Genomic DNA, 229,399 nt, shown 5'->3' with positions numbered 1-229,399 from the left:
ACCCTTTAATCTTTGTGGGAATTTTGAAGATAAGCTGAGAATATGTTACAAAGCAAAGAATGGTGAATAAGGAGGAGAAGAAAAATACCCCATCAGCTCAGAGGAAGGAGCTTCTAAAAAGTCGGGATAGCTAGTACATTGTTTTGAGTACATTTGTCCTGTACTCACGGGTGTAGCAGCTCCCTGTTCATGACCAAGGGCCTAAAAAACTGTTCCTAGGAATTATGTTACTTTTCCAGTCACATTTCTGAAGGGCAAAAATAAGCAGTGACTGATACTTACATAATATTTATCATCTGATGATCCTAATTTGTTTGAATGGCCAATTTTAAAGGTACGTAAAGGTAACACTTTGATCCATTCATGGCTGGCAGATCTTTAAACATTGCAGAATGCGAGATCAATGCAAAAAATCAAAAGGAGCATGACCAGCAGGTCAAAGGAGGTGATCTGCCCCTCTACTCTGCTCTTGTGAGACCTCACCTGGAGCATTGTGTGCAGTTCTGGTGTCCTCAACATAAAAAGGACATGGAACTGTTGGAACAAGTCCAGAGGAGGCCACGAGGATGATCAGGGGAGTGGAGCACCTCCCGTATGAAGACAGGCTGAGGAAGTTGGGGCTGTTCAGCCTGGAGAAGAGAAGGCTGCGTGGAGACCTCATAGCAGCCTACCAGTGTCTGAAGGGGGCCTATAGGGATGCTGGAGAGGGACTCTTCATTAGAGACTGTAGTGATAGGACAAGGGGTAACGGGTTAAAACTTAAACAGGGGAAGTTTAGATTGGATATAAGGAGGAAGTTCTTTACCGTAAGGGCGGTGAGGCACTGGAATGGGTTGCCCAGGGAGGTTGTGAATGCTCCATCCCTGGCAGTGTTCAAGACCAGGTTGGACAGAGTCTTGGGTGACATGGTTTAGTGTGAGGTGTCCCTGCCCACGGCAGGGGGGCTGGAACTGGATGATCTTCAGGTCCTTTCCAACCCCAACTATTCTATGAAATCAGCTGACAATACAGGAGGGAAATCAGGAGACCAAGTAAGTTCCTTTCCATATCTGCAAACCCAGGATACCAAAAGAAAAAGCATTTCTGGAGCATTTGTAGAAACAAACAGAAGGGCTTGGGTTTCTCTGGGAACTGCTGAAGTTCTTTTCTGCCTGGACTGCAAATTAAAAGGAAGAACAGCAGGTCTATTTTGTATCCAGCTCCTGAAGAAGGTCACATAACTGAACTTTTCTCTTCAGGCTTCTATTCTTAGTGTGAACTTTCACTGACTCCTCTATTGGTGCCTTGTTTATTTGTAATTTAGTAAATTGTACTACATGTAGGAAATGGACTTCATGGCAATAAACCGAAGCCCCTTAAAAGAATACTCACGAACAGTGGAGATCTGAAAAAACAGTACATTTCCTGTGCACCATATCAACCATCCTGCAAGAACACAGTGAGGTCCCGACTGCGTGAATAGGAAATGGCAAGCCTAATAACGATCAAAGGAGATCAGGCTATTCCATAGGGACTGCGCCTATATAAAAGTATAACTCTAGCCAACACAATAAACCTTCAAAGCATGAAATGTTAATGTTCAGCAGGAAAGTAACCTAATAAAGGCAGATGCCTTCCACATCCCAGACAAAGCATATTAGAGAGCTTAGATTTAAGTCTGAATGTTCCACCTCAGTCATTGCAATTACCTTAAGTTTGATGCTGGGATTCGGCTCCTAGTGCTGTTTCTGACTTATTCACATATCTGTATTTAAGCTTCTTCCCAGTTCTGCATTACCCGCACCAAGAAAATATTTTGGGAAATAGCTGAACCTTTTAGGATGAACGCAGGCTGTAATAATGTGTTCAGAGGGAAGTAAGTCTTTTACTTACAAAGAACAGAAGTTCTTTGAAGCAAGGGAAAATTCCTGCAAAACATTTCTGAAGTTTTCATCTCTATTGCCCTCAGTCAGGGTGGTCCAGGAAGTCAGATGTAGAAGTCAGGACCACACAGTGTAATCTGTACAAAAAGCAGTTCTTTGGCACTTCTGTGTTGAAAGCCTGTGTTACAGAGATACCATCTCGGAGCTAAAACTTGGTTTTGGTAACTCTGGTCCACACTGTGCTACAAGACTGTTCCCAAGGGTTCCTGTAAAACCCCACAATAGCACCCTGGCATTAGTCAGAAGCACCCTGGAGAATGAAGTTAAGAGCCAAACATCTAGAGTTCAGGCTAAAACTGGGAAAGACTCAAGAAAAGATTTAAGCAAACAAACAAAGTCTTTCCACTGTAACCCAAGATAGGAGCAAAGGCTGAACAGCATCACATACAGAGCTAGTAGGCAGGATTGTAGGCAGCATTTCTGTCTTTCCTTCCTAAGTTAGTAGTATGTACATACACTCCTCTGAAACACCCAGCATCTTTCAAACCCTGCTACTATCATGCGAATCATGTTTCCAGACACTTTCTTCTCCTGTCATTACTTAAAATGGGTCACACAGAGTTCCCCAGAGCAGCTAAATAAATTAATAACTCATGTCCCTAATGCTGTAACTGTTCCAGATCACCCACAAGGTCGTGCTGCTTGTTGTTGACACCTATCAAGGGATTTAAGTGGATGTGGACGCAGATGTGTCCTGCAAGGCCACATGATATTGATGTTCTGTCTGAGCTTGCTTTCTAGATGCTGCAACACCCTTCAAATGACCTTCTACACTGGCCTTTTCCAGTGGCCACAAAATAAAGTACTGAGTTGTTCTGCAAAATAGATTACTGAAACTGATCCTTACATTGCTTCACCTCAAATGCACATTCACTTGCTTCATATGGAGATATAAACCAATTCTCTTGGAACCCACCTGATTTAAACATGCTCAGCTAAAAGAAGGAAGAAAGTTGCTAAACTTCCTTTCTGTCCTGCTTTGGTTTATATGTTGAGCCAAATGAGCTCTAAGGAAAACCAACATACTCTGTTGTAAAGTCATTCCTTTGTACCACAACCTTTTGTTAATAACACTTAACTTTGGCTGCGTTTTCTGGGTTTGGGTTTTTTGTTACTGGCTTTGTTGTGGCTCAGTTTGGTTTCTTTTTCATTTACACTGGTTCCAGACACAGAGCTCTTTCTCTGACTCTACTTAAATCTTTACAAGTATTCTTACCAGCTTTAGAATGGGTCTGTATGTAAACTTAAGCCAAAGCAAAGTTGAGAATTTTGATATGGATGGAAAATTCTGGTCTACAATGTGATTTGCTGCCTTTCCCCTGGACTCTGCAAAAAAACACAGGTACAATCACCTATCGGGTGGGAGAGCCAGATTATAAACCTCATATAGTTGGCTTTGTGTCATCTGCTTTGGGCTTCCTGCTATTCTGAAGGCTGGGTGAGGGGAAGTGGCTGAAAACTAAGGAAGTTAATTGTTGACAATACATTTTGCCTGCTCTCAGGCATGCCTGGGACCAGAGCAGTCCCTAACCAGCCCCAAGTCTGGGGGTGAAATACAAGTTTTCAGTCACCTTCTTCTCCCTCCCACAGGAAGAGTTCAGCTCACAGTTTTAAAGTACCTTTGGTAGAGTCCTTCTGTTGTTAGTGCTGTTGTTGTTCTAGCTAGAAATAATCTCCTTGCTTGCTTTGACTAAATCACACCTGGAAATGTAATCTTTAAACCAGAACAGACTCACAAATTGACCACTTTTCCCTATTAAAAACTTCATTCTTCCCTGGAATATGGCTATCTCCCTGGTGCACAGGAAGGGCATTAAAGAAATAGTACACTCATAAAACACATTTAATGATCTAGCATTTAAGAGCAGCATTCTTGTTCATTACTGTAACTTTCTGCTAAATTACCACCAACAAGATTGCTCATGGGCTCAAAAGGTCAGTGTTATTTTTGCTGTTGAAATCGTGGAGTCTGGGAAACAACTGTGTGTAAATTGCTGATAAACTGGAACAAAGACAGAAGAGAAAAACACTGAACATATGTAAGTAAACCAGCAGGAAAGGAGGGGAGGGGAAGAATCTCATGGACAGTTTATTAAAAGAACAAAAGAATAAAATCTGGCACATTTGTTTTCCAAGGGTTCAGGAAGCCCGGTCTTTAAGCACCTACTATAAATAGAGTGTTTAATCCTTCATCAAAGCAGGAGTAGTCTATACCAAAGTGAATGAATTTTAGGTATAATCTGGGAAGAGGAAGATGTCCCTCCCCTCATATTAGGAGAAAGAGCTTTTGTTTTAATCCTTGCAGAAATAAGGTAGTTCAAAGTGCAAGAGCTGGAGAGATGAGGCAGAGTCTGGAACATGATGTGTGTGTACTGCCAGATTCCTGGTAAGAATATTGTTAGAGCATGGAACCAGCAAACAATTTGGGACTGAACAACCTGATTTTGAGGAAGATGGTCTTCAAGTGTGCCTGGCTTCAAAATCCTCAAGGAGCTCCTCTCTGAGGGGAAGCTCTATTTGAATTCTAGAAACTTCTGAAATTTAACTTCAGAAATTTCTAAAATTAAAATTCTAAAAAGCATTTGATAGCATTTGATAAAAAGTGTTGATAGGGATGACATATAAAAAATAATGGGGACTTATTTGAAATTCTGAAAAGGACGATTTTCAGTCATTTAGCCCTCTGTAAAGCATCCGAGTGTAAAGTAATGCCAAAAAGCTACCTCAGAGCCATCCAAGTTAAAACATAATGTTGAATGGGTTTGGGTTTGATGTTAATTCAAAGCAACTCAACAAGGAGGTTGAAGAGGTTTGTTTCTACCTCTTGCCCGCTGAACTGAAAGCCTAACACATAACTTTTAGGATAGGCACTGAATATTCTTCAGGCAGGTCAAAGCCTGCACACTGCAGTCAATAAAGGGCTACATTAATCTTTAGTTTCACACTTGGCAGCACAAAAGGAACAATAAAACCTACTAACAGTCAACGTCTTGCATCCTGGGAAGGCATTCAAGCTGTCAGCCATGAAATTAGAATAAGGCCTGCCTCTCACAAAGCATGAGACCCTTCCTACTTCATTATGATTATCAAGGAAAACCTGTTAGGCATATATACAGGCACTAAAAAAAGGACCTCCAGTGCAGATTGCATGGACTGGCCCAAAGACAGAACATTCTCCATACTCAGATGCTTCCCTGTTCGTCTCTCCCCGTAGCTATCCAACTCAGTTCCCACAGAGCAGAGGTAACTAGGGCTGCAGTGTGATTTGGGTGGCAGGGAACAGAAGAAAAAAGGGAGCATCTGAGGGCTCACACTGCTGCAACACGATGTAGGAGCACAGGTTTGTGCTAAGAAGTGGGGAAGGTGGCTTCAGCCCTTCAGTTGAATTTGTCCAATGAGTTGATGATAGCCCCTGGCACTGAGGAGCACCGTCTGTCAAGATTTCAGGCATTGAGGGGGTTTGTACACAGGGACTTAAACTGACACCCAGCCTGGAAACTTCTGCTTCAAAATAATTTGATCTGCTTTATAATTTATTTCTGAGCAACATACTCTTATTCCAAGGTGAAAATATCAAAGGTGCTAACCAGAAGTAATATTTCACTTGAACTGCAGACTCCACCACAATCCAAATCAGTTGTCCAGGGGAAACAAGTGGGAAGACAACAGATCTTTTAAGGACAGCTCATGGAAGGGACACTGTGAGTCCTCAACAGCACATTTGTGCAGTGAAGCCCAGTATCTCTGGCTCACAGCAACATGTGAAATTGGGCAGATGGTTGCAGCTGCACATGGCGAACAAACAGTAGTAACCTAAGCGTGACGCTATAAATGATGGTTATTGAACTAGTGTCTTCATGAAAAGGCTAGATGTTGGCAAAAGGGCATGAGGAAGACAAAACAGAAGTTTAATTAACTTAACAGGAAAGCAAAAATCTCCTAGATAAAAGGAAAAGAGCAGTTTCTGAGCCAAGTATTTAAAGGGTTCTCAGACCTTCCCAGGCCAAAGAGTGTCTGTGTGTAATGCTGACTTCCTTCCAGCTCCGTCTGTGCCAGAAATAACTCGTCAATGGAGTGTATGTCAATAGTGTACCTTTTACCAAGCACATTCTTGCAAAAAAGTGATAGTTGCTGCCAAGATGCTGCTGGCAAACAAGGAAGCAGGCAGCTGCATTTATGAAGAGTGTAACACATTCTACTCTCCTTCTGCTTGAGCACATACACATGCTTGCTGACTCATAATGGCATGAGCTGAAGACACAGAGCAGAGTGTGTGCACCAGGGCAAGAGTGGATCTACAGTGACCAAGAGGAGAAGAGGAGGACTGACTGGCCTCCTCAAGATCTTGGGTGTCTTCAGCGTCTTTCAAAGGCTTGTTAGCAGCTTACATCACTGATACTGTCTTTCGTATCATGTTGCTCCTAGCCACAGCAGACTGAACCCCTGGAGTCAGCTGGTATGGTGGTCACACAACATACTGCCGACCAGCCAGCTGGGTTGTAAGCACAGAACAGACTTGCACGTTGCCTGTAGACAATACATAGCTCTTGATTTGAGAGAGGCACTGAAAGAATCTACTACCTATATGGTTATGCATTCATCCACCAACTGGCTGAGGTTTGCCTGACATGCTACAGTTCAGGATCTGAGCTTTAATTTAGACAGAAAAGTATATTTCTATCTTTCACAGTTTAAAGGAAAAAAAAAATCACGCGTGAATAGAGCAGCTGAAATAGCATCTGCTGAAGTCCGCAGACAGCCTGAAATCAAAGCTCCAAGAAGAGTAATTGCCTTCTACCCAGGTATCTCACTGGGATCCAAAATACAAAGACTGGCTTTATGCAAACACAGAAATAAAAAGTCTGTGTTAACCATTTCATTGCTGGACAGCAGTGTAGGACACTAGAATTTAAACTAGCTGGACAAAGATGAAAAGACTAGGCTCCACGTGGAGCTTTGGTCCAACCTCACAGTGCAGAGTTCAGCGGGTCCATAAGAGAAGACAGTACTAAATTTATAGCCATCATCTACTATTCAGGATGGAATGTAGTCCTCTCCAGTACTGAGCGAGACACTCCTCCCACAGCCAAAGAGAGGGGCTTTTATCATTCTTCTTTTACACACAGGGCACCCTCCTGCCCCCCCCCTCCCCCGGCACTGCATGCATATAGCCATTTCCTGAAACATTTCAATTTGTTTTCCTTAGGTTATTTGTGTCTACAGCCACCAGCTGCTCTCTGTCAAAGCCGATATGTTCAACATATTATTCCATTATCCTAATAGGTTGAACATGTCCTTCCTCCCATGAGAGCTGTTAAGATATCAGTCTTGGAGAAAAGAGACAGCTTTAGTCCCACTGTCACCTCCTCTTTCCTTCTGAGTAGCACACTGTCCTCAGTGATCATATGGAATATAGCTAACTTCTTAGAATATCTTGATATTTTGTGTTCACACATGCAAGAAATGATCCTTGGCCATTTAATATCCAGCTCTGCCCTGAGCAAAGCCACACACATGTATCAGGTGGGGGGAAAGAAAAAGCTTTGGAGGCTTGAAAGAGACAGTGCCTAGTGCTTTCCTTTTTTCATATGACAATTTTCTCTACCATATTATAGGGCTCTATAATTGCAAATTATCACTTCTCCTCCTCCATCAAGATATTAGTCATATTTCCAAAACTGCTCTCTTGATCTTAAAAAGTCTTGGAAAACATTTCCAACTCAGGTCAACGACATTTAAACTGAGGAAATGGTCACCTTTGGTTCTTCTCTGCAGGATCCTCGTGCCCCTGGGAATGGGAGAGCAGAAATTCCTGGCTGGTTTCCATGACCCCAAGGACTGAACATTCCTTGCTTGAGGAGCCTTCCCAACCCCTCCAGCAACTACAACTAAGACCGCTTGTGTCAACACAGATTATTCAAAAGATGCTGTTTAAAGTTGCTGTGGATAGAAGGCAATGGGAGGGGAGAGGGACGGAGGAAGGGAGGGAGGAAAGAAGAGGAGAGAGATGGAGACAGCCAACACACAAACAAATGAGCCTACATCAAAGATTATGTAGGATCTCCTGGGGGAATACTTAACAACAGGAGCACTAGCTCTTGCTTTGCTCCAAGAAGCAACTGGTTGAGAAAGTCCCTGAGCAGGGGACCTTTCTTTTTACCCACCAGAAGTAAATGGTTTTGAAACAATACATAGCCCTGACTGTTATTCGCATGCCTGAAGATTTCCACTTCCCTCACACCCTGCACTTGCACAGAATCTCAGAAATAACTGGTGAGGGAACAAACATCCCCAGAGCCACAGGAACAGGAGGCAAATGTAACACATGCTCCCTGGATAGATCGTCTGCAAGACATGGTCCACCCACAGATGTAAGGGAGTGCAGGAAATGAGTGAGTGTGGCAGGGCTGTGGGATGGATAACTGGGGCATGCAGGGAAAAAAGAAATGGGATAGCGCCTTGTCCCATAAACAGCTAGCCCAGCACCTCCTTACCAAATCAACTCTCTTACTGATCTGACAGGATATTCACAGCACTCAGTGACAATAAAGGAGCATTGTTTTCCTTTATCAGTGACAGCAGAAAAAGGCAATGCTACAGCACATCTTCCCCCAACACACTCTCTACTTGATTCAGTCTCCAGAGAAAAAGGGAGCTTGCAAAGTCTTCATATCTATGTTTTAGTACCTGCATTCTATGCTTTTACATCTTTTGTTCCACAGTGGGAAGCAGTCACAACCACATCACTCACAAACCTGTTGATGCTCAGTTCAGTTCCTCCTGGTTCCAGCATAACGACAACCACCAGCATCAGCTCATTTCCAGGAACTGAATAAAAGAAAATCATGTTTAAAAGCCTCCATCAAGCCAGGCTGTGCCCAGGGGTGCCCCTTTAACACAGCCTCCTCCTCCTGTGTTAACCAGAAAAATTAGTACAGAGCCCATGTGTGCTTACAGACCGATTCATCTTCCCCTCCTCACCCTGACTCAGCAGAGCATTATCAGGTATTTCAAGCAGAGGTGATGATGTGTGAGTAGGGTCCATATGGCCCCTTCAAAAGGCACCAAAATTTGTAACTGACCCAGGAAGCCAGCGTTCATCTCTATTACTGCTGCATCCCCTCCAGCTGTAGATTTTTACCATCCTGTGACACTAGGGTTGTATGTTCTCCCCAGAGAGCTGGGCAGTAGGTGAAAATTAACAGGCATGCAGCCAAACCATAGCAAGCTAACGAACAAACTGATACTAGGGCAGAATGGAGAGGTTAATACCAGTAGTTCCCATTGAGAGTGGCTGCGGGATCACCATTTACAGATGATGGCAGAGAGGCTTTTAAAGATGTTTATGCTTGGAAACAGTCACTGGGAGCAGCAGTTCCCAAACAGAGGAGAGCAGCAGTGGTACTGTTATTGTGGGATGGGACAGTTGGGGGATGCCAGAGTGTCTCCTACATGTGCTGTGACTCAGATCATACCCAGCCTCTTTTCTAATACACAGGGGTACCATTTTTCATTTCCTTCCTTGATGGATTGCTTTTGTCACCATAAATCCAACTGTTCAGGCTTTTGGAGGGAAGAAGCAATTACACCAAAGGGCTGTAAACCAACACAAAGTTAGGCTGTGGTCCTGAGGAATTGCAACACTTCTGAGGTTCGCTTGGACCTTGCATTCAATACAAAATTCATCACAAAAATACAATACACTGACTATCACATCTGCTGGTCCACGCTTCTCTGTTCATGTTATGTGCTTAATTTCATGTTAAATGTACAGGTCCTCAAAGCATCCTTCTAACATATTGTAATTCTGCAACATAAGCAAGCCCTCTTTAGAAACCATTACCAGACTACCTGGGAAGCTTTGAGTACACAAAGCTGTCGTTTTCAGTGCAGGAGTTCTCCCCAAGGCTAGAAGCAAAATGTTAGTGGAAGGATTCCTCACTTCTTAGAGGTACAAAGAACCACTCTCTAGTCACGGTGAGTCAGAAGATCTTGAATTACCAGGCCTAGAGGAATTTTACTTACAGTGATTTAGCAGAATGATGAAATAAAAAGGTGAGAGAAGCAGCAGCATAAAAACACCATCCAAATGATCACAGTTTCAGAATGTTAGTGCCCAGACCCTGGAGCCACAGATTACCAGACAGAAGCTGGGAGCAGCCGGCAAATGATGTTCATAATGATTGTGCAGTTTAACCCAGCTCTCATGAAGATGGATGGATGTAGCATGCAGATGTATTGCTGCCTGCACCAAACAATTGCTAAAATCAGAAAGATGACATAGTGCAATTTGCAAATAGTTACTATGCCCGTGGCCTTTCTTCACCTTTCCATCTCCTTATGCATTAGACAAAATACCCATGTCCCAGGCAATAATCCCTCCCAGTTCAGATCTCCGCATCCCACTCTTTCCTCCTGCTTCTGATTTGCCAGTCATTCACCCATGTGTCCTTGACCTGTAAGTATGTTCTCACTTACTTTCATACACTCAAAGCAAGCTTCTAAACTGAGTACCATTTGTCTCTTAGCTGCCTGCTTAAGATTCACAGCTCCTGTACAGTGTGGATGAGATCAGACACATGATCAAATTGGTTTCTGTTACTCTGTCTTATTTCTATGTCTAATTTTTCTACACTGTGTCCTTTTTTAGCTTGTTCAGTGTGTACAGCTGCTAGCAAAGCAAGGGCCAAGCTTAACAGCAAAAGAAATATTTAAGAAGATCGTTTCCCCTCTTAAACGTAGAGACTTCAATTTAACCCACAGAAAGTGTCTCTGATGGTTTACCAGCAACCAGACGCAGGAAGCACCGAGGTGGCTATTCTTGGGCCTTTACAGAGAACTTGAACACAGTGTTTTCCATTCATGCTATGCACAGTTCTGCCACATCACCTCTCTGTCTGATCCTCGACAAACAACAGAGGGAAGCATTGAAAACCATCTAAAGCCCAGCCTCTTAGCATGACCTACCTTGTTTAACAATGAGCCCTTTGGGCTTATTGTGTCTTGTGCATGCCGGGACATGTTAGCAGTTTAACCGAGGTGAGGGAAAATAGCACTTTCATGAGTTGTCAGTCCAGTGAACACTCAGAGTGAGAAAGTCTTGTTGCTCCTGACCAGAGCTGCTCAGCCTTCAGGGGCACCCAACCGAAATACCTTAACAAAGGGTCAGTTACGTTACAGCTGAGAAACACAGGAACATCTTCCTGAGCACAATTCCAGAACGTGGTCTGCACAGAGAGAGAGTTGGGGCAACAAACAGAAAGCAAGCAAACAAAGGGGAAAACCCTCCAAAAGCAAAAGAAGGCCTCATAAACATGAAGTGAGAGGCCATACTGGCTTGTCCAAGGAACAAAAGGGTTTTCTTCTGTTCCTCCCACGATCTCTGCCAGCAGTTCTGCCCTGTTCCCCCACCCACCCATACAAATTCACCTTCAATTACCTTACCTCAGGAATATTCATTACAGGAAGATGCCCTGAGTGGATCAAATTAGTGCCTTATGAAAGCCCATTCAGGAAACATCTATGTGATTCTTATTCAGTTAGCAGGAGGGGATGGAGTGGGGATGCCAACTGACAAGGTGGTTTTATGCAAACACATGGCTTAGGACTGATGGGATAGCAGTGCTCTGCAGGCATAATGCAGAGGGACCACATCCTGCCTGCTCTGTTCCGAGCACTGATGCAGCCTTGCAGTTGCTTTTGTTTTGCTAAAACCATTGTATTTTAGAGTTGCAAAATTTCTAATCCTAGATAGAAAGCACTGGGATGAACAACTGGGCCAAGAGGTATCCACAGGAGTCACCCCATTTTCCGTTACAAGAGACACAAAGGGCAGTCAGCCTCAGATGTCTCTGGATGGTGTTGTAACCTCAGAGCTTTGATACGAACTTAAGGCACTGCAACAAGCAGCCAAGTCACTTGGAGCAACAACAGAGATCACAGCACTCCAATGTAGCTGGGATTGGGAAAAGGTGAGATTTCCATGTGCAGTAAATAGAGAGACCTTGACTGCAGCAAAATCTACCAACCAGCTGGTTGAAATTGCCTGTGACACACTGGTGCATGTCTTCAGCACATTTCCTTAGGTGCTCTACACAGATCTCATCCAGGGGGACAAAGCCACAGATTAGTACCTCTGCTTTTTGAGTATAGAAGGGTACAGGAACATAGTGTCTCACAGAAGTGTCCCATTCTCCTGCTTGTGCTGCCCCAGGGAAATGGGATGTAACATGCTGCCAACAGCTGTGAGCAAACAAGATTGTCCACAGGCAGCTGTAAGGCAAACAGGGCTGGAGAGAGATAAATTCTTGTCTCTGACAATAGCTAATGGGCTCCAGGCAGACTGGCAGCTGCAAAGCACCCACTTCTCTGCTCTGGTGCTGCTGACCAGGCACCGCTGGGACTGTACTTTGAGCTGGTGAAGAAAAGAGGCGGAACAAGTCTGCTTCAGTCTATTTATATATTGCAGCTCCATCTGCTCCTCTCCGCAGCTGGCAAGGCCTGGAGCTCAGCTTAGATCCTCCCAACAAAAAGCCTCTTCATGAAGTATGGGAATTCCCTCCACTATCAACACCATTTGGATTGGATTGACCAGGCTGAGGCTATTTTGGGCACCACAGGTGGCTTCTCCATCTTGCTGAGCACAAGGATGGAGCCAGCAGAGGCCTCTCTGCAGTATTACCCAGCCACACCACCAGGGATGAACTCTGAGTAATGTGGGGCCTCGGATAAGCCCACAGGATCTGGGAGGAAGGGACACAAAGCAGAGGCCAAGAGGAGGAGTTCAGCGGGTGGGATTCACAGGTGAGATAGAGTAGAGCTTCCAGCAACACACAGACCCTCAGAACTGCTTTGGAGACACAAAACCAACCAGTTAATTAGCTCATTAGCTTGAGAGTCTTTGCTCTGGGCAAAGTACTAACTCACCCCACATCTAAACTAAAGATCTTTCAAGGCCAGGGTGGACGAAGCCTTGGGTGGCATGGTTTAGTGTGAAGTGTCCCTGCCCATGCCAGGGGGGTTGAAACTGGATGATCTTAAGGTCCTTTCCAACCTTAACTATTCTATGATTCCATGATCTTCACTCCACAGACCCTTTACCTTAGAGAGCAACTCCTCTGGACAAAGCAGAAACCTCCTTTTCTCTACTTTCCTCTCTGCTGAGGCAGTAACGCCTTCCTTTGTGCTAAGGTTCAACATCTGCTTGCTCCTGTTAGAGAGAGCTCCAAGCTCTGTCCTTCCCCCTGGCATGCAGCAGAAAGCTGTCCCAGCCTCTCCTTTCTGTTATCTTACCACATGGATGTTATTTCCTGTGTTTATTTTTCCTGCCTGTCGAGCTGGCCTGGAGGGTCTCACCTGCTGGAAAACTGCCATTACTTCTCCATCTGCAACACTGACCAAGGACTAACAAAAAAAAAGGCTTGGGTCACTTCTAATTTCCTTAGGATGCCTGACTACCAGCAGGGGCCAAAGGCCACAGATGCTGAGAGAGAGCAGGTTCCTGTGTGTCTTACCTGGAAGCTGACATCAGCAGATGCATCTCTTTAGGAAGCAGAACAGGGACATGTATTTTATAGCACTCGGATTTCCAGCCACTTGGAAAACACCAAATCCATGGCTACATCCACAAGGACCTCTCTTCAGAGACAGTGAACGTGTCTGTGCAGCAGAGAGAATGCAGCCTCTTCCAAGACCTGATTGACACACAGGCTTCAGCATTCAGTGTCATCCACATGTCACTGACCCCAGGATGCAACCTTGTGCTTTTGATGGGAAAAAAACATTGTGCTCTCCCTGGGAGGATCATATGTCCCACACAGTGCTTCCAAATGGGAAGGTCCTCCTGTAAGGGAATCAGGCTACAGTTAACATAGAGAGCACGTCCCTCCCTCCAACCACACAGTGGAAGTCTACAGGAAGGTTGTTGCTACAGTTCTTTTGGAAGTCCAGGTAGTGCTGCCCCAGGGAAGGGGACAGCCAGCCCCTTCATCTCAGATAAACCTCTTGTGCTTCCTGGGCCTGGCATACTGCAGGAAAGGAGGATCATCTGCAAAGGCAGAAATTAGGATGGGAAGGAACTTGCATGGGAAGCAAGTGCTCAGAGAAAGCAAGCTATAAAGGTTTCTGATTAAAACCTTGATTCCCAAGCACTGGCTCAATCCACAAGGAATTTGGTTTAATTTAGTTGCAGATGAACATTACATGGCTTAGTGCTGCAGACTGGAAGGCCTCGGTGCAAGTGAGGGATGTTACTGTGTATTTCTTCTGGAAGGAAATCAAAATGCTATTTCTCATGAATTCAGAAAGAACGCAGCTGTAGGACAAGCAGCTGACTCTCAGCTTTAGCTGTGGCATTGAGTTACCAATGGTGGGAGAAAAGACTATTTCTGTTTTCCCAATGCAACCTTTAGCATTTTGATCCTTCTGGAATTAGAGGAGGATCTTGAGGAGGGTCTGTGATTTTTTGTCTCCACCCTATTCTTTTAGTGCTTTTGGCATGAATATAAAGAAAGGCAGGAAGCACTTGGAATACCGGACTGCTCCCAGATGGCAGGCAACTCAGAAATTAGGGAGCCAATTGCCTTTTACTTTCAGATGCTGAGTGTTCATGTAGCCCAGCACCCTGGTGCTGGTGGTGGGTGCTCTCGAGACTCTGCCTTTGAATCAGGCAAAATCTTTGTGAATGAACTGCAGCTCTCCCCCTGTAGGCTCTCTGGGACTGGGAATGCAAACATTGGCCCTCTTCTTGTCTTCTGGTCTTGTTCAACATCTTCGTCTCTGACATGGGCAGTGGGATTGAGTGCGCCCTCAGCAAGTTTGCCGATGACACCAAGCTGTGTGGTTCGGTTGATCTGCTGGAGGGAAGGAATGCCATCCAGAGGGACCTCGACACGCTTGTGAGGTGGGCTGATGCCAACCTCATGAAGTTTAACCATGCCAAGTGCAAGGTCCTACACCTGGGTCGGAGCAATCCCAGGCACAGCTACAGGTTGGGCAGAGAAGAGATTCAGAGCAGCCCTGTGGAGAAGGACTTGGGGATGTTGGCTGATGAGAAAATGAACATGAGCCAGCTTCAGTGTGCGCGCAGCCCAGAAAGCCAACCGTATCCTGGGCTGCATCAAAAGGAGCGTGACCAGCAGATCGAAGGAGGTGATCCTGCCCCTCTACTCTGCTCTTGTGAGACCTCACCTGGAGCATTGTGTGCAGTTCTGGTGTCCTCAACATAAAAAGGACATGGAACTGTTGGAACAAGTCCAGAGGAGGCCACGAGGACGATCAGGGGAGTGGAGCACCTCCCGTATGAAGACAGGCTGAGGAAGTTGGGGCTGTTCAGCCTGGAGAAGAGAAGGCTGCGTGGAGACCTCATAGCAGCCTTCCAGTATCTGAAGGGGGCCTATAGGGATGCTGGGGAGGGACTCTTCATTAGGGACTGTAGCGATAGGACAAGGGGTAATGGGTTAAAACTTAAACAGGGGAAGTTTAGTTTGGATATAAGGAGGAAATTCTTTCCTGTTAGGGTGGTGAGGCACTGGAATGGGTTGCCCAGGGAGGTTGTGAATGCTCCATCCCTGGTAGTGTCCAAGGCCAGGTTGAACAGTCTTGGGTGCCATGGTTTAGTGTGAGGTGTCCCTGCCCATGGCAGGGGGGTTGGAACTGGATGATCTTAAGGTCCTTTCCAACCCTAACTATTCTATGATTCTCCCCAATGTCTTTTGGCTCTGCAGAATAACTTTGCAATCTGATGTGTTACCATCACTGAACAGCTTCAATTTAACAGCACACGAGCCCTGTGTCTCACAGCCCCTGCTACCAGGGCTAGCTCAGAAAACCTGTGATTGCTCACAATCGTGGTTAACAGAGGAGATGACAGGGCAGGAATTTGCTCGGCAGCAGGCAAGTCTCAGAGCTACCATTCCTGTCACACGCAAAACCGGCCACATCCTCTGGATGCTGGAATTGTTTAATATCAAGTGTGCAGGGCAAAGCTGCTCCGAAGACATTAATACTGGAAGAAGTACTGCTCAATACAGACTTACATGCTTGACAGTTCATAGTAAATGAAAGGATGCGAGTCCTCTTTGCCCCAGGATTCATACCACTGCAAACAGCATTCTTCCTTTGCAAGACACTACTTTCCTTTCTATGGCCAAGCGCTAAAAAGTTATATCAGCGTGGATTCAAAATGACCTTCATCCAGCCTGGATCAGCATTGTCAGAGATGCTGGGTCCAGCACACCTGCCCTGCAGAAGGCTTCAGCATCTGCCACTATTCAGCCCTTCAGCACACCTCCAAAATAGGAGCTTGGCAAACAAAGCTAACAGAGTGCATTACTAAGCAGAACATTCTGCCGAGTCCCGGCACCAGGACTGCATGTTATAGGGCACTTGCCAATTCCTGAGTCAACTTTATTTATTATACACGAAAGGTCATGACGAATCTCAGAAGATAAAATCTGTGTCTGTCAAGCCACCTTCCTTATTTTCATTGGCCTGGACCCTCACGTTCCACACCAACAATAACAGGACATGGGTTCAAGAGGTACCATGACTGCAGCTTACCCTGAGATGGCCCAGGCTTGTTTTGCATTCTTTGTAGATCTGATCCAGGCTGCTCAATTCTCTTTATTAGGACTTTGTTGGTGGTTGTTTTTGTTGTTTTGGTTTGTTTTTTTTTTCCCTGGATGCAATCACCACAATGCACAACAGCCTCCTTGCATCCCTGGAACCCCAAAGCACAGGCACAAACTTTCAAGGCACAGATGATGCCAAATGCCCAAATGATGCAGCTGTAAGTTCTCCAGCAACATGAGGTATTCAACTGAGATATGCCGAACTCCCATTTAGATGTAACATCCTACACCTATACGAGCCCAAAAAGACATCCCCATGACCTCATCAACAGCTGAGGCAGCAAGATACCCCCACACATGGATTTTCTCCACTGTCATTATGAGCTGTTATCTAATCTCCTTGCCTTAGGTAAGGCAAAAATGAGAGCTGCCCAGGGCTTTGGGTAAATCCTTGGCAAACAAAGCCTGAGTGTTTGCAGCTCCAGTGCTGTCAGTGTCCAAGCTTGCAGGTTTAAGGACTGCACTGGGCTCTGTAGAAGTTGCAGTCACCTCTCTGGATTGCAGCTGGACACTCCCAAAACCCACAGTCCCAGCTCTGGAGTTCAGTGCAACAGGCTCAGACCACACAATATGGCTCTGCACTCCAAATAACCTCATTTGTACACAGTTCATTCTGAACCGTCGGACTGGAAGCTCTTTACCCAGTCCTTGCCTTTCACTTGCTGAAAACTCACCGTTCTACTGTGGTGCCTAAGCCTGGCTTAGAGCTTTTTCTCTGAAGTGCTGCAAGGACTCCAGTCCTTGAAATTAATTTCTGATTTTCTGAGATATGGGTAGCGCTTTCCTGTCACTCTGCAGGATCTCAGCAGTGACTACTGCAGTCACACAGCAGAGAAGGGACTGTGCTTCTAAGAGTGGCACATTTTACAGCCAAAACCCCTCCACCAGTGCCATCCACTTGGTCAGTTCTGATGAAACAACACCAATACTCAAAAGTGCCCCCCTTTGTTCTCAGAACAGCACTGAAGAGGAGATTGAGACATCAGGGAGGAATACAGCTCCACTTACCATTGAGTGAGACCCCAACCCGCAGTGAGTCACATCATCTAACCTGAGGTGCATGTTATCTGTGGGATCAGAGGTGGATTCCTCACAGGATCACTCCAAGCTGGCAGAAGTCTGTCTCCCTCCCCTGAATGAATACACAGGGACTCTCACTCTTCACTTGGTCACTTTAGTCAAACGCAAGTGCATCCTTCCTGTGAAAGTAAATTGTGAGGTGCACAGGGCCTCAAAGAAGGTGCTCAGAGCTTTTAATTCCTTGAATTCTCCTTGAAACACATGATGGCCAAGACCACAGCAGGTATCTATGTACTATTCTTAGCAGCAAAGGCTTCCTGTTTGGGGGCAGAAGTGACAAGGAAGATCCTGCTGCTTCAAATACTGTGAAAGTTTTTTAGCCAAAACCATTATCCACCCATTAGTAGGGAAAATGCCATCCCTCACAGCCCTATCCTAGCTCACCACTCAGAAATGTCATCGGTTCCCCAGTGCTGCAGTAAATATTACACTTGTTGAGCTGTATCATCCTCAAACAGCCTTAGCCTACAGCAAATGCTCTGCAAAGCCCAGCTTCTCTGGCTGACTAAGGCAAAAACTGCTGAGCAGAGGTTTCCAGATCAGACCAATTGTGCTGTTAAACTGGGAGCTCTCTCTGTTCTTTCAAGTACTTGCTTTCTTCCCGGGTCCAGGTAGGGCCATTGTTTCCCTGGGCTCCTGCAGACGCCCATTGTTCCTCCGAGCTCCTGGCCTTTGATGCTGCAGAACAAAATGCACAGTGTTTGTGAAAGGAGGGAAAAACCAAAAACCTTTTCAATTACACAGTTGGTTGAACAACTTGGGCACAGCTGGCCACAGAGCACAAGGGAGCCAGCACTGCTCCACAAACTGGGGCCTCCAGCAAGGCCTCTAACCCAGCTGCAAAGTGAACCAAGAGAGGGAATGACCAGTCATTGATGGTTATTTGGTGAACTTTCATTTCATTACTTCCCAATTCCAAATGTTCCTGGATTGTAGACTTCCACGAACCTCCTCACACACATATTTAGTAGCTGCCAGCTGGAAAAAGGTGGAAATTATTCCTGCCTCATCCTTCGGCATTGCTAGGAAATGGCCCTAAGATTCACTCCCTCCATTTCCACACTAATGTGGCTGATGGGGCTATCTCAGCCTCAGTGGCACAGCACAACAGAGAGAGGTCTGAAATTGTGAGGGTCTTACAAGGAGGTCTGAAGTGCACTGGCAGGGCCATGTGGAAGGAGAGCCAGCAGGCTGGGATGCCCCTCTCACAGCTGCAAAGTTGTTTCAGGGTCCAACTGGGGGCAGAAGTGACAAGGAAGATCCTGCTGCTTCAAATATTGTGAAAGCTTTTTAGCCAAAACCATTAGTAGGGAAAAGGCCATCCTCCACAGCCCTGTCCTAGTTCACCACTCAGAAATGTCACTGGTACAGAAATGTCAAGGGTACAGAAATGTACCCTTCAGGTCCTGCTATGCAACACATTGTTCCTGATACTGCAGGGGTTTGGGCAAATGCCGTGCTCTACCTTGTGTTCAGTATGCAGCTGTAAACATTTGCTCTTACTGCAGAGATGACAGATCCCAGGATGTCACAGATGTGAGGTGTCTCCTAATCCATCTGGGTCTGTCACTTCAGTCCATGCTAGTACGTTCTGCAACAGAGTAGGCAGCAGCAAGAAGGGAGCTCTCTGGAAAGGTCAATCTATGGGAAAAGCTAATAAAACAGTAAGAAAACACTTGCACAAAACAGGGTGGCCCAGCCGGGTCTTCCTGAGACAAAGGCACTCACACTCTCTTTTACAAATATATTTTATTATTTGAATGCTTATTAAGAAATGTAACCAAGACAGACTCAGCAGCACTGGTGGCTCCTCACTGCCCAGCAGTCTGACGACTTCACAGATATGAAAACTTCACAGATTGACAAAAAAAAACCCTTTTGGTCAATGCACTTTAAATACATTTGCATGCACAGGTTCTCCCACCCCCTTCCCTCCCCTCCCACTGGTAACTGACAAACAGAGGGAAAACAACAACTATATTCATAAACCATTTAAATTAAAAGAGTAATTGTTTTATAGTGACAGTGTGTGCAGCAGGGTGTTCATAGTGTCTTGGTTTGCAGACCACAGAGACAACCGCTCCACAGGATGAGGGCAGGAACACCAGCTCCTGAGACAGAGTGGGAGAAGCAAAGGATGGACTCAGATCAACAGGTTCCAGTCTTGATTTTAACAGTCCCAGCAGACAAATAAGACATGGAGTTACACACAACACTGCCCCAGTCTGGGGATTCTCAGTCTGTCAGGGTTAGGCACCTCTCATGCAGATAAGGAACTGGTGTGATTTTCCTTTTTCTGATGTGTTTTACTGTAAAGAAGGCCAAAAGCTGAGGGCTAGAAAGACAAAACTCTGGGATGACTCACTGCAGTGTGAGTCCCAAAACAAACTGGGAGAGAACTGACTATGAGGCAGCTAAACATAGCAAAGACCACTAAAGAGTATTCTACGGTTCTAATGCATCACAGCCCTGTTACAGCAGGCTTGTCCTCCCCACAGAACACGGCTGGATTGATTTGGTTTTAGGTAGGGCTCATGTTCATGAAGCAGAAGGGGTTTTGTTGCACCCAGACACAGTCATGAAATGTGACAGTGTCTCTGAAAGGGAGATAATCCACAAGAACTGTCTCTGCCTTGGTCACTAACAGACCTTATGAATTGAACCCTCCGCATGCACCCGGTAAGGCTGACTCTCTGTAGTGACCCCCGGAGAGCTCTAAGACTGTACATCCTTTCCAGAGTCCTTCCTCAGCAAGTCCCACCTTGGTCTTATGCCAGTGCCATCTGGGCCATCTGCAGCACCTCCCAGCACATTCCTGCTCCCCTGAAATCCTCCCAAACATCTCCCCTACAAATCTTCCTTCACCACCAAGATTTCCCATCCACTCTAACCCTCCATTCTGCTCCCACACCTCAGAGACTTTTCTGTATCCACCAGCATCTGCTGGAGCCTCTTCTCAAAGAACAACCAAAGATTCAGACTCTGCCCCATGTAACTCCCAAGTCCATCTGCACAATAAGCTTCTCAGCACCAAATGAGACCAGTGGCAAACCTTTTCTGTCTACGCTAACCCCAGCTGTCTCACCATGCCGAATTGTTTCTCCGTTCAAGAGCTGCAGTTCAAGCTTACACAGAGCTTTGAAATACCACTGATCCAAATGAAGCCCTGCAGGACAAAGCTGTAAGTGCACTTATTTGCATACACAAAACCCAGCGTCTTACTGAGGAGGGGGCCCCAGGAAGAACTCTTGATAAAATTACTCCTGGCAATTGATCAAACTTTACTTTCTCTGAAACCCTGTAAAACAAATAAACCCTGGAGCCAGAAGTCTTCAGGGAATGGTGAAATTCATGGACTCCCTCACATCAAATGAGGCATCACATCTCTCTGTGGATCTTCAGCCACTTTTAGTAAGAAGCTCCACTTGAATGGAATCAGTTTCTTCATACCCCAGCTCTTACTCTCTGGACCCACTGAACCTTGGATTCCCAAGGAAGCCTCCAGCCTCTCCTGATAAGTCACCTCACTCTTCCCTTTGTCTTGGTACCATCTTTGTTTATCCAGAAGAGCTATAGTTCATCAGCTAAACATTCTCCAGCTGGAAGAAGAATGGGGATGAGTGGGAAAAAAAAATTCCATTTTTCTACTGATCCCTGTGCAGTTTGGAAGACAGGTACTTTCCAAGAGTGGAGAACGCTGCCAGAAGAGCACATTTCATTGATGGGACCATACAGCTCTTTTTCCTTTTTTCCCTTAAAAAAAAACCCAACTAAACAACAAAACCCCCAAAAGCAAGCCTTGCAATGGTGATCCCTGGGAAACGAGAAATACAAAGTCCAAAATTCTGTTCAAAAGGCACGAGCCTGCTGAGCTCCCCACAACGACTGAAACATCCTCTGAGCGTCCATCTCAGACATACATTTGCCAGAAGGCCCACACAGCCTGTAGTGCAATTGCCATCCCTTCCTTCCTGTGACAGCAGACTCCCAATGCTATATATAACATGCTGCCTCCTTAGCCCCACTGCACTTCCTCCTGCACGCATCCCCTGGCCCCTTCACACACCCTATTCCTGTCAAATCTGCATCACTAATATTGAAAGGGATTGGACGCACTCGGGGGCATCTCACACAACAACAGAAAAGCTAATTTCAAGACATCTGGAAATTCAGTAAGCTTACATGGCAATCTGGTTGGGCAGGCAAGATTTCCAGAGTGGCAATCCTAAATCTGTCACATCAACATAGATCAACTTGATTCTCGTGGTAACAAAGCAAGAAGCTGCCATAATTGAGTGTGAAGAAGCTCAGGAAACAATAGAAAGCAAGCAACCCACATCAGCTGTTGAAAGTCTGATGCAATGTGGCATGAAACATCTCATTACAATGGCATCTAAAGCTCAACAGGGGACACTTCTGCACTCGTGTGTGTTCCAGCACATAAGTGATGCTGGTATTTTCCCACACTTCCTTTCCTGCTCTGCTTCTTTGTGGACCTAATTGTTATTGACATGAATACCGGATATAATCTTGTGTTATTCTTAGAATCATTTCAGCTCCCAGCTGAGGCCTGGAGAGATCAGACCCCCATTTTCCTGACTGAGTTCCTCTGCCACTGTTACACAGGAGGTCAGAGGAGCCATCCCACAAATAACCTACAGAAATACCCCATGCAGAAGCACCAAGAGGAACAAGATCCCAGGTCACCCTACAGAGGAACCACCTACAATGTCAGCCCTAGGGAAACGGCTTCATGTGTGTTAATGGTGCTGGAGTGATAATCCACTCCCCTGACGTCAGACTACGTAGAAGAGCCGTGGCAAGAAAGCAGCAATTCAATTAAACTGTAAAGTCAATTGTTCTACAAATTTACCTGTCTTTCTGCTAAGGGTTGTGGTGGCAATCCCATCTTTTTGTCCATCTCTTGTGCTACCCTGGAGCAGTTACGTACTTGAGCACATTTAGCACTATAAACTATTCTCCATCTTCATGTAGGGACACTGGCAAAAAGAAAATTATCCTCAAATAAAACTGACTTTTCATTTTAATAGTTCACAATATATAAAACAAACATCGAATAAGAACACACAAACCTAACCTGCTCTTCCTCAAATATCAAAATCCAGTTCCCCTACCCTTTCTGCAAAAGAGATTATTTGGCTTCTGAAATGTTAGCTGACGCACGTGAGGAGGAGCCAGGTTTGGGGGGGTGATATTTCTGATGTTTTCAGCCAGAGAATAAGCTTCAGATCCCTGGAATTAGTGGACTTTTCATTTTCCAGTAGGACCATTATCACCAGTCTCTCCAGAAGGCTGGTGGTATTAGATGTGAATTATTTGTCTGGAGAACAAAACCAAGACAACCTTTAGGTAGAATTCAAGCTGAACGTAGAATTCTGCTGTCCTTAGGGTACAAAGCTTCATAAATGATCCAGAAAATTATCAACCTGCTGTGAAATACCCCTACACCAAACCACACCAGTGCATACATTTGCTGCACCATGAATTTGCCTGTTCTCTTACACAGGAGACTGCAGTTCCTAAGCTGGTTTCCTCTACTACCGATGCCTTTCAGCTTCTCAGAGTAAAAGCATCTTCTAACCAAACAGACCCACTTCTGTTGGCCTCTGCACCACAGGGACACATCAGGCTTCACAGTAAAGCACTTGAGGAAAAAACTGAAATCACAGGAGAAAAGGTGTTTAAATAGAGCTCATTGGAATTCAAAAAGTAAGCGTTAGGTAGGTGTGTGTGTTCCTCCCCACCCCAATAAAGAAGATTACACAGCCTTTTGAGTAAGGATGAAAATGAACAAAGTATGGGAAATCAGCTCCCCTCACACACATCTGGAGCCATGGAAAGAAAGTGCATTCTAGGAGCTCAAACACAGAGACGGGGTGGGAAGAAGCAGACAGTGCCCACCAGCCTACAGACAGCTCACACACCTCGAGGCATGACCACCCTGCTGACGCAGACCACAACCTGGCCTGTTTGCCTGCTGTCTGCAGCACCAAGTCCTGCTAACAGCCCTTTTGCTAAGGGAAATCCATATTACAGACTCCGTTTTCCTTATTTGCTAAACAAAGTAGAGAGCTGTGAGTTTATTTGCCTTGTGCATCTGGAACGTCGAGCGCTCAGGGAACGGATATGAGTTCTGGCCCATCTTTTATAACTTAACATAGAAGTAATCTTATCAAGACAAGAAAAAAATACTCAAGCAACCTGTTGCAGTATAAGCTTTAAAAATGAACTGAAGGACAAAATGCCATGGTTGAAGGTATCCAAAGTTCCCATCAGGTAAATTCCTTCTCTCTCCAAGCAGCTGCTGGCATCCTTCCTGACCGACAGATGTTGCTATCCCCCTTGTGTTTGTTGCAGGGCCAAAGTACTGAACGGCCCCTTCCCTGCTGCTCTTCATAGTTCAGTGAATACTTTCAGGCACACTTTTATTCCTGCTGGTAAAGCCAGCAAAACTGACATACAACCACAGGTACACAGTACAGCATAATGTCATAATATGCCCTGCATCAGCAGGGTCTCCCAGTGCTGAACTTGGAATGCCATCTTCGACCTCGGCACTGCTCGTGGTGACAGGTCATTGATGGGTAACGCGTCCCTCCTTCCTTAGTCCATTTCAGTGGTATCTTGGCTTTTCTCCAGTCTAGTACTTAGGATCATCCCAACAGTCCTGGGGAGGGACCCCTTTCTCCACAGCAATAGAGATGCACACCTCTCCCCCCACCCCCTCAACCTCCCTTTCTGCCATGGCAGAGGTCACCAATGGGAAAAAAAAAAATCATTCTACCAGGAAGACTTTGCAAGTCTCATCAGGAAACATCAGCTGCTGCCAAGGCTGCTCTTTCCAGATCTGAGTAAGACACCTGGGCATCAAGTAGCTCTTCACTGTGCAGCTCCCTGCTCATGCACACATCTGAAAGAATCCCATTTTTGCAGGAATGTAGCAGATGACCATTTGTCTCCATGTCCAGAGCATTTCCATTCTGGTGCCAATCCAAGCCAGCTTTGCATTTGTTTAGGTCCTGCTTTTCAGGATCCCTGTGGATCTCTCCATTGGTGTATACCTCTAACGCATACTCACTGATTCGTATGCTGGCGTTCTCTGCGTCCCCACCGTGAGTGGAAGTCCTGGAGCTGGCTGTTCCTGCCTTGAATGGCTCCTTCCTGCCCAGGATGTGCTGGCTGATGATTTTACGGAAGGTGTATCGGAACTCCCTGATTCGGTAGGCATAAATTAGAGGATTTACAACCGAGTTGGCATGAGACAGGATAATAGCCAGATACATCAGCCAGAGGGGAGCATGAGCACAATTTGGGCAAAATAGGGTAAAGCAGTTAATAATATGCAGTGGAAGCCAGCAGACTGCAAACAACCCAACAATGATGGCTAAAGACTTGGCTGCATGGACTTCCTTCTGCAAAGTAGAGCGAGAACGTTCCCCATGTACCATCTTGTTCTCCATCTGCTTGAGCTGTCGCCGGGCTGCCATGAAGATTTTCAAGTAGATACCAAACATGATGAGTAGGGGCAAGAGCACACAGGCAAAGAAGTTGTAGTAGACCATGTACTCCATGGTGACCACAGCCTCAAAGAGACATGCCACCATACTGTTGCTGCAGTTGATGGGAGAGGACTTGTTGGAACCCAGCTCATCGATCTGGGCGCGATTGTGCCACCCTAGCATTGGTGTCAAGCCAATGATGAAAGATAATACCCAGCAGATGGCAATGATACCTTTAGCTCGAGAGCCAGTCACCAAGCCATTGTACCTATAAAGCAGAGGAAATAGGAATTACATCAGTATAATTCAACAAGCCCCTGACATTCATACAATTTCCCAATGGCCCAGAAGACACAAGACAGCAAGAAAGGCACCTGCTTCTTCAGATGGGCCCTCGAACTGCCATGCAGAACCCACGCAGCAGAGCACAGCAAAGACTCCATGGTGATGTATGCCACCTACTTCCCTCCCCTTTCCTTTAGGCAGTGAATATGTGACAGAAAACCAGGGAACTTAATACAGTTTTCATCTGTGTTTCTTCATCAGCCCACTTGGTCATGCACATACATCTTGCAGCCTGAGCAATCAACAGCACTGTCCTGACCCTTAGTGATGAAGGCCACCATGGCCCTCTTGCCAAAGTCTGAGATAGTTCCTCCTTTCTGGCAAAGGAGCAGGCTTTTAGCATAGAACCGCTATGCCTGTCTTGCAGTAGATCTGCAAGCCAAACAGCACAAAAGAACCTGGAGGCACAGCGCCACTGGCCCCATGTCCATGGGCAGGTGTGCTCCAGGGAAATTCTGCTGACTCAGCAGCAGAAGCCAGGCTGGCATTGCCTCTCATAACACCTCACTCTGCTCCACTATGGCACTTTCAGGAAGGCCAGCACCGCCAACCTTCCTGACACAACTGAGACAAGTCAGCAGCGTCCTCATCAGCCCAGCTAAGAGGACCCCAGGCATTTCTCAGAAAGGACTTAAGCTGAGTGCTCTGACTACAGGTGTTCTGTGGGCTGCACTGCACACACCAAAGGAGACTTCAGTGGTGGAGGTATTAGTCTGTTGAAAGAGGCAATAAGCAACATGGCAAGAATCTGACAGTACAGGGAGGGACCTCGGTTTGTTTGCAATACCAGCCAGTTCCCAAGGCCTCACAGGTTACTGCGAGTCCTGAGCTGACTCTACCAGTTCTTCTCTCTGAAAATGTAAATCAGGGCAACAGTTTATTTCAATGCACTTTCCTTCCCTTGGTAATGCTTAACATGGAAAGTAGATGGCTGGATTCCCACATTGTCCAGTGTGGGTCCCACACTGTACTTGACCTCATGTGTCTGCGATCGGACAACAGTAGCGCAGGGCTCTCGGTGTTTACCCAGTGCTCCTTCTCCCTCTGTCCCCAGAATTCTCTCAGCAAACAAACATCAAAAATAAAATAATCCAACAAGCCACAGAAAACTTTCCATCTCTCAATGAAACAGTCACTCCCACAGGTTCATGCTCCTACCCCAATGCAAGTTCAAGACAGGGGAGGAGAGAGGCTGCTTTTGCTGGACACAGTACAGAATGGAGATCCTGCATGTGCTTTAAAACCCTGCTGATGGGCCTTGGGGGAGATACAGACTCCACACAAAGCCTGGCAGGCTTGAGTCTCCCTTCCTTGGTTGCATTTCAAAATCAGAAAAAGGAGTGGGTGATGGAGCCAACCACAATTCACAGTATCCAAAAATACTGAAATCCCTCTTCCATAAATAAGGGAGGAATTTCAGCTGATTCTGAGAGATAAAAAGCTTTCTCCAGCAAGCAGTGGATTCTGCTCAATGTCTAGGGGATGCTAAGGGCACAGCATGGACAGTAGCAGGGGGCTGATCGCATTCAGACCTCAGCAACGGAGCAGAACAGCATCTGCGCTTTGAAAAGTACACTCAGGGAGCAAGAGCTTGGCTGAAGGCACTTGAAGCTTGGAAAAAAAACAAACCAAAAACCCTCAAAACGCTGAAGCCCTGGAATTGGCTGCATCTTGTCAGAGGAATTTTGAAATCGTGCAGCTGTTATCCCACGACTAGAGATGTCCCTTCCCTTCCACTAAAAATACATTCATTACTGCTCCAGGCAAGCACCCCCCAACTTGTCCCTCCCTCTTCCCCTCTGGGGAATCCCATGCAACAAACTTTACAAGGCTTAGGAACAGCACTTAACCCAAGCAGCCTCCTGCTTTCCAGCTGCAGTGTATTGTGTTGGCAGTGGCAATTGCCAGCCTACCAGAGAGTGCATTTCCACAACGCCCTGCTCAGTATCTCCAAGGGTTAAGAGAGAAAGCTCACAGCACGTCATGATGTAGCACTACATTGGACAGGAACACACTGAGAAATGTTAATGTGTTTGGGAAAGCATAATTTCTAGGACGTGCAGGGACACCTCTGGCTGACTGAGGGAGGGTTATTGTCCAGGCAGACTTCCCTGGACTCATTCCTTTTGTCCAGTTAGAGATGTCTGAGAGACACTGGAGAGTTCATGTACCTGTCTCGGCATCTTTCTAGGCTCACAGCAGCCAGGCCAAAGCTTGTCTCTGTAAGCTCAGTGCTGTACAGCTCTACATGGCAAGTTCAGGGCTTGCAGGAAGCATCACACACACTGTGAATTGCTGGCACCTATGCAGGAGACAGCCTGCTGCAAGGAGCTGGTCACACCTACAGCCCATGTTCTGCATAGCTGGCAGGTGACTTTGTAGTGTGTCTGATGTGTCCAGACAGCACTGGATTGTCCGTGCACAAGCGGTTCTCGTGCTTCCTGGAAATACTGGACTCGCTATGCAAACAATGACTTATCCTCGTGAAATTCCAGACACAAAGAACATCAGTGCAGAGCACAGGGATGCTCACAGTGGGGCTGGGTCACCTGACTCCTCTAGAAAACAAACCCCACTTCTGCAAACACATTAAATTGTGGATGTTTTCCCCAAAATAATTTCACCTGCCCTGCTGCTCTTCCGGCCATCAGCCTGGCAAACTGCCTCCAGGAGCACAACTGCCCTTGGTGCATGAACAGCTCAGCAGTGCTGCCTAGAGTAACTCAGCTGAGGATGTGATGCTGCTGGGTCCTTGTCAGCAGGATTCCTTCACAAAGTGTAGCACCCCTCCAGTCCGATTCACAAACTATGAAGCTGGGTGGAAGGCAGAGCTGGTATAAGAACCACAGTTAACTCAGGTAGGAGTTAAAATCTTTCCATACATTGCACGATATGTAACTGGCCTAACTCTTTGTCATGGCATCCAACCAGCCAGCTGCTTGTCTTCAAACCCAGCTCTGGCTGACAGCACTGCACATCCTGACCAGACGGCTCTGCCATGCATGGAGCATGTTTCAGCCACCTTCAGCACACCACACCAGAAAGCCTGTGCTGAGCACTGAGGGAGCTGGGCTTTGATCTGAATCCCAGCAGTGCTCAATGGGTTTCAACAAATCACTACAAAACACCATTCACTGGGTGCATCCACTCAACAGCCCCCACCTTGGGAGCTGCAGCCATAGGGGCAAGACAACAGGAGGATATTCTATCCCTATTACATGCATCTGGAAATGACAGACACCGACAACCCCAGCATTGCCCAGGAAATCTTGTGGCAGAGCAAGAAGCCAAACCCAGACCTTCCCATGCATCACCTAAACAATCCTTTCCCAAAAGTCTCACTCAAGAAACTTCCTGCCCTATTACCAGGTGCTGTGTAGGCTATGAAGACAGTGTAGAGTTGGATCCCAAAGGTGGACATAGGGCTGTAAACTCCAGAAGCAGTAACTGTGGGCAGGCTCCACTCTTTTGCCCAAGGCACAATCAGTTTCCAGACTAAAAGCTTGGAAACAGTAAGTTCCACTGTGGCCCATGAAGCCGCAGACAACTGGCAGTGCTTTCAAAGCCATGCCCATGCTTGTTCAAAGGAGGAAGTAAATTACTCTTCTTTCATATTAGGCTGAATCTGCCCATGATCTATTTGACATGAACGAAAAAAGGAAACACTTGTCATAAAGTCAACAGGTTTATGGTGAGCAGGGAAAGAAATAAGTCCAGATATGGCTCAAAGAGATAATAAAACTTGAAATCCTTGATTCACTGATTCAGATGTTCGTATATGAGCATTTGAGAAGGCAACCCTAGAGAATTAAAGCAACGGCTGAAACAGACTGTTGTCAGCACGAAGGTCCTTTCCATGTCCTATATTTCCATGTCCTATTCAGGGTTTGCATTCATCTCCCCTATTCTACCTACCCCAGACTCTGAGAAGCCAGTTCTTCATGTCCATCATCCCTAGCCTCTGGCAGAAAACATTCCAATGCCCCCTCAGAGCTGCAGTTTCAATCACCACTACGTGGGAGAAATCTGTCCCAGTGTTCCATATGACAGGGAGCTGCACCTTAGTAACGCTTTCCTAGAGAGGCATCCCGGCAGCTTAGGCAGTCATCTCCAAAGCAGCTTTCATCAGAGGAAAGGGTCTGCACTTCAGCAAGTTACTGTAGTTGGCACTGTATGACCTGCATCAGTATGCAGGCCACAACACCTGAATCCAGCACACTGAGCAGGCAGTAACCTGAGAAAACTTTTCCGTCTGGCTGCAGGAGGAAAAACGCCTCCCCTCTCCCCAGTGCATCGGAGCTACCTGTCCTTCACCATGGGAGTATCCTTACCATAGATGCCTACACCAGAACACGTGGCTGGGCACTGTGCCCATGAAGCCTTTGCTGGTACTAAAGAGCCTGGAAAGTGGCAATTGTTTGTGGCCTATGACTTCATCCTGCAGCTCAAACTTGCAGCCGGTTTTGTTCAGAGCACCCAGGGGGTCTGTATCAGTGAGCACAGATTTCAGGTTAGAGACATTTCAGATCTTATCCCAGACCCAGCAATGGCTCACACTCACTTCCTTGGCAGTGCTTTTTGTGCCACGTGGAGAGTGTTACCTTCATATAAAACATGGCAGAATTCAGCAAAGGGTTTGAGAACTTGTGGAAGGATTATGGAATTCCATGTCTGAATCATCTGAAAGGCAGAACACATGAGACTTGCACAAATTAGATTTAACGTATTGTTAAAGTTTACATATTGATGTCTTTTCTCACTGCAAGTTTTGGGGAGAAGGTCTTTTATCCACAGAAAAATCATTCCAAAGGCAACTAATTATGAACCGAGGTGTCCAAAAATCCAAGCAGAATCATAAATCCCACACTTCTGCCTCCTTAATGCCGACAGATTATTTGTGTGGGAATACACATCCACAGAGGTATCCAGAGACACGTGATTACCTTCCTTAGGACAAACCAAACATGAAGGAGTTAAAAAGAACTAGAAAATATAGGTTTGACTTTTTTGGTTTCACGAGAGTGAAGGAAGTCTGTTTTATTATTTTCTTAGGAGCATCCATCTAATGAATATTAGGAATGCCTGGTGTTACCTTTCTTGTCCTCTGAAGGGGAGAGAAGAGGCTTTCCCAGGCATTAAATGACGGAGAGAAAACGTTCCATCTTTAGCGGCAGGACTTTCCTTCCACTGGTTTGACTCATTTTTGAGACAACCGGATAAAGGACGTGAGCAATCTAAGTCATCCCACATCTCCCTCTTCAGCTAACCAGCTTTCACTTGCTCAGCATGTCTGAGGCTATACATTTAACGCTTATTCATCCATAAAGCCTTCAGGGGAAACACAATTGACAAGTTCTCCACTCCTACTGTAAAAGGAGAAACCTGTGGAGGACAAGGAGGAGAGGAACCCATGGATGTACCTGTGGGTTTCTGCATCCAATCAGCTCCACTGTTCCCGGGGCAGAGGAAGGTGTGTTCTGTTATGTCAAAAACAAACCAGCAAACCCAGTAGGGTGCCCGGCACTGATCGAGTCTGGTTTTTCTAAAGGACTCTTCACCTTGGCTATTCCAGGAAATTAAATTTCAAGACAAGATCATTACAGTGATACAGCCAAAAATGGGCAGAAATCCAGATTTTAAAATCCTTTTCCTGGTAAGTCATCCTCTAGCAACAAGAGCGCTTAAACTGTCCACAAAAGCCCTCGGGGTTAGCTCATGGGGGAGGAATTAAAGACATCAGCCCTTCTCAAAACCGTTTCAGAGGCAAGCTCCCAAGTACTCTACATATGGTTATATGGTTATTTGTGCCATTTATCAATAGATTTGTTTATAAACTGAAACTACAGAAAAGTGGAGACAGTTTGATTTATAGGTAACTAATATCAATAGAGTTTTCTCTGCAATGGAATGGTCATTCCTGACAACTACATCAAAAATAGAGGCTGTGACAGGTACAGCTCCAGGTTTGGAACCTGACAATTAATGGTAATATTCCAGCAGCCCAAGCTTGCTGAGGCTAGGCTTCAGGAAAGGCTACACTGCACTGGTCCACATGGAAAGGTAATTTCTGCAGCTTTAGGGAAAAGAATACTTTCTCTTTTGGAATGGAGGGTTTGTGTTAATTGACATAAGTGCTGGATGACCAAAGTATTCACAAGAGACAAAACTAAATTGCAGAGGTCAGCACAAGTGAATTAAGCTCAACAGGAGTGAGCATGTCCAAAGCCTCAAACTTGAGAGCACAATAATCAGAAATTTGTTCCATTTTTGCAGCCACATTTGTTGTTAAGGATAGGAAGCAAGTCTATCCATTCCTGACAGTGGGCTGCATCCTCCTAAGGGCAAAACAGGAAGGAAGGAGACTCCTACACTGTGCCTACACCAGCCTCTCCCGGGGCTTCCTCTACATCTTTCAAGCTTACTGAATGACTTGGAAGCACTGTCACACAGCATTCAAACCCAGCCCACAAAATTAAATGCTGCTTCACACCCACGGTCAGATATATCCCATCACAGCACCGTGCTTCTGGAACACTGAACTGAGTAGCAGCCCCTGTGTGTGTGGCAAAACTTCCCCTTGTCCTTAGCTGCACACAAAGTAGCAGCTAGTCATATTCAGCTTTCAAGCTCTAATACTGCAATGTGCTTTTCTTCCTTTAAATGCCAGAGTAGACACCACAGAATAACCATCTGCAGGTCTGGTTAGGGACAAGCCTCTGCCTTGACCTAATAACGCTTGTTTCCAGAGACAGTGCCTAAGCTATTTCAGATCCTCCTAAGACCCATTTCTTCATCGCCTGCTGCTTCTCCTCCCTTCACATTTAACAAAACCCCATCCACACTCTCCACAACCTCCTATGGCTGCAGGCAGAGTCCCACTCTCCCCATGGGGAAGGAGACAAGTTGTCCTCACCCCCTTTCTGCCCCCACCATGCACTGCTTTAGCTCCACTTTTCCCCCAGGGATCCTTCTGGAGCTGCTGGCTGCAGCTCAGAGCGGAGGTTGAGGTTACTGCATGACCCTGTTTAAGTTGGGAATGGCAGCTCCTAGGCAGTGCAATGCAATGCCATGAGCATACACCATATGAGAGCAGAGAACTGGAATAAGAAGCAACCAGAAAATCCAACAACCAAGGCAGCCTTCAAGACCTAGAAAAGTGGGGGCTTTCTTTCAAATTACAAGAGAAAAAGTGCTGATCCTCAGTTAACTTTTCCTTCCCCAGTTCATCTCCAGATGTGTTGTTATTACTGTGTTCATCCCTCACCACCCCAGCCCCACCAGCCCAACCCGTGCTTACCTGAGGGGAATGCGGATCGCAATGATTCTGTCAATGGCAATAGCAAGGAGGCTGAAGATTGAACTCTGTGTCAAGACCAGGACGAAGCAGGCAATGAAAAGACAGCCATAGAAGAAGGCACAGAAGCCAGTGCTGATGGTGATGGCAAAGGGGATTGCCAGCACACCCACGGCAATGTCAGCAGCAGCCAGGGACACCACAAAATAGTTGGTGACGTTCTGCAAGTTGCTATTCAAATAGACTGCCCAGCAGACCAGGATGTTCCCCAGGATGGCCAGCACTGCAATGATCAGTTCCAAGATGATATAAGCTATGTCTGAGAGGAAGTCTTCTTTCCCATGTACTAGCATGGTGAGAACGACCAGGCCAATGTGAGAACGTGCCAGAAAAGCTCAGCGTTCATATCTGCAGAGCACTGAACAGTCGAGATACCTCAAAGGTGCCTTCGGGTCTGAAGGGCGCTCAGCTGCCAGCTGGTGAAGGTTGCTCACACATCCCTTTTCTCCCCATAGCTTTTGAAGTTCTTTACAGTAGCAGGTGTCAAGAAAAATTCCCAGGGTTTGCCAGCTCCAGCAAGGTGGGTTAACCAGATGCAGAACAATTCAAACTCCAGCAGATGAATGGACAGCAGAATATCTCACGTAGACATACACTGGTTCCCAGGCCACACAGTCCAGCAGGCAACAAGACGCAGAAAGTGTATTGTACGGCACCATCACATCAGCTATGGCTTTTTGTTTCCTGTTGACAATCACACTGCTAGTCATGGCTTCCTGTCATGTACATACCTACTAGCAACATCCTCTGGTTCCCTTCTTCACCTTTTCCCACTAGGACCTGGGAAATATTCTCTTCAGCTGAAGGAAACATTCAACTTCTTCACTTGTCGTTTCCTTTAGAAAAGAAAAAAAAACACAAAGAGCAACCACACACGCTAAGTAATCAGCTCCATGGAGGAGATGGAAAAAGCAAAATCTCATTAAAGTGGCACATTAAATTGATAATGGATATAAAACAGACCTAGAAGAATACATCATTGGCAAAAATCTCACATTCTTGTCTGTCCTGAAAGCTGCAGAGCCAAACCCAAGGCTCAGGAAGGCAGTAAGTCATTCACAGTGCTGATGAGAAACAAGGGACGTTTTGTTTTCGAGGCTACCAAGTGAGCTGGCTCTTGAGCAGCTGCTCAATAGTCTGCCCTGAAACATGAGAGCCCCACTAATGATGCCTTGGCAAGTGCTGTGGCTGTATGAAGGAAAGGTGGAGGAGCCTTCTCACGCACACCTGCCTCCCATGACCCAACACAAAGACCTGAGCCATCACGTGCTGCCCACCCTCACGTGCTTTGCCCTAAAAGCACACTGCTCTGCAGTGACACAAACCTTTATTCATAAGGGGGCTATGTTGCTGGCATGTGTGGTCACCACTCTGCTGCCATACCCAATCTCTCCTCCAAATGCAGGAAGGACACTGGAACGTGATCAGCGCCACGGAGAATAGTTTGAGGTATGTCAGATGGTGACACCTCTGAGGACTTTCCTGCTGAGCACACGCACTCTCTGCAAGGGTCTCTGCAGGTTCCCCTCCTGCAATACCATCATTTTTGTTCAAGTAAGTTTTCATTCTATGAGGAAGCCATTTATTCGTTATACCTGCATTGTCCATAGTGTTTGTTGCATCCACAGATTCAAGTCAGCACCTACAACCAGCCAGAAACACACCCACCAAGATACACTTCTCCCAGAAACACACACAGGCACAATGCCAACATCATCTCTCAAGTATGCATTCATGTTCCTGCAGCATCATGCGCACAAATCTGGGATTAAAGCTGTTGCTGCTTCAAGGAAACACAGTCTCTAGAGCTGCCATTTCATAGGAACCGACAGACATCACCTACATGCTTGCATGTCTTACACACTTATCTTGCAGGTCACCTCATCCCTCTGCTTTCAGATACAGATGAATTTCATCAGTTTCAGCTAAAGTATAGCAATGGAGAATACAGTTCCCTCAGCTTTGTGCCACAATCAAGAGATAATTATATGCTGTCCTACCCTGTCACTTCCTGAGTGGGTTCTAAACCTTATTTAGAAAGCTTTAGCAGTAATATTTTCTCATTAATTTAAAAACCCACAGCTACTTGAAACGTCAGAGAGCTGGGGGAGAGAGGGATACAGGACTAACCCATAAATCACTCAAACTCAGGTTCAGATGCAACATGAACCTCCAAACCAAAAGGTTTTCAGGACCCCAACCACAGGTGATCTGGTGTGGTCTAACCCAGCAGGCTTTCATGCCTTCACAGGTCACTCTGTTTTTGAGTCAGGAACCTAATTTGTCAGGAGAAAATAAAAGGGTAAAGACAGTGATAATAAAAGAAAATATGATTAACTTGTGATTCACATCTGATCTCAGGAATATAACCTAATTTTAGACCTTTCATTGATTTAGAGCTCTATTGCTAATGCTGCATCTGAAAGGAAAATGAATGATTCTTGGTGGTTTGGGTGTGCTTCAAAACCTTAGCCTTTCCTCCACCTTCAGCAATCTTGTTTATGTCCTTTGTGCGGTTTGTGTGGAAGAAATCAACAGAAGAGTTGTGATCTGGCTAGTAAGAGGAGGATAAAGATTGTCTATTTAATCTTTCCCAAAGAAAAAAAAAACCAACAAAAACCCCCAAACCAGCCAACCCTCCATATTGTCTATCTTCCTTTAGCAAAACCTCCAGTTTTCCACTGATCTCCTAAAGATTACTTATACTTCCCCGAATTTCAGGGGTGTCAGTGATATGCTGCTACTCTGCAAGCATCAAAATGTCCATTATAAATCCCAATAGATTTGTTTCAAGGCAGAGATAGTGAAAACCTCCCTATGAGCGTGATTTCCAGGGAAGTGGATTAGAATTAATGTAAGAGAGAAATAAAGAAAAGCTGGAGGGAGAGAAAAAGGAAAGGGCAAGATGAAAAATAAACAATGTTCTGTGCACGTGTGTGCACAAAAAAAGGGGAAAAAGAAGACAGGAAAAAGCTGTTAGGAGAACAAAACAAGGGAAGGAGTCCCATGTCCCTTGGCATCATGGCAGCAGAGACAGCAACAGGGTAATGTCCAGCAATGGAGCAGGGAGTGGACACTTCTCCACTTCCCAACATGCTCATGTTTCCACGCAGGTCAAGCTCATGACCAAACTCCAGTGTCAGAACAAGCTTAATTAAAATTAACAAATTACTGTGACATACTGGGGCCAAACCCACTGCTGTGTAAAGTAAACCCACCACAAACACCTCCACAAGCTACTGAGATGAAGTTAAAAGAACTGGACAAACCATTTCTTGAAAGGACCTAAGAGCTGGTCACCTTAATCCTGATGCTAAGAGGATTTACTTGCAGTCCTGCTGTGTTGCTCTTGCACCTCATATTCATACCACATACATCTCAGTGAAATTACAGGGACACTCTTACCCATTTCAGGGCTTCCTTTGGTAGGATTATGAATCCATATTGATCCCAGATGCATTTTGTTTAACCTGACTCTTTCAGTGGCTCAACTCAAACCCATTTTCCAACAGGACGTGGAGGGAAGTAACAAACCTATGCTGTGGAGGTCCACCACACACTAATTGTTCAGCAGAAAGCTGGAATTGCCTAAAGCTCTGCGTGCATTCTGATAAAGCACAACGCTGGAATCTGAAGTTCAATGACCACATCACATACTGTTTTTTAACACAGCAATGCTTTTAACCTTACACTTCAACTGTTTGTTTCATGGTCTGATGTTAAATTTAAATTTACCTCTGAATTTGCTTAGGCCCTTCCCTTTGTTTCCCCCCTTGCCTTCACAAACAATGGCCTGATTCTTCAAACCAAGCCCTAGCCATTTATTCTGAAGCAATCTGTGAGATGGGATGTCCAGAAGAGGACAACGTGTCCTTCCATGCTCTGCTCTCAGAAGGGCTGGAAAACAGTTCTGCAGAGCCAGCACATCTCAGAAGAGAAATGACTGGAGCTGAGCAGGTGTCCCAGCCACGACACAACAACATCTTGTGCCTGCTTCAGCGCCAGTGCTGCTGCAGTAACCACTGGCATTAGAACAAGCAGTTATTAGCCACAGAACCCCAGCACATCAGAGACCTCACCTGCTACCTACAGAAGGTGCCACAACCCAGGAGGTTCCCATAATCAACCTGAACTCACCCATCTCATCTCATTCATCTCTTGCAATGTTAGCCTGTTAACAGCTTTCACAAAACATGGTAACAACTCTAACTGTAGAATTATTTGCAACTTGCTATAGAACAGGCACAGGCTCAGACGTTCTGCTTATATGGCTAAAAATCTGATTCACAGGGACAGAAATGAAATACAGACCACCTAGAGAAGAAGACATATATCCAGAGGCAATACAACATGTATTATTAGATTCATCTACTTCATGCAAGACCCAACGGCTCTGCAACCAGGTCTGACAAGACAAAAGTAATTAACAATCTGCTTTACTCACTGGCGGAGTGTATATTTAACATCCCAGGCCCTCGAGGGCTCAATATTGCAAGCTTCTTGAAACTTAAGAAAAATAACCTGTATCACACAACCTGCTGGACAGTTACAATTAGTATTTCTTCTTAAGCCCATGTTTTATATTGTTAATTGGATTAATTCCTTCTTGATACCCTGGGCTATGTTCGACCTTTCTCCCATTATTAAATAAACCTTTTTAGCCACTCACAAACCTGTAAAGCTGTTGCTACGTTCGTTTTTAGTGACTTGGAACATTCTGTTCTCTCTCATATTTCAGCCCCGATGAAAAACTCTCCTTGAAAATTCAGTAAAGCACCTGAACAGCACGTTCACATGAAGCACTTCACCGCTGGAGTCTAAGTAAGCTTTTGTTCGGCCATCTCCAGTTGGCTTTGGACTGAGGTGTTGCCTTTTCTCTCTGCTGAGCACCAAAAGCATTGAAGCAAGCCCTTGGCCACTGCTTGGTGGAAATTACCCACCTCAAATAAGTTCATTTCCTGTTCTCGGCCTCTTCGGGCTGAGATCAGGCACCCTGGTTTGGACGCCCACACTCTTGCATACTCTGCTCCATGTGCCAGGCTGTTGTAATGACAATGCCTGTGACACTTTAGTTTGACAGCTACTCTCAGACATTAGCAAAATCTCCAGGGTACCGGCAGCCTTCTGGGCACCCAGTGCAGTCAAGGAGCACATAGGTGATAGGCTGCAGCTTCCCTGTGATCCAGAGAGGATTGTTTTCTCCTTGGCTGCTTCAGGACAGGGGCAGCAGGCAGCTCACGAGTCCACTGGGGAATCTTCATCAAGGCTCATTCCACAGATCACAATCTAGTATCTCCTTTTGACAACATGGCCCTTTCCAGGTACCAGCCACAAAGAGATTACCTAACTCCCTCAGGGAAAACCCCTGAATTTACATATGGCCATAAGCAGAAAAACTGGTGCTGCTAAATCATTTGTTTCCTACTTTCCAAAGCCTGGAGGGGGAGATGCTTGTCAATTTTCATCCTCTCTTTGAAATCCCTTCAGCTCAAAGAGAATTTCCTATCTTTAAAATCAAAGACTCTAAGAAATCTTGTCTCTCCCCATTACTTTGGGGGATCAAGTCACAATAAATAAGCCAATGTGCTCACAGGCAGCACAGACCTGCAAAACAACTCGGGCTGTAAAACACAAGGAAAACAGCTGGAAGGCTGCAGTAGTCGTTTTCTGCATTGCTCAATGGTTTCCTTTCTAAAGTTTGGTATTTTATGAATACTCTACATAGTTTGGCTTCCCCGTGTCCCTGACTGCTCACACAAAGCCAGTGTGCTTGGAAGTGTCAGAAAGCATCCTCACTCCTGCCTCCTACCCAGGGGTGAAGAGAAGTGGCTGGGTGGGGCAGGAAAGAGAGGAGGGAGGAGGCATCACCCTTCTAACTAAGATGTACTTCTGGTCCCCCTATTTGCTTTACTATTGGCTGCTGGCTAAATGATCTTTTAGGTCATCTGCTTACAGTAATAGGAGAAAATTAAATATTAATAATAGACTATTTCCCTCTAGACTGCTCTTTGTTAACAAAAGGATACAAGTGAAACAAAGCATGCAAAATTATCAGCATACCATGCTCTTGGTTTTCATGGACCTAGAGCACTTGCAGTTTCCTTCAGCATTCCTTGGAGTTAGAGATACTGCAATGTCCTGCACAACTACCTGTGGGCTCCACATGGCAGTCTGACCCTTCCAAAGGATTGTTTCAGACTTTATCCAAAACATATCTGATCTGAAGTCCTTAATGACTAGGGGATTATCCGAGACGCCCATACTGCTGCAGCAGAGACAGCAACAACAGCATAATAAAACCATACCCTTCAAGCCTGTCCCATGTCTCTCTCCTCTTTATACCCCATATAAAAGTTGCAAAACAAAAATACCTTGAAAGTGAAACCTCACTGGACAAGCAGCAAAGGTCATAACACAGATGGGCTGGCTAATAGGAAAATCCAATTCAAAACCAGTATCTCAATGTTGCCTTCCTGCCCTCCAAATGCTAGAAGTGGATTAATTTTTATTGCAGTAGTGGAAGAGAAGACTAGAGCAGAGCGCGTTTCATCATTTCTTTTTCTAAGTGAACATTATAAATGTTTCAAAGCAAGAAAAAACCCCTCACAGTAATTATTCCCGTTCTAATGGTCCCAGAAAGCCAGGGAGGGCAAAACTAAGTAAGGCTGAATGACCAGCAGTTAAATAAGCCAGATCAAACAAACAAAAGGGAGAAGGTTCCCCTGTGCTCACTGAAGTCTCACTGGGCAGCAGGCTTCTTGATATACTTCCAAAAGGCACAGAAACATGTTGGATTTTTGATGAAGCCATTTGTATCTAGGATTGATGATGATGATTTACCTACAGTGGCATTTCCAAAAATAGAAAACAGAGCATTTGAATAAGCTTTCATAAGACAGATGTGTAAAATGCATAATTAAAACCATGTACCATGGCCAGAAACAAGTTACTACTGCCAATATCATCCACAATGTCTCTGAGGAGCCAGTTTTCCCTTCCTGTGTGAGTGAAGAACTTAAAAGCCAACTCTGCCTCCCCATAGCCCTGCTAAAGCCAGCTGTGTTCTACATAAAGAACATTTCCTTCAAGAGCAAAATAAGAGAAATGAGGAAACAGGATACCAAGAAGAGGTGATCCACTGAGGAATACAGGCAAGGGAAGAATTCACTCTAAAAATATTTATCCTATTGCTAATGCATCCATTCTGGTGCATTTTAAAATAATGGAGCAGACTTCTCTCCAGATGTGACTTCACTTCTCCTTTCTGCATGAAGTTTCCAGACAGGCAGTTGAGAATTGGGTACATCTGTTTGTTTTCCTGCATTTTTATCCAGTTCCCAAATTCTGTTTCCCTTCTCCAACTACAGGCTTGCTCTCTATGAGGCTTTGTGATCGTTGCTTCCACTCCTCTGAGCACCTTCCTTTTACAGGTTGCAAGTAGTATTTGTGGAAGCTCTGCCTGTGAAATAAAACCTACTCCAACCTACTCCAGAGCAGGGAGTGCTGTTGTACCAGCTCAACCAACATCCTATCTTCTACAACAGAAGGAACTTAACTCCTTCCAACTCTCTACATGTAACTTACAATTATTCCCCTTGGAAGCTGTCCTTCCCTATCCTGATGAAGGCACTGTGCAACTTGAACAGAGATTAGTAAATTCTACCTGCTTCCAAGCCAAAGCAAGGCTGTCTCACTCCATTAGCTCATCCATGGCTCATATGCTGACCCCTCTGAGGAAGGGTTATTACTGAGGACTCACCATGAAGCTCCCATTACCACCAAAGTGGTTTGACTCATATCCACCCACAGTACGAAAAGCACTCAAGCCTCCATTGGGTTGCTAACCCAGCTCATCACATCCTTCCTCCTCAACTTCTCCCTGCTCCCTTCTCTTAGTTTAAGCAGTGACACAGCAGCAGCAGCACAGAGCCTGCCTCACAGCCAAACATCCCCAAAAGCTCACCAATCCTCTGCCACTGCACACTGCTCACTGCTTGCTTTTTGCTCTATATGGGCTCTTCACTGCTGGCTCAATCACAGAGATTGACCACGTGCTCCCTGGGCCTTGCAATACCTGCTGAGTTTTGGCTACACAAGAAACCCTATTTGCTCCCATGCCCCAGGGTGTGTGCTGTCCCCCTGCACCCCAGCCTGTCCACCAGTTTATTACCCAACTCATTTCACCTCAGCTTGTCAATCAGCTGCTAGTGAAAAGGCATTTAGACAGAGTGACAATGCTGGTGGTGTTCATCCCAGCAGGCAAAAGCCACAGTAACTAATTTCCTGCCCTCTTGGCTTGTTTCCAGCAACTTTTCTTCTTCCATTTTTTCAGGCACTTACCCTAAGTCGCTGATGCCTATTTGCTCTGTGTCATGCCTCATCATCCCTCGTTACCGTTTCTCTCTCAGTCTCAAAGTTATTCAAGACATTTTTAGGACTCTGCCACCCTCTGTGGATAAGGAGAAGACACTCTGATGAGGCCACATGCCCTTACTTTGTCCCTCCCCCTTGTCTTTGCTGTCTCTGACTTGCACCATACTTCTGTTGCTCTTGCAAAGTGACTTGCATTTTCACTGTTAACAGTCAGGCACGCCAGAGCAAGCCTTTCTTAGAGGTACTCAAAACAACGGACTTTTTTCCCCCAAGTATTTGGTTATAATCTGATTTATTTAGAACTCTCCGGTGTCACTGCTTACTGATACCGAGGTCTCAGTGTTTAGCTGGTGCTCTGAGGACTCTACCAAAATCCTTTCTTCGTTTCCTTAGCCCTTGTCCTGTGATAAAAGCACATTCAATTACAAGAAACAATCTGCTACCTCTGCCTACTTCCTCCTCTTGCTGCTCAGGCCAGAGACACTGATGTTGTGGGGTGGAGAGAACATGCAACTGCTGGCGAAATGACATTTCTAGTCATCCATTTCTTTCCTCCTGCATCAAACCACTGCACTGGAGTAGACATTAATAAATCATTTTAGAAATGGTTTTACTGGACTTGCTAGCTGTTTATGAGTTAGTGTGCTTGTCTGGAAAGGCAAGGAGAGCAGCCACAAGTACCCTGCTACAATTGACACATCTCTACCACACCTGGGAAGCAGCCCTTTTCTCCTATGAAAACTCAAAATATTTCACAGTTTCTCCACAGTAAGAGAGCGTAAAAAGCTCCAGCTGCAAAGAAACCCTGCAATCACTCCTCAAATCCATGACAGTGAAGACCCTCACACCTAGCTGAACAAGGATAACCCAAAGACTCCCAAGGCAAATTCTTTAGGGACTGTGGCATTTGAGTTCAAACATGAGAGTTGTACTCAAAGGTGGATGGCAGAGGTGCCCACAACAGACATCCCCAAGGCTTGAGGATGGTTTCTCCCAGGTGAACTGTGTTCATCTCCTGCCTGCTGTAATCTTATAACTAGGCTGTACTGTGTCTCCATGGAGGAAAAGGAAGATTTCCTTTCAGGAACAGGTAGGAAAGACAATAAAAACCATCAGTGAATCCTCATTCAGCACTTCAGCCCACGAATACAGCTTCTTAGCTTTCTATATCCTGCAAGAGCTTACACCGTACACTTGTACCGGAGAAAAAGAATCCCGTAACTACAAATCCACTGCAATCCTCTGTCTACCCATGTTATAGCCCTAAATGAATCATAATGGTCAAGCAGAGTCTGGCTCAGCATTTAGCAATACACAGGATGACATAAACCAAAAGACTGATGTTTTCTAGGTGTTTGACAAAACAGTTCTAACAGGTGCAGCTAAAGAAGGCTGATTTCTGGGAGGAAAGCACTGTTTGGAATCAGCGTAGTTTAAGGAATCCCTGACTGGCAGCCATTAGCACAGGTCACTTTCTTTTTTGGCCAAAAATCCAGGTCTGCAGAACATTTAAGAAACTTTTTAAAAGCCAATGTGCTTCCCCACACATGCTCCAGGAACTGTAATGGTGCTGGTGCCAGCCCAAGTCAGTCTGATGTTATTTTCCATTGTCCCATTGAACCTGGGCACTGATCTGTGGATCAGACGTATGTGGAAACTGTAATTATTCAAATCAATTTCAATCATGTGCCTCTCTTCTGAAGATTGTATTAAACCCCCACATAGCTCTTGAGTGTCTTTTATCCTGGGAAATATTTCCTATGGAAAATCCCAGTCTGAGCCCAGGTATATGAATATTATACTGGTATCAAAGTTGTTATCACCACAGAATATGATGTATAATAGTCTACTTCCCTTAATTCCTCAACCTCAACAACTGATTCATACCAGAATCTAATAATCCTATTATGGGGAAACCTCAATAACCAAAATGATAGGTCAGTTTGTAGAGGACTTTCCCAGTACAAGATGGGGGATGTACATAACAGGCCAACATTACAGCACATGCAAAGGGAGCAGAAACACTTATGCTCCCCAGTAAGAAAAAAAATGGGGGGGGGGGGGGGGAAGACAAGAAGTTAAGAGGAGAACACAACAGTCTAAAACCAAAATAGTTCCAAAGAAGCAAAACCAGGAGAAAAATGGAAGAGACTCTGAGGTCTGAATACTAAATGAGGAAAGAAACTTCTAATAGGGAAATGAGTGCAGACCTCACCACTCCCAGAGGGATGCATTAAAAGAGCAGAATGAGACTAAATTGCACTTCCCTCTGTTCGACAGTATTACTCACTCAAACGCACCAGGGACTCTGCCCAGGGAGATACGCAGACGTGACCCCCAGCTGATGCTGGCTCAGCTTCAGCTCAGCTTCCAATGGCTCCACCAGCGAACCATCCCTCTCATGCCCTCCTTGAAGAGCTGCTGAACAAGGAAGCACAACTGCGCCTGTGAGCGTCACCTGGGATAGAGGCAGGGGACAGGGAGACAGAATGCTGTATCTCTGCTAGCCGGAAGATAAAACAGTCCCAATCTGCAAGTACTAGAGGCCTCCTGAGAATGCCTGAGTGCCTTCCAGCCTGGATTTGAGTGCAATCACAAATGCTAATCAACACAGAGACAGGAGCCCAGCATGTCATTCGTCACGTCTCCAAAGCTTCAGGAAAACCCCCCTTTCCTCTTGTAGCGAAGAAGGACAGGAAGATTCTCTCATCCCCTGTCTGCCCTTCCCTCCCCCTGTCCCTGGCTCAAATCATCCCTTGGAAGAAGTTTCACTCCCTGCTAACTTCTCCATTGTCCCAGATGCATTGTTTGCAAATGTTCCCTAAAAACGTTGTGTAAAGTATTCTTTATTCCTGTTTCAGGTTTTTCCACATCCCTATGTAACACCTGGACTTTATCTTTCGCGTTTACCTGTCAGATAGTGATAAACCTACAGCACACAACCCCTGACTTATCATCTAAGATAAATACAATTTATCTTGGAGCTGTCATTTCTTTTCAAACCATGCCTTCCACCGCTGTATTTGCAATTGTAACAAATAACTTATTTTATTTGGGTTTGAATTATGTAACTTTCAAAAAGAATTCAATTAAAAAACCCAACCAACCAACCAACCAAACCCATCATCAAGAGCCCCAAAACATACAAAAAATTTCAAGCGTGGCCCTCCTGGCATTAGACTTATTGCTAATTCATGGGCAAAGAGGCTCTTGTATTGCTCTAGTGTATCTTCTACAATGGCATTTGCATACATTGTACACTGTATTTTATGCTACCTGGTTATTTTTGGTTTCAATAATCAACCAACACGCCCAGGGATGAAAAGCTTTCATCCAGATGATGAAATGCTTTCTCCAGAGCAGGTCATAAAATACACTGATAAGGTTTGTGTTAGCTGCTTACATGTTGTAAGTGAATAGTGAGGTCTAAAGTGCTCCAAGCTATCACCTGAGCCTCTGGTGTCACTTTAGAAAGGCATGCATCTCCCTCAGGTCCTATCCTATTCTCTGCCAGCCCCACTGGGATGTCTCACATAGCACTAGAGGTCTGTTTATAGCACCCATATCAAGCCCCAGGCGTCCTGAACAGGAAGGGACAACGCTTGCACTCAAAACACAAGCTGCAGCACTGTTAACACTTTCACCTGACAGCAGTGATTGCCCTCAAATGCAAGTTTTACAGAAGCCATTTGTTGCATTTGGCTTCTCTCTGAATTCTCCTAAGCACTTAGTGGCTCTTCAGCTCTTTTCCTGACCTCATCGCTGTGTGTTTATCCAAATGACTTGATTCTAACTTTACTGTTGAAGCATCATAAGGAGCTGTAGCCCAGCCTATCTACCCCATCCCTCCCATGCTACTGCTGATCTCCAGCCACACCAGGCACAGGGTAGCCATGTTTTGTGTGATTTACCCCTTACAGAACACAGATTGAAGACAGAGATCATACCTTCAGAAACCCAGTTACCAAATAATTCCATTTGCTGAAGCACTTCTAAATACTCTTTGCTGAGTCTCTCTCTGTGGGCTGCCCACTGTGTTTAGGATGAGGTGTGACTTACAGCAAAGGAAGTTTAAATTGGACATCAGGATGTTCGCTGCGCACCAGGAAAGGAGTCTCCACTGTAGGTCTTTCGGAGCAGGGTTGAGAAATAGATGTCAGGAATGGCAAAAGCATAGCCGATCTTGCCTTTGGGCAGAGTCATGGGTTGGGTGACCTCGAAGTACCTCCTGAGGATATTTTCTGTAACTGAGAGTGGTATGTGCCATCTGTCCATTCTGATCAACAGAGATTTACTTCAGGAGGAGCAAAAAGTGCAATACAACCAATAATTATTCCTGACACAGATACAGCCATTGGGAGGGGGGAGGCACCTCCCAACTGTGTAGAGGCCACTGAAACCTTCAGAGGTTGAATCACCTTCTGTGTAATCTGCTGAGATCCTTTTGCCCTCCCAAAGCAGGATGCTGTCAGTTCTTTCCCCATAAAAGACCAACCCTCAACATTCAGCTAGATGAGCATCTCACTAAGTAGGCAACTTTCTCTGCCTTTTTAAAATGAGCAGAGAGGTGAGGAACTGGTGCTGTTGTGGTCAAGTAGCTTCATCAAGGCTGCTGAGGTGCACTGATACAAACCTGCACATGCCCCATGAGGCAACCAAGACTTCTGGTCCTAAATACCAGACCCTAGTGAAAGGGAGTAACTCTCCACTGACTCGTGAGAGTCCTCCCTGATTCACTGACACATAGCTCAAGATCTCTTGGTTTTTAATTTCAAATTCAACAAATAAGAAAGTTTTAATATCCCCCCTCCATTTTCAGATGGAAAGCACACAATAAAGAATGACCTGGACAGTTATTCACCATCCAGATCAGATGGAGAGAATGAACAAGAAGAGCTGAAATCTGTTCAAGCTGAAGACAAGGAGACAAGCTTTGCAGGACACCAACAGAGATGCTGATAATGCTGATATCAGCCTTTGGATGGAAAACACCTCGCTCACAGATGCACAGAACTCTTAGAGAAAGCTTCACCACATTATGCCTCGTCCCATCTCACGTGTAAAATGTGGGTGGAAATGTCAAACCCAAGCAAAGAGCTGAAGCATAGTGAAAATAAGTGCCTTGGTGGAAAATCTGTGAAGCCTTAAGCATCCTGTACAGATGAGAAATTGTACAGCCATCAGGCACCCAGGCAGAAGTGGTAAAGGAGGAGGTTTCCCCCCACACCAGAGGGAAAAGCTGCCAGGCTCAAGACCGAAGGGGTTGGACCCAGCCAGCCTTCCAGGACCCTTCAGAGAAACACAACTAAAAGGAAGGGTGAAAATTCAGAACAGTCCCTCCAAACCTCCTGCTGTACTGAGCTTTTCCCAGTAGTTCTTAAGAGGGCTTAACCACACAGCTGTACATAAAATCTATCATTGAAGATTAAACAGAAAAGATGAATAGCTTTCAAAAGTTGATTACATCCAAACTCAATAGTGCCAGCAGCCCTTATGGAAACATCCTATTAAAATATCAGCAAAAACAGAAATGCAAACAGAGGAGACCTGGCAGGAGGCTTCTCAGCTCAGATCTTTAGTGCCTTTTGCACCCACTCACAGAAGGACAAACATCATCATCACTGGGCTGACATCTCCTGACCCGGCACAGGCAGATGCTGAGTCTGGTTTTTATGTATAAAAATACATATGAAAGTGAGACAGATGACCTGTGTGTGTGAATTCCAGCCTTACCCATGAGCAGCATTAAAATGGACCTGCTTGCCTTTTTTAGTTTTTCACACCCAGGAACAGGTCGTTTTTATTTTATGTACACACACACGTTTGCAGCTTGTACCCATGTGTTTTCTCTACAAATTCGATGGCTCATAGCTTTCCTGGTTAATTTGGGATTAAATCCATTTGCCACATTAGATGGGATATCATTTCCACAGTATTTTGGTGATACGTGATTGCATTTGTATTGACTTTTTAATTGCAATTCGAAATAAGGTATTTCTTCCACAGATCTAATTAAATTGAAATATTTCTCACATCCCCATTGCTCACTCTATCTAACCCTTTTGTATTTCACTTGGGCAGTATGTTCTGAGGTGTCTCTAAGCACAGGACCTGCCCATGCTTTCTTTCTCCCCTGCGGAAGAATGAATTCATCAGTTGCTACAGCTCTTGAGTTACACAGGTCTGAGACTCATGAGCCTCATAAGAAACCTTAAATACATCCAACAATTTATCTAATAGCTGACCATCTGCTTAGGAAAATAATTTTAAGTAGTTAGGGCAATTCTATTAACTGCTATTTACTATGTGAGTCATGTTGCTCTTTAAGTTAACCCTAAGCTAACAGAGCCTCTTCAGTGGGCCCTGGGCCCTCTGCCCAAGGCAGTTTTGAAGAGGGTGCTTGATCACCTTTATGACTTTCAAGATCTAGCAAAGTCTGCAATACCTCTGCGCTCAAAACCCACCCCAAGCTCATACTGCACTGGGGCATAAAAGAGCATTAAAGCAACTTCTGAGTGACATTTAGACCACACAAACAAACATGCAGAAAATTCTACCCCCAGGAGCATTCCCTGCGAAGGTACCACATACCAGCCCAGAACACACCAGCTGAACACAGAACGTACCAAACACAGCAGAACATACCTGCTGCCTAATGCACTGCTCCAGGATGGGCTCCTGCACCTTGGTGAGGGCAGGACACCCTGAGTTCTGTCTGTCAGAGCAGAAAGCCACCTCACACATCCTCCCAACAGCTCTGGAAACAACCAGCACCCTGCAGCCTGTTCCCCTTCATCTGCCTTCTCACCCCCAGTACAGAGGTATGAGGCCCCTCTGTGTGTGGCAGCTCCACTAACATACCTGCTGGGTCCCAAGGCTCAGAGGGCGGCAGAAAGATATCGCTAAAAACTGTTTCAGTCGCTTGACACAGATGAGGTGGGATGAGGACAAGGAAGGGATAAGTGTGCGTGCAGGTTTAACGCCATTTATTCAGTCCCTGCCCTTTTCCCCTTAGCGTGATTGCAAAGTGCATGATCTCCTTCGTTAAACACGATGGAGAAGTTTACAGGATGCAAGGTGCTCCTGTAGAATCACTATTTTATGATTAAGCACAAGCACAAATATCAGCTGAAGGGGCAGAAGGAGGGCTGGGCGCAGGGGGGCAAAGTCCAGCATTGATACCTGAAGGAAGATCCGAGGAGGAAACATCCCGGAGCGCGGGGGTGTGTCGAGGGACTGACAGTTGGTTGCACCGGCTCCACGGTGCAAAAACCATCCGAGCCGGGCAGGGTGAAGCGGTGGCAAGGAAACCTCGCCGCCGTCCCGGGCGGGGGATTCGGCAGCACCGAGAGGGCAACGGCGGCCACTTTGAAAAGTCGCGGGGGAGGCAGGAGCGGGGCCGGGGACACGGCGGGGGACGCGAGGGAAGTTGAAGCCGCCCGCGGCGACTGCCGGGACCGCTGCCCGCCGTGCTCGGGATGCTCGTGCTGGGGCCTCCCGCACCGCGCGGACCGGGGGAAGGCAGCGGGGCGAGTCCCGCAGCCCGCCCCAGCCGCGTGGTCCCGCTGCGCCCTGGGAGCTCGCACAGCGGGCACCCGCCCCCCTCACCGCGGCGATGCCGGCATCACCCACCTGCCCTCGGGGCGCCGCTCCCCTCCGCGCCGCTCCGGCCGCGCCCGAGACGCGTGTGGCGGTGCCGGCCCGCCGGGCGCTGCCCCGGCCCCGCTCCCGCCCTGCGGCGCCCTCCGCCGCAGGACGCGGCAGCCCCGGCGGCGCGGAGCCGGCAGCACCGACTCCCCCTGGAGGGCGGCGCGGGCGGCGCCGAGCGGGAGAGGCGGCGGGGACGGGCCCGGCCCCTGCCCCTGCCCCAGCCCCTCTGTCTCTGCCCCGGTCCCGGTCCCAGCCCCCGCCCCAGCCCCGGCAGGTCCCGCGGCCGCAGAGCGGCTCCCCACAGCGGAGCGAGCGGCGCCCGGCAGCCCCGCAGCTTTACCTGGCGGTAACCGGGCACCGGGAGGCTCCGCACCGACGGGGACAGCCCGGAGCAGCATCTCGAGAAGGGGCTGAAGGAGATTGCCACTTATTTCAAGAAGTCCAGCTCTTGTCTTCAGGGACCTGCAAGGGTCAGAAACGGGCTTGATCTGCATACAATGAAAGGAGGCAAGGAGAGGAGAACAAGGAGAGGAGGGCTTTCCCCGTACATTCTACCGAACATCTACTTCTTTCCAGGCTTGAAAACCCACCCAGTGAGTTTAAGCCCACAGCTATACCAAGTGGCACAGGGCAGTGCAACGCAGAGGTATCTGGAAAGACTGCACAAGCAGAGAAACTTGCACTTCCTTCCCTTCTCTGCTTAACTGTCCTTTACTACTAATGGAAAGGAAACCCTGTGCATTACTATTTACTACTCTGGAAGTGTTTAAGAGTTCTCAGTAAAGATATGAAATCTTTTACACAAGTTTCCCATCTCCCATCGAGTAGGTCCCACCAGCGTGCACACAGTGTTTCCTGCCCCTGCCCCTCGGGGCTGTGCCTGTCCCCAGCCATTGCCTGCTACTCTGCATGAGCAGACTTGGGGAACAGCCATGACTCATCACACAGCAATTCTGAAGCGGGGAGAGAACCTCTCAAGAATCTGAACCCGCTGCTCTTTGTGGATCTCTTCTAAGGTTTTTATTATTTCTATTTTTCAACTTTACATCTTAGCAAGTCATTTATCTACAAATTCCTATTGGTTGGATGTTACAAACAGGAAAAAACATCAGCACAACTCCACACTTCCCACCAACCCCATGGCAAATCCCAGCCTATGAAAAACCCGATTCATTGCAATGTCAGGCAGCCCAGGCCCTTCTCTGCAGGGGACTGCTACAGCTTGGAGGCTTGTGCCATGCAACTGAAGTTATTTTGGGATTCCCAACTCCAGAGATGGCTCATGCCACATCTGCCACACTTTGACCCACAGCAGCAGAACTGGAACCAACCACTTCACAACACCCTCAAAAACTATGAACCCCTAAGATTAACAACCTAGCACCCAACCCCTGTGCTGTGCTGGGCTCCCCTCTTACCCCAGATGGGTGGCACACAGGCTGCCTTTCCACGCGGCTCCGAGTTAGAGTGGAAGCCAGAGCACTGCTCCACACACAATGGGAATCCTCCAGGGAGGAAAAAAGTGATTTTTCCCAGAAGTTACAGAAAAAGCTGGAGTGATCTCCCACACAGTAATACATAAAGATTTTAAGAACAACATATATTGACTAGCCAAGTCAAGAAAAAAAGAGAAGTGGGTGACTACGAGACATTCAGGAGCCTCATCAAAACATGCTCCAATAATGGTGAATTTAGAAATGCTGCCTGCCCACATGAAGTTGCTAGGGCTTTTTGAGAAACTCTGACCCTAGAACTGGGCACTGCTCATGTACATGGCAAAACTGAGACCATTACAAGAGGCAGTATTTTCCCACTCCTCAATTACGCTCCATGAAATTTTATGCTGTGCAATTGTATTTGAACTAGATGGGGAAGTGCCATGCTGTAGCGATTACCTGTTTGCCAGAATTTGCTGCTCCTATTCAGCACTGCTCCTTCCCAGGGTAGTGTTTCCTATATGGTAGAGGTTGCCTCACATCTCTGGCCCAGATCCTCAAAGTCATCCAAATGACTCTCTCCCACTGAAATCATTGAAAGCTGGGAATCAAAATACTTTCAAGGAGCAGGGATGCAGTTTCTAAATCTGATTTTCCTCCTGAATACATTAAAATCAAAGTTGCTGCAGTCAGCTCCCTTTATTAAGCTGTCAGGCTGTTTTCTTCCAACCATCCCATCCTCAGCACATCATCTCACAGGTTTCCTGAGCCACAGATGTTGATCAACTTATCTTTGAAGGACTCCATAAATGCTTCATTATGTTTCTTCTCCCACTTATAACTCTTTTTTGATTTTTGCAGCTGATCAGTTTTAAGATTTGATGTAGATCATGTAGATTTTCTTTTAGATCATCAAGTCATACAAGATCCAAAGCAAATATGCGAGTGCTTTCACAGGGCTGGCTGATAATGGCACCCTGACAAGCCTCTAATGTTTCTTAGAAGTTATTTTTCTTTTATTCCATTAAAGCATTCTGACACAACTACCAAAGCCTATTACCTTCCTTTTGGAAGGAACCAAAGCCACTGGTTCCTTCCCTCAGTGGCCATTCCAGCTTGGATGGCGTATCAGGTCGCCCCTGTCACCTACTGATTTTCTCTGTGCAGCTGGGAAGCCTGCAGTGTTTCAATATGTTAAATATCAGTATCAACACCTCAGAGCAACTGAGATCCTCTGTTACTTTTCCATGCTCATTTCTCACTTCTGCACAAGTAAATGTGTTTATAATGAGCAGCTGCAGCTTTATGTCCTATTTAGCAGGATAGGATAGCCTTGATTACTACACTGTGATCTGAACACATCTGTTGCCTTTCATTTGAATTAAGAAATTAATTGGGTTTTATTATTTTTATGTTATTATCCCTGCTAAGTATCAGAACTGCACTGTTTTTCAGATATTTCTTCTGGTACGCATTCAACGTGTATTGTTCTTACTTGTAGAGGTTTCTACTTATGCTCTCCCTTACCAGTGGCCAATACCTACAGTAATTTGGCCCTAAGGAGTACAATAATCTTACATTTTTACTTTGTTTTTATAATATATGAAGGGATAGCAGTACAAGAGAGTGCTAACTTCCTTTCCCTCCTTAGTCACTCATGAAGGAAAAAACAGCATTACTGTGATTGCTGTGGCCATATACGCTTGGACAAGGGACTACATGAACAAGTAGGCTGAAACTACCTGGAAACTAAAGAGCCTCCAGCAGCCACGGGGAAGGTACTGCCACATGCTCCGAGGTGACTTGGGTTGCGAGCTGAAAGAAGTTCAGGACTGCAAGGAAAGAAATTAAGTTTCTGATTCTCCTGTGTACAGCCAAGAAGGGCTTTTTCACTCCTGAAAAGTGGAGTTGCAGTAGCATACTGTACACTGCATCCTAATTGAACAAGCCAAACTCCTGAGTACTGGGCAGCTGAAAAGCAGTGATACAAGATTATTTGCACTTCTCAGACTTAGCAACTGAGCTCAAGTAGTAAACTCTAGAAGACTCCCTAGAATAAACTGTGAAATGCTTCCTTCAAAAAGATGAGAGCAAAGTAAATAGAAACTTCACACTTGAGACCTGTCATGAAACTCACCCCTCTCTTTGCCGATACTCTGTGAGTGACAGTCTGCTTGGGCGCATCAGTGATGCCACTGTAAACACAAAGCAGACTCCTGCAATGACTACAGCCAAAATCAGCCTGCCACTCTGGTAAGCACCAGGAAAGTCATACCTGTGTATTGGGGCTTACTGTGAAGCCTGAAGATGATCATCAGTTTGTCTAAAACAGAATACGGAACAATTATTGCTTTTTTAAATAGAGAAATTATTTCTGTCTAAGAAAGAGATTACTTTCTGTCAGTTTTGGAGCTCTTCTCTCTGGTGAAGCTTTTCTTTCTAACCAAACCGAATCATCTGGTATATGCAAAATTACATTTAAGGGATGCGTAGTTTGCAAAGCATCATCAAACTGACTACTGCATTAGCACACATACGCAGTGTTGTTCAACAGGACACTTAAAATGATGTATTCCAATTTGTACGTAATCCCATTCCCACAAACACTGTCTTGCATCTCCTTAAAAGCAGTGAAGGGCACTTGTGTTAGTCTAAGAGAAGGGATGGAGGCAGGGTTACTTGAGGTCTTTTGGAAACACTAGCAAATTCTTCAACATGACAGATATACCTAAATAAAAAAATCCTTATGTGTGTATACATAAGCAATTATTTTTGCTCACATTGGTCAACAATAAATGTTAGTAATTTTAAAATCAACATTGGAAAACAAAAAGAAAAGGCAGCAGCTAGATTTTGTGAAGAGAATGTCCTTTAACCAAATCACACATGCAAAATTCTGCTGGAAATGCCCGTTGCTAACAACTTAATGAAGGACACTACCTGGTGTCAGAGAGCAAAGCCTCCTCACAAACCACTCAATTCCAGCATAGGAGGAGTTCAGCTTTTACCTAGGCTTAAGGAAAACAAGCTAAAATCAAAGCAAGATTTGTGCTCAAAGGGAAACGTGAACCCCATCTCCAACGCTGTTTAAATTCTGCCATTTGCACTTAGGTCAGGAACAAAAAGAGGATCTTCAGTAATTTAATGTTAAGGGTTGGACTGTTCTCTAAAAGGCACTGTCCAAACAGACTGTGGATTCATTCCTCTAAACACTATTCAGCATGACAGAATAGGAGATGGAGTTCAATCTAAATTTAAGCATTCTCTGTAGACTATTAATAGCAGAAAAACTGGTAGCATGAATCATCATGTGGGAGCTGCAGAGCAACAGCTATTATATATATAAGTTACCTTTATACAATAAATGAACTGTTGGAGTTGCAAGGCCCAGCAGAGGAAGTCAGATGATTCTTCTTCACTTAACACTATTCTCATTTTATTCTAAGGAGCAATGAAAGGGCAACCCTTATGTAACTTGTCAAAATACACATTGTGTATAACCAAGCTCTGCCACAACAGAAATTGGAGATGAAAAAGTAGCGACTGGCCCTGTTCCTGCTAGGCAATAGTGATTCTTGGAAATGGTGCAAAATGGTGGAACTTCGTAGGTTTATGAAGTTAAATTAGTGTTTCAGTATCTTGTTCCAATGCCTGTGTAAGTTAATGACATCCCTTCACGTTTCTTCTCTACTGGGACAATAGCCCAACTATATTATTTTGTTAGATTAGCCATTTTGAAGAAAGATTTTTTGCAAAGACCAAACATTCTCCAAAGCTGTGATTTTTTTCACAAGATAGTTCTGGTTATGAGCACCACAGACTTCACCATGAGCTTTACTCCACTGCAACTGATGGACTCTGAATGCAGCCACCCAGAGACACACAGTGTTAATTAACTCAACACACTGGCATTTTGGTGCTCTGGGGGACATTTATTTATGAAACCCATGATAGAGTCCGCAGCCCTGTGAAGCTCTCTCCAGACTGTTATGTCTCCTTCTCAAGTTTCTTTCATTTTTAAGAGCTAACTTTTAGGCTTCCGGTGTGAGGAAAGAGCCTAAAATTGCCTAAGAAAAGGAAGCATAAACAAGAGAGTGAGCTATGAACAGCACTGGAGAGAAGCACAAATATTCCTTCACACGACAGAATCAATGCAAATGTCTAGCAGTAAAAATACTGTGATAAGACACCGTTGTGTTGAACCCCGTTTTCATAATGCTATTAAAGAGGTTCCAAAGAGCTGAAAATCCTGAAGGGCAAAGAACATGTAAGAAAAGTTGACATCATATTTTTCCAACATGGCATTTCATATATAGAAATTCAGTTCCACAGAGTTCAGTGAAACCATGGTGATACAGAAGGCAATGGCAGGCATAAAGGCTAATAAAAACCTTAACTTGGATTAGGATTGATGGCATCACTCCTTATCTACTTTTCTTAAAATTCAGAGACAAATTTGTTTCTAAACATATTCCTGCATGGGAGAAGTTTCAAAGCAATTTTTCTAACAGAAATCAACCTAATACAAAAAACCAACAAACATTTAATTAGACGCAAATACTTTTCTAATCATGAGCTGCCAATGACAGACATTAACAAGAAACTTCTCCATTCCAGGTAATGGTTGCAGCATCAAGCAGTAATTCATATGGAAGGTACTGGAGCTTTCCACAATATAATCCCTACTTTTTGAGCAAATTCAACAGTAGGTGCTGGCTGTTAATAACTTCCCATCTGGAGAAGAGAGTTCATTTTTAATGATAAGTTAATGTCTCTGTTATAAAAGAATTTTGTGTGGAAAGAACTTACATCTTCCTCAGCCCCTCCTGTCTATGCAAATTGTGGAACTACAAAGAGCCTTTGGCAACACAGATGATACAATCCAAGTCTCTCCCATTGATCAAACCAACTGTGAAACCCTTTGTTTAGCTGAAAGTTCTGTAATGCTAACCTAGTTCTTATACCTCATTTAACTGCAAAACAACAAATATAAGCTTCTGTTTAACACAATGAATGTTATATTGCTGTTGCTTCAGAGGTTTTTATTTTCCTATTCCCTATAGCTGCAGATTTTCATTTTAGTAAGACATTCAAAAGTTATTTAACCAATTTCATTATGATCAATACACTTATGGAGCTTGGAAGACAATGCACGAAAAAAAACCAACCCAACTTTGGTTAGGGAGCATTATCTCAGTGGATATGGGAAAGAAGAGTTGTGATTCTACAGTCTGTGCAGACACTACTAGTTTAGCATACCTCAGGCCTGGCCTGCGTCCGGCTCACTGCTGTTGTCTTGACCTTCAGACTGCCAGCTGCAAGTGTACAGGTAACTTCTACAATGCTGTCATGCACTTGCTACAGAAAAGAAAAACATCTATTTTCTGACATGAGTTTACTACACTACCCTTTTAAAACATTTAACACCCCCCCCCCCCCAGCAATTATGAAAACTGATGATCCATACTTAAAACCAGGATATAAATCCATTTTGATAACTAAAGGAAGAGTTTTCCTAACCCTCTCAAATTCAGGGAGAATATTTCACCTCAGGAAAGGAGATGCTTTCTTGCAGAATAACATTGTTTGGACAAAGATTGCTGAACAGTCATAAATCACCACTCAAGCTAAACAAAAAGTCAGTCCATTTCAGAACATTTGCAATAAATAGCTCATTCCAAAGCTCTGGACCCAATTTATTCCGGAGCACTTGAAATTGAAGCTCTAAATCAGGATTTGAAAACAGTTACCATCGAGGATGCTGGAGACCAAACAAGGTTTGAGGTGTTCGAGTCTTTATTTTCACCTGGAAGTTTTATTTTTAGGCATCAGACTTTGAACTGTTCTAGGGATTAAGTCCCCAATTCCTCCCCAGCCCGATTGCTTTAGAGAGGGAGGGCGCGAGCACACACACATGCACTGCTTTATGTGGGCTGGGTTAAGTAACATTAATTCTAATCTTGTAATGCATTACACAAGTTGCCTAAATAGAACATATTCTCTGCATTTCCTTTCTCTGCTACTCATGTTCAAGACTAGGTCAACACTGGCTATGTAGATGCCTTAAGTATTTACCTCTTATGTAGGGTATTCACCAGCTTATCATTTAAAACCCTTTGGGAGCAGATACTGTAGAGTATGCTGGTATACCAAGAGAGACATGACTTCCAAACCCCATGATGTTATAGGCATACGAATCATTCACATGCACTTCTCATCCATAGTGTATAAACCTCCACAAACTACTTCCTGTAACATTTACTCTTGAAAAAATACAGTGTTAGAAACAGTCTTAAAATATTCCCTTTTGTAGCAGCTCCACTCAAGAAAACATGAACACACATTTTGCTATTTGCAATCTTTATTTCATGAATAATTAAGAAGAGAACATGGCAACATTGGCAAATTGAAGGCATACATACTAAATACTTATACAGAATACATTATGGAGAAAGTAAATGCCCAGATCTTTAGTGGTCCTTGCAAACTAAAAGCATATTAGGTCCTCCAAAAGGTTTAGCTTAAAATATGCTTGTTGACCTTTTAAGTTCCAATGATGAACATCTTGTGCCTTTCAAACCAGAAGCAGGGTGAAATACAGTTTGAACATACTACCAAATTTTCCTCAGACCTGTATTTCTCAGCTCTAACTAGAAGCAAACAAAATGTTGGTTTTTTTCTCCTTTTTATATATACACACTAATACACCACCCTAAGTATTCAAGACGCAAGCACTTCTTGAAACATGTTCAATTTTATTAAGAACCTGTAGATGTACCTACATGTATAACATGTATACATGTATGTAGATAGATATATCTATCTATGCAAAACCTCTCTATAGATGTAAAATGTCCATATATGCCAATGTGTGTGTGTAAAACATTTGAAAGGGCTCTGGAAAAAAGCGCTTGTTGTCTAGAACAAGAATTACTAAACCCATACATGTACTGTTAGGTAAGTCTAGAGTTGTGTTTCAAGGGACTATAAAGCCAATACAAATCAGGAAAGCTGGATGGATGAGAAGAGCTTTTAAGATTCACTGTGTTCTACATCACCTTTAAAAGCCACTGAAAATGAGCTTTAAATTAGCTATTTGAGATATTATTGCTGGCTGCAGTGTCATCTCAAAGAAGGTTAGTCCTTAGTCCTTATCCAACATACTGATGTGAAGTTAGAGTGAGATATCAATAAAATTCTGTTCTTTCATGAAGTCCAAATTAATCACACTGTTCTGCTAATTCTGCCTCACACCTGAACTGAAAGGACCCTCACCCAAGGGTTGGAGGGTACCTATTAATGCCCTTCTGTCTTTGATCTGGAGAGCTGTCCAACATTAAATGGGATCACCGATTTATTTCATATACATAGAACAACTCTTGATCATTACTGACCTAAAGTGAACTTACAGTCTGGAGGCTAATTAGTCTATGCTTTGTTTAGTAGTGTTATACTTGCTTGCCATTAGATAAAATGCAGGAAAAACATTTCTGTTCAAAATAACCCTTCAGATATGTTTAAAAGTGCTGCTTAAAAATAGTAAAATTGACCTTACAATACACAGAAAAAGAAAAGTTTCTGACAAACTGAAATGGTGTAAGTTACAAGGATTAATTACTTCAGTATGTTACATGTACTTGTGCCCTCTTTACTGAGCTGATTCCCAAGTAATCATCCTAATGGAACATATGCAATAATTGGAAACCAGTAAAAGCCTCCAGAGAACTTTCAACAATGGGACAAAAAAAGAGCAGCTTCTTTCTCCCCAGCTGTTGAAACACAGTCCAGAAACAAAAATGACTATTCCATTATTGCAAATGCAGTCTACTGTCAAACCAGGTCAGTTCATGAACTGTGGAACCGGGACTGCCAATGGCTCCTCTGCAGCAGGAAATGTCCACTGGGCTTCCTAACTACCATATAAATACACTAGTTACATGCAATTAAAATAATACACATATCACTAGAATCAAAATGCCTGTAATACATAGCTATACTGGGGCAAAGTAGGTTTTAAGCTTTAACTTCTCCAAACACCTTGTTCATATTCTGGAAATCTATGCAAAATACAAAAGCCTTAGAAAAGTGCAACAAAACTAGCTTCATGACATTTTTCTTTCCACTTCCATAAATACAATCTCATAAAAATATTATTAAACAGAAGCATACTTCCCAGTGGAGAACAAATGTGCCACATTTCAGCTTTGAGTAAGGGATTTTGGCTAAACTGAAACCCCCTGAAAATAGGGGATTAAAATGAAACCAGCTTAACTGCATCAGGCTGCCATAACACTCTACCAAAAGTTTACCCTACAGTTTTGCATCCACAAGTCCTGCTGGAACTGGCTGGAACTTTATGGGCAACTCTGTGGCAGACAGTGGCATAACAGTAAAGAATATTCCAAGTAAAAGCTAAGCTAATGTCAGTTGGAAGAAGTCATCCTGTAGTCATTGGTTTTACTGAAGTTTCAGTGTAGAGGAAAAAACTCTATTATTTCAGAATGAATGAACTGAAGGAGACGAGGACAGAGGCCTCGTCAAACTGAGTTCAAGGGTGCTGCATCCCAACAACTGGCAAGCACAAATACATAAGGAAAAAAGGACACTTGTATCAACACGTTAACAGAAATTAGAACTGTACAAACCTTGATCTTTTAAGTTACTTTAAATAATTACCAAAAGCATAGTTGCTACATATTCCAGATGCTTAACATCTTGGCTTTGACAATTAAGAGTACTACAACACTGATACCGAAATCAGGGAATACAACAGAAAAACCATACATGAATGAAGGACTGGGAATGCTCAGCAGGCCAGACAGCAATTTAAACCCCATCCAGCCACTCTCCTTTGAAGGCAGAAACACTGTGAGAGCAACCTTTCTAAACAAGGACAATTAAACATACATTAGAGATGTCTGTAAACTCTTAACTCATCTAAGGAGTTGATAACCTGGGGGCAAGAACACCTGATGGACATCCTGGGATGATGTAGGCTGTATGAGAGATAAAGAAGTCATGAGAGAGTTGAGCAGCTCTAACATGTTTCGCCAAGCAACACAACAGGAAAGCACTTTACGCTTGGGAAGGCACAATGGCATGTCCAGAACTTGTGGATGACAACTACACTTCAATACCAGTTCTCTCCACATCATTTTTCAAAGTGATTAATATTACTGAGCATTCAGACACTAATGCTAGCTTAATGGAAGGAATTCCAGAAATAGAGCTTGGCAGAACATAAAAATAAACCAGGAATAAGTATTTACAAAGTCAAGGGAAGGATCACAACCAAAGTATATAGGCAAATCAGCCTGTACATGGACACTAGTACTTTAAATCCTCTCTCTTAGGCCACCTCAGCAAGAGCAGTACTCACAGTAGGCAAAACCATAGTGTAAAGGTGTACAACTGGATTCCTTCCCAGAAGAATTCAGCCCCTTATCAGCTCTTGCTTGATGCAGCCTGCAGTTAAGCTGTGATTGTATTAGTTGCAAGAGGCAAATAAGAAGTCCTCACATGAACACAGTTTTAAAGGCTTAACTTTAGCCTGTGCATAGCTTCACACCAGCTGTCCAGAGGGGGCAACTTTGGAAGATACAGTCATGCACCACCTGAAACCAGACAGCATTTCCAAACCAGTCCCAAGCAGAGCACAGAAAGAAAAACACCTATAAGTTCCCAAATAACTTTGTTTAAAACAAAGCTATAATGAAATTTGTACATTGGACCAAAACTGTACAGCAACACAGAGAACTGAGTACAAGTAACTTTTTGATGATGGAAAAGATGCAATAGAATCCAAATGTCTCAAGTGTTGAATCAGGGAACTGAAAAAAGAATAGGTAAAAACTTAACATTGATATCATTAACAGAAATGAGATGCCAATGAGAACTTTGTGTCACAGCTACAAAATTCTTAAGGCAGGCCCTCAGCACTTCAAACTACTGTACTGCAAGCAACAGCCAAAGTGATTTCTCCTTAGGCATGTAAATCCAGAATGTGACCGCTGCCAGTGATATTAATGCGAGTTTACACCTACACATTAAAGCTGAGTTCATTTAGCTCTGATATGATGATGGGCTTTACAGAAAAACACAAACAGTGGAAGCATTTTACAAAATTGGAGACAAAAAAATATCAGAAATGCTACATGTAAATTCAGGAATATATTTTATGCAAAAGAGAAAAGAATTACTTTTAAATCAGAATATGCTGTAATTGAATACAATATTCTGGATAACAATCCAGAAACACAATTCTCAAAGGGAAAATTTCACTCACCATTTTTCAGAGGCATGAGAATGAGAGGTCTTTATGAGGGCCAGAGAGTCACACCAGAGATACTAAACTAGTGTTTCTATTTAAGTAGACAACCAAATCAAACTGGATCAAACAAAACCAACTGAAAACCAAATCAAATGTAATCCACTCTGAAGTCATACCAGTTGGTTACTGTTAGATATTCCATATCAAAACTTCTCCAACAGCATTTTCCTGAATAACCCAAGTTAAGTTTTTCCTCCCACCCATTCTTCATTGGTAAAGAAAATCCCACCAACGTTCATTCAGTTCGTTCCTACTAATCTTGCATGAGGATGACAACTAGCCAAACCAAATCCACATTTGGCTGTGAACTGACCTCTCTGGTCTATGGAAGTGTTTCAGTAAACAGGATCAAAAGATGATACAGCTGTATCTGCAGCAATATGCTCCATTTTATTGCCCACCCCACCCCTACAGCTGGCAATGAGTAACCCTGATATGCTACAGCACAGGCATTTGCAAGGCACATATTAAAATGCAGTAACATAAATTGATGATAAAATATTTGTCCTTTTTCTAGTACATTCAGAAATATTTTCTGGATTAGAAAGAAAGGAAAGTAAATCAGCATAAACTTACACTTCAGATGTACAAAAAAACCCATGCTGTTTCACGATTAACTATGAATAGGAACCAAACAGAACAGTACCATCGTGTCCAGAAGGACTACAGCTATTCTTCCTCTTGAAAAACTGAATGCAGTTTGGGCCTTCAGAAAAAGAATGTTGTAGAGTGCAGCAGAATGCTTGTTTTGGATCTCCCATTGCCTCATTACTTCCACTTGGACAGCAGCTGTGCAGCACCTTCTATGTAAAGGCTCAGATAATATCATTATAGAAAACACTCTTCATGAAGCCCAATATTCCTTTACAGAGGCTTATCAGACAAATTAAGAAGAAGTTTACAGAGCTCTGAAGTTGAAAACAAGGTAATGTTTTTAATTCTTTTTCCTCTCTCCCTATGAAGACTAGCAATTCATCTTTTTAACAGAAAGTATCTGGGAAATGTGATTTCCCCTTTTACAAATGATGACACTGTTAGTGTTTCAGTTAAGGACTAATAGAGCATACCAAGAAATGAAGTTGACTATTGGACAGGAAAAAAATCAGCTTAAAGCTCCAATTACCTTAAGAAAACAGGTCATGGGTGAATTTAGACCAAGAAATGCTTTTCTTTTTCATTAGAAGAATATTTTCTTCAAATCAAAAGCAACGAGTAAGACAATCATAGGTAAGGAAGTCTGTCCAGAGGATGAATAGAAAGATTTTTGAACACAAATAGGCAAAACCTAGAATTTATTAGTAGGAGATGGACTGTGAGACAGCAATAATATGCATTTCCAATAAGACTATTCTTATTGAAACTTACTGGAAGAAATCAAGTAACAATTTTTGAAGACATATATGGGAGAGGAATTTGTATTTCAGACTTTTATTAGAATCTGTTAATGAAGATTTTTCTCTTGAAGCCTCTCTTTCAACAACTGACTTTATATTACATTTGCTCTTGAAATGCACTAATGAATCATCTCTGGGTATTTAGCTACTTTTAGGGTACCAAAGAACTGTAAGTGTGTATGAGACACTGCTGCTCTGAAAACTTCTCCCAAGTCCTTCAGCATGGATTAAGTAGTTATGTTGCAACTTTTCATAATTTTCACAGGCACATATCAGTGTAAGCACGTATTTTTACACAACGCTAGCTGCTAGAGACATGCTGAATTGTTACTCTTCACATGGGCTGTTCTTCAGATGATAGATTTTTGGATTTGGCAATAATACTGAGTTAAATCTGTGCTTTTATACCATGATGAAGTTTCACAGATGCCAAGCACAGTTGCATTCACTGCGCTAACATCCTTAACAGTCATAAGAGCACCACAGGAATGGCAGATTCATTTTCTTTGTAACAGGGTTACTGTGTTGAAAGAGCATGTGCTTATAAATAGCAGTTGTTACAGAACTCGCTTCTAAAGTAGGCTTCTGCTCAATATTAATGAGAGATGTTCAAGTGTGGATTAATTGCTGATAAGTATTCAGAAAAATAACAGGCAGAAGCAATGATAGAGTGAAGTCTTCCCTCGATTTGACAAACAAGATTACAACAAACAGCTTATTACAAATGGCTATATGAAATCATTCTGAGCTATTAACATTCCACACAAGGCCCTGAAGTGCCAGGATTTATCAATTCAATGATCACTAAGGCACTTACTTGAACTCTTTTGCCCAAGAACTGTTACATGAATTCAGGTACATTTTAGGAAAATAGAAGTTGAGCAGACGAAAGTTTCTCAGTTCCTTCCTTGTGACAGTGAGTCATTTCCACGCAATATTCAAGACTACTGGGTGTATACACATTACATCAGTTCCTCCATAGTTCCTGTCAGAGAATGTCTCACCTTCTGTCAGACAGATGAGGATGTGCAAGATCAACAAAAACCACACAGAAAACATGGCAAAGATGGATTTTGAGACAAACTACTTCATTGTTACATCTTATTGAAAATATCTTCTCTTCAGAGAAATGCTATCCCAGTTCCAAAATTCTGTCACAGAAATCCATGATGTATGTTCATATTGCTGTAAAGCCTGGGGTAGCTGTGTGTGCTACACAAAGGAGAACCAGCGGAAAGAACAAGCCATGCAAGGGTTAATTATTGTTTCATTTCTGTTACAATGGAAGCACAGGGAGTTTGGAAAGATTCCTTGAAATACAGCATGCCCGGAAAACCAGGAGCTGTGTGTGCTAGTCCTTATAATCCATAAAGTTGGAAGCCACATAGCTGTGACAGAGGTAGGCTTATAATGAAGCTTTAGAATGAAGAGTTCTGTGCCAAATTTTTCGAGGTATTGAGAGCACTTTTCCACTCAATTTGTCATTAGGAATAAAAGCTTGTTTTCCTAGAGCATTGTGCACATTTAAAAGGAGGGAAAATAGCTGTAAAGGCAATAATTAAATTACCATCAAGAACTCTACTGTATTGGGGTGCCATATGCTGTTGATAGAATATTCTAAGATGCTACAGAAAGTTCAGTAATATGATGCCATGTTATCCTTTTCCTTCTCAAAGCTTTATCTTTGCTATATGCTATAGGATCCATTCATCTCACTCTCCTAGGAAAGAAAGCTCCAGGAAGTCTGGCTGGAAAGGCAGCACATAAGTAGTCCAGGCTCTTTAGGCTACATAATTAATGTGAATAGCTTAACAACTTGGGTTATTCCAAGCACTGTGGCAACAAGTTCTTGCTTTTAAACACCTATTTCCAGGCTTAGTAGCTGAAGCATTCTGAGGCAATCCAGCATAGCGTCACTGAAGTTTGAGGGGACTCAAATGTTGCCAGTTTTCAGTGAAACAGGGATTAGCATTCAGTAAGGTTTCCATCTGGTACTCATGTTGGTTCTATCCCATGGATCTGTTGCATTATTATGGTTTCAGGTTTCAAAGTATTTGTAAATTGCTGTAACATACAGCATGACATTCTGCCAGTCCGGACGCTCAGTTCGCACCATTTCATTGATGTCCTGTCACAGAAAAGAGATTGGTCAAAACCAGGAATGACAGCCTTGTGAGTTACGTGGTAGTGTTTTTAGAAATTCCTGCGAATGGTAAATCTGTCAAGTCTCCACAATTTAAAGCACTGATGAAAGCTCTGTTTTCTTCCATAGATCTTTGTATTGCTAAGAAAAGGTAAACAGCTATGAATACTGTATTTGTAAATAGGTATTTTCTTGACTTAAGATTGAAATGTCTAATGCTGTGCATGCAGGAGTTGTCCCCCACTTTGTACAACAATACAGTAGTCAAGACTTTAGTGTTCACATACCCCCTACACCAGCCTCCAAGTCAATGCAACCTACCTAGAAACTGTGAGCATAGAATCAAGGCTCAGAAATTAACTGAAACTAAAGTTACTATCAGGGTAAGAGTCTTCAATAAAGAACTGAATCCCTTTTTACAGCAGACTACTGAACTTTTGATTTGAGTAAAGATGCAAGGAAGAAGAAAGTTTCCTACCAATTTGGGTATATCCGAGAGACTAAGCCATGGGTTCGTGTCTAACTGGTCGGCCAGTTCACACATGTTTCATGGTAACAGTCCAGCAGACTGTCAGTGAATGAGCAGCATAAACAAAGCCTGATCTATCCTTTTCAGCACATGTACAAGGGAAAACAGAGTGATGTAGTTTCTAACAATTTTTGTTTACTGTAAGGTTCTGGTTTGTTACCTTTGGGTCCAAGAACCTCCAGAGCTCAGAAAGAGAAAGTAGTTATTTTATTTACCACAAGGAAGTAACTAAACACTTTCTTACTCAGGAAGCAAATAACTTCCCCTTACATTACCACTACTGTTTAGATACAGGAGTCTTCACACCCTTTTTCACCCTTCACCCATCGACAAAGAAAAATAAAAAATCCACAAATATACATGGTACACACTGCATACGTAGGTATGAAAAAGAAACTAAATCCTTACGATGGATATAATTTGCACTTAGAAGATGTAATTCTATTCACTTTGCCTTTTTAGAGCATCTGTAATTATGTACATGACAAAATGAAAGGACAGACAGTAAACATTTAGACTGAAGATGAATTATGCAAGAACTGCGGCAGTTATTTTCCACAATCTAGTTCTTACATCAGCACTTTGTGAGAAACTTCCATGTTTCAAATCACTGACAATGCCCAAGTACGAAAGCCCAACAGTTGCACTGCCATTGTCAGCAAATACAATCCTGGGGGACAAAAGCGCTGATAAGGATCAAGGCAAGTGTTATCTTGAAAGATGCGTGACTTTGTTGTATTATTAGTTGCCAACTATGGCAGCTCTGTTAGAATTCAGGTTACAGAAGTATCAGTTCAGTATCATTTCTGATACTGGCAATTTTAGCTGGGAGGCTCCTAATTCCGTACCTTCAGATAGCTTCCTTTTCTAGTACTGTTGAAGTCTAGTACCGCCTAGTACTACACTGTTGAAAACTAATTCTTTTAAGCTTCTATTTGTATAAGAAAGCTTATTATAAACAGTAATTCTTGCAAAAGCTTACAATTATTTACAATGATGACAAATTAAAAGTCTAAACTTGAGAAGTAAATTCTGACTTTCATATTACACTGACTAAAAGAACAAATTACGTAGCTTGATTTCTACCCCCAGAATCCCAAAAAAGCCAAATCATTTGAAAGTAGGTCAGAGACAGGAGAGAATTAATGAATTCTTGAAGACTGTATCATATAACTATTTCTCAAATACATTGCCTTTAGTATTATTTCTTATGGTACTGAGAGATGAGTTTTGGTGAATCTTCCTTTTATACCTCAAGAGTTTATATGTTATAGGCCATCAGCTTTTTTTTGCTATCAGCTGCTTTTGCTGCAGCTGTTGCTGGACTACAGGTCTGTATCTCAGCCACTATTTAATGCAAAAACCATGTAAAGCTTAAGTTATTGATGACAGTGGGTTTATTAAACAAAGCCACTGGGATAGGGAGTATCTTTTATGTTTTTCACTCAAGCATGACACAGGGGCAACAGCCACTAGCTGAGCTCATCTGCTGCTATTTTTAAGTATAAAGCAATAAAATGTTTCAAAAGTACAAAATAGAATAATTTGATTTCTATAAATGGGTCATCATTTATTCAGTATGCATTTAAAACTTACCAGAGTAGATTTGATGCCAACACTTTCAGCTGCCTGAAAAGCCAAAGTGAAATTTCTTCTCTGTTAGAACACAACATAAAAACATGTTAGAAGACAAGGAAGTATTCCTTAAAGCATAATAAAGTGGTGTTACGAATTTTCATAGTAATGCTGCTACTTTTGCTTCAAATGGAGTTTGTTATTTGGACATGGAAAATTTGTATTAATTCCTTATTCAGAAGACTGTGCTGAAAAATTACCTCCAGGGAAGAATGAGCTAAAAATCCTAAAGAATTTTTTTAAGGCTGCATTATCATTAATAATACATCTCCAGGTAACACACCATTAGGTACTAACTATAACACACCAGAACACAGACAACTGCAGTCTTGACATCTTCTAGTTTACCTTTATTTGATACTACCACTTGAGAAGAGTATGAGAAAGTAGGATGAAACAACATCCTTGTGATATTGAAAGAAATGAACAAAACATGTCAAAAATCAAATTTGATGGATTTAAAATCTTTAAGCTTAGGCACTCCTTGCTTCAAAAACCTGACCTGAAAACACTTTCCAAGTGTTTGGGTTAAATAAAATGCCTCAGACTTAAATTTATGAACTTTTAATGTTTGTTTGTTTGTTATATCTGTTCCAAAGTTTTGTTTAACCCAATGTTCCCATAATATTAAAAGCTTATAACAAGAGTAGCATCGAGGTAGTTTGAAGTGTTTAAATTATGAACCCTAGTAACATTGGTTATTTTTAAAACTCAAATGTGGTCATTCTTCTTTATTAATTCTCATTAATGATACAGTCTCACAGTCCCAGGAAATGGATTTTTAATATCTTACCTTGTCCTGGCTATTTAGTTCTTGATAGGGAATATGGGCTGGGAGGTAAGTATGGAGGACTGCACAGAAAGCCAAACCATCATTCCAGCTACTGCTGAAGTTTGTTATGTCGATATTCTTGAAGGGGAAAAAAAAATATAAACAACATTAAAATCATAACCTAGCAAGTGTTAGTTATACCAATCCACCAATAGTTGTGGGGATTGGTTGGTTGCTTGTTTTTTTAAAATACCTTTGAAGAAATCAACAGAGAAAGTGAACAATCTAATACTGAAATTCAGGGGTAAGAAAACAAAATGCACTGCTACAGAGATCAACAAAAAAATTGGAGTTATAAGAAAGTCAATTACTGCAATCCTGCATTCTTCATTATTCAGTTCCAGTAGAAAACTCAGTGGCACTGGTAAAACACACCTCCAGAGACTGTGCTCATGACTGTAAAAAGTCATCCCAGTCCAGCAGAGTTCTGAAGATGCCTCTGTGACCTGCTAAGTTACTGTATGCTTGGCTGTTGGCAGTCAAACAGTGGTAAAGAGGCTAAGTGGACGGCAGTCTGTTTAAATTTTAACTGAGAAACAACCAGTAATAACAACTCACAGTTTACCTTTCAGACTTTTATGGAGAAATATAACTACTCTTTTAACATCTAACTCGGCTGGGCTTAAGCAGACACTAACCAGTTCCCCTGTTCAGTTTTTTATGTAGCAGGAACTACAACCTTCAGCCACAGAACTGCAGAAACACAATGACACAAGTCAGCGATTCATCTGAGAGCCATTTAATCATCATCACCTGTCTTTGACAAGACACAAGAACTCCTCACTCCTAATGCAGAAAACTCCACACAGAGTTGGTATTACTGTGCCACGCTGGCTGAGAACCAAGGCAGTTGTATTTCTTGTCAAAGCAATGATTTGGATTACAAATGGAAAACAACAGAGGGAAAAAACAAAACTCAAGAATGTCTCCATTTCCTGCTCAGCTTTAGCACTTTTTATACAAAGTCCACCAAACACAGGTTGGAGCGTACGTGCTGAGGCTCACAATGCCCAGGGCAGTGGTCTGAGCCTCGCCGGCCGTGCCGCTGCCTGCCTGCAGACGGAAATGTCATTGTTGGAGACCCCCAGTCTGTGGGAACGTGTTCCTCACACAGCTTCCTCAAGCCACAGGGATGGGAAAATGTAACAGCAAAAGGAAAAAAAAAAAGCAGCTCTCCCTCCTTTCTCCTCAAGAGAGACAGGAAATTGGGTTTAAACTAATGCTTGGTTAAAAGTTTTTCAGTGTGACTTAAATAGGCAAACAAATGCAACACGGTACAAGGCTTTAAGGAAAAAAAGGGGAAAAACACGAGATTTTTTAGAGCCAGTAAATTCCTACTTGTGCCTGCTTACAAAAAAACTTTTCAGAAAACTCTCTCTCCCTAGCCTGTAGATCACATCTGGACCACTAGGATGGATAAAGGTAGGGAGAGTGCTTTTTCTTGTCACAGTCATCTGTGGCAAGCTAGTTAGAAAGAAATCAAATGTGAATGGCCATGTTTCCTTTGCTACACAACCTACTGAGGGAGAAAAAACTTTGATCCTGGGTTTCACCCCTTGGGTGAAAGTCTCCCTCCTTCCCCAGGATGGGAGAGTGATGTGGAAAAGGGAGGAGAAAGAGGTCCGTTGGCATTGTCACAGCTAAATTAAACACAGATCTGCTCAGACATAAATGCATGCATTGAGCCAACTATAAAGAAATACTAAAATCATACTAGTTAAAGCTACTGGAGAGCATTAGCAAATATTTAAGTCTCAAGACTACAAGGATAGATCTGACATTCCTTATTACAGTAAGGAGGAATGCTGAAGCATTGCTGAATCTTGTTAACAGTTTTTAACCCATCAATTTCCAATCTGGTGAACTGATGTTGGATATTGCTTCAGCAAGTACCTGTTGAATTGGTATTATTGCAGCATATATTCTATTTACCATAGACCACGAGTCCATTAAAGCCAGTCAGCAGTCACTACAAATAAAATGAAGTTTGATAGTACCTTGTCTCACAAAGCTTACAATGGCTTTTCTCTCCCAGGTTATTTATCGGAAACTTTAGTAACAGCTTGAGCCTAAACACCAGCATCACTGAAGCACAGACAAGATCTCGGTATAAAAACAGGGATGGAAGGGCACACAGCTGCAATGTGAGAACAATAGCTTCTATTGGAAATGAGCACAGAAAAAGGAGAAGCAACCAATGCAATGCTGTTGAAGCTATGAGCTGGTATAGCGATCTCTACAACAGTTATTAGGATGGACATCAACAGGTAAGAATGCAATCATCAAAATTAGAAAACAGGATGCTGCAATGATGTGTGTGAGATCATAAGAACTACACCTGAGGTTTGACGCTGTGGATGAAGAAGGAAGACTTGTGCTCAGAGTATATGAAGAAAAACATCGCAAGGTATCAAAACAGTCTGGATGCACTAAAAAATAGACCTACAGAACTACTCGGGCTGAAGAGAACTCTTCACTTGATGTAAAAACCAGGATTGCTTACCTCTAAAATCTAGAGACCTTTTTTATATTTCTGTTAAGTATATTCCCTCATCCCCACACATGAGCAAGAAAAACAGGATAAAGTTGTGATAAAAATGACAGATTAAACTAAACCAAGAGAAAGTCATCTTCCCTCACACGTTATGGTTGTATAAACTAAAAAAATGAAAAACCCAAGAAAAACCCCAAACCCACTTTAAATATTAGCAGTATCCATACAATGTTGAACTTTGAATGGGGAAAAAGGGCACTTTATAAAGTTAACCTACAAATTTGGTTGTTTCTCAAAAAGAGCTCGGAATACCCTGTTTTTCTAAATCTTCTTGGAGGGTCCAGCTTTTATTATTAAGACAACAAGCAGAAAACAAACCCATCATCCAAGAAGCTTAATGTATCCAGAGAAGCCCAATTAAATACAACGGAAGGAAACAATTAAAAGGGACTGGTTTCTGTTTCCAATTGCTCTGAGCATTATGAATTATTATTACCTCTCAGACTAAAAAAAGTATAATATTGGTCAGACATTAAAAAACAAATCTAGAAACTGGACAGATTGTAATTTAAACTGAAAATTTAATTTTTTAAGGAGGGCTTTGAGCACAAAACTGGCACATTTAAATACAGCACAATTTCATTTCCCAAATGCTTTTAACTACTTGTGGTTTTCTGAAAAAGCCTGGGCAGTATAATGAAATCAATCTTGCATTAAGCTCTTATTTCTCAAGGAATTGACGGTAAACAGAACATCAGCCTAAAATCTCTGACATAATTTCTTCTTTACTGCTTTTATTAAGTAATTGGCTCTATTAAGAGAATTCTGCTGGAATCTAATCTGGAATTTTTCTTCAAGCCATTTCAGACCGCAAAGTATTAAAGCAATGGAAGGACATACTTTCAGATAAATTGTCAAATGAGGAATAAGCCTTTCTAGAGATAGGTGAACTGGAAGGAGAGTTATCAATCCTTGTCAATGTTTAATACTTCAGAGGGCAGTGAAGTCACTTCTTGTACATTGGAGAGATTGTTTTTAAAAAGGCAATTCTAACAAAAGGAGTTGAGCAAGTGGCTGTTGTCACAAGATCATCTGTGGAAGACATTTTCCAATCAGGAATAAAAACAGTCAAACATTTGTAAGATTTTAGTTCTAGAGGCAAGAGCACAAGAAGATAACAATTTACATAACCAAACAGACCAAATGCTACAGTCCATTCTACAGCCTTGATAAAGAGGAGAGAAAAAGATGGTAGGCAATACCCTGGTGGATCCACAACCAACAGACATTTCAAGCACGACTCAAGCTCCTATTAAATTGCAAAGTGCAGAGTAGGAGCAGGCACCACGAAATGAGCAGCCCCTTAAGCCACATATTAAGAAAGAGTAAGAAGATTCTTTCTGAAACAAGGCTGAAATGTAATGGGAACAACAACTGAAAAAAAAAAAAATCCATCAGGGTAGGCTGGAATATAATAGTGGTTAAACAGTAAATGAACTGCATTTGAACATGAATCAGAAATGCATCCTTGCAGCAAAGAAGGCAATCTGTATCCTGAGGGCATCACTAAAAGTACAGCCAGCAGAAGGAGGGCTGGGATTCTTACATTTTACTGTACCCTGGTCAGTCTACACCTCAAATACCATATAAAGCTTTGGTCCCCTCAGTTTAAAATAGTCAGTGAAGAATAAAACATGGGTCCAGCAGAGTTATCAAGATGATTAGATGGTTAGAGAACACAACAAATGAAGAAAGGGTGATGGAATTTGGTTTATTCAGCCTAAAGAAGATTTAGGAGAGTTGTAATCAGAGTATTCCAATGCCTAAAAGGCAGTTATAGAGGAGGTGGAGGTAGTCTCTTCACAAGGACACATGGTGACATGACAAGATGCAACAGGAATAATTTTTTTCCTGGAAAATTCTGGAATTTCTGTCCATATATAATAAAGTCCTCACTGTGAAACAACAAAGTGTTGTAATAGTTTGCCCAGACAGTGGAAGACTCTCCTGCAGTAGAAACATTCTAGACTGCTTAACAGGGCTGTGTATAACAGGGCTCTTGCAACCTATGACTTTTCTAGAATTCGTAATTTTAAAGTGTTTTTAACCAGTGTAATGCTAACTTTGAAATTGTTTCCTCTCGCTTTTTGCAATGATCCTGAATTAACTGAGGGCCTTCTACAGTCAGTGAAAATAACCTTTTTTTTTTAAAAAAAAGGCAAGAAACAACTATTAACTGTTCTAACCCAGTGAGTCAACCCTTGCTCCAACCCGAAAACTCCACAGCTAAAACCCTGCAAACATCAAAAACCCCAACTACAGAAGATGTAGTTTCTAACTTGCAGTTCCAAGTGAAGAACAAAGCTATGTGAACTATCACTTCAGCAGACACATCCACAGCTGTCTTCAATTTCCCTGAACTATGTATATTACAATCAGAGCAGAGGCACATACTGCATAGCAGCTATTTGTCCATGCCTTGCTCTGCACAAGAAGAAGAGGTTCCCACATCTTAACTCAGTTTGGCTGCGAAATGAGTTAGGACATGGAGAAAATAAAAACATGTGTCTATGTCTCTGTTGTATTGGTTAACAAAATAAGCAGGCTGAGAAAGCAAAAGCATTGATATGATTTGGTACTATAATATATATTAAAACCATTAAAACAAGATTTGAGGTGTAATTGTACAGACCTTGGCAGGCTTCTTCACATGGCAGAAAATTACTACTAAAAAGCTTGTAAAGACATATACACACACACAAAAGTATCCACTAAAAAAATTACAAAAATAAAACTACAAAATAACTGCTATCCACGCTCCACTGAATCAGGATTCAATGATTCTCAAGTCACGGATTTAAGTCGAGGCTATCAGTACTTCTGGCAGTAGGCAAGAATGTAGAAGTATTTCTGCAACAGATTAAAGAGCAGTCCCAACTACTGCCTCTTCAATCCTAGCTTTTGAAAAGGCAGTAATAGGCAAACTATCAAAACCCTTAAATATTGACTGTTAAAACTTCTTTCCATCCCGAAGACATGTTACTTTTCAGTTTTGGCACAAAAAAAAAACAACAATAAAAGGAGCGGTCATACTCGAAAGACCCCAATAATAGCTTCAGACATTAACATGCGAAGCACTTACAGAGATACAGACAGCCTCATAATTTATTCTAAATATTGTCATAATTAAGTCTAACTAGTTGACATTTCTCTTGTATTAGAATTCAATCCAAACAGAAAAAGGAAGCATGTCCTTCCTTAACTCAACAATTTTTGGCTAAAGCATCAGAGCTTAAACCAAGGAGAGAAGTGTTTTGGCAGCCTAACTACTTAGATGAATCAATCAGACAGCACCAGGGACATCATGCACACCATGGAGTCATTATTTGAACACAGGCTGACATAAGCACACACTCTTGGCCTCTTTTAGTGCTTTTAAAGAAAAACAATATAATACTCGGAGTAGAATACAGTCTTGCTCAGTGTTGTTAGAAACGTGTATATAAGAACAGGCTTCAAAAAAGGCAACCCAAACCATCTTTTAACTTTAGCTTTGTTATTCTACACTTATTACCTGAGTACAAATGAACCGTTGCTTGATTTCAAGGTGCATTCAGCATAGCATTAGGTATACATACATTCCTATCCGATCACATTGCTCAGTCACTAACAATTTTATTGTTTATTGTTGCCATGTAGATCGTAAGTTTTAAAGTTTTAGTAAGACATGTAGCGTTGGAGGTACAGGAGGTAAAAATTAGGTGGTCTTTCCATAAAAAAAGCAGCATTGCATGAATTAGAGGACAGGTACCACAAGGTCTTCCAGAGTATCTGTAATTAGGAAGCGTGGAAAGTGTAAAGAAAGGTTAAAACTGCCTAATTTAGTCTATTCTTGCTGCTATCTTGAACAATTGAATTTTGGTTTCAGAATGTTGGAAGTGAATTATATCTCTGAATGCTGACAAAAAATGGAAACTAAATTGAAATACTGCTATAGATAAGAATGGGTGAGGATGCGCATATCCTGTTTATTAGTCCCCTTCGTAACGTGCAACACGCATGCTCACACCCTTTTTCGTATTTTTATTAGTTGCATAGTCAAAATGAAAGTAGCTGAATTCCAGCTAGGGTATATGCTCTGTAACAGCTAGATGGAATTACTTTATGCTTTGAAGACATCTGGAATTTATGATAGTTTTATGACACTGCACATACTTTAGGGAGCCAGGAGGATTCTATTCTCTCTGGAAAACACAGCACTTGGCACTGTGCTCTGAATCAGTATGTCAGACCCTGAGCAAAGCTAACACGTTATCAGATTGCAAGTGTTTTGTCCCTGTTCATCTGAACCCTAAAGGTGACTCCTCCTTTATCTAAATTCTTAAAAACCCCACCCTTATCTTAAGAGAGCAGCTCTCCTCTTTCATGGCTGAGGAATCTGTTCAGCCCTGAATATAATTACACTCAGTAACTTAGTGACTGCAAGACTGTCTAGACTGAACAGGCTCTAAATGAAAGTTAATACAGAACCTGCCTGCTATTAGTTCTTTAATGACCTTCTGCAGATCACCATTCTCCACCCTAAGCTTCAAGGAGAAATTCTGCTTGCAAAAAACATTCAGACAGCAGGTCTACTAAAAGCAACAATGTAGTAAGCCATCCAGTTTTTTGTATCAGGAAGAATTTCTCTTGTTTTCATGGCTATTTTAACCTTATTCTTTTATTGAGGTACTCTTCAAAAAATACCAGATTTGGAACACAGTTAAATATTGTTTAACAACTACATTTCAAAAAATCTGTCCATTTATTCCCTTCCAAATTTGCCTGAATAAATCAAGTAAACGGCACAATGAAGTCATTCATTATATTTTTTTCAACAGGATTATATATTAGCTTCTTTATCATAATGCCTCATAAGAGAAATTCTCTCATAAGAGAAAGTCTTAAGACACCTTTAAAAATTGTGCTGTGTGTAACTACGTATTTGTCAGAGGTGGAAATATGAATAGGACACAATTAACAAAAGCACTATTCTCAAACAAAACCCTTCTAAGACTTCCTTTTTATTGTTTCCAAGCTATGGTTAAGCTTTTCTAGGTCATTTTAGAACTTGTTACAGACTCAATTTGCAAGTATTTTTCCTTTAACCTGTTACTTTTATAAGTAAGTAAGTAAGTAATAGCTAACTGATTTAAATTGGTAATAGGACAGAAATTGGTGACTAGATAGAAACTGGACCTACTGCTATTCCTACAGAGAAAAAGGCTGGAATATTTAGGACTTGTCTGTTCTGTGTGGCTCATGCAGCAGCTCAAAAGACAGTCAGCTGGTCAGTCAGCATGCAGGTAGGTCTAAAAAGCATGTGCTAGCTCTGGCTCAGATGCTAAGGCAAACACAAATGAACACTGGTATAAAGAAAAGTAGAAGTTACAATGATGGGAAATGCTGGGAATAAAAGGAAACTGTGGCAGAGTCTAAGACATGAGGAGGAGCTGGAGGTAAGAAAAGGTACCCTGTCAATATCTGGGTGACAGGGAAGGAGGAAGAGAGCTTGAGTACCTTAAATAGAATTGAATGAGGGAGATATTCATTATTCTGATGCTTGCTCACTGCTTGCTGGGTTTGAATCCATGTAGTTTTAAAATAAAATTCAAACTAAGTGAAGCTTCAATTAAAAAAAAGTTAATCCTTGTCTGGTATTGATGGTATTTCTGAGATGCCAGAAAGCTGGATAAACACTATTCACAGTGAATGTAATGCTGGAAATGTTTGAAACATTCGGACACTTATAACACGGTCCTCAGCCAGAACTGAATTTTGGGGGATGCTGAAAATAATCAAATTCAGTACAACACAGAAATGAAAAAAAGCGACTGTGCCTAAAGCAAAAAGCATTCTTCTCCAAAAAATAACTTCATGTAACCTGCTGATGTTAATCATAGTCATTCAAAAGAAGGCCTGCGTTGGCTTCTACAGATGCTGTATGCTATGGTTTCTCAGTAGCAATACAAGCAGAGAACCATAGTGCAGTTGTTGAAGCAAGTAAAGTAAGCCTCAAAACCTATTCGTCTATTAAATGTTTGTAAAACTCAAGTAGTTAGAAGCAGCAATCTACAGAAACAAAAGCATGCTCTTGCATGTACAAACAACTACAGAATGAAAAGTCTGGAATACTTTATTTTAGAGATAAGAAAGCTGTCAAAGTCATCTTTCGTTTCAAGACAATATGGGAAAATATTTTTGCATTTAGTTTTAGAGGATTTATAGAGAAATATAACATCCTGCCTTTTTTAAAATGTGGGGAAGGAGAAAGGCTCTTTCCACAAAGAAGCTTATCCTCAGAAATAGCACAGTTTAGAGCTAGACGTGCCACAGGAAAAGGGGGGGAGGGCTTATACCACAAGCCTGTCCATTGTACTGAAAGATGACTTTTCCTATGGATGGGCGATCATCCTGTTATGTGGCTTTCCACTTCCTCCTGCATTGTGAGTCTCAAGTCATGGAAAGAGTAAAGTTCTTAAACTGAGGATTGTGTTGGGAACTCCAAATACTTTCAATACAAGTTAACCAAACAAATACATCATGGTCAGACTATTAACATCCTGGTTTAGTGCGCTGAAGCCACTATTCTTTCAAAAAAATAATGTAATCAGGAGAGCTCTGGATAGTTATCTTGGTAGTTCTTTTGGCTTCTGATAACTACAGTAGAAAGCCAAGTTCAAAATGCAAGACAATGAAACCATCAGGAAACAAACTGTCCCCAAAGAGAGCTAAATGGGAGCACACTGAAAGATTAAAAAAACCCCAAGCTATAAAAAAATGTCTCTGAAATCCATGCAGTGGTACTCTAACTGCATGTGGAAAACATTAATTTAAACCTTGAGTTGCTAAAGGTTCAGTTACAGTTTGAAAAGTGCAATCTGTGAAAGGCTGATTTAAAGTTCCTCAGTAAGAGGTCAGCTGCCCCCTTAAGAAAAAAAGCTATTATCAACTTGGAGCAAAGCGACTAAAGAGCTATTAATGTTAGTTAGGTTAGGACTCGTAGCATGTGTTCCAAGAGGAGAGTACAGTACATACCAGTGCCATTGCAATCTATGCAGTCAACTGTGGAGCAGCCAGGTTTATGCCACTGGCAGATTCTAATGTGTTGCAGCTACAAGTATGCTACATTAAACAGCTCTACAGTTACCTGATACCCTTCTGTTTTTTTCTGGCACCACTTCAGCAAGGCGTTTCTCTTGGATCCTCCATATTCCCTTGCTAGGGCAGACAAGGGATCTTTCCTCTCTTCCCTAGGAACAAGGTAGAAGTGCAACTTAGAGCTTGTACTGTATCTTTTGCAACAGAAATACATATTCTAAAAGCTTAAAAAAAAAAAAAAGGACAAATACAGTGAAAGTAGCAGAGTACATAACTGACTGAAAAACAGAATACACAGGAATACCTGCAGACTTGAGAGTTATTTTGGAGTAATCCTCTAGCAAATAATGTTTCTTATTCCTTTAAACATTTTTTCCTAGGTGTTTCAACCCCAATGATACTTTTTCTATGAGTCCAGAAAATAAATCTCACAACATAGTAAGTTCCAGCTTGAACCATTAAGCTAACTCAAGTGACTTTATTTTGTATTTAGAAAGAGAATAAACTGATGCTATCTCTTTTGCATATTATGGCTGACTACAAATGTCACCTTGAAACAAGTTTGCATATTAGCAGCATGGTGTTATTAACAGAACATTTGCCTGGGATTTGGAGTTCTCCAAGAAGAGGAGAGAGATCTGATTAGGCTGATCTGTCATTTGCTATCCCAGCACAATAAAAGCTATCAGTTCATTTCACTTCCAGTCTGTCAAGCTATCTTAAGTAATTTTTTCTCTAAGGAAAAACTGGGGAAGAAAAGAACAATCCTATCTGATTTGGCAATTTTTAACATGAATCTTACAATATAAGCATCTCTTTACCAGGCTTCAGAAATAAGTGCTTAGATTAAAAATACGTATTATAAAGGTTAATACTTTCGTAGTGGCCTAGTCACATGATTCAGTATTTCTATACTCTGCTGGACAGTCTTTAACAAAAAGACTAGGTATTATACCACTATGAAGCTCAGTTACAGGGCATAAAGTGTGCCAGCATTTGTTCTTATTTTAAATAAGTTCCATTTGGAAAATTCAAATGAGACAGCCGTCAGTGAATCCATACGGCAAAGACTCTCTGCCATCTTCTAAAGAGCTCCACGCAGATGTAAGCAAGAATCTCACAACATCCACAAAGATGATACCCTATGCTACTCCTTTTGACTATTTCCAAAAGGATACACATTCAATCTTAAATCCTCAACTCTTTGTTCTTTACAACCCACTTGGTGACTGGAAAGACGGCTGGAATGTGGAAATACATAGTCTATTCAGTGGATTCTCTGTTGTAGATTGAGGTAGCGATTCTCTGGGTCCTGCTAGGGAAAAAGAAAGCATCCACGGAATGTGGATTTCTTCATGCATGTGTGCTGCTAGCAGAACACCAGAGACTGTTCCACTTGTCAGCATCTGTTACTATGCATAAAAGAAGAGAACATGTACCAACATACAACAAAACATTATCAGGCACTAATCTTAAGTATATGTACTGCAATTTGTTTAGCTTTCTGCCCTGAAATACGGATGGCAACATCTCAAAGTTGCTTAGAGATAACATTTGAAACACCCATGAAAATATATGCACAGCAGAACAATAAACAGGAAACAGTAAGTGCCTTCCAGCATGTAAGATAGTAGTACGAGCCTTCAAACCTGCTAATCTCAGGGAAAGTTAACATGACAAGGAAGTTGCTAATTGTGTATTTTAAATGCGAAATAACTTATCTGCATAGGTTCCTATATCTACCACACAGCTAAAATAATGCTTTGAGAAATTCTGTACTTCAGTTCTTAAATCAGTATATTTTTCAACAACCCAAATGTGTATTTTTTTCATTGGTGATTGAGAAAAAATAACAATGAGATCCCATATTCAATCTACAATGAAGATTATCCAACACTATGAGAACTTTAGAACAGAGACTGGGGACAACATAGGAGAACCTAAATTAAAAGCTCCCTCTCTTTATGCTAAACATACTGATTAGACATGATGGAGCTGTACAGCCTGTTCTCAAATTCCAGTAAGAGCACATGGTTTATATCAGGTTCTCACAGTTATGAAAACACTGCTGAGAAAAATAAATTAATGTAAGTTGTATGGAGATAATGAGAAATGGTTCGACATAAATCTTACAAGTTAGTGTATTAGGTCAACTGTATTCCAAATCAAAGAGCCAATGAGATTTCAAGTAGAACAGGGAACAGTAAACTGCAAGCATTTGTTTTAGTGAACTATTGCAATAACTGTTTAATTTACAGCATCTTTCAGAAAAAGGCAGGGGGGGAAAAGAGAAGATCACATAACACATCAAAGTCCAGCAGAGACGTTCTAAGGATGGTTACATAGAGTGTGTGGGCATCACTGCACACCCACTGCTGCAGATTCCTCTGCTAAGGCTTCTAGCAGTGCTTAGGATGGCAGCCAATGTTGAGCAGCTTAGTAACAATATCATAATTATAACTGTACAATTTTGCCATGAAATGCCACACTATTTGCTACAGTCTGCAGACTGCCATCAACGCAATTTTATACATTATAAGTTCAGCGTCATATACAGGTAGTTTAGTCTTTTTTTTTTTTCCATTTATAGATGTACTCAGCCTAAATTTAGGTGCTACCACACAAGATTAACTGTTGCTGGTGAAGTAGCCACAGATCTAAACTCAATTCAATTTGTGCCCAGTGAAAAGAAAACAGCACTGAGACATGTCTCAGCTCATCTCAGGGAAATCATTTTAAACAGCACACACAGCTGTAAATAACTTTACAATTGTATAATCTAATTATTGCATATTGCAAATGTCTCAGAACATTAAGGGTTTAATATTTCTGCTGTACACAAGCTTTGTCAGGAAGCTCTGTGTGAAATGGTCTTGAGAAAGTAATTTAACTTTTGTCTGCCAGTTTCTCTACCTACGAAGCAGGGCTAACTACAGACGTCACTTGCATAACAGGGAGGCTTAAATACTTTGAAGTCCTTTGATTGATAAGACTACAGATAGGAAAAGGTTTAAATTTATCACAGACGTATCTTTTTATCTTATTAATGAAAGGGGGTTGCCTGGCCATTTGTTACTTAGACTTGCATTATGATTTCATCTGTGAGACAAATAAACCAGAGAATCATAAACTCATGGCTATTTAGAAGATTAGTGTTTCGAATGTCTGGAATTGAGACCTAATCATGCTACTTTCTGTCTTCAGCTGTGATTACAAGAGGTAAGGTTTATCATATGGTCTCCCTAGGTTCACGCCACTCTGAAACATTTGTTCAACATGCTGGAAGCTTATTTCTTGAATCTGGCCTCATGGTATTTTTGAACTGGTAAGTGACACACCTTACCTTGGTTTTCTAGTGCAGCATAAAGTTTTGGTATTATACTCAGAAGCTCTCTAACATCTAACTTCTGGTCTAAATTTTAAAACACACTGAGCTGCAGAAAACACCTTCTGAAACTCAAAGATTACTGAAGATCATTATTGTAGGGATGGCAGTAAAGTCTGCAGTCCTAGTGCCAATATTATATACTGCATCTATGCAGAGAGACAGCTGTGAAATTAACACACTTCAGTGCACCACAAAAAGCGGTTCTTACCTTATTCGACTTCTGGTTGTAGGGGTGACTGATGCTGTAGGAGAAGATGAGAGTGACAGTTGTGGTGAGGTGGTACCCATTGCCATGAGAGATGCTGGAGATGCTCCATCAGGTGCACTGATATCCCGCTTGATTTCTTCACTACTTCTTCGAGAGACTAAGTGGGAAAATGCCCATAGATTTATCATTTGCAAATGTTAAAACTTTCAAACATATTCTCACTCTCTGACAAGCGTTAGCTCAGAAATGATGCATAGAAACCTATATCCAATACTACGCTTCAACATTTTTCTGGGTACTTTCCACTTCAGAAATACCAAGGGTTTAGATGGCGCTACCAACATTTATGAGCAGGCCTGTATCTTGAAGCAAAGACAATCTGATGAATGTATCTTAATGCAATATTGCTAATTCCATTTGAAGGCTTTTATGAATAAGAAGGGATTTTAACACCAAACTATTTGATTTTCTCTAATCCGTGTGTTTATGTTACTAAGCTTCAACTAGTTAAAAAAAAGAAACCCCAAAGCAAAACAGTTGAGAGAGGACAGCTGAGCTATTTCCACTTCATTTTAATCAGGAACTGTCATGTACGTGATGCTCTGGACATTAATTAAACATCATCCACGAGCATATTAAAGACTGACCTGAGGCTACTCAGCCACATTCTACAGAGCTTGCTGCATTTCAAAGAACAAACAAGATTTCTTTTGTATGAAAGCACGAGCATTACACTCTACAAAATGGATTTTTGAATGGTTGTATTTTTTCTACATGGAAGAGTTTCCAGTTAAAAGTATGAGGTTTGCTTTTTATACCTAAAAAGTCACCACTGTTTATACTTGGGCAAATCAAAAATACAATTCTCCATATATATATGTATGTGTGTGTGCATACATCTGAGAGATTTATTTTCTAATGACTTAGGGCAAGTAATTAACTTATTAATACCAGGCACAAAAAGATGGAGAAAAAACACTTCTGGATGTTTTTTGTTGGGTGTTTTTTTTGACACATTTTTAGGACAAATCAAAATTATTTTAAATGCATTTTCTTCTTGAAATTATCTGCACAAATACAGGTGTTTTTAAAAAGTATTTCACTCCAATTACTTCTGCCTAGTTCTTAAAAAGTGTCATTTTCACAGCATCACACTATTTGTGCTATTAATCTTACAGATCTGTTTTTAGAAGTCCCTGCTGATACCAAGATGCCAGTTTGATAGTAAACTAACACTGTACCTAAACTTCTAATTAGCAAGTCTGTATTTTAAAAACCCAAAGTTAACATCAAATGTGCAGCAACCACTCTGAGTAATACTGAAGGATATTGGTGGATGATGCCAATCACAAGATGGACTATTTTAAAATGATTCACTGCAATGGGTACAATTTTTGCTAAGTAATATGCAAAACATTTATATACATTAGATAATGTAGAATGACATATCTGTTACCTAGAAAGAACAATCATGCTCTTTTAAGCCATTTACAGTAATTCTTTCCACAAATAAAAACAGAATGGCCTAATTGGAGATGGGTAACATGCTTCTTTGCCTCACTCAATTAAAAAATAATGCTACATCCAAGCAAAGAAAAGCAACAGCCAGGAACAGTTTCTTTCCTCATATATACCTTGTACACCTAAACTGTCTGTAATACAGAGAAAGATGACATAGAAGTCAACTGTTACGTGCATGATTCATACATGCACGTATACATCTCGTATGTTGGTGGACATCTGTATATGCAACAGTGAGTACACTAGATGATCAATTACAATTCTCTTCAGTTCCACCTGATTCAATAAAACAACATATTATTTTACTAGTGGACTTCAGTTTCTTTCCTCAAATACCTGAATAAAAAACTTGAACACTGAAAAATAAGCTATTCCATACACTCAAATAGAGTTTTCCTGACAAGAGCTTGATAGTCTGAAGACCAAAGCTCTCTCTTGACAAAGTAAAGTAGATCTGGAAGTATATTTTGAAATAAGAGTTCCTAATTTTACTACTCATCTAAAAAACGTGATATTACCAGAAATAGATTTGGCACTTTCCATAGCAGGTACTCTTGGCAAAGATGCTGGCCTGCTGGTAGAGGATGTTCTCAGCAAATGTTCTGGACAAAGAAGAAGAAAACAGCATTAACAAAGGCTCCAGTTAAATTTAAGACATTTAGGTATGAGTCATTAATACTGTCTACCAGTGCCCCAGCTTGGCTCTTTTACTGAAAGCAACTGATTATATCTGTATGAAAGAGAAGGCCTAAATTTGCTCATTACCAATGAAGCTCACTATGAATACATCCCTTCTTAATCCTTTTTCCCTAAGGCCTCTTAATAATCCACTTGCCCTGGTCTATGAAAAATTAATTGCTAAACCAAAAGGCTGAGCAAGGAATCTCCATTTAGTACACAGCCAAAAATATTCAATATGCCAATGAGGATTGTACCCCATGTGGTTCTTTTCCCTTTGGGTTGTTGAAAGTTGGTTTGGGGGTATTGGAGTTTTTTATTTTTTAAATAAAATCATGTCCTTTTTTTTCTTCTTTTCCTGCAAGCATTGGAGTCCAAAAGATACCTTTAAATACTGAGGGGAAAGATGAGTTCTGCCTATTGCCAAAGTAAAATCAAACTATAACAAAATTCATTTCTGTAGCATTAAATCAAAGCTATTTCCTATTCTTGAAGAAATATTCCTTCAAATAAAACCTTTAGACTGTAAACAAAAAGTCTCCATACTCCTATGCAGAAACACTTGGAAGGCAGTAATCTAAATACAAAAAAAAAAAATCATAAAAATGAAGAATGAGGATTAAAAAATAGTGAAACCCTGTTCAATAGTTGAAAATGTGACATAAAAAGCTACAAAATACCTTGATATAAAGATGCTTTAAAAATATATACTGTTGTAAACAGAAATTCTGTCTGGCAAAGTGTACTGGAATGCAGTCCTTCTCCTGCATTAACTGACTATAATGGAAACACAACTACTATGTAAAGCATACCACTCATTTTGTCTAAGCTGATATCTACCCATGAACTCTGTAACAGTTAAAGAACACTAAACTATCTTCTTGGAAAGGCATTTCAATATTCCTAAAAATATCCAAGTTTCTAAAATTAAAACTCCAGCTGCATTGTACAAATAACCTCAATATGCATTTAACAAAAGCAAGAAGGAAATCTGGCACATACAGACTATTATGAAGTGCTACAAAAAAAAAAACAACCCACCAAAAACAAAACACCCAACCCTTTAGAAAGCATCAGACCCCAGGAATACCAAACTGAGAGGAAATATTCAGCCTGGAGTCATATGGGGATTATCTTGAGAAACATCTACACGAAAAAAACCCACCCCTAAAGCAGGCATAAATCAGAGGGCTGCACCCAACAGATGATAGCCATTCATTCTCACAGGAAGAGCACATTGTGAACAGTGTTATGAGAGACAAAACAAAGTTTGCAGAACAGGGAAATATTGGGAAAGAGATAAATCAACACTCAATTCCATTCAATTTTTCATCTGGCTCGTGAAGATTCAATACTTAATAAGTTTATACTTCGTTATTCACATGCAATGCCAACCATCATCCTTGTTTCATTCCTGGGGGAAAGAAAATCCAAACACAAAACCCACAACCACACAATACATAATGTAACCCCAAAGTGTGTATTTTTAATAACTGGAAGACAGCTGCAAGACATGTCCCTGAAATCACCTTATCTTGATTTTGCAAGTGATTTCAGTTTATGCACACATTAAAAACTGTCAGAATGATGCCGAGTTATCAGCATGCGATCATGCCTTTGTTGAAAATTCATCAAAGCATCTTTATGATATGCCACCATGTGTGATGAAACACAAGTAATAACTTGAATGTGAGATATTATATGAAAATATTTAAATATTTTGATACTAAAAAGCATATAACATGATAATGCTTTAGATAACAAACAATATAAAATAAATATTAATAGCATTTTTAAGAGCAAAGTTGGAATGAATTTGGATAAATACCTTGAACAGGTATTTCAGCATAGCTTGGTCTTTTGTCTGTCAGCGTAGCAAGGGGTTTTGAAGCTGAGATTGGTCCACTTATAGAATGCCTCTGAAATGGAAAAATACTTGTGTCAAACATAATTTGAAGCTAAAAAAGCAAATACGGAACTGCAGAATCACTTTCAGAAATCAGATATGACACTATTAGTGAATTAAAAGACCTAGAATAATACAGGAACCTTTAAAAATAACTTGGTAAATAAGGATGTGTCCTCTTTACCAGCTGCTTTTGCCATACACACACTGTGCATTGACACTGTTAACATTTGCTTTTTTAAACTGAAACCTGTTCCTCAAACCAATGTTGCAAATTAAAGCTGCAAATTCTCTTGTAGTTTTTGTGTTAATTTTCACCTTCATTTATGTTTCGTTTGTGCAAACCTGTTCTAGTTAAACCTGGTATGTTCAAACTAATACAACCCCCTATAACGCAGCCAAGATTTTAGTGTCTGATTTGTGTTACTAACTTAGACCTCTACTTTGAGCCTTTTCCTGGAAAATTAGGATAATGGTGTGCTGGGTATACACCAAAGTCCCCTTTGCTAAGAAAAACCCTAGTGAAAAAACAGCTTTTAAAGTATTTTTACTATTTACTATTATTTTACTGATTAGAACATAAACAGCTTTTGTTACCACCTATTTGAGATGCTCTGTGAACAACTGGAGAGAGACATTTTGTGAAGTATTTGTCGAATATGTAAGAAAACACAAATATAATTATTTTTTCTTTCCCAGGTCACTTTAATTTCTGTTCTGCTCTACACAGGCTACAAACTGAATTTTGTCTTCTCAAGTTTTATGTAAAATACTTAGCAATGCAAAGCTTCTGGCAGGTTAAAGTACAAGGACCTGATCACAGATGTGTTAAATCTTGCACACAGGAATTTAATAACCACTGGATAGCACTGAAATAAGCATTTGTGTCACACAAATTAACTGGAGAATGCAGTAATTACCCTTACAGTTACTGAAACACATAGGCACTTGCTGAAGACTCTGGGAAGACCATCTGGAAAGAGCCTATTGCAAATTACAGTAGATTCATACCCTGTCCTTTCTATTGGGTTCCAATATTTAACCAAAATCAGCTCAGTAATTTGTTTATCCTGAAAACTCTTTCTGCTTTCCATCTGCTCAAGGATTAAATGAGATGTTTAAATGAGCCTTATCTTCATTAGATAATAAAGGTCAGATGTTTCTCACACCGAATCATGTAGGCAAGACAGACAAATTCAAAACTGTGATTAAAAAACATTAGCAGTATATACTCTGCGGCATCATGTAGCGCAAGCAGGATTACAGGACTACTTATTCATTCTATACAGTCGAACTAGAGTTATGCTTTTGTGCTAGAAATCAGATCAAGAAAACAACTGCCAACACATAGCATGAAGAATTTCCTCGCTCTATATATCTGTAAATGTGCAGGTTAAATTGGCTGGATTGTGAGCCATGCACAGAAGTGTCTACAACAGCTTCCCATAGGAGCTGGTATTTCAAGCTTGCATTATACCTTTAAAGTTCACTTTACCCACTTGGGATTTTGAATAAAGGACAAGGACGGTACCTAAGTGAGAGCCATTTTGTTCCAGTTCCTCAAGGAAACAGCAGATAGATAATGAGATTAAAAGAAGAAGACTTCCTTTTGGTTAGCTTTTGGATTGTCATTACAAAGACAAGGCAGTACAGAACTTTAGCCAGGACCCAAAGGTGTGTACAACAGAGCAGGCACATTGCTGGCCAGCCATATATCTTTATCACTCAGATCAGTTTCCAGATATCACTTGAAAACAAACATCCTTTAAGGATATTGCCAGAAAGTGGCCATACTGCTCAACTGATAACTTGCTGTGTACAGGCCTTGTCCCTGTTAAGCCTTTTTGCTCCTGTTGACATAGCAGACAGAGCTTACTTTCACTACTGCTAGTTCCTTATTACGTATCTTATAACTACCAGTGGTAACATCATGACTAATACACCACAAATTAGAGGAAAATGAACCAACTAATGCTTATCTAGTTCTACTGGGCATCATCTATCTGGTAGTAAAGCACAAGTCTCTTGGAGAATAATCTTCCCTGAAACGTTAATACAAATGTTAAAAACTCTTCTGCTTGACTGAGCTTTTGGTGAATTTGCAGATTAGCCATTCCTCATTTCACCTACAAAACAAACCACACCTGAGGTGCAATTGAGCAAGTATGGATCCTACCAATCCCTTTATAAACACCTCTTCTCCTTCAACTAGAAATATGTCCTAAAACTCAATTAGCTGCTAAATACCATTTGTCCTCTATAATAGCATTCAAACTCCTCAGCACTAAATAAAAGGATCAAAAGTTTGGAGGAATCACTTGCTTTTGAGGCTACCCATCGCACAGAAATTACTAAAGATGCCCTGCAATCTGTGATCCTCTTGTTCATCCTACATTGAAGTCTAGCAGAAGAAAATGCTAGAAAATTTACGAACCAGTTTTGATGTGAACAATTTTCTTCACACATCACAGTTAAATAAAATGTTTCCACGCAGCAGTCTTTGTATAACGCAATTACAGTAAGAGATAAAGATGCTAAGATAACCAATAATTACTTTCTCACAGCCATTCCTAGTTTGAAGATAAACTTTCCGCTAACTACTTATGACCTTCCAGATTACATTTTTTTGTGCGTATGATGAGTAACAACTCTAGAAAAGGAACCAGCACACAGGTAAAGACAATGCAGAACAAACATCTGCCATTGCACTCACACGCGGCAATTTCAGAACAAACACGGTTATTCACATATTAAATAGTGAAGATGTGGAAACCTTTGACACCAAACTGCTTTGGGTCTGAAAGTTTATATGCTCAAAGCAAAGCAGAACATTCAGTGATGATGAGTAAACCTGAACCCGCACCTACTTCAGAGGGTCCTCCAGCAATGAAACAGGAAAAAAAAGTACTTAGGGAAAACAACAGACATTCTTCCTTTCCTTACATTCCTCCCTAGGCATCTGCTTTGGTCACTCTCAGTGGCATACCAGACCAGCTAAGCTTTGGGCTAACCTAGCAGGGTTGTTTTTATAGTCTGAAGAGCATTCTCTTCATACCTGTCTTCCTAAACTGTTCTGCAGCATTGCTAAGCGCTGTGGTAAATAACAGCTATGTTCCACTGTGGGCTTGGACCTGAATCCAGAAAGAGTTTTGTTTGTTTGCTGGTTTTCAGTTGCAAAAATGTCTATTAGAATGTACCTCCTTAAACATAACTCACACAGTGATGACTTAGCAAAGTCTTGCTTTTCAATTGCAAAAGAGCAAAAAACAACAGATGAAAAATTACATAGAACACAACCCCCCCAAGGTAGTAATATGAAAACAAAGAAAAAGAAAAGATAATGAAAATTGGTTTTGAACCAAAACCCCTTCTCTGTTGAACAGGAAATAGTCTTTAAATCAATTTACATAATTGAGGTCACTAAACCTATTTGCCTTCTGGATAATTACAAATACTTTCAAGAAAATCGCCTATCTTCAAAAAGACAATAGAAGCTGTTTCCATTTACAGGCCCTCCCCTTTGTTTTTCAGGCAATGTTTGCCACTAATGAGTATCCAGCTGTTAATGACTTGGTTGTATACCAGAAGTTCAATTCAATATTCAAGTAATTCTGGCAGACCAAGAACATCAAAGAGCTGTAAATTTGAGCAGGTTTGCAGTATTCTAAAGGATTATTTTGGATCATGGTTAATTTACAGGTAAATAAAATGAAATAAGCCTTAGGCTTCATCAAAAAAGTCTTCTGTCTGCCAAAGCTCTGGCCTAGCCTTTCAGAACATGAGATTAAGTCTGCCTCTTCCTACAAGAGCACAGAAATAAATAGAAATATAAAGACAGATCAGTAGGAACAAAGCATCTGTCAGAGAACTTGTCACATTTAACTACTTTAGAAAACTGCTGTCGAGTGACTGAGCCACAGAAGTAGCAGAAGCTCTCACAAAAACATTTATTTTTTTCTCTGTTTTGAGGCTATCTATTTGTTTCATGGAATTCACTCTCAAATTAATAAAAGCTGCACTAGTCTAAGCACAGGAGAACAGTCAGTCTGTTCCAGGTATACTAAAAACTTATATGCATGTAAATTACTCAGTTCACACAGAGAGGATTTATTCCCAGAACTTTACGCTGACCTACAGTAAAAATTAAGTTCTGGTACTTCTGGTACACAGTATCTTGAAAGCAACAGCAGAATTACTGATATCAAAATACATAGTAGCTTCTTTGATTTTTAATTTGTGAATCTGGTCCTATCTGCTTTGTCCTGAAACTTGCTGGCTTTTGCCAAATCTCGCTTCATGCAGGTAGTGAGATAATAAAACCAGCAATGATCTATAAAGCTGAGCATGATAGTGTCGATGATGCAGTCTTAGTGTACGTAAGCTCCTTTAGCACCTGAACAAATGGACAAAGCTATAGAGGGGACAGGACAAAATACACAGTACAGTCACCAACTTGACAAACTTCACTCAGTACAAAATGAACAAAGACAATTAATTCACAGTTATTTCATTCCTCTCTGGTCAGGTCTGATATTGAAAACACACACCACACGGGATACATTTATACTGATGGTCGGTGACAGATTCTATGCAGATCTCAGTTCATTGCCTGAAGGGGGATTACTGCTGTTTCCATGCCAGGCGCAGGACTAAGAACTGGCAAATAGCAACTCTAAAACTAAGGAATGCAGATAAAGTTTTTCTCCCATGCTTCTTAGTAGCACAGGATAGTGATGGTTGGGAATATTTAACGAGAACTTCCAAATTATGCCAAATCTTCTATTTACAACACAGTTCTCAGTGAAACACTCCTGTGAGACAGAACATTTTAGTAACTACTTCCTTGAGGCAACATTTCCCCAGTATCTGTATACTACCACTCACAGTTTCACATGCTTTTCTTTACAAAGAAGGATTAAGTGCAGTCATAAAACACATACCTGCATAGGGGATACAGCAGCAGCTGGGGGAGTTTTCATGGGACTTGGGCTCAGGGGAGTGCGAGGAATTGTGGCAGTAGCAGGGCTTGGAACTAGTATGAACACAGAAAGGAAGCCACCATGAGCATTGCGCTGTTTTGCAGTGAAACAGGAGATTGGCTGTTGTAGTGAACTCTCGCTTTGTACTTTACATTACTAGTTATACCAGATGACATTTTTCAGAATTTCAATTAGTAACTGACTGCAAAATCATTTAAATGTATGCCTACACATTTACTCCTCTGTAATTACATTCATTTTCTGTCTTGAATATATCACCCACAGTTAAAGCATAAGTTTACTGGGGGTGGACAAGGCTAAGGTGAAGGATATTATTACCCTGGCAGATGTAAAAGATGGCATCATTAGTTCTCTGATCTTCAGATAATTAAAGAAATGGTATCAGGTTCCTGGGTCTGCCAGTAAGACAAGAAAGATAACCTGCATCACCTGCTTCTCCTTTCTGGTTTCCAATCAAAGGTCACAGGTACTAGATATTATATCCCTGAAATTTTGGGATTAAACAAATAACAAATTTAGAAATGTATGAAAACAGATAGATACTGAATTGGTGAATCAGTCATCTGATTATTTAACAGCATGTTTAGACATGAATGCTGAGGAATAAGGCAGACACTAGCTTGAAATAAAAGATTCAAAAGAAGGGATTTATCATTTTACCATCTAACTCTGTCAGGAAAGCACCTTTATTCAACAGCAGATTGGAAAAAACCCTTCTAAATTAACATTAGCAAAGTAAAAAACTGTAAATGCCTATGAAGAAAGAGAACAACTGTAGAAATAGAAACATGCACAGAATCACCAAATAATATCGAGATGCTTCTATACCTTAACCAATTTTCAGGTTATACGCAATTAAAAGTAGATTTGCCATGCACAGTACAGTGCTGTCTCTCTGGTAAAACAGTCTACTTCAGGCCAAGCCTTTTTGCATAAGAGACTCACAGCAACATTACTGTAAGTGAAATTCAAATCCCAAAGACCTGACAGGGGAAATATTTTAATCCATAGAGGGCCTTCCATGCAAACAAAGCTAAACCCCAAACACTTCTCCTTTCAAGGTAAGTAATTGGATTCTTTACTCTGTTCATCTACAGAGAAGGACAACAGCACCTGTTTCCACAATCAGAATTACAGTGAATACTGTCTCAACAGTGAGATCCCTTTCATTTTAGAAAATATTCCCTCTATCTTTTAACAGGTGATACTAGCTGGACCTTATTTTTAATTTTCAACAGCACTTTGGTTACAAGAATGTAAGTCATTAAAAGAAACAAACTCAGCTCTAGCTATTACATGGCTTTCAGAATGCTTAATTTGGCACATTAAGTTCACATTTTAATAGTCATCCTGAAATCAGCTGTGCTTCTAGCTATAATTATGTGCATAATATGTGTTTATGTATTTCTAATATACAGGAGCACTGAATCAAAGCATCTAGCATATGAGTCATTGGCAATGCAACAATGAAAATAAAGACAAGAAAAGGATGCTTGCACATAACCGCAGCAAGCAATCTGTTGTGCAGTCTAGTTTAGGTTGGTTTGTTTCAGCCATCACTTACAGGTCATGACAGTACAGTTAAATAATTTATCTTTGCATTACCTAAGCCATTAGAAGTGTCCCTGCCAACATATGCAAAAATCATACCTTGGTACAGCTACGACACTGGTTGAAAATAATTACCTTGGGAGGCACTGTCAAATGACTTGATGAGTGTTTTTACTGTAGGAGTTGGCTCTGAGGAGGTGGATGATCTGCGACTCAGGCCCATTCCTTGTCTCAGAGCTGCCAAGTCTCTCTCGACAGCATTCATGTAATTGTACACTCGACCACGTTCCTCTTCCTGCCTGAAATCAACATGCATCCCATTTAAGGCGTTTAAATAACATTTTAACATGCAAAGTCTTAAAAATTCAATGGAAATTTGAAGCCAAATTAAAATCTGTGGTCCAAATTGGCCATTACATTAACCTAGTTTTCTTTCCACTATAATTTAGAAATAGATTACCAACCTAAATTATCACTGTAAGTTCCTACTATTTGTTAGCAAGAGAACTTCAGCACCAGGTGAAAAGTCTATCAAATCAATACTTGATTTAAGGCTTAATTCCTGCTTCTATCTTTCCCACACACACATGTAAACATGGATGGAAAAAAACTGAGCCTTAAGAATTTCACTGTTTCTCATGAAAGTAACAATCTCAGAGAGCAGATTTTTTTTTCTTCCACCTGCATAAATAGAAAACATTTTACTAAGGAGGTAAGAACACATTTCTGGCATACGTCTTTAGACGGCATTTGAATCAGTTTAAAAAAACAACTACTTTGATTTTTAGTACAGAGCATTGACTGATTTTTTTTTGCTTCAGACTTTTCTAGCACCTTTCCTCTAATGCAATACCAGTATCCAAAGAATCTGATTCAGTTGCCTCTTTTCTGCAGTGCATCAATAAGTCAAAGAATGCTTGCGGATAATATGGAAACAGCAAGCCAGTCCTACCTTCAGAAGTGCACCTGTAACCTCAGAGGTTCACTTGCAGTAACTGAACAATTACAATTGTGGCTGAGATGTATTAGTAAGAACTGTTCATATGTCTTAGTTTGGTGATCTTACTTCAGATAGATGCCTTCTGCCCACCAGTCATCCAGCCAGATAATTTTCCGTTTTCAGTGTAACCAGTCTACTTTTCCTACCATTTTTATGCAAGTTCCACAGCCTGCATTACTTCATATCCTACTGGATGCTGGGTTAAGTGTAATGTACACTATAAAATGCCCATCCACATGGAAAAAATTGTTTAATATACAGACATTGTTTAATATACACAATATATAATACAAACATCATTACTGCAATTGTAAACTATACATAGATGTATCCAATCTCTAGAGACAATGTAGTCAGATTCAAATGATGCTGTCCAAGATGTTCCTATTCTATGGATATGAGGACTTCAATATTTCTGAAGGATGTATAACTCAGTTTCTAAATAACTGTAGCACCTAATTCAAGTAATAATACATTATAGTTTGAATTATTCTACTAAAAATGTCTTTATACCAAAGCATCTCCATTCCCAGAAACAATTATCAGTGGAAAGAAAACAGTACAGGATATATGCAGAATTAGATGAGGGTTTCTTCTCAGGTAAAAATCCAGCTGTATTTTAACCATACCAAAAGCCTTGGCTGCTAATAAGAAATACTAATGATGGCACAGAAAGGCCAACACTCCTTGTTTTTCCACACTGAGGAAAATGCCCAGCTGTTAAATGGGAAAAATCCCCCACTTAACCTGGTTTTGCAAACTGAATATTTTTGGATGGATGAAATAGTATAAAGAAACAAATACTGTTCTTAAAGTTATTTTGACCCCTGAAAGCCTGCATTGTGGAAATACAGACAGGCACAGATCTACGAACTTCCAGAGTCTCAGTAATAGACAAGATACTGGATTTCCAAAGTTGTACCCCCCTACAAAAGCAGCATTATCCCTACTGTCTTTGCATACTTGCGTGACTTGATTTCTTCCAGCTCTTTAGTGAGCTTCTCATTTTTCTCCTGAGCTTCATGTAATCTACGTTTCAGGTCTCCTATCTCTTCCTGGGCCTCAGACTTGATATCATTTGCTATAACCACTGCAGTCTGTAGATCAGCCTGGAACTGACGCCATTCTGCTGATTCCTCCTATAAATAAATAAAACACAAAACTGAAAGCAGCAGCAAGAATTTTGAATCTAAAAATAAAAGTTACCTTTATTATTCATAGTTTCCCTATGCTGTTACAGGAGTGGCAAAGGCACTCATCTCTGGCATTAGATACAACCTAACTTACAGGTTAAATTGAAGGAGTTTTGCTGGAAATAATCAGACTTCCAAGGTCATGAATTTCTTTTCTAGAAACAAAGAAAATGCTCAAAGTGGAGGGGGGGGAATTACAAAATTAAACCATGCATCAGAAGGCACAGGAACATTTTCTCCTACGCCCAACACTGTATCTTTGTGACACTGGGAACGTTCCAGAATTCTTTAGTGTCTGTAGGTTAGTAAATATTTTTCTATATGATGCCCATCTCTCAGAAATAATTATTTTAATGGTATTACATCTAATAATATTATCTTTTCACAATTGCACATGCAGGTCTTATGACTTTCCAAGTTCACAGTTTATTGAGTTTTTAGATTTTAACCTACCCGGAGTCTCCTGTGGAGATTCTTTATCTCTCTTTCCATGTCATGCTTTTGGTCCTGAAGTTTTTTAACTGTATCTGGAAAGAAAGTCAAATTCTCTGTAAGATCTTAATCAGGGATCTATTTACTTTAAAAAGAGTAACTGAAAAAAACACATAAAACCTTGCAAATGCTTTTGAAAACTTACTCAGAAAATGTATTTTTTTTTAACCAAAGCCATCTGGAGAAAAACATTATGAGGAGAAGTAAGTTTACAGAAAGTGTCAACAGGTACAACTTCTCTATGACTGGTGAGGGGAACAGCATAAGCAAATTCAATTCTTATACAAATCCCAGTTTCTCTTCTATCCTTCACAGTATTAAAATGACAAAGCAATAACAAAGAACAAATAAAACAGATAGGTAATCTAACATGGAAGGATCCTTAAAACATGGAAGCCTGGGGGTTTTATCTCTTCAAACATAAGCTACAGCTACATGAAGCCTTTTGATTCACAATTTACTCCCTGCCACAAAGCAGCTGACATAACACTCAGAGAGCCATGCCCTCAACGGGGATAAAATTCCACTCCTGTCCTCAAGAATCCTACATTCTTGTCTCTCAAACTATATTTTGAAGTCAAAGCAAGCTATATTTACAGCAATGGGACAAACTGTCGATAAGATTAAGTTATGAAAGAGATGGTCCTCTAAATCTGTCAGCAGCCACGCAAAAAGATATGCAGCTTGATGGCCACCAGCTCCTCACGTGGCGTCTGACAGACTGGCTACTGCAATTATTCATTTGCTCCTTTATTCAATACACAACGACAATGTGATTGATTACTCCTTTCTTATAACTAAGCAACTAATGAAGAAAAGCACAGCATAGATTTCTAATTAGCATGGCCCTTCACTGATCCTTGGATCATAGGACGGTTTATACAGCATCATGTAGCAATTTTCAAATTGTAAAAATGATGGATCAGTTGATTTAAAGCCTTTTTATTTTGTTCAGGTTCATTGTTCCAAGACCTGCTTGACACATTTTTCCTGTATTGTAGCAATGCTCTTTTCACAAAAAGATAAAAGGTGCCCAATACACTCAAACTGTTCAAAATACAAAACCTTGTCAAATCTAACCGCATAAGAAATGCTTGAATAGTCAGAAGATGGGTATGTATGTTCATACAGACTGATACAGTAAAGTTTTGTGACTCACATTTTCAACATGAAAACACTTTCCAGTGCTTTGATTTGGGTATCAGGACTCAAGAAAACCATTAAACCAGTTTATTCTGTTCTTCTATCAAAACCTAGCAACGCCCTCCCAAGTAAGTCTGTATCTTCAGTACTCCTGGTCTTTTGTCAAAGGGCTTTTCTTAACAATAAAAATGAGCCTATGGCCAGCCAAACAGAAAACAGTAAGCATTTTAAAAATGTTTAAATCAAATGTTATGTTGAAACTGGATGATCTTTAAGGTCCCTTCCAATCCTAACCATTCTACGATTCTAGGATCTAAGCTAATTTATGCTGCTGTGTACATTCAGGAGCCTTAACTATGCTCATTTCAATTTTTCAGCTATAGAAACCCTTCTGGTTTCTTCACCAGGAGAAATTCTTGAGTCTTGCCTCTATTGTCCCAAGTGGCTGCTAATGCCACCACCATTTTTTTTTTTTTTTTTTTTTTTTACAAGAATTATATAAACCACAGTTTTCCTGAAAACATGAAAACCGTTCAGGCTTGGAAAAGTTGAAACACTGAAATTAGACAGCTACTTCCGTATTTACCAACTCATTATAAGACTGCACATTTTAAGATGCATCCAACTGATCTTTAAGCTTTGAAGATAAGCCTAACAGGCCACTCCAATGTCATGCTACCCTGGTACTTAAGCAAAGCCCTCCAGTTTTTAGCTTGTCTCTATACACAATTTGTTTGAGTTAAAATCAGCACTGAGATGCCAGCTTTAGGTCCAAGTTATAAAAGTCACTCCCTCTCCTCATCCTATTTTCCTTTAAGCACATGCTAAAAACCCAGTTGAAAATTAGATAACTTTCAACAGTGACAGCAAGTCAACATGCCCTAAAGAGCTTCCAGTAGCATTCTGAAACAAAATGACCATATTCTCTTTTAAAGTTCAAAGAAAATGTGTTTTTCAAAAACAAAATCTGTTCTACTACTAAAATCAAGCTACAGTTCATCTAAAAATAACCACAAACCAGAAACTATAAATGCATCCAGAATTAAAGCTTGTGTAATGCCATTGTTTTGAGCTCTTGTGAGATATGAAACGCACCATTAAGTTTTAGTATATTTATGCTTTGAAGTAAAACACAATGGTCTGAATATTTTGCAGTTACTATAAACAATACAGAGCACTTCACAACAGTTGTTGGAAACAGTCTTATCCCTCAATTTATCCAAGAGATTTAAAACCAAAACAAACAAACAAACAAACAAACCCCCCCCCCCAAAAAACCTACCAAATTGCAACTACATTTGAAACACAGTGAGAAATTAAGACTAAGATAAGTGATTTCATCTCTGTCAGTCTGAACTCTATTCTTCACATTGTGTCACCAATTACAGCCTGAAAATTCAAGTAGTCAAACTGGGCACACGGGCAGCAACTCCCCGTAGATCTGCCTTGCAGTATCCTTCCTTTCTGCATCCTCACAACCTCCACGATTCTTCTCTAGCACACACTAAACCTTTCCACTTTTATGCGCTACTAAACCTTTCCACTTTTATGCGCTGTAATTTGTAGGACAGGTACTTTTCTTCTCCTATTATCTGGTCTCCATTTAAGGAGCACAGATAAGAAAGAGGATTGAGATAAAAGTAAAAGTAACTATTGTTTAGGGTATGTGAAGAGCAAGGAGACCGTTCTGATGAATGAACAGGCTAATCAAAACTGGCAGCTCAGCAGCTGCTTGTATTTTACTGCAGGATCCAATTATGTCCACATTTTACCAAATGATACTGATTTAAATCACGGTTTAACAAGGCCTTGCTTTTTAAAACGCAGAAAAATAAATTATGGGAAAAACATACTGCAAATGATAAAGAAAAACATTGCAACTAGGGCTGGAGGTGGGAGGAAAAACCTAAGATGTCATCTGAATGTTGTAAGGCTGCCAGAGAAAAAGTATCACTGTATTCTGTACCTGGAACTCTTACTAATTATAATCAGCCATTAGAATTTATCACTACAAAATAAAAATTAAGTATCAAAGATCAGCTGATTAATTTCAAAAGTCTTGGGGGGGGGGGGGGGGGAAGAAGAAGGGGAAAAAACAGAAAAAACATGATAATCCTGTCATTCCTGATATGCAACACCAATGCAAGTAAACATGACCCGGGCAAACCTACAATGGGCATTCTCACAGTTTTTGCACTAGTTCCATTGGTTTGCCTTATACTAGGATAGCATTTCAATTTTTGTTAGCACAGAAGTGGCTATATCAGTATAATCTCATCTACAGAGAAGCACCAGCATCACAGTTCACTTAAGAATCACAGCTTCTTTATACAAAGAAGAGGTACTAGTTAGAAATATGCCAAAGCTCATGCTATTTGCACATAAGTCTTGCTCTTGAGCTCATCACTGTCAGATAATACGTCTAATATAGGAAGAAAGCTGAATTTTTAAAGGGTCCAACATTAGCTCCCCCCCCCCCCCCCCCCAACAATTAGAAAATGAGCATCCAATTGTCCTATTCCAACACTAGGGTAGAAAAGGCCTAAATATGGTAATGTAGAAATTAGGTTTTGCAACTGCTGTCAAGATCCTCTTCAAAATGAGATATAGCAGAATTAAAAACACTGTCAATTCCATGTAAGAACCATTTATTCACTCAACAATAGATAAATCAACTTTCTTGCTCACCTACCCTTGTCCAAAAAATGTACTTACTTAAATAGTTACAGACTAAGAGAACTGATGTTTTTAGCACATGTACCTTGTGCTCAGTGAACATGCAATTAATATTTTCAGGCTTCAGAAGAACCATCTGACAACTGATAATCTAACCTACAAATAGGAACTTTCCACAAATCAGGAGACAAAGTTCTCTGAAAAAAAAAAAAAAATCCCCCACAAACTCTTATTAACTGTTTGGAAGAACAATAGGTTTCTTTTTTCACCCAACGTGACTAATGTGACAGCTTGGCTACCTGACTGCAGTTTTCTGCAGTGAGACACGAAACCCAGAGGCATCACGCCACCTAGTGCAACGCTCGCCTCTCCTGCACTTCCAGCCAGCCCCTCACCTCCACTCCAGCACCTACAGTTTAATCGGTGCAACTTACATCCTACTGTCCACATCAAAGAGATCCCAGTTTTTACAGGCAAACATATTAACACCTAAAATGTGATAGTTCAATATTAAGATGACTGTGAAAAAGGCTTGTATGTGTGTTTGTTGTACTTCTTTCTGGTTTAGAAAGCCCACAATGAAGCATGCCCCTATTACCAGTGCTAGAGCATTCCATATTCCCACATTACTATTTAGGGCTGATTAATCAATAACATTGAATGAACACTCATCACCTCATCTATGAAGCATCTTTCTTCTAACTGTAAAGTATGCCTTTTACTAATTCTTTAAGTGATAATTTTCCATCACTTGTCATTTATTCAGGTGTCTTGCTGTCCCTTTCTTTCACTCAATAACTTTGCCAGTCAGCAGACTCTCCTTAAGGCCTGGGTTAGATTTCCTCATATATTAAAATCTAAAATAAAAGTTCACTAAAGAAAACCTTTATGGTTCTTTACAATACCTGGGTTATTTGGGCTGAAAAAACACCATTCTTCTAACTAGTGCTTTATAATCCCTAAACCTACACTAAATTCTCCACATTTAAAAGCACAGACATTATACATTTGGCTGTCAGAATACCAGAACTGACCAAAAGTCTCATCAGCATTAAGAGAACTTCTACTACCAGCATGTGCTTTTCTGTCACTTTAATACAGATTTTTAGAATTCTCCCTTTTAGATGTTGTATGTACTAGCACAAGTCACAGAGTTTGTGGTCACAAAGAACAGAGATGCTGTTCTTTGCTGTCACTACTTAGACGCTACCACCAAGGAACTCCTGTACGAGGTTTAAATACGAACCCATAATGAACAGTGTTTCAAAGTGGCCACAAAAAGTTCAGACTATTTTACGGGTGCCATTCCTCCTTACCGCCACTAGATGCCACTCTCCTTCCTGCCTAGAGCTAAAATCCAGCTTGCTTCCCTAAAGGATCAGACCAGGCCAACAGCTAGTACAGTTAAATTTTCCAGACTATGTCAAGAGTGATGAGCAGCAAAGATTGTCATAACTTCTGCTGAAAATTCCTGCCCAGGCAGAGGTTTATCTGTTTGGAATTTTACCAGTTTCAGTGAAACACCTGCTACCTGGTTTGCACACCCAACGAAGCATCTAAAAGCTAGAGCTGTCTTGTAACCAGGTATCACAAGGCAGATACCTAAATGTTTACTTGCCTACAGTGCTGTTTCCTATAAGAATGTATTTCATCTAATGGACAAAACAATGCAAGTATAAAAGCGTTCAACCTTTTCAAGTCTTGCTACAAAGACGACTTCAACAAAGTCAGAGCCACTGACCATGTGCCTGAGCTCCTGCTTCCAAGCAAATGTGTGTCTTTGGCTTTGGTACAGAAACAAAAAGAAAAAAAAAAGGCAAACTAAAAAGCTTACACACAATTTTGTAAAAAGAAACAGTGACTGCCTTTCCAGACAAAGAAATGTTGTTTAGGGAAAGCAAGCTGACAGCCACGTCTGAAAACACTTCAGTTGAATAAGCAATGTAGCTTGCTTAAAACACTACCTGTTCTTGAGAGCAGACCAATTTAAATCCTTTCTATGAATATTTCCCTTGCTGTTAAAAAGGGATCATGCTTTGGTTTTGTTCCCATGTTGTTTAATCTTTGTATGCCATGGAAAAGCAGCAGATACACTGTATGTAGCACTGTGTAAAGACAGCTTGCCAGGGTACAGTTGCCGAAGTTCTTATTTAGATGGAGACTAATTGCAGAATTCCAGCCTGTAGTAGGAATGTCTCAGCACATCTTGGAGAACAGAGAAAGATCTAAGGCACAGACAGCTAGACGATCACACAGTAATGACACTACAATGAATGTCATTATAAGCCCTAAGCATTTCTTGTATGGTGGCAAAAGTCAAGAGATAAAATTTTATTATAGCTTGCTTAAAGTTTGTCACATTCATTGCTAGGTTCACAGAGCAGCTTCAGGACTTGAGCTACACAGAAAGAGGTATAGAACACATCCATATTGCCAACTCAGCTCTGACTAAAACCACCTTTCTTCAGGTGGGAATAATGATTAATTATACACATGCTCAAGATACCTGGGAACTCCTGATATTTGGGCCCTCAAAAGAGTTCTTCAAAAACCACCACCAAAACACTAGACCAATCATCCAATCTCAAAAATGCACGAGGAGCACACTAAGTCTGTAATTACAATGCTCTTTTACTTTGAAAAAAGACTTGAAAACATCATTATCAGATTTCATATTTATTCTCAGTTCACAGGTTTTAATTCCCACACCAGCTACTCCTTGGACTGGAAAAACAAAGCCAGCTTGATTTTTTTCCCCTTACTGTATAAGGGTTCTGCAAAGGCCCATCTGATTTGAATTCAGACATACAGAAGACAAGTGAAAATATTTCCACAATCACAGTGTTCTTAAATTATCATTTCTCTCACAAGGGAAACTCATAACACTTACTCTCCAAATCAGATATGATGAGGTTGTCGTGAAGCTTCACAGCACGATGCTGCTCTACTTCATCCTCCAACTCAAAGATAGTTTCTTTCATATCACTTCTTTCAGTCTCTTTTTCATCTAGTTCTGTCCGAAGTTTTTCTAGAGTCACATTGAGATCCTCAATTTGTTTCTTGGCTTCTTCTTGGAACACTCTGTATTCATCTTCAACCTGAAAAAACATGTCTTGTAGTAACTAAATTGGTTGCATTTTAAAACACACTTCTAGTTTCTACCATACTTAAAATACACTTTTTTTGCAGCCATAAGAAAGTATGGGACAAGTAGTCAAGCGTAAGCCTTAAAAAACATATTGTTCTAGTGCAACTATTTTCCTGAGCCAGAGCTAAACTCCTTTATTCCCAAGATGAATATATGAGCATTCCCCAGCTACTTTAACATCAGCGTCTGTATTCAAAAGAAGCAACAATACAATAGTACCAAGGCTGTAGTTTCATGAGCAGCTGATCCAATTTAACATCTAACTGCTGTGGAAAAGGGAAGGGGTGGTGGGGGAAACTCTTTACTCTTTCTTTCTCTTGCCAAAAAAAGGCCTGTTCTCTTCTGTGCATCAGTTTCATTGCTTGCTGGACCTCTTAGATGATTCATTTCCTTAACCAAGTAGCAGGATTCACTTTTGTGTGTGAGATGTGTTAGTGAGCTGAAGTAGTTCCCAGAGGACTCATACTAGCTACTGAACTGAAATACAAAACCAGAAAAAAACAAAGCCCAGGGAAAGGAAGGAGCAGACTTCTTGCTTTGAGGAGCAGCCAGGCTATTTTATCTGCCTCATGAAACTGCAACAGAAGTAACAAGCTGAGATTAGAGGCACTGTAACTTTAACCCAACAACAAAAATAGGGCATCAGAAAAACAAGAGAAATCAGGTGATGGCTTAGGGTGGGTCAGCACAGGCATCAATTTTAACAGACAAAATGCCCTGCTTTAAATCATCTGTTTCAGTATTTTTTATTTCAATAGCACTACCCAACTATAATTATTAAAATTACACTTTTTTTTCTCCTCCCAAATTAAGGTTGATTCTAAACTGGCTGGTGACCTTGACTAACATGCTGATTCGAAACTAAAATATAGTTTAGACTACATTTGGCATAAACTGTCTCATCAGACAGACCCTTAAATCCACCCTGAAAGTTACTGAATATTTTATGATTATTTTTATATTATCTAGTAAATATGTCTTGTAAAAGCATTTACCATAAATTCATTATATCTGGATCAAAATAGATGTTCTAGAACTAGAAATATACATTTCAAATCAAAACCCAGACAATACACAAGCAGCTGCAGGATGGATCATTAGTGAAAATCCCTATGCATATTTGCTGTATTTAATAATCACTGTTAAAAAGCTTATCAGAATATTTTAGTTTGTGGGGTTTGTTTGGTTTTTCATTTTAAACTAAAATATGTATTCAGTATATTTAAGTTGGGTAAAATTTCTGTCTACCTCAGAATTAGTCATACCTTAACTGGAGAAAGAAGACATTTTTCTGCTTGCTTTATCATTAGATAACGACCAACTTGAATAGGCTGAAACTTCAAAATATTCTCTCCACACCTGTGACAGGTCCCACAAGTCATCACCAGCTTGGTGAACACTTCAAGCTTTGTCTCCCAGTACTTCCTCAGCAATACCCTGGCACTAACTCCTTGAAACTCTTGAAGAAGTCATGCAATTTAAGCACAAAATTCATACAGTATCTTAACTGCTGCTTGAGTTTGGTCCTTGAAATAAGTTGCAGAGTTTAAATGCCAGTATTTTAAAAACAGCAGCATGACAGTTACCATGTGGCTGAATGTGTCCATATAATTTCTAAAAAGGCCTCCGACATTTTCATAACAAAGATCAAGAGAAAGGAACCAACCCTAACACTGACACAGTCCTATTAACCTCATCATTAATTCGTTACTTCAAAAAGATCTACAGTGACCAACAGTAAGTCATATTATATACTGGATGTTAAAATACAACTCTTTTAAACAGTACCTTAGCAATGGCATCCTGCAGTCGGTTGGCATCGTTGCGGGTGTGTGCCAGTTCTTCTTGCAGACTACTGGCCAAAGTCTCTGCTTTTTCTTTATCCAGCCTGACACTCTCCAGCAAATCTTGTATATCTGATTTGTCTCCAGAGTTGTGTATGGAATACAACTCAGCCACTTTCTGCTTTTCATGCTCTAACTGAGCTTTCAGCCTGTTCATCTCAATCTGGTCACTGGCTACTGTGGCTTTGTACTCCTCTAAGGTAGATGCTATCGCTGCTTTGCTTTTCTGCTCTGACTCAATAATCCGTTCCATGTGGTGATTTCGTTCTTTTAATGCCCCTATCATTTCTTGAGCCTCCTTGTTGTCTTGTTCCGCCATCTTCAAAGTGTTGCTCAAGTGCTGCTGAACACCTAACAGCTGCTCTCGCTCAAACCGAGCGTTCTCTGCAAGGTCCATATAACGCTGCTCTAACTCCATGTAGCGACCACTTTTCATATCTTCATCAATTACATATGAAATATGGTGTTCATCTAAAAGGGACCGAAAATACTCGATCTGGCGGCTGAAGTGTTCCAACTTGTCACTTTGCTGGCATAAGGATTCCATGAGGATTACTTTTTCCTCTCCAAGTCTTTCATTCTCACTGTTTAGCTCTTGTGTTATTTGTTGCAAATCTGCAAGTTCTTGAAGTGTGGCTTGGAGCTCTTCAGCTGTACTGTGCTGATTCTCTTCCATCTGATGTATTCGTTCTGTCAGACAAGCTACAGACACTTCACTTGCATTGCCACTACTTCCCTTCCTAGATCTTTCTATACTTGGTACACCTTCAGACTCCGAAGATGATGGAGCATCTAAGGCATCATCACTTGATGTCAGTGGCTGATAAACTTCACTGCACTCACTGTCTAAATTATCCATGGAATTACTATGTTGGTTGTCCATTAAAGTGTTTTCATCCTGACTTAACAAGTCTTCCATTGATCCAGGAGCAGAACCTTCCACTGAAGATGTCAGAGTACCACCACCATCACTGTGGTTGCCAGCTGTAATCTCTGGACTCAAGGACTGATAGCCAAAGAGTTTTTCAGAGTTATCCAGCCTTTGTTCCAAAGAAAAGCCTAATGCATTTAGTCTGTCTTTTAACATTCGATTCTCATTCTTCAGCTGGTTCAGCTCTTCTCGGATGGCAGTGTTTTGTTCCTGTAACTGTAGCAATGTAGACTCTACATCAGTTGGCTGATGGACAACTATGGCCTCTTTTTCCTCAGATTTTTCATCACCTTCAAGCTGATCTTCATTAAGTCCCAGCTGAGCACGCATATCCCTTAGCTCATTCCTCAGATGCAAGATTTCCACATCTTTAGTTTTTGCCAATGTCAAAAGATCGTTCACCTTTGCTTCCAATGCAGCTTTGTCACTGATCTGATTGTCTGATTTTGACTTACTCATTCGAATATCTGATTCTGGGTTGGTGCGACTGCGGGAGCGTTTTGCCAGTACCGTATCATTGGTCCCCTGGCCAGTCAAAGGCAGCTTTTTGCTCTGGCTTAAACGAGAACGGTCACGTATTCTTTCTCTAGAAGAGCTTGACTCTTTATTTCCAGATGAAGTGCTACGCTTAGTTGTGGAACTGGTACCTGTATGTTTTTTGAAAGTTAGGAACATTAATTTAAAATACAGTTATCTGTAACAGAAGACTGTGTATTTTGTATCTGCAATACAGCAGTTGATCTTCTGAATCACACGGGTCAACACATTTCATACAATACATTTAGAGTAAACACTTCAACAACCTGAATCATGAATCAGTGTAGTTACATTTTAATTTATACACACTTTACTAATTGCTATGCTTTACCTGTATATTGCAAATGAGAAAGACCTTAAAGTTTAACATTTGCAAGTTTCTTTATTTTCCCCCTTCAACAGCTTCTGATAAATTACGCACAGACTGCAGCAGTGCTATTCCTACAAGTTCACATTTGTCTCTCTTTTGAGTAGATTTGAATGCAAGTCTTTAAGTGATGGTTTACACATTATGATTCCCCAAAATAAAAGTTAAGGGGTTTTGTATTTTCATCTCATTTCATAAAGACAAGGATAGATTATTACTACTTTACTTCCAGAAGCTTCACAGCTTTGCAAGCATTATTGTATCAAAAACAGCAACAGAAGGCAAGACATATTTCCAACCACATTGATACTACACTAAATTTCACTTTTCCAAACAGTTTCTCAAAGCTCTCTTACTTTATAAAGCAATACAGGATGTCCAAAATGTTGACTGCAACAAGTGATCTCATCTTAAAAGATCAGAGCTTGAGGCATGGATTTTTTAAGACAAATTATTTTAGGCAAACCTATGATTCTATAGATTAATTATAATATCTAGTTTTACATAGTAGTTGCATAATCAGTACTGGAAATAATAAAAGGAACACCGTTCAAAAAGGCAATTACATTATTGAAAACTGTACAAAGAGAACAGAAGACATTTGACTTGAGCATGGCCTTTCATTAGGCAGCCTAGAACCTCAATACATAATAAGAAAATAAAAAGCCACCCAATTACCATCTTTAAGGATCAATATATCCATTTACCTGCAATAGTTTTGGGTTTATTTTCCAGACTGTTCATGGTTGTCCCTGAAGCTGAAGATGCTGTTGCTACACAAGTACTCTTCTTTGCCTTGACACCATTGGTCATTGTCACTCCACCACCACCTGCCATCCCCGCTAAGAGGTCATCATTGCTCTTAGTCTGAAAGAAAGGGAAGAAGCAGCTTTAAGGCAGCTGGCTGAGATGTCTGCATAGCCAACATTTCTTCTGTTAAAGATTTCATCAGTTTAAGAAGTACGTATTTGACTAGTCATGTCTATGAAAGAATGTTGAAAAGTATAAATGCACTGCACTGGGCAGGGTTACTAAGTTGGATGTTGAACTTCAACTCCTTAAATATGATTGATCATAGAAAACGACTCTTCTCTCTCCCAGACAAAATGGTTAATGCTTCAATACCAAAGCAAAAAAAGAAAGAACATAATTAAAGTACAGCAACACACCACAGTGTAACACTTGTCAAGTTTGACCGAAAGCTTGCTTAAGCATAAGAATGAAGACAAACCTCCAAATACTAAGAAGTTAGATAATGCCCTTCAATAGAATCTGATCAAGCATTTTCTGGTGGAAAAGCGCACAACAAGAAGAACAAACCAAACCAAACAAAAAAAAAAATCAAAACCACAACAACAAAAATCCAACATCAACAAAATACCTGAACTCAGAGGATCAGAGGGGGAAAGAGCCACCCTCACCATATATCCTTGCTTTGTTGTTATGCTCTTTACTAAGCACTCTCAGAGACAGAATATGTTTGATGTATTTTTGTCTGACCTTGTATGATCATTCCTGAAACTACTGTTAGCCACAAAAGCTGCCTGGAATGTGACAAGGCAGTAAGCACAGGAGTCTCAAGAACCAAATTCCCAAATAAGAATTCATCTTTCAAATTAAAGCAAAGGCTACAAATACTAAGTTCTCAAGTATTAATTGCCAGACTTTACAACTCTTTAAAATGCATTTTTTCAAATGGTGAAACAATCAAAATATGCTAAACACTTCTCCTGTTATAAGGCCAAGAAAAAATTAAAAGAAAACAGCTGTGTTAGCAGCATTCCTTAAGTAACTGTATTGTTCAGCTGGACAACACATTTGAAATCTCAACCAGCATCCCAGCAAAGAGGTAGTGCTTAGGAATTAACCAGCTGCTTTACTTCATGACTTTCAAATTCTGCAGGTTTATAATTTCTAGCTCCCATACATATTAATGTTAAAAACTACATGCCAGACATGGTTTTACATAGTAAGAACAAAGGTATGTTTGCTTAATTGAAAAAAAAGAAGCAGTTGCATCTCCATTCTATATAGTCCCTTTTTTCAAGTGGGAATTTCAGAGCAGTTAGGAACACTGATCACGATACTGTGGAAAGGATATGCTGGGATTTATGCCATTTACAAGGAATAGCTGCAAAACAAAAGGAGTTTGGGAAGAGAACATATTTGTTCTATGAGCAGTTGTTAGAAATACAGATAATTTGCAGATAGAAACAGGTATTTGTGAGGGTAAAATCCTCCAGGACAAGAACGTTTTTATTGAATCATGGAGGAAGTGGTACAGCCTTCTAAAAAGGTTTACAGAAGGCTGGAAGAAAACATTACTCCAAGGCTCTTGTCTGATGTGCAACAAAGCTGGCTTTTCTGCTACAAAAAAGTCACTGTTTCACCCCACTCTTCTCCACATGCTTACACTGAGCTGTGTAAATTGAAGCCTTTTCAAAGGGCTCCTTTCTCCCAGGAGCCAGATCCATTCCTTGATCTGCTGTGTCACACACCCATGCAAACCAGCAGATGCAATCTAAGTACCAATGGGACAATAAAAATGTTGGAGAACTACAAAATCAAGAAAACTCACACCACTTCTGTGCAAAGAGCTGAGCGCAAACTACTCTGTATGACAGTCCTCCACTACTGGTGGTGGGGGGAAACAACCTTGTGATGCAACTATCACCTAAACCAAGGTATTCTAAAATGGCGTAGAAAGCGATTTTCTATTTTGCTACTGAATCTACCAGTCAGCAAAGATGAGAGTTCAAACAGACTATTAGCTGTCAACAATTTTACCCTGTTGAAAGAGTGAGGAAATTAGATTAAGCTTTTAGACACTTATAGTACAAGTACATGTTATCAAGCCAAATAGGTCAAGAGGTGACTCAGCTTGAAGAAAAAAAAAGAAGCCAAGTAAAATACACACTTTCTGACATTAGTCATCCCCAGTCCTTGCTGAACAAAGGAATTTGAGACAGCAATTCTTCTTCTGACTTACCCATAAACTATTTCTAGTCTAGATTGGAAGGCAGTGCCTCCTCTGCAGCCAATTAGTAAACAGTTTCTCCAAACTGTAACACTACACTCTTGGCAAAGAAAACTATTTAGCAAAGCTTTGGAAAAATTACAAACCAGCAGCTCTCTTTTCTTAATGCTCCACAATGGCAACCATTCTTAACTGTAAAAAAACAAAGTACTTTTGTTGTGTATATTTTTAATGGAAGAAAAATCAACATTGTATGTTTATTAAACAGCTTTTTTCCTCATTTACTGAGGACAGTGCAATCCTGCTCAGTGTTAAAACCCCCACATTAAAACATGAAACATTAGAAATTACCAGAATTAGAAATGCTCATCCAGACCTATTTTGATTTTCTGTATTGAAAAACCACTTTATAATCATACAAATCATAGTCTGTTTTCCCTCACATCTTTCTTTCAGTGCAATGTAACTTGAATGACCTCCACAATTCATTTCATCTTAGTTTCTCAACGTGTATATCCTATTTCCTGCACCTTATTCAAATCCCTTTATATATATATATATATATATATAAAAATATATATAATTATTCCAACCTGGAACTTTCTTTGAAGCTTGCTGTTGCTGCATTTGAGTGCTTCAAACATCAAACTTAACAACAATCTGTAATTAAGTTACTGCATTTTGAAAACGCAATACTGAAGCCTAGACACATGAATACTGAAAACACATTCTAATTTTGAATATTCAAATATTGTTGTCCAAGTCCTGGCTTTTCAGGGACACTGGATTTTGCAAGGTGTTTGTATGAAGTACAGCTGCCGTCTGTCCCGGGTTCAGCACTAGCAGTCACTTTTCTCTTTCTTAGTAGCTGGTGCAGTGGTGTGTTTCCGACTTTAGTCTGGGAACAGCGCTGATAACACACTGATGTTTTTAGTTCTTGCTAAGTAATGTTTACTCCAATCAAGGACTTTTTTCAGTCTCATGCTCTGCCAGTGAGGAGGGGCACAGGAAACCGGGAGGAAGCAGAGACAGGACACCTGACCCAAACTAGCCAAAGGGGTATTCCATACCACAGCACATCATGCCCAGTATATAAACTGGGGGTAGTTACCTGGAAGGCCCAGATAGCTGCTTGGGTCGGACTGGGTATTGGTACTGGTGGTGAGCAATTGTATTCTCTCCCCTTGTTATTTCCCTTATCCTTATTGGTGGTAGCAGTAGTGGTTTTGTGTTATACCTTAGTTACTGGACTGTTCTTATCTCAACCTGTGGGATTCACATTCTTCTGATTCTCCTCCCCATCCCTCGGGGAGCTGGGAGAGGAAGAAGCAGGGGCAGGGGGGAGTGAGGGGGCAGCTGAGTGGTTCTGAGTTACCAGCTGGGCTTAAACCACACCATCTAATTACAGTTGTGAGCGTCAGTATGATCACAAGCACATCAGACAAAAAAGTAAAATTAATAATCTTAAAAATAAGAACACATTGTTACTTGCAGAGTATTTTTTGACAAATTCAAAACTAGAGGTGGGTGGCAGTCACCCTCCTGCTGTAATAACGTGGGGTGGTGGTGGGTGCTGAACATTACAAAAGTCCTGGGCAAAGTGGGAGCCAGACACCTACATGAATTAACCAACAAAAAGCACAGTGAAGCAGATGGACAAACCAACCTCTGGAGTTGTGCTCAGCTGTAGAGAAGGGTGGGTCTCAGAGTTCCTTCCTGTGCTCATTGTCCACCCACTTTGAAAACTCCACAAAACGGGACAAATCTATGGAACAATGCATAGTGAAAGAAGCCCACCTGAAGCTGAACACCGTTCTATGGTTGTATCATGAAGAGGAAAAATCCCATCCTATAATTACAAAGTAATTTTCAATTTTGCAGCATCATCGCTAAGACTGGTATAGTAGGGTATATGTGTATTTCTTCTCTTTAACAGTGGTCTTTCATTCAATATCTAACTCAAAGGTTTCTGTACCAGTACACACACTTTCCCTGAGGACTGAACAAATGAGTAAGCTTTGCAGTTGAAGTTATTTCTTTGGTTTTTTTGGATTTTTGTCAATGAATATTAAATGGAATTCACAATGCACACACTAATTCATCAAGTCACAGGGAAGATCCTACAACCACTAAGAGGAAAAAAATGTGCCAAATGCTTCACCTACAAGATCAAATATAAAACTGTATGAAAAATGATTTTTAAAATAATACAACTTGATGCTCCTCTTAAAACAGCAATTATAAATGTGATTTTCCAGTATCAGTAACAAAAAAACCAAACAACTAACTTTGTTGTGTAAGTATGGGACGCTCAAAGAAGGTAAGATGCATCATTATTATTAAGTCGCATATTTGGCACAACAGCTTAACAACTACAAGACATCCAACTGTGTGAGTAAGCCTGTCCGTAACATAAAGCTGAGATAAGTCTGAGTAATTAAGAGAAAAATTTTCATTGTGTCCCAAACATACAACTGTCATAAATTCTAATCCCACACCCAAAAATAGCCAGAAGTGTTAGTAATACAAGTAAAATTGTGAAACCATACTGGGCCAAATTTCTTCATTGTTAGATCATTCTTCTTCTTTATCTCACCGAGAGCTATGACATAAGAAACTTGGTAAGTAAACTACAAAGGACTTTTGTTTCCATATTCTTCGAAATGTTTCTAGAAATACAAAATAAGTAGTGTCAACAAGCATCAAAAGATTCTTTAAAGTTAAGAAAACTGCAAGATATGTTGGGTGGCTGAGGAAACAGGAGGGCACTGGGAGAAAATCTACCTGAAACCTGGCTTGCAAGTTTCTCAACAAAAGTATTAACCATTCTTCCATAGAAAAAAAAGCAAGAAAAGCAAGAAAGAGAACACACCTTTTGATTTCACTAATCCTGCACAGCTATTACAGAAAGACCTCAGCCCTTACCACCTCTTTAATTTTAGGTCTTTATTTGTCAGTTATTGAAATGGCCTATCTGGCTTCCTGGAGGTGACAGTGGTTCAAGTTCCAGTTGCAGACACCAGCCCTTTCCCTTGTTCTGTTCATCTGCTCCAGGGCAGAGCTTTGCCACAGCTCTGCATACTGAGCTGCAGAAAGGCAAAAGGAGGTGGGTCCAGCCACGTTTTCAAGCCAGGAGAGGGAGGCAGCCCAGGCTTACACCATCCATCCATGTAACACAGATATGTATGCTCTCAGGTGAAAACTCCACACTAGCACACCTCAGCACGTCTTATTTTTCTTGGTTGTTGAAAACCATATCCTTCCAAGGTTACTGCCCTGTTTTGCTAATAAGAGAAAACCTCTACCTTTGAACTTGTTCTAGGAGCAAGAATCAACTTGTGAAAATTCAGCTCAAGCAGTATTTCACAGAAAGCAAAGGCCAAACCAGCTAGAACAGTGCAGCTGCACTGACCTAACACACATCACTGATACCAAAAAGTTTCCTATATTAGATACCTCATTAGTTCTTGTTTCAGAATCAATAAATAACTTTTATCAAATCCTATTAGTCACTGACACACCATTCAAGCATAAAACAGACACTACTAAAAACATTCATCAAAATGCAACTTCCACTCTGCTCCTTTTGCAGAACAGCCAGGTTGTGCAAAGTACATTGCTTTCCATCACATCGCACACTGCAATATGAAAAATACAGCTTGAATGCCCCTCAAAATCCTACACCCTGCCCAGTGCTGTGTAACTACTCAAATTCCCTTCAGTTACCCACAGAGCAAACCTCTAGTCTAAGCTGCATTAAAGACACACCTTAAAATTCTACTCTTTTTTAAAGCTTTATTGTAAAAAATATAAATAATCAGACCGTTCTATTGGTTCTTACCTTCAAAAGAGATGCTGATGTCCCGGTTTTAGAGAGTTTTGTTACTGCAGACACTGAGGAGCCGTTTTCTGGTTTGGCTTTGTCAGTTGTTTGAGTTTTATTTACTCCAGGCACTTTGGGCACTGAGCCAACACTCCTGCTTGCTTTCTTCATTCTGGGCTGTCTGTTTATGATGCATTTACAAACAAATCTACAAGCAGAAAGAAATTTTATATATAAAATACAAATGAAAAGCAGTGCTTTTTTTTTTTATAACGCTCTATTTAAGACCAGAAGTCCAGAACAGAAAAGACCATAAATTAGAGCCAAACAGAATGCATGTGACTGACCAATGGGTTTTACTTTTTAAAAGGAATTTTTATCAAGAACCAAGGACTTCCTACAGCTCCACTCTAAATTATAGTGCTTTTTTTCCCAGTTCTCTTTCCACAAATGGAACCGAACTGAGGATATTTTATAAGTGACCCATGTTGCTGAATTCACTCGTTAGCTAGCAAAAGAAAAGCTTATTAGGGCAGCAATGTTCTTTATTTCTGACTGTGGGAAGGCAAATACTGTGGGAGTATTCAGGCAACAGCCTGACTACCAACAACACTGGATCTGAGGAGAGATTACTGCCAGCTTGGTAACTGAAGTACTGAGAGAGAAATAGCAGCTGCAAAGAAAAGAGTAATTTATAAAAACTAAACATTTCAGATTCCCTGAAACCATTTATTATTAAAAATCACACTACTAAACACATGGGATTTCACAGAATTTAGTACTAGTCATACAATTCCAAGGGTTATCCCTAATAAGAAACTGTACATAACCCACCACACTCTAAGGTCCACAGTCAGGACACTGCAGTATCTTCACCTTTGTCTTCAAGGTTTTTCAAAGAGCAGACAATTGTCAATACTGTCAATCTAACCACAAGCAAATAAAGGAAATCCCAGGAAACAAAGCTGACTTTACTCAAACCAGGAGCAGCTGCAGCAGATCCGAACATCACAGTTCTCACAAGAACTACTAATTGATTCTGGAAGACAACCTGAGAAAGGGTAGACCGGCTGACAGCCATAATTTGAAGCACGGACTAAGAGAAAGGCTACACACATTGAAATCTTTTCTCTTGTAAGAGTGAGATAGTTGTCAGCTGTTTTCTTCATCTCCCTTGAGTCAGAAGACTCAGGATGCAAGATTAAGAGGAGGAAACTTCCACTCCTCTTTCAGTTTTACACATTCTGGGTGGAAGTAAGTGATCAGGTACATCTGAACCAATATCCTACAGCTGATTAGAAACATGGAACACAGCTGGTTGTTTCCATCTCTTAAGAAGTGAAGCTTTTCAAAGGCACAAAAAGCAGATGGTGGTTGAGTACAAGATGTGCCACACAAAAACACATTGATCAGGAGTACTAATTCTTTTCAGTTAACAAAATTAACACTATACACCAACACACATTCCTCCTTCCCTATCACCACCTCAGCTGCACACAAGTAATCAGTAAAACTCCAGTTGCCTCCTCAGACCCCCAAGTGCTGTTTACAGAAGCAACAGGAAGTTGCATTTTAAGACACTGAAAATATTTGCTTATAGTTTCCAGATTCCCTTTAGCTCTGAAAGCTGGCAAGAACATACACAGAAAACTTTGTTTGCTGTTGCAGTTTCATCATCAGAATGTCAAAAATGCACTGGTCCTGCCACATGGCTACTAGTAATCATAATGCCTTCACAGAAGATTAAATAACTGAGAGGTAATTGAGATGAGACACTCCTCTAAGAAAACCAAAACCCAAACCAGAAAAGCCCCATGAAGGTAATATGTTTGCTATACACACATAATTTTAAGTAGTACAACTACCTACTAGATTCCAGAAGTAGATGCTAATATTTACACATAGTGCCAAGTTGCCACACTTACATTTCTTGCCATTTTCATGTTTATGAGTTCAACACTTGTGCTTTGATCTTATGCAGTTGAAAACTCAAACTGAAAAGACCAAAGAGGATAGAGCTGTTTAGTAAAGCTGGCATCATTACCATTGAATATTTTGATGTTCTACAGACTACATAAAGAAGTTGCCCACAGCATACTTGAGAAATAAATGAAGTTCCACTGCGCAGTGAAGCTGACTGCATTTAAAAATTACTTCAATTTGTCTTGCAACAAATCCAGCAAATCAGAACCATAACTTTTTGACAGCTCACAGAGCTAGAAAAACAGTGCTACAATGAAGGTTAGTGTATGACTATCATACATTTGGTCAGAGCTTGACAACCTTGTCTGGCAATCTAGATAAAGCCGTAGTTTCAGCTGGCATGCAGACACCCCGCAATGGCCACTTGCAATACACATTTATCAAGTCTACAGAGCACACTCATCAAGTCTGACACACCTTACAACATGCCAGATGCCCACTGCACACATGATCTTTGCACACACAGTAAAAGATCCATACATTTTGGATCCACTTATTACAGCAAGTAGTACAGTAATGTAACCCACTGGATGTATAATCTCAAAGAGAAATACAGGCTAACATTAGCTTTTGCAGTACAAACTATTTACACTCCAAAAAATATATCACAGAGGTTACCAGTGACAGAAGACTGGGCGCAGCCAAATGTTTCTCATCCACAATGGCTTTTCTAAAAACACGTTTTAGAAACACATTTTGTTCCTGAAAACATGCCACAGTATTTGCTTCAGTAACAGTAACTGCATTGCAAAGTGACGTAACTAACTGAAATTCAATAAAGTAACTAAGTATAACCCTTATGTTTCAGCTCAGCACTAGTTTAAAATACCCATAAATTCTACATTGAAAACCACTCTTTGTTATTTAATGAAATTCAAAGGTAGAACCACCTTTCTAAGAAGATACTCAGAGAACAGGGAAGTTTGGGTACTGCTGGTCCTGTTTTTGTTCCAGACAAACTAAACTCTAGTGGTTACTTCTTACTGAAAGAAGATTTTGTAATTATAGTTTTAAAACTCATAAAAAGATACAAGTGAGTCCCACTTAGCTTAAAATAAGGACAAGACATTAATTAGCATTACAGGTTCTTTAAGCAGCTGTTCACTCAGGCTCCTAAAGTGAATTTATGACCTCTCTGGGCAAATTTCTCTCCTCCTGCCTTCTCCAGGAAAGGAGGATGGGGTTTCAGCACTGAAAACAAAGGCATCAATATTGTTGAACTGTAAGTGGAAAATCCCTGCTTCACCCAGTTTCTCAAAAGGCAGATACTGCAGGAAAAGATGACCTTTATGCTTCTAAAGATGAACACATTCCTTAGGAAGACACAGTATTAAGAGTCAACAATAAACTTGTCTCTGCCCAACATTAATTTTAAATAAGGGAAAAAAATGCTCACTAGCCAAATAAAACTTTCTAAAGATTAACACAAAACACTAAATAACACTCTCATTCAAATGAGAGCTAAAATATTCTTTCACTATTGTTTTAAAAAGCAAATACTGCATATGAAGCTGTAGTTCATATTTTACCCTAGGGAGAAAGAAGGAATTACTGAAGATTTCCTTTCCCTTTACACACAATTCCTCCCACCTCAAGAAATAAATTTAAAAAAAAAACCAACAAAACAACAACAACAAAAAAAAAACACAACCAAAAAAGTGAAGTAGGAGCTTAACACTAAGAAGTTGCAGTGTCATTAAGAGTTGTAACTCTATGAAGTAGTCAAAAGAGAGACTTTTGGAGGTTCCTCATCTCTCACTACTAAACAATTTATCAACAGGCACAAGACACTACTGGAAAACACCTGATCAACACCAACTCTACAGCATCAATTATAAAATAAATCAAGATGGAAAACTGACAACACAAAGCCCAAAATATCAGATAGAAAGACTGCATTCCTAAACTAAAATGTAACTATTTGCTCTAACCTGTATCCTTTCCCAGAGGTCTCTCTTTCCACAGCACACATAGTCCCGGAAACAAAAGAGAATCCTGTTCAGGAGCGTGCTCTCCTTGCTCTGTGGAGGCATGTGAAACCAGTCCTGCATTTTATACCAACTGCAAATACAACTCCATAAATAATAATTTAAAAGTGTTTTGCCCAATGGCATGGCTCTGCTCCTTACTGGAAACTGATATGATACATCCACCCAGCCAACATGCAATGCTTTCAGGGTGACTCTTATGCACTCTTTAGAAACCTGAAAGCTAAAGCAGGGAGGGTATGATCTCTAACTGCGATTAAAATAATCTCACCCATTATCTAACAAGCCTATTTATGCCAATATTGCTGTCACAAAAGTAAGGCCCAATTAAAAGAGTACAAAAAGTAGTTTATTATGGCTCCAAGGTAAGTGAGGGTTAAGCACCTCAGAGGTGTTAGTCTTTTGCTTTTGGTTGGAAATACAAGGTATCAAAAGGTACTAAGCAGTTTTATCTATTTAAAAGTTGTGAATTATTACTAAAATTATAAATAATCTTCAAGTAAACTTCTAGGAGTTCCAGAAATATAGAAACAACTGATCCCTCAAAACTGACTATACTGAGCATATTTGAAAAATCACATTTCCTCAATTACAGAGGAAAACAGAAATATTCACATCTAAGAGCAATGGAGTTAGCACACTTTCACCCTCTATTTGTACAGGTTCTTTAGATTTGATGTATTTAGGCTGACAACGTTTGCCCAGATAATAAGGGAATGACATTTTTAGGTCACTTACATAGTCCCAAAAGGCAGAACAGTGAAGAAAAGATTATGAAATACAGCCTCTTCAACCCCCTGTGAAACACAGATTCAGAATCTCCCTAGGCGGATACAAAACAAGCTACATAAGAAGAGACAGAGTTTTCTACATTTATAAGTTCCATAGCTCAAGCTTCCACCCTGCAAGCTGCACAGGCACTCTACCATGATGTCTCTTGCTCAATAGTTTCAAAAACATAATCCATTAACCACCAGATTCCACAAGCCCAAAGCAGTGCATCTGTTTTATTGCTCAAGATGAAGACATCAGTTTTAGTGACCTGAAAGTTAGCTGATGCTAGAGGGTTATTTAAGATACCAAGGATAACAGGAAACTGCATGGAATCAGAAAAGAGACTAACTAGACAATAAAAACAGCAAAGAAACTTAAATTTAGATAAATAAAAAGCAATCTAACTCTTGGGGAAAAGCTTCATATATAAATGTGCTCTCAACTCATCAACACTGTTCATCAAGACTTCAGTGTTTTGATTCACAGCTTCATTAAACTATCAGTTTTTATTCCAGCAGTGTTTGGAATAAGGCAAAACACCCCAAACAAAAGGACACCAAAGCAATTCCAGGAATTATTAAAGAAAGGAACAGGGAACAATTCATAAAATACAAATATCTCACTCAACAAGTCAAATTTTTGCCCATCTACCCACAGCTTAATTGATTCATGCAGCTCTGGTCTCTCCACCTGAAAAAACCAAATGATTCCCTATAGACCTGGCAAAGTTTCAGCAAGGGGCAAAAATAAGATCAAAGGTATATAATGTATAATAGCTCCCATGAGACATCTCACAGGGAACACAACAAAAGCCTATCAAATCTTGGAAGATACTGAGAAGGCAGACGGGGACTGGCTGTTAATCATCTCTTCACTAAAAGACCAACAAATGAAGTCAGAGCCAGGTTCAAATTAAGAAAAAATGAGCCATATTTTTAATGAAGATTGAAAGAATGCTGTGCCTGCACACAGAGTGAGTGGAAGAGGAGATTGGACATGCACAAGGTAGAGAAATTCCCTAATGGATGCTAAATAGGTGAGCACAAAGGACCCAGAAACCCCTCTGAGCCAAAAATAATTGCAGGGTGGGAAAGCAGGCAGAGCAGGAGGGAAGGCTTCAGGTTTGGTTTTTTTTTCCTGAGGCATCTGTTCACATCCCAGTACCAGGTGGGATGGATCCCTGCACCAGCCAGGGCCATGTCTGCTCTGTTCTTGTACAGTGAGTAAAATATACAGATGTCAGTGATTTATGGATGCTGCAATTTTGGAACAACTGAAGCAGGTAGTTATTTACAGAGGAATGGCTTCCCTATTACTTTCTATCTTAAAAATTCAATAGGGTTTTTAGTTTTCCATTACAAGTTGTGGAATTCCGACAATAGAAATTCTACCTTTTTAAGTTACGTTTTCAAGCCACATTTGCTCTTGCTACTTCTCTTTTAAACCGAGGGGAGGAAAGACCAGAGCTTTGGGCAAGAATTGGCTGTTATATACCTAAATTTCTCTACTCCTTCTTTGGAGAAAACTTCAGAGCTTCAACTGCTGTGAGCAATGTGTAACTGTTGCAATACTTAACATTCCAGACAAGTGACAGGAACATTTACAGAGCTCCTAAACTTACGAACTGTGCTCTAAAAGCCTTTTCATAACAAAATTAAATAACGTAGTCTTGTTTTCAAGCTCCTACTTTAAACTATTTCAAACCACTGCTGAGGAAAGAAAAAACAACTAAATCCAAGTGATTCTTCTAGCATGGGGAATCTGTTCCACATGGAAGGGGAGCACTGTCTCAGGACTTAATTCCTACATTGAGTGCACCTTCAGAAGCTTCTTAGGGTTTTTTTTATTACAGTTTTGTATACCAGAACAAAAAATCACCTTATTGGTATCCATCATGAGCTGATTAAAAGATGTTCTAAGCAGCCTAAGTACCCTGGAGCATGCTCATTAACTATGCTGCTCATGCTATAGATGAGAATACCATCCATGTTACTATTAAGCAGGTTTTGTTTCATTGGTGTAGATAATACCCATAGTGGAAAAAAACCCTTACATGTGAAGGCAGTCTGTGTGTCTCATACAGTGCAAGCTGACATACCTCAACCAGCAGAACATGGTAAAGGAAATAGAAGAGCAAATACAATATGTAGAATATTAATTATGATAAATATGAAAGGACACTAAAACCTGGTTTCACAGAATCACAGAATCCTAAGGGTTGGAAGGGACCTCAAAAGATCATCTAGTCCAACCCTCCTGCAAGAGCAGGGTAACCTAGAGTATATCACACAGGAACTTATCCAGGCGGGCCTTGAGTATCTCCAACGTAGGAGACTCCACAACCCCCCTGGGCAACCCGTTCCAGTGCTCTGTCACTCTCACAGTAAAGAAATTTTTCCTGATGTTCACGTGGAACCTCCTATGCTCCAGTTTACACCCACTGCCCCTTGTCCTAAGGGGCAATGGTTTGGTTTGTCTTTTTTCACTCCTTTTGCTAAACTTCACAGTTGTACCCAAATGTCACACCATGCACTAACAGATGATGTAATATATTCCTCTTTCCGGGATATTAATTACTCTGTTTAGATTTTAGACATAGGCTCAAACAAACTTGGCAGAAATATCGGCCTTCTCTGTAAAACCCTTAGGTTAAAATTTCAACAAACCAGAACCATCTCATATTTTGGTACTGTAGGTTTTCTGGGGAAAAAAAAAGAACCACAGTAAATTTCCCAGCTAAAGGACTAGCCAGCTTTAACTAGGAAAAGCAGATAGTCCAAAAAAATGATACTTGGTCTGTTAACCACATTAACTGAAAGTGTTGTTTATCATTATTCCAAGCATGTTCTACAGTAACTGTTATTACAAAAATCAATAACCCTCCAGTTACAAAGGTGTATTTAATGTCATACAAACCTAAGCATATACTGTATTCCTTAACCAGATTCTCCTGCACACGTGGAAATTTCCCTTGCACTGCCAGAGAAGTACTTTCAAAACCAGCAATGTACAATTTTAAGACCAGGGAATTTGTCAGAATACCACAAGAGGTGCACAACTAATACAACAGCTTCCTGTTCAAACTGACTAGCTCAGTAGACATTTCAGTGTGATGTACTCTTGTCTTTAGCACAGCTGCTCCCAAAAGTGTTGGCTAGAGTAGGTTATCAGTGGTGACCTTTTCCCTTCTGCCCACTGAAAATGTTGACAGCTGAACTCTTACATCAACAACTGCAGCAAAGGCTTCTGCTGCTACATGAAGCTCCCAAGGAGAAGACAAGAAGCAGTAGCTTAGCTCCCACCAGAAGAATGGATGGGCAATGTGCTACTTCAGGAGCAAGACCAGAGGTTCCCAACATATGTATGTTACAGGTAAAACCTGTAAGGTAAAGTGAATACCTTCAACCAAGTGCCATGTTCATCCAAAACACGACACCAGATCTTCAGTTCATAAAAGCCCCAAAACTGAATCCTCCTTCCAGTATAGTTATGACAATAAATCTGTTCTTACCAGCTGTTGACTAACATATTCTCAACTAGAGCACTTTCTATCGCCTGGATTTATGGACCTGGGAGGTGAGGGCATGCTCACTATGTCCACCTCACCACTGACCTAGTCTGGCAACATTCCTGAGGGCACTGCAACAAAAAAAATAAGAGAACAGGAGAAGGATACAGAGATACATTCCCTGAGGACCATCCCAGCCCCCAGGTGCTTACAGCTCTGGGATTCCCAGCCCCAGAAAGACCATCCTGGTCACAGGTGACCCAAGGGAATGGCCTGGATGGGAATGGACCATCCAGAAGCCAGCCTTGCTAAGGCTGAAGGAGGGAAGTGCCTGCTGGGGATTGCTTAAGCTAGTAATGAAAATTATTTAATTGCACCCTGCCACCAAAAAAGGCTGTCCCACCGCTTCCTCAGACCTCTCCCTTCTTTCTATTCTAGCGATCATAGGTTGTTTTTTGATGAGTTGGTCTTTCAGTCAGATCAGTCCTGATCTGACTCACCCTGTAATTGCCAGATACTATGCAAAGGAAGCAGCGGGACCTAGAACTGGGAACAAGAAGGAAGGCTCATCCTTTCAGAGACAGTGTAGCCTCAAATTTGTTTTAATTCAGTCTCAGGCTATTGGAAACTCAGCAACAGCCCTGATTTAAATGAACCTCTTATTGCCACCTTACCACCACCAATTTCCAAGCCACACTATTCTGTGGAGATACATGGTATGAAAGGTGAGGCAAGAGTGATGAACAGTGTCATTTTAAAGCAATCAACACAAGACAAAACAAGGCACTGAGGGGTCTGAAGACTGGCTATCTATGGCTCTGACCCACATCTTCCTTCACCTCCAAGACCTACCAGCAGCGCACTCATTACTTAGTTTAAAATCCTTTAGGCTTGGCAGAGAAGAGATGGAACTGCATGCAAATCTTTCCTAAATAACCTGGTATCACTCAGGGAGGAGCTACCCCAGTGTGGAAGCCCAAGGACATACATTTGAGTCATATAGGAAAAAAGTCCTCAGGACAGAGCCTTGGGCAACATGGTCTAGTGTGAGACATCTCTGCCCATGGCAGGGGGTTTGGAACTGGATGATCTCAAGGTCTTTCCCAACCCAACCCGTTCTATGATTCTATGGCAGGATGGGGAGGTTCCCATTTGTGGCCACTATTTTTTTTCCTCCCCTGGGAAAAGGGTAAGATACTGTTTCTCTTTCACATTTTTATTCCATGCCTTCTGGAAAAGAGTGAATCAGTAACCAGTTTATGGAGTACCTGTTACCATGGACAGTTTGGTTGTTGGAGCAATGCAGAACTCTACGTAAGACACAGCCTGTGAAAGCATTAAAAGTCCAGGCCCAGTACAGCATCCCTAAATGATGTGACTACTCATGTGCTGCTATCGCCATGGAATGCCAAGTACCTAACACCTTAGCACTTGCCATTGTGAAACACTTCTACTGTATTTCTCTGATAAGCTCTTGTAACTTCAGGTTTTGTGGTGAGCCTTTGATGTTTGGCTGAAGAACTCAGAATAGCTTTCCCATTCCCACCAGAAAAATGTAGTCTTTCTACTCAGAAAGACATTATTGAAGTCTTTAATTATTTTTCCTTCAAATATCCTTTACTTACACACTAATCCATAAGTTATAGCCTTAATGGAATAGATACTATTTATTTTACAGGTATATACCAGAAACATTCTCAGAAACCTACCAAGAAAATCTTATAATGCATATTGTTATAATTTTATGGTTTTTATATAGCAAATTTACTTCTGAATGTGAAACACAAGTAGACTGAAATCTCATGTGCAAACTTGGAATGATCATCTTCGAAGTGTTTCTAATGTTTTTCTGTAATTTTACTGTAAATCACAGTAACATCTATCATAGCAAACAATCAAAACCTTTGGAGAATAGCATAACAGCACCCTTAAGAACTTTTTCAAAGTCAGACTTCCAGGTTAAGGAAACCTGGAGGTCTATATTTTTGTATAGTTTTGTATAAGTCTATACAAAAAGAACAGCAATAATTGTGGGTGAAACGTTTATGGTAGCAAGTGTTAATTTTAACATCTTAATTCTTGAATAAATGTTCTCAGTATAGCCAGACCCAGTGACATCGCCACATTCTAGGACGCATCTCATATTTAGAAATCATAAGTCAAGAATAATTTGATGACAACTTCCAGCAACTATAATTATTTAAGAAACTCATCTTTTCAAGAGACCATGTGATAAGTGAGTATAGATAAAATGTGGCTGTGCATGCTTCTGTCACTGCTAGGAAGGAAAGATCTCTTTTGCCACAGAAACAACTAAAAGAAAAACTAGAGTTTCAAGTGAGCAGAGTTACTCAGATTTATGGTAGAAATTATGTCTATAAAGAGCAGTTTTAATTTCTCTTTTTCTCCAGAAAAGTCCATATTTTTCAGGGACTTGAAAGAAATATTTACCTCTAACTATTTACAACGCTGGTTGGTTCTTAGGGAAAAGCAAACTGAAATAGACATAATCCTTATTTGCAAAGAAAGAGAGGTTTTTCACTGCACATGATGCTACTTTGAATGCATACCCATCATCAAATCTCAGTGCCCTTTAGCTCGCTAAACAAAAGAAACTTTAAGCTCAGTACAACTTGGCAACACAGTTAAAATTAAAATTAAAAAAAATCCTATGATTAAACAGAGAAAGTCAAGCTCTAATGGACCATTTTTATAACTTGCCTGTGTCAGTTAAGACTTGTCAATATGAAGACTGCCAACATTTTAGCAATGAAGAGTGAAATGTTCTGTTGAAGGAGCCTCTCCAGCACCAACCCTCACAGAGCAAGGAAATTCTGCAGCCAAAGTTTCAAGAAGGCTTCATCTGCCAAAACCACGGAGTGCTTTTAATTAAGAACATATACAGAAATGGACTAAGAAGAACATGAAGTTTCAAGGAGTGTTCAGAATGCCAGCCTCTTGGTCAAGCTTTCCACCCACTCCCTAAAAGTATATCCCACAGGAAATCATTTATTCACTGCATGTACCTGTGCAGAACACGTATCCTATAATGGCCAAATGACCAGTCGAGGAAATGGTTTTAGCATCAGAAAATACTGATACTTTCAGGCTGATGTCATCAAATACATCACTTGAGTACTTCCATACTACCTTTATTCCTTTTAAATACTATTTAAATACTAGATGTTAGATGCCTAGTTTATTTTCCTGACTAAAACTGCATATATAACAGTTAGTTACAGGCAATCATTCGCTTGGCTTCATTCTGGCAAACAGCCCTGGAAAATAAAATTAACTGAAGATCATGCAAGACTTTTCTTTTACAGACGTCAAACCAAGTCCTTAGTAAAAATTAGTTACTTTCTCTCTTGGAATTTTGCTTAAGTGACTTTACAACCCTTTAATGTGTAACAAATGGCTAGTTCTAAATTAACATATTTTTCTTTTGGTACCGACAACTTTCAGATTGATCCCCTTAAAAAAGTCTCTTTGACCCAACTTCACAACTGGTTCTTGTGCTACCCTTCTCTGCAATTTGGGAAGCTATTAGTTCTGCCACTTATTTGCAACAGTGTCAGTTCTTTGCAAAATTAAGGAACCCTAAGACATTTTATTTACAAAGATGATCAAAAATTGTAGTGTCTTTATGGTAAAGAAAAAAAAATCCTCCTTCCCAAAGAAAATAATGCATGTGCCTGTGAAAACTCTAATGATGTGTTATTTATATGTTAAAAGATAGTAACCTATGATGATTTGTAGGCTGCATTAAACTGTTAAGTGGCTTCTGTGATCATTTCAGTTGGAAAAAGCTCAAAGGAAACAAGTAATATGTTCCTTGTGACTAGTCACTTAAGGCTACGATTAAGAATATAACTCAGCTTCAACACCCATTTTCCCTTTTTCAGTAGAAAGACTAAAAAAATGATCAAATGGAGTGATTTTTGAAGCCAGGAAGTAAAAGCATAACATTTCTTACACTGTTTTCCCCACTGAGCAATAGAGACATTAATAGCATTCTACACTTCTAAAACTGGATCCTAGTTGGCAACACAGGCTCCACCATCGCAAGATCAAGGCAAGAAAAAAGGAACTTCTGAAGTATGCTAGTGAAAGATCTCTTACGAATTTCCATCACATGCCTCTACCTTCTGAGTGTATTTTCCTCTTTCATACTAACAATAAAGCAAAAACGGCACAAACTTGATTCCCTTCACCACATTACTTAGAAACATATATTTATTCATACCTAAGGAGTTAACTGTACACCACCTCATCTATTTCGCACAATGAAATCTTTGCAGCATAAAAATAACTATTCCAACATGCACATAGACAGAAACTTCTAAAACTCGTTGGCCTTTCCTGAAGCCTAATGCAGAAGACGCCTTTGGTAGCATGCCTAGAAGGCCACAGAGATCACACCGCCTTAGAACATGGAGGGAAAAGGAAAATACCACAGAGCTGGTAAGCTGCAAAACACAGTAAAAAGCGCAGTCCATGAGCACTGGAAATCCTGCACAGAGGTTTGCCCACTGTGATGTTCCACCATCACCAAATTTTAATAAAGCAGTCTTTTAAACTGCTAAAGAGAGTACAAAGATCTTTATTGATGATCACACCAAAACTCATGCCAACAAATAGTTCTTTCACTTGAGCATACAATAACTGGGAAATGTGGACTGCAGTACTAATCTAGATGACACTGTATCTGACAGAAATGCTACAATCAATCAAAGAGATTTGAGATGTTTTGTTCTCTACAATTACGTATTGTATTCGGTAAAGAAAGAAAAACAGACACAGGTCTTCAGACATACTGAAACATCTGAATAAACAAGTTTCCTTTTCTGCAATTTCACACAGTCTACCAGCCTAGAATCTGATCTTCCCATCAACTGAAAGTTAAGTGGCAGTGTTACAAGATACAAGAGACTACTCCAATCTCAGTCTGTTTACAGTGATCCGCTCTTTTCATTTTTGTTAGCAACTACCCAACACCGATCAGCTAGGCTGGAGGGAACAGGAGAAACTGCACTTCTGAGCCACTGCAGAACTATACTGTGACCCACAGGGAGTTAAAAGCAGCCACTGGCTTTAGTTTGTCTACATTTCAGCAGCCAAAGTTCATACCATTAATTAAGCAGGAAGCAGCAACAGAAGATTCATGTTTGCTTTTGGGGTGAGCACAGCTTGCATGGACTACGTCCTTCAACGCAACCTATGGCTCTTCAGAACACTTTCCACTCAGTGGAACCATTTACAAGCCATACTTTTTGCTACGAGACAGCTGTGTTTTCCAGATCCCAGCAGAGACAGACACTCCATGCAGTCACACACAATGAGATGCTGTTGTAGAGAGGAGTGTGCAGTTTGCTGAGGATCAGCATTGCACTGTTCTTCTCTCTGAGGACACCGAGCATGGAAGACCCTTAGAACAGGCTGCTGACTCTGATTCTGTCCCAGATCACATAAGGCTTACAAGAAGGAATACCGTGGAGTAGAGAAGGGGTGACAGCAGGCACAAAACTGGAGTTTATAGATCTTTCAGCTATGAAAATACAGAAAAACGGCACTCCAGACAACCACGAGACCAAAATCCAAAGGTCCTCCCCATCACACCAAACCTAGCTACAGGGCACTGAAGCGCAGGCAATCCACCCTTCTCCTCAGCAAAGCTTCCACACGCCCCACCGCCATCCCTCTCCACAGAAACAAGCTAGCAGCGTGAAACGGATGATTGCACCGAGGGATGCAAACGGGAGCTTGCCCCGCTAGCCGGGAACGGCGAAGCCCTCCGGTACCTCACGGCTCCCCGGGGGCGGCTCTGTCCGGCAGCGCCTCAGGCACAGCCACAAAATGGGTGACAGAGACGCGGCGGCTCCACCAGCCAGGGGAGGGAGGAGGACGCGGCCGCGGGGCGCGCGCGGGGACCTGAGGTAACTGAGGCGGGAGCAGGGCGGCTGTCACCGCCGGGCTCGGCTGAGGGGTGACAGCGCGGCCGGAGGCCCCTCAGGGCACACGGAGCGCAGGGGGCGGCGGCCGTAAGGAGGAGATCGGACCCGGGAGGCGCGGGAAGGGGCTGCGGGCGGCGGGAGCCCGGGACATGGGCCTTGCTGGGGCCTCCGCGGGTGGCCCCTCAGCGAGCGGGGGTCGGGGCTGAGCTCGCCGGCGCTCGGCGCTTACCGGGCAGCCGCCTCCTTCCCGCTTCTTCGCGGCGCGGCCCGTGTGTAGGGGAGGGGAGGGGAGGGGAAGGGACGGGGACGGGACCGCGCCGGGTGAGGCCGGGCTGGGCCGCGCCGCGAGCTCCGCCGGCGGGAGGGGAGAGGGGGCGCGGAGGGGCGCGCGGGGAGCAGGGACCCCCCCCTCCACCCGCCTCCGCCCCGCCCCTCGCGGGCGGTGCCACCGCACTGCGCATGCGCCAAGCCGCGCGCAGGCCAACTGGTGCCCATGGCGGGGGCAGCAGGGAGGGGCGCGTGCGGGCAGCAGTGGAGCATGCGCAGTCGCCTGCGCCGCGGGGCGGGGCTGGGCTGGGCTGGGCTGGGCTGAGGCGGCGGCGGCTCGAGGCGCTGTGCCGCGCACCTGGGCGTGAGGCGGCGGCGGCGCCGGGTGCAGGTGGCCCCGGGCCCGTGACCGGTTGCGGGTCCGCCGGCGCTGCCCGCGGGGATGGCGCCGGGAAACACGCGGTGCTCTGCCCGCCCTGGCTGCGGCTGCGGCGGCGGCCCGGTGCTGAGCGGCTGCGCTGCCCCTCGGCTGAGGCGGGCCCGGCTCAAGGCTCGTGTCTCGCTGTGGTAAAAAAAACACATAATCTAATTTGGTGTGTTTTGGTGGGTTTTTTTCATGGAATAAACCCGTCTTTTTTAAGCTGCAGAGAACCCTTGAGGAGGGAACCCGCGGGTGTGCAATAAAGCTCGAGAGTGAAGGTGCGGCGGTGGCGGCCTCGCGTCACCGTTAGAGCCAGGGCCCGGAGCGCTGGCACGGCCCAGGCTGCCGAGGAGGGGGCAGAGGAGCTGTAGGTTTCCTAAAGCTGTGGCTGTGCCGTACACCGCGATGTTAGGTGATTTACGGGTGTCCATCTGAGCAAGAAGGAGATGTTCAAGTGCTGCGGGCAGTAGCTTTGCTTGCAAGAATTTAATGCGAGCGCAGGTTTTCTGACTTCCAGCTCCTAAAAGACTGCTCTAAACTAGGTTTTGTAGTGCAACGTTTGACTTGTCACGTATAACAGGCAACTGCAATTAATAAACCCAAATGATAGTGTTGGTGCTTTAGTGGGAGGTATAGCCGAGTCTGCATTTACAAGTGTTGGCTAGAAAGTGCTATGAGCACAGTAACTAAGTGAGACCAAGGCATTAGGCCTTAGCTGAAATAACGTTGCTTTTTAGCATGAGTATGGCTTAGCACCTAAACGTGAATCCTGGCTTGACAGGGTGCCCCTCTGAGGATGGGAACCTGACTTTCTGGTGAAGCATGATAAACAATGCATTAGAATTGGGACCTGTAGACGCCTTGCATCTGCTTCTGTAAATTGGTTCTAAGCAGGCACATCCCTAATGGTAAGTTATGATAACAATTTCAGCAAAGAACTAAGCACGTAGCTTGCAGGTATTAGTAGTTGAAAGCTGAAAGGTAACCAATAGACTGTCATTGTAGCCCTAACCCGAGTGTGCAGTAGGATAAGAGGACTACAGTTATATAACTTACCCAATTGTATGTGTTCATGCTTTAGGTAAAATTATATCAAGATGGGAATGTAAAGTATAAAAATCCCCGAAATTTACTGTGCTTTGGAGATGTGTATGGAGGTTTGAACCCCCACGTGCTCCCAGTGCCGACGGAGGTCTGTGCCTTACTTACAGTGTGTACTGTGAAGTGATTTGTTTAAATCAAAGACAATGTACTGACTTGATATTCCTGTGAGAGTTTCCTCATCAGGGTTTCTGTTTAGCTCAGGCCATGGGTTAAAGCCCCTGTCCCAGCAACAATGCAACTGTTTTATTGAAAGGAATGCCTCAGTGTAAGATTGCATTGCAGCCTCTCCCCTGGGGTACTTTTGCTCCTAGAATTCATAGGCCTGTAGATTGTGAGTGCAAGTCTGATTTACAGCCCCATTGTGATCTTGGGTAAAATTTGCTAATTGTAAATCGAAGTAAATGACATTCAGGTTTCATCAGAATCCACTTTAAAACTGAGGATGTTTGTCTGTGGTTCAGCCTTACCAGCTGGGCTTAAACCATGACAGTGTTACAACGTAGTTTGGTTTACATTGAGGGGAAAATGTCCTATTTATGTGTCTGATAAAGTCACTTCAAGGACACAGCATACCTATTTGACATTGAAAGGCTATTTTATACTTAAGTAATATTTCTGGTGTTTGTTTCCAAACAGTACAATGTCACTCCACTATTTTCTGATCCATGATAGATTGAACAAAATGTTGTTCTGCGTGTCTTCCTTTAGATTGATTTTAAAGTTGCCAGTAAGACTGTGGCATTTCGATGACAATCAGTAGCATTATGCTGTACTAGGGATGTGGAGATGCCTGCTTTTGTTTTGTACAGTGTATTTCTCACCATAGCCCACAAAGGGGCTCTGCTTTCTCTTCTCTAGCAGGAAAGAACAGGTTTCGTTCAGCTAGTGAATGAATGAATAAGCTGCTAGGTGGCAGTGCATATGGCTGGTTCAGGAACTTACAAGGTCCCTAAAAAACCCTGCCTAAACCTGCAGCATCATATCCTGTAATGTGTGCAAGGGCTGTCTACTAGGAAAGATTTCTCATTGTTGTTATGTTCAGGATTAGACTGCCCAAGAGGATGATCCAGGAGAATCTCCATAATTAGAGGCTTCTAACAAAGAGCAGATGAATGTCTCCAGAGTCGAGCAGGTACAGCTGATCCTGTCTCAGACTGACAGCTGTATCCTGCAGGGCCTCTGGATGAGCAGCTGCCTCGGGGCAGCCTGTCTGAGCCTCGGGAAGCAGTGTAAGGGCTGCCTGGAAAATGAAAGGCAGCTGCTCCAGTGTAGCAATTTGCACAGACCATCCATGGTTATTATGCACTCTAGTATGTTCTTTCTCATCCTGCTCCAGCCTTAAGTTTCATTTGTTCCTTCTCGTTACAGGGAAGTAGTGTATTGAAACTGTGTACCAGCTGAACTTGATTCGTTTCAAGCCCATGGCTGTGTTGCTCACTCAGCGTCTTCAGGTGGGGGAAAGCAGCTAGGAGAAATGGCTGGGAAGTAGCAGCCTGGTAGCAGTGAAGGAATTGAACAGTGAAGGGAGTGATGCAGTAAGAGCATGGCTGTGTGAGCGGAACACATGGCATAGGACATCACAGCTTCCAAGCTCATGCAGGGATGTCCTGATACGGTTCCATGTGATTGCTCTACAAAGGTATGCTTTGTAATGGAGTGAGAACAATTCTGGAGACTTCTACATTGAAGCCATCTGAAAACTATTTTGAAGCTATTGCATATTTTACAGCTACACCACTGGCAGGAAGTATTCATGTTAGTCATTGATCTCCTTCTTTTCCCAATACAGGTGGCAAGTATGATCATTTATTTTTCTTGATCTGCATCTCATTTCAGTGTTAGTTTTGAACACATTCAGCTAAATTTTTCTCTGCTTTGGATATCACCCTTGAGACGTCATCTTTGTGATCCACACTGAATGAAAATCAGCTAGAATGCTTCCAAGCAGGTATCTTTATTATAGAGAGGTTTATATATTATATTAAGTTGGACTATAGCAAAACATAAATGTACTTTAATTACATTAATAATTTAAATATTTGATTTAAATAAAGCACCAAGAGAACTTGATTTAAATGACTGATTCAGTTTCCACACCAATTCCTACAAAACCCACTAGTTTCATGCAACGTTTGAATAACCTAGAGGACAGAGCTGACTTCTTAGCAAATACGTAACTACAGCTGAAGTGCTCTGCACACAAAGGTAAAGTTTACAAGGTTTGAGATGGTTTGCATTCTGAAGCAATACTCCTACAAAGGGGTTAATACAGATTGAAAATGGACTGGTTTGCTCAGCTGTGTCTCTACCTTACATGTAAACTATTTCCTCACATTATAGCTGGGTTTGTTTAATTCTGTACTAACCTCTAGAGTTTAAGTGATGCAGCTTTTACCTTCTCAAACATGTAGGCCCAGGTTTTAGTTAAAGAAGACCAAAAGAACCTGACGTAGATACAGGAGATTTTATTTAACATTGTGTACAAAGAAAGGCTACAAATGCCTTAGACATTTTTCCCCAAATACAGTTTTTTTGATCCCTTTTTTATACCACTTTTCTCAGAAAAAGAAAAAAACATCCAGAATGACAGTTCCCCCCCCCCCTTCCCTTTTTCTTCTCTCTTTGGGCCTAAACTGAGAGATGTTTAGCAGTACAGTTTCAACACCTTTCAGTATTAAACTACTATTAGGTTTTCTTCTCCAAAACCAGAGCACTTTTAGATACTGAAGCAATAGCAACAGCAGTGTAAAATGTCAAAACCTGACTCCCTAACATGGTAGTGTTAAAACAATGCCAACAGTATTAACTCTGATGAAACCCAAAGTTATCCAAACAATACATCTTCTACACCTGATAATTTAGCACTAATCATATAATTTAATTGTATTTATATTTAAATAAATAGTCTTAACTCCTTTCCTTGGAATTCTTCACAGATTATAAACACTTGCAATACTAGAGATAGGAATAAACTACACAACTTACAGAGGCAAGAGGAGGCTTTGTTTTATTTCTTTTGCTGGACAGACACAGAAAGGACATTTCACGGTGTCCTGCTGAGATAGATAATCTTTAAGTTCACTTTCATTGCGGTGCTTCTCAGGCATCCAACACAACAATTCCTTACCCTCTTTTGCTGCCTTGGTAATCACTTTTGGTACTGATATCCCAGCTCCTGAAACATCTGTCCCCGTGTAGCCAAGTTTTATCCAGGATTCCACAAGTTTTGCAGAATAAGGTAACCAAAGCCCAAAACAAGATTTCTCTGAAGCTTTGAGCAGCAGTAAATAAGGGATTAGAAGAGGCTGTTGGGAAGAAATGGGAAGAAATGTCCTTTTGCTATGGCAGCTTTTACATTACCATCATATAGATGAAAGATGGAAAAGATATGAATCAGTTTTCAGCTATTTGCATAATCCCTAGAGTTAGTGTAGTCCTAATTTCTCCCAAAATAGCACTGAAATGGAGGAAATTTGAGCTACTTTATGTAGACTGGGATTCAGTTAGGCACAGTAAGAAAGAACTGGATGTTTTTTCCTCTAACTGCCTTCTGGATCTCACTCAAACTGCCCGAGAAGTGATGTGAGCACCTAAGGACCAAGGCCATCGCTCGCTGGTCGGCTCTGCCTGTTGTGATTCTTGTTTTGGGTCATCTGCAGAAAGCTGCTGTATTCTTCCAGGCAGGAAGCTGCTCTGTACGCGAGCCTGCCCTTTTGTACACCCACAGGGATATAAAATGGCCTTGCCACATGAGTCATTCTGCAGATTAGAGAAATGGGGCATCTGTACAATGTCTTTGGTTCTCAGAACATCTTGTCACTGGGGAAAAAGGCTGCAACAGCCACACAAACAAAAGCTCTAGTGGAAAATGAGGAGTTTTCTCCGTTTTTGACGAGGACATGAACATGACTGCAGCAGAGCAAACACAGCCTTGGGGACTCAAGCATATTAATTCCCAAATATGTTTGCACAGGTGTAATTAATGGAATCTTATTTAACTTGCAAAACAGGAATACACTAGCCCAGAGCTTTAGCAATACTTGGTCTATTCCGTACCGTAAGACTGGAAATACTTCAGTTATCTTCAGGGGCAGCTCTGCTACAAACTGAACCCCCCCGTGTGGTAGTTTTTACAGTGCAGAATGACATGAAGTGATTTCTGTTGGAAAAGGAGGGGTCTTTCTCACTGCAAGGTGAAACACAGCAGTAAGGACTTAAGTGATGGAAAATGCTTGCATGGTTCACCTGTGTGTTTCTGCAAGGGTCTCCAGCAATTCCACTATTGGATGGTAACACAGAATCAACAGTGGATGCAAACGAGGTCATTTAATAGTTTTCTAATTCATGGCAATAGCATTTACGTATTTGTTTGCCCTAAAAGGCCTGAACTAGGGATATAAGCAAGGGAGGAGGAGAATCAAGTTTACACTCAGGTTTGCTTTGGTCCTACTGTTTCAAACCACCTCATCGTTACAGCATATGGTGGCATTTTATCCTTGCAGGCCAGAAACAGACTTTTACCTTAAAAACCAATCTACCTTTCTGGTTCTGTTAGTTTTTTTGTTCTCTGCAGTGGTGTTTTACCCATGGTAATACACAGACTCTAATGCTTCTCCCTGTCTATTGCCACAGGAGTGTGGGGAAATGTAGAGAGCAAGTGATAAGCATTGCATTCTTAGCACTGAACTGTGGATTTTCGATTGCAAGCAAGAGGGACCGCAGCACAGAACTGGGAGGCTACAGTAGCTAAATTCCTGGGGTTCCTAAATTAATGTTTATTTACTGGCAAGACAGCTGTTGCTCCCAGTTACCTGGGGAGTAAGCCTTCTTCCAGAACTTGGAATGAGATCTTCTTTCTAGTCCCAGACAATATGATCTGAGTGATTTCTAATTATGCTTCTCTTTTGTATTACTTTCACTCCCTAAATTAAGGAATAATCATTAAGTGCTTCCTTTAGGGCTTCTGTTGCTTTTAAGGGCAATGCATGTATTTAATTCTACTCAATGAGAAAATCCATAGAATACATATGAATGTTCTTTTCATTCCACTTCAGAATGGGGAGTCGCTAATACAGATCTACCTACAGCTCCAGTATCCCAGTCGCACACAGCCTGTGTTAAAGGAAGTGAATAGTATCATAGCTGTACTACGATGATGTCAGCAAAGCTTACAGAGAAAAACATACCCAGGCTACAAATTTATGAGGGCATAAACACGAATGCCCTTAGAAACTGCCCTTTCAGATTTTGCTTCTTCAAGGACCTGAAGCAAACCCCTTACACGCAGCATGAACATATTTATCTGTGGTGTGTTCCCACACGGCCACACCTTCTTGAACTGAAGGAAAAACAGAAAGGCAGCAGTTTTTTCTTAAAACTTTTCTCATTCCTAAGAGTCCCACATCCAAAAATGTTATCCCAGGAGGTGAGCAAGCACTGAAACCAAGGGGTTAACCAGGGAGGAATCAGAGAAGGTTGGGTTTTGCCATCAGATTTTCACCATTTTTAAAAGCCATATTGGTCAATTTACATTTTATACATACTTGAAAGAATGGCACATTAAGATGAATGAACACATTGCGATGCCTTCCAGTGTTACAGGTGTGACAGATTCGGAGATCCACATATGCTTTAAAGAACAGTACATTTGTTTAAATAAACTCATAGGAAACTAACATAAACAACCGTAAAACAGACTTCTAAACAGGTAAAATGCATGAAGTGTAAAAATACCGCATCTCCCATGAACAGACTCTGTGGTTCCACCACCCTGTGGCCAACGAAACTGTTGCAGTTTTGCCTCAAAACGGTGCCGGCCGATTGCTTCGTCAAAGCAACTAAGGGTCAGAATGGAGGCAGGCAGTGGGCATGAGCAACTACAGTCACTGCGCTGCCCTAGCGTGCCCTTAGCTGATCCACTGAAAAATAGCAGCATTGAAGTACAGCTTGAAAAAGCCCAGCTACTGCCTCCGCTTGTTAAAACTGTGCAAGAATAAAGAACACCAGCAGCATCTTAATGGATGTGTTTCAATTTGGTTTCAGATGCTCCCCTCCTATACAAAGCACATCCAAACACAAAACTGAAACCGATCTAATAACTGTTATTTCTTGTCCATCTCTGAAAACTCTTCCCATAATTTGCTTTACTTTTTTAAATTTTACCTAAACTCTTCTGTGTTCAGAAAAAAAAAAACATTCTAACTTTAAAATAGTTTTTAAATGCCAGGAAACTGATGCTTTTTCCTCTCCTTGACCTGCAGATACACAGAGCATCCTCATCACCCCAGTTTCTTAAGTTCAAGTTCTGACATTTCAGATTTCTGTTACTGATAGCTACACTTTTAGGAAGGTCTCTCCAATACACTAGAAACAGAAAGAACATAAACTCCCAGTGCCCATGTAAAGGGTAGTTTGTTTGCTAGTTTGCTCTTATGTTGTTTATATTGTACCTTTGTGACATAGGAAATGGAAGAGTTAGGTTTTTCTGACAGAGCTTGCAAGGGAACAGATCAGAGTAGAAATCAGAAGGCCTTCTCTGAAGCCAAGTTTTGCAATTCCCTTTTTGTTTAAGTATGATAAGGTTTATTAAAAACATAACTAAAGTATCAAAAAAAAAAACAAACCCCAACCAGCACCTTTTGGAAATCCTTGTGGAAACATAAGGCTATTTGAAAAAACTTAATTGCAAAAGTAAAGGAAATTCAAGAAATCAATTCTCATATTTCCAATCAGTCCATGATTTCATCATCAGCAATAGGATGTGCTACCTTCTCCAGCCCAAAATTACCAGCTTTGGGGAAAACATATTCACACTTAACAGAAATAATTAACGGGTTAAGTTAAATTAACTTTTTCCCTGATCCACATGCCTGCATGTTAGATAGTGTTACAGTAGAAATGAGCATTGTAATGAGAGACTAAAAGCAACAACCTGTAACAGTAACCAAAGCAAAAGCCATTTTCTCATGGTTACATACAATAGATCAGTAATTTAATATTAAAATTAACCTCCTATATAAATAAAAATAAACACGTTGGGCAGAAGTAAATTGGCACAGTCATTATGGTATTGCTTTCCAGTTTCAACACTGCAAAGGGCAGCCACGGATTCCAAACACCAAAAGGAAAAGGCCTTCACCAACCACCTGCTGCAGTTGGGGTTTTTCTCCTTTCAAGGTAAGTCATCAGCATTGCTGCTGCCTCCAAGATCCCAAACAACAGCTTGGAAGAGGTAGGGGTGCCGCTGGCAGGACAGGGATTGCTATGGAACTGCTATGTGACAATGAGAGCAAATACAGAAAACCAAACCCAGGGCGTGTGGTTTACTGCATGACTGTTCTTAAGTCAATGGTTTTCAGGATTGTGACTAATTTTTACCTTAAAAAGGCAAATAATAATAAAAATCAAAATCTTACGCCTTCAAGTTTCCTTGCCTTCATTCCCTCCCTCCCCAAAAAAGCACCTCCTACTATAGACACTGTCTCTGGTTTACAGGTTCGGAAGTTGGAATGTAGTGGAAATACATACAAGAGAGAAGGAATTTCTAGTTGTACATTACATTACAAAAAGGTTTTCTCCCAGACCTAGGGATGGAGGGATACTAAGCAATAGTAAATTCCTATAAGAATCCTTACAAAGCATGCAAAATATTGATATACTCACAAAATTGAACTTTATAATTCTTCCTTTTTGAATTTGCAACTTCACAGTACAATGATTTCTAATACGCAGCCGTCAGAATTCCAGTGACTACAGAATCATTTCCCTTTCATTTTCTTTCCATTTGTTTGAAAGATTCCTTTGACTTTTTGTTGAGAGGTTGCAGATCACCCATCAGAAAACGGGAAATTCACGTAACAGGGGTTGCTTTCTTTGTTATACTTCCCCTCAAATGATGTTGACAGCCTAACTACCAATGTTTCCAAACCCATCCCTCCCTCCCCTTCTCATGCCCATTCCTTCCCTTGTCTTCCAGCTGTACTTTTCTCCTCCCCAGGATGACGATGGACAGATGGCACCAAATGCAGAGCTGGGTAGGGAGTGAAGGGCTTGGGGTGCTTCATGCAAATGGAGTCGCTCCCCCCTCCCCCAGGGTGTTCAGCTCAGCTGCTTCAGAGCCGGAATGCTCTGCTCTGCACAGCAGCAGTTGGACTGTCCTGTGCTCCCTGGACAAAGCTGCCCTGCACCCCTGTGTGACCACGGGGGCTTTGACCGCTGTAAGCATGGCAACACAAGGCGGTGTTTGGCTTGACCTGTACTGCTGTATGTAGCTCCATTGATATCTCTTCACTGCTCTTATTTAAAACAGGGTTGGAATTGCTGGAGAATACACAATGAATGCTGCTTGCCGGATTGTCCCTGAAGTACATTCTGACATGGTTTATCAAAGTGGAGCAATCAGAAGAAGGCTCTTGTAGAAGCAATGTACAAAGCCTCCAAAAATTCAAGTATCAAAAAAAACCAAACCAAAAAACCCCAAAAGCAGATGTTCTGAGAAAAGCCTGAAGTAAGCAGCCGCCAAACTGATAGCCACGGGTTATTTTGTCCACAAAGCCTTCAATTCCTTTTGCAGTGATCTTTTCTTTGGAGTGTTGGGAATTAACAGACTTCCCAATTAATTTTCATGCAGTTTGGTGGGGCCTAACGAATTTACCAATCCTGCCTGGATAACATCGCCCCTGCTTTTATATGCAAACAGACAACAGAATCACTGACTCATCCTCCCTGCCTGCTCAATTTGCTGTATTATTTATAATGTAACATCATTAGGTCTGGCTCCCTTAACCCAAGACCCATCAGAAGTGCAGCCTGGGCAAGAGCAGGGCATCTCCTTCCCTAGAGCTGTGGAAACATTTGCAAGGAAAGGGGTGGGCAAGACAAAAATAAACTAAACTAAACTAAACCCCAAGCCCCACACAAACCAACAGCTCGAGTTGTACACAAACCTGTTTAATTGCTTTAGAACCCTGGTCAAATCAAGACTTCAGTTTCTGACGAGGGAATCTCAGATCCCAGACCCTTCCCTTCTGCTCTTCTCTTGCAAAGCAACACTATTTTTGTGGCCTAGAACAGTACTTTATAAACAGCAGTTAGTAAAGACACAGTTGTGATAGATTCTTTAACTCCCCCTCACCCAAAAAGGGGTCTCCTATCAAGTGGTCCAGTAGAAATCTTGAAGTTTCTTTTTGATAAATTAAATCCATAAAGTGAGGAATACCTTCTGTCACATTCCCGACAAGAACAACAGCCACACTGTGGTGCATTTGTTCAAGTGTCTATTGCTCCTCCTAGTGGAGATGCTGCACAGCTCCATCTCCAGTCCAGTTCTGCTCCTACCAATCCAGAGCAGAAGCTTTTCTCCCTCTTCAGCTTGTCACTGGTTAACGAACAGCAGAAGCGCCGAGGGCTGCAGTTCCCCGGGGCAGGAACAGGCCAGCAATGTCTGAAGAAACATCAGTTGTCTTTTTCTCAGGTGTGGCAGGTTTATGCCAAAAGCAGTCTTTTGTGTCCTGTTGGTATCGCAGGCACCTACACCTCTGTGGAAAAGAGAATGCTTTGCCTCTTGCTGTCTGGGGTAGGGATAGTCTCTAGCTGCAGGAAGTACAGAAGAACTTGAACCTGAAAGAGAAAGAGCCCATCAGAAAGCCCTGTTAGCTCACTCTTATCCTGGCTATTGGATAGCTGGCAGACACACCTACAGCTCTCTACCCTGAACACCCTCCGGTTATGTATTTGTTTTAATACAGGGCACAATACCAGCAGGAATATTAAAACCTGCAGAGCTTCAGAGAGACTCTTTTCAGGAGTGCATTCCAGTGTGTAATAACGGTGTTGGTGTTCGTGTTCCAGTGTACTCTAAAAATCTGAGCTATAATTTGCCATTACTCAATCAAGAACATACAAAATGCCCTTGACCAGGGAACAGCCTCTCTGCATCACCTTCAGAAGGCAGCAGTAGCCAAAGAAATCTGAATTTAGCAAAGAATTTTCTTATGCATCAGCGAAGGAGGTTTAAGTCTTGAGGAGCATCATGGAAAACCACTGATGGCCTTTAACCTGACATTTGTTCCATGAAAGCTGTGTTGGTACAGATACAAACTGAACTGTCTCAAGAAACACTGTTCTACAAACAGTCTAAAAGCCTGCGCAGGGGTGAAAGTGTCTGTGGTCCTCAAAAGGCCCAGGCCTTGCCAGAGGACTGCAGTTCCCCAGGTACTGCCTGCACAAGATGCAGTAGCACACTGAGGATTTTACCTGGGACATGACTTCTAGTGACCAACTGTCCGTCATTGTGATGGGCTGCGTCGGGTTGGCAGGGATTTTACTGTCCTTCTCTGAAGGTCTGAGCAGTGTTGGTCCAAAGACAGTTGCAAGATTATGCAGGGACATCTTGTTAATGCTTTCCCTCTCAGCAACTCTGGGAGAAGAAACAATGAAAAAGGCAAGACTTTTAAATACCCACATTTGGAAGTGTCCTTAAGGAAGAAACCGGATTTATTCCTGTTGTAAAAAGTTTTAGATACGTTCAGTCAACCACTCTCAGGAATAAAGGAATGTTTCTCGTCCCAGTTTTATAAATGACAAACTGAGGCACAAAGGTTAGAAGATTTACCTAAGGGCAGAAAAGTCTGCAGCAGAACCACAAGTAAAACACAGATCTCCTGGATCTTCGTCCAGGCCCTCAGTCACAAATCACCTTTCATCTCTCAGTGACAGTTGCTGGTACGTACAAGTTACATATATCAATGTGCAGGAATTGAGCAAGCTTCTTACATTAATATCAACCATACAGTTACAACCATATTACAAAGATCTAGACGAGAGCAGGACCAATCTAAGCAGGGAACTGACAAGCCCAGAGAGCAGAAGCGCTGGACTTTTCAGAAATACATCCTGTTTGATTGCAGACCCCTCTCGAGACAGGGCTTACAAGTCCTTAAACATGGCCAAAGCTTCGTGAGTTACACTAAAACCTTTCCTCATCTCTGTATCCAGATGCAGGTGCAGTTTTGCAGTGATACTGCAGCATTTGCACTAGATAAGCCCAGGGACTTTTGTTACCCTTTTCCTCCAGTTCTAATCCTTTCAATGTAAGTAAGGACAGAGTTCAGAATTTAGTGCCTAAGCGAACATGAGACAACAGCTATCTGATAAGCATTCACCGTAGATCAGCAAATGCTTCTTCCTTTGTGTGATTCAGCATGAGCTCAAGGAAGAGGCTCCTCTTCTCAAAATAATGATGATTTACACATAAAGTAAGTGTCTAAAGGATCCGCATATTACCTTTTTAAATGGTCCAAAAGGAAAAGGAATGTCACAAGGTTGGGCTCTGGAAGTGATAACAACAGATTCAACATACAGCTTTCCTTTGCAACAGGGTCTGAAAGTGCTGCAGGACAGAAAAGAACAAAACACCACCATGAGTGGGAGTTTGACCACATCACTTCCCAAACCAACAAACACAGAAGGCCCTGAAGGGGCTGTAATAGCATCATAGGTTGGAAGGTCAGAGTTGCACATCAGTACCCCACAGGATCTCTTTGTTTCAGACACATAGAGAATCCTTTCCTCTCAAGCAGTTCAAGCGCTTTCACATTTACCACCCTACGATGTTTTTACCCAGACAAGGTATAACCCCACCCCAAGAGGGCTTCCCTGAGTGGGGGACATGGCGTGCTCACCCTCCACAAGCAGGGGCTCATTCTATTCTGAACCCACCCTCAGAAACCTGCACGTTTTCAGCTTACAAGACAGCAGAGCAATTCCCTGTATTCAAGCTCACAGGAGGATGATGCCATTCTGAGCTCCATTCCACTTCCCTAACAGCTTGTTCCAGGCTTCTGTCCGATGCTATAAATATGGGGGTTTAAGAGCAGCCTCATACAGAAGAGTTTCGGTTATGGGGAGTTATTTCTGCTGCTACCTACCAATGCCCTCAGCAAAGTTGGGGTACAGCTCATCTGTGAAGAGGGGTTCAGGCAGCTCCCGGAAGTACAGTTTCAAGGTGCCTGCAATGGCGTTAACATCCATCTCGCTCATCATCACCGACACGTCTTTGTTATCTGGGAGAGGGAAGAGGGGAAGCAGGGTAAAGAAGCTGCTGGCCTTGCATTCCTTCCTTTCTGGCTTTGGCCCTCTTTATTTACCCGCTGTCTTTGCCCAAATAGCTGAGAGTTTTCCTGTTTACGTTCCTCCAGACTTAATGAGCTACTTCTGACAACTGAGCAGCGCTGCACAAATGACTGCAAACAGTTCATAGCTTTAAATGGAGCAGAAGGAACCTCACACCACCCAGGGCTAGTTACACTGTGCCAGCAGCCTCAGCCTGATCTGGAACTAGCCCCACTTGACTGTATTTACATGCGTTTCAACTTTTGTTATTCCAATTCCCTGCCTCTTAACAGCTTAGAAGAAATGATTTCGGGGCTGTCTGACTCCCCACTGAGTGCAGCCAAAGTACACAGGCAATTCAGGGTACTTTGTTCCGTTACTCACATTTCAGTTCTGTGACTATTAAGAACAACAAAACCACCCCCCTTCCCTAAAACAAACAGACCAACCCACAGAGGCAGCGCTGGTTTCACGAAGCTCAGTGTAAACCAGCATCTACTATGAATGAAAAAGGTTGTCTTTCAAAATGTGAACCTTTTCTTGCACTGCTGAAGGCTCAGTTCAGGAATCAATGGGGTTTGTAACTTAGGGCTAGAAGAAAGAAGAAACTTCACAAAGTAAACGAAGAAAAAGTGCAGGGAGGGTGAATTGAGGCACCGGGCACAGGCCTCCTGACTGCCCAGATCAAAGAGAGCTCAAATGCAGCTTGAGCAGTCCTTGGACTGTCCTGTGGAGGCTGGAAGTAGGGCAGAACTTCACTTTTTGTACCTCAGCGATCTGGAGGCATTTCCTCTGCCTGATCTTGGATGCCTGTTGGGACGTACAGGCCATTCTTTTAAACACAGCTCCAGCAAGGAGCCCTTTTATGCTCAAGATCAAAGAAAGCTTTACAGAGCTTGGTCAAAACTATCTGATTTTACAACCTGCAGACATCAATCTGGAGTTAAGAGGAGAACTCGGGAGCCCTGGCAGCCCAACTCCAGTCTCACAAACCCTCTTCCTGGGTAATGTTCCTTGGAACATCTTTCTTTTTGGCTGGCTTCCTTCCATATAACATTCTTAGTTTCAAGGGCTTTTACTAACTTGGAGACCTCACAACTCTGAGGAAATTATGACTTCTGGTTCCTGCCACTTCCCCAGAGGAAGGTGTCTGCCCTTTACACAGATCTGCAAGGCAGGCAAAGCCACCATTCCATGTCTGTTGGGAAGAACAACGGATGTGTTACCTGCTATAGGGACCCACTATGTTGTACACCTTGTATCCGGAGCAGAAGAGTATTAACAAAACATGCAGCCAGTATGTAACCCGATTCTCCTTGTGCGAGGGAATCTCTGCCTCTGAATGCTTCTTGGGGAACAGAAGGCTAAAACCACATCACCACCTGACGGGGAGCTCGCGCGAGGCAAAGGAGAACGTCAGACACAAATACTTACTGACATCAAAGGCGGCTTTCAGAGCTTGGATGTCGGTTGCCACCCCAGAGACACGGTAGATGCCCACCTCCTCCATCCCACGCCGCTCTATCTCCTCCACACACTGGCGAACTATGTAAGGCACCTTTGATCTCTCTCTCCTTAAGAAAGCCAAACAGAAGAGTTCAGTGCAGCCCGTGCCCCCCCTTGCCTGTCACCCCAGCCAGGCCAGCTAACATCACCCCAGCAGTTTGTTGTGCAAACTTTGTCTGGGAAAGGGGGTGGGAGAAAGACTGAGGGGCAATCCAGTCTGAGCTGAAACACTCCTTTTAAAACTGGAGGGGCTTTTCTCACTGTCTCAGCCTGGCTTTGGCTGTTCTACAGCTTCCCTGAGTGCTTGAGCTTCTTTCTGGCCAAGTCCCAGAGCCCCAAAAGCTTGTGACTCTGCTCAGGTGATCAGAGGATTCCCAAGCAGTCCTTGGATACATAGCAACACTGGTGCTTTCAAATCGATGCAATTCCATAGGGAGGAAATACCACACTTCCCAAACTGTGTAACAGAACAAAAAGGTTTCTTTTGGCAAACGATTCATGGCAAAGGATCAGGGGTTAAAATAATACATCAGGATCCAAAGAACTTCAACATTTCTGGTTACGGAAACACCACTGTTTGGTGGCTCTGGAAATTTGTGACCAAGTCGGTTAACTACAGAGTAAAGGGGCAAGGGGTACATCCGGAGCTCAGGAAAGTGATATGCTGTAAGTAAACACCCTGGGTTTCAAAGCCTGGGCCCACACTAGTTTTTCGCCTGCAAAAAATGAAGCTCAGAGGATGTAGAGCACCTCTTTTTTGCAGCCACAGCCTTCTGTGCTCCTGCCCTGTTGAGCAGGCTGGCCTGACCGACCCCTCAGTGCAAGCCCCTGGCCAAGTGGATGTCTAGTATCTTATAGGGAGAAACATGACCCATCAGCTCACTTGGTGACAATAGCTATCTTGACCCCAAAAACCCCGGTCTGCTTCCGGGATGGCATCCTCTTCAGGCTAAACTCCCGACTGGTGAACTTCACTGACAGCTTCACTTCAACCTGGATAGAAAAGAGAAAGAGAACAGCTGCTACTTCTCAAACATTTTCTTTTCTTTTTAATATGCTGCAATGAAGAGCAAGGAATTAAAGCACATGAGAGGTACAGAAGCAGTGCTAACTTCTACTTGCATACTTACTCCGTTCATTGAGATGACCGTGCGTTGCCAGTCTTTGTCCTGCAACACCTGTGGGTCCAGCTGAAAAACACAGAAGTGATGCATGAGCTAGAAGCAGACTTCAGGGAAATCAGCGAGCCTGGAAGGGCTGTGTAAATGAGCAGAGCACCTTCAACAAGCTATTTCTTTTCTATAGGAAAAGATTTCCAAGGTTTCCCCGGCTCCAGCTAACGGGGCACTGCTGTTGTGTGGGTCTGTAAGCAGGGCTGAGGAAGACAGATCTCTGAAATACTTCTGATTTGAAACAAAGGAAGTTGTCTCCCTCTGAAGTTTTCTAGAGACAGATGAGGTTGGATGAGTGTGATATTACTACACTGAAGTAAAAAGCCAGGCTGGAGAACTTCATGGCTCTTTGCTATGAAGCTCATAGCTTCTAAGGAGGACTATGTTCCACTGAATTCAAAAGACATAATCACCCCAACAGTGAGACCAAGGAAGAAAAACATGAAGTGTTTATATATAGAGACAAGTAACTTCAACCAAACCAAACCTCTGTCAGGATGTGACAGAGAAGAAATGGAGAAAATTGGACCAGAAATCATGGAAAGTTGTCCTCCCTCAGCTACCCATTCCTATTCATTTCCGAGCATGGAGGCAGGAGGTACACCTGGCCCTGCTATTACAAACACCCATGAAATAAAAATGAGTCCTGAGGCAAAGCCCTGATCTTCCATTTTGAGCTTTGCCTGATCTCTTTTGAGTGGACAGCAAGGCTGGGGAGCAGCTGACCAGTACTCAGACACCACCCAACAACACCAATACTGCCTGGGAGAGCCCAGACACACCTGAGTGCATGAAGAGTGGCACTCGGCTCAAGCTAGACTGGGATAAGAGATAAGAGAGCTATGTGCATGGGGACTCCTCTCAGTGATCAGAACCAGCCAAAGCAAGCAGTCTTTGGTGCCTCCTGTGATGGTTTTTAACACTTGGCTCTTGAACACTAAAGCACAGTATAAGACCAGGAGGAGGCAACTGCAGCAGACTCCGTGTTCTGAACTTACTGTCATCAGCAAACAAGAAGACACTCAGAAACCAGAGCCACTTCTGCAGCCCAGCTCCTTCCTTGCAGCACCCCATGCAGAAGCAGAGCTCTCTGACAGGTAGAGGTAGATGCTGAAGCAATAGCAACTGCAGTATATCCGGGGAGATCTTAGATGCAGTCATGCTCTTTCAGCTCATCAACAAACCAGCCCAATGCTGCTGTCAGCTACAGACACAGGTGCCCCCTCACCCTTCCCCACTCACCAAAACACACAACCACCAGAGAGAAAGGTTTCTGCTCCCACTGCAGACCCCCCAAGAAGCAACAGACAAGTAAGTCAGGCCAACCTTATCCCTGCGCACTTTGTTACGGACGTGAGCCCACAGCGGGATGCTGCCAGCACACATGTGCTTCCCTGTCGAATTGGACCGGTTCCTGTAGGTGCAGCTCTGGCAGAAACTCCTGAAGACTCCTTGTAAGGAATAGTCAGTAACCAGTAGCTCCCACATCTTGGGACTGCACAAAGGTCCAGGAGACCAATAGGCTGCAGCGCTTAGCTTCAGTGCTTCAGCAAACCCAAACAGCAGACTGCTTGCCAACAGGGTTTGCTTATAAATCGGGCAGAACAGATCCGCCCCGCTGGCGCTGCTGGCCAAGGGCCCCTTGAGCCAGCTAGAATCAGGGCTGTTCTTCCCTGACTTTCCGTGCGGGAAGTTTGGTTCCTTTCAACAACTGCATTCTTTCCCAGAATCAAGAGGAAACCGTTTCTGAAGTGTCTGGTTTCCTCTGAAGAGCAGCCACGCTCAGTATTCCTGACAGCTTGATCTCCAGCTGCCTAAATAGTCATCTCGCTAAGCTGCCAAAACAGCCCTGCTGATAGACACAGTCACAGCCAATCCACCAGCTCAGAAGCAGTTTTCCATATGTTTTTAGAATGGAGACACTGAGACTGTATTATTTATAGGAGGGAAAGACTGCTCAAGAATGAAAGGGAAAGAGGGCCCTGGTAATTGCCAAGAATACTAAAGGAAGAGCCCAGCAGGCTCCAGTTACAGGTTATTGAAGCTAACAGGTGTTACTGGTCATATCCCAGTGATGACCAGGGAACCCCTACAGAACAAAAGCAAGTGAAGTGTTAAAAAGCATGAGCCCAAAAAAGTCTTGCTCTCTCTCAAGAGAGAGCAAAGGGCTGCAAAGGAGCAGTAAAAAGTGTCCTGGAGCCCAAAGCTCACAGAGACTCCTCCTTGCTGGGTAACTACTGGAGCTGAGCATGGACTGTGAGTGTACTTGCTCCTGCCTCTTGCTCCCTTATCTCTGAAGCCTGCTGCAGGGCCAACAGGACCCTGCACTCCCCACCTGCTCTTTGATTCCTGCTTGTATCGAAGGAGGCATCCAGGGAGAACAAGCACCAGGAGTGGTCCTGGCTGACCTGAGGCAACCTGCATAAATCACTGGCAATAACTACAGCAATTAAGAAATCCCCCCCGCCTCCCCTGGTGCTTTTTAAATAGCAAACCAAAACGATGGATGCTAATAAAAGAGCAAAGTTTAAACAAGCTCTCAGCAACAGAGAGACAGGAAGAGCAGGTCTAACAGTCTGAGAAAGCTGCAGCAGGAAATAACAAAGTCAACAGGAAACTAGGAACAGCCTTCAGACTTCGAGCAAGGTTTCAGTCCTGGACCCTATCAATGAGCAACCTTCCAAGGGCAGTAAGAGCAACTCAGGGAGAAGGCAGCTGGAGCAGGCAGGTTGCAAAGCAGACTGAAGACAAAGACAGTGAGTGTGATGCTCCCAGCACAGAGAGGGCCTGTGATGAATGAGATTGTGCTGTCTTATGGCCTCATTTGGAGATCAGTGATCTGGAAGGAGGAACACTGAGCAGAAGAATGTGTTCTACAGCCAGTGTGCCAAAAGCGAGCACAGTGCCAGCTTTGCCAGCTCAGGCAGGGAGCACTGTGAAACGGCTGCTTTCCATTAATGTGACAGGAGATATACTGCACCTCTGAACATTCCCTTCAAACATCTGTTTGGTTTGAGTGACAAAAGGACCTGTCCTATCTCTAAAACTAAAACTGCAAAAAATGGTGTGGTTTCCAAGACCCGTGCAAACAGGACAGACCTGCTATAACCCTCAGCGACTGTATCTCAGGAGCTTGTTTGCACAGCTCACACTGCACAGGGAAAACACAAACCAACCAGTTTGTCTTTACCCCTAAGCACCTCCAGTCCCTTTGTGGCCCACTCCCTGCCATTGGCAGTGGCAAGCTACAGCCCCACATTCACTAATGCACTAAGCAAACGCCTCTCCATATCCTGCATAAACCACAACAGAACAAAGCAGCTCAGCACCACAGGGACCTCTCAGTGCAAGTCTCTGGCCCTCACTGCAGCTTAGGACTGAATTAAGACAGACAAACAGTGTACAGCAGTCAGCAGAGGCTGAGTGTGCAGAACACAGGGTGCTGAGGACATGGGAAAAGGTGAATTGTGGATGCTGGTCCACGGTAAATGCAGCAAGCACTAGAACCAGGGTGTCCGTGCTCTGCCTTAAGGAAACCACCCCAGAGGTCAATGATTTAGTTTTGTTTTCCCCAGAAAAGCAAACATACAGAAAGAGGAAAAGTCAAAGAGGCATCAGTGGAAATGAAATGCCTGGGAGCAATGACTGAGGCAATCTTAAGGTTAGTGTGTTTTATGGTATGTATTCACATTACTTCCTCCCTTTATTGAATCTCCCTGGCAACTTTACACTCCATCAATTTTTAATTGTAACTGATGTGACATACAAGTTGTCAGAGTCTCCCTGCTGCTGGAAACTCCCAGTCCAGCCATAACCCCATTCTTCTCAAAGCTCCCCACTGACATGTTAATCTTTCCCACCATCACCCTTTAGACATGACCCATTGCTTTCTTCATTTTCACTCCGTTTTCATTGCTGGGATACTGTTCTGCATGAGCAAACTGTTTAAATGAACTCAAGTGTGTAAAAGGTTTTCCGAGTTGACACTTGGGAGGTACAGCCTCTGACAATCTGTTTTACATGGAAATCCACCTAGGTATCTGACAACAGCCATGTGCACGGCTATGAGACATCCCCAATAATTAGGGAGAGAGTGATTGTTTTGCATGGCAACAGAGGAATGGTGTTGTGCTGCTACCACAGAATGACTGATCTAAGGTCATATCCTCTGGTTTTCCAGCACTGCCGTGAGGGAGAAGGAAATGGTTTCCCTGAGCTGATCATGCAGAAAAAGGAAAGAAAAGGAAACAGCATTTTTAGGAGGTACCAACTGGAAGAGCTGGATCACAGAGGAAGTATCAGTTTACTCATGTCATTTGTTCCCAAGGCAGAGGCCATTTTTGCTGACATATGTGCCACTTAGATGCAGAGTCTCAGGACCAAACAAAAGGCTGCAACACTCAAAACATGCAGATGTGCCACATAAGGGCAAAATTCAAAGAGCAAAAGGGCCGGTCTCCCGAGTAGCCAAGGTGGATGGCAAGGTAACAACAGAGGGGAAAAAAACAAGTTCAAAATGAGAGCAGCTGATGCTTACAACTGAACTAAGTCTCATGTTCCCGCCCATAAGATAATGTCCATTCCTTTCTCCCCCAAGCCCCAAGTAATTTCAGTTTCAGAGCATACCCAGGAATGGCACCTTCTCCCTGTGTTTCTTACACCCGAGATGTAACAGAAACCCTCAGCCATGCATGCTGGCTGGTTAAACACTGCACATCCTGCCTGTCACTCCCAGGTCTGATGAGGACTGTATTGCCACGTTTCCAGGACGTTCTCCCATATTAAAACACTGTGGGTTTATCTGTCAGGGATGAACCTTGCAGCTTGGCAAGCAATGAAGCTCTCGCATGTGGCTATAAAAAGAGGTAAATAAAATGTTCCATAGGAAAAGAAAATATGAGTAATGGAAGCTATTAAAATTGTTGCCCATTCCTGGAAGCTTCTGACCACATGGACCAATTTCCAGGCTTCCTTCCTCCAGCACCACAATCTGATGGAGAGACTTAATAAACACTCCACAGTCAAAACAGCCCTGGTGCCCCTGATGCATTGTCTTCATCACTGCAGGCCAGAGAATCTGGTGAGTCAGAAATCCCAGTAGTGGGAAGTTGCAGATTTACAATAACAGTCGGCTTAACAATACACTGCAATTTAACCAGCACAGAAATTTCCCTGTTTGTGTCAGCAGGAGGATGCAGACACAACTCTTGACATTTCCAGAGATTTTAACTAAAGGGAAGTTATGAAAAAAGCCTCATCCAGCTTAGGAGACTTGGCCTTTCCACAAGGCAGGTTGTGGCTCAACAATGGCAATGCAGCAAAACCAAGTCAGAAAGCCCGAGACACAACAGCAGTGCTCAAGTAAACTAAATTTGATGTAAAAGCACCTGGGAAAACCCTGACAGAAAATGACTATAAACACAGGGCCTGGAAGGGATGCTGACAGCATCAATACCGCTCACCTTCAGCCACAGATGGTAGCTTGATTTTGGTTTTCTATTATAATGATTTCTTAATAGAGACGTGGTATTTGTTTTAAAAATAAAACTAAAGCAAAATAAAAACCTTCAATAATTCTTACCAACCCAAAATCTCACAGACTTTAAGACCTCTCTTTGCTGCTACTCCATAGTGTTAAAAAGTTGCGTGGTGGGAAAGAATCACTGAGAATTAAGAGGATGTTCTGCACTTTACCACGTTTCTTTATAAACTGCAAGGGGCATTTACTGAAAATAAGGGACCTTTTGCATTTGCCTTTTGTGATACAACTGAATGCAGCTTTTGCACATTCATAAAACCCCTCTTTTTTCCCCCCTCCTTACTGTTTAGGTTTCCCTAAAAGAATCAGGATGCAGTTAATGTTCAAGTGTCTCCAAAGAGTATTTTTACTTATAAAGTGTTTTAAGAGAAGGTACAAGTGCTGTGCATAAAAATACCCACTCTTATGAAAAGAAGAAAAAGTTTAAAATTTAAAATATTTTTATTGATTTTAATACTTCTATGTAAACTATTTAAAGAATTTAGCCGTTCAGTGATTTCAGGATTTCCATTATGAGCACACAAATCTCCAGGGCATTTCAAGGCTGAAAACCTGCTCTTTTGCAGTTACTCAGCTCCAAGGAAAAATAAGCTTTTGTTAGCAGAAGGGACATACAGATTTCTGGTTAGCCTGAGACATACAGGAGCCACGCTGTACCAGCATTTCTTCATTTATATGAAGGTTTTCTTTTAAACACCTACCATGCACTTGATGACAAAAGCCTTCCCTGTAACAGCAGGGCAGCCTCAGGGCTGTGAGGAGGGAGGGAGGGAAAGGAACAGGCCTAAAGAAACTCATTTGGACGATGAACCCTTCCAGAGGAGAGGCGAGATCTCATCCTGCAGGCTGCCCTCAATCAGAGCAGTTCTGAAATCCCACAAATGGCCTGGGCCTGTGTGACCATCGCTCAAACGCTGGAGAAAGCTGTCATCCATGGAGTGATGATCAGTGAAACGTAAATGGAGGAGAATGATGGCATTTTTCAGCATGCCAGAAAGAAAAAGCTATCTGTGCAGAGTCCCTGTTCTGTACAACAGCGAGGCCAGCACAAAGAATGTGCTCTCAGAGCAGGCATTTAAACACCCTCCTAAAGCTGCGGACAGACAGTGCAATGAACTGGCAAGAGATGGGGAACATATTCATCATGTCATCCTCACTGATGGCCGGATTTCTCCTGCCTAGAGCTTTAAAGCTTCATCATACAGCGGCTCCCTGAGAGCAGCATTCATCTGCAACCATCTCATCACCTCCCCTCCTGTATTACAAATTCACCACATAGACAAAGTGTCCCATGCTGATTATCAGCAGTGGAAATCTCAGATGCAGCCTGCTGTCATGGACACTGTACTATGGACACGGCAGTTACCAGGACAATAAGCCTGTCCTTCAAGGCCTTGATAACACACCAATCACCTTCCAGCAAGTAGAGAAGGTAGTATTTCTTCTGCTTGACTTACAAATGGGATAGCACATTCATTGCCTCCTCTTTTGTCACAAATGGAGCATCCCCAACAGCGCCCAGGGCTCAGTGAGAGCGCAGTTCCTATGTACCGTGCTGGAAGTTTTGACGTTAACAGGCAAATCAGAGGTCAAAACATAAATTCTCACGAAAAAGCATCTATTCCTTAAGGGTACTGATGTAGGCAGAGGGGACAAGGCAAGAGGGGAAAAAGCTGCTTTCTGCCTGTGAATCACACTGAATACCTCCCTATCTGGAGAAAAATCTCCAGTGCTGAGACAATCAGAAGGCAGAAAAGCAGCCTCCCTGGTGTTCCAGGATTCAGAAGTCCTGTTATGTTTAGCAGTAAAGGTAGCAGGATTGAATTAAGCACAGTCTTACCTGGATCTGTCCTTTGCCCATTATGCGATCTGTGCTCTCTCCATCCTCTTTAGTAAGCTTGGTTTTGTTGTAGCACTTTTCATAGCACAGAATCCGCAGAGTTTGTGAGCCCTCCAGCTCAATCTCAAACTCCTGCAGGGCACCAGGAAAGAGCAATGAATGCATCACAGCAGGACACCAGTCTCTGAATAATCAATATAGTCTCTGAAAACTCATCAGGAGGGAGCACTTAAGGACTGATCAAAACCACCCCCCTAATGGAGTTGGTCTACAAATAAAGTGAGATTGTATTTTGTATATACAAGTGGTCAAATCAGAGACTAAGATGTTTGACTCCCTAGTCAGGTTTCACTGAGTTTCAGCAAAGCGTCATTCAAAGAAACAAAACTCTCCTACTTTTCCTGTATTTAAATTAGCTCCCCAATAGGTTTGAGTTGGCTGTAAACAGGCAAAATGTCTATAGCTAATTCTTCCCCCTCACAACAAATAAAACAAAACCACCTCCTTCTTCAATGTATTTTTCACCTGTGTCTTTCAAAAAATAACCAGACATGCCTCTGTTTAGATGATGAAATGCTCGACAAGACTCATGTGTACGGAAATGTTTGTTTAGCTAATCCAAGATAAAATCTGCAAGCCCTGACAGCCAAATACATATACACATAAAAGTGTTTTCTGACAGGCAACAAATGCAGCACAAGTACTGAGCATGCAGCAAGTTCTTCCATTTGTGGGCTTTCTGACCATCATATGCTGATGTTTGGCACATGGAGCAAGTCACATTAAGAAAAATCCAACCCACCTCATTCCAGTTGGGCTCCGTGGTGTCCCTGTAAACTCTAGTTTTAGCCTTGTTCACGAAATACCCAAAAGAATCCACCTCTAACGTGCAGTACAAATCTGAGGAGGAGAGACAGAAACTTGTAAAAAATGTCTAGAATCTCCTACCTTGTGTTCATCACTTTCAGGGTGTGTTTTCATCTGCATCTTCTTTGTATTAACATTTGATAACACCATCCAGCACAAACCTCATCATCTGGACTAGCAGAGTTGCCTTTATCAAGCTGAAGTACCAGCGCAGCTGCATAAATGACCTCCACACAGACAAGCCTTTCACCTCTATCAAGAATCAGGTGTATGCTATTACCCGGTATTTCCCAGATCAATCCACAATGAGCAGAAGGTACATACCAAAGAGAAATGAAACTTCCCCAGCTAGACACTGGACCCCATCAATACATTAGAACCAATTTCACTGAGAACAGCATCAGCATCATATCCCTCAGAGAGCTGGTTAGAGGCTAGCCATCAAAACCTCATTCTCTTCACAAATTGGTTCATTTTGTGGTATCTGGTGTTTTTGAAGAGCTAGTAATGAGCTGTAGACATTGCCCTTATTTGTGAATTATACTATAAAGTGATGTCAGTGGCCTCTGGGAAGCCAGTGCCTCAGCAGGAGGAAGGCTGACAGAAAAGATGTACATTCAGTTCACTCCTTCCCCCCTGAGACTGCACAGGCACCCTAGATAAGCACAGGATCCCCAGCCACATGGCTAGGTGAGCTTTCCAGCTTTGCCTAGATTATCTTCATCAGTGCCTCAGAAGCAGGTTTATTTCTACAAGTTGCGTAATCAGCAAACACTGCTTAAAAAATACCAAAAGACCAGGCCTAAAAATTAATACTGTGTGCTTGATCTTTGATCCTGATCTGTCCTGGGCTGATCTTAAACCACGACACTGATCTTTCTGAGTGTTAATAGTACCATTCAAAACCTGAATCCCCTTAAATTCACATAAGAGCCTCCATTTCACTTGCAGTTCCCCAAATCACCTCTCCTCACCATCACCCCAATGCTAAACCAGCCCACACCCAGCTGTCCCAGCACCTGAATTATCTAACCCCTACCTCTGTGTTATACAGAACTGCAACTCACTTGAACTTTGCTTGAATCCTGTGGCAGAGTGGACAATGACATTCAGGAATCCATAGAGACCTGGGGATTCATCATCTGTACAAAAGAGCCAAGGAATTTTGTTACATTCATGGAGGAGTCAAGAGTGAAAGAGTGATGGGATTGATGTTGCACAAGTTAAAGAGCAGAAGGTAAACTGTCCCTACAAAGGCTCGCAGGAGCATGTAATCCAGCCATTTCAGCAAGAGGAGACTCATCCAGGTTCAGTGCTGCTTCCATCTGTAATGCCTTTTGGCAATGTATGGCTTTTACAATGATATTTCTCTGGTCAGCAAGATAACATGGAAGAAATTCAAAGGAGAAGTAGTAAAATATAGAGACTAAATTATGCTAGCAGATTAAATAGTAATTTAGGATGGTCCCTGACACAATTTTGGCCAACTAGTGCTCTTCCATAGGATTGCACGGCTAGGACTCCAACAGGCACTCCAGTCCCTGGCATGATGGATGCACGTAGAGACCACTCAGTAGTCAACAAACTGGAAGATGTCCAGGAATGTTTTACTAATTTAGATGTAGCCATATAATTTGGAGCTTGTATTTTCATTGTTGCAGCAAGTAACCTTGAGATGCCAGATTGACCTTGTTCCTGCTGCTCTCTATTTGTATGCTATCTACTTCAACTAAACTACGCAAGTTGGGTACACATGCTCTCAGTTTGTAACTCATCACCAGGTTGAAGCCTTTGGCAAAAAGAAACAGTAAGAGCAGTGCTAGTGGAAATGCACAAAGGCAGACAGAGGTAGGTTTTCAGTGCAGCTGAACCATGTGAAAGAATAAACCAAAGGTCTCACCTTCCTTATTGATAGTAAGGGGAATGTTGTGGACTGTCTGAAGCTTCACACAGGAGTTTGTCAGCATCTGGAGTTCCACCGATGTGAGTGAGAAGCTTTTAAAGCCTGCCAAGGAGAGTCAAAGAGCGAGGAATTAAGATTCAAAGCAGAGGCTGGATGCATGCTTCCTCAATATGGGTGTACATGGGAAGCTGCTCCCTGGGCAATGCTCAGCATCAGGACTGTGGTGCTTAGGACTGTATTGCTGCTGCAGCCCAGCTCTATTGAGGGCATATTTAGTGTCTCTTTAGAGTAAAAAGTCTCAGAGTGGTTCACAGGAACCAGTAGTGCTTTTATTTGCTTGCAAAGCCAAAACACACCCATGGCAAAAATGCTTCTTTGGACTACAGCCAGATAAAAGTGCGCAGCTGATCCCTCTACCTGGAATTGCACAGAGCTCTACTCTCTAAGGCAATAGGGAGAATCTCTCCACACGCTTACCAAGTGCTTTCCCTACATGTTCCCTACATGTTTCTGCAAGCAAAAGTCCCTCAGACAGGCTCAGATATGCAGAGACAGAAGACATCCATGTTGTGCTGTGGATTTGAACACATCTGTCTTTCTGTAGGGAACCCTGCCCCACACTCATCATCTGGCCTGCTGCCCTCTACTAAGATCACAGTATTTGTACCAATACCCGGCTGAAGGACACTCACATTTCTTCTGCTGCTCCCGGATGTTCTCCCTCCACTCTGCCCTTTCATAGTCGGATGAAATGAGGAACGTGTAACTCTACCCAGGAAGACAGAAGAAGAGGGGGTATGCATTAGTCTGAGTGACCACTGAGACCAGACCTGCTTTCAGGCCAGACAACAGGGCATAAAGACCCTTGTACAACAGCGTATACAAACACACACAGCCCATGACCTCTGACTTGTACACTGAGGGAGACTAGAAGAGCCACTCACCTTGCCATTGCGATTGTGTACCCGGAAAGCCATGTTGGGAGACATCAGCAATAGGAGGGATTCCTGCTCCGACAGCTTCTTTTTCAACCTCTCAATAACCTTGCTGCCTTTATTAGCCCTCTGGAGGATGGGGGAGAGAGGGAGACAGGGGACACGTCATTCTCCAACATCTGCCCCTATTTATACTGACAGATATTTAAAGATGCACAATCTCTTTCCTCTGTGAGTAACCAAATGGGCTGGAGAAATGCTGTCAGGAGGATCCACAGGGCCATCAGCTGCTCAGGAAAGTGTTACTTGCAGTATCTCTGCATTCAGACTTGGCTCTGTGCCCCAGTTCCAGCTGCCCCAGATGAAGATGCAGAGGTGCATGGCCACTGTCTCAGCTATACCCTGTACTTTCTGTTCCAGAGGCTGTAACAGCAGCAAGCCAGTGGGCAGTCATAGCACTGCCAGGTCCTCCACAAGTATCCTTATTCTAGGATACTATAAGGAACTTCTCTAGAAGCTGCCCAGAACTCTCCCACTCACCACCCACTGATCCATTTTCAGAGGTCAGCTAAATCCAAGATTTTTCTTGGATAAAACCCAGACCCAAGCCCAGCCAAGTGTATGGTTTGACACTGATGCACTGAAGCGTGTATCTCAAGACTCCTGCACCTCGTGAGTAACAGGCTGCCACACAGTGCTCTTGCTAACATCTTACTTTTTTCCAGGAAGCCCTCTCTGAAAGCCAGCCAGAGAATAAAGGCAGAAGCATGTTATTTGGAAGCACAGGTGTTAGTCTTCTCATGGTACAAGCAATATTATTGATATCCTGTTCCCCACACCAGCAGGCTTTTAGTGTTCAAAATCTTACTACTCTTTCAGGTTCCAGGAAGGCTGAGTCTAACATCTCTGAGAAAACATGTCTTGAAAGCAAGGAGGAACCTGGGCCAGAAACACCATATCTGTGTCAGACTGTCCAGTCAGCATAATTGGTGTTCTCCATATATTTGCTGGTGCTTTGATACTGGTGAAGTCAGAAAAAGCTTCAGATACGTAACTGAGCCTCCAAAAATTCAGAAGTACATGGCTTCTGACCAAAATCAGTTGCAGCATCATCCTTTGACAGCCAGAAACCAGCAGGACACACTACCAGTCCACAGCATAAGAGCCCTGCTCCCCACATGGATGCTAAGCAACAGCAGCCACAGGTAGTTCAAGTAGAGGAGCCACTGACTACAAGTACAGGTTCTTTTTGTTTCTGCCTCCTCACAGGAGACCATCATTCAAGCAACGCACTAGAACAAGCAACGATGGGCTGCAGAATATCTGAATATCACTGGTAACAAAGCTGCACCACAAGCCTCTGCTGAACAGTCTGGTTTAGTGTGACCGCTAAAAATGCTGTGCAGCTCTGGGAATTCTGCTTCTCTCAGCACCTCATCTCAGCAGAGACACTGAGTCTGTACAATAAGCTTTAACCCCTTTTACCTTTTCACGCTGGATGTCATTCTTGATCTGGGATATCTTGATCTTCATGGCATCCAGCTCCTCATCGGGTACCAGTGGGATATTGGGCACTGCCTCAGATTCATCCACCATTTGGAAACTAAGGTCAGTGAGGGGGATGTACCATTTGCAGTCATATTGTTGGCTTTTTCTGAAAGACAGAAGATCCAAACCTTTTACAGTGTTTGGCAACACCCTCTCCCCTTCCCACAAGTCCTTCTCTGCTATAGTGCATAAGATACAGAACTAGGCACAACTTCACTGTGACCCCCATGTGGGAAAAGTCTGGCAAAGGGCTGCTTTCCAGCAAGAAAGCCAAAACCAGACAATAGCCAGTACAGCACGTAACAAGGCAACTTGTTTTGTTGTCTGTTTCTTTTTCTCTTAAGAGTAAGAAACTACAGTGATCTTTTGCAAACCCTTTCAGTCTTGCATGCTCTCCCTTTCAAACCCCTGCAGAGGCAATGGTCAGAAGCCATGCCATGCCTCTCACCTAGCTGCTACCTATCTTCTAAACCCAGCTCTCTCCTGCCTGAGCTAAGAGGGCCAGATGAACAAGTATGTATAAACCTCTGTGTAATCCAACCAGAAAAGAGCAATTACAGCTTTTAGCTGCCATTCTCCAGTAATTTCACCAGGATAATCCATTCACTTTTTTCATATTTAACATGATTCACTCCCTCTCCACTTCAACTGTCTTGGGATGTCCCACTCTTTTGACGGTTTATTCCTCATAAGTGTGTGCTTCAGAAAGGGTAGGGACAACTTTCTGTCTGAGGAGGGCAAAAAGACAAGGGGGGGGGGGGGTCTCTTCAAGTAGAACATTTACCAAATGAAGAGAAGCCCTGTTTGAGGCAGGTATGTTGATAAAGGTTCCTCCCCCCGCTTTTGTGAAGAATGCCAACAAGACTGCAGAGCTGCGCTCTGGGGTTGGCACATGGCCTGCTTATTGTACTCCCAATTTTTCTGACAAACTGTTAACTGGCTGTACCTGCAAGGCCAAAATTAATAACCTCAGTAACAAAAGAATGTGAGGAATTTCACCTGTTAAAGGAAAGGGGAAGTAGTAAAACAAATTGCATCTGTCCAGAATGACAGCAGTTATAGTACGTTCTATTTTCCTAGGAAGGCTCAGGGCAGTGCCAGGAGGAATGAACCTTTCCTGAGGGATCAGGACTTGGCCAAGGTCTCGTAATAGACAGTATTACCTTGCTGATCATGCCTAGCTACATCTTATGGACTATGGTTACCCATTTCTGGGGTATTCAATTTCAACTGAAATTGCCGGCTAATCCCAGGATTCTGCTGAAACTAAGGCACAAAGCACATAGTCCAGAAGGAAAACCTCACCCTCCGATCTGCTTCTTGAGCTTGGCACACAGGAACAGATCAGTAAAAAGGAAGACATGACGTAGCTTGCGAGCCCCCTCAACCAGCTCCACCATGAAACTGTCCTTCAGCAGCTGCCGGTGCTGGTGAAAAAACAAACAATGGTTTAGTTAGGGCAACGTGAGCCACAGATCTGGCACTGGGGCAACACATTCCATAGACGTGACTCCTACCAGTGGCAAATTCAATAACTTGATCTAATTCAGAAAGAAAAAGGGCCATTAAATGTTTCTTGCTGTAAGCCCTTCTCCCTGCTGCTGCCCTCCCTCCCAGGGGACGAGATGGCCATGCATCTCCTTACTATCTGCTTCGGGGTCAGGCTTCAGGCTTCTCTCCATCACCTGTTCCTGAGCCCAAGTGTGATTTACTATGAGTCACTGCCCCGCTTCTGCACACTCAAGGGCCAGAACCGCTGACAGAATATCATACCCTCACAAACCAGCAGAGAGCAGCAAACATCACTGTTCTCAGCTCAAGCCACCCCACCAGGAGAAAAAGGAGCAAACACCTCCACCCCCCATTCACAACAGTAGTCTGTCAACATTAACAGCTAAATGCCATTGCTGCTTCTTTATTGCAAGTGCTGTTAAGGGATAATTCCAAAACAAAATGTGTGTCTAGTGAACTTCAAGGAAGTCCCTTATCAGCCTGTGTTTAAAAAGGACCATCTGGATGTGTCCCCACCCTGTGCCTATATAAATCTCTTTTACACATCATGAAGATCCTCCAAACCTAGAAGATGCAACAAAGCTGCATAACTCTGATGCCTTTATTCCTGTTTCTAGTTCCAGGGAGCTGCAGGCAGAAGCATCATTTTCCTAATTCCCTTATGGGAACTCTGTACTCAAAAGACAAAAAGATTGGAGCACTAGCACTGAGACAGATGGCTGTGTGCTAGTGACCGAGCCAGGAGTTCCAAGCCCTGCTCTATGCTCAGACCTTCTGCTCCGATGGCAGGATCAATAGGACTCTGAGTACACATCTGGAATAGGTATCTCCCACTGATTTTCAAGCAGAAGTATGGGATATACAACTTTGGGCAAATTTTATTTCCACCAGTATGTATAGCTGCAGTGTTGCCTTGCTTCACAGCCAGTACAAGCAGGAACCACCAGCTCATCCACACATGCTAAGGTATGCTGAAGTACTTTCTTCTGACCTGTACTGTTTCCTTGCTATTCCAGCTAAGAGGATGCTCCCCTGAAAACCAAGGAGCAACATGTTACACATTCCATATATGTCCATACAGCACCATGGCTCGGGATGGGAGAGATGCGCCAACACCACCCGATGTTAACCAACACCTCCCCTGCTGTCTCTCACTGTTAGCCTTCTCCAGGCCCATGCTCTGGATTCGTCAGCACAACTCACTCCTGACCTGCAGTATTTCAGAGATCCCCACACTGGGAACCACATACACAAACCCCATCCATGCCCAAGAGGCAGCTGTGCAGCAGCAGCAACAGGAAAGCAGTTAACATGAGCAAGGTAAGGACATCCAAAGCAGCACTGATGCCTCTGTTTCTCAGGTTATGCCCCATGGGTTCTGTTTGCTGCGTGACTCAACAAGCCCTGCACACATTTACTGCAGTGGGTGTGGGAGTGCAAACCCCCACGCTGACTCTCCTTCCGCCTGCCATCCTTCCCATCTTGGCTCTCCCAAAGGAAAACAAACCACATCAGTCCCAAGCCCAGCAGGCATCATGGCAAGGAATACAAGGCAGAGAAATGCCCTTGCAGACATAATTCTTGTTTCCACACTCTGTTCTACAGCACTCAAAACTTCCTGACATGGACTAAGAGCCTGCGTTTTCCTGTCTGCAGCTGCACTAGTACCACAGCTAGCCGTTAACAACACACACATAGTAGTGTCAGCAGCTCACCTTGGTGCTGCCTTCCATTACACAAAGGTCCTGAAAATCTGTGAGCAGCAGCAAAAAGCTGCACCTTTCCCATAATATCAGAAAGCAAGGCTGCTCCCTAGAAGACTGTTGCACCATCTCTGGGCAGGAATCTGTGGAGATCTGGTATCCAGCAGTGATTCAGGCTCAGAAAGGCCTGTACATATGTTAATGTTTATTTTTAGGTGGGTGTGATCCTCCTAGCTGCTCCTCAGTGGTTTTGGAGAGGATGCTGTCTGCATTCACGTCCCTGCTGCTGATACGCACTTGTGCATGCCTCTGCCTCCTGCATGACAAACCAACTCCAGGTAGGAAACCAGAAAGAGAGCTTGGAAGAGAAATAAATAACAAGGAGGAGAAAGTACCTTTTCAGTAACAAAAACACTCTCCACAGCTGCAAAGAATTTCATTTTGGAACAATAATGAAGTGGAGGAATATATCTTCTGAGGAAGTCAAAACCCTCATCTCAGATTTCTAGTTCTGATGCATATTAATTAAGCTGCAAATCAGCTCAGCTCCTCTAGGGTAATAAGAATAGCTGCTTGTTGCCAGCTCAACCTCTGCTCATTGTTCATAGGTGTAAAGATGTTCTCACAGTTCACTCATCTCTGCTACCCAGCAGGATATGGCACAGTCCCTTCCCCACTTGGCAGGGACATGGCAGTGTCCTAACCTGCCCTTCTGTCCCCCTCTGCCAGGCACTGGCAGTGTGTGAGATCAGCCAAGATGTCACCCCAGCACCCTGATGAATGTTCCCAGCAGAAAAATACCCCAAGCTAGTCAGAGCACACAGTCAGCACCACATCTCTGCTCATGGCAGAGACAGGCCAACAGCATGGGCTTCTTCACAGGCAATGGAGGACCCAAGCCCATGACACCTGTTGGAGGACTGTGAAGGACTACTGCTCAGACCTAGATTAGCCCCCTGGTTTTGGCAGTATTTCAATACCATCATCCAGACCAGAGCATTTTGAAGACAAGCGTGTCCTCAAGTGAAGGCAAGGCCCATGCAGAGACACTAGTGACTGGAAACTTTCATGTCAGGCCTCCACAAAGTTAGAAAAGAGCCCATCAGTGCTCCCTGCAGCAAGTCTATAGACCTCCCAACATATTCTGCCTGCTCCAACCAGGCCACTCCCCCTTCTGCCTTCCAAAGTCACACCTAAATGGCCACTGCACCATTACAGCTTTTGGCTGTAACCATCCAAGCAGACTTCCCTCAAACAGCCATGCTCTCTGTCCCACATCTCCCCAGAGCCCAAGCAGAAATCTCAGCCATACAATGCCAAAACAGGGATGTGATTCAACACCCTTCACAGTTCCCATCTGGGAGTGAGGTACTCATTTGCACTGAATTTATTTTGGTAGCACTTCTGGGTACAAGATACCCTGACTGACATGAGACAGTGCTAGCATGAGGCAGTAAACTTTGGCAGTCTGATCTCCCAGAAAGAGAGCTGAGTGGGAAGATGACAAGGCTGGATTTCCTAAACTTGACTGGAACTGAAATAAGCTATGACTATGACCACGAGCTAGCTGAGAACGTCTGCCCTCAGCAAGCAGCAGGAGTAAACTGCCACAAAAGCGATCAAGTATCTGTGGAGGAGGGGACAGGAGAACACATCTGTGGATGTGTTTGCGGATGCTTGATGTTAGATCTAACTACTACCTTCTCTTGGAAAACAGGACTTTGGTTAGGGCTGGGCACAACAGGCATGCCCCAGGCTGCTCAGCATCAGTGGAGCAGTGGAGGAGTGCTCCCAGAAAAGGGTCACATCCTCTTCTGCACATGATTCATCTTGCTGCAAGGGCTCAGCACATCAGAGGGAAACAATAAAAGGATCTGCCAACTGGCTTACCAGATCCCTGCCAAACCCCACAGTGAGGAAGCACACCTTCCCGGACCTCCCGACATGACTCAGCCATTGTACCCCACCGGGGAGCCAACAGCCCCCTCAAACAGGACTCATGCCAGGCAGATGCTCATCCCACCTCAGCTCTACAGGCGTTCTCTATGGTTTGGGAACCAAAGCCCACTTTGGTCAGCTACTCACACCCAGGGCCAGCAATAGCTATTCTTTTGGTGGCCTCCTGTTAAACCAGGTCTCCTGAAACATGAGGTCTTCCAACTGGCTGATCCTGCCACACGGGACATACAACAACCTATCTGTGGAAAACCATCTCTCTGCCTTGGTTTTAAAGTTACTCTGAAATGACATAGAAACTACAGAAACACCAAATAAACATCCCATTAGCTTAGCATCAGAGTGCTAGTACTGTGGCAGAGTGACCCCCTCTCCTCCACAGACAGCCCCGAGACTGTCAGAGGTCCAGCACCAGAGCTCAGCTAGGCTACAGAGATGTTCCAGGAGGCTTGGCGAAAGCTTCCTATTTTGTACCCTATTGTATTTGTATCCTATTTGTTTAATGGAATTAATTAGGATCATCTTTAATCTCTCAAACAGTGCTCTGGACAAAGCAGCTCTCCCTGTACATCTTTCAGTGTGTGGATAGCCTTTTTGGACTACCTCCTCCTTTTGGCTTTCCTCCTCTTTTTACATCTGTCAGTGAGCATCTCCCCCTCCACTGCTACCAACCTCACGACTTACCTGTATGCTCATCATCTATTCATCCTACATGTTTTTGTGCTGCTTGCATATGCTAACTCCTGCTGCTGTCACATGTTTAACTCCAGGAAGTGTGACCAGCTTGTCTGAGACACATTACAAAGAGCGGAACTTAAAAAACCACTCATCCAGCACTACAACTGTACAAAAGGCCATCTCCTCCCTTGTATGCTGAGGAAAGAGCTCATCCGATGTGGTGACAGCAGAGGCCTGCAGCGTGCGTGGGCGAGAGCCTGGGAAGGAGTGGAACATGTGTGATGCAGGAGGAGGAGGGTAAAAGCGGGAGATGGGTATTGGCATATGTCAGTGAGGAAGAGGTGGTTTGGCTTTCTGCAGAGCGTAGGAAGAAAATGATTCCTCGTGTGCGTGCGCGTGTGTTGCAGGACCAGCGTTGCAGGATAAAGGGATGCTCTGCCTAAGGACAGCACTGGCTGCTCTTTGAGCATTTTTATAGCCTTTCTTTTTTAATTGCCAAAGCTCCTTTCACTGGGAGCTCTCTGACTCCAGTTGTAAGACGGGGTATGAAGTATTCAAGATTATTTTTGAGTGCTTTATTGCCAACGCCTGCCCAAGGCCTCCAGAAGCAGTAGGCACCAGGCCTCAAGCTGTGCCTGGCTGTCTGTGTCTAAGCTTAGCTCCCAGCTTTTCAAAGGCTTTAGTTTGCAGTTTTGCTCCTTTGCAAATGTCCTTTGTCCTTTCACTTCCCTAGGCACACTTGGTCTCTATTAAGTTAAACAGGAGCCTAAAGCAGTGATACCCGGTCTCCTGACTGCAGCTTAAAACCACACTGAGAAATACAGTAAAGCAGCTTGCAAAGCAGCCTCTTCTCTACAGGGCAAGGGAAAAAGTACACAGTTGCATAAGCTGATCCAACTTGTGATCTAGGGGGCTTGCCTGTCAGCCCTTTTGTGTCTAAACTGATGGGACGCTAAGCCACTCAGCCAGCAGAGCGACCCAAAACTCAAAAAGGCTTCTTCTTAGGCAGCTCCAATCGTCCATGGCACTGTGGAGCACTATCACCCACATGAACTCTGCAATTTTTTTGCAGTTTCATTAATTCCTGCTTTACAAGAATGGGCTGAATTAGCTGGGAACACAAGCCTTTACTTCTGGCAGGGAAAGACAACACATGCTTGACAGTCACCTGCATCCAGGCTTAGTTGAAAAAACCCCATGCAGACCATAGAGCTGCTCTGTTAATGCAGAAAGGTTATTACTGCTCCTTTCCTTCTGGTACATAATAGTGGCACATCCTGCACATCAAAGCATTAGTTTTCCTGCTGCCCCAAGGGACCATCCCTGGGAGAACTTTAAACAGATTCCCCATTTAAGTCAGGAGGACAGTGGTGAAAAAAAATCAGCAGTGAGAAAATAAAATGCCTGCTCCATGGTCCTAAGGGGTGGAAGATTCTCCACCACTGGCATTCAGAGTCAGAATGCACATTGCTACTCAGACCTCTTTTCCCTCCACCCATTCGTTTGCTTATTTAGAGGGCTGGCAAAGTAGTACCTGCGGATAATCCATCAAAAAGAAAGCAAAACCTCTAAAGTAGGAAGATGGGAAGAAAAGGAGGGAGCAAGAGAATGCAGCAGATCAGGCTGAATGGGAAACAGACCCAAAAGTCCTCCTGGCTCCCCTGTATTGCCAGGCTGGGTCTGGTGCTCTCCTGGCTTCCCTCAGCAAACCACGAAGCAGAGAAGACAAGCTACAGTCAGCCTGGCAGGCAGCAAGGACCAAACTATGTGTTTGTAGGCTTAACCCACCAATATTGCCTTCCCTGTTATGGCCCTTTCTGTCCCTCTGGTTTTATTCCTTTTGTTCCCATCTCCTGGCACACCCTGAAATACTCATTTAGCCCAGCAAATTAAACCAGAAAACTTTATATGCCTACGTCTAGAATTAGATAAAAGCCTCCTGAGCCAAGCAGAGCCAAGGGGGTGTTGTGCTGGAAGGACACCTGACATCATGCAGGAAGACAGCAGGCAGGTCAGACTCAGTTGACGCTCCCAGAGCAGGGAATTACTCCTGCAAAAGGGAGGAATTCTGTGCTGATGAGCCTGTACTCTCTCCTGACCTGCACTCCTCTCCTCAGCAGCCTGTCACTAGGGAAATTAACAACTGGCTGCTTTCCCCAGTTCAAAGCAATCCTGAAAAAAAGAGCTGGAGCAAGAGGCTGGCAAAGGAGATTCGACTCCTCCCCACGATGCACTCAAAGGAGAAGAATATTCTACACAAAAGGCGAGGACTGGGGAAAAAAGATAACTGAGATCAGCACCTAAGCAATACATGAGGGGAAAAAGCTGTTTTCCCTCCTTCCTTTCCACCAAGGAAATTTCAATGGGAGGAAGACAAATAATGAAAAAAGCCATCAAAGCAAGCTGGTGATTCATTAAAATAAAAATGCATTATGCATTGAGAGCAGTCAATTAGGAGATGCAAACTGCACGCTGTCCTGTCACCCTCGGGGAAGCACCAGCAAGATGAGTAGGAGGAAAGGATAAGCAGAAAAGGAAAGATTTACAGCCATAAACAAAACCCAGCTATGACCCCAAGCTGAGTAGCTTGTAGGAAGACGCAGCCTTCACTAATGCACACAGAGTAGCTGGGAGCAGACTCGTGTCTCTGGGTTGCCATGCAGAGAGTGAATGTATCCAGTATTACTGCTTCGAAAAAAGTGGGATATTAATGCTAAATGACTGCAGAAAGTATCCACCATCAGATTCCCAGAGTGAAAGGCAAACTATGGGAAGCATCAAAAGCAAGTCCTTTTCTTCCCTGGGCTCAATACAAGATGTGTGCAGTAAGGGAGAGCACAAGGTTTTCCAGTCTCCTCCAGCACACCCACAGCCCTCTCCTTGGATACTGCCCCTTCTTTCCCTCCCCAAATCATACATGGAGTCACAGCAGGACCAGTGAGAGTGTGAACAGGCCTGCTGAGCCCAATCCTGACAAGCCTCCCCTTCTGGTTAAGATCTGACAAACACATCACTCCAAAAAGACATCCTCAGGATCATTCCCCTGAGCCTGCCCCTCTGCCTGGGCTCTGGCAACTCATTAGGATTCTGCATGACATATGTCCAAGCCTGCATCCTTCACTGAGATGCTGACAGACAACTGGAGAACATCTGCAAGGGGGCATTTTAGTCTGCTGTATCTTCTATGACCCAATCAACATGCACTTAAATGAGTCCATCTACTATCACTGAGGCCCTGGTGACTAATGTCTGAGCTTCTACCTCAGCTTCCAACCGCTCAGCCTCTCCTTTTCTCAGCTGCAGACTTCCTCAGTTGACAAAATGAGACAACAAACAAGACTTGCAGGACAAAGGGCACTGAATTCCCAGTACTGCAGCTTCTAGGTGGTGTTTCCTCACCCTTTCCTCCTTCCAGGCTTCCCGTTTGGTTTCAGTTTGCAGGTAAAATACAAGTCCGTTTAATGCACAGCAATACCCATCACAGAAATTATGTAAGACAAATGATTATAACAATGCTAAGGACAAAACTCTCATCACACTTCTCCTCTGGGTCTCCAAACTGTTTTCTGAACAGAAAACAAAGGGGAGCTGTACCACATTCTTCAGGGAACAGGGACACTGCATAAACTGTAACTTGGCAACAAACAAATTAATAGGGTAACTTCCTAGTCTGCTCTACAGAAAAGGACCAACTCTTCAAAACTGAGAAAATAATGAAGGCAGTAAGACTCACCTCCCCCTTCTTTACAGTCATTGACTGCCGGCGAGGAGTGATCTCCTCATTGATGCTGGAGAGGAAGTTCTGTGAAATCCGCAGAGCATCCTGCAGGAGTGGATGATCAGGGTGGCTCACTGGAGTGTGCTTGAGCAAATCCTGACACCGGGAACACAAATAAAGAACAGAGCTATGAGCAGCACTGGAAAGCAGAAGGTTCTGAAGGCCCCTAACTAGAAGTGTTGGACAAGATGCTCCAGCTTCTTCTTACGGATTAAAGCAAGGCTTCACTTCTAAAGGAAGAGAATAACACTCTGCACTTTTTGGTAACACCACTGCAGAAGTAGCAGGGTCATACCAATGAACTCCCTCCCCTTAATGAAAATGTAAAAGGCTCTTATGCATCATGACAGGTTTATTTTTGCAATCCTTTATCTCCACGGCAAATTTAAAGGGCAAAGAAAATAAGAAAGTGGTCTAAAGTTTGAAAACCATCTTTCAGATACTTACATGCAGAACAAGTGTGCTGCGAGTCACTCTATCGACTGGCTTGTATAATAGAGCTGTGAACAAAAAAGCAGAAACATAAGAAAGAGGTACTTAAATACAAACCCTACAGAGGAACTTGTCCATTGCCACTGATTGTAAAGGCACAGGTTTATTAACCAGTGAGCTACTGGAAAATTCCCTTCTCTAAGGTTAATGTGCTGCACAGCCAATAACACGCACATGAACACACAGACAAAATAAACATGCTTCACAGCAAACACATGGCCACTTGTGAGCATGCCCTGCTAGGCAGTGGCTGAGGAACACAAAAGGTAGTACAGAACAACTGCACACAGCATGGGACACTTTGGATAACTCCCTGGCAATCTGCCTGGTTGCACAGATCAGAACTGGTTCTTGCACTCAAAGTTGCCAAAGAGGTCCCTGAAAGACTGGAAGTGCATTCCTCCTTCTGGAGTTCTGCGTGACATGTTGAGTGCTTCCAAATCCTGACAGTGGGCCAAAACAGGAAGGGGACTGGCTTTTATATTAGTGAGTATGGAAGCTTGTTATAACATGGGTCATCTTATACTTATGTGCACAGAGCCAAGCACCACGAAACATGATCTTGACCAAGCTCTCTGGATGCTACCACAGGGCAAAGCCCATATAACAATAAGTGGTAGGATTGTGTTTGTGCTATCACTGGGTAGCAGGTGTTCTCTTAAAATCACAGCAGTCCTTCGCTTGGCCTGGTTTTGCCCAAAGGGACTGATGAGGTTTTAAACCGGACAGGGGCTTTCCCATGCATGCATGCAGCTTACTGTGCACAAGCTCTGCTACTTAGCAAAAGGGAACTGATGTCCCAGGCAGAGACTCCATAACTTTCCAGCATTTAAAAAGAAAAAGGGAGAGTGGAGGTTTGGCAACAGCCTCCAACAGTCCTGACAAACCAGTTTCCTCTGCATGGATCACTCACTTTCCAAGGAATTTTTCGTCGTCTGATCCTTAGATTCCTTTGTGCTTCTAGCCTTTAGATTCTAAAAGAAAAAGAAAACCCACATAGTAGATGGTCAATCGCCTTGAAATATCACACAGGAATGTAACACATTATCTGCTCCTCTAAGGAAGGGCCTAAGAGTGAATAGAGGACAATGCAAGTCAGCAAAGGAAAAATGTGCTTTTCTTCTTGGTAAAGCCACCACTGCCATGTCACAGGCACCCACATATCTCAAATATTAAACAATTATCTTAGGAGTGCATGCCAACAGAGATGCAGCTAAGCAGGGAACTACCACTAGTGACAAGGATGGTGGAGCTTTTATATCACCTGCAGGAGAAAGACATATCCATAAGGATGCAGCCATTGTCACAGCATGTGTACACCACCATATAAAGTACTGGATTAGGATTCAGTACTCCCAGGTTATACTTTCTTATACCTGTACTCAGAGCTGGGTGACCTTGGACAAGTCAGCAATTTCATGGCAGAAAAGAACAATGCCTGTGACTCTTCACTTTGCACACGGACTATGAAGCTACATCCACTAATGTGCTGAGCTCTGAAACCCTCACCAAGACACAAATGCAGAAGTATTAACACCATCATTCCAAATACAGTAGATACTAGCACAATTTCAGAGTTATCCTCCAGAAAACAGCAAAACCAAGGCATTTGCAAGGAGCCCAGGACCCTAGGGCCTTAATCTCTATTTTGTCTTCTAGGAACTACCATAATACTATTTATACATATTACTAAATGGTTATGTCCTTTAAATGCATTTTAGTACTGATAGAAAAGTAAGCACAGGGGAAGCTACTTTACTAATGAGTCAGTCAGGCAAAGGACCAGAACCTGATGGAAATCCTCAGGAAAGGAAAGAATAGAAGACTTTTGCAGTCTGATGAGTAGTACAGCAGGTCCCAAAAACCAAGCCTCATTTCACAGAGGGAACGCATTTTACCTCTTTATTATAAAAATCCAAAGGGACATGCAACATTGAATGTACTCAGGAGTTTTTTCAGAGCAATAAACACCCCGGTATTATTGAGCTCGGATTATTTATCTGCTTGTTTGTAAGGACACACATATAAGTTCAAGTTTTTCTTGGCACCTGAGTTCTTCATGATACAATCACCTCAATACAAGGATCAATGAGACCATGCCTTGCAGGCAAAGCTGGTGGCCTGGGGAGCCTGAAAAAGCATTCAAAATGCTTTGACATGAGGTACTCCTCTTAAAGGGAGGAAATTGAAGCAGCCCAATGAATAATACTATAGATTACAAATGACATGCCTGCCTTTTTATACACAGTTTCCTTCCCCTCTCCGTGCCAGTGAAGCCTACAATTCCACTGACAGCCATAATACAAGGCAGTAAGGATGGCTTTTTACACCAGTCAGCATCATTATTAGCAAGAGAAACACCTTAGCAACTCAAATACAGCTGCCCTTCTAAGAAGTGCATGACAGTGGCACAGAGCTGACAAGTTCAAAGCAATGCTGGTTTTTACTAAATCCCCTGGGTGGGGACAGTACATAAAAGCTGTTTGTGTGACAACCTCTGTAGGCCCAACGTATAAATGGCTGTAAGAACATGAGTTGAAGCACTGAGTCTAAGAGGAGCTCACAACTCCTCCTCCAGAAGTCAGGGCTGCAAAGATTCTTGGAGGACAGACAGGAGTGACATCGCAGGGTATTAGTCAGATCCAGACAGCTCGTGTGTCTGAACACCGTGACATTACCTCAGAGATTTCAGCAAACTGAGCATTGGCTTGGCAGCATTTCTCTGCTGTCTCCATAGCAACTTCATAGTTATCCACAAAGGCCCGGTACACTCCCAGCTGGCTGGCCTGCAGGAAGCAAAACAAAATCAAATGAATGCTGTGGAAGAAGAGAGTTTGGGACGGCCAGCCTCAGTAATCCAGTGATCAGGTCATGTCCCATCATGCCACAGAATTACACAGAATGCTAAGCAAGCCCAGAAAGACATCTCTGACCCGTAAGCTTTGCACAGGTGATCCCATGCACCTGGTTCAATCTATACTGAAGGAGTTCATTTGTGAAGGATGTGGAAGCCTGTGAGAATGAGACATCCTTATTACTGCCTTCAATTTTTCCTTTCTGAACTGCCAGATTAGTATTTATTAATATCTTAGCTCCTTGATGTAATTGGAACTGCTTGCTATTTGCCATAAAATATGAATCAGACAGGAATGATTCAGCCCAACAGCACAAATGTGACCCCAGTAAGCTACTTGTTGGCTTTTGATGATGGAGACATTAAATCAAATCAAGATATTAACCCATATCTGCACTAGTGGACACCTTTATAAAGGCAATGAAGTGCTGAAAATATAGAAGGGAGATCCAGAGTACAAACTGGAAGGCAGTGACAGCAGCACTATGTGACAGAATATGGCAGTTTTTCCAGCAGAAGGGCAATTGGTCCAGAGGAAGATGGAGCAGGCGTCAGAGTGCAGTAATAAGCCACTATTATCACTGAGTCTTAGTACTAATTCCACTTGCTGACTTAGGAATCGCACCCATATTCATGCCAGAGAACATAAGATCCAGCTCGGGAAATCCCTGGGTAGCTTCCAAGCTTGTCTGGACTGCAGAGATAGTTTTGTGTTGCAGAGCTCCACAGGCTGTGCTTGTAAACACCTCAGCAGCTTGACCATGCTTGCAAGTGCATGGTCAGCAGCGAGCCAACAGGTGGAGTGCCTTGAAAGGCTCCATTACAGAGAAGTTTGTTACCAGAACTTGCACTTACCTTATTATTTCTGGAACTTCCCTTACACTTCTGCCCAAGAAATGCAACAGGCAGAGCAGTTAACTCTCCACAGATTCCTCTCCTGCTCCCTTACAATGACTGCGTTTCCCATTCCCTACGGAGTTTTGTGCAAGAGACATTGGAAGAGAAAAAGCCACTCTGAGAAGAACGCTCCCTTCACAAGGGAGGCTGAGAAACAGTGACCTGTTTCCTGGGACACATTTTACTGGAAGATTAGGAACCAGTCTCAACCCTCATACAAAATAACACAGCTATGGCTGAAGGAAACCAGGCTCACTTATAACAGGGATGACCTCCGCCCCAGCACTGTGGAGCCAATGGGGCACAATTCAGTGAAGAAGCTGCTGTCAGAATTACTGATCATTTGCAGGGCTTATGACATTCAGGTTTGGATGCTGCCAGCCAACACAGCAGATCTGTAAAGCTTCTCCATTCCTATGTGGCTCTTCCATTTCTTGCTACTCCTGAACAACCATTCTGAGTTTTTGGTTTCCTCCTCTAAACATGCCATCACCTTTTTCATTATAAGCTGAGCTTCCAATCAAAGCAATAATGCTCACGCACGGTGTTCATGCTGGTTTAAATTTTCTCTTTTTCCATTAAAAAGAGCACACTGAAAAGGAAACCAGCTTTGTAGAAATAACCACCCTTTGATTGAAAGTTTTTCAGTTCTTGAAAACTACCAGTGATAATATTAGTTAAATATTTCTTCATTTCTAAAAACAGTTCTAAAGTGTTTCCTTTCTAGTTTAAGAATGTGTACAAAATACTCCCCAAAAATGAGAAGTGTTTTTCACACCCACATGCCTAGCATCTTTCTTTTCTTTAGTTTCAACAGGAAAAAGGTGGAATAACAGTCACTGATCTTGCAAATGGATTGCACTTTGCTCCAGACCACATGAAATTCTAAAACTCTATGCATGCACTGTCTGTAACTTCAATTTATAGTGCTTTGTTTTGCATGATATTAAAGGAAATGAATGGCCCCAGGGACTTCAGGATAATTACAAGGATTCCAGGATTTATCATGAGATTGCATGACATGACTACAAGTAAACAATCTGCTCCAAAAGATTTGATGTACATCCAGTATAGATGTCTTGTAATGCCTGATGATCTTGCTATCTCATCTAGCTGCTACCCATTGCCTGCCAAGAATTATTAGCTTCATTTCATCCAGCAAATAGTTCACAATTCCCACTGATACTCTACTAAAGCACCAGAAACTGAAACCGCTAACCTAGCTCAAATCTTCCTGCACTAGGGCAACTTGGTCCTTTGCTTCCAATACTAATCCAACAAAATCAGTGATTCTGTCACAAATGCAGAAAAATCAGGGAAACATAACAGAGTGCCAGAAAGGCTTAACTCCTGCACCTGCGACGATCATCAGCAAGAAAGGGCCTTCAACAAAGGTTTAAGTAGCTGTATGGCAATTCAAAGCTTGCTCAACAGCCAGCAGTGGGAAAGAATATACTGAGGTCTTCTTCAGTTAGTTCCATCTCCATTCCTGCACTACACTTCCAATGCAGTTTGCGAGGCTTCCACTTTCAGCAGCCTTATCTTTACTCCCTCCAACGAGCAGCAGGTGGTTTGGTCTTCTTAAACCAGTTGCTCAAATTGCATACCATGAACTACTCACCAAGATACCAACTTGACCCCTTCTGGCTAAAACATGCTGGCAGTGAAAAGCAGATTCCAATATTCTGATCTTGAGCTTCTGGCATGCATGGAAAACCTCATCTTCCAGGCCCATCTCCTCCTGCTCCATAGGAGATGGGGCTGGTGCTGGGCTCCACAGCTGCTAACAATTGAGTGACCCTGGTAAAGCACCCTTCCTATCCAATAAACCCCTCACTGGAATGTCACTCCTACCCTGAGAATCAGAGGCACCTCAAGAATGCAGAGGTTCTTTTCTAAAAAGGAAAAAAACAGCTTCTTTAATCCTTTACTCTCTGCACATGCTTGGGGAGAGGCTAAAGGGGCCAAAGGAATCTCCTAGAATGCAAACAATTTGTCATCTGGCTCAGAAACTCAGTATTTTTTATTCAGTCTCAGGAGTATGCTGTATATGCCTTTGTACTGTTCTGCACTAAGAGAATTTTGTTGAGGTTGCCTGGAGGATTCTCAGCAGCAGGCTGACTGGATCAGCACAGCAGCAAGGGGAAAAGAGGCCAGGAAAGCAAACCAAAGGTGACGACCAGAAACTAGAGAAAATCAGCAGAAGATAGAGCAATGCATCACAGAAAGGAAGTACATGTGAAGGACTTCAGCAAGAATGAGAAACACTTAGCTGTTGGTGTTAAAAAGTGTGCTTTTAAACACTACCATTCTGCCATCTTCCTCTAAAGCAAATGGTTTGAAAACACTGCAGATACCCTGGAGATTCAACATTTCTCTGATATTGTATTTGTATTAGTAGCAAAGCTTGCTGGAGTCTTTAATTACAGACAATGAAACAGCTGCTTCTGCTGCAGGCCCTTCAGTGAAGTATGGGCTTTCATCCTTTCAGTCTATGCACAAAGTGAACCACACCAGCACCTGTGAGATGAATGAGGTACCAGGACCTTTGGTGATGGCAGCTGACTCACCAGCTTCTGGAAGAGGTCCCCTACACGCTGCTGGTGACTCCACTGCTGCACTCGGGGAAAGAGCCCATCGTAGAATTCTTTGTGGATCTCATAGAGCTCAGGCACTTTAAAGAATATTGTCTCAATCTGCTGACTAGTCAGCACAGGCTGAGAGGTGGTGGCAGCTGCTTTCAAAGGCTTCATAGGCTGAAATGAGGAAAGAAGGAAATCATTATCATGCAAACCAAATACATTCACCCTTGCCACAGTACAACACATCCCTCCAGAGAGCTGATTTTCATCCTATTAATAAGCGATATTTGCATTCACACAACTCCTGAAAGTGCGACATTAACAAGTTCTCTCGTGGGGATCAGTCACACCTGATTTTCCCCAGGATATTAATGGTGCCATTAAAATCCCTTTGCAATCAATTTCCTTCATCTCTGTCCAACTGTACAACAATATGTCTAATAATTAGCACAGGATACTTAAAAGATAGGGCTCCTGGATACTACTACACTAATAACTGCCTGGTTGTTTCGTATCCAGTCCTTTCTTTAAGCCTCTCTCTCACTATCAGAGGAGTAACAGGTTCCCTTTGCAACCCATGATATGTGAAGTTCTGGGAAGCTCTAGACGGAAGCAGCAATGAAAATTCAAGTACCAGTGTTTGAAATGGTATCTGCCACCAGCACTTACCAGCAGCAGAGCCTCCAGGTGGCTCAGGTAGGTTTCCTCACTGGCTAGGATTCCTGATAGGACCCATTTTCTCATCTCCAGGCCTTTCTCCAGGTCTGGCTCACTCTACAAAGATGTTAAAGAGGAAAAAAAAAAAAGAAAAAAAAAGGTGGAGAAGAGGTAAAAAAAGCCAAGAATGAGGATGCGGTTAAAGGTATCATTCAGCTGACCACAGCATACTGGGCATGGCTTTTTACTTCCAGACTAAAAAAAACCAACCAAGCAAAAGACCTACCTGAGCTCAGTGTCCTGTTTCTAGAAACAGGGAAACATAAACCAAAGACTTTTGTATTTCCTAGCAACTGATGTCACTCAGATGATTTACAGGTGTTGGCTTTAGTCCTATAACGTCCGTGCCTCAATTAGGTGCCCAGACCTCTTCACTAAATTCAAACCACAGAACTCCAAAATTCAGCATTTATCCTCCTAAACAAATCACAAGGACCCTTGGATTATGTGCATTTCACTCTTTCCTCCCACAAGAGTTCTCCATGATCTTAATCCCAAACCATGTTTATCTCTGCAGACAGGATCATTTCCTGCACCTCCACAGATGCGCATGAATATAGAGCAGCTCCAGCCTGACACTGCTGTTAAGATTGCTGTGCTTTCTCCCACTCTCTACTGTTCACCAAATTATTTTTTAGTGCCAGCTTGCACAATGTCTATTTTTAGTCAGAGGATGGAATAATCAGCACTGCTTGGAAGGCACATGCTGATTTTCTTATTGGGATTCCATAAAGGAGTTCTTAACCAAAACTGTTACCTGGAAAATGTTTAACCTGGTAAAATGAAATGGAGTGTTTCAATAAGCTCTGAAAAAAAAAAAAAACCTAAAACCCCCATGGCTGAACAATGGAGGTTATAAATCATGAGAAACACCTCCCTTTTAGAAAGTCTTATTTTCAGTCCCTTTTATTTCTGTCATTCACAGAAATAGCTTTTTCCAGTTCTTGCAACCTTTTTATATTGTTAAATGTCTCTAAGAATAGAGTCAGTAGATGGATCTGAAAGGGTGGATACTTCTCAAGGGCTTTGGGTAGGTTGTTCAGGGCTCCATTCTTCCTACCCCTCTTAATACCCAGAGGAATCTTCACCTATTGATTTCAGCAGCAGGAGGATCAGGAAACATAGCAGTATGCACCACTCTATTGACAGAACATAAAGCCCTACAGCTGACAAAAAAACCTCCATTTACTTTAGGTTTACTTTAGGTCCTATGCTTTGAACCCTGCAGATGTACATATATGATGTTCATTATGGAGAGAAAATATCCTGGACATAGGTAAGCTTACAGTAAGTAGCACATTCCAAGTGTGACTTTGAGCCTACACACCACATGAAGCCAGAAACAGTCTCAGATATTTCTGGACTCAGTCTCATCAATAACCACCCTCATTTTTGAACACTTTCATTACATTTCACAAGCTATTTTCTAGGCTAAAAGATTTTATAAAACATTTGCGAGGTGTCAAATCCCACCATAACCTCTTAAATAAAAGTGGCAGACAGAAGCTGTTCTAAGGAAATGAGTAAAATTTACATGCGCATCAGGTACTACATGGAAAGAAGAACTTGTCTTTCCTTTCTACCCCTTCAGTGACATTCAGGAAGAACCACAGTGCCTTTCAAAATCTTGAAAGGGCGTCTCAAAGACGCCAGGAATTTGTAATTCAACAGTCGTGTTGAGAAGATTTCAGGAAAACACCAGTGACAAACTACATGGTAAAATGAATGCTGAAACAGATTCTGTGCATCCACAGAGCACCCGGGTGACTGCCGGTTACAGCTCAAAGAGAAATGTGCAACAATGTTGTGACCATTCCTTATGATTTGTGTACCAGCAGTGCCTGGACGGCTGCCTCATGGACCATTTTGCAAGGCAGGCTACATACACATAATCCAGACAGACAGCCCCATGATGCTTAACAAAGGTTGCCTTCATCCAAAGAGGCAGGGATGTAGCAGCTTTGCTGCAAGGAAAACACAATACCTCTGTGGTTTCCAAAGGTTTCTTATAACATTTACAAAAGAAAAACACTGCCTCACAAAGAAGCATTGAGAAAAACTAACAGGGATCCAAAGTCCTCACTGCTGAAGATGAGGTAACTGGTCAATATTGACAAAGCACTGTAATGCTCTTTAGCAGGTTCTCTTGGAGGAGGTGAGGAATTAAAAGCCAGCTGAATATGTTTGGAACATCTGTAAAGAGCAGCACACAATCACAGGTTATTTAAATAATCCAAACTTCCTCATTACAACAGTGGCACAACTGTTTTCCTTATGGCATTGAGAGCAGTTTTCCTCTTCACAAATGAAAGCTTTAATTTACAAGCCAGTTCTTGCTGGGCACCGTCAGCTGACAGGGACAGCATTTTCTGCCTGAATGTTAATTTCCTCTCTTTAAAAGAGATGTTCTTTCAGAGAGACAAACATCTCCCAGGACACACTAGAGGCCTTCCTTCCTGGCCATTATCACAAAGTTACTTTGCAAAGTCCACGGTATTGTCAAAACCCTTTTTAATAGGAGTATTTTCCAAGCTTGGTCCTTGCAAAACCAGCCTCAGATGCAGCCAGACAGGGCAGGGCCTGGCTGCTTTAAGCTACAGTACAGCAGTTGCTGGAGAAACCCTCAGGGGAGTTTATCCAACAATCACATAGCACATGACAAGGTTTCCAATGCAATACCTCAAATTTACATACAGATTCCTCATATATGAAAAAAAACGATCTCCTGCTGCTCCTGCTGTGCCAGGGATCAATAGGACACCATGGTGCTGCTGTGTCTGCATTGTGCTGCCACTCTGTATTTCCTCCTGAGGGCCCATGCCCTGACAAGAGCTTCCTGCCGAGGGAGGCCTTTTCTGAGAACATCATCTGGGGTTGCACTGAGCAGCAGCTCTTGCTGCTACATGAACATCTGGAGAACAGCCCCTGTGCTTCTTCAGCCTCAGGGTGCTTTTTAAGTCACACGTGTTATGAAATGTACTCCAGGCCTGAGAAATTCACTGGGAGCTGGTGCCTACATCAGGAAGAAGAGGAGTAAATTTATGAGTTGGTATTACAACATTCCTCACTTACAGAACTGGGAACAGGCTCACCTGCTCACCTAAAACAAGGCACAGCAATTAGCAGGCAGAGATAAAAAGAGACTGACTTTCCGAGACAGCACGCCAAGATGTGGTGCACCCAGTGCCAAGGGCATCTTCTGCTTTGCCCATATCTGACAAAAAGGGAACCAAAGAGCAAGACTGTGACAACACCCTCACTGGCTTCTCTGCTTCTGCACTCCAGGCAGAAGGGCAGGTCAGAGAGGCAACATTCTGGGCATAAGCATCAAGCTCCCATCAGTTCAGGGAGACCTGTCAAGGCCAAGAACTCCTTTCCCCTACCCTGGCAAGAAGGAAGCAGTCAAAATCTTTGAGCTGCTTGTAGCAAGGGGAGGAGCTGGGATTGGCTAGAGAAAAATACACCTATTAACCAAAGCACAGATGGGATGGTCCCAGCAGGATGTGGGAGATGCCTGCATTGGCAAACTCTAACCACTCAGCAGGGAGTGCCTGGTGGTCAGCAGTCCACCCCATGCTTCCCACCCAGCCTGGTTAGCCTGTTTTTCACTTGTACAAGTCCGACCAGTATTTCATGTTCTCACTCTGTCCCTGCCTCTTTGATGCCAGCATTCATTTCTAGCCTTTCACTATTGCCCTTCCATCTTTTGGTTACCTCGATACATGTTTCAGACCAAAACTGTCTTACAAGGCTATCACAGGGCAGCAGCCAGAGCATTCCTGTCTGCCTGCCATAGGAGCTGTGAGGACCCAACTCCCAGCCAGGTCTGAACAACCAGTGCTTTGCTCCTGCTCCTCATGAACTACATTAAAAAATAAAAGAAACAAAAGGGAAGGTGAAAAGCAATATAAAGTTTCATGGGTATCTCATGCCAATAAGGTTCTGGTGTTTTCTTCACAGCTGGGTGGTGCTTCTTACTATTCCAAAGACTCAAAACTCAAAAGATTGAGTCACAGCCGTAAGTGCAATCTTGCGACCTGAAGCAAGGCCAGTCAGAGCGGTGAGAAGCACTGAAGATATGAGAGCACATGGAAACACTGGCCCTGAGCCATGGCTGTTCTCAATGTGTTTACAGCTTGTCAGCCTAAGTACTTTAGTTTACTAACCAGGTTGGCATTGCATGTTGTATTCAATTACAGCGAGCTTGAGATTCACTAGCTCCAAGGATTAGACAGATTCAGCCCCTCCTGACGCTGTTTAGAGAACTCTGGCTTTCTGGTTGCTGTTTAAATTAACAGCGGTGTTTTCTTGCAAATGTTGGATGAACGCAGATTAAGGATCTAGAAACCACAATACATCAGATTTTGCAGGGTGCTTGCTGCCAGCACAGCTCTGTAAAGAGAATCAGTGATTCAAAGTGGGCGTATAAAAGGCACTTTAACTCTCAGACCTTCTTTTGGTACAGTGTGTTCATATGCTGTGCAGTGAATACATTCAAAGGAGAAGTTTCCCATAAGGACGGCTCAGAATCTCATAGAGAAGCTGACTGACTACAAAAGAGAAAACACATTCATTTCCATTTTTTAAGTGTAAATATCTTTGAAAGCATCTGCTAAACAAGCTGGAGGTGTCTCATTGTCTCGGTGATATTAAACAGGGTGAATTCTGTAATCAAGACAATCATGCTCCATGCACAGAGGGGAAGGAGCAGGGAAAGAAGCCAACATTATTTATAACCTCAGTCCTGGTGTGCCAGTTCTCCTCAGGAAGGGCTGTGCATCCAGGCAGAGCCCTTAAGGAGCAAAGAATTGGAGAATAAAAAGGAAAAGTTGCATCTGCTGGGGGTGGTGAGGGAAAAGTGACAGTAGAACAAACCAAACAAAACCGAATACTGAGAGGAAGAAAGAAGAAGGATTTGGAAATGCTGGAGAGGGAAGGACCAGCTAGCAACAGAGCTACCAAGTAGACCAGTAATCCCATTTAGCGATGTAGCTTCAGAGGTCAGATTTTCTGGCCCCCCCTGGGACCAAGCTGGAAGAAAAGTCTACAACCTGCTCTGCCATACCCCTCTTTCCACATGGCTGGCAGACTGAGAACAGAAGAACCTAGTCTGAAGGTCAGCAACACAGGCCAGTGCTGGGCTAACCAGGGCCCTCACAGCAGAAAAGGGAAGAGAAATTCTACCTGCAAATCTCCAAGTAGCAGCCAATTTCCATCCAGACAGAACAGAAAGTAGGATTTAGTTGCTCAGCTTTAGCATTCCTGCCTTCCTGGGCATGATAAACCTAAGAATTGACCTATTTTGGCAAAAAATTCAACTTCTCAACATAGAAAAGTTCCTCTTCTTGTTTCTGGGGGACAGGATGGAACCAGCCTCTCCACCAGCTGCCCTGTGCCCACCTCCAGAGCCACACACACCCCTTTGAGCCTGGCTTTGCTGGCAAGATCTTGAAAGGCCTTTCTTACTTTTACTCTTTCCACAGCTGTAACCTCTTCCCTCATGAGTAGCAGCAATAAGATCATGAAGACTGCAGGTTCCCACCCTCTCTTTAGCCTTCAAGCTGCAAGCTATGCCCTTGTAAACTCTCAGCAATAACTCTCAGCTTCTCTGTGCCCCGAGAACACTGTAGCAAGCTCCCCCTCTGTCCTCATTGAACTCTACCCAGGTATCTCCTCCACTCTTTTTTATGGAGAAGATAGACACATTCACATTCTTTCTCTTTCTGGGGCTGAATTGCTAGTACCTATTCTAAACACTGTCTGAAACCTTCTGAAGCCATCACTGTTTTATTTGGCAAACACCTGGGCTAACGTTTGTCAAGGCAGGTTTCCAGAATTATTTGTAAGTTCAATCACAACAGTTCAACTGTTACAGAAAGCAAGGTTCAGAAAATAAAATAACTTTTGAAGTTAAACAACCAACCAACTTAAACATCAGTGGAACCTATTTCTCCTTTTTCCTCTCTCCCCTATATGCTTGCTTCAAAGCAACAAAGTCTGGCAAAAGCACTGGATTTATGCCAGGACATGCACCAGCAGCTCAGCATGACATTCTGGAAAAGCCAGAAGAAGGGGTACCACATGGCTTGCTCAACAGAAACATTTGTTAAGGCCTCCTTACCACAAAAATGACAAGTCAAGGGATGCTGAGATCCACACTACAAACACCCGTGTTGATGATGTGCTCTCTGGGTCACAGACAAAGCTACTGCTGGTGTGCCTCTTGTTACTGTCCTTGGATGGTTTGTGCAATGGACACATAGCAAATGGAACATGAACACATAAGAGGTGGCTGATGTGGTATAGTTTGGAGAGAGACTAGCCAGTGTATTTTAAATGTGCTTATATGATTCAGGTGGTGGTGGTGAATCAGAAAACAGATCCCAGATGACAAGGTGTAGAACACCACAAACCTTCTCAAAGTCAACTGCAGCCCTCACTCTCTGAAACACAAAACATGAGGCACTGGGAGAGTTGATCACTCTGCACATTGAGGGAAAAACATGAAGGCCCTCCAGAAGCAGTCCAGACGTTCCTCTTCATTCTCTTTTAGACAGAGACACTGCTTTTGCCACTTCGTGCTTTCTCTATCATGGCTGGGAAGACCATGTGCAACCCTAATGCGTTACCCAACCAAAGGCTGCTATAAGGAGATGAAAGGACTTACTCAAACACCTGGCAGAAAAGTACAAAGCCCAGAGTAAGGCCACAAAAATAAGTCAAAGCAAAATGCCCTCAATATGGATAAGGCATATGAGGATCACACCAGAATGCTGCTATGCCTGTACAAGACTAAGAGAATTACTTAGAATTACAATAAGGGGAAAAAAATACCATTGTTTGCAATGTCATTTTCTCAGTGCCTGACTCCACTGTTGTTAACTGTTGGTTGAAAGTGAAATTAAAGGGATTTTACTTTAAAAATGAAGAAAAACGCATTATAAGTCAGAGCCTGGTCTTGCAGAACATTATGCATTGCACATTAAGCACCCAAAATTAGCAGATGCTTTTCCTATAATCTGTCTGCCTTGATTACCAGTGGTTAGTGAACATACCAACCTCTTATCTCACAGGAACATTGCAAGGATAATTAAGACCTGTGTAGCATTCCAACTGTATTTGGAGTTAATGGTCATGCCAAAAGGAAATGAGTATTTTTGTACCCACTGAGTGCAGTTTGCACAGTGTCCTGTAAGGTGTACACATAACTCTAGAGTTAAAATACTGAATACAGTGAGTATCATTCACTATATACACTGAACAAAGCAGGAGAACCATAGGAAGAAAAAAAAAAGGACTTGATTGTGTAATTGAAAATCATCATAAAACTTCAAGGCAAGGCTACAGGCACAAGGCAAGGCTGGATACCATAGGCATTTCCTAGCTTCTGAATGGCTTCACAATCTTAGTATTGTGACAAAGCAGTGTATGTACTGCATGCGTTATGTTGTTACATACAGAAAACCTTTTATTTCTAGACTCTGGTCATAAAGACAATTGAAAGTTTTCAGAATTGCAGGCACCTAAGAAAGAAGCAAAAGGCAAGGAGACAACTACAAAAGCAAACACAGCTAAACAAAAAGTGGGTTTTCCTAATCAAGTGTAATGAAAAAGAAAATAGGAAAGACATGGTATTCCTCGTCCAAAATCTTTTATGTGCTTGGCTCAGCACAGTGTTTGACACTTTATTTTGTTACTGATGTCTTTTCCACCACAGCTAAAAACATTCCTTCAGTACAAGCTGACAGAAAGTTTAATTACTTTGGGAAATACTGCAACCATCTATAAATTAGTCTCTTCCTCCTTGTCATGGACCATCCTTCATTAGTGGTATTGTCATTTGTGGACTAATTACAGCAGGATCAACTGAAGCAGCTGAGGTTCATGATTAGAAGTCTAATCTCTATCAGGACACCCCTTTCTTCTGGAAGCCATAAAACATCTGCAACATCTGCCATGTATGTTAAAAATCTATCTTTAAAAAGGCAGGCTTCCAACACCATTAACATAACTTTGAAATTAATTACTGTTAAATGCTTATGAGAAAATATTCAAACAAATAAAGAGCAAGATTAAATATCAGGCAGTGTCTCTTCCAAGCCTCCAGTCACAGGCACTATGACAAGCGGTTCTTTGCAGATAACCCTCAGCCATATGTAGTCACATAGCATTTTTCCTTCATCCTGTGAAACATAACTTGAAAATCTCAAGCCAGTATTAAAATGTTCTTAGAGCTTTTGAATTTACTAATGACCACTTCTTCATTCAAAAGCCTCTTGCATATCCTAAGAATTCTCATCTTAAGAGATAAAAATAGTATCTCGGAACTAATAGATTAAAGCATGAGAAGCTAACTATATTCCATACTTTATATTCAAATAAAATTAAGCAAATAATAACATATGTACATGCTAATGCCTGAAGATAACTTGACAATGCATTTTTATAAATGAGAAAAAAAGAACAAGAACACTGCCTCAAGTAGGCTTCTCATTCTAACATACAACCTACAAAAAGTAAGGAAGCATATGATCTGGCACTAACCAATAAAGCATAATAGAAGGATGTATATAACTAATTCCAAGTAGCAATGGTTTGTGGAACTTGTCACAACTCCTGAAATCATTCTGATGCAAGAGAAAGAAAAACAACCTGTAGATAAAGCTGATGGTGTAGACCTACATATACACCAATATCTGTAAAATACCCATCTTCTTCTCCCATGACACCTTGATTAATAGAACAATATAAAGGCAACACATAAGCTAAGCCACTTGACAGATTTCAAAGTGTCATTTACAGTGTGGGAATTCAAGGTTGTTTGGCTACGCTTTCTTAGAAATAGTCAGGAAGGAAGTGACAGTTGTCTCTGTGCTATTAAGTTTTTTTATGAATGACTTGGGGAAACCAAATGTTTGCAGATGACAAAGATATTCAGGGAAACAGCATCTTAGGATTGAGTTCTCTACAATAGAAGAAGGATAAAGAGAAACAAAGGTTGAAAGTCAAACAAGTTAACTTAAGCTGAAATATTTAAGACGTTTCTGACTGAAGTTAGCAGAGTCAAGAGTTATTTACCAAGGCAAGCAGCTGAGTCTACCAAAGCTATTGTAAAAACAAAAACAGAAATTTTCCTTAAGTTCCATGATACTGAACCTGAAGCAAAACTAAGGCAGGATATCCTGAAGGTCCACATCAAACCACAGGTCAGGCTAGGTGGTCCCTTCTGAACTTTTTATCCACCATAGACTATATAGAGAGCTATTTAGTGATTAGTCAAATTTATTATAAGTGGTCACCTGCTACCCAAAGTAACCATACTCCAGAACTGACAGTTTTAATTCCACTTACTCCATTTTCATAGGGTAAGGGAAACAGATCCTATATTCTAGATGTTTTATCAAAGCCTTTAATCTACCTGAAAACAACTCTTATTTTCCTTGTGAAAGGCAATGACAACCCACGTGCACAGATGTATGAACATCATAATGTAGGATACTTTATTTCAGAGTCTGCTTTCCAAAATATTTGGTATTTAGAGACCCTCTCAACAACAATTAATCACCGATTCTCTCCACTAAAATTCACAAAGGGTGAAAAACTGAGGCTTAAAAAGCATACACACAACAGTCATCCCTGAAGTTCAGGCTCAGCATCAGCTAGAAATCTCAGTTTAGCTTTACATCTACAATATCAATCAGGCACTGTTATATTATGTCAGGTAATCTGTCCTACAGTGCTGGTAGTCCCCGTCTTTGCTCCCTGTTAAAGCACTCTAGCCCTTGCAAACCTATAAGACTTTGCTGACTCAAAAAAGGCAGAAAAGAACTCACTGATTTTGTAGATTCCAGAGACCCTGAAGATAGGGTGTCTCGGCTGCCCCGACTCTTGGAACTGAGATGGGGTGAGGATGATGGCGAGTCATCAATATAGGGCATCATATCATGATGTCGCCTCTGTTCTTCAGCACGGTCTGCATCATAGGCATAGCTAGGTGGTGTGCCACTGAATGAAGCATCTGGAAAACACAGGAGAAAAATCTGTCTGGTCAGAGTCAAGCTGGGCAGGAGATAGGCTGGTCAACCAGGGCACTGCCTGCCTCCCACCTATTATGATTACTTATCAGCAAACCCAGAGTCAGTGATAGCTAAATATACATCAAGTGGAGGTGTAAATTTAATTACACTCATGTTGGCACCAAACGCTCACTTCAGTCATTCTAAGTCCTAAAAGGTAAAGTCCTTTCCAGTATCTAAAATCAGTGTTCATTTAATTACAGCTCCTTCCCTCAAGTACTCCCTCAAAAGCATCAGCATAAAAATTAATCCTTTTGCAGGCTCCAACAAAGTTCTGCAGTCTGGGGTTAGGCACATAGTGCATTAGAGTAATAGACCCTGGGTTTTAATGCTGAACAAGAACAGATGATGCACCTGCCAGTTTAGCAATCCTAGATAATACACAGCTATGGGAGAAACATAACTCTTTCCAGACCTCTCAGGAACAAAGAAAGAAAGGTCTTACATGTCAAGTGGACCAGCCTATTGTCAAAAATAAAATCCTAAGAGGCCCTCTTGTACTGACTGCCTGCTCCTCCATTTGAAGACTAACTCCTTACACAAATGAAGAAACCACCACCCTGCTCCCTCCTACACACCACCACCCCCCAAATAACAGAAACAAACCACCCAACCAAAACCAATCGTGAATATGTGGTATTAATACTCAAATTAACCATTACTGTATGAGATATCAATGAACTTCAGCTGGAAAGATGAGTAGTAAAATTGGTTCTGGTACTTCTAGTAGCTGCATACAGAGACTGTTTCTGCAAAAATCTATGTTCAAGACACAGTGAGCAGATCCTTGTACCATAGGTTAAAAGGTCTTTCACCTCATCGCACAAAGAAATATACACAAGAGGACCAAAACTTGCTTTCTGCACAGTGGCACTGCCTCACACACATCTTGCCTGAGAGAAGCTGGAGACAACCTTACGTATGAGTTACATGGGCCTGGAAAGCACCTTCACCTGTCATGCCCACATGTCCCATGTGTAACAGGAACTGCCACGCATGGCTGCACTTAAATGGTAGGGTCGTTCCTCTTCTTTCACTTACAGGTCACAAAACACCACTCTTCTCCCCAGACTAAAAAATAACCACAGGGAGATAAGCGAGATCCACTTTTACAGTAGCAAGGAGCTTTCTGGAAAACAAAGTCACACATACAAAAAAAAACAAAAAACAAAGGTTTTTTGTCTTACAAGTTTAAAATAATGCATTAAATTCACACTCGAACACAAGTAGAACTAATTTTTACTTGTTTTCACAAATATCCAGGTTCTGTGAACATACTAAGCAGCAGTTGCCAAGCATACTAATAATTGTGTTATACATCACTAAGGCAGGGTGGAGGAGTAACATTTTAAAGCCCACTTTCCTCCCTCACACTAAACTCAGTTAAAGCATGACTCATTCCAGTAAAGGATGTGAACTCTGTGTGGAACAGAATAAAACTTGATCCATGTGGCTTATTCAGGAGGGAGAGCTGGTCTAGGGAATTTACGCAAACACACTGAAAATCCAACAATAAACCCACTGTAGAAGTGAGCCTCTGTCTTGATTCATACCAAATACCACCCAACCTAAGAACAGCTATATGAGGCCTGGAGGCTGCTGAAGGACTATGGCAATATTATTTTAACAAGCTCAATGAATTTTATGTCACCCACCCACTCGTGGTATTACCTTGTGCTCAAGAAGCTCTCAAGAGTTCCTCAAAATGCTCATTAGATTGAGCAAGTCCACAGGAATGGGGAGGAGGGGAGAGAAGTGGTACATGTGCTCTGGAAGAGACTTTTGTCTAGATGTTAGAGGTTTCCAGAGCTCCCCAGCCGTTCAGAAGACACCTTATTAAGTTGATTTGGTAAACAGGGGCTTGAAAGGGAGTTGCTGAAATAAGGATATTCAGTCACAAACAAAAGAACTTTTAGATATCCCAAAGCTGCACAATGTCTACACCTGCAAGCCAAACACATCTCAGGCTGGAATTTTCAAAAGCTCCTTAGGTAAAAGCATGCAGAGAGAAGACAGAATGGCCCCACCAAACAGGGGAGGAAACACTGAAAAGAACAAGTACAGCTACCCTCCTCACACACAAGATGGATGGTCTCTTGTTTGGCCAGATGGGTAAGGGACTGTTACAGGAACCAGAATAATAAAGAGGAAGGAGGCTAGGTGGCTCATTGCATCCCTGCACTATTTATGCCATATTAAAACATACAATAAGAAGAACCCCACACCACAAAACCCTAACATCATGTAACTTTGGTGGAGGAGTAGAGATACCTGTTTTCCATTCAGTTGTGTCTGGTGCAACTTTCTAACCCAAGAAGCCTGCAAGGCATTGCTTACAGTTTAACGCTGACATTATCCAAGGAGGAACATCAGCACTGGGTGCTTATGTAGGCTTCATGCTTTGGTCAAGCAAGAGGTTTTGTTTCCCTTCAAAAGTTTCTTCAAACTACTTTTGTCCAAACCAGCTCCTCCTGAACACATGCTGTAGCAGGACCATGTTGCTGTGCAGAAATTAAGGCAGGAATACTTATTTTCACTCCCAATGCTTGCTGTCAAAATTTGTAGTTTTCTCCACTTCTGTTAATGGAGGAGTGAATGTAGATTAAAATATATTAGCAGAAAGGCTTGCAGTGAATCACAGTGTTTTTACTTTCCTCACTTTCTCCTGCTAAAAAGCAGGCTTCACACTTCTACCTTCCATAACATGTTCTGTCTCCTACTGCACAGGGAAACCTTTATCTGTTTATCAGAGAAACTGAAGGCAAGAGCAGGTGGAGGACTTAGGCTCAGAAGAGGAGATCTATTCCTAGCTCTGCAACAAGATTCAGTCTACCTTTGAATCACTGTCTCCCTATCCATACAAAGGAAAATAACACATCTCAACAAGTAATGAATCCATCAGTGTCACAGCCTGCCCATGAGATCTGTGCACAGAAAGCTCCACACAGAATTTAAAACTTTATTTCTGTATCCTCCAAGGATCCTTCACACATTAAAAAGCTTAGAAGTAGTTATAATCCCTATTCTTTCTATCACTGCTGCGTGCAGCACTGAAATTTACCTATGGAGGTTTCAATTATCTCCAAGGCGCAAGGACCTTCTTGCTTTTATTCTACCTTTTTTTTTTCCAACAGAAGCTAAGTATTACTGTAGCCAGACACACTATGCAAGTCTTAACACTAATAACAGAGGTAGACTTTTATCTCTGTGATTAGAGAGACCACTGTTGCTAGGGAAACTAGGTTATTCAGATATCCTAAACCCTCACAATGCTGCACAGGCTGTTCAGGCTCTACCTGGGAGCAAAAAGAGCAAAGCAGAGATTAGAGCCAGCAGCTCACCTGCTCAGACACTTCCAGGTGCTGCTGTTCTAGATGGCAATGGAGACAGCAGCCTGGCCCAAGCAAGAGCTCTTGGTTTCTTAGCCAGTGTCTCAGGCAGGGTGAGCATTAAATAGGTTCTTATTCTCGTTTCAGAGGCAGCCAGCAAATCATCAGTAACAGAGCAATCAAAACAAGAGAAAGATGAAATACAGGAATGCCAACTGCTGACCAAGGACAACTAAGGACAAAAGGTAGGCATGCCAGGATGATGTGCTCACATATGCTGTATTGAGAGAGCACCAGGGAGGGATACTGAGGACACTACTAAATGTGTTGTACCTCTCTCACCTCACCAGCAGGGCCCCTTTCTCCTCGTCTTTGGGTAACCTGTAGGAGAGCCTAAGCCATAGAGAAGAGCAGCAGCTGTGACTTACAGAAATGAGCCCTCTCAGCACCCGTGAGTAGCTTTCTCTCATAGAACTCCTCTCCTGCACTAGCACAATCTTCAGATGCAATGATCTACCTGGGGCTACTACAATGGTTCATCACCAATTCACATATTCTGCTAAAACCCTCATTTACTTCCATTCTTGGTTCTGAACCTCCCTGGCCTTGCTTTGCTCCAGCTTTTATGAATCTGTTCCACCACTCCCCTTCTCAGTTACTGCTGCCATCCTCTCACTTCCTTTCTCATGTCTATCCCCTTTTCATTCTTTTGGTTTTCTCAGACTTAGTATTCCTTTATTTTCCTGTTTGTCCCCTCTTCTAAACTGCTCCTCTCCTTCACTGGCTCAAATTTCACCTGGCTGGGTGTAAGGAAGAATCTAACAAATTTACAGTTTGTCACAAATTCACTGGCACTCAGACATAGCACAGAAACACTGTTCCCCTCTCCTTTTGCCTACACCCTTCCTGCTGGGTGCCACGTTCATTCTTTGGGAATATGAAATCCAGTCATCCATCTAACTTGAAAGCAGGAAGGGAAAAATAAATTAACTTATAAGTAGAAAGAAAGATTTGCTGTGTCTAATCCAGGGCCACACAATGGTTCAATGCATGTGTCATACTTTCACAGCATCACAACATCCATAGCTGCTGGAGAGGCTTAACAGAGGCACACAGAAGCTTCCAAGCTAACTGTGCTCAGCTAATCCCGCTAAAGGAGCGGTGAAGCTGCAGCAGCTCAGACCTGCCTGCCTAAGTAAATACCTACAATCCTAGAGGGGGAAGGGAGTTGCACCTCATGCCAAAGCCCCACATCACTGTGGTTTCATTGTAAATGGTACCAAGGCTAGCACAAGTTTGTAATGTCTACACTCACTCCAAAAACATTCCTGCAGCTGCAGAGCAGAAGAGAGCAAAGGCAGTTTGCATCCTCAGACTGTGTGTTTCTATGCCAGGGAATGTGTGAGGCCATAGTTTGACAATGCATTGTCTTGGCAGCAGTAAGGTTTAAGGTTTCCCCCACCAAACCATAAACCACTGCATGGCCTTTTCCCCTCTTACCCCTTTATTCTGCAACCCCACAGATGTCTACGGTCCAGATAAAGAACTCGGCCAGCTCAAAGAAAAGTATCTTCCCTTCTAAGCTGGATCAGCTCTCTGATCTAGTTCATGGCACAGAAATCCAAACGGAAAGGATACATGCGTGGTAGTTCAAGGGTGGATGTACATGAATATGATGCGCTGAAGACATCGTATTAGCAAAACACTGCTTGAGTTTCCTTTAGGCTGAAGCTGAGTCAATTCCTGAGATTTACACAATTGGTTTGGCCATAAGCTACCAAAATGAAAGACTTATCTCCACTTCCCTCCTCTTTTTTTTCCCCTCCATCCTTAGGGAAACCTTTAAGTTACTAATACGCCTTACCAGCTTTAGCTCCAGCTTTTACATACTGCTGTCTGCCTGGTGATAAACAATACAGAATCATGTCATTTATTTCTTAGTGCTGGCCAGGCTACTTGAAGAGGAACCAGGGATTCAGGCCCAGCACATGTAGAATTATTTTGGTGTGGATAGGCTGTGAATGCAGTTGCCTAGGGGATACAGCAGCACTTTCTAAAAAACACAGGAGAGTTAAACTATGGGAAACTAAGCATCTTGTTTACTTCCTTGATACCTTCTGAATCATCATCTCCAAACCCTTCTACACTTTTGCACAGAACTGAGATCCATAAACAATAATTATGCTGTCTACTTGTATCAGGAGCCTGTCCCAGAATAAAGATCATGCCATATCCCTATGGCTTTATTCTTCTCAGACTGATGAAGAAAAAGCTCTGCTACAACGCTAAACAGACTCCAAACCATCTCCTTCATGCTCTGTATCTTTTCTCTATGTAAAGACAGTATATCTACATGTAAAGACAGTACATCTACATGTAAAGATGCATAGTGAAACCTGAAGTCTTCACTCATATACAAACCCAATTCATTTAGCAGCAACAAATCCCATTACTTCACAAATTCATCCTTTAGTATTAGATGAGCATGAAAGCAGAACAGCAAAAGGGAACAAAAGCTAGCTCTAAGCCTGCCTATGGCCTCAAGTGGTATTTCTCCATTAAGCACATGAAGAGAATCCAACTATCAGTGCTGAGACTCCTACAAGGCCCCCCATCATTTGCCATAGAAGAAAAATGTCCACAGAGGATGATGTTGCTCACCACTGCTGAAGAAAGCCTTTAGGAGCATGGGTTACAGAAGCAGAACTGCAGTGAAATATAACAGACCACCCAGAGGGAGCATCCATCAGCACACAAAACCAAGGCAGAGTTAAACCAGCAGTTTCATGCATTGCAGCCAAGCTGCTGTTTCCTTTCTGCAGGCAGGCATGAAATGGGCTCTGGAAGCGTGCTGCAGACTGACAACTTGCAATGAAGCACTCATTAGGGAACAGGACAGAAGGGGAACAGTACCCCAGGAAGGAAGGTTTCCAGTGTCCAGCTATGTATTTAGAATGACAACTACAGCTTATACAGCAACAAAAAAAGGAGTTCTGTGAATCCAGAACTTCAGCAGATTGCCCATACTTATTTCAGGTTTGCATCCTCCCCTCTCCCATTGTAACAGGTTGTCTCTTTCTGCAGCATGTTAAGTGGCAGAAATAAGTATCTGGCACATAGAAATTTTACCCAATGTTTCATTTTCTTTTAAGGGCAAAGGTGTGTTTGTGTGTGCACGTCAGTGTACATATATGCATGCATGCAGAGATTGAGAACTGCATCTTATTTTTGTGATGGCAGAAGGAGAAAGCAATGTACCTCGCATATGGAAGCAGCGAGACAGCAGGGGGTTCTCTCCACCCTCCCTCCCCTAAGGGACCTCCGAGAAACTTCTTTCTCTACCACAGTTGAGCTTTATCCTTGTAGAAGACAGCACACTTCAGTCTTTAGGAGACAAATAGACTGCAGTACACTTTTAATCTTTGAGGTGTGTCAAACCCACATTACTAAACATCTAAAAAAGAAAATCAGAGCTCTTTAATCTGCCCATATATTCCATGAAGAGTCCATGCAGAGACTAGAGGACAGGTCTGATCTGTTTGTGGCAGTCTGTTACCAAAACATGTTGTTGCATTTTGCTCTGACTGGCGATTTCCTGGGGACAGGTTTAACATCCATACAGATCTAATATCCATGCAGAGTGAGGGTCCATGATCCAGCCACGATGTAAAAGCTGGGACTACTGAGACCATTCTCCATCTCTGGGAAGCCTGAGGCATCCTCACACAGAACAGGAAGAACTGCTCACTAAGGCTATTGACAGAGTTGTTATCATGACAGAAAAAGTCAGGAAGCATCCGGGAGAATCCATCTTTTAGCAGACAAGACTGCACTGTAGCATGCAAATTTCTAAGCTTTTCCTTCTGCCAGCCAGCCCAGTTTCCCCACTGCTGATCTTTGCTTCAGACAACTCTGGCTTAGCAACCATGGAGTGCTAGATGCTAAGGAGTGTAGACCAAGCTGTCACCCACACATTACATTCAGACAGGCTTTGACACAGTGCATGCCACAGAGGTCAGCAAGGGAAGAGTAGCAGAGGTGTAAATTCCCACTTCCCTAAGACATCTGACACTTGGATCAGTTTCAAGCTGAAATACTGGGAAGGAAGCACAACCACTGCACACCATAATCTAGACAGAAGAGTTCGACTGATGATAACAGCTGTGATGAAGAGTAAAAAAGGTTACATATTTAGAAGATGTGGCCTTTCAAATACAGGATGTCTCCACAGCAATTTACAAGTTTCAGAATATACTACAAGCATGCTGTATGTAACTAACACTGGGAAAGAAAGTTACCCATACTTACTGTAGAAGGCAAGACTTGCACATTTCTCTCTGGCAGCTGACAAGACCTATGCTGTACTGGCTGCTACCTGCCCTCCAAGGCACTTAAAAGGTTTAATCACCATCACTTAGAGCCCTAAACATCAGTGAGTAAACACACACATACATGAGGTATGTTCCCAGCATGACTGGCTGCAAATATGCTGTCAACAGGTAAAGACAGAGCAATTCTGGTCAGGCCTGAATTATACAGGTATTTTCCATTCAAGGAAGAGCGTGAGAATACCTAACTCACAAGACAGGGCAGGGCCAAACCAGTGAAACTCCTGTTGCCTTTTTTCTTCTTTTTATTCCTTCTCCTAAATGTTTACCGCTAAGTCATATGGCACAAAGTAATGCCCCATAACATAGATGAATACCTCTTAGACTCCTGCCTTGGAGAGAGCAGGAAGTGAATCTGTTTTCATTCAGGATCTATGTTGTTAGATTTCTCCCCTGTTCTGTTTTCCCAGGCAGGCTGCAAAGGTTTCCATGTTCAGCTCGTGCTGGCAGTCAGGCCACTGGATGTTCTTGGCAAAATAATTCCCAGAGCAAACTGGAACACCTTTTCAGTTTTCCTTTCCATTCCTTACTCAGGGTTGTGTACCAAGTTAAGCGGTTCTCATTCACTGCAAGTCTAACAGGCAGAAAGCAAATTTTAGACCTGGTTACTAAGCAAAGACTTCTTTCAGTATAAAAACACACAGACAAGCAGATACATTCATAAGTCCATGTGGCTATGCACCAAAGGCACCAGGAGCTTTAGCACTGACTAGATCAGAGGTGCAAGCTGACTGAAAGAGAAAAAAAAAGGTTTCCATGAAAAATAAGGTTAAAAACCAAAACCAAACAAGTAAACACCAATGAATGACACACAGCTATATGGAGAAGAACCCAGAAGTCAGACTATTTCCCAACAAAAGCAGAGGATGCAATATGAGAGCTAAAGTTTTAGGATCCCAGCAGTCTCCACTCACTTTGTAGGTTCCTATCCATGTCTCTCCCACTGTCCCTTAACAGACATGTTTCCAGGCAGTACAGCAAACCAGGAGCTGGCTAGGCTAAAGAAAAAACTGGAAAGGCTGTTATTTTATAATCCAAAGCAGTTCCTTATTCCATTCTACTGATCATCTCCACACAGTGTATCAGCATAACAGCACAGAGGTGGCATGGAACAAATGTTCAGGTCAGTACTACTGCTGTGCTCGAACTACGGCTTTCATTTCCTTTCTAAAACAAACCCTAGAAACAAAGCCTAAAAGGAAACTGCATGTACTAACTACATTGTTAAGCTGCTTCTCTCATACCTAGGGTGGGTTTATCATTTGCCAGGTGAATGGATGAAAATTCCAGCCATAATCAGCATACTATTTACTATTTTGTTCTCCACAGTTGCCTCAGTATTGTAGCCATTTCAAACAACATCTGGCAACAGGAATCTCCAGAGAAGTAGGAGAGATTAGAAATTTATAGAAACTAAATGAATCAATTGTCACAGCACAATCTGTTAACAACAAAACCCATGATGTATAGATAACATTTCCTGTATTTAACTAGAGCAGACCTAAAGTCCTGCCATGCAAAGAGGAAAGAGCCTGCTAAAACAAGAGTTGAACTGAACTGACAGTTTTGTTGGAAGGGAAGGGAGGACCAGCCCTAGGCACAGGGGGTAATAAAGTCTGTTCAGAAAAAAACCAGGGCATGTGTCCGATAAGAACGCTGTGCTGTTTCTAGACCTTTCAGGATGAGCTGCTCTGGCTTTTATCCCCATATTGTTTTGGTTTCTCACTAGAGCACTGGAACACCAAGAAGCCAACAAAGCCAGCCACCATCTTCCTTGCTATACTGTTAAAAAAAAAACAAAAAACCATAAGCTATTGATTTACCATATTGGCCTAGAACAAGCAACCCAAGCTAAATGCCTTGCTGTGCAGATGGCTCTGCCTACACCACTAGCAACCTTTTCTGAGCACAGCTGCTGCCCAAGCTCAGTGCCTTCCTGTCAGCTGGCTGGAGAAGAAAAAACAACAGTTTTGTCATTCATAACCATGGCAAGGTAGTTACAGGAACTTTTAACTGAAGATGCTGAAGGTAGCACACAGCTGCCTTCCAGCATTAATAAACACCATCTACTCCCCATATCTTTTCCCTTGAAACTACTAGATAAGATGTAGGTTGCTGGGGTCACATATCAAGGCTTGTTCTGGGCTAGTAAGTTCTCACCTGACACCACCTTTCTTCCCAAACTATGTGCTTCTTTACAGAACCTGCTTTTAGAAGTGGAAGTCTTCCAATTGTTGTGACTGTGAAGAATAATCTTAGAAAAACATGATTCACAAACAAGCAGCATAGTGGTGCTGGTCAGAGTTCTCAGAGAATATGAAGAGCAGATGAAAGACCTGTCACTCAGATCACATGGTGTACTCCATCAGACACCAACAGTGCTATTTTACACTTCAGCATCATTGACTGATTTATTGCCATTCAGATTTTATCAAAATATGCAATAAGAGGGATCTTATTTTGGTAACACAGATGTGTAACAACATTATGTTAAGCCCTGCCATCCCACAGCATGAATGAGCCAAGAAGTGATTTTGAAGCCATGCCAAGGGGAAGCACTAAACCACCAATTAATTTAACCCAAATGAAAACAGGACCACAACAGTCCCAACTAAGATGAAACAACCTAGTTAGATGATAGTGTCCCCCAGATTCTTTCCTCTTTTCTATCTACAAAGCAGAGCTCCTGGCTCAGGCAGTACCTATCAAAGCAAATTATTTTGAGTACTTGTACCCAGGAAGTCACAAAGTAGTTTCATTGAATAACTTTGCACTAAGGCCAAGAACTGAGCCCTTGTGCTACCTAAGACTTCAAGGGGAGCTGCAGATATGCAGAGGCACACAGACCCAGGCAGGATCAGAGCCTGTGCAGACAGCTGGAACTGCCACACACACTTCAAGGGCACTCAGAAGCTGTAACTCACATCAGCTGGTACAGGAGAAGAGGGCAAAGCAGGACAAGGACTTACCTGCGAAAACAGCAGTAACTGCTGAAAGCCTTAGGGAAGCCTTTGCACTATTGCTGTACTGCAGATGATGCAGCTCAGGGCATCATTCCCTGTGAATGATGAGGACTCATTCCCAGGCAAGTCACAAAATCAACAGAATCTCAAGGGAGTGTGCACCCACACCCCACTGTCCTGCACAACACCCTCTTTCCCTAGTAGTGAAGGAAGCTTGCCAAGGAAAAGCTCTGGACACAAAGTGTCAAGATACACAAAATATATGCACCAAGTGCATGTACATACACACATACATACATATATATATGCATACATACACACAGCCTACAGCATAAGGTTGAGCAGTTGTCCCAAGTACCTGGGAACAGAATTTGGCTGTGCCAAAACACAGGCCAAACCCAAGGAATCCACACCAGACCCCTACTGAGAGGCTTCTACAACAGGATAAGATTTTAAAAGATTCTTTGAGACAAAATCTGGAAATCTTCAAGCCACAGACACAGAACTTGCAAAAGCCCTTCATGTGGGGCAAGAGATAATAGAAATTTGTGCCCAAATGCATTTCAAATACTCATACGGTCTCAGCACCTTGACCAGACACCTTAGGAAGGACAGAGACCTAAATGCTTATTTGGCCTCATTCAGGTAAGGTTAACACATCAATTTGTATTGTACCGGAATCTAGCCAATGGAATAGGCAGGTGGCTAGCACCACCTACCCCTGAAACAACTGATTTAGGAATGATGTCAACTTTATGCAGCCCAGAGGCATATCCAGAAGCAGAGAAATCTCTTAGATGGAGTAAACTGCTTACTGGAAGAGGCTCAAACAGAAGAAATCCTCACACTTATGCTCTCCCCCACCCCCAATCAGAGAAAGAGGATCCAGGCCGTGGTTTTTGACTTGACCAGAACATTTTGTGAGGAAAAAAAAAAAAAGAAAAAAAAAGGAAAAGAAAAAAAGAACCAGGCACAGATACTTATTCTAAACTAAGTACATTCTACGTACAGCTAATGCTTGTGCCAGTAACAGAGCACACACCCAGTAGGATGGCTGCACTCCTCCATGCGGCACAGCTGTGGCCTGCTGGCTGCTCTAAAGCTTAGTTGCTTCATACCTTCATTCCTTTTATAGGAAATGTATGTATTTGTTTTAATCTCTTGTCTTTCACATCATGTTTGTAGGTGGTTAAATATTTTGAGTGAAAACTTCAGAGAAAAAACCTAACCATCTTTAAATGGAATAAATGTACAACCAGAAGCAAGTAAAACACAACAGGGGAAAAATAAAGGAACGCTTGTACATCAGCACTATATTTAGATACTCTTTACTAGGAATTTTACAGAAACTTGGAAGACGTGTTGTGTTGATGCTTGGTCCGGCCCTAAAGCAATTTGACACAGCCCTGAAATAGAAGTTGTGACGTTTCAGACTGCAAGCTGCACAGAGCAGATACTGTTCACCAGCACAGTAACTGTTTTCTAAAGGATCTCTGCATGCCACTACGTTTCCTGGATTAATGCTTCACTTGAACTTGCAGCAGCATTTTTAAACAACAACTACACTGTCTGACAGACTGCACACTTTGATAGGTTTGAGATAACTGAACAATTACTAAGACAAAGCAATACTCCTGTCAATAATACTACAGCAGAAAGACATAAATACTGCTTGTAATTTGCTATATGGGACTAGGCATCTGATGTGTTAGCAGGCTATCTACTTGCATAGTGTACAAAGTTGGCTCCTGCCCCAAGAGTAGGGTTTGCCCAGAATGGAAGACAGACCAGAAAAAAAGAAGAACACTTTAACCTGGGATTTGTTTTAGTTCTTCAAAGTGCCACAGGATGGATTTTATACAGTTCTTAAAACATACCCAACCTAGCACTGTGGGCACATTTTATTACAAAGGCTGTATGTGGCAATGGAAATCCTGTTCAGAACATCACTATTACAATACAACGGCCGCATTCAAGAAGCACCTTTTCTGTCCTAAATACTCATTTCTCTTCCTAAACCAAAAACCATTGAAAATAGAGAAGGAGGAAGGTATCTTGGGAAGGTGAATTAGAAAGGGATTAATTAACTGGTAGAGGACATGGAGAATTTTAGGGACCACACTGGTACCTCACATATCTGAGTAATTCATGAAAATTAGACTTAGACCCAAGCTACTCAAGCAAATTTTTGCCTAGATCCTTGGCGAAGAAGCTTTCGATCAAGAAAGCATAAAGTATAAAAACAGCAGGTGTTAAAGATGCCACAGAGAATGACATCAAGTAGTAATGGAAAAAACTCAGTTCACACAGCAGAGATGACAAATGCCCTCAGGCATTTTCTTCCTCTTAATAATCACAACCACTGAAGCTGTTAGTTTCACATCAGTAAGACAGGGCTTGTGGACCACAAGTGGCCACACACAGAAGGAGCTACAGGAAGTGAAACATGTCCATTCTGTCCAAAAATAAAAATGAGCTTGATGTCAGTATCAACGGATCATTTTATAAAGGGCAAGATGTCTTTTAACAGCAGCCTAATAGAGATGGAAAATGATGGAATAGCCTCATTTTTGTTTATGGGTTTGTTTTTAACAGATGGGAATGAGAGAAGAGAAACAAAACAAGGACAACTCATTCCTTTTGCAAATTACTCCTGATTGTAACAGCAAAGATAAAATATGAAGCTTCGTAAGCACCTGCACTGATGATCCCCATGTATTAATGAATCTTAAGAGATTCATTAATGAAGCTTAACAAAGCTTTCATGAACCTGAAGGCTAGGTTCAGTTCTTAGACGGTGAGAACTTCCTAGGTGAAGCCAGCATACCCTTGTGCTCACCAAACACCACTCAAAGATTACTCAGTCCTCAATTCTATGTCAAGTGGATGAGGTCTCTTGCCTTTGATCATTATGCCCCTCTTCAACAGGAAGATGAGGATCCATATTTTGTCCAACTCTACCTCAAGAGTTTCTCTTCTGATTATGATTAGTGTCTGATGTTGACAAATAGGGCAATAACAAGGGGGGAAGGAAGCACAGCTCACCCTTGTCAAAAGGTAGCTGTATGGTGGCCTAGACATCACATAAACTGGATGTTAACCACAGGACTTGGTTGCTCAATATTAATCACCATCCCTATTCTCTATGAGTCACCACAGGACCTTACAACTGCCAGATCCCTCTTCTAAAGCTTGGAGATTTAATCTTGAACTGAACCTGAAGTTAACTTGGTATCATGCACATCAGCTTAAAGAGGCACAAAGGCTCACAGAAGCAAAGCCAGTGAGAGTTTCAGGACCTGTAGTGCTCACTCAAGAGACTATTTTAATAGAGAACCACAAAGTGTTCCTGCTGCTGTGGTGTCTTGATTATAAGGATTTGAGCCTAACGTGAGTCTCCTCCGACGGCTGCCTCCCTTCCACAGGGAAGGATGAGCACTGACTGATAGGTCCCTAGCAAGGAGCAGCCACTATTCATTTTCTGTAGCTGCTTCTTGGAAGCCAAGTTCCCCATGGCATCTGAAAAAAAGCCAAGGGTGAACTGCAAAATTTAGTAACAGCAGGATCTGCAGCACAACAGTCTCACAGTGCACAGACTTTTCCAAAGGGATTACTGGTTATCAGCCACTGTCAGAGGGGGCTCTTTAGAGGAGGCTGGCACTTCTCCCAGTAGAAGGTGTCAGGGGATGACACAGACCCTAGGTAAAGAGGCATAACAGCCCACTGCTGTGGATGAACGCCCTCTGAGAACCAGGGAAAAGTAGTTACTGCAACAGCATGTTCTCTCAAATGACAGTATTAACTAGCAGTGCACCAAACAGAGCTTAACCCTAGAGCACCCCTTAAACACAAAGCTTAGGCTCCCTCCCCTCCTCCAGTCAGGGCCAGGCAAATGGTACAAGTGGAACCAGCACTTACAAGAGACCATCACATGTCTTGGTATCACATGAACTGGTCTCATGAGGACATTATTGATCAGTGCCATTTTCACCAGGTGCATATAACCAACTACAGGTCCCACTGGCACTTGGGAGGAGGCAATCGTGCTGTGCCTTATAGTGGGGAATGTGGAGAGATGTGCAGTAGCACACTTAAGAAAGCTTGTGAGTTCAAAAGGCAGGTGTTTAAAACCCACTTCTCAGTAAAAACTTGGAATGAGGACATTGCAAAATGAGCTTCCCTCTGGATATACAATTTCATATTCAAACCCAGACTCACCTTTCAGGCATATAAACAGGCCAGAAATGTCCCTCTCTCCCAGTTACAGTATTTTCTCGCTAATCTGCCCTCTAGATAGGGCAGGCTTACCAGTCCCCATTGCTTCTCTCTGACCAGAATGTAAACCTTCTTGCCTGGTATCCTCCAAGAACCTCAGACGCCTCTTGCTTAGCCCACAAGGTCTGCAAAGCCAAGGCTGGAAAAGTTCTAGTATGTGAATATTCCTATTCCACTGTCTCAAGCATTTCTGTAAAACAGCTATGGCTGTACAGATGCCAGGACACCAGGCCTACAACACAGCAGGTTGCCTTATGGAGTTCCAGGAGAAACTTTGAAGAGGATACATTCAGTAAGATTCTCACCTCCTTCAAATTCTATTAATAATCGACTTCACCTACGGAATGCTGTCCATGCATTACACAGATCCTAAGAATGCCACAGTGTGGGTCGGGTACACAGCCCTCCACATCTGGAGGCCTGCATACAACGGGAGGCCAAGGCTGCATCATGTGCCAGGAAGCTTTAGGCACCATGCAATCAGCTCAGCTAGTTTTGTGGTTTAGTGCCTAGCCTCAAAACACCACGTTCCCATTTTAAACCTACTAAGACCAGCTCAACTGATAGGCCCAAATGCTGTGTATAAAATATGTATATTTAAGGGAAGAGAGAATTTGGGGAAGAAACCATGAATAGAAACCTTTATGTCAGGCGTTACTCCCCGTCTAGTTGTTGGGTATTTTATATCTCTCCCTCCTCACTGCCCATGGTTACTGAATTAGATATAAGGGAAGGGGGGAACCACCCTGGACGAGCCCCTCATGCTTAGTTTCTTTAAATGGTAACAGGTACCCATTTACTTTCACCATTTGTAACTGAAAACCAGCATAATCCACTACTACAACTACTTATTTTATGTATTTAATTACTTACAACACAACAACATGTCTAGTCAAACCTATTTCCCTGCTCCCAACGATAGTTTTTTCCCTTTGTTCTCATGCCAGATACGGGAGGTATTGTACACAACGGCATCCAATGCCAAAACCTCTTCCATTCCTTAAATAGCAGAGCCCATGAGAGCGATCCTACAGAGCAAGGCTCTCAGGGATGAAAAGAGCTTGCACATGGAAAAAGAAGTGGTATTTCTTGGGATGTCATTACTTACAAGAAATAGAGCACAGCATTCTACAGTGCTGTCCAGAAGAAACAGAAGATTGAAGAAAAAGCTTGAAATAGAAGTCATTAAAAAGCAGTGGCTTTAAAACAGAAACCCATCAGACAACTTTTTTTCTGCACAAGCAAGTAATCCCAATTAATTTCTGAATCCTCCTCCAGTATTTCATCCAAAGGCTCAGGAATTTTTAGCTCCAGACATTTTTTACTACATTAGAGGAATTGAAACCTTCTTCCTCCTTACATGGGGAACACATTTAATGTCATCTGCGTAATAGATTATATGTGCATGTGAGTTAAAACTTCTCCTGGTAGTAGTTAATGGATGATCCTGGTAACATAAGAATTATATCAAAATTCCACCACAAAGGATAAAACCAACAGGGAAATAGCTTTGCACTGAGTGAGCTAGAACTACAGATTAGGAGAACTAAAGCTTAATTTAGGTATGCTTCCGTCTGCAAGTGTAGGAACAAGAATTTAAACTGAGGAGGAAAGAGGAGTACAACTGGTGACAAAGAGAGAATTCAGTCCAGAGAGACAGGATGGCAAACAGAAGGTGGCTTATCCGAGAATGACAGCTGGCAAAAGAAAGTCTTGGCATGCAGGAAATCCAAGGCAGAAAGCACTTTCCACACCTCCAAGACTGCTGGAAATCAGGAGCATACCAGTAATTTAAATTCAATTGCTTGCAACATCACAGATCTCTGAATGCAATCAGACTGCTCTGGCAATTGGCAACACCTATTGCTACTTCCAGCATCACTCAGGCAGTTCATTATTCATGAGAAGTGGCCCAGTGAACTTGTCCTTCTCTCTATCTTGCATAGGTACCAAGTCTGACTTAAAAACATGACAGTGATTCAAAGCAATCCCTGGAAAAGTTCTGCAAGGCTTGACAGCACGGCATCATGGTTACTAAGAGAATACAAGTCAGACTCCTGCTGTATAACTAATCCCTTTGTGTTTAACCATCTAGGAATGAGCCCCAGTATTTTAGAAATGCGGCTGTTTGTCAAAAATCAAAGTTTTTCCAATACTTTTTATCTTCCTAAAATGTACAGATGTGCTAAACTTATTATTTCATTCATTACTATTAGGATATGTGACAGACAGAAAACAGCCAAGCAGATCAGGGTATTTTGTATCAGGTACTGCCAGCAAACAGTTATGAAGAATCAATGAGTAGCCAGCAGTGTCTTGACTTCCTCCATTTTTGAACTGAGATACTACCTGCTTGCCCTTGGAACTTTAAAGTAAAAGATGGAAAAACAAAATATTTTGAGATTTCTGGGCAAAAGTCAGTTATTACAGAAAACATCAACTCAACCTTTCTTAGGCAAGCCACTCGCCGGAAAGCACATACACAACAAATCAGTTCTCAGAGCAGGGAGGGTTTGGTAATTGAATCAGGATCGTCTACATGGCTGAGGACCAAAGCATTCAATTGCAAAGAGGGAAAATTCCAAAGCTTCATTCAGGAACAGGTTTCTGAGACAAGGAAAATTAGACACCTTTAAGTTACTATAGAAACAAGCAAAACATCACCAGGCATCATAGCAGAAGCTCAAAAGAACATGAATCCAAGACCCTCAAAGTCTTACATACACCCCCATCATCACCAAGCCACAATGTGCTATTCTGCAGTCAAGCTCTTCCAAATGCCACAGTTTTTTCCTCTCTTACCTTTCCTACTACCAATCCTTTAATCAAAGCTTCTGCAAGGGCATAGAGAAAAAGCCTGCATCAGTTCCAAATTCACAGTGACTATAGTTTTTATCCCTATGCACTCCCTTCAGTGCAAGTTTGGGGATGCCAGTGGAGCCAGGCTTTGGACAAGTTTATACAGTAACTGGCTTGGCATCTTCTTGAATACATTATTTAGGGAGCTTTACAGGTAGGAAGGTCACTGTATGAGCACATCCCTCCTCACACATCCTCTTAATTTCTCTTAAAATTATGCTCTGGAATACATCACATCCACTGTCAAGGTACTGCAACATGAGGAAGCTTAACAAAGAGAAGGATTAATCCAGCTCCTGTATATATCCCACCACTATCCCTCACACACGCAGGCTGTACAAAGACAATCTGGAGTCTCGCTGAGCCAAAACCTGCTACGTATACTTCTACAGAATGAAAGCTCAATAAATAAATAAAAATCCATCTGTAGGATGATGCTCTTTGACCTCCAGCACACAGAACCAGACAGCTGGCTAAGCCTGAGTAGTTTCCACAGCTCCAGGAGCCCTGTATTTGCAGCAGGAAGGCAGCTGGGTCACTGCCATACCTCAGCAGATCACAAACACAGCTTCAGCCTCTTGACACCAATCCCAATTATTTGGTGCTTTTTGGGGGGGGGGGGGGGGGGGGAGGGGGTTTGATTGGTTGGTTGGGTTTTTTCCAATCAATCATTCCCTTTCAGTCAAAGTATGGGTTTTCCTGTTGTTAAGAAATGGGATTCACTGCTTCAGCCTGGCTTCCTCTAGGACACATGGCAAGAAGAGATAAGCCCTCCCTTCCAGTCAGTGCTGACCACAGATAAGCACAGGGGCTTTATTATTTTCCACCTGGTCTCTACCAGCAGATCACAAGCAAGGATAATCTGAAAACTTGACAGGTTAAGGAGTAGAAGAAGCAAATGCTTCTTCAGCCAGTCTCAGCTACTAACAAGGCTTAAGCACCAGGGCACGTTATTTTAGGCTCAGGAAGTAACCAAATCTTCCAATTCCGCAGGAAAGAAAATGAGTTCTCCTCCCAAGCAAAACTGAGGGCAAATAGCTGCTCTGCAGAACCATTCTTCAGAGAGCAACACGTACTGGAAAAGCTTTTTAAGCCAGCCTTTAGCCATATTAATTCCCTTTAACACAAAGGAATTTGAAGGCTACAGTCTAACAGATGAGGAAGCTTTGCCATCTTATCCTTTGCAAGTTGCAACACTCTGAAGTGTCAGAGGGGACTGAGCAAAAAATAAGAGGGGGATGACTTAAAAATATACTGTATATTACTGTATACTTTAAAAAAATACTTTCGTTCTAGTGCTCAACAAAAGCCAGGAAATTCCAAAGTCCTGCCTCTTATTTTGTCCCAAAATACAATGGTATAACTTAAGAAGTGCATATGAAAAGTTATTTGGTGAACCTTAGCTGCATATGCTGCTGCCCACCGGCAGAGACACCGTACTCCAAACTGCATGGCAGCGTCAAGTCTTGATTTCTTGCCTTCTAAGCTATAATGGAAGAGATGCACTTTTAAAATTTGCTCTTTTCTATCTTGTACCCACATCACCTGGAGGTCTTGCTAGACAAAAACCTGCCTCCTGCAATAAAAGACAGCATTTTGAGAAATACACAATAACTGAAACCCATTTCAGCAACTGTGCGTCTCTTTTATGCTCCTGCACTTCATTCTCCAATGTTTTTAAGTTGTTGCCACATTCCTAAAGGCAGCCAACAGCATGGTAATTGTCAATTTAAAACTGGAGTTCCAGCTTTAGACTTGTGATGAAATAAGGTCTCAGAAATGAGATACAAGAAAGCAATTCTGTACAGTTGGAAATTCTTAGTCAAACAGCCCAGACAATGTTTCTGCACTGGAAGAATGTGCTCTGTTCATCTAAATGCTGCCGAGTACTTTATGTACATTTTCTCAGTGCTACCACTTTCAAGCTTGTTTCTCTTGCTAATTCAAATCCTGTGTGGATGCTTGTCTATGTGGATGCTCATCAGCACTGATCTTCAGCAGATAGTTTACATTTCAGAGACATTTCTAACCTGAACTCCTGAAGTGATTCCTACACATAATTCACTGAAACGTTTACTGTAGGCTTAAAAATTTACTGGTCTGGTCTCTCCCTCAGAAACTGCAAAACTTGGCCTCTGTGAAAAGGCTGAGATATTTGTGGGCCAGGCCAAAGAAACACAAAAAGATTATAACTACCTGGAAGAAAAAAAAAGGATTCTTGAAGATCATGTGAGAACGTGGGATTATAGGTCAGAACATGTGGTTAGAAGATACACTGAAAACACTAGAAGAAACACTAAAAAGTCAAAAACTCCAATGCGTTGGAGCACATGCTCCTGAAAAGACAAGTAACCTGCAAAATAATCCAATCAAAAGACAACAAAATAACTCCTACAGAAACACAAAGGCATAAAGCAAGATGCCCTCAGTATGTACAAGCAGGCATAGCTAGGACCTGCAGATCCTACAGACCCAGTTTGATTCTTTCTAATGTTTCTGTAAAATAAGGCACGCAGATAAGCAAATCCAAATATTTTGTTCAATCAATGCCCCCAACAGTGTGCTACAAGAGTGCCTGCCAGTTTAGAAAAAAAATATAGTATTTTATTTAAAGTAGAATGAAGAAACACTCATAATTAAAATAAGCAGGAAAGTACCCTTCAGTGAGGAAAAGGAGTAACCCTGGGGCAAGTCATTGAAAACTGGTTTAGATTTGACAAGTTACACAGTACGCTCAGGGGCTGCACAAGCAGTACACTCTGTGCAGCATACACAGATAAGGAAGACCACACCACACACACATCAATGAGTAATCTACACCATGCAATTAAATATTTAGGGAAATTAGGGCCTGCATGAAGTTCTGCAGGAGCCCTTCCCTCCTTATGCTGCCTGGAAGAGGAGGCATACATTAGGCCTTTGCTCAGACTCTGCCCCGAGTAAGGGAAACTTTCACCTTCAAGACAATGATTTCATGCAAAGTTATGGCACAGGAAGATGTGATGTTCCAGGTAACCAAACCACTCCACACAAGCCTTGCACACTTTGCAAACAGGAGAAACTTATGCAGTTCCAAAGGCTTATAGGGTCAGAGCTCTTATGCTGACTAAACAAACTAATTTACATCATATGCATGTGGACAACAATGAACGCTAAAACATCAGCATACCAGTGGATCAATTGTGTATCTTTTCCTGAAACAGAACTTAGAAAGAATTCACACTTCATGCACCGCACAAACGCGAGGAGAAAAGGCCTTACCACTGAACCACAACTTATTCTGCACATGGTAATACAATAACAAAAGAATTAACACACCCTGTAAGGCATTTAAAAGTTTTGATGGCATGTGCACTGCAAACTAACATCAGAACTACATCTTTTATAGCGTACCTGAAGGACTGTATCTGTCTTGCTTTTAGAACATGATAAAACCTGATTTTCTAGAGAAGAGGACTCTCAACATTGCTACAGTAGAGCAAGTAAAACCAGAGTGCAGCAGATACCCAAAAGAACACAGATAAGGACATTATGCATGCACAAAAATGGTGTCAGCCACCAACTTGTACATGCATTTGTCTGCAATTACAGCTCATTATGGCTGCAGTCATAACACAGTTATTCAACAAATTCTGAAGACATTAGCCTCCTGGAGAGTATGAAGTAGTTTTTCACCATTAGAAGAATCAGCTGCAGTGATTGCTGCAGTGATAAAAAACCTCTTTACCTCTACATCACCTTACAGTGATAGCAAGGGCATCAAGCTGAAGGGACAATGGACAAGCCATGTGTCTCTTTAACTAGACATCTAAGGAGTGTGAGGACAACAGAGATGGTTTTGAAAATGATTACCCCAGAGGCAATGCAGACCAAAAAGGATGGATGCCAGTTCAAATGAAGAACCTGCCTTATGATGGGCCCAAGCATATTCACAGGTTACAAATCACTACAGGAAAAAAGCAGCAACATTATATGCTTTACATGCTGCTTTTCTGACATGCAGAATTAAGAAATTATGTAGGTGTTTCTACAGTCTTAGCTCTGACCACAGCAGACTTACATTCCCAGAGAGGAGTGGACACTGAAAAGCAGGAAGGAGCAGCTCCTGGCAGGAGAGGTGACAGCTTGCTTGTCTGGTAGTACAGTGTTGTGGGAACACTGCTCTGCCGTGGCAGCACAAGGAGTCTGGCCTCTTGCTCAGAAACAAATCCTGTTACTGAGGCCTTCCCAAAGTCAATTAATTCAATAAATCACCCTTGTCTCATACCAGTTTGCAGCCTCACTATGAATCATAGAATCATAGAATCATTAGGGTTGGAAAGGACCTTAAGATCCTGACCTTGATTAAGCTGCAAGGTTGGACTGGCCAAGAAATGGTCAGAAAAGTAAGCTGAAAGATGCAGATATTCTATCAAGCTATTCCATTAATTTTCATTTACAAACCCAGCTTTTTGCAGCTAAAAGAGGACACGTCTCCCATGAAAAGGGTATCCCTAAGTAACCACCATCATAAGGGAACATACTGATTCAGTTGTAACAATTCAGCTTTAAAGCATTCTCAAATCAGACTTAAATAAATGGTGTCATACTCTGCAGACCAACTTCTTTTGAGCAAAAAATGTGTTTATTTTTATCTTCACATGCACAAATCAATACATGAAACATGAACAGGATTTCAGAGCTCGCACTACAAGGACTTTCTAAATCAGAGTTTCATCCAGACAATGCTTCAAATATACCAGGCAGAGCTTTGAAGAACCTCTTTTCTTTTTCCCCATGATTTCACAGGTGTACGTGACACACTACAATTGTCAAGGTTACAGCACATTCCCAGATACTTTAAACTCAGGTAGAAAAGCCAACCTCTCCAAAACTTACATACTCTTCAGATTTATTGGTACCTTTTCGCCAGTATTTCAGCAGTTAAAGACTCCGGAATGTAAAGTGTGCTGGGACTTGAACTCTGGGTGTGGTTACCGCTAAACTGAGGGAAAGGAACAAGCCAATGCGAGAACACCTCATGTTTTGCCAGGTAGAATGAAACAAAGCTAAATAAAAAACATAAACTGTAGTAACAGATATTAAGTGTCGTCGTGCATGGCACTGACTTGTTGCAAGTCAGATGATGTGCAAGTTACAGAGCTGTCTGGGCACAAGAGGATAGCCAGGCATCATTCTGCTCCTGGCCATCAGAAATTTCTTTGCAGATGATGCATGAAGCTTATCAGCAAACCCAAACACAATAAAGAAAATTCCAGTTTGGTTTCATCCGCTGAGCTTTCAATGAATGTCTGTCCAAGCTGTAATTTTCCCAAGCTTTATAAATCCAAACTATATTTGTGTAATGAGGTGACCATTTTCTTCTTAAAACACAAGCAGGATGTTCTCCGTCGTATCTTATGGTATTCTTAGCTCACTCCTTTGTAACTGGAGATAGCACAGCACACTCTGCAGTGGCTAAACACAAGGACTACAGACATAAAGTCTTTCTGTTATCAAAGATGATTGCTCCTTTACCCCAACCTTTACACAAAGGACTTCTTCACATCCCTATCACAATCAAAAATAATATTGTGTCCTCCACATTTCTCTCTACTTCCCACCACCCCCAGCCTTCCCTATCTAAACAAATATGGAAGGACCAAAGTCTGCCTGTACACTTTACAGCTAATTTCAAACTGATCCAAGTGGCTGTTAATCAGAGCTGAACTTGCAGCATCCAAACACTTTCTATCTAAAAAGAAAAACACCCTTCTTGTGTAGAACATTGGCAGAGTTGTTCAGAATGTGTAAATAGAAATACTTGTATTTCTAGGGTAAGTTTCTTATGGAAAGCTCACAACTACCTTCACTAATGCCTTCGGGTATTTACAAATGACAGAATACCACTGAGACAATGCACAAAACTTCTCAAAAGCAAACTAGCCCCCAAAATCCTCCCTTTAAAAAGGAAACAACTCTTGTTTCAGACACACACAATCACCTTGATAAATGCACTTTTACTCTAAAATCAATCTGCAGTTCTTTCACAAACAGATCTATGTAGCTGGCAGAGGAAAACCCATTTTGCTACAGTGGACAGAAAAGGGCCAAACATCCAAAGGGCTCATAGTGTGTCTGGTGGAAAGAACCCTTCCTGTTGGTCCTCACTGCAGCAGATAAAAAGCCAGGGATTCCCCACAGCACCCAAGAAAACAGCATCAGAGTGTTTGCTGATCTCTGGGACCCAACTCCCCCCCTTACCAGCACCTGTAGCAGAGCGTAAGTTTCTAAGGCACTGCTGGGCCATCAGCTGTGCCCTCCAAGCAAGCAGACAGACATCTTTTGTGCCTCCCTCATTTGGCAGCTGCAGGGGAGAGGTGTGGGGGCTGGGAGGTGGGAGTTCTCCTCTAACACTACCAGTGGAGGGCATCAGCAAGCATGGAAAAAAAGGACTCAAAAAAAATGGGGGGTGTAACAGAACAAGCACACAGATGCCCATGTATTGACATCCTCTCCTTCCTTTCAGCTTGCAGTTATTGATTCTGAGGGATAGTTTTGAATGTTGAGGGGATTCCAAGTCCACCTAAGGCTGGAGAACATGGGGAAAAAAAAGAAAAAAAAAAGAAGTGAGGCACAGTACAACAGTGCCTGGGATCTAGAGAGGAGTGCCAAAGCATCTCAGACAGACACAGTAACCCACACCTTCCATCAGCCAGCCTCACAAGCGGGACGAAGCAGAAACGCCATGGAGCACTATGTGATCACTGGCATGCTGCTGTCCTGCCCCATCATCAAGAGACACCACAGTGGGGCATGCAACAGGCTCCATACCACAGGCAACAGGTGGATCTCACCCAGTGCCAAGTTAAAAAGCCACAGAAGGGGAAGAGCAGCTGAACAGGTCAAAGCTCTCAGCAGACCCCAGCTGGAAGTTAGGATGGTGCTGGCAGCAGCAAGTCAATCTAAGCAGCAGGAAAAGCTACAGTTTAGTCCTCCAAGTTCAGTCCTTGAAACGCAAGAGAAAATGCTAAGCAAACTAGCACAGTAACCTTGGGAGAGACAATGAGAGAATCAATGTAACATCCTCAGATAACAGTTACTACTTGAGTAAAAGGAAAAGTTTTCTGCACCTTCCTCTGGTTCTCTGTGTTCCCCTAGCTGAACAATCACCATTCCTCTCAAACTCATGTAAGCAGTGAAACTCTAACGCAGACACATCACACTCAGGCCCATCCTGCAATATCCAAGGCAAGCATGGAGTTCCACTCCACAGCACAGCTCAGGTGATTAACACCCCCTCAGCTCTGACAGCACCTTCTGGTTTTCAATGCTGGCAGCTGGTCTGGCAGCTGTTTTCTGCAGGTACCTGGCAAATTTAAGAGGCAAAACAGGCAGCAGAAGTGTGAGCACTAAACTCTTGAATTAACAGGGGTTAGACAGGACAAATACATAAGCAGCGGTACTCTGAGGAACTCAAGACTGGAAGCAGAGAGGCCAGAACACAAGAGTTTGTAATTTTTTTAGAATACCAAATGGTATTTATCAAACTCCTACAAGATTTACAGACATACAAGTAGTGGCTGAAACTCAATAAAAATACACACAGGTAAATTCCCCTAACGCTAATTTATTTACAGTTAAATAAACACTGCTATAGATCAATACTCTACCAATACAAGTCATAAGAAAGCAGGAAATAAGTAGCAAAGTCATTCATTTTTTCACCTACCCTTCTTATATCGCTTTACCGGGCTCAGACTTTGCAGCATCCCAGTCACTGCCACATTCCATGCAACTACTGGCCACTAAATTTTACCCAGCAATTCATGTGCACAGGTAGGAGACCACTTCTTCCATTAACACAGGTTCCACTTTCAAACAAAAGGCTCAAAGTACTGATCCATGTAACTTAATTTCTCCTTCTAGCTATTACAGAGGAGATACCATACAGTTGCTGAAGCTCTCTTACCCATACAGCTTTGAAAAAAAAACAACCAAAAACTAAAGAAACCAACCCAACAAAATACCCAAACAATCAAACATGCCCATCATGCTTCAGGAAAGGCATCTGAACCAAAGTTAACTGGAAGAAGTGAACCCAGCCAGAGCTCTGTAGTACTACTGGCAGTTCCTAAGGAAGAGATCTGCCATGGGGTGGAGTTCAGACACACCCACAGGCAGTTTAGGCATGGATTTGGTTTCCCTTTGCATTAAGTAAAGTTCAAACCAATTCGCAAAGGAAATCACCATCTTCATCTTCCATGAGAAGATGACAGAAGTGCAAAGAGACAAAATATTCCCCCTCAATGGCCCCACTTTCTTCCACTGTACCATGCCATACCAAAGGAATCCCATTCACTCCAGTCTGTACTACAGTGCAACAGGACTTTATGCAGTTAGAAGACTGTCCTCGCCAAGATGACCAGGAGCTGAGGAAGTCTGGACTGGAGAATGCTTTAGAAGACCCTTGTTAACCAGTTCTAGGTAAGTAGACTTCACTGACCCAACAGGTACTCATCTAAGCACCTATTCAGAGATGGCGTAAGAGGAGTCTCGAGATTCCCTTCCCTGGCTTTTCACTTTCATTCAACCTCAACAACTTCCCACTAAAGACACTCCATCCAACATCCACCGAGAACTATGGCATGAAAGGAATTACAAGATAAACCACCCAAACTGGTAGCATGTGTCTCTGTCTGGCACCCTTTATTGAGTTCTGCAGTACCCCTGAGCCTTCAACCTTGACAACCAGCAACGTGATGCCTCCTAAAATGCTCCACAGACAGATAGGCTTTTGCTGTATCCATCAAAATCCTTTCTGTCCACTCCCCTACAAACTAACTTTGCTGGGGTGCAGCAAAAAACCTTGAATGTCCCATCCCATTTTACACAGCAGCAAACAATGACCAGGGTCCAGAGGTAGCAAAGTGAGAGGAGGCCGGCAAAACAGCACCTGCTGAGCAGCCCTAACTGATCTAAATGGCTCTGTCCCACATTAGCAGACATAGCTAATGCAGTCATCTCCCCTCCATCCCTTCTGCTTTCAAAGGACTGAATGACAATACAGAAGCAACAGTCACTTCTCACAGCCAGAGAGAACTGAGAGTCTCTGCAACCTATAAAGGATATATGAATATAAATGACATCTCCAAAACTCACACTGTAGTCAAGTGATTCTAAACCTTCTTTTCAAAAAGAAGCAAAACTAAAACAAGAAATCCAACACAGGGCAGACCACTGCTCCCCTACTATTAGGCCATCCTCTCCCTACCAGGACTTCGAGATGATGCGGAGAAACCTCAGAGAATAGCAGCTCATTCTGCCTGACACAGCACTAGCTGCTCTGTGAGCTGCCCCATGAAAGCAGGGGTTCCTTTATTTACAGTTCCTTCCTTCCCTTTCCCACCAGTTATTTTTGAGGGATTACGTTTCCTGTTTTCACTGCTCTGCCTCCATTTGTCATTCATCACAGCCATTAAAGTAGGAGGGAAGCACAAGGGAGCAAAGCAACACAAACCAAACCTTTACAGTTCAGCAAGCAAAGGATTAAATGTCACCTCTCCCCCCCTCAACCTCACCTCTCACACACCCTCCAAGATGGTATGTAAATATGTCTTATCCTCCAGCATATTCCCAGATCCTGACAGGTTTGACAGTTCAGACATTTCAGGACATATCGGACAGGCAACCTATTCATCCCGGCTTGTGACAGCTACTTACCCTCCCTCTGGCTGGTCCATTTTGGATCATGAACAACTTGTTCTGGAAAGCCCCTGCCTATATCTTGTAGGTAGAAATGATGCCACAGCAGTTTTCAGACATGAAAGTAAAGCAATAACCCCACATACTCTTTTTCTTGTTAGGCTGCTGGCTCACAGACATTGTGTCCCCATCACCTCAGTGCAGGAAAGTGTCAGATAAAAAGGACACCCAAGGGTCTCAAACACTTGTGCTGTCTATGAAGGATAAACAAGAACCATTTTAGCAAAGATGGAGCTAGAAGCATTCCTGCCAAGTCCATTACCCCTCCAACAGTTCCCAGGCTCCTATTCATACGAGGCACAGCCTTCCCAAGACTGCTACTACAGCTGCAACCTTCTCACCTTCCTCTCTCCCAGTCACATTGCAGGGCTGCCCCAAAGGTGACAATGTATTGTACCAAGAGCAGATGATGGCTAGGGGATGGAGGGAAAGATAAGCAAGCAAATGTTGAGATGGGACACAGAGACTTCAAAATGCATTTGGTTTTTGAAGACAGCTGAGGGTATGGCTCAAATAAGGTAGTCTAATAAGCAAGTATGGGTTTGTGCAGCAGCAAATCATACACAGAGAGGATTCTTTATTCAGCTATCAGAAAGCAGACAGATCGACACCAAAGAGGAAATTAATCACATGTGAAACTGAACCATGGACAGCATGTACAGACAGGAGACCAGGAGAGACTGGAATGGTAAAAGGCACTCTAGGAAAGGAGAACACCACCACAATCAAAACCTCTGTCAAGGAAGAGGGAAGCCAGCATCTGAGAATGGCTGACTGAAGAAACATCTTCTAAGGAAGATATTTCTGCTCCCAGGCATGGGGCTTAATTTTATTGTACTGCAAAGTGAATATATCTTGGTGCTTAACTAAAAAGCAACTAAAAATCATAGCAGAGGATCACGAGATCCGAGGCTTAGTATCTGATGGCTCAGACTGCACAGCTGGGCAAAAGGGAGAACAACCAACCCTGAAGACAAAGCAATTTCCCAATACAGAAATCAAGTTCTCCCATTGCACTAGAAAGGGCAGGAATCCTACCAACACTCACTCAAAATAGGAGTCTAGTCCTCTCTAGCAAACTGTGCCACTGTGGAAGTCTATCACACTGATGCCTGTGCATGTACTCTGCTGATTAAAAGTCTAGGATGAGTAACAGGAGGCGAACTCAGGGCTTAATACTGCAGGGTTATTCAGAAGCAAGTCAAGAGAGCTGTGTAGGTAGTGTTCACTCAGATGATGCATTCCCTGAGGGCTGGGTATTTCTTTTTCCTTTGAACAGTGCCACTTTATTTCTTGATAGCAGTGTAAACAGACTCACCACAAAGACCGTTTTAAGGAGCTGCTGATTCAGAGCATTAGCAACTTAAGATTTTTAAGCTCTTCTTAAGAGGTAGAACAAGCAGAGCACCCAGTAAAGGAGCTTTGGAAATAAAATACAGAAAATGAAAAACAAAAAAAAACCCAAAGAAACCAAACTATCAGGTACAAAGAGTACAGAGAGTACAAGCACCAGGCAGTGAGAAACCGGCCAAAGCTGCTGCAAGGAAGATCCAGAAAATTTCTAAGCTTCTCTGGTATACCACAGTCTCAATACAGTTGCATTCCTTTGCTGAGTAAGTATACCAGCTTCTCTCACTGATTTTGCAAGAGAATGTTAATGAGACCTACCTGGAAGGCTTTAAAATTTAGGGAGAGTACTGTTCTGGCAGGAACTTATGGCTAGTAAGTCAATCTGAAACACAAATGACCTTTACTGTAAATGCACCTTTCCAAGTAGTTAAAAAACAAACACCACACCAAAAAAACAAACCAAGCACCCTCAAAGAAAAACCCAACAGAAAGATCTGCCTTTGTAGCAATGTAAATAAGAAAAGCCAGTTAGTCCAGAAGTCAGTCCTGTAGCACAGGAAAACTGGAATTTTGTTAATTCCCATCTCCTTTATTGTTGCAGGATAGAGGCTGGGTTGATTTCTTAAGCAAATTCAGGGGGAGAATAGACTGGACTTCCCTGAAATATTCTCCTGCCACATAATTTCTGTATTGCAAAGTATCATTCAGTTAACAACAATGGGTAAAGGAAGTGTTGCAGCATGTGAACAGAAGCGAAACCCCTGGACTTTATTATGCTAGGTGCCTCCTAGTAAGGAGTCTGGTAATGAGACACAAACCACTTCACAGCTTCAGTTCATTTACATGCATTAGTAATTAAGAAACAGATGTTTGTTTGGTTATGTGAAAGAGCTGTGGTCACCAGTATGGTTCTTTATCGTTCAAGTAACTGTGGAATAAGCCAACAAAAAAAGCAGTAATAATGGAAAGATAAGACTGTTATGTGGATTTAACTAGCTTTTCCCTTTAGGCCCTATCCATTGTGGGGCTCAAGCAGAACTGGTGAAAACAAAAGTTAAACCACACTTATCTAACCACCGCAGAGAGAGACAAGTCAGGATAAAATGTATTTAGCATTATGTTACCACCTCACTTCAGAGATCTAGTCAAGACTACCATAGTGGTTAAACTCTAGAACCAAGAACAAAAGTTCAGGGTTGAGACCCATACCTATCATCTGTACATGATCTTGGACACTTCATTTGGGATTATCAGAGCCTCAGTTTCTCTGGATGAACAGGCTATTGAGAGTTATCCATGTTTCTGACACACCTGCACATCCCAAGAGCAGATAAATCCATAGCACTACTATAGTGCAAGAGAAGACTTGGAAAGAATAACCCAGTTTTAACAGTCTGTATCCTTCCTCTCTTGTGCAGAAAGTCTTAGAAACTGTGTTTTCTCCTCCCCACTCTCCACACAGATAGAGGATCCCTATCCGCATTTTATAAGCCAACCTCCAAAACAGTAGTTTGTAGTGCTAGAATGACAAGTTATCCTCTTAAAAGTAAATAACTGACCCTACTCACAAGTTCCACATATACTTTAATGTCATTAAAAGTGTATTTCAATATACTCAAAACAGAATCCAGATTTTTTTAAAGACAGGACTCCCAACATCTTTAGCACTATTTCTTTCTACAGGCCTGCTTCCCTGAAAAACATTTACCCACCCAATTTTTGCCTTATCAGGAACCTGCTACATTCCAAAGGGCTGTGCTCAAGGTTGTAATGTTTTTTTCCAGGCATTTTGCTGACTATTTCACTGCCAAATACGGCCCTTTCCAGGATGCACTTGTTTGCAAGAGCTCAGAACCCGAGACATTAAGAGAGGGCTGCACAGTATGCTGACAGGAGGCGGACGACTGCTGTTTACTTCACTCAAGAGAAAAAGAGTGTCACTTTGTGTATTTTTAAAACCAGGAATTAATAATTGACATTTGCCTTCACAGAGTCTTTTGATCCCAAAGGAAAAGAAGCTAAAAGGACACAGAGTAGCACAACTGCCCCGGAGTGAGCCACTAGCCAGCTGCATACTGTGTGAGGTGGAGAAGAAAACACAATTTGCCCTGATAACAGGGAAATAACTTCTTCCAAGTCCTTGCAGAGCAACTAGACATTCTGTTATCTGAAAGACAAAGCTGTAAGCAGCATGACAGTAAACAGCCTAAGTGGTTTGCTACTCCTATTTTTCCCCTACAAATAGCAACCCCTCCCCAGTGCTTATGGTACTGCCTGACATCTCCCAGGCACACTTGGTATGCATACAGAGACATGACACATTCTGATAGCAGCAGGTTTCATTTGGAACCATCTTCAAGGACGCATTAAATGATGCAGTTAAATCCACTTAAACACCCAATAAGGTATCAGAATAAACTTGTTGAAAGTATTATTCTACACACCAACCGATTTCTACAGCAGTTGTATTTTTTGCAAGAGACCTTTAAATGAGTATGAGATAAGGAAACCACCTTGGGGCTGAGACCTGTAGAGCACATAGGCAAGATTCACAGGCCTAAGAGAAGAAAACAGCTCTTTTAAAAGGTTCAGCAGAAAAGAACCAGACCCATTTCTGTTGAGTTGTTTCAACTGCCTCAGATATTAATCCTATTTCAGGAATATAGGGAGTGCTCTGGGCACAATGAGTCAGCAGGGTGGGGCACTTTTTTTTCCATGTTTGTGGACTGAACAGGAACAGAAAGAGCAAAAGAAGCTGGAAGCCAGAAATCCAGCACCTGGGTGCTATACAGGCAGGAATTCAGCAGGGTGAAGTCAGAAGAGCTCACAGATCTGTGCAGAGCCAGCACTCACAGGCAAAAATAGAAGTCTTATCTGGGAGTCAAGTAAACATCCTCAATAAAATTGAAATGAGTAAAGTGTAAAGATGCTTCACTGCTGCAAGCCACCTCTGTTTTCTCCAGATGACCCTTGTTCTTGATGAAGCTTTGCTCTAGACCAAGCTTTATAAGCAAATCACACTACTTGACAAAACTCTTACTTGCACTATTAGGTCAGGAAAATGACATTTGCCATTTCAAAGCAAACAAGTGTAAAAAGGCCTGGAAAAAAAACCTCCAAAACCCCTTCCCGAAGAGACCCATCAAGGGAAAATATACACATGCTATGCAGTTGTAATATTGCGGATGTCTCATTATAGTAACTACATCATTAAAAAAAAAGAAATCTTAGCCCATGAACGTGCACACATACACTGCTAGAAACTCAATGCAAGTTACTTAAGGTCATCTCTCCTTTAAAAGCTGTGCTGACCTGACATCCATACAGTCCTCCTTCCAGATGATTTATGACCTAAACAATCTTTTGGCAGAAGCTAGAGGCTTTTCTAAGCCTTAGTAAAAAGGGCTAAGTATATCTTTTTGATTTACTCCTGGCCATAAACAGTCAATGTATTTGCTGATGTAATCACTAAAAACACAAAGTACTTACATAGGGTACTGTAAGTGGAGTCAGTCACACAGACTAGGATGTCATCTGCTTTGTCTCCCTGAAGAGATGCAAATATCTTTCCCTATTTCCAGCCCTAGCATTTCACTTAGATTTATTCTACAAAAAAGACTATTTCAAACATCAACAAGCCCTTAACGTTGTGTGTCCCCCCCCCCCCCCCCCCCCAACAGCAGAAACAAATCATCTGACTAGGGAAAACCAAAACCAAACACCCAAACCAAAACCCAAACACCACAGATAAATTCCCTGATCCAGTTCTCAGCACGAACCTCCAAATGAGCAGCTGCTGGCACAACTGAGAGGGCAGCATGCCGTAGCATGAAGCATTACTGACAAATACAACTTAAATCAAGACCTAGCCTCAAGAGGCATAATATGAAAATATTGGCAGATACATCCTAACCCATGTGGTAAGATAAAGCAGCCGCTGCCTCAACTTTTAAACAAATAAAAGTGGAAAAAAGAGAAATCAACAAATAAGCAGAAGCAATCACAGCCATAGGTAGGCAAATGTAACCCAGATTTTGAACTTCACTATTTAGAGGGGAAACTGAATGAGTTTCTACATGTACATATAGAGGATGTTAATCAATTTTCCAGGTAAAAGAAGTGTGGTCCAGGAAAAATGCACTAAATTGGATTCCAGGATACTAGGGTTCACCAATATTCAGTTAGAAGCCTGAGCTTTAGCATCTCCAAAACCTGAGCTGCATACTCCCCCATTAAAACACTTGGGAATTTATTCATGCAAATCGCTAGATAAAAGCTTGATATAAACTCAAGGCTGGTTTTCCTTTAAAGGTCACTTTTCATTCTTTACATGTGTTTGAAAAGAAAACTTGCAAGTGATTGGTCTCCTTACAGAGGAGGAAAACACAACCACAAAACAACCACTTATCAAATATTATTAAACAAGTCTATTTGCAATGTGGATCAGCCCTACATGGCAAGGACCCATTAATGGGAAAAACAGCTTTAGCAGCAGAATGCTTCCTTAAGCAGCTGTTGATCTAATGACAAGGCTTGTTAAAAAGTTTAGGTGGAACTTTCTGCGGGTGCTTGTAGCTTTTCCTCAGTGCACATTTGCACATAAACTGAAACCAGCCTAAAACACCCACATACAGAAGGAAGGATTTAAGTTCAAAAATTCTCCCTCTTCATGTGCACACACATATTGGGAACACATTTACATAACACAGACTCAAGTCTCCTTCCTTGCTTTAACTGCAGATACTGAGACTTCATACGAGCACTGAAATGGAGGACAGGCACCGTGTTGAGTAACCCTTTACCTGCAGTATAAATTCTATTACACTTAAATACGGAGCACAAAACAAAGCACAGCTTAGAGCACATTCGTATGTATTTTAGTTTGCACAGATGCTGAGACCACAACAAATTATGTATAGGTCAGTGCTCAAGCCTGAATAACTTTGGGGTAGTCAAGGTCAGGGCTAGGGCATGTTTGCTGAACACAAACATGACAGGTCAGTTCCACTGCAGCAGCTAAGATCCCATGGTGGTGTAACAGAACTTCAGCTTGTTGCAATGATGGCCCAGCTGAACGGAAGGTATCTTCTTCTGTTATCTCAGATACTCCAAAAACATAACAGACATATTTTTCCCTCCATGCATACTAAAAAACTCTACCCAAACAAAATTCACTTTGACAGCATCCTACCTCAGAGGACTAGACAAACTGAAAAAAACCAAAAGGGTATCTGATGCTTTGCTGCAGACACCATTTTATCACTTATCTTGCCTTTCTGCCTCTTAAGATGACAGAGTGGTGACAAAGAATTATTAAATAAAGCAAAAACGCTTTCCCAACTGCATTGCTGTTTCCATAGCACCCATCCATGACAGATGACAGGTGCATATGGGCAGCTAACACAGTTCTCCAAAAGGTAAGAGAAATGTTAAAACAGAATTGGTTTTGAACTGCCTGCCCAGCATAACTCAAGGACAGCTCTCAACCACACCTGCAGTACTGCTGCTGAAACTGGGCAGAATGGACTGCATGCATGGAAGTTTTAAAACATTTATAACCTAGGCCTGCAAAAACCCCATCAGCTCCTTTGAAGTCAGAGATGAAGCCCACACTTCAAAAATCAAGCTATGCTGGGAAACTCTGGTTCCCATAGAACATGTAAACATATATGTTCATAAAAACATACAGCTAGTGCTGTGGAGCTTCAGTTACAGCAGCAGTCACTAGAATTCTCCTGGCATCAGGAAGTCCTGATCGAGTCTGTCCTGGGGTAATTGTACGTCTCTCAAGAGTAGCCATTGGTGTGCGCAGCTGTCAAATAAAAATAATAATCCAAGAAAAAAAAAAAAAAAAAGGAAAAAAATCAGAATTAAGATTTCTCATTCCCTCCCTCCTCATTATTCCAGACTCCTGATGAGAACCCCAAGTAGTTTAGCAATACAGGAACATTCTGGTAATGGCAAGGGTGGGTAAATAATTTCTATACAAAGCAGTGTGGTATCTCAACAACTGCAAAGGGAAAGGCTTCTGGGTTTGTGTAACTGCTCAGCTCTGCTTAGGACAACCTTTCACAAAATTCAGGCCACCAAATTGAGGAAGTGCCTCTCCAAAGACTAAATGGCTGCAGTGACAGGTCTGCATTCTCTGGGTTGTGTGCTCAAACATGACTTAGGAATACAGGAAAGTGGGAAATAATTTTCTTCGATACACCCTGATATAAATTCATAAGATACGAGAGCTCCTGCACTCACATGAAGCAGAACCCAGCCCTCATCTGAATGAGAAGAGCATCAGACCATGCAAACAATCTCAAAACTGCAATCAGCCTCTTATTATTGTCATTCAGCACACGATTCCAGAAGGCAAGCAGGCCTGAAGCTCAGTACTCCACGTGAAATACCAAAGGAAAACCAAGGAATTTTCTTTATACCTAAAACCAAAAAAAGAAGCATGGGGACCATCAGTCAGCTCTATCAAAGGTCTTTGCTCTGGGAAAAAATTAACTGTTCCGTAAGTGTAAGACAGCAAGTGGTTCCCAGTCTCACTGTTGAGGTGAGCACTTCTGAAAATACTGAAGGACTACACACAGCTCCCTTTCACACCAGAGCCCTCTCACGGATCATTCTCATCATGCAGTTCTGCTGTGCAACATCTGGCTTTTGGTCTCATTACAATCACAGGTCTCCTAGACAGAGGATCGTACGGCATCCAAACCAGTTACACGATTCACAGCATCTTTCATTCCTATGGGTAAGTTCCTCAGGAAAGAAACTAGAGAACAGAACCCCAACAATTATTCAGGTATCACCTGTCAGCCCCAATGTATTGCTAATGTATACTAGTTTTCTGTCATAGTTAGAAGCAGCTCTTGAAGGCCTCCAAGGAGCATGTGTATGTGAGCAGAGATACTTGTCCCAGCATGTTAGAAAGCCAAAAGTGCCTTTGAGACAATACTCTGCACTTGGCTAAAACATTCTCCTCCTGCTATCCATCTACTCCGTATCAGGAGCTATGGGTGATCAGTATTAGACCACAGAAGTGAGGCATGTCCCAAGGCTGAAGAACGTACTTTCATCAACACTATACCTTGTCATGCTTTTTTCCTCTTTGCAATTCAGATTTCACTCATCAGCTTTTTATCAAAGAAAAACAAGAAAAGTAAAGCAAAAAGCAGACTGTGAGATCTGCTGCTCTCCACTGCAGTCACTAATGCACCTAAACAAGGCATCTTTACTCACAGCTAAGCACTGGGCTTGGTATGCACCACAATTAGGCTTAGACAGGAGAACTGCAATATAAGTTTACTATAGGACAGTCTATGCTCGCTAAACCACAAATTCAAGTAAGTAATTCGTACAATTAGCAAAGACAAATACATTAATCCCAATACCAGGATTTCCTCAAGGACAATGATAGAACATTGCCAGATTGAGGCATTACTATGTTTTCTCAGTGATGACACTGATTTCATCCTTACCAGATGGAGAGGTCCAATAACCACCTCAGGAGAATGTAAAGCAAAAGTACACAAGACACCCAGGGAAGAGAGCTCCTACACTCAAACACTGAAACTAGAAGGATTCAAACAAAGGAGGCAGCATGCAGAAGAGGTGAAGGGCAAGGACGGGGGCAACACACAGAAATCTTCCAGCAGTAATCAACTCACTTTCTCAGCCTGTTATTTTCTGAACCATCACATGGTAATGTCAGTGCAGACCACTATACAAAAATTTCAAGAGCAGAAAAAGGTTTGCAAGAAGCAAAAATAAAGATTGCTATGAACTGAGGCAGCTGGATGCTCACAGTCAGAGACATGCTTTTCTGTGCCTTGGCTCATACTAAGCACCATAATCTAATCTCTTTTGGGAAACCCTGAGCCCAGCCAGGCTGACAAGCCATTACCATCTTCCTAGGCAACATCATACCGTGCTATGTAATTGCAGACTGCAGCAGATACAGTTCTCTCTGTTTGTATGCTACACCTCCCCAGTGACAACAGACCAATCACATTTACTTTTTAGCAGCTCAGACACATCGGATGCTCCAGGGAATGACGTATTTTTCTTCAGAACAGATTATTCTAGGAAGCTGCTGGCCCACTTTAAAAGAACACACAGATGTGACTGTAGGTAACTGAGGGCTTTGATGGCGATTTTTGTGGCCTTGTGTGTGGATTGGCTTTTTCTCATTTTTTAAACCACCCCAACAACTACAGCCTGCTCCAGCCTCACCCAGATTGTGGGTTCAAAACGGGCACTGCTTTTGCAGCCAAGGGAGTATATAATTTCTGATAACATAATAGCTAGCACACATCCCTTCAGAGAAGTAGCTGCATTTCAGTGTTGAGCATAACATATTCTAAAGTTCTTAAAAAGAAGTAAACAGACATAGTAAGCCAAGGCTCAGTGCACTTCACAGATCAAGCACAGATCACAAACAACAGAGGAGCTGCAAAGTCCAGCCACACATGTTGCTTACTATTAAGTAACTACTACAAAAGCTGGCTCCCTAGATTTCACAGACCAACCTGCAGATAATTTGGGGCTTTTGGATACTTCAGAATGAGACCTAATCTGTACAGAAGCTTCAAAAGAGGACTGGGGGGGGGGGGGGGGGGGTATATATTATTTTTAAAAGAAGGAGGATTGTGGTGGATTTATTCTCCCTAGAAGAGAATTCTTCCCTCCACAAAACAGACAAAAATTAAAAGTGACAAGGATTGGTAAATGACTGCAAATAACAAAATAACAGAAGATAACAACTATGAAAAGACCTACCAAGCCAAAAGGAAAAATTCAATAGTATAAACCAGCAGACTAAACTTTACTAATTTCCTACAGGGCAATCACTGGGGAGTCACACGCACATACTCCTCATGTATTCATGATCAACCACCTCAGCTCCAGCTGCCATGTTTGGGCAGAGCTTTCTCTGAAAGAGAGATTCCAATTACATTTGCAATAATGCAATTACTGCATCAGCCATAACCTGGTTAAGAAAGGGTCTGAGATGCACCATTTGGGCAGTTGGGAAGAAGACAAAAGGGAAACATGCTTTTGTTATGTTAGTAACAGGAAATTTGCAAACCACAATCAGATTTTATGACAGAAATACACCACACTAGCCCTACACTGGCAGTTTTACTGTATAAAGCTGTCCTGGGTTCAGCAGTAGCAGTCATTTTTTTCCTTCTTGGTAGCTGGTACAGTGCAGTGTTTTGACTTTCAGCTTGGGAACAGAACTGATAACAATGATGTTTTGGTTTGGCCAAGGACTTTGTGAGCCTCATGCTCTGCCAGGGAGGAGAGGAAGCCAGGAGGAAGCAGAGACAGGACACCTCACCCAAGCTAGCCAAAGAGGTATTCCATACCACAGCACGTCATGCCCAGGATGTAACTGGGAGTTAGCTGGAAGGGCTGGTAGACTGCAGAGTAGGAGGAGGCATGGGTTGGTGCTTGGTTGGGCTGCGGGGGCGAGTTATCGGTTGGCTGGTGGTGAGATGTTGTATTCTCTTCCCTTGTTATTTCCTTTATCATTGTTATCATTGGTGGTAGCAGTAGTGATTTGTGTTAAACCTTAGTTACTAAACTGTTTTTATCTCAACCCATGGGAGTTGCATTCTTTTCGATTCTCCTCTCCATCCCTCCGGGAGTAGGGGGAGGGAAAGAAGGGGGGGAGTGAGTGAACAAGTTACCTGACTGGGTTTAAACCTCGACAAAAGCCCATACAGTACAACTCAAAACAAGCTTAGAGAAGTTACGTATTTTAGAATTGCCTCAGCAGTAAGACAGACCAACATGCAAGGATTTACTTACAGTTTATGGTTACTTTCACATCACATGTATTTTAAATATATGATCAGGAAAGCAGCCCATTTTCTTGACAGTGAGTTGGCCAAACCCTGCTGAGTAACTGAAGACACTCAAATTGTTGGTCTGAAAGCACCCCATTCACATGCAGTTCACCCAAACTAACCCATGCCAGCATTTCTGTTGTCACTTGCAGCCTACCCCTCTCTCTGCACAGCAAAGTTGCCATTCAGCCTGTACCAGAACACCATTTCTTTTCATACATGCACCAGCAAGAGATTACAAAAGCCAATGACATTTCAGCAGGGAAAGAGCAGGATTGGGTCCTTATTCTTTCCATGCTTATGTGACTCGGCAGAACAAATGAAAGAGGAGACAGTCAAAAAACCCTGCTAGTCTTGGTTTCTCTGGGGGGAAAGTAAGCTCCAGATAACCTGTGCCTCCAATCAACAGTCTGATTTTCAGGAACAGCAATATGCTTCCCTATGGTAATTGAAACAGAGCAATTCTCCTCAAACAGCTTGCAAGTCTCACCTCATTAACCTTTATGGACTGACCTCCAAAATTCCTTGAAACTGAAATACAGATCCCCCTTGCTCTCCACAATTAACTGTTTAGCCTTAAGAGGTTGGGGAGAGAGGGAGAGCATTTGAAAGCAAACTGCTAAATGCACCAGAACCAGAAGATAGAGACCTGTCTCCAGGCTGTCACTGGAGCCCAAACCTTCAAGGGCTTCTGTCTCCTTTGCTGGCCCACCTTTCAGGTAGGCTGAAAAGCCAAACTTGAATTATAAATCACCCTTCCCTCCCCAAACAATTGTTTAAGTCAATGTCATTACCTATAGTGTGCTGCCTAATTCAAATGAACATTTCCTAATCCATACGTGAAGGTTTTTAAGCCATGGTCAGTGCTTATATCCATCTAAAGACACATCCATTTCCTCCCCATGTTTGCCTATTCCTTCACACAGCAATTAGTTTCATTCACCAGCCCAATCCCTCCATTAGTTCCAAAGCCTAACCAATTCTACCATGCTCATCCCCATCCCCAGCTCTTTGCTCTCTTGCTCACCTCTGCTTCCGCAAGAGAAAAACAGCTGAAAAGTTTTCTAATCCAGAGAGGAAGCCAGTGCAAAAAGTACCAAGACTTCTTCTACTACCAAGGTTTTTCTACTCCTTCTTTCTCTTATATTTTGTTCAGCCACCTAGAAAGAAGACCCCACCCTCAAGGAGGCAGTGCACAGGGTCAGGCAGCAAGTCCACAGATGCTCACAGCTCCCCCTGCCACTTCTCAGGACAGGACCAAAATGTTGTGAAAACAGCAACCTCTCCGTGGTTTTCCTCTGAAACCATTTGGTCAGACGCTGACAACTATGAAGCAGAATTGATGCATAGTTCATACACATCTGTCAGTTCAACTGCTTTGGCTATAAACCAGTGCTTTTTCAGTACTTTGAACAGAGTCAGCAAGGACCGTAAGAGCAGCTAACTGAACCACAGACTTAATACTGTAGTTCCACTTGCCTACGCATTTCCTTCTCAAACAAAAGGCATTATCATTTTGGTGTGGCATTCACTGCAATGCTTATGCGCTCTGGCCCCAGCTCTGTGAAATCGGTATGCTGAGATCACCTAGGTCAAATTGTTTTAGCATACAAAACAGCATTCTAGTCTGTGATCATCACCATATGAATGCTGTATGGATATCTATATGGCTCTGTTGCAGTTTCATCCTAGTCTTGAGTTCCTACAAGACCCCCAAACCTTAAGTGTGCACTGGCATTACATTTCACCTGCCCAGCCACAGATCACTTCTGCCTGGTAGGCCCTCACACAGCAATGGAGCTGCACAGAGTGGGCTCATCTCTAGTGCCAGACAGACCTCTTTAGACTGTTGGTAATCTTGAAGGGATGACAAGCAGCTTTCTATCTAGCCCATTACTTGCAGAATTCATAGCTCTCTGTCTACTTATTCCATAGGAAAGACAGACCCACTTTGATCTCTATTGCGGACATTGAAAATGAGCTTTACACAGAGCAGGTGACATCAGCACTCTCCAGGACTTGCCAGCTTCAGACAACTAGTACAAGTTGATTTACCCTCTCTTTTCAAAGGCAGGTGCTTTGTGATTGCAGAAGCACCTGAATGTTGGGGTGCAGAAACTCCATAACCTAGGGTGAACCCAAGGAAAGCAAAACTAAAAACCCTCTGCATACCATTACTTATGGTGGGCCTGAGGTAAAAGTCAGCAACTGTTTGTGGAAGAAGGCACAAAACAAACAGGTCTGCAGAGTCCACTATAGTCACTGAGGCCATAGAGCAGAAGCTCCACAGATTCAACTAAATTCAGGTGGAGGGAAAGAGAAATGTGGCAGAGAAAGAGGGTGAGCTCTTAACTCCCCCAGATTAAGAGGTGAGTGGCAGCACAAGCAGCTTGATAATCTCAAAGACGCTAAATCTCTGGAAAGCAAGGGGGGTGGCACTTAAACAGCATCTTGTCATCAGTGCTCCCAGGAAATCCACTGATCATCACAGCAAAGGATTAACATGTTTAAGAAGTAATAGCAAAATGAACAAACATCAGAGAAAATTCTTGCCCCAGTGTAATGCACAAACAGTGTAAGGCAGGACCTGTGGCCAGCAGTCCTTAAATTAACAAATGAGCTGCACATGAGGAAAATCCCTACATTTCAGATCCTCAGAAGGAAGATTCACTACACAGTGGACTGAAGTCTGCCTCAGTTGCTCAAAGGAAAGTTGTATTTCTAAAAAGCAGCAACAGGACTAGCATAGCGCCTCATGAATTATCTTTGTACCAGTGAAACATTGCAAAGCGCTTTTCAAACTGCATCTTGTAAAATCCACAGGATACAACAGTGGGTTAAAGTAGTACAGAATGAAGAAACTTGTCCAAGATCTCAGAACATGCAAGCAACTCAGGAACAGACCCTTGCAGAAACTGGGACAGAACAATGTCCTTACATGATGATGTACTGCATGATTTCTTGGGCTTTAAATTCATTTCTGTCAAGGATTACCTTAAAGGCAGGAAATTCAGCTGCTTGCCTATCTGGTCAAACATTTAAGCCACACTGAAACTGAAGAATCTACAGCTCTAAGTAAGTCTGCACTTTAAAATGGCATTCTGGTCAGCTGAGGTAACAGCAATTTGAGTTTTGCAGTTCACATGCAGAGATAAATTCCAGTACTCCTTCCTCTGTCTACATCAAACTCACCAATAACATAGAGAACACATCATGCTTTTCAAAAAGGGAGCACTCCCACATTTAGTAGAGGCTAAAATAAGTAAAACTTATGGAATTAAATGACACATATCCCAAACTGACCTTATTTTAAGCACAGTGTTTTTTGGTAGCTTTCTAGAGGGAGAGCCTGAAAGAACTCTGGAAAGCACTATCAAGTCCTCTCAAATGAACAGAAGTGACTACTGGGGCACCTTTAAGGAAGCAGCTTTGCAGGTAAACATGATCTAGGTGGACTCCTGATAGAGCTTCCATGCTATTAGGCAGATAGATAAACTGGTTTCACACAAAGCTGTTAAGAGAGCATGCCCTGATTTTATGAAGCAAGCTACAAGGCCATGCACAACTCCAAGGAGCAAATCAACTAACAGTTACCAGTTTAAAAACTGACGCCATTGTGAGGCCTCATCACTGCATAACAGCACTGTGCAACTCTCCTCTTGATTACAAGCAGAAATGCACAAGAGGTGGCTTCTCTAGCGTCTGTCTCTGCAACCAGTGTTGAACAGAGTGTTGACAGAAATCTAACTAAATCTTGTTCTTCCTCCACAGCCATTGTAAAAATAGTCAAGCTTCATGCAGAGTTCAGACATGATCTTTATTAATTATTATTCTCACTACAGGAAATTAGTGATACATAATTAATCCTAACAGGTATCTTTAACTGGGCTTCATTAAGTACATTTAATAGTTATCACCAGACCTTAGCCCTGAAGCTCTCATTCTGCTCCTTGGAAGAAACTGAATGCCTGCTACCTCACTCTGATGTAAGGTTTTTGATAACCCATCTCCACGAACCCAGGTTCACATTTTTGGCCTGATCCCACTCACTTGTATTAGGTGACTTCCTCTAACCCTTTTTGGTAACATGGAAGTAGGAAATTATCACTTGCCTGTGAACTCAGGAAAGAATTTGGACTAAACAGCCTGTGTCCACTGGCCAACATCAAGCTGCATTGGGACGACAGATCCAGACAAATTCATATTGCACCCATCCACACCACACTCAGTGTTATTGTGGCCAGTCATGAAAAGCAAAGCCAGCAACATATAAAAATCTGAATGCACAAAGAAGACCAATACTATTGAACAAGCCCCACTTGCAGCTAACTAACATTAAGGCTGGCCAGAACCTGCTGTGATTCAAACCTGCACTCTCTGCTCAAGCAAAACTTGAGGGAAGCCTGGCAAGACCCTAACTGAACCACAGGGGCAGGAAAAGCTGTCTGGATCCGGGACCTGCTTTCATAGCACATGGTGACAGAGAACAGCCCGCATCAGACCATGTGAGTTGGGAATGGTATCCAGGAGTTAATCACACAGTGAACTCTTGTGCCTTTTGCTTGTTTTATGAAAAAGTGATTCTACCAACTAGTTTCAAATCAAAATTTTTCCTAATCAGGAAAGAAAGAAAATTCATGTCATATGATGCTCAGTAGGAATTAATCAGAAACACAGTCCTGAAAGCGTAAGCCTTTTTAGTTAAGCAAAAAGTTGCCACCAGCTAATGTGCAAGACAGTAATGATTAGCCATCTGGTGAAAGTTCCTGCTAAGCTTGCCATCTTACCCACTATGCTGAGGAAAGCAGAAGGTGGATCAATTACATTCTGTCCCTGCCTGCAATTGTGTGGTCATCCTTAGGAACAAGACACAAAGCTTTCCAATGCAACCAGGAATTCTAACTGTTCTGACTTTTCAGCAGCCTTTTTTTTTTATGGCTGCATCACACCTATATTATTTAAAATAAAAATCACCTATTGCCTTTCTGAAAGCTGAATTTATACTCAAAGCTTATCGACCTTCGTTATTTTTGCCCCTTTGTTTCCTTCTGCAAAAATTGCAGCTGCCAGGAGGCTTCCCAGTCATCTAAAGAGCATCTGTAAACAAGAGAAGAGACAGATGGCTGCAGCTCAGTTTAAACCAGCACAAGATCCAGCCGCTCCCCTGCATCACAAGTACTGCCCATAAGATACAAGATATATGCACAGAACCAAACAGGAATGCAGCAGTCCCAGACAGAAAACAACTATGTATATACAATCTGATTAGGAAGAAGTCATTGTGAAGACAGGCTGCTGAGGTTTCATGTACAGTGAGCATCCACTATAACTGTACAGCCTTCCAAACATACAATGGGATGTAAGGATGGAGGGGGGGGCAGGGAAGAGGTCTCCATCATTGCTCTCAAAAGTATTGCTGGAAAAAAACAAACAAACAAACCACAAAAAAAAACAACAACAAACAGGGAAAGTAAAACCAGGCATCTCCTTCCAGCAAAGTCCTCTTCTGAGAGCTAACAGACCAGACTCACACAGCCTGAGAAAGCGGGATCTCTAATAGACCTCCCAATTCACCTATTATTCAGGAATTCAGTCACACTGACAAATCACGTTAACCCCTTACTAAAATGACAGATTCAAAGGGACAAAGAAAGAATCTATCTATCTACGAGACAGAAAACTCACTTCTAGAAGTCCATCAAAACAATCATGCTTTTATTTTTTTTTCCTGGATTTGACTGGTTTTCATTGCATTGGACACACAGTGTTTTCCACTGCACTGGAGAATTCTGGTGTTAGCACAAGATCCTATTTACATTATGTGCCTTGCTAAATAAATCTGGATGACCACATAGATTTACCGAATGTATCTGAATCAACAGAGTTCACTGTTTGCCTCTTCCACCAACTATAAACCACTGTGATTCTCCAGACACACCTGCACAGCTCATGGGTTCAAACACTGCCCATTCTTCTTCAAAGAAAGATTTTGACTCTGTTGAAATTAAATTAACAGCTCTCCCCCAGGGCCTCCTGATATTCCAAGTTCTTCCTTCACTTAGTGACAGCAGAAAGCTTCAAGAACAGGGTTGCGCAATCATTACCTCCAATCAGCTCTAATTGAAGGATGACATGAGACAGAGGGAGAAATGAGCATTCCAATTAATACAGACAGGAAAAAACATGATTGTGGGAACAGAAGCATTATTGGTAAAGCTCCAGCAAAACCCTCAGGTTGTAGCATGTTGGCACACTGTCACCTCTGAGATAGTTTAACTACTCAGTGCAAGGATACAAGGAAGGGAACAACCTGGTAGTGAATGTTGCACAGTTCTGGGCCCTTTTTACCTCAGTGTTCACAGTGAAACTTGAAAGAACTGATTAACATGGGACTCCACTGATACTCTCAAAGAAGCCTGAATCAACCCTTCTGGGAATCCAATCTGCATTCCTGCAGTCTGATGGGTGCTTCTGCAGGACCTTCCCAAAATAGGACAACCACAACACAAACTTCTCACATTAAACAGTTGCCCCCTTAGAGCAATTCACCAAGGGTCACTTAAAAAACCTCTCCCATTCACCTCCACCATGCTATTTTCCACTCCATTTCAAACCATTTATAAGACTAAACAAAAAGCTGGTACCCACCTGTATCCCCATGGAAGCAGCTGTCCTGGTGACATCTCCCAGAAGGCAAATCTCCATCACTTGGCCAGATCTGTCCTGTTTTTCGTACGCCCACAATAGTAGCCTCAGACACAATGACCTGCTGCTGCCTGTGCCGTTTCTGAGACTGGGGGGTTGGTGGACTGCTACTGTCAAAGGACTGCTGAGAGTTTTGCGAGGGGGAACGGCTTTTGTCCCGATACATGCGATAAGTGGTGGGGCTGGGGGAGACATGGCTGGACTGCCCTGAGGAGAAGTCTTCCTCACTGGAGGTGAGGTTCTCATTAGAGCTACAATCTGGAGTATATCCTCCTCCAATATCTTCAAAACTCCGGGGGGAATAAGATCTCCTGGGCCACGTGAGATGTTTTTCCTGATCAGTTGTGCCCTGATTTCGCAGAATAGGACCTTTTCCTTCTCCTTCCCCCATCATTCCACCAACATAGATACTTTGATAGGGCTGAAAGTCCATGGGCTGCCAAGGTGAGCGGTTGCTGCCATTGGCATTAATCAAGTTATCTTTGAGAAACCTGGGGTTCAGTTCAGCATCCTCATATTCTCCATCATAACCAAAGCTGCTCTCCGAGGACCTTCCCCTATAAGCAGGCCTCTGGAACTCGGTGAAGCTGGGTACCATGTTAGAAGGGAGGGAGTGCAAAGACTTTTTGCGTTCCATTTGCATGGCTTGGCTACCAAGGGAGCTTATTTTATCAGAGACATCTTTATCGTTGACCTTTACTAGACCCTTCTCATGATGATACTCCATGTTCACGTAAAAGGGCTTTTCAACAACATCCTTGTTATCTCCAGAAGAATGCGAATTGACCTTTTTAATCCTCTCAAAATTGGACCTTAGGGCTGCCACACTGGTGCTGTTCCCTCTCTCCTTAGAGATAGGTTCAAATGATGCCTCCTTCTCAGCAGATCCCACTAGCCTGCGAGTGGAAGCCGATCTGTGTTTTGAAGGAGAGCCATCTGTATCACAGCGATTCTCCATATCTTCTACAACTCTCTTCAGTTTCTCTTCACCATAGTACTTACACCTGTCCTGCTCTCCCTCTGCATGATGGGGGCTGTCCAAAGGCGACAGGTCTGACCCATCACTCTGGGTAGACAACTTCCGCAGAGAGGGTATCCTCGGTTTGAACTTTTCCTCCCCGTGGTGTGACTTGCTTTTTTCATATTCATCTTGGTCAGCAGACTGGTGTTGCAGGTCTTGGATCTGCTGCTCTGCACCCCCTTCAGGCAACTGAGAAACACGTTTAAAACCCCATCGCTGTCTATCATAGCTTTTTTTCTCCTTTGCCAAAAGAGTCTGCAGGTAAATCATGCGGAACCTCTCCTTGTTGACCTCCATCTCCAGTCTCCGGATAGATGCTTTGCACATCTCCAGCTCCTGTTCAATGTCTCCCACAGATTTCAGCTCCATTTTAGGAGGCTCAGAGTCTGCAAATTGTGCTTTCCAAGCCTCCACAAACCCCACAGGGTCCACCATTTTGCATACAGGAGTATGTGGAGAACACGGGAAGGAGGCTAGAGAGAGATAACTGGAGAGAAGAAACCAACCGGATCTCACATGTAGAGGCAGAAACAGCTCCGGCAGGGTCAACTCAACGCGTCTCTTTCACGGTCCATGCAGGGAAACCGGGAGGCAAACAGCAATCCTCGCAGCAGTCTCTCCTCCCCGTCTCCTTGCAGCTTTTGCCGGCCCGTGCCCCTCCGTATACTCGCTACTCTCTCCCCGGCATGCCTGATCCTTTGCTAACGTACAACAATGCTCCCACCCCGGCGATCCCAGAAGCACTTCAAAGTGGGTGGACAAAGGAGCAGGCTCAGGGCGGGGGAAGGAAGGTAAATATCTTCCCCCCAGCCACCCACCCACCTCCTGCCGCTGCCGTCCGGGCGCGGTGCTCAGCGCAGCCACGCTGGGGAGTCCTCTGCTCCGTCCTCCCCTCGCCAGCCCCCGTGTTGTGCTTTCTCTTTCTCTCCTCCTTTCCCCCTGCCCCTTTCCCTGTCTCCTCCTCCCGGCTATTGTGCTGTGCTCCGGGCGCACACGCTCTCCGGAACCCCCGCGCTGAGCGCCGAGCCGGCGGCGCGTCCCGCGGCCAACTCCGCC

The 229,399-nt window shown here is 42.5% G+C and overlaps 3 protein-coding genes across 10 annotated transcripts; all 3 read right to left on the bottom strand.

The window, feature by feature from the left end:
- Positions 1 to 19,366: 19,366 nt before the first annotated feature.
- Positions 19,367 to 33,584, bottom strand: ADORA2A (adenosine A2a receptor). The gene is made up of 2 exons (XM_061465957.1): positions 32,795 to 33,584; positions 19,367 to 25,420 (listed from the first exon to the last, which is right to left on the bottom strand). Exons 1-2 carry the CDS (start codon positions 33,142 to 33,144, stop codon positions 24,460 to 24,462), a joined length of 1,311 nt encoding a protein of 436 aa, XP_061321941.1. The 5' UTR covers positions 33,145 to 33,584; the 3' UTR covers positions 19,367 to 24,459.
- Positions 33,585 to 62,700: 29,116 nt separating this feature from the next.
- On the bottom strand, positions 62,701 to 125,712 carry SPECC1L (sperm antigen with calponin homology and coiled-coil domains 1 like). Of its 8 annotated transcripts, XM_061465953.1 has the most exons (17): positions 113,116 to 114,033; positions 112,166 to 112,241; positions 111,209 to 111,398; positions 105,098 to 105,257; positions 102,500 to 104,133; positions 100,454 to 100,661; positions 93,706 to 93,779; positions 93,023 to 93,198; positions 91,195 to 91,358; positions 89,449 to 89,540; positions 84,431 to 84,521; positions 82,443 to 82,526; positions 80,404 to 80,560; positions 76,857 to 76,959; positions 67,135 to 67,251; positions 66,303 to 66,362; positions 62,701 to 64,162 (listed from the first exon to the last, which is right to left on the bottom strand). In XM_061465953.1, the coding sequence occupies exons 3-17, from the start codon at positions 111,359 to 111,361 to the stop codon at positions 64,073 to 64,075; spliced, it is 3,363 nt and encodes a 1,120-aa protein (XP_061321937.1). In that variant the 5' UTR covers positions 111,362 to 111,398; positions 112,166 to 112,241; positions 113,116 to 114,033; the 3' UTR covers positions 62,701 to 64,072. The 8 variants fall into 8 exon arrangements, with proteins under 8 accessions (XP_061321937.1, XP_061321933.1, XP_061321935.1 ...); XM_061465949.1 differs by lacking the exons at positions 112,166 to 112,241; positions 113,116 to 114,033 and adding an exon at positions 125,627 to 125,712; XM_061465951.1 differs by lacking the exons at positions 112,166 to 112,241; positions 113,116 to 114,033 and adding an exon at positions 125,245 to 125,371.
- A 3,413-nt stretch (positions 125,713 to 129,125) lies between these two features.
- BCR (BCR activator of RhoGEF and GTPase) lies at positions 129,126 to 229,166 on the bottom strand. The gene is made up of 23 exons (XM_061465948.1): positions 227,266 to 229,166; positions 181,613 to 181,797; positions 171,732 to 171,836; positions 171,051 to 171,236; positions 167,408 to 167,515; positions 165,643 to 165,703; positions 164,685 to 164,737; positions 164,193 to 164,333; positions 155,916 to 156,037; positions 154,548 to 154,716; positions 153,072 to 153,191; positions 152,820 to 152,895; positions 152,125 to 152,229; positions 151,292 to 151,366; positions 150,160 to 150,257; positions 149,358 to 149,489; positions 141,937 to 141,996; positions 141,690 to 141,799; positions 140,735 to 140,874; positions 139,117 to 139,251; positions 138,473 to 138,578; positions 137,444 to 137,606; positions 129,126 to 136,807 (listed from the first exon to the last, which is right to left on the bottom strand). Exons 1-23 carry the CDS (start codon positions 228,776 to 228,778, stop codon positions 136,718 to 136,720), a joined length of 4,053 nt encoding a protein of 1,350 aa, XP_061321932.1. The 5' UTR covers positions 228,779 to 229,166; the 3' UTR covers positions 129,126 to 136,717.
- Between the last annotated feature and the right edge of the window lie 233 nt (positions 229,167 to 229,399).

The sequence above is a fragment of the Pezoporus flaviventris genome, unplaced genomic scaffold (genome assembly GCF_033815535.1).
Source record: "Pezoporus flaviventris isolate CSIRO_AGI_PZ_B2104156 unplaced genomic scaffold, CSIRO_AGI_Pfla_v1 ptg000041l, whole genome shotgun sequence".
Lineage (NCBI taxonomy): Eukaryota > Metazoa > Chordata > Aves > Psittaciformes > Psittacidae > Pezoporus > Pezoporus flaviventris.
Note: the sequence above shows the minus strand (reverse complement) of the source record. Positions and strands in the feature narration are given on the sequence as shown.

What these genes read in the sequence shown, in the direction of transcription:
- ADORA2A (XM_061465957.1), bottom strand. Translation starts at nt 33,144, where the DNA reads ATGCTAGTACATGGGAAAGAAGACTTCCTCTCAGACATAGCTTATATC. An exon ending in GCGATCCGCATTCCCCTCAG is followed by an intron (nt 25,421 to 32,794) that starts GTAAGCACGGGT and finishes TCTGCTTTATAG; the next exon opens with GTACAATGGCTTGGTGACTG.
- SPECC1L (XM_061465956.1), bottom strand. Translation starts at nt 111,361, where the DNA reads ATGAAGAAAGCAAGCAGGAGTGTTGGCTCAGTGCCCAAAGTGCCTGGA. An exon ending in AGCTGAGCACAACTCCAGAG is followed by an intron (nt 105,258 to 109,033) that starts GTTGGTTTGTCC and finishes CCTTTCTTTCAG; the next exon opens with ACTAAGAGCAATGATGACCT. An exon ending in TGCAGGATGCCATTGCTAAG is followed by an intron (nt 100,662 to 102,499) that starts GTACTGTTTAAA and finishes ATGTTTTTTCAG; the next exon opens with GTTGAAGATGAATACAGAGT.
- BCR (XM_061465948.1), bottom strand. Translation starts at nt 228,778, where the DNA reads ATGGTGGACCCTGTGGGGTTTGTGGAGGCTTGGAAAGCACAATTTGCA. An exon ending in TACACAATCGCAATGGCAAG is followed by an intron (nt 152,896 to 153,071) that starts GTGAGTGGCTCT and finishes CTTCCTGGGTAG; the next exon opens with AGTTACACGTTCCTCATTTC. An exon ending in GAAAGCCGCCTTTGATGTCA is followed by an intron (nt 139,252 to 140,734) that starts GTAAGTATTTGT and finishes TCCCTCTCCCAG; the next exon opens with ATAACAAAGACGTGTCGGTG.